The 288,358-nt window shown below is 45.1% G+C and overlaps 2 protein-coding genes across 3 annotated transcripts in view; both read left to right on the plus strand.

The window, feature by feature from the left end:
- The first annotated feature begins 16,599 nt into the window (after positions 1 to 16,599).
- On the plus strand, positions 16,600 to 207,861 carry STK26 (serine/threonine kinase 26). Of its 2 annotated transcripts, none has more exons than XM_085607891.1 (11): positions 16,600 to 17,221; positions 80,859 to 81,089; positions 98,146 to 98,202; positions 106,718 to 106,826; positions 106,912 to 107,069; positions 145,679 to 145,864; positions 146,382 to 146,530; positions 146,752 to 146,845; positions 175,380 to 175,442; positions 175,527 to 175,663; positions 206,046 to 207,861. In XM_085607891.1, the coding sequence occupies exons 1-11, from the start codon at positions 17,180 to 17,182 to the stop codon at positions 206,071 to 206,073; spliced, it is 1,254 nt and encodes a 417-aa protein (XP_085464017.1). In that variant the 5' UTR covers positions 16,600 to 17,179; the 3' UTR covers positions 206,074 to 207,861. The 2 variants fall into 2 exon arrangements, with proteins under 2 accessions (XP_085464017.1, XP_085464016.1); XM_085607890.1 differs by having other exon boundaries at positions 16,621 to 17,221; positions 146,752 to 146,854.
- A 52,745-nt stretch (positions 207,862 to 260,606) lies between these two features.
- LOC146829255 (uncharacterized) overlaps positions 260,607 to 288,358 on the plus strand; it is an 80,429-nt gene continuing 52,677 nt past the window's right edge. The window contains exon 1 of the mRNA XM_085606455.1: positions 260,607 to 260,834. Within this exon, the coding sequence (XP_085462581.1) occupies positions 260,663 to 260,834 (172 nt within the window). The 5' untranslated portion in view covers positions 260,607 to 260,662. The remainder of the gene's footprint in view (positions 260,835 to 288,358) is intronic.

A 288,358-nucleotide genomic window follows, 5' to 3' on the forward strand; every position in this document is an offset into this window, starting at 1 on the left:
GAAGCATGTATTATGCCACCCTTGAGGGACCCCTCAAACTATAACTACAGCCTGCCATTGCAGCCTGTGTAAGCTGGTGCTAGCACCACTTACGAAAGATATAGGTTTCCCTATATCCAAGGTCACTGCACTTAAAACCTGTAAGTCACCCCTAAAGCAGGCCTTTGCAATCCTAAAGGCAGGGTCAGTTCTAATTGTGATGGTGCCCCTGCATGAGCAGGATACCCCTACAGCCTTCAGAGTCCATTTTCCCGGGCTGTAAGTGCATCAGCCATTACGATACATAGAGTGGCCATGTGCCATTACGCGATGACCATCTCTAAAGTGGCTGTAACGAACCCTGTCATATTTGGTATCAAACATGTTGGAATCATACCCCCACCGTTAATGGTGTGGGAGGTATGATTCCATGCACTGTAAAGCTCCTCCGGGAGGCCCTAGGTGCTACCGGTACCACTCTTTCAGACCTCGACAGCACAACATGGATGCTGCCAGCCAGAGACACAATTCTGCCCTCCTGCTGCTGAGCCAAGCTCGACAGGGGAAGGCAGAACAACAGGTATCCTGTCAAAAACACAACAATTGTGAAATGGACCAGTCCTTCACTCTCTAATTAGAACACATGACAGAATTGTCTTTAGTGAATCAATCAAAATATACATCCTGCCAGTGGACGCTGGTTGGGATTATGTGGTAAAACAACAGGCCAATTGCCGTGTTTGCTAACTACTAATAGTCTGTTCACAATAAAATCTTTTCTAACCAGCTTGGTCCAAGCTGCACAAAAGACAATTCCGCCATGTGTTCTAATTAGAGAGTGAAGGACTGGCCCATTTCACAATTGTTGTGTTTTTGTATTTGAATGTTAAACATTTTTGTTTGTCTTATCAGTATTGTGAAATGCATATATCTAAATAACCAAAAAAAGTTGTCCTTCTAATGAAAGACATGTTATAAATGTTCATAATTACTTCTAAAAAAGAAATAAATGAGTGTGAAATAAATCACTAAGACCACTATATTCAACAAGCATTTGCAATGCAATAGGTCTCGCATTTACGCGAGTGTGAGCTATTGACATTGAAAATAACAATGCCTTTTATTTTTGTTTTTAAAATATAAATAAAAGGCATTGTCATTTACAATGCCAATAGCTTAAACTTGCATAAATGCGAGACCTATTGCATTACAAATGCTTGTTACAGATGTTATTACAGCCTTACAGCCTTTTGGCCAAGATCTAAGACCAGTGAGGTTAACATTAGACAGTTGTGGTTACTGTGACTAAATGGGGAAGCAGGTAGTTACCCACTCAGTGAAAGTGTCATATGCTTTAGTGACAGAAACAAAGCAAAAACGTTCTTCTCCTGCAGACATTTCTGCCATCACAGGGCAAGAGGCCGCTTACACATACGCATTCATAAGTCCGGGAACCATAAGGGAGTTGATTAGACTTACATCCAGAGCGCTACTGTAGAAAAGTGGCCAGTGACATGCACTGGATCTCAGACCAGCGAGGTTAACATTAGACAGATGTGGTTACTGTGACTAAATGGGGAAGCAGTGAAAGTGTCATATGCTTTAGTGACAGAAACAAAGCAAAAACGTTCTTCTCCTGCGGACATATTTGCCATCACAGGGCAAGAGGCCGCTTACACACACGCATTCATAAGTCTGGGAACCATAAGGGAGTGGATGAGACTTACATCCAGAGCGCTACTGTAGAAAAGTGGCCGGTGACATGCACTGGGAATAGGCGGGTGTGATTGGTAGAGCTGGTGAGGGGGGTCATATTCTCCAAAGGGATTGAAGCCTGAGGTAGGAAGAGGGATGTCTCCAGCTAGGGTCTCTCCCACAAAACCTTTTTCCTCCGTCTTTCCACAAGCACAATTAAGGCCATTAATCAATATTCCACTCCTACACCGCCATCTACCTTCCATAGCGCATTGAACTCCACAAGCAACATGGATTACATTGCGTAAACTTTAGAGTGCAGTGAATCTTGCGACGACTTTTGCATGGGTAGTAAAAGCGGAAGAGCGGTATGTTTTTACCTCTAAAGTGGCATTACGTATGCAAAATGAAGCCTCTCCTACTGTAATTAGATAAAGCAAATAATTTTTTTTCTTGGGGCAGAAAAAACGAGGCGGCAGAAGAGAAGCACATATTAGGTGCTGTTACCCTGCTGCTCGCAGGGTGTCCCAGCTCCAGATGCCAAGCATTGCGGGGGCAGCTGCAGAAGCTCACGGTGTGTGCTGAAGGACTTATTCATTTATTTATTTTGCTTATATAGCGCCTGAAACGACCCCCAAAGGGGTATCTCTGCGCTCAAGACGGACCGTGAGAGTTGCGTTACAGCTACAGCTGAATCAAGAGCAAAAAATGGCAATCTTAAGCAGTTTCCTGAATTGTAGGTGATCAATGCATTGTCTCAAAGTTATAGGGACCTCGTTCCAGTATCGAGGGCCAAGATGAGAGAGGGCCCTTCCTCCTAATCTAGTCCTCCTTACTCGGGGCACCACGAGAAGATGTTTGGAACCCGAGCTAAGAGATCTGGAAGGTAGATACGGTGTGAATTTCTCCGAAAGGTAAGAGGGGCCTAAATTAAACAGTGACTTGTGGATAGTGCAGCAGATTTTTAATTGTACCCGTTGGTGGATAGGAAGCCAATGCAGCTTCATAAGAAGACGGCGGGAAGGGGTCCTAGAATGAGAATTGAGGACCAGTCACGCTGCCGTGTTCTGGACTACCTGCAGTCTGCTGAGCGAGGCCTCGTTGGCAGAAATCAGCAGGCCGTTACAGTAATTCTGACGGCTTAAAACAAGTGCCTGAGTTAGGGTTTTCCAGGTTGAGTCAGGAAGCAGAGGGAAGACTCGACGGAGCAGGCCCATTGTGTGGAAACAGGAGCCAGCTGTCTGAGCAGCATGCTCCTTCAGAGTAAGGGCTTGATCCAAACGGATACCCAGGTTCTTAACTGTCAACTTGGGGACAGGATGAGGGCCCAAATCGGTCGGCCACCATTCTGGCGTCCATAGTGAGGGGGCTTCTCCGAAGAGCAGAATCTCTGTTTTCCCCACATTACACTGGAGGAAGTTACTCTTCATCCAGTGTGAGATAGCTCTCATGCCAGTAGAGAAGGCCGACTGTACAGAAGGAGTAAATTTGTCAAATGGAAAGAGCAACTGAGTATCGTCAGCATAGGAAATGGGGATGAACCCATACATCCTCAGAAGATTGGCCAAGGGAGCAATATAGATGTTAAACAATGTGGGGCTCAAACATGACCCTGACGTTCTCCCTTGGACAGTTTTGTCGGAGCCGAACGATATGGGCCTAAGTTAACACTTAAGCAGCGAACGGACTTGAAAGTGGCTCTGGAGGCGCGAGAGAGATTAACAGCCCCTGTGTCCTCCCTTTAACCAAGTCCAGTGCAAAGTGGGAAAAAATACAAAGAAATGCCTCCTGCAGCATACTACTGCCGGTCTCCTTAATAAATTTAGTAGATTCTCTAGTCCCTGGGCCAATCAATCTCCCCAAAGCAGGCATCAATTATGGATGACGGGGTGTGAGCGAGAGGCAGCAGGATGGGAGGGTGAAGGGGCAACCCTACTGCAAGTCCAAAGAATAGCAACTAAAAGACACATTGAAACAAGCATTGGAAATGCATTTGGTGTGGTCCTGCCGCCATACATGCATGCTCTAAGGCTGGAGAAGGGGTGGTGAGGGGGGCTGGAGCAAGGGGGGGCTGGAGCAAGGGTGGGCTGAAGCCAGGAGAAGCTCATGGCGGGTCAGGAAAGGACACCATGCAGAGCGCGCTAAAACATATAGCGCGACGCCCATGTCAAGGCAGGAAGCATCAATTTTAAAAAAACAAGGAGGAGGGGCGGGTGGCGGTGTGAGACACCGATGGTGGGCGCTCCAACGCTGGGGAAGGGATGGTAAGGGGGGCTGGAGCAAGGGTGAGCTGAAGCCAGAAAAAGCTCATGACGGGTCAGGAAAGGGCACCATGCCGAGCGCGCTAAATCATATAGCATGACGCCCGTGTCAAGGCAGGAAGCATCAATTAAAAAAACATAAGGAGGAGGGGCGGGTGGCGGTGTGCGACACCGATGGTGGGTGGAGGTCTACGTAAGTAGCCCGTGCATGTTAATGCGCACTATTTTATAAAATAACACTTAAGCTGTGTAAGCGTAATGAGACTGTTGTGAGGCAGTGCTTCTTCTGGTAGAAACTGAAGTTACGTATCGGATCGAAATCTAATAAGAAGCCCGCTAACAAACAAAATGCCAAAGTCCACAAATGGAGAGCGGCGAGAAATTATTCTGCAATAGGTGGAGTTTCACCGCCAATATAGATTACTAAATGTCTCGGAGAGCAGCGCATGCGCGCTACCTAGGCGAAACCTAAAAATTGTGGCTTTATTGTTAAATTGTATAATCCACTTAAAGCACCCATACACTATACTGTGGATTCTATAATCATTTATAAGACACTGCTTGTATGCACCCCATATCACTTGTTTTAAAGAGAAAAAATCCTTTGGACATCCATTGTACAGTTCCTTGACTATTCTGTTATTTGCCCCGTTACCCTGTGCTCACGCAGTTCTTCAACCTTCCTGACTTTTAATTTCAGATTATATATCTCTCTATTATATACCGCTTGTTGTACATTTAATTATTTATTATTTATTTTATTAAATTATTTATTAATTATTTATCAATTGCTGTAATCAGACACCTGTGATAGTGCGCTTTCAACACTCTATTTTGTATGGGTGCATTATAGTCATGGTTGTCATGCACCTATATGCAGTGTTTTATGATCATGAACATTTATCCAGTAGACTCATTTACACATTCATTGTAGTGCAATGTCTTAATAGGATCATGTATGTATCATCATGCTTGCATATACAGAGAGCAGGACAGTTTATAATCATATAATGTAACCGTTTCTTATTTAAGTTGCCCGACTTCCTAGGCCCAAGACTGTACTTGTTTTTGCACCTCCTTGGCTTCTCAAGAAATAAATAATGAAATGCATGTTGTTTTCAAGAAATAGCAGTGTTCTCATCATACTACAGGTATCAGAATGCCAACTCGTTATTTTCAGAGTGGAGAAGATCAAGGAATGCTTTGAAGATAGTTAGAAGCGAGAAGGGAGGATGTCTTCTGTGTCTGGCTGATCTGGGAACCAAGGTCAACTTGTTGAACAAAGGAATACTAATTAAAAGAGCGTGAACCTCCACGCATAGAAAAAGTTGCTGTGGAAAATGTTACCAGGATGAAGGAAAGGATCGAACTCTATATAGTTTGACGTGCAGGGACAGAGACCTCAGACTTCTGCTAGCTTTCGGAGAAAAAAGGAGCATCTTAGAACTCGCTCCTAGCCTTAAGCATTTTAACCCATTTGACGTGAGTACTTCTCAGGAAGTCAACACGTGCTGACACCTTTGGGAATAGATGGAAGGGTATTAGATAGCATCTCCTATTAGTATAGTGTAGGGACAGATTTGTTCTATTCCTAATGAGAAGAGATTTGAACTCTGCTTCTATTCTGAGTTGTATCCTGATCCTTGAATTCACCATTGTATTCTTGTTATGCCGAATTACTTATAATAGTAGAATCGGCTCTGTATTGATTTTTCTATATCTATACATGCTAATCTTACGATGTGTATGCATCTTATTATTCTTGGCCTTATAATAAATTGACAAACCTAAAGTCGGAGTCTGTGGTATTTTCAGGTATGATCTTGCCATCCTGTTATGAAGTATTTTCCTTGTAACTGTAAGTTATTGTGACTGTGGTAGGACCGGTCACTTGGTTAATAACTTTGGGTTATACAGTTACTTGTAGAAGCGAATGTGTGAGCGAGTGTACGAAGCGAAATTGTAAAGGCGGGTGAGCCGCTGCAAGGAGTCAGCAGTGACGTCAGGGCCGCCACGCTGGGATTGGTCGGTTGGTGTGACGCAGCGCTGGGATCGGTGGCTCTGTGTTTGGAGTCGCATATTGGATTGTGAGTTGCAAATCGATCGATTTTCAAGATGCGTTGCTCACGGGTGTTGAGAGATTTGTGCAGAGGTGACAGAGGGGTGGTGGTGATTCGGGTTGGAGAGGAAGCTCCGCCGGAGGATACCCCTGCACGTTATATGGCAACGAATGTGTGCTTGCATACGATCGTTTGGCTTCTGAATTGACATAAAATTACGCAGAAGGAAGGGGAATTGGCTTTCCCTCGTTATGGGTCATTTCGTATGGAGGTTTTGTACCAGCTGAGGGGGGTGATGGCTGCCCTTAAACCTCCACCTCGACCCACACAATATGAGGCATTAGACGCTTGGATGAGAGCCGCATTAGCAAAGAAACAAGAGACATCACAGGGACGAATGAGGAGAGCAATGAAGGCATATCAAGATGCCAGATGGGATGCACAGCTGAAACGATGGAAAGTAGACATTATAGAAGGAGAGCGCTTCTATCCCTTTTGATTGTTAGCAGGCGAGTCAGAGGGCAAGAGTAAGAAGGATCAGCATAGTGATACAGACAATAGTTTTCTGGACAGGCTCTTAGCAGAACGACCTCCACCTTGTGACTCTAAGTCAGAGACAGAGAGGTCGCAACCACAAGAGGAGACAGTAGGAGCAGGGCAGGTGGGATTGGAAGAACAGTCAACAGGAGTCAGGAGACAAATAGCCATGGTACGGATTACAGGATGGTCAGGGGGTATGAGATACCCCAATTATGAACCAGCTCAACCTGCAGGGAATATGCAGTTACCAGATGCTTTGTCAGTGCCAGTTACCATTGGACCAGTAGTCCCAATATATACTCCTGAAGAGAGACAAAATGACAGTCAACAGTACACATGTGATAGGGAAGAAACAATATCTGGGGAAGCCTTACACAAATGGGAGCAGGTCTAGGACAGGTACCGTTGGCTTATAGTACGCCATTGCCTGCTACTGCAGATCCATCACGAATGGACAGTGGGTCAGAAAGGAGACCAACAGGAATCTTAGCGAATTCTAGGTCAGACCTCCGAATGTGGGTACAATCAGTGAGAGAGTCAATGTTGCCAAGAGAAGAAATGACTAGGGCAGAACCATCCCGAGTACTGTTTGGGCCACAGGCTGTGTGTGCAGGTAATCACTGGAGGAGTAGGAGCTGGGTAGAGAAGATCGCTCAGCAGCGAAGAGGGAAGAAGGAGCAATACCGAGGAGAACACAGAGTTGTGACAGAGAAGATGTAGAAAGGGAAGGAAATCAGAAAGTGTTGCAGTGTGCAATAAAAGCGCCAATGTTGGATGTGGTTAGGTTGAAGGTAGAAATAGATGAAGTGGTTGAAGGGAATTTGCCTTTGGAAAGAATTGAGACATATGACCCAAATGAATTGTTATTTGTAGCCAAAGACATTAAAAGAAAGGCAAAGTGGGCTTATGATGCCCTATGGCAGCTAGCACGAAGGTATGATATTGATTTGACAAAGACCAAGATGATGCAGGGTTCTTGCAGACTAAATTATACAGACAAGGAGGTGGAGGAAAAGTGAACCGTCGGGTTGAAAGCCCAGATTAGAGAATTGGTACTAGGCATGCAAACTTGGAAAACATTAGATAGATGGGAAGAGAGATGGGCCAAAAAGAAATGTGCTGCGACCGGAAGAGGTACCTCCTCACCTCCAGGGGGAGGGATGGAAGCCACTGGTAATTTTCCTTTGAGAGAAGTGCAGAATGGAGGGTATGTACATGTGCCATGGAGCCGGGGTGATTTGGCTGATTTTACAAATGATTTTCCTCGGCTGAGAGAGAAACCTGCAGAATGGTACAAGCAGATAGACCGATTTGTTAAGATCTCAAAGGTTTTGTGGATCGATTTGAACACTTTGTTTGAGATAGTGGTCCTGGGAGATTTGTGGGCGGCATGCAAAATTGCTATTGAGTCGCCAACCGCAGAGCCACCTAGAGATTCTGTAACGCATGGTCCTTAACCTGATGTGATGAGGAAATATGAGCAAGTAATTACCTGGCTGCAGTCTAAGGTAGCTCCGCAGATTGTTGATTGGCTTAAAATCGATCGTACGACTCAAGAGCCTAAGTAATCAGTGCATGATTAATACGAACAATTTTTATTGACGTTCAAACAGCATAGTGGATTGGATACTATAGATTAAAAGGATATGGGACAGTTTGTCTCCAAGTTTGCGTAAGGTTTTAAATCTGAAATTAATTTGATGATACAACACCACCTGATATGTTGGCAGAATAAGTCAGTGGATGAAATACTGCGGTATGCCAAATATTGTAGTGATCAAGTGGAATCAGCACAAAAGAAATTGCAAGACAAGGTGATGTTGGCTGAGTTGAGAAGTGCAGACTACATGCAGAGGGTTGGAGGAAGAATGGGTTGAGGCAGAGGAAGTGGCCGAGGTATGGGTCAACAAATGGCAACCCAACCAGATCAGGGACGAGATGAGTACAAGTGAGTGGGTGACACAACAGAAGAAGGTGACTGCCTGTCATTATTGTCACAAGACGGGGCATTGGAAGCGCCAGTTTCGATTGAATCCTGCTAATCAGATTCAATATGAGGGAGAGGGACATATGTGCGGGACTCTACAGACAGTGACTAGACCTAGGTCCATGTATGGAGGTTGTGAGCCACAAGTACGGGTGCCACAGCCTCCCAGAATACACATGTATAATCAGACATACCAGCAGATGCCGTATTTTGAAATACGAGACAGATACGATCAATCTCAGGGCCCTTTAGAGTATCAGAGGGGGGTGCAGGAAGAATGCCCCCCCGATACCATATTGGAGGTAGATCAGAATAGGCCATTCGTGGATGCGGATGTGAATGGATACCCTGTCACCTTTTTATTAGATACTGGAGCTGCGCGTTCCATAGTAAGGACAGATGTGGTCCCCAATTTATCTCTTTCTGGACAGTCGATTCAAGTAGTGGGTGTCAGAAATCATAGAATGACCAACCCGTTAACAAATGCATTACCTGTTAGAATAGGGCCGTTCAAGGACAAGCATCAGTTTGTGGTGTGCAATCCAAGTCTGGTCTGTCTTTCGGGCCGTGATCTTTTGTGCAAATTAAATTGTAATATCTCATGCACTCCAAGGGGTGTGGAGCTGCAGACCTATGATGACGATGCTGATTTCAAAATGGCTAATATGAGCATGTGTGCAGAACTGTTTGTGGTTCTTACAAAAGCAGAATTGTCTCATGATTTGAGAGACTCAGTTGACCCGCACGTGTGGGATTTCACAGGTGAAGAGATCGGGTTAATTTGAGGAGTGGAACCTGTGGAGATACAGGTGAGACCGAATGCTGAGTTTCCACGAACCCCACAATATAAACTGTCTGCGGAAACAGTGGCTGGAATAACTCCTGTCATTGAGTCAATGATTGCACAAGGCATTCTGAAGGAGACACGAGGAAGCCCCTGTAATTCACCGATTATGGAACTGCAGAAGCCTAACGCCAAGTATAGGATAGTACAAGATCTGCGCAGGACTGATGAAATTGTGATTCCCTGTTGTCCTGTGATACAGAATCCAGCTGTCATTCTCTTTCAAATACCATGTGAAGCGGAATGGTTTGCCGTCATAGATTTGTGTCAAGCATTCTTTACCATACCTTTACACGAAGACAGCCAGTATTTATTTGCATTTCGGATGGGCGACCATGTCTTAACATGGTGTAGAATCCCTCAAGGGTATACAGAAAGCCCCTCCATCTTTAGCCAATGCCTGAAAAAGAATCTTGAAGGGCTGGTGATGCCTCAGAAATCAGTCCTAGTTCAGTATATTGACGACCTTTTGGTCGCCTCAGAAAATGAGGATGCGTGCAGGATATACACAGTGGCTTTGGTAAATCATTTGGCAGAGAATGGACATAAGGTGTCTCCCAATAAACTACAGTACTGTTTGCCAGAAGTGCAGTATCTGGGACATCGCATTGAGAAAGGAAAGCGAAGAGTGTCACCAGACCGCATAGAGGTGATCTTGCAAATGGTAACTCCAAAAACACAAAAAGAAGTCCGCATGTTTTTAGGTATGGTCGGATATTGTCGACAGTGGATCCCAAACTTTTCCTTACAAGCAAAGCCTCTGTTAAGACTAACATGAAAAGACATCAGTGATCCGGTACCATGGGATGAAGAATGCTTGAGAGCCTTCCATGAGCTGCGAGAAAGCATATGTCGTGCCCCAGCTCTTGGAATGCCAGACTATAATAAAGCGTTTTCGCTCTTCTGCTGTGAGAAGGAGGGATGTCCATTAGCGGTCCTTGTACAGACACATGAGGTGCCCGTAGACCAGTGGCCTATTTTTCAGCTACATTAGATCCAGTAGCTTCTACGTTGCCCGGATGTCTTAAATCCGTTGCTGCAACCGGTGTCAGCATTGAATGATGTGAAAGCATCGTGATGGGTCGTCCATTAATCGTTTTGTGTACCACATTCTGTAGAATTATTGATGACAAGAACAAAAACACAGTATCTTACGAACAATAGATTGACCAAGTATGAGCAAGTCATTTTGGCATCTGAAAATGTTACGTTGAAACGTTGTACCACTCCATTTTTGTCTGTTCCCCAAGAAGATGGAGATGAAAATTGTGAAGAGCATGACTGTCTAGATGTCACTGAACTATCAACCAAACCCCGACCTGACATTGTTGATGAACCTTTAACTGAATCTAATTTGATCCTTTTTGTTGACGGTTCATGTCTAAGAGACAATGAAGGGTACCTAAGAGCAGCATTTGCTGTATGCACCATCATCGGAGTAGTAGAAGCTGCCTGTTTGAATAGAGTATTCTCTGCTCAGGTAGCGGAAATCATTGCATTGATACGTGCCTGTACTATTTCACATGGAGTTCGAGTGACGATCTATACCGACAGCCAATACGGGTTTGGTGTAGTTCATGATTTCGGTCAGCTATGGTCTCAAAGGGGATTTCTGCCATCCTCAGGGTCTCCGATCCGAAATGGTGAATATGTGTGCCAACTATTGGACGCTTTGAAAAAGCCGAAAGCCGAAAGCCATAGCAGTTGTGAAGTGCGCTGCTCACGGAAAGGGAGAATATTTTGTCACAAAAGGCAATAATTATGCTGATGAAGTAGCTCATTTTTGTGCTATACATGCATGTGTTTTTTTAATGGGTAATATACAGGAGAAGGCACAGAAGAGACCGAGCTCAGCATGATGTTAGCTGTAGCTGATACATGGGATGAGGTGAAGCGGTTACACAATGAGGTCTCAGAGGAAGAAGCTGCTTCATGGGTCAGAGTAGGCTGTGAAAAGAGGGACGATGGCATTTGGGTGTCAACCGATAACAGAGCAGTACTCCCTAATTGTTTGTTGAGCCCAATGGGAAGGCAGATTCACGGAGCAGTTCATCTGGGATGAGATGCCATGGTGCGAGTGTTCAGACAGACATGGTTTAATCCACGCTTTCGTGTAATTGCTGAAGAAGTGTGTCATAGATGTGTTACTTGCCAGCAAATGAATGCAGGAAAAAGAACTGTGGTTACAATGAGTCATACTGGAAGATCAGAAGGTCTTTTTAACAGGATACAATTGGATTTTATTGAAATGCCAAAATGCAATATGCTGAGATATGTTTTGGTGGTGGTGTGTATCTTTTTACGGTGGGTTGAGGCAGATCCAACTAGATGATGTGCTAGTCTCACTGTGGCAAAGCTGCTGTTTTGCGAGAACTTATCCCGAGGTACGGATTTCCAACTTCGGTGGAAACAGATAGAGGAACTCACTTCCATAGTTAACTCATGAAATTGTTGTGTGCTGCTTTAAACATAGACCAGAGATTACATTGCAGCTACAGGCCTGAGGCATCTGGTCTGGTGGAACAGGTGAAAGGCATGATCAAAATGAGAGTGGCTAAGGTTTGTTTATCTACTGCATTGAAGTGGCCAGATGCTTTGCCTCTTGTGATAATGAGCCTACGTAGCACTCCTGATAGGAGAACAGGGCTATCTCCTCATGAAATACTGACAGGGAGAGCTATGAGATTGCCTATGGTGCCAGCTACATCATTGATTAATATCACTGATGATATGGTGTTGGACTATTGTAGGGGACTGGCTGATGTGGTTAATTCTGTGTCCCACCAGGTCGAGGCTACGACTGCATCCACCTCGAGAGACCTGCTGCGTGATCTAAACCGGAGACTGGTTTCTTGTACGCAAGCATATGCGTAAGAGCTGTCTGGATGCCCGCTAGAGAGGACCATATCAAGTTATATTGGTCACAAGTGCAGCAGTGAAGTGTGGAGGCCTGCCGCATTGGATTCACGCTTCGCACACCCGCATAGTTCCAGAGTCTGTGGAGGAATCACCTATTCCTCAAGTTGCTCAAAGAACAACTGAGTCTGAAGACTTACAGAGAGAACCAGAGCAGGGAGAAGGAGAACTGCCTGTGGAGGAGCAGACTACAGAGCCTGAGATTGACGACATCGTGGATGTACCTTCTGACCCAGACCCGAGTGAATGGCTTGGCATAGAAGGAACAGACAAAGAGGAAGAGCAGAGAACAGATGCCAGATAAGAAAAGTGTCCAGAAAGAAAAGAAAGGCTAAATATAAGACTTACATATGACAAAATCTTGCTCTGATTCCTGAAATGTCTGAATTTGAACAAAGTGAACAAGAAGATAATCCAGATGATCTAAGACGTTAAAGCAGAAAAAAAACACCGTCTCAGAAGTACGCATCTCCTGAGTGGACATATTTGGTTGCAGATGCAAAGCCCGAGGAATTCCGGGAGACTTGGAACTAGAACAGTGAGCTACAGAGGGGACACCCTCTCGATTGATATTCAGTTGCTAGTCCCAGGAGTTGAAGCCTTTGGAACCCTGACACTGCAAGTTCCGAATCCACCCAGATTGAGTGGGCTGCGATTTTTGATCCTTAATCAAGTTGTTTTCCCTTCTTTTGGTCGACAGCTCACTGGCTTGGAATTGGGAGAAATTTGTGCTGAAATCCTGAAAATGGTTCTCCAAATACTCGGCTCTAACCTCTTTAGAGATGAAGCTTGAACTGTGATCAAAGAACTCATTAGGCCTTAGAAAGAAGATAACCTAGTCCCGAGTGAAACAAGATTTAAAATTAGGGTCCTTCGAATAGAGAGAAGAATTCAGAATTAGGGCTGACTACTTCTCTACAATAGGCTTAGTATTGATGGACTAAATCCGACAAAATTCGAGTGAGAAATTAAATAAGGACATTGTGATTTGAGATTAAAGGTACAGAAAAGAAAAACAGAGACTTTCAACGTTTCTTTGGTGTGTCAAAAGCAACAGTGGAAACATGGCTTCCGAAACCTCTGGACGAAAACAAAAATGTATTATTGGAACTCTTATAGTCATAGTGCTGCTTGTCATAATTATGGTGATTGTCACATCTTTGAGTGGGTCTTCCACTTATGAAAAGAATGGGGAACAACCTACCCTTACCCCACACAGTTCAAATACAGATATAGAAGAAGGTCCATCCATGAAAGATAAGGAAATGATCAAGGAAGCTAGCCGTAGATTGCATGTGGATTTGTCGATGGGTGATTTCACTCTGAATGCATATGCACGTTTATGTAGACACAAGGGAAGCGAAATATTGTTATGTGTGCATGCAATTACCAGCTTCAGTTGAAGAAGGCATACGATACCATCACTTGCCGGTGACATATGGCATTACATGCAGGGGATTATTAAGTATGTTTTATAGTAAATCCCACTTTGAGTATTATTTTTCGAATTATGATGTGGTACTCTCTGAAGTTCCAGTCTTAAAATACATGAACAAATATGATTATTACATGTCTAAGTACTTTGTGACTACTATCACTTTAGATACGTCCTATGCACATAGACATAATTTGACCTGCATGTTAACTGACATTTAAAAGAAATTTGTGGATCAGATAGAAGACCGACATAGGCAAACTTTGTTTCGACCAGATCCAAAGCATAAGGTACTGCCATGCACCAAAGAAGAATTAGATTACGAAGTGAATGGAAGTTCAGGACCCATAGCTTTAGACTTTCAGCAGAAAGGAAAGTTGTGCATTAGACATCCGTCCACATATTACGATAAGATATTCGTGGGTGAAAGAGATTGTGAACACATTTTCCTGATTGAAGAGTCCATAAGAAATGCACTATTGGATAAATTGACTATAGTGCCTAATGTTTAATTTGTATGTGGTAAGAATGCTTCCATAAAATTGCCCAAGAATTGGTATGGGACATGTTACGTAGCCAAAGTATTTCCCAAGATATTCAATGTAGAGGATTTATGGCCTTTAGAAGGAAAAGGAGCTCACAGCGGAAAACATGGTGTAAGTGCTGGAGAAATCATTGGTGATGTTTTTGGAGCTATGATACCTAGTCTAGGTGTGGTTTTGAATGATGTAACAATTCGAAAGCTGGCAACAATAGTGGATAAACTTTCCATGAATACAGCACAAATCCTCATATTAGTGGATAGTGAGATGGTCCCGATAAGGGCTATGGTTCTTCAAAATCATCTTGCTTTAAACGTCCTACTAGCAAAAGCTGGAAGAGTCTGTAAACTTTTGAGAGTCCAACAGTGCGGCACTTATATTGCTGACAATAGTCGGGATGTAAGGAAATATATTGCCAATATTTCAGTTATCCATCAAGAATTGCATAATTTGGCTGCTGACGGACTCTGTGATCACATTGGAAAGGGTTTCTGACAAATTGGCAGTTGGTTTGGCAGTTTGGGACAGGGAATTATGGGTTACATCTTGAAACCCATCATCATAACTGTCATTTGTATAATTGAATTATTGGGAGTTATCAAAGCATGCAAATGTCATAGGGCCAGACACCAGAAGGATATCTTGAGAAAACGAGAACAGCAAATGGAAAGACTGCAGGACAGTCATTACCAGCACCTTAGGGGTTAGACTAGAGAGATTTAGACACGGACAGCAAGCTACATCTTCTGTTTTGGTCGATCTTTTCTACAAGGAGGAAATTCTGAAAAAAATAGTAATTTGGTGTTATGACACTAGTCATAAGAGGGGGGGACTGATAGAGCTCTTTCAGCACCCTATTTTGTATGGGTGCATTATTTTCATGGTTGTCATGCACCTATATACAAGTATATTGTTTGCCGTGTTTTATGATGATGAACACATATCCAGTAGACTCATTTACACATTCATTGTAGTGCAATGTCTTAATATGATCATGTATGTATCATCATGCTTGCATATACAGAGAGCAGGACAGTTTATAACCATATAATGTAACCGTTTCTTGTTTAAGTTGCCCGACTTCCTAGGCCCAAGACTGTACTTGTTTTTGCACCTCCTTGGCTTCTCGAGAAATAAATAATGAAATGCATGTTGTTTTCAAGAAATAGCAGTGTTCTCATCCTGCTACAGGTATCGGAATGCCAACTTATTATTTTCAGATTGGATAAGATACAAGGAATGCTTTGAAGACAGTTAGAAGCGAGAAGGGAGGATGTCTTCCGTGTCTGGCTGATCTGGGAACCAAGGTCAACTTGTTGAACAAAGGAATACTAATTAAAAGTGCATGAACCTCCCAGCATAGAAAAAGTTGCTGTGTAAAATGTTACCAGGATGAAGCAAAGGATAGAATTCTATATTGTATGATGTGCAGGGACAGAGACCCCAGACTTCGGCTAGCTTTCGGAGAAAAGGAGCATCTTAGAACTCGCTCCTAGCCTTAAGCATTTTAACCCATTTGACATGAGTACTTCTCAGGAAGTCAACACGTGCTGACACCTTTGGGAATAGATGGAAGGGTATTAGAGAGCATCTCCTATTAGTATAGTGTAGGGACAGATTTGTTTTATTCCTAATGAGAAGAGATTTGAACTCTGCTTTTATTCTGAGTTGTATCCTGATCCTTTAATTCACCATTATATTCTTGTTATGCCGAATTACCGAATTACTGTTTTGAATTTTCTATATCTATACATGCTATACATGCTAATCTTACGATGTGTATACATATTATTCTTCTTGGCATTATAATAAATTGACAAACCTAAAGTCGGGGTCTGTGGTATTTTCAGGTATGACATTGCCATCCTGTTATGAAGTATTTTTCCCCTCTACTACTTTTAGTAGGTAAATAAAAGATCCTGAGTGCTAATTGTAGGAGGAAGACAGGGGTGCATGCAATTTTGCGTAATCACCTGTGTATATAACTCATGTACTTACACCCCTCTCTTTCCATTGCATTACAATATTCAAATAAACGTCTTCTTTAAAACTTGTTTTGTTTTAATGTAGGGCCTTTTTATTGACCATTCTCCTTTAAAGTCCTGCAAGGTTTTCCTGGGGGGGGGGGGGGGGGGGGGGGGGATTTTCACCACCTGCAGCTCCCCTGGTTACAGTGCCACTCTTCGCTCTCTGTAGCCGTGTTGGAAAGCTGCAATGTCACGAAGGGTGGTAACTATAGTAGTCAAATCGATTTCTGTAAACTGACCTATACGATGCTACACCCTGACTATTGGCTTTGCCATTTTGTTGCGAAATGAGGCGGTTCCAAGCTTAGAAAACGAGAGCGTCGTGGTAGGCTGAGATCGGGGACTGGGTGGCGGAAGAGCTGCAGTTGAGTGAGTCGAAAGGCGGGTGTTTTCGGTTTGGTAGGCGGGGTTCGTGCTCTGGAGCGCTCGGAAGGGTCGAGCTCGGTCGCTCTGGCGGAGGGGCGGGACCGAGCACTGGGCCGGGCTCAGCGAGTGACGTCCAAGAGCCGGGCCTCTAGCTTGTTTGGAGCCTGTGGCCGGACGACTCCTCCCCGCCGCTCAGACACCTTCGTTTTCGGCTTCCTGACACCGCGAGGGTTGAGGGGCTGCCTGCCTCAGACATGACGCTCTGAGCCCGCTGCAGTGAGCACAGGAGGGGGAGCGCCCCTGCCTCGTCTAACGCTGCCTGGCCGCACGGAAGGGGGCACCGGAGGGACCTGAACGTCCCTGCCACAGGCCGGAGAGGCTGTGGGAGCAGGCCCAGCCCGAGGTCGAAGAAGCCGGGGAGCGCAGGCCCGAGGCCCGGCACCGTAGGCCTGTGTCGCTCGGCGGAGCATGGGCCTGGAGTGACCGCGCTGTCGAGGAGCTGAGGGCCGAAGAAACACACCGCCGCCATGGCGCACTCCCCTGTGGCAGTGCAGGTGCCCGGGATGCAGGTGAGCCCCTGGCCCGGAAGAGGTTACGTGCCGGCCGCTGAACCCAACATCCACCTGTCGGAGAAGTCGCAGACAAGGAAGCGAGAAGGCAGGGGTTCACTAGTAGTGCATAGGTGTGGGCAAGGGCTCAAAGTGTACTCGCTGGCACGAGTGGAGAGAGCAAGCGACAGTAAATCACGCAGGGGCCGAGGCTGTGCAGAAAAGGAAGCGAGTGCCTGTACACCTAGAGTGAGGTGTTTGGGGATGTCGGTATTGATCTGGAGTACTTGGGCGAGGTGCCTAGGGTGTGAGGAGGGAGTCCGGGGGGAGTAACTGCGAAGACAGTTTGCTGTGTTTATAGAGCACAAGAGGGTGATGTGGTAGAAGGCTGTGCCCAGAGAAGCTCGGGGGGAACCTAGGTGGATCTGCAGAGGGCGTGGCCTCAGTACTGGGAACGTTTATGGCCTGAGTGGTCAGTGTACATTTTTATCAACGTACAGTAAGAACACAATCCCAAGGTACAACCCGTTTTGCTGGGAGGTTGACCGATGTGAGGGTAGCGGGCACTGGCCATGCCCCTTACGTGCGCATTGCTGACATTTAGAGAGGTCACCGCTGCACGTAGTGGCAAGGGCTCATTGCCCGCATTGCTTCAGACGCTTGCACAATTCAAGGCTTTTCTGCACATGCAGTATGTGGCACGGAATTCTGAAAGAGGGGCGTGCATGCCACTGACAGCTACCAGGCACCCTATTTATGGAACATAATTACATAGCTTATTCCTTGAGTCTGTCTTCGTTGTCGTTGCTGGTTACGAAATGGTCTGTATCATCACTCGCACAATACACCAACTTTTGAGGAAGCGCTTTACTTCGTTGTAATTTGCTGCCTCATATATATATTTTTTTCCATACATGCTAGTAAAGTGGAACGTTGTTTGAAGTTGAGTTTGTCATAACCATGTGTAAATAGACGATATCGTTGTTATACTAGTTGCCTATATTAGCGGGTCTGACTGATCAATATAGAGGTTGACTATAGTGCTATCCCAGGGGTTTTTGTAGTGACAACGTGAATATTGTATGCTGTAATTCAAAACATTCTGAAGATATTGCGTATTTTGCGCCATGTTTATGACTTGTAATAGCTTTAAGCTTAAAATTCATTCGAGCGTTGGAAATGCATAATGACATTGAGAAAATGAATTTAATTCTTTTGGTCTAGTTAGTCAACATAGGTTTTTCATTTATCTCATTGTGGAACGGGAACTCCAAGCCTCATTTATTTTCAGTACCTAAACGTAGGTGATTTTTAGTTTTTGTTTGTTTAATAAAGTGTCAGTAAAATGTTTAAAGCCATTCTGTATCGACAGACTGTCACGAACACATTACTCAGAGGATCCCTTTTTTATTTAAGGGGGAGGGAGGGCTGTTCTCCAAAAGCAGTTAATGTGATAATAAAGGTTCGTCATAAGTCGAGAGAACGGTTTCGGAGACTGTCATAAAGTCACATGACTAAAATCCTGTCTGTAATTCCATTTTTTGGAACTGGACATTACATTTTTACATTAAATCGCCGATGGCAAAGAACTTACATTGATAAGGGGACTTCCTTATTAGATTTTATATATGGCTACATACGTAATGCAGGGCAATAGGGCTTGGAAAAGTCTCAACCGGTGTGGAGAGTGGCCCAGAAGACATCAGAGGGGAAAACAGTGCCCGGCTGCCAGTTTAAAACAACATCCAGGGCTCTAAATCAGGAAGACTTAGTTTAAGCACCAGAATATTGACATTTGTAACTTCATTGGCTCACATTTCTGGAACTATTTTTGGTTTTACTTTTTATTTCTAAAAGTCTCCCGAAAGGGTATAAGCGATGCAAGAATTATTATAGGTCAGATACATTTGAACTAGATGTTAGTTTTGCGGTGAATCGTGTTGTATTGCTGAGCTGTGGTAACATAGCAATAATGCCTGGCAGCAGTGGCATTAAAGTTGCTGGAAAAGATTAGAACCGGCTTTCAGAGTTGTCAGTGGTAAATTATTTATCTTTAATGTATACAATGCTGTTATTTTGCTGCGTAAACGTTTTGCAATAGATCTATTCCATTCTTTAGTACTGTGTACCGCACCATGCGTTTTGCGATTGGCGTGCACGATATGTGTTCGTTGCTTATTTTCATTCCGATTTCTGTTACTTGCATGTTTTCAGAAACTGACTTTCTTAGCAATTTGAACAGCTGTCACACTGGGCAGGATATTTAGCTTTTTCCAGAGTGTATCAGTTTTGCACCTCCTGTTTGTGGTAAATTCATGAATACTTGGGACTTGAATTTCTTTTTCTTTTTTTGTGAGGTTTTTTCACATCTGCAGGGAGGATAAGGTATGAACCATACATTGGCGTTAATTACCACCAGTATTTGAATATAGTAAAAATGTTTTGTATCACTTGACTCTTTTATTGGCTTGCTGCTTTACCAACAGCACTTAAATGTTGATAATGTTCAAAATGTAGGTGATGTGGCCAAGAGAGACTGTAAAACTTGAGGCACTAAAGAAATATTGTGAAAAGTAAATACCTCCATTAACTGTGACAGTGATTGGTGTTGCACACCAAGCGAACATGAACTAGGCCGTAAGCCACCCCCCTTCTTTCAGTTCTATGTTGTTTTTAAGGTCTGACGTGACAGCACACCTGTGTACCAGGCATATTGTTACCAGTTCTTTAATATATACATATTGCCACCAGTTTTTTAATATATCAATAAATAGTTTATTGTATGATTACCTAAAATGTTTACAATGCCATCAGAATGGCAACACACAGATTGTTTTAATAAAACACATTCAAATAATGCACAAAAGTGGCTGTGTTCGTGAAACATGAGGTGGCCAAAAAGGAGATAGTGTGTCCAGTTCCAAAGTGCCACATGCCATGGGTCAGGATAAAAGAAAAAACTTTGAGAAGATAAAAACTAAAAAGATACGAAGTGTTTCTTATGCTTGCAGACAGTTGAATAAAAAAAGCCTCAAGAAGTTGATCAAAGAACATGGTAGGCAAGAGTCCAAATAGTCAAGAAGTCTTTTAGGGCCTTTACATGGAAAAAAGATTTGCCGGTGTCTGATATCCATACTCCAACGTAATTATATTTGTATGCCGTACTTATACTTAAAGGGTCCGACTGCCATTCCAGCTGATGTTTCTAGGCTCTTTGGCCAAAAACCAGGACTGTCGTTTTTGCAGTATTTGGAAGCAGGGAGTTCTTGGTGTTCTACGAAAGTAGGGTACCTAAGGCCTTCTTTATCCCAATTCTTGTATGAGTTATCCTCGTACTGAATGATGGGCAATTTGGTGTGGCCTAGATTAGGTGGAAAGATAATTCCTTTCAATATCTCCACACCTGATTTTGAACCAGCCTAGATGGCATTCTGCCACCCCTCTTCTGAAAACACTTCACTGGCTCCCGGTCGCCCAACGCTGTACCTTCAAAGTCAGTTGCATGATCTTTAAAGCGCTCCACTGCAAAAGCCCTACCTTCATCACAAAACTCATTATAAAGTATGCCCTGTCCCGTAGCCTTCGCTCGGCCCAACAATGCCTTTTACAAACTCCATCCTTTAAACGTAAACGCTCGGGCGGATGCAGATTTGGCACTTTGGCACCTCGTCTGTGGAATGCCCTCCCTCCCCCTTGAGATCCGGCTATGCCCCAACCTCATATTATTCAGGAAATCCCTAAAGACCTGGCTTTACCAACAAGCATACTACTAATTCCGCAGGCTTCCAACTCTGACTGTTCTCTGTCTCTACAGCGCCAGGAAACCAACCGGTGTCAGTGCGCTATACAAACCATTATTAACATAACATAGTCCATTGTTGAGGCATTCAGCCTGAACCCCGTCTGATAGCATGGGATGATGTTATCATTAATCAAGCTCATGTAAGAGTACCTTCACAAAGGCCTAACCATCTACATCCAGCAGGGCTATTAGCCTGTAATTTTCAGGTGAGGTGTTGGCTCACTTTTTATGAACTGAATGCAGAATGTAGCCTTTCCATGATTCCGGAATGGCAGACAGCACATTGGTTAAAAAGCTTGTGCATATAAGGTGCCCATAATGTCAGATCTTCCTTGAAAATACTCACAAGTAGGCAGTCTGGGCACGGGGCTCTATCCTTCGTGATTGACTCGAGGATACTTAATGTCCCCTTTTAGGTGACTGCAATTGGGTTGTCCTGCAGACCCTCTAGGGCATTAGCAAGTGAGTTTTTTTTGCCATGGTGACCATTGATTTAATGGGGTGTACTTAAAGGTTTGATATGTCGACAACCCATTTTTCAGCTGGGACGGCTTGCACCTTTCTTGTTGTTTTGCTTGCCGAGCTTTTAACGTAGCCCTGGTTTGCTTGGTGCTAGCACTGAGAATGTGTTTCAACTTTTCCTCTAGGTGTTTCTGCTTTTATGCCCAAGCTAACTTTTTGTTTTTTTTCCTTGCATCTTTTAGCATGATTTCCATATTTTGTCCCCCCCCCCTCCCCCAGCCTGTGTTGTAGCTCTGCGAAGTGGCACGTCAGTTTGCTCTCGTTAAACTCTTTGCTCAGAAAATGTGGAGAGGGCAGGGGAGACTTCTCCCGCATGGCGGAGGAGCATCACCCTACTGCTTTTAAGCAATGAACTGTAAAGGCCAGTGACATTCAACATCTCAGCGCAACACTGAACAAGTTACGATCTTGGTTTCACTCTAATCACTTAAAGCTTAACCCCATGAAATAATTCTACTCTCCCACAAAAGCAACCACCTACCATTCCACGAATGGCTCAGCAACCTGAATGCTTTAAATAGCTCTTTTATTCTGTCCAACTTCGCAAAGTCCCATGGCTTCTTCCTGGACAACATGTCCACGAAAGAGCACATCAAAAATTCGGTAAAAGGAGTGCTTTACACACTAAGATACCTCAAGAAAATTAAGCCATTCATTCCCTCAGATGATTTCAAGATTGTGGTGCAATCTCTGGTCCTTCCAAAACTGGACTATGGTAATGCCATTCTGACTGGGACACCAAAAACTCACCTCCCCCCCCCCCCCCCACTCCTTAGATTATTTTTGAACATGGCAGCCCGGCTCCTTACAGATGTTAAACTGTTTGAACACATCACTCCTCAGGGATGTGACATTTAATAAAATATCTACTTGTCCATGGGGCAGGTTGCTTCATAAATCTACTTGTCCTGTAACAAAATCCACTTGTCCCTTTGGTGCCTTGTAGTGAGGCGAAAAAGTATGACGGGAATCTCATTATATAAGAGCTCTGATATAGCCTCTCTGATTATTCCAGGGCTCATACCATAACAGTGTTTGAATACTTGCAATCCCCTTATGTTGCCACGTTTCCGCAGATCTACACACTGGGGCTGAAGGTACTGGTAAGCAATAGTTCCAGGGTTAGAATGCCCTTTTGAGTCTGTGCAAACCTACTAACTTGCAGGTTTTCAGGGTTTTCAACAACTCTTCTCTAATCTTTTCCCATACTCAGAAATGTTGGAAATGTACTCCTGACATAGGCAGACGTAAACCTTCTTCCAGAGTTGGGGGGAAAAAAGTAGTTGGAGGGAAAGTGAACTTGCAAACACTCAGATTTTCGCATGAGCATATCTACACATGCATATTTGCTTATGCTAAATTGCAGTTCACAAATATTTTCTAGGAGTAACATTTCTTGTCGTACTTCTGTAAATTCTTGGTAATTCACGAAAGCTGTAGAGCTGCACTTAATGCAAGAAGAAATACATTGGGTACACTTTTGAGACTTCCTTTAATAATTGGGCCCCTAATTTGGTCTGCCATTAACCATGACCTTCTGCGTCTATTAAAATTCTGTCTCTCTCTTTGTATCGGCTGACTTCACTGTGATTGACATCATTCTGCGCTTTCACAAGGAGCATATCAGCACACAACGTAGTTTTGTTCAGTGGCAGTAACTACTGTGGCAGTGTGTGCTTTTTAAGACCAAAAACTATTTTTTCTTTTGCTGATGTTTGTAATAATGGTGAGGGCCTGGCAGCTCCCACACCAATAAGGTTTTACAAAAACCATGCCAAAACAAGTCGCGCATTGACAAAACCAAAAGGCTGACCACCAATTTCAGACCCACTGACTTTGCCAATGCTTGTTTATTTTTGTTTCACATAATTTTATTGAAACTGGTTAAACTGATTTTCTATTATGATTATTTTAAGGAAATACTAGAATACATCATGTTTTAGTAAATGATGCTGCACAGAAACGGTACCTAGAATTTTACAGTTTAGGGAAATGTTTTTTGTGTGGACGTTTCATTTTGAAAGCAAAGAATCCTCAATCTTGCTTTCAAGCTTCTGCAAATATTTGCATCTATTCGGAGAGCATTCTGGGAGCATTATACATAGCCTCATATTGCTAAACTTCGAAAACGTGCGTAACATATTTTTTATACTGAAACCGCTGTCAGTAGTGCAGTCAGAGCTTACAACATTTACTTAGAGCGCTCACCCTAATAATAAAGGCTTTCAATTAATGAACCATAAATACAAGTTTGAACAGCATTAACATTTGGACAAAAATATTACCTTAACTGCAGACAGTGCCCTTCCCTGGGCAGACTGGGACATTGACTACTCTGAGGAGTAATCCTTTTGCACCTCATGCTATTAGCTGTCTGGAGTTTCATTCTGCCCACTAGGAAGGGCTTCCATCGGAATGCACGAGGGACTGTTTTGCATCTGAAAAGTACACTCTTATCATCACAGTTTGTTGCAATCACTTTTTTCCCTCCTATTCTATACAGAAATCAAATTTGTTTTTGCCATCCCACCCCACCCAAGCCGTGGCAAACCCAGTCATCTGGTTTGAACATGCTAATCGGCATTTGTGCTTGCAGCACATGCAAGCAGAATTTGTGTAGGTCTGTAGTTACATGCATTGACATCATGAGACCAGAGCTTTTGGGCTTGTCAGTGTATGTTATCTCGAGCCAAAGCAGGTTTTCCAAGAAGCTGCATGGTCAGATCTTTTCATGCTCTCCAATCTCTAAACTGTTGACTCCGGCTGCAGAAAGGGGGCTGTGGTGCACTGCTGGAAGACCACAGTAATCGTTATTGATAATCTCCATCTTCCCCTTCTATGCCACGTTGCTTTCAACCTCCCTTCTGATTGCAAGGTTTTGATTTTAATGTTGAACCTTGCTTTTTTGGTTTCCGTGGCGACTACCCATACCTCTATTTATACTTTTTTTGAGGTCTTGCCTGACCTAGCGCATGCGTTGGTCTGTTGAATTTTTGAGAGGGCTCCAAAAAGTGCTACCAGGCGAGCCTAGAGCTACAGTGCATGTGCGCGGGAGCCGCGCTTGACCGCGATCACTTTTGCGGCCGCTTTGGTGTTTGATCGCGGTCACTTTCACGGCCGCTTGGCATAGCCAATATGTCTCGCTTTTGGGACCTTAGTTATGCAACTGTTGTATGGCTCAACACTTATAAGGTCCCAAAGGCGAGACCTATTGGCTATGCCAATGTTTGTTTGTTGTTGCAGTTTTGTATAGCGTGAGCTTGACCCGAAGGTATCAGAGCCCTTTACATGAGCACCAGTTGCATTACAGACGTACACATTCATTTTTATGGACAGGAAGATTCAGTGATTTTGCCTAGAATCGCAGGATGTTTGAGCCTCCGGCCAGACTCGAACCTGGTTCCCCAGCTTCGAAGTTGGTTTCCCTAGCCATTCAGCCACACCCTCTTCCTACACATACTGTGTGTAATGCTTCTTGGGTGTTCATGCACATTAACTCATCTCTTCCCCTATCCGTGAGTTGTTTCTTTTTCCTCCAGGGATCCACTGGTTTGAAAATGTCACGGTGTGTCCTTTGACCTTCTTGGAGAAGTTACTTCACTTTTATGCATTGGATGTGGAAATATTTTCTTCTACAATCCCCACCTACGTCTTTTAAAGTAATACAAATGTGTGAGTACCTTTTTCCATCCCTGCTGACTTCTGCAGGGCATGGTCTACTTCCCTGCGTTCTTTTCACAGCTGTACCCTTACTCAATTTGCTATGAACTATGTGTGGTTGAAGAACTCAATGGCTGGGCTAGCCTCTTACACAACTTTCTTCTCTAATGCCTACCGTTGTGGGGAAGCACGATCTAACTCGTTAGTGGATGCAAGGTTGCTTTGCCCATCATTTACAGGAAGTTTATAAAAATATAGTTGTGGCATATTAAAAGGAAGTGCACCAATCCGGAGGTACCGTGGGAGAAATTTAAACTCCGTACATAGAACTCATGATGCCTCACATTGAATATTGTGTTTATTTTTTAAAGGTCTCTTCCATTGCAAAATATTTTCATAGCAACCTTTTATCTTAGTCAGCAACTTGAAAGGAGCCTTTGAGGCCCCCCCTCCCAAGACAGTCTTTCAGTCGCTGTTCCTTCCTAGGTTGCAGCAAGACAGTTTGTTTCAATTGGGCCCACTACTTGAGATGTAAATGTACCTTTTTACACAGTTTTATGGCTTTGCAGTCTCAAAATGTGACAGATTAGACTGCAATATCCTGGGGAGGGGGGCTCTGCCCATACCTGCCTGCTTTTATCTCTGCTTTTTTATAAATATGGGACATGGGCACTGGGGCTTGAAATGGTGGCAACATTATTTCCCTTTATGTTGTGGCCTGCCAATCGGATCGCTCGACACAAAGGGGAGAACGTTTTGTGAGCATTTATGATGGTGCGCCATAGTTATCAAAACAAAAAGAAGCTCTTCCTATGGAAAATCTGATCTATCTATAACTACACAGTGGTGACTGACACTGTGTAAACGTGTGTCTTTCACCAAAAACCTAAAAATTGGCCAGAACACATGCCATAACTGGCGCCTCCTGCCACATGGCTCTCTTAATAGCCTTGAAGATTTGAAAATGGTGGGTAGATAGAGATATGACATGTTATGTGCGTTGGTAAACCTAACTGGTACATTTAACTGATTTTGCATGTGAGCCATAACTCAGTTTTTAACAATTTCAATTGAAGTCAATTTTTAGGTCTCGCCTGGCGTTAGCAGCGCGCATGCGATTGCCTTTTGCGATCGAGTCAGCCAAAGCTAAACATGCACGCGTACGTACAGACAGTGGACCTCCCAACACCATCTTTGAGTTCTGCATACGCACGCGCATTTTGCTTTCCCTCCCTCCCAAGTTTGCGCAGCACCCCTTCACGCGGCGCTCACCAATCAATTACTCCCCGAAACCTGGGCTCCTGTTACCTGAGAGGGAGAGAGAGAGAGAGAGGGGGGTGGCTCGGTAGTCTGCGCTGCTCCCTGGCGGCGCTTTCCTGGATGCACGCTGATCTTCTTTGCCGGGTGTAGGGAAGCCCCGGTCGTCAGAAGGTACCGTGCGCTTCCTCGGGACTCAACGCAGCTTCGTCTGGACGAGCCTCCCTGTTGCCCAGCAACTTGCGACGCTGGGGCCAATCCCAGCGCAGCTTTACCTGTGACGTATGCGGGTGAAGGGTAACAATGCTGACAAGGCTCCCGATCCAGCGGCGGTGATTTTTCGTTGCACATTGCTTGGCTTCCTTTCTATACCGGGCCGGCGGCGGTGATTTCCCCCCCCTCTTTGGCAGCTGTAATAAGTCATCAAAAGCCCGACCAGACTCTGGAACCTTCTGTGATCGAAACGCCTGGCCTTTGTGGCAAAGGGAAGTGACCAAAGGACAGCAGCTCCAGGCCAGTGGAGGAAATGCGTGCTCTACCAAGGTTCCTCAACATATCACTTAGGCCCTTTTCATAAGGTCAGGGTATGACTGGTGTGGTAATAACACACTCTGTGCTGCGGCAGGGGTATTAGTAATTCCAGGCTGCATTTTTATCACTGGCTTACAAGTGATCCCCTATTCGCCCATTGTGCAACGGGGAGAAAGTCTGTGAAAACCAGTCCCCCCACTGATTTCCGCGCGTTATTCCTAAATTTCAGAAGCAATGGTGCAGATATTTCCAACCCCACCCATCCCCCCCCCCCCCCCCCCCCCCCCAGCGCCTTCAGACCCTCACGGGTGAGTAGTGCGCTCTATAAATCCCTGATTGATTGACAATTGCACCAGTGTAGACCTAGTGATGTGTCCCCGGAGTCATCCACAATATTCTCCCATCCAGCAGAACCGCAAGTCTGGTCCCTTGAGTTTGAGTGCAACAATGCAAGCTGCTGTTTGAACCCAGTTGGGTGTTATGGCAGAACGTGCTCGCGGGTCTTGGGTTCTTAAGTGGGGCACAGAGCCTGCCATGCACGGGTGCATCCTTTCTGGCATATGTCAGAATTTGTGCCACAATGTTCTATATTAATCAAATGCCTCTGGTACTTGGTGTTATGTGATTAAATTTCACTGCCCCCTCCTCTGGTCCTGGTGGGGAAAGGGGGTCTTTCACTGTGGTTTCCTTTATTATAACTTACTAGTGAACACTTCCTTTTCCTGCAGAATGTGCATTGGGGCGAAATGATGGGGTGCTGAACTAGATGTGTCTGCCATGTCTTTGTGAGTAGGGCAGTTTCGGAGAAAGGGTCTCTCCACCACCTGTCTGTCCTCCCAGGACACTCTTGGGAGACTCTTGGTCGTTTAACCTATGTGGCACCGGAATTAAAAGATGTGGTGAAAGGCGGAGGCAGAGCGGAGGTACGATGATCAGTGTGGCGGAAACAACTCAATGGAAATACGTCAAATTTAAGACACTGTAAGGTTTCAAACACTAATATAATGACCTCTGTGCTGGTTTCCTTGTGCTCCGCTAGAGTTGTAACTTCTTTAACAGTTATACTCAAAGCCAATGTTTGACTGTATTTCTTTTAACTGATAGTTATTATTCTGTGTTACACTTAGTGTTTATATGTAGTTGTGCACATTAAAGCGGGTTACAGGCTGTGTGCGCCTTATGAATGAATAAATGAAATGTGCTTCGCGAGAGAATAGCCCAGCTCTGCTCTTGGCCCCCACATGGTTTATTTTCGGCCTCCACACAGTTGATGTCACAGCCCTGAAGATGAACCGTTTCTGTGGCAAGTCGTCCATTCTAAAAAACCAGTTCCTCAACATAACATAATTTTTCAAGAAGAGCAGGAGAAGTGGTTTCATCAGGGGACAAAAGGAAAAAAAATAACCCTCGAATCTCAGTATTGGGTAGCATCAGGCCCCTCAAACCATTACAAACAAGCATTGAAAATGCAATAGGTCTCGCCTTTGATTAAGTTAAAGCCATTTGCTTTGCTATACAATACCATTAGCAAAGCAAATGGCTTTAACTCAAAGACGAGACCTATTGCATTTTCAATGCTTATTTTTTTAAAAATATGTTTAATTTCAACCTCCTTCTGTGCACGACCTTCAGCCATGCGCAGCAGGGGTTGACCGCAGGGATTTTCTTTCAGCTAGGTCTGCACCAAGCCCTGTTTACCATGACCTTTGGCTGTCACCAGCAAAAGTTGGCCATTAAACCATTAACCGGTGTTCTTAGATTCCGTAGCCAGTTTTGGACTACTTTCCATAACACTTGTTCAAAGAGACCCTTACCAAATATTTGAAATATTGAGTGGTCCGGATCTGGATCTTCAGGGTTTCAGCTTTAGGTAGTTCTTCATCCATTAATGTACACAGATGATAACTTTATTGATTTTGCTCACCTGAGCCAAAACCATATCAGTTTTAACTACTTTTTTCAGTGAATTTCATAGTTTTTTTTTAATGATGTACTTAATTTCAAACACCTGATGTGCATAGTATTTAGCGTTTGTAGCCAGGGTTACCCGCATTGTTCGACCTGCAGACAGGCCCTGTGTCTAGCAAGACTTGGGTGGCCAACCCCTGTTACACGTTGCCTTTGGATGTGCACAACCCGGGAGACATCCATTACAACGTGGGCATTGCATCGCAATGCCTTTACATCGCGGTCATTACAACGCAAGTCGTTACGACTTGCGCTGGATGGCGCTCTAACCTAAGGAATAGTATGGTTTACTATTCCAACACCTTCACTACTGTACGTAGAGTGGAGTTGGAATAGTAAATCGTGCTATTCCCAAGTCCAGCGCCCTCCAGCGTAAGTAGTTGTAACGACTTGCGTTGTAACGAACGCTATGTAAACTACAGCATTGTAAATATATGCGATGTAACCTCATACATTTGCCCAACCCATCACGGACAGCCACTCCCTGCTTAGAACTAGAATTCTTACAGTATTTTCAGATTCATCAGCATCCCAGCCAATTTAGTACTTGCCTCCATAGTGCTTGGCCAGAGATTGATACCAGTTATTTGGTACCTCGAGTAATCTGGATCTCCATTGTCAATGTTTCTGCTTAAGACCGTTCTTAATTCATCAATTTCTACTTGAAAATTCTACTAAAACAGAAGTGAATTTGTTGGTTTCCTGGTTGAGTGAAGTTTTTCACAATCCGGAGCAAAATACCTTTTAAATTCCTTAAAGATATGTGTAATTTCCTCCTCTTTTCTGAATTATTTGTAAGGTTTAAAGGCCAATTTGTATTCAGCTGCAAAATATCAGTCCTGATCTTAGGCAGAAATTACCCAAGGATTCTATTAGGTCAAGGTAATCTGATCTTCCTTTCTATGTCTGGTTGATCCAGGCGTAATGTGATCAACCTAAAAAAAGCAGTTTCAAGAGTACAATGGAGAGATGCTTTGGCTCTGTCCACATGTTGGTAGCCAGGAGTACATGTTTTTATTGGGCAGAAGTTGTTTGCTTCCACAGAAGTACATCCCCTGTGTGCATCTCTGATTATTTTGTTTTTCCAGCTTCCTGCGCCTACTGTAGCATGGCTGGCTGAGCTTGAACTTTTGGGGCACACACATGGCATTGTAATGCTGTTACAGTGGTTTACCTTAGATAACTAACTACTTTGTATTGTTTTTCTACGGCAGGAGGAGATTGGAGGATGGCAGTCATGTATTGCTGTCTTAGCGCCCTACCCTTCCTTCATTAACTTTAGACGTCTGAGTGGAATTTTGTGTTAGAGAGCAGAATGGGGATACCCAGGGCTACATTCATCTATATCAGGGGTCTCCAACCTTTTCTGTTTTGAGAGCTACTTCAGCTCAAGGAAAGTCCTGTCGAGCTACTAGCAAATTGTATCATTGTAAAATATTGACAGGACATGTAAACATTACACTATGACCACCCTAAGCAGGATTGTCATAGTGCCAACCAAGTATTCCAGGTGATGTTACCAGAAGAAATGCTAAGGAAACATTTATCAAGATTAAATGCCCCCACCTGACGGACAAAGTAACATTCAAATCTTCACATGCCTTGTGGCACAAAAGACATAACCACAGCAATAAGTCTCCTCAATTCAGCTTGACTTATCTTTCAAGTATCAACTTTGAATGTGTTTGGAATTGCAACTTTTTGTCTTCATCACCATATCAATTTCTGAAAATGCTCAGATTTTTCTATCACCACTTTCCATTTTGGGCAAATAAACTACATTTTCCTGAAGAAAACCTTTGTTTGAAACAAATGCCTTTAAAATGCACATTTTCATTTTTAGGAAATACAGGGCCCCCACACATCAGTTTGTTATTTCAATTGAACACTCACCTGTACAAATGCCTCACAGACTGCTTGGAATGCTCCGGTATTACAGTCATAAGCCATGGCACCATAGCACCGAGGACGACTGTATAATGCCAATAATGCCCACCAGTATACAATTGTGCTAAGGCTGGACACCATAAGGACCAGGATGGCCACCGTATTATTAGTCATGGCCAATATTATGCAAGGGGCAGCCACAATTATATCAGGGACACCTAAATATAGTGCAGTAATGCTGTTAATATGTCACTGATGGCTGCCAGTATACCATAACTAGACCAAGAATACCCCAAATAGTTCAGGATGGCCAAAATTATGTCATTGGCACTATTGTACCATGAAGTGACACAATTGTGCCACAGACAAAACCCTAGCATACCCATTTGGTAGTCCTTGACACCAGGTGTAGCTTACAGGAAGCAATAGTGTTTATAATGGACGCACACATAAATAAATGCAGATGAGGCTCTTAATTTTCCCTGCTCAGGATTATAGCTTTCCTCAGCCCTTGGCTGCTCATACACCCAACTGAAACATTTTCACTCTGACTCCTGCAGTCCCACACTTTAGTGGGTCAACACTGATTACTGCTTAGGCTACCACTCTTCATTTATAGCCCACTGTTCACACACATGGTGAAATTGATAAGGCAGGGGACTACCACATGGCCAATCACCTTGTGACTTAGTCCGAGACTGGCTAAAGATGACCATGTGGCAGACTCAGTAGGCAGACACAGTGTGTGTTTGATTGTTAAGATGAGTCCCTGCTGTAGTCTGGTTGGCTAAAGATCTTCAGATGAGCAGTGCTGCCTTTTTTAATATGCTTAGAGTCTCTGCATAGACTCTCTGAATGAGATACTGGAAATTACTTCACCTCTGAGAGCTACTTTGAGGGTACTGGCGAGCTACCAGTAGCTCCCGAGCTACTCGTTGGAGACCCCTGATCTATATGGATTTTTAGGTCTGGCTTGACAGGGCAGCTGTTTCCTAGCCTTGCATGATCAACAAAGTAAAGCTTTTAGCGTAGTGCTGAGAGAGGGGTTTAGGCTCCACCCAAGTGCTGTTTGCCCTGAGTACAGGATTCGATTATGCTCAAAATGTGTGCTTTCACTTAAGACTGCTTATATTCCACTTTTTGGCTTGTGGCAAAGATTCTACTCGATCCAGCAAGACTGAGTTGATTATAGTGGCAAGCCAATGCTCGTGGCTCTATGCCTGATCTGTTTATTATGAAATGCTATCCTAAAGGCACTACGCCTGGTGTCGTTATCGTGAAAAGCATATTTTATAGGCAGTAGGCATTTGTATGGATTGTTCCTCCTCTATTACTCTAGATAGGTATTTTGTTACATAGAATTTCACAGATTACCTTAGTACAGTGGTTCCCAAACTTTTGACTTCTGGGGACCCCCCACTTAATCATTATTGGAACCCGGGGACCCCAACTGAATCAATATTCGAATCCGGGGACCCCCCATGAGTCATTACTGCAAGTCGGGGACCCAGGCCTAAGCAATGTTGATGCTTTGAACCACAAAACAATACACAAAAATACAAAAAAAGCATTCATCAAACAAATACACACAACACATTTTATTTAATTAGATAACATAGAATTAAAGTAGAAATCAAAATGTAATTTTAATAGAATTGTTGGAGCTTTTCTAAATTCAATTGAGGCCGCTCATCATCCATACTATATTCAGTTTAATGCCCTTGCACTGCTCCTGCAAATCAATCTGAGGATGCCAATTTAATTTTTAGCCTCCAGTTTCAAATTCCTTCACATTTACAGTATGTTTTAAAATGTTCAATTGTACATTTAGCCTCTTTATATATCTACACTTTATTGATCTGTTATTATTATTTGATTTTCAAAGTAGTCGTGGACCCCCTGAGGAGGCTTCGGGGACCCCCAGGGGTCCCCGGACCCCAGTTTGGGAACCCATACCTTAGTAGGCAAAGCTTTTGGTGTTGGTTATATTGTTTGGCATGCCATATATAGGTTTGCTTTGTGAGTATCCTTGTTAGCCCCTCATAGGAGTGGTGGTCTTTTGCTTAGCCAACTTTATTTTTATATACCTTTCTAATTTTATGTCTGTGTGCCTGATGGTTGCTGTGTGTGAAATCTTGCTATCAGTACTGTAGGTCTGAGATGGTTATGGTCAGGGCCACTGCAATTATTCAACAGAGTTGACTAAATTATGTGGCAAAGAAAGGCAAATTCTACAGCACATTTTTTTTGATACTATTACCCCGTTATTTTGCAAATTCTACGCAAGGTAATGCTTAGTGGGAATGTTTTTAACAACCAAATACAGAAAAAAGCAACAAAGTAGAACCGTGACAATTCACAAAGGGTCTTCCACTGCACATGAACCCTCGTTGCCATGTCTTTAGTAACTTTTGACCCATTTGAGCTAGAAACGCATATACAGATGATGGATTTATGTGGCAAATCCATATTTATGCGAAAAAATCCGCGGAATCTCATAATTCCAGTGGCCCTGGTTATGGTGACAAGCCTGGAAACATTGTCCAATGCCATCGGCCTGGTCTGCTTATTAAGAAGCATTATACCAAAAGCATTTAGTCTAGCTTATTTATTAGGAAAAGCATTTGCGAAATCTAGTAAGTCTTTTTAACAGATGGTGGTTTTCGCATTGAGTTATAGGCTGCAGATGGGTATTTTGTTAATGTAATCTCGCAGTTTAATGTGGTAGGCAGGTTTTTGCGTTGGCCACCCACTCTAACGAGCATGAAGATTTCACTGTGATGATTCTTGTTGGGCCGTGTGGAGATCGGTTGCATATAATTTGTAATTCTCAAACTGCATTCATTATGGACACTTGAATAGGTGAATGTTGGGTAAGGTGTAAAGCCAGTTGCAAAGGTTTCCTCGGGAAAAGTCTTTCCAGGTTTCATAGGTTCGATCTGTTTATCTGTTTATTATGAAATATGACCAAGCCAGTAGGTCTGACCTGCTTATAGGCAGGTAATTTGGTTTCACAGTTTACCGTAGGAGACAAGGATTTTGGTGTTGGTTATCCTCTCAAACAATTGGTGGGGGATCGAAGATATGCACTACAATAATCCTTGTTCGATTCTATTTAGGAGAGAGAGAATTTTATTTTGATTCAATCTGTAACTTTGTATAAATTTTTACTTCTATGTTTGATGGTTGCATTATGTAAAGCTTTAGCTCAGCATAGTAGTCTTGAGTTGGTTATGCTGACAAGACAATAATAAAAGCTATATGCCTAACTATTGATTTTGAAAAGTTATGATAAAGGCATTCGACGTGGCCCCAGGCCAGACATATTGTGAAAAACATGTGTTAATGTCTATCTATAGGCGATTAAGAGTGGATTGTTATTACTTTGATTTAAAGCAGATTTTTTTGTTACATGGAATCTTAGATTACTTTGTAGGCAAAGTTTATGGTATTGATTACCCGCCTGACAAACCATGGGTACAGAATATTTGCACGGTTTTGACTTATGCATTTTTTACGTATTTGTTATAGTATGTGGCATACCTGATGGTTGCCTTGTGGGAAGACCTATGTATGACCAACTCAGTATTTCTGTGTTGGTTATGGTGACAAGCCAAGTATAAAGGTTATTAAAGGTCTGATTGTTTATAATGAAGTTACGATAAAGGCAGTAGGCCTGATGTATTGATTGTGTAAAACCTACATTTTGGAAACCATTCTATCCATCTTTAAACATCTTGATTATGAAAAGAATGTTTTGCTCAATAGGCATTTAAGGGTTGACTGTTAATACGCTGAATTAATGCCCCCAGACAGGTATTTTGTTGCATGGAATTTCACAGATTACTGTAGTAGACAAGGATTTTAGTGCTAACAAACAATGGGATTAGAAGATTTGCTCTGTCAATCTTTTAGGCCCTCTTGATCGAAATAGTATTTTATGTTGCCTACTGTAATTTTGTATACTATGTAAATTATATGACTATATACCTGATAGTTGCCTTGTGGGAAACCTTTATCTCAGTACAGGAGGCCTCACTCAGTTGGTTATATTCACAGGTTAGTACTAACGGCTAGAAACCTGATTGCTCACTAGGAGAAAAAATCCTGATGCCATAAGTCTGATCTGTTTATTGTGAAAAGTTAAAAGTGCAGTGGGCCTGACACATTGCTTGTGAAAAACATATGTTAAATTTAATAGACATTTAGGGTGTATTATTTCTCTGTTTTTTAAAATCCTCAAATGGGTATTCTGTCACTTGAAATGTTACAAATGATCTTTGCATGGATCAGTGTTGGTTATTCGCGCTCAGGCACCCTAGTGCTAGATTTGCATTGTATTCTTGCTACGATCTCTTCACAGCTGTCCGCCAGGATCTTGTAACAAAAAAAATTTAAAAAGACATCCATCCATATATAAATACATATAGGTACATAGAGTGCTCCTGGGTTCACTCTGTTCAGCCATTGGTCTGCCTGAGTATCATTTACAGTCTGCTTCCAAACAGGACCGTATACTGTATGGGGCAATGGTTCAATCCACATCAGCTATTGGCTCTCTTGTCCTGTGAATGACACCGTTTTCTAAACATGTGGCTATCCGCTTTTACCAGGATTGCGCTTCAGTGTCTGGGCTGGTTGGCCAGTCCTTTAGATTTCTATTTTCTACTTTTTTTTTTTTTTTGTTCCCCTTTCATTTCTTTGCTTATCCCCGTTTTATTTTAATGTTTCTTAGGTGGATACTACAGCTATCAAGGCAGTGCTAAAGAGTCCCTTGCTTGCCGCTCTTTTCATCTGCCGTGGTTGCATCCCACATGGTCACTTGTTCCAAACTAGGAGACCGCTATGGAATGCTGTTGAATGTAGTGTATAGTTTTTCACGTTGGTTGTAAACGTGGTGGCGAGACTAGAATTTTAAAACAACAAAAGACTGTTTAAAATACCTCTGCAAGACTGACGGAGCTATGTTTAGTTTTGTTATTGCATGCAAATTCCTGTTTTTAGACCGCAGCATATTTTCTTTTTTCTATTTATATTCTTTTAACTTATCTTGCATATATTGTTGAGTTTGTGTTTTATTGAGGTTATGTCAGAGGGTGAATGCAGGAATGAGTTGGATAGATGAATTGATGCAGGAGTGCAAAGATGAGTGATGAGTTACATGTATGATGATGTATTGAGTGGCTAAATCCATCAATGACACAACAGTATTTTCATTCATAAGCCAAACCTATTGGCATTAGCGTTGCTTATTTTTGGTACAAGGCTGAGAATTGAGTCGGTGGTTTCAAATAAAGCTCTGAGTCCTCTAGTTAAATTAATCTCTGGAAGTTAATATCATTCCTCTGAAGCGCCAAAGTTAACTCATTTCCATTATTTGGGCTATACTTATCTCGTGTTGACTGACTGCAAGGGTAGGTTTTTTATGTCTTAGAGGAATTTGCATGGCGATTTAGAGTCCAAAATCCGAGATAGTATTTGTGTGTTTTTTTTATTTATTTTTAATCTGAGCCCATATAGAGGGGTCCTTCAACAGGCATGCTAAAATTAAACATGATCAAATAATGATGTGTCTTACTGGCATCGGGAAAAAGCAAAAGGGGGAGTTAGTAGCACCATGGCAAGAGCCAGAGGACTTTTGTTTCATATTGTGCCCATATTATTCAAAGAGTTGAGACTTAAGAGCTGAATGGGTTCAATGCCTTTAGGTTAAAAGCTCCCAATACATTAATTAATTCATCAAATTGAGAGTAAGATGGATTAACTACTCGTATAGCAATCTAAAGAAATCATATGACTGGAGGAATAGAGAACAATACCTATGGCTTCTGCTTATTGGGTTTTAAATAACCCTGGCCATAGGTTTACGTAGAGCAGAGAATCATTTGTAATTATTTTTAATATTGATATTGTAGCTTCATCCCCTCTCGTCTCGCAGCTCATCTGCAGTAACACCATGGTCTGTAGTTATGGTCTAGTAGAAACAACCTATTTGCAACCAATATGTGGTGCTTCATTCATTGTAATGTACTACCTATGTCATGGCAAAGGATTGGCATTGGAACCAGCTTCTTGCTGTGCTCAAAATTGATGCCAGATCTCAAAATGACAAAAATAAATAGTTTGAGAGTACTTAAATAATTGTGCATGTACATTGGTGTCAGAAGTCTGTGTATTGCAGAAACAGAAGGGGTCGCTGGCATTTTCTGATTTGTGGCAGTGACATGAGCTGCAAGATTGTATTGCAGAAGAGAGTGGCAGGAAACCTCCGAGCCAGATAGACATTGAACTATTTTCAAAGCTAGGAATGCAACGTAATAAAATGAAGAAATTTTAAAAGCAAAAGTGAGAGACGATTATGAGAGTTTAGTGTGTCTCCCAGGCTTCATTGTGATCTCTGCAATGCATTGCGAGCCAGTTGCACTTTTTCATGCTTTCAAATGTCTGGGTAGTTTGCCCACTTGTGACCATTAAGACCTCTTATCTTGGTTCCCTGATGCGTAGTCCCCCGGTCTAGACTACTACCAAACTCTGACGCATCTCAATTGAACATGTTTTTAAAGTATTTTAGGCCAAGGTAAACTACAACAAGTTTGAAGTCATCTCAGTCAGATGGTTTTCGTTTGGGCTGCCTTCCAGTCCATTGTTTTGTCTTTTTTTGCCCACTGTGCCACCCTACAGTGAAATCGGAATTCTGCTAATTGATATTTGTCCTGGCTCTAATCCAGGACTGTCAGATCGGGTAACTTCCAGATGAGAACACAAGCATCCTCAAACCAGTTTTGGTCTACTCATCAGTGAGGTGCAGTTTGAGTCCTGTGGAACATTGAGCACTGGACCTAGTTTTGGCAAACCCTTTGCACTTAGGATGTCTCCTGCAACAAAAAGTGAGTTTAGGAATGCTTGAATTAATCTGTCGCTGGTGATTGCTTGGTGCTGCCTTCTAGTCCACCGTTTTTCGCCCACTGTGCCAGTCATGAAGTTTCTATTGTACTAATTTACATGTAGATCAATGAATATTTGAAGGTTTCCAGAAATCGTATTGAAAATGGTTCTGTGTGTGCACGGTTAGGAGATGCACTTGTCTGTCTACTGATAAGGGTCAGAGGCACTTGGATATATTGCTGCATGAGCCTCTGCAGATTTGAACAGCAATAAACGCAGACAGTGCAGATATTTAGAGGCTGTAATGCACTAATTAGTGTTCAGAGGTTTGCTGTTGGTATCATACGGGATGGGAAACAGTTGGAACAGCACGGCCTCAGCCATGTGTGTTACGACATCGCAAGTGTAACCACGCTTGCCATAACTGCTTATATGCCTTAACCAAGCATATGCGTGGTTAAGGCATATGAGTGGTTAAGGCGTATGTCCTGCCTAGTTGCTGGCTGCAGCCAGAGGGAAGAGCAGGAAGAGGAAAGATCGGGACGAGGCAGTGAGGTAAGTAGAGTTTGGGGAGGTAGGAAATAGGTTGTAAGGGTTGAGTGGTAGTTTTCAGGGCTTGGAGGGGGTCAGGAGTTTTAGGTATCGGGCAGGAGACGCAGGTGGGAGGTAGTTTGGGTTGGGAGTAGCTTTGGGGCTGGGGAGGTTGGGGTCATTTTCAGGGTTTGGGGGGGTCAGGAGTTTTAGGGCTCGGGGCAGGGGACAGGAAAGGGGCAGTTTTGTGGTCGAGGGAACAATTGGTCTCCGGGCGGGGGAGGTTTTGGGGGAGGCTTGTTTTAGTGCTCGGGGGGAGGGCTGTAGCCTGAGTAGTTTTTATGGGCTGGGGGAGTCTAGTATTATGGTTCAGGATAGGGATCAGGTAGTTTATAGGGCTGGGGCGAGTAGAATAGACCGCAAGAGGGCTGCATTTTAGGGCTCCGGGCAGAGGCGCAAGAGTGTGTTCCTTATCACGCGTGTCCCTTTACCAATCTTGTCTCTAACACAAAATTGCGTGGTAAAGGCATGCATGGTAAAGACGCTGTAGTGGTTAAGACCGCGTGGTTCAGGCATGCTTCGTTGAGACATGCGTTGTTCCATCACACAACCATACGGGATTATTGATCAGAAATAAATGTAGTTCCTCTGGTAAGCTTAACAAAAAAAGTCAAAACCATTATGACTGTTAATATACATTGAGTATGAGCCATTAAAAATCTTTGAAGATTGAATCAGAATGGACGTTACCTATTGTATGCTAGAATATAAACATTACAGTAATGATGCAATTCTGTCAAGTATCTAAATGTAGTTTCCGAAGAGTAACCTTGTATCAGTGTATGTTATCAAATGCCCATACTTCTAGAAGATTTCTCGAAGGGTAAAATGTAGGGATGTTTTTGAAGGCAGTTTAGACTTTTACTTTTGAGCAAGCTTTGTCAAATGTTTGGTTATTAGGTGAAAAAAGTTACATTCAACATGGTATAACAGGATACTACATTAAAAATGTTATTCCCCATTGTGATACGAAACAGTAAATAGTTAACCTAGTGTTTGCAGTGAAGCTGAAATAGCTCTACAAGTGAATGTGACCTTCATACTGGAGAATGTGTCTGCATACTTTGTGACGAAGCTGCTGATGTGACTAATTCATCATGCTCATGTTCAGCATTGTCATGCCTGTGTCGGAGCGTCTGTTGTGAATTATTCACTGATCTCTGATGCACCATTCTCCACCTGCACCCTTGAGTCCGTACCTTGACTTTGTGGTGAAAGGTGTACCCCTGTGCAAATCCATAATAGGTGTCAAGTTGCATTGGAAACATTGGTTTACTCTGTGCATGAGAACAGTGATCTTATGCCCTGACATTTGTATCGACCCTTTAGCAGAATGGGTTGATAAAACTGTTTCAAGCTCAGCTGAGCTGTTCCCAGGTATAAGGGTAACAGATCTGTTCATATCCTCTGCAGCCTTGCTGTTATCCCAGTGGCAGTGATGGAAGATTTTGGCCCATCATATTACTAGAAGCTCACCAGAGTGTCAGCCAAAAGCTGTTGTCTTCCATGTACTCGCAGGGTAAACAAAGCCCTTTCAAATAAGTTAACCTCACGTGGTCAGTGACCATGGTGTTCTAGTTGTCCAGTTTGTTTAGATGACTTATGGGCTGGTTTAAGGATGGTTTGGCATAAGAAGCCTTCCAATCATCAAGGAAGCTTCCCACAAATATAGTTTTGTTAAGGATCTTTCTACTAGCACGCGAGACTGGGGAAATAATGTGAAGTTCTTGAAGGTTAATGGAAGGCAGAAGTCAGCTGGGGATCCTAATTTGAAGCTTTGGAGACAATTCTATATTTATTTTTTTAATCTTTTTCCTAAGTTTCTTATTTTAAAAACAATGTAAACCATGCCATCAACTTAAACATTTCAGCTCTTCTTATGTAGGAGGCTAACATTTTCAAGTTGGTGTAGGCTAGAAAAAGAAAAGATTTAAATGCAGAGGATGGAGGCAGAGCAAAGCAGGAGTAGGGCAGAGTTGCTTTGGAGAGGTTGGAATTCAGATAAGTATCTTTATTAGGAAAGTAGTCAAAGTTGGGATGGATTCAATTGAGCTTGTATATGGGTTTTTAATTTGGAGATGATCTGAAAATGTTCCTTTTGAGATGTGGCTGAATTCGGCAAGACTGGAGGAGTGACGTCTAAATGATGCTCTTTTGTGTTAGTAGCCAGTTGTGAAGTACTTTGTGTGGAACTTAAACATTGTGTTTCCACTAACTTCCAGGAAGTGAGTGATTTGTAACATGATGTTAAGAGTTCTTTTGTAAAATTTAGAACTTTACTGATTTAACAAGTTTTGCTGGTGTTTGAGCTGTATTGCAGGCGGCCAGTGGATTTGCTTGCTTGCAGATTGAAGATGGAGAAGAGGTGGATATTAAAGGCATCTTAAAAGGAGACATTCGCATATTGCGGCCAAAATTGCGGCAGAACCTAAGAACTGAGTGTAATCTCCTGGACATAAATATTCAGCCAGTTCTGGACCGCTATCCTATAGTTTTATTGGTTTCCTTCATGAACGATTGGGAACATGTCCTGTTCAAAGGCAGGTCATGGCCAAGAATATTGTTTCTGTTTCTTTATGAGGTGACTGGCAATTTTTAGAGTGGCCGATTTATTGCACAGATCGGGAGATGCAGGTTTTGACTGTAATTGAGGGTTGAATTAATAATTTTAGGATTAGTGAGGTTATGGTGTTGAGGGATGCCGAGTAGGGAAGCAAGTGTACTGATTTTTATTTGGTCAGGAGAAGCAACTAAGAGGGCGTAGATTATTTTATGTTTTTCTTTCAAGAATGGCAAGCAGCCAAACGGCCGTATTGGACGGCTGTTAGCTTTGCCTGAATAGTCTAAACCTGTGGTTCTTAAGCTTTTTGATTTCTGTGGACCCCTCTTAAGCATTACTGGTAACCGGGGGCCCCCACTGAATTATTGGATTTCGAGGACCCTAACTGAGTAATTACTGGAAACCAGTCCCCTGCATAAGCATTATCAATCATTTGTACTGACTGCACAGCAGTACATGAAAATACAGACACAAGCATTAATAAAAAAAAAAAATACGAATTATCAAGTTTTATTTAGTTTACAAACAAATATAAAGAAAATCTACATTTGAATTGGAAGGTTGGATCTTTTCTAGAAGGTCTAGTAACCTTTTTAGGATTTTTCTAGCACTGACCTGGCATTCTTGGGTGGTAGATCTATCCCTCTTCCTTCCGGAAGTGAGATCTAACTCTAAATTGATTACTTCTACAGAACGGCTGAAAAGCCACCTTTTTTCTTTTTTACCAGTTAGGTCATTATTTTGCTACACTCCCTTTCTCTACAGTGCCATGACACCCTATTTACAGTGTTGCTCTAGAAAAAAACATAATTAAGTAAAATAACCCCAAACATTCTGAGCTCCACCACGGAGTGGCAAAGGAATGACCAATAGAGGTGCTAATCATGACAGTAGTGTTACCCAGTCAACTGAAGGCACCACCTGGGGCGCAGCAGCTTTCAGACATTAAACACCTGTTCCTGATCAACCTATAGAGCCATGGAGCCAGGCAGTGGTGCACCCTAGAGTGCCATAGTTGCAACCAATGGAGAGGGAGAGTTTCTAAAGAGGGAAGAGTTTGCTTGATCAGTCGGTTGGGACACCCAAGAGCGTTATTGGTAGAATCAACATTACAGATAAAGCTGACAAATTGAAATTGCACTGCGAGATGGGTAATCTAGGCAGTCACTACATTGCGAGGAGGACGGAAGCATGTACATCTTAACTCAAGTCAAATCTTCTGAATTGGAGAAAGGATGGAGGCACCACCAGGGATGAAGTCACACTTAAGTCAATATGGTCTTTTCAGTATTCTTTATTCTTCTTTAAGATAAAAGATGACAGGACAACAGCCAACGCGTTTCGTTCCTTTTAAAGGAAATTCATCAGGGCAAAAAGTTCCTGTGCGAACAGAGTCCCACTGAATGTCAAGGGAATAATCAGTCCCACGATGCGGACAACGTTAAGTCTAATTCTGGCCAGAGTAATCTAAATGATATCGGCGCAATATTCCGACAAAATAGAGAAAAGGTGTAGACGATGCCTCAAGGGTATTTGGAAGTTTCTACGTGGTTAAAAGATCTAACAAATCGGGCCCAAGAGAATTTGTAAATGCACAACAATGTCCAAATGCACAGGACTACTATTATTCAATCGCAGTGAATGGGATCCGACCGCAATAGTCGGAGGAAGGGTAATATATGGAGAACTTCCAACAACACTTTGTAGCTACCGGTGGTCTTAAAATGCGTATGAAGTGATAATAAACTTCAGCCGAGATAGTCCCATGAGCCTTTTATTACGGCGGTGGCAGGTATGTCCGGACCAACTATTGAAAGAGCAGTAAAAAAACTTAACTACTTAACAGCAGCCAACTTCAAAGAATTATAATTCAGTTCACCCAGGTATGACGCTGGCATAGCAAGCTAGTTTTGGAGGAGACTTGGTTGAATGTCGGGTGTATGAGAGAATGAAAGTTGGTAGTTTGTAGTCTTATTTCTTGAAGGTCCTGTTTAATTGTCCTTGGTGGTGATCACTACTGAGTGCAGAGTTGGCAGGGAAAAGCAATAAAAAAGCCTATGCAAAAGCTGTTGGCTTTGTCAATGTGTTTTAGCGATGTTGTACACAAGTGTGGCTGCTGTTCAGCATGGCTAAAGGAGTGGAGTGGGCAGTGGTAGCTCTTCTATTACAGACCGCACATTTTCAATTGAAATGACCATTACTTTTTTTACTGATAAAACTAAACCGTGCACAAACGATAATGTGTGGAAATGGCATCATCAAGTGTATTGATTTTGTTTTAATCGTATTAAAATATTTGCTTCCTTCATAATTACAAAAAAGGTGCTTTCCTAATTCTGAAATGTTTGTACAGTTCATTTACAGACATTTACATTTTGTTTGCTAGAAAAAATAACGGCCTACAGCCTTTCCTCTCACCCAAGTAGCCACCGTGATTGTCTCATAAGTCCTCTCACTTTGAAGTCAGAGAAAGAAGAAAACACCAGGCTCGCTGTAAGACACAGCCTGACATTTGACCTCCCGTCTTTGAATGCACAACAAATGTAAAAAGATAAGAACATAATGTAAAGGCCTGTTTACATAAAGCTACCACTTGTAGAAGAATATGGTGAACAGGCTAAGCTCCACGGGAGGGCCTAAGCTGGACAGCCTAAAACAAAGCCGGCTAATGGAAAACAACCAAATGTGGGTTACAAATCACAAAGATATTAAGCATTGGGCAGAATGCATTGCCAGGGAAGATTTCAGAATGTCCCCAAGATGTATTTATGAGTCCGCTGCACTGTGTGGTAGGCTTAGTCCTAAAAATGTTAGGCTAATGGTGAAAAATATTGAGTGAAGGTCTGAGAAGACACAGTAAAAAGCGGTCAGCCATTTGACCTCAAAAGCCAAGGCTACTACGTAGAATGGTGGTAACCGGAGGCAGAATTAGTTTTTACCAAACCCCACACTTCCCAAAATACAGGAATTGTCTGTGATTTATTTGGGCATAAAAGACAGTGATGATTTTAATTTGAATTCTTTAAATGCACTGGTTATTGCCCCTACGCTACAACCCACCTGTTCTATATTAAGGCACGCCTGATAGGTGCCTTCATTTACAACATTTTCTCCATGATTGCAATTGATGTGGCGATCAGTGCTCTTCTAATTTAGTTTTCTCTGACATCTCTACACCATTGAGCATCAGATATGAGGAGCTAGACCTGAAGATTCATCATTGTGTTTTTTCTTGTTTTGTTTTTAATATAATTTTTTATTGCACATTTGCACATTATATCAATAATAAATACATAAACACACAAGGAGATTCAACAATTGGAGACAAAATTATAAGAAAAACAATCATCCCCATAGCGTTGTGCATTTTATCATTTTAAACATCATAATTATTCTCCCCCACCCCACAGTATCCCCCCCAGCAGCTGATGAGAAATCTAAACAACAGATAATTCATTCTTAAGGCTCATATGAACATTTCCATAGAAACCCTTTTCTCCTATGTAAACATAGATCTTCAGTATCCAGCAACCATATATATTCCCCCATAAAATCTCCAGATATCTGTAAAGTGCTATGTGCCATAGCAGCAGTCTGTTGATAATACTATCTGCCTTTGCCCGATTGATGACTCCTCTCTACCCATTCTGTCTGTGGTGCCCAGATTGTCAAGCCTTTCATTCGAGCACGAGCCCCCTTTCTCGCATAGACAGCCTTCTCCAAATCATAGACTGCTAAGAACCGAGCTAGCCACTGCAGAAATCCCGGAGGGTTGGAATCCAGCCATGCTGACGCAAAGCACCGCCGCAGAACAGCAATACCAATAAAAATGTGATCTTGCCCTGCAGTCCCCACTCCCTCCTCTGCCATACCTTACAAAATCAGACCTGGAGAAAGGGTACATTCCAATCCTAACGCTTCACTCAAGCATTTGGTGATATCTTGTTCCACGTTTGTAAGCATACTACTTGAAGCAAAAATATGGACTATGTCAGCTCGATACAATGCACAGTGAGGACAATATGTTTCCTTGCCATTTCCCCATTTAGCGATCTTATATGGGGTATAATAAAGGGAAATGCAGATCTTAGAATACTGTGCTTGCAATCAAGCGGTTATTAAAACATTCTGTGCCATTGTATAAGACTGGTGGAACAACATATCTGATATACCGACTCTTTCTTTCCATTTCCGTGACCATTTCTCCAGATCGTCTTTCATCATTGAGTTAAGGAAATTATAGATGACCCGTATTGGCATATCCCTGTTATCTACCAGATTGTCAACTATGACCTTTTTATAGAATCCAATTGTTCCACCTCCTTTTTTTGGATACAAAAATTCCTATTTTGAAGGTATTTAAAAAAGAAAATCCCTCCACCAATCCAGCCCAATTACATTCTGACGGTCATCAATGGAGGCAATGTCACCTGGTGAAAAAGACCCCAGCCTAGTCAGACCGTGCTCCACCCAGCTTTTAATAGGTTGATCCCCCAAAGATCTCGGGCAGATTTGGATTATTTGCCTGAAGCGTATAGAAATTAAACCTACCTATTCCAATCAAACCTCCTAGCTGTTCTCCATATTTTAAAAACCCCATATAGTGTCTTAAAGTGAACTTTCTTGTAGTAGCTATCATTTAAATATTGCTACAGGCATCCCCATGCATCTTTCCCCATTATGAGTTCATAAGAGGAAGGAACCTCTTCAATACTCCCTTCCACCGGCTGGTCTTGTAACAAAATTAGACTGTGTGCAATAGGTAGATGGCCCAATAATAAAGTCTCAAATTGGGCAAAGCCCACCCCCTCACTCCCATGGCAGTGTAAGGAACTTAAAAGCTCTTCTTGGTTTAGCATGGGCCCAAACAAACATAGAGAACAGATCTTACGTTCTCTTCAGCCAGTAGGCTGAAAACTCAAACATTTTAACAATATTACACCTACCAACAATTGATAGATGACGATTATTCAACCTGAGCAGATCCGGTTTGGTTTTACTTAAAAAGGGGTTCTACATTTTCCTGACTATATTATCTACGTTTGTGGAGACGTTAACTCCCAAGTAGGTTGCGTTCTTTACCACTCTATCGTCCTGTATAGTTATATTTCCGTTAACCACCACCTGCGTTTTGTGTCTATTAGGAGCTTAACCAGAGAGTTTCCCAAACCTTTCTGCTTTCTTTTCTTCCTTGAGAGCATTCAAAGGATCAGTGGTCACAAGGGCGATATCATCTGCATATGCGAATACCTTCGTCTCCCACTCTTGTGTTTGAATTGGTATGATAGCCTAATAGCCCTGCTTTTTTCCAGCCTACGTATGAGAGGGTCAATAAATATATAAATATATATATCTATCTCTAACAACCGGGCCACTCCTAGAAATTGGCAAGAGACACTGTTGAAGGCTTTTTCGGCAGCAAGCAGACCTAGTGCCATTGGATCCTTGGCTACTTCCGTAGTGTCCAGAAGCAAAATCGCTTTCTTTATGTGATCTATTGTCCCCCTTCCTGGAATAAATCCATGCTGTTGAGTTGAAATTGCCTTATGAACAATTGGCGCTAAGCGGGAAGCCAGGATTTTAGAATACATTTCACAATCACTATTTATCAAAGTGATCAGCTACGTTCCGTTATTGGTTTATTTTTAAAAAATAAATATCACACTTTTTGCAGAGGACTAGGATCTCGGAGGCCAGCCCCTTTTAAACACATGAACGAACAATTGAGTCATGCACTCTTTAAGTTGGGCAAATGTCCTGTAAAGTTCAGTTGGTATACTGTCCATGCCAGTAGCTTTGTTATAAGGGAGGCTATTCATGCTTACTAAAAAATCTCTATCCATTGTGGGGTATCTTCTAACTCCTGCTGTTCTTCTAAGGAGAACTGTTTACCAGAGGTTGAATCCAAATATTCGTTAATCTCTCTAAGGTTCCCCTTTAAATCATCCTGATACAGGGTTTGATGATATTGACGGAATAACTGTCGGATATTATCCAAATCTGTGTTTAGCCCCATAGTTTGGTCCCGAATCTCACGGATTAGGTTTTGCATGCTTCTTTGCCTAGCTTGCATAGCCAAATAGAGTCCGATCTGCTCACTGCATTCGTACGATTTCTCTTTCCAAACAGTGAGTTTATCAGCAGCCCTTTTAGCCATAATTCCCAAAATAGAGGATTTAGACAGTGACACCTTTGCCTGGCCTTCCTCCAGACCCCCCCCCCCCCCCCCTGTTGCAGAGCCCTAACCAAATCCTCTTCTGCTTGAACCAACCCAGCTTGGAGATCACATACTAGCTGTCTGCTTTTCTTATTAAGGTTAAGAGAAAAATCTAAGTATTTCCCAGTGTATACCAGCTTTCAATGTATCCCATACAATATGTATTTCTGCACTCCCTAAATTATCTTTTAGAAAAATCTGGATATATCTCCACATGTAGTTACAGTATTCCTTATTAATTCAAAAAGCTCGCTCAAACCTCCAAGATTTTTGCTTGAGCTTAAAACCTTCACCTTTAATCTCAACCACTAACGGAATCTGGTCTGAAAGTATACGCGTAGCTTTCTCTATTGAACACTAATGAAGCACAGAGTAGGAAACCAGTGCATAATTCAATCGGGCATGAACATTGTGGAATAGAATAACAAGCCAGGATTCAATGGCTTTTGCCAGTTCCATACATCACTTATCCCATGGTCCTTACGTAATGCCATCAATCCAAAAATGGGGTTACTGTTCCTGATAAGACAGTTGGTGTCCGTCAAAAAAAAGAAAAGGTGGTTATCTAGGTACTAGGCTACACAACAAAAGACTCACAAGGTATGTCTCTTGTTGCCCTCACACATCCCGAGGGATGTCATCCTTCATCATTGGGCGGTGCTCCTCGTTGGGCTGGCGGTGCAATGCCCTACGGGTCCCCCAAAGGGTGACTTTAGCGGAGATCTTTTTATTTTGCAGTTTGAGTGTAAGATTGTGTTCTTAGTGGGGTCATGAAAGGTGATGTAAGATAAAGGTTAAAACTGGCTAGGGTGTATCCCAAACGTCTTTAATATGTTGGTTCCCCTGTCCGAGTAAAAAAAAACCATTAGGTTGTTGTTACTAGTGGGGTAATAATGGCCCCTAGTAACTAAAAGGTCGACATGTTTCGCACCTCGAAGTGGTCAAATTGATCTTTGACGCTTTATCAGGACAATAAAAAGGTTTTAGTTGAGTCAACTCCAAATGCGATTGCGCGTTCCCCCTTTGTTTTGTTAAGGGTGGTACCTGCATATGATAGTTATCACTGTAGGTCCGACCTAGAATGCTAATTGTTTCTGACAATAGGCTTCATAGGCTAACGCACGGTAACCTGCACCGTTACCGGGTGCTCGACTCGCTGCACCCCTACCCTTGACTATGCATGCCTTACATAACGCCCTCCGGGCACAAAACACCTTTGGTTTCCTCCTGGTATATTTCCAGTCTACCTCCTAGTTCAACACCCTGTTAGCTGGTATATTAATATTAAAATCCCCACAAAGAACAACTGGGAGAGGGCAAGCTTAACGTTTTCTGGTCACCTGCTCAAATACTCCTGGATCATCCAAAATACTGCCATTGAATGAACATATTGTAAGGGTTTCTCCAGTGCATCTCAAACGTTTGGTTATGACCCATCGACCAAGTTTATCGGCAAACATGCGAGGGAGTTGTAAATTAATATTGCGTGCCAAGATAGCCACCCCTTGTGTCCAGGTGTTCTGAGTCGTTACCCCAACCAGCCTATATCCCATTGAATTTAAAAGACATAATTAGGCACCTTCTAGGAGTCTCCTGCATACACGCAATATCACCATTTAACAGTTGTAATCCTGCCACAGTGTTCCGCCTTTTCTTATGCGGTCATTAATACCACTGATATTGATAGTGGTTATGCGCATTTTACCCACCGCTTTAAAAACAAGCATATGCAATGCAATAGGTCTCACATTTTCGAAACTTTAACCTATTGGTATTGTAAACGACAATGCCTTTTATTACTGAAGGTTTTTTTAAACATAAATAAAAGGCATTGTCATTTACAATGCCAATAGCTCAATATCTCGCAATTGCGAGACCTATTGCATTGCAAATGCTTGTTGAAAGATGCTGTTGTGGGGTTCATCCTGATTTCAGTGGGCAGAAAATTCCAAATTCTGGGGTGATACCCGAAAAAACTCGATTGTAAGTTTTCTTTTTATTGAACTATGAAGTCTTGAATTCTATGCACATTGGAGGGCGGAATTATCGGACCTGTGCGTACATTTGTCTCCCATAAATGATGAAATATGGTAAACCGAATGGCTCGGTTGCTGAAACTGCCCTTAAGTCAGCAAAGAAGGACAACCCTTTCTTTCTGGAGGACTTTTTCCTCCAGGGAGATGGTCCCTCTACCCTTCGAAACATTTGATAGTTGAGGAAGATGAGTCCTTCACTGATCGAAACATCACTCGAGCTATTCAACAATAAAGATGTGTTTCTTTTTTTAAGTGTTTGGCCTTTTGAAATCCGTACTGCTATCCCCTAATACCCCTCCCCAGCACCCCCCGGCCCCCCATAGCTGTGGACTAGTAGGGTAAATTCTTGATTCTCAGACACTGCTCCTGGCTGATGAAGCCAAACCCACACTTCTGGGATCCATCACCGCTGGTTAGGTGATGAATCACTAACAATGCACGTCATTTGGGACATCAGGAGTCTGGTGGTCATGTTCAGGAGACACTTCAGTCTGATACAAAACATTTTGTTTTTATGCTCGCTCCGACACACTTGTAACCGGGTCTGCTGAACCTTAAAATGCTTTATTGTAAAATGATTCCTTGTTTCTTGATAAGAGACTCCCGCTTGAATTGGCCCCGACTGGGATGAATCCGTCTCCTGGTAGCGGAGACGAGGCATGCTTGTGGGAAGACAATGTCCGTACAACACCACAACAAACCACAGACACAGAGCACATGCGCCAGAGTGAGTCCGCTTCCAGGCCCTGCAGCCGCCCGGAGGGGCACTCACTTTGCGCGTTATGGTTTGCATCAGAGATGCTGCTGTCAGAAATATGGTTTTACTGAGCGACTCCTGGCCCCGCCGTCTGATGCCCCCACGCTCGCAGTGTTATGAACACAGAGATACGCATGCACGCACAGACACAACAGGTAAAGGGAAGGAGACGCAGACACACAAACAGGCATGCACTCACAAACACACAAAAAGACATACATGCACACAGACGCATATATGTAAACAGACACCCACATAAACCTCAGACAGAAACACCCCGAGACAAACAGGCACACAGTGAAACAAACGCACAGACACCCACGTACACAAAAACAAATACACACAATCAGGTTAACACACAGACACATTGGCCCACACACAAAGAATAGCACACCACTATACATAAACACACAAAGACCCCCACAAATTCGGAACACAAATAGAACTGTCTTAATATCTACCCTGGAAAACATCCTTTAAAAGCTAACCCTGCCTATCATGTGTTTAACGAGCGGGGCACGCAAACACACAGCATGCCCATACAGCATACACATTGGGTGCGCTTGGACAACCGTATATAAAATAAAATGTACAGCGCTTAGACTCGGCTAGCAGACTGTAGGACCGGGGGTCACCAGGCCCTATGGGGGTAGCATGGCGCGAGCGGGTAGGCATCCAAGGGCTTACGTGTAAAGTGACCATACAGCACACACATCCACTGAGACAGGAAATGCACGCAATAATTGACACCACACAGTAGGTTGAATAAAACCAATCAGTTTTATCTAGATCAACATTAGGATCAAAGGCATTTCATTAGGAATAGATTGGCAGTTCATTAAAACATCAAAACCTGGCATTGAATCAAAGCGCGACACCTGGCGATCCTGGGGAGCGTCAAACCCAGCATTTACGCAGAGCGCTGCACATAGCAATTCAATAGCGCTTCAAAACATGGCATTTAAGCATAGCGCTGCACATAGCCATTCAATAGCGCTTCAAAACATGGCCTTTAAGCATAGCCCTGCACATAGCAATTCAATAGCGCTTCAAAACATGGCCTTTAAGCATAGCGCTGTACATAGCAACTCAATAGCGCCTCTCACATGGCATTTTAACATAGCGCTGCACATAGCCAATCATTAGCGCTCAAATAGAGCAGTTTAACATAGTGCTGCACATGGCATATCCGTAGCGCTTCAAAACATGGCCTGTAAACATAGCGCTGAACTAGGCATTTCATTAGGACACTCAGCCTTGTAATTAATTACAGCGCTAGGCTGGCAAGGACTCAGGGCGCTGCAGCTGCAGCATGGCATCAGAGCCATGAATTAGAGCGTCACATCTCATCACATCTAACATTGGATAGGGCCCTACGGGCAGGGGTTCCACTGTTCCAGTCGGCCCGAGGCCTCGTGATACTATCCTTTGATCCCCACTCTGTTCTTTAAGTCAGGCACCTATTAAAGGGGGCCGCGGCCCAGTTTGTTCTCGCTCCGTGGCGGTAGGGGGGCCCAGCAGCTCCACAATAGATCTCCCCGGGGGAGGGGCGTGCTCCGGGCCTCGCGGGCCTCCCGCCCTCCTCCCCGGGGATTACCTGTATCTTCGGCCTCTGCTAGGCCCTTGCGCAGCCCCACGGTGATCGGAGACGGCTCCGGAGAACCCAGGGATCTCCCTGCAGGCTTCAGAGGCCCGCGCCCGCAGCCGCCAATGACAGCGCGGTCTGCGGGGGCGCGACCCACTCGACGAATGGCACGGGGGCGGCGTTTGGCATCCTGCCCCCGTCAGGTGATGCAGGCCTCGGCCTCAGGGCCTTGCGCGGCCCATGCGGGATGGCTTTAGGACTGATGAGGCCTTCGCGGTGTTCCGGCGGCCTTCTCCGCCCTCCAACGGCAGCGACGGGGCCCCGGGCTTCTCCGCGGGCCGCGGTAATAACGGGGACAATCTTTCCAGCCCTGGGCCGCAGCGGTGAGTGATTCCTTTTCAGGATCCCCGACGGGGGTGGCAGAAATTAAGGGCTGGCACACAGCTCGGGGGGTGGCGATGTGTTCGGCGCCTAGCGCCCCCTTGCTCCCACGGTGACGCCCCAGCTCAGGGCAGGTAGGCTGGGAGGTGGCAGGCCGCCCGCCGGTGGCAGAACAAGCTAGGAAGGGGCCCAGGTTAAGTCAGGGAGCGCAGGAGTGGCACAGCGCAGGTACCTGGTCGATTCCCCCAGCAGTTCTGTGGTAAGTTTCTGTGGTCCTGTTGGTGCTTGTTGGTTCTGGCGCCCTTAGTAGTTTGGCTCCTGGGGGGGGCTAGATTGAGTTGGTGACAGAAGGGAGTTCTCAGTCAGGCTTGGAAGGTTGCCCCTGGTTTCCCCTCACGCTGGGCCAGATCAGTGGGCTAGTTCAGGATCCCTCACTCAACTTAAAAGGCAGCACCTAAGCCCTGTCACTTTCAGTGGCATAGGTTCCTGACTAGGCCCTACCGCCTAAAACTCATGCGTAGGTTTCCCCAGATCTGCGTCGCCCCAACCGTGGCTCTCCCTTGACCTGTGGACAGCAGAGGGGTGCAGATAAGCTCCGGGCCCAGCACACAGGCCCATGTGGCGGTAACCCCTGGCAGCAGGTCCCCTCTCTCTCAGGTCCATGCTCTGACTGAGCACATGGCAGCCCAGCTCCGCCCTTTATACGCCCCTCACCCCACCTACCAGACAGTGCCAGAAGCTTCCAGAAGCATCTGGGGAAACTGGTTCTAACTGGCCTAGGGGGAGGGGTAGAGCACCCTAGGTGCCAGGCTTCCCTCCAAAAGCTGGGGTTGCTGGGAAATAACAACTAGACTGGGAACCCAGCTCAGTCAAACGGCACAACCACACAGCTATGGCATCCATTTTAAAGGTTACATGTTTTAAAATGGGGAAACTCAGTCTGCGTACACCATCGCACAGCATTCAATACTTGCATTTATTTAACATGGAGTTTCCCATCAAAGCGGGAAAAGGGCCAAGTCCAACACAGACATACATAAAAACAAGATCCTTTTATTTTAACGCGCACATACAACTTGCGTCCACAAACTGCTATGCAGGTCTGCCAACGCAGAAAGTTAACACAGCCCCCAAGAGGGCGATGGCAGGGGACTGGCTATGCATAGCCTGCTGTATAGCGGCTGAAGGTACCCGCACGAGAGACACACAGCCCTAGAAACTTACAGGAACAGAACAGTACAAACAGAGTTCCACGAGGACTACTCCAGGGTTGACAGCGAATACTAAATATGAGGCACGAATAATAAATATATTGAACGGATTGTAGTATTACAGACTATCTAAATTCCCTGTCTGTGAGGAGATCGGCACAACATTGTAAAAACGAGCGCGGTCCCGAAAGCGAAAGAGGATCGCGCCGGAGTATGGTGATCTCTTATCTTTATGGGGCCATGTGTTTAAACACATAGCCCCATAAAGATAAGAAAGTGCTTCACGACAGCCGTGAAGCAGGCCACCGAGTCAAGATCGCAAGCCAAAGAGAGGCAACCAAAACACCTAATTTCCAATGGCAGGCCACCGTTTAACATAAACGGTGACTCCGGCCAATGGGAATGAGGGGCGGGGCTTAAAGCCCCATTCTGAAAATCCTCTCCTACAAAATCTCTCGCGGAGCAGGGCTCTGCCCTGCAACGCACACGGGACCTAAAAAGGGATCCTAATGTTTTCTTAGACCATCTACACAGAGAGAAAAAGGGGAAAGAGAAAATGAAAGAAATGTGTATAATAAACCTCTCCCACCAGCCTGCAAACCCCCCCTCCCCCCGCATGGACTACCCCAGCCATCACCAATAACTAAGGCATCCAAGCTCATCCAGAGCCAGGATATTGTCATCCGAAGCAATCCCATCCCCACCACTCCCCCCAACACTTCCCTCCAGATCCCCCAAAAATGAGATAAATCAATCACTAAGTTGCCACCCATGAAAGTGAACACAAAAAGGAAATCTCACCATAGTCCTGTAACATTATGGCATATTATAATCCATCGGACCCCATTCTCAGGTCCGCTAGTAATAGTCTTTAAATACATGTGAGCCTACTTTTCTGAGGTAAAGCTGCTTGTTTCCCCCCCAAAGACAATCTTCTGTGTAGCTGGATTCTGAACATCTACTTCATCCTCCAGCTGTTGGAATCGAGCGAAAAGCTGCCTAAACCGACACCTACGTTCTACGGTAGCATGAGCAAAGTCTGGTGTGGTAAAAAAAAAATTTGCTCTGTCATTCTCTTTTTTTTTAGCCGTAGGGTGGGCCAGATTGTAAAGGGCTTGATGTAGCAAAATAATTCCAAAATAGACCAACTTTGGCCGATCTGGGGTTTTTAGAACAACGTTTGGAAACATTAAAGGATTCCCGTGGACCAGCTGGATTTCCTTATCCCAGTTCCATGTATGGAACTCTGGAAAGGCGCCTCTTAAAAGGGAAACCATATATTTTCTGGAATCCTTTCCCTCAGCCCATTCTGGGCCCCCCAGGAAGAGTAGATTGTTACGACTTTGCCTGTTTTCTTGATCTTCGATTTTCCACATCATGTCTTTGACAGACCCCTCATGAGCTACACCCTGCGTTTTTAGAGACACAACTTCTGTTTTGAGGCTTTCTGTCTGAGTCTCAACAGCGGCTATTCATTCGGTAATATCAGAGCAGGTTCTGCCCACTTTCCTAACCGCACACTGCAATTAGTTCCCCCCCCCCCCCCACCTCCACACTAGCTGCTGATATACTATCATCTGAAATTTTGGATATATACACACAATAACCATAAGAATGTAACTAAATGTGCGTGTAAACATCGGATCCTTATAGCAAGTATACCACAAATATATTAGAAGGAAAAAGATGTACTGCTGGATGACTTTCGTAGTGTGAACTATTGTCATAATTGACTGTATTTCTGAAAATAAAACAAATAAAATTGTGTTTAAAAAACAAACTATCATCCGAGATTTCTGACTCATCTGTCGGAGAATAACATTTGTCACATCAAGGGATATAGCACGGTTTGGAGGGGTGCTTACTGCTTTATCCTTGGTGTCTCTATCTGTATGAGGCACTGCCGTTTGTTATATTGCTAACTTCAGCCACTTTATCCCCATTCAAGGGGCCTGAATGGAGAGCCTGTTCTTCTCCCTTACGTGAGTATTCTGAGGCAGGTTCGGTATTAGATTTTCACAATGGGTCAAACTCAGCTTCCCCTGCTAGATTAGATGTCTCACAATCGGCTTTAGAGTTAGTTACCAGCTGTGCTCCCTCTCCTGGCCAATCAACTGAGAGCCTGCTCCATTAGTACAAAATAATTTAGTGATTAGAGACTGACACCCTTCCACTTCACAGAAAGGCTTCTGAGGTGCTTTTTAAACCGTATCCATCTTATCCAGCTTTTCCCCCTTGCCAGCTCGACCATCACCCTTCTTACCCCCAGTGCGGTTCTCCGAAGCAGTCATGTGCGAGGGCAGGGCTGTGCCGCTACCGCCGATGAGGAGAGGGCTGACTGAACAACCCGCTGTTTCGCAGCTTTTCCACCAGGTCCTGCCATTTTCATCCGTAGACCGCCCGCTGTGAAACTAGGGGCAAAGCAGCAGTTCTGCGAACAATCAGCCAGCACCACAGGTTCCCGGAGGCAACCGAAGCAGCCGGGATGAACAGCTGACTCAACGCGCACCACAGCGCGCAGCTTTCTCCACAGATCCTCCTGCAAAGGTGGCTGTGGTAATCCTCCTCCCCAGTCCTAGTGCTCGGGTAAGTTCCATAGTGCATAATCCTTCTTTGATTGGATATTTCCCGGGCTCGAGGTTGGGTTGAGGGAGCGGCTCGAGTGATGGACTTACTCGAACACCATCTTGCCATCATTTGTTTTTGATATGTACTTCATCTTAGCAGAGGTTAAGATGGGGGAAAGTTCTCTTTCTTACCCTTTTAGTCACTTATTTCTTAGGAATGCACATGGGAATTTTGACTTCTCCGACCATGTTTCCCTTTTTAGGAGATACCACAAGTCACTGTACCCGTTCAGTATTGCTGAAAGGTTCCATCTCTCTATAGAGGTTACCCACTGGAATTAGACTTTTATTTTATAACTTGCCCGACTTGCTGCCAGAGACCTTAAACATTAATTGTTTGTCACCAGCCTATTCACAGGTAGCTGGAAGTCTGTGGACTAAAGCTTGGGCAGTCTCTTGATGAAAGTTCAGCTTTACACTGTGGCAAAGTTTCAACTACACTCAGTGAGGCCATCTCCCTTAAGGAGGTGCTGCATTCCCTCTAAGTTTTAGGATCAATTCCTTTTATTAACATAGCTCAAAACAGTATAACGCAGCATGTCTACTACAACCCTTCAGGGCCGTCAGCGTTCAAGTGTTAATATGTTGCGTAGACTACAATCCTGGGGTCGGCAGCATAATCGGGACTGTATTTCAATGAAGCAAGAGGGAGGAAAAGAGGGGAAAAAAGGAGCATAAAGTAACCATCTCCCTCACCCGCCATTTGTCCTTCCAAATTCATGACTAATATCGAACAATGCAAAGGTCTAATACAGAGATACAAGGCACACAATCCAGCAAACTTCATAATGGGACTTCATTTTTGGTCTTGGCCGGAGAGGCAGGGGGGAATACTACTCCTCTTCTCCACCACGCCCACTGCTTGCGAATGGTGCACACAATGAAACTTTTGCATACCCACTCCACCACTCTAGTTGTGATGTGTGGACTATTATCTGATGAAATCCTGTGCGGGACCCCAAATCGTAGGATCAGTTCCTTCAGCAGACACTGCCACGGTCTGTGCATCATTTTTTTTTGTAGCGTAGGCCTCTGTCCAGCCAGAGAGCATATAGACCACCACCATCTCATACCGAAATTTGTGTGTTTGCGGAAACTCCACTTATTAATATTCAAAAGGTACCTCGGGAGCTGGAAAGTGTACTGAAGTTGTGGGTGTTTCCTTACCGCTGTTAAACAGTCCACATTTGATACAGTTCTTACAGATGGCATCTTCATTCTTTCGAAAGTTCTTCTTATATACCACAATTGTCAAACATATCTGCACATGGCATTGTCTCCCAAATGTGCAGGACCATGAATAGTAACTGCCAATTTATACACCAAAGCATTAGGCAACCTAATGAATTCTGTTAGGTCCTACCCAAATCCTATCAACCTAGATACCCTCCTTTTTCCATCCAACCTTTTCTTCATCAGTTGGAATCTGTTGTAACAAATGAGGATCCATGCTTATATTGCATTCTGCTTTTAATGTTTGCTCTGATTGAGCCACATACATAGTACTTGTCTCAGCTAAGGCAGTAGTTTTGGAAGTTTGTTCTGCAAAATTATTACCCCCATTTACATAATTGGTCACTTTCTGATAGGCAGCACATTTAATAATTGCTAAAGCCTTAGGCAAAGCCAATGGATTCAGAAGGTGCACAGTTAAGGTACCACGTTTTATTTTAGCACCGTTAGGTCAGAAATCCTCTTTTCTCCCAAAGCTTATCAAAATCATACGCAACCCCAAAGGCATATTAGCTGTCAGCATAGATGTTCACTTTCAAATCTGCAATGAATTCACACACTCTGGTGAGGGCTATTATCCGTTGCTTGGGCTGATGTTGTGATATTAGTCTTGTCTCTACTATTATTCAAAATGTAGTTATAGCATAAGCTGCTCTGGTTTCTCATTTTGGTAGTTAAACACATGACCCGTCCACCCATACTACTTCATCTCTTTCAATAAAAGCTTTGGATGACACATCAATTGCGCCTTTTGTTTGGTTTTCTGTCACCAAAATACAATCATGCAATTCAGTCATTTGATCTTTCTTGGCAAAGGCATCCGTGTGGCTGGGTTAAAAGAATTACTACAAAGTAAAGTAACATTGTCAATAGAATCAGTTGATATTTAGTCAACCTGGCATTAGTTAAATGCTGTATACGTGTTTTATTCAGCCGTATATTAACAGAATGAGGAACATATACATTCAATGTGTTTCCAAACTCTCGCTTTGTTTTACCGAGACAGCTGCTGCTCAGACAATTGGGAAGTGCTATGGCTCTAGGGTTTTAATATTGCAAACATATAGCCACAAGGTGTCTTAAGACCCACGTGTTCCTGTGGGAGTACTGCAAGGGCACATCCATCTCACTCGTGTCAAGAGGTGGAACTCTTTTGTGTAATCTGGAATCTCCAGTGCTAGAGACCCAGAGAGCCTTTTCAATATTGTGAAAATGTTCATGATGTATCTGCATACAGGGGACAGGGTCAGTAACATCCTTGTGTGTCAGGTCTTGTAAAGGTTTAGAAAGGGGGGGAAAAGTTGGTATCCGTTGCCTGCAATATCCTACCATTCCTAGAAATGAACGTACTTGATGTGTTGTGGGAGCAGGGTGTATTGTGTAAGTACGTTCGTGTGATATTCTCCTCTCCCTTTTTTGAAATCAGGTGGTTCAAATAAGACACCTATTTTCTACAAAACTAATTTCTTTGGGGTTGCTTTGTGACCATGGAATGCTAAGAAAACTGATAGTGGCCCACATACACTCTTCTTCCATTTTAGCTGCTACTATAAGATAGTGTACAAATTGGATCAATGCCACCCTGGGTCCCAAAACATGTTGATCATGGTCTACCTTTAAAATATATGAAAGGAGATTCTGTATAACCTTGGAGTCTGTGTCCAAGGAAAAACTGTACCCCATAAAGACAAAGACGAATAGATATTGACTATAGGGGTGTAGGAGAATGGAGAAAAATGAGTTTGTCAAGTCTAGTCTAGGACTGAAGCATAAGTGGGTATGTTGTTAAGAATGGTAGTGCGGTTTGGCACTATGGGAAGTCTTGGCTGTACTATCTTGTTTATCCCGCAAACGCATTGGTCAAGACACCACTATTCAAGTTTTGAGGAGACCTTACTACTTTTGCGCACCATGTGAATTGGGGAATTACATACACTTCCCTTTGTTTCTACCAGGACTCCCTCCTTAGCTAATGTTGATCTAATTTCCTGCGATCCCTTCGCTCCCTCCCGTGAAATATGGTACTGTGGAACTCTGGGCAACACAACGTTATCTTCAAATCAACATAAATAGGCTCAACATTCAATATTCTGCCACATCAGATTTGTTTAAAGCCAAGACATCAACAGGTAAACAATCCAAAATATCAGCTTCACCCCCTTTGTCCGGGCCGGTCATCGGGCGCCATTTTTGTTTGGGCAGACTGCCGGGGACTATTTATTTCAGGCCAATGCAAGCGCGCTTAGAGACATTATACTAACGCTTGTATTGGATTGCAAACACGCTCGATTCGAGGGTTGGAAGCCTCGAGCTGTGTTGTTCTTTTATTCTTCCATTTGCTGCTATTTTTCAACGTTGTTGTGTGTGATTTGAAAGTACTTGTTTTTTTTTAGTAGCTGAATTTTAAACTGAATCTGTTGTACATATCTTCAAAGACTCACACGGCCCACTTACCCGCATTCTAAAACTTCAATCTCTCACTCGCTTTGCGAGATTCCTCCCCCTTTGTCCGGGCCTATCATCAGGCGCCATTTTTTGTTTGGGCAGACTACCGGGGACTATTTATTTCAGGCCAATGCAAGCGCGCAGCGGGCGCGCTGGAGGCGCGCCAGGGGCAAGCCCGTCTGCGCCCGACGGGACCTGGGGCCTCCCCCCCCCCCTCTGCTTCTGGCTCTATGATCCCCAGACTTACATACTCTCGTTCTTGTTTGTATAGCCTCCGACCGTCACCAGGTATACGCTGTTTTCGTCTGCACTGTAATGATGCCCCTTTGTCATGCCCCATATGTGCTCTGGCTCTTACATCTCTCCCCTCGGAGCTAAGTATTCCCTCTCCCAGTGACAATACACCCTTCTGACTCTTCTTCTGACCTTAGTTTTCTTAGTTTAAATTGCAGATCTCTGCCTAAACACAAGAGGGACATATTTGACCTCCTTACTTCGTCTAGGCCGTCGGCCTTGTTTCTTACTGAAACCTGGCTTAATGACTGTTCTGGGCCAGACATTGCCACTGCCCTCCCTGAGGAATATACCTTTGTGGGACGCAATAGAACTCTCAGGGATGGAGGCGGCATTGCCATCATTTATAAGAGGTGCTATTCCTGCGAGTGGGAAGACCTTGACATCCCTAATTGTGAAGCAGGTAGTTTTAAATTGCTATTATCTTCGAAGTTTACACTGTCCGGTGCCCTTCTATATCTCCCACCAGGCGCGGCTGGCGCATGGGCAGCTGCCCTTCCCGAGTTTATTGCTCCCCTTTTGTTGGAATCCAATAACTTTCTGTTATTGGGTGATCTGAATATCCATTTTAACGACTCCCTATGCTCTATTAGCACTCATCTTATACAGGATTTTGCCGCCCTTAATTTAAGTCTTCTTAACTCCGGCCCAACTCATAAAGGCGGCAATCTGTTAGACCCAATCTTTGCTAATTTGGCCAATGCGACCTGTCTTCCTTCCAGACCTATTATTTGGTCAGACCACTTTATTGTAGAGTTTTACAATAAGATACCGGGTGCTACTTGCCCTTCTGCTAACTCACATTCCTTTAGAATCAGCAGAAATTGGCAAAGACTTAACCTGGAGCATCTCAATAATTCTCTTGAAAAGACCTTGCCTCCTCTCTTGAATATTTCTACGGATGATGCAGGGACGATTAGTACTTGGCTCACCTCTGCAATTGATCTCTGCTTACCAGCGCGTAAATGCAAGCATAACTTCCGGCACCCTCCTGCTCCCTGGTTCAATGAACAATTAAAAATGGAGAAGTCCCGCTGCAAAAGACTAGAGCGTATTTGGAGGTCAAACTATTCTCCGGTTGATAAAGATAATTACAAACTCGCATTACATAGCTACCACGCCTTATGTAATACTGCCAGGGCTAATCACGTCAACAACATGATACTGAAAGCTCAGAATCGTCCTAAAGCCCTTTTTAAGGCAGTTAAGGATCTATCTGGTATGTCTTGTGCTCCCAAAGCCCCCTGTCTGGATAGCATTCAATGCAATTCCTTGGCGGACTTCTTCACGAAGAAAATTGACAACATCTATGCGGGTTTTGAAGTTCTACCAGCTGCTTCTTCCAGTTCATCTACACTGAACCATGACCTTCCACCCCATCAGGATGACCCTGTACGGTCTTCATTTCCTCTATTAGACAAGTGGGAACTCATTTCTATGCCCGCTTTCCAGAAACTGCTGGCAGAGATTAAATCTGGCTCTCCCCTGGATCCTATGCCCCCGCAGATCCTCTGTACCCTCGCCGATGCTTCACTTGACTGTATCTTGGCTCTTTTGAATGCTTCTCTTATGGAGGCAACTGTTCCTAATGCCTGGAAGCATGCGATGGTGGTCCCTCTCCTAAAGAAAGCTAACGCGGACCCCAGCAACCCAGCCAATTTTCGCCCCATCTCCTTGCTTCCCTGCCTCTCGAAGGTATTGGAGAAGCATATTAACAGTTATTTAACTACTCACATTGACTCAGCGAATGTTCTTCATCCCTCCCAGTCTGGTTTTCGGGCGGGCTTTTCTACGGAGTCCACCCTCCTAGGAGTCTGAGACAGTCAGACGTCATGTAGACAGAGGGGAGACGGTGGCACTCATCCTTTTGGATCTGAGTGCCGCATTTGACACCGTCTCCCATCCTATCCTTCTTTCTGCTTTGAGGTCTGTTGGGATTGGTGGCCCCGCACTTGCTTGGCTTTCTAATTTTCTTTCTGACCGCACTTTTCAAGTTTTCTCCTCCTCTGCGGTGTCCACGGTTCATAACTCTCCTTATGGTGTCCCCCAAGGTTCTATTCTCAGTCCTTTGTTTTTCAACCTTTATGTTAGACGCCTTGCTTTTCTTGCTGAACAGTCGGGACTATCTATCTTTTCATATGCAGACGACACCCAGATTATTTTTTCTCTCTCTTCTAATCAGCACTCTTCTTCCTCCTCTCTTCGCTCTGGGCTTGCCGATATCGCCAATTGAATGCTGACTAACAAACTGAAATTGAACGGCGACAAAACGGAGCTGCTTCTGTTCGGTCCGGACTCCGCTCTCTGGGGCCCACAACACTGGCCTCAGCAAATGGGACCACTGCCGGTGCCAACAACAGCAGCACGCAATCTCGGGGTCCTCTTTGATAATCAGCTATCCATGAGGCAACATGTGGTTAAAGTAGCAGCCACCTGTACCACCATCATCAGGTGGCTGAGGAAGATCATATGGATGCTTCCCCCTGACACCCAGAAGTCAGTGGTCCAGGCCTTGGTGACAGCGCGTCTGGACTACGGTAATGTTCTACTTCTGGGTGCCTGCAAGGAGGTCTCCCGTAAGCTTCAAGTGGTCCAGAACATGGCTGCCCGCTTACTCTGCAACTTGCCTAGAACCTCTTCTGTTTCCTCCTCCCTGCGCAACCTGCATTGGCTGCGCATAGAATCTAGGTCTAAATTCAAAGCTTTATGCTTTATGCACCGTATTAAAGCGGGTAAAGCCCCTCACTATCTATCCACTTTAGTCCATCAATATTGTCCCTCTCGCACTCTCAGATCCTCCACTCAATGCAGATTCTCTGTTCCCCGTTGTAAGCGCGCTAGTTGGTGGTCGCTCTTTCTCCTACTTAGCGCCCTCGCTCTGGAACTCGCTTCCCATTCCCTTGCGGTCTGAAACGTGTTATCTTAAATTCCGCAAGGGAGTAAAGACCTGGCTGTTCTCTTTTTAAATCTGGTTATTGCACTCCTTGTTTGACCTCCTACTCCTCATTTTTGTGTCTCTAGCGCCGGGAAACCCATGGGTAGCTGCGCGCTTAATAAATTCATATATAATAATAATAATAATAATAATAACTTCAGTACGAAGGATACACATTTGAGATATAGATGGATATTCATCACTGCATTCAAAGAAAACACCTTCGGGTGTACATTTCATGACCGCATTTATCTTTTTCAATAAATCAAGCCGCAATAAATTAAGGTTATCAATGTCAGAAGCCACAAAAGCATGTTTGTCCATAATTGGACCAATTGTAAATGTCACAGCTTGACTAATAGTGCTTGTAACTGCAACAATTGAAATCCCCACCGAGGTGTTGGGCATCCCCGAGAGCGGTAAGTGGGGAACAGTACAAGCTGATACTGTGGAGTAAGTGGCACTAGTGTCTATTAGGGACTTAACATTATTACAGTTAACCTCTCCTTGAACATGGGCAGCTGGCCATGCAGGTGCCACTACTTCTATTTCCCCTCCGGGTCACCCCTGTGCATCATAGTAATCCTCACTATAAGTGTCTTGGGCTATCACTTGATATGGGGTCTGCTGTTACTGGTCAAAGTAATACCTGTTTATTGGTGCCGATAATGAATTTAGTAGGACTATGTATTAGATCAACAAAACCTCATAATACAGAGACTGAATGTTCTTACATAATCAGTAAATGTTGGTTCGGCTAGCTCACAGTACCGCATCTAAACCCCTAAACTTCCAGAGTTGTAGATGTTGTTGGTACCCTCCTAACCAGACCGCCCTGATTCCCAGGAATTGATTATAAACCAATATAACCCTTTAGTTTCACTTTTGCATGCCCAAGGTGTCACAAACAAAAAAATATGAAAATACATTTTCAAATATTTATTGAAAAGATCCAATCCTTGTAAATTAAACATGAGCTGTGATTATTAAGAGGATGGGTCACATCATTATTATAAGCATTATTAGAATAGTGAAAACACAAACCAGGTTAATTGTTCCTAATGTTAATCCTATCTACCACTAATTCCGCTAAACTAGCGAGAGCATGTAAGGAGTACACCTTCTGCCAGACCTTTTGGAATGATCTAACCCAATACCTTTGAATAATGTCTCGGGAAGCCGGCCTCAGTGCATTAACAACTGGACCTCGTCTGAGTGTGCAGGTCTGCACACTTCTCTTGCAGGGCTATCTTCCTTGTCAGGATCAAGGTTTAGCCTGCAGAGCTGCATTTCAGTTACAGCAGCTTCCATGATGGCTCTGGTGTGAGGTGCCTCTCACCTAATTTAGCATGGACGCTGTTTAAGTAATGAAACACCAGCCTTATTGTACTGTGCCAGAGTAGCATAACTGCGTCTTTAGTTAGTCTGAAGAGTCTTCTCCTGCAAGCACAAAAATAAAACCAAGGCATTGCGTTCTAATACGTGACCCTGGAACTAATTGTAACAATGTCTACCAGGATTTAATGTGGGGTGGCACTTCCTCTTAATATGGTGAAAACCTGTGCATACTACGATCAGAGAAAGATGCTAAGTTAAAAAGACAAGCTAAAATGGAGACTAAATACAATCTTTGCAACAACGAAAGCCCTGAATGGGAAGCGGGGGGGAAAAAAGTGGGTTGACTTGCAGTGGGGGGTTCATAGGAGATTGGCAATTTTTGGGGTTATTGGAACATTCATTGTTCCAATAATCATTAGAACCACAAATATGAAATCCTTGGTTGGGGGTAAGGAGAGGTCTCCCCACTTTACCCCATCCTGGTCCCTTGATGCCGCCACCTCTGAGTCAGCGTGATGCCATGGAATCCTCTAACCTGTCCCCTATTAGTGATATTAAACTGCTGTAACTGTTGTACCATCAACTTAGTTTTAGTATAATTTCGTTGCTTCTCTTGTTGGTCCCCCTGTTGGCGAAACTTAAGATATTGACTAATGGTCAATATTGCATTATCGAGTGGTTCCACCGACCAGCAAGGGATAACTGTCTGGAGGTGTTTCTTAACAATGGGCAGCAGTACTTGTACAAATGCATTCACTAGGGCAGATGTAGAACCAGGGTCTTCTATGTCCAACCCACCATGGGCCTTGAAAGCCTTCCTCATCTTCTTATAAAAGCAATGAATGAATGGATCAATCAAATAATTTGTAAAACGCACTACATACCCGCAAGGGTTTCAAGGCGCTGAGGGTGGGGAGAGGGGGGGTGCTGTTGCTACTGGTCGAACAGCCAGGTCTTGAGTTGTCTCCTGAAGGTTAGAAGGTCTTCGGTTTGTCATAGGATGAGGGGGAGGGTGTTCCAGGTCTTGGCGGCGTGGTGGGAGAAGGATTTGCCTCCGGCTGTGGTTCTACGGATGCATGGGACGGTAGCCAGGGAGAGGTCTGCGGAGAGGAGTTTCCTGTTGGGTACGTAGAAGGAGAGTCGACTGTTAAGATAGGCTGGGCCTGTCTTGTGGAGTGTCTTGTGTGCGTGGATCAGGAGTTTGAAGGAGATTCTTTTGTTAACAGGGAGCCAGTGCAGGTTCCTCAGGTGGGGGGGTGATGTGGTCGCGGCGCGTTGCGGGACGTCGAGGATCAGGCGTGCAGAGGCATTCTGGATTCTTTGCAGTCCGTTGATGAGCTTGGTCGGGGCTCCGGCGTAGAGGGCGTTTCCGTAGTTGAGTCTGGTGCTGACTAGGGCCTGGGTGACTGTTTTCCTTGTGTCTGTCGGGATCCATCTGTAGATCTTGCGGAGCATACGGAGGGTGTTGAAGCAGGTGGAGGAGACAGCATTGACTTGTTTGTGTCATGGTGAGTTTCGAGTCGAGGATGACTCCCAGGTTGCGTGTGTGGTTGGTGGGTGCGGGGGGAGTCCCCAGCAACGCGGGCCACCAGGAGTCATCCCATGCTGAGGGGTTGGGCCTGAGGATGAGGATCTCCATCTTGTCTGTGTTCAGCTTAAGACTGCTATCCTGAACAATTATCTTTTTTATTTTTGTAACTACCTAAAATATTTTGTTCCAATCAATACGTTTACCAGGTACCAATTCATTGAGGCATTGTAAAACCTTTTGTGACAGATCCAAAGTGTCATGGGAAAGGTAACCATTATCTGGTCTGTCTCTTCCTTTGGCCACTGCACCTTTTGATCAGTTTTAACCTTCGCCCACAGTTCTGAAAGTATAATTATTTAAAACATTGCATCAAGGTTTTTCCAGGTCATGCCTTCGGGCTAAGTAGCGCGTTTATAAGTTTCCTTTCATTCATTCAGAGATCCTAATTTCAATACCTGTTCTACCTTTGAATATCATGCGTTGGGGCTCCTGCATAAATTATGAAAATGTTTAGTAAAAGTGTATAGGTCCATGGAGTATAAACATAATAGAACGTCTCAGTTGCCGTTTCTGGGACCTTACTAGGGGTAATGTCAGGCTTTAGAACTATCAGTGGGCCAGATGTTTTTGTAGAATTCCCATCCCCAGACAGTGAGTTGTTAGCTACTGTCTGACCTGTAACTTGTCTGATTTTGTAACTTCAATCTATTTTCCTTTTGTCTTTTTTAACTTTTCTTTATCTCTTCTTCATTTGTCTGTCTGATCTCTTCATTCCCATTTCTTTGTATAAAATGAATCTATCAAACTCCAAGCTTCTTTGCTATCGCTTTCTCCTTTACCGGGTTCCACACAGGCATTTGTTAATTCAGTGTCCTATGATGCGTCTAATTGGTCTTTATTCCCTAGGGTGCCTCTGAGCAAAGAAAAGTGCATCAGTATGTGCTTGATATCCCAAATCTCCCATCTCATGAGCCACTGCATTCATTGGTCTTTCATCCAGTGCAACTAGTGCTGAATCATGTCCACTTTGACACAAATGTCGGGCTAACTCCCTCCGTTTCTGAATCTCTTGAGGTGTCGCTCTTTGGCCTGTGCCACTCCCCTTTTTCCTAATCCTACCTTTACCCTTCTTCTTTTTGACTACATTCTCTGTCCCTTCATCACCTGCCTTAATCTCACTGCATGGATCCCTTCTGTCAAAAAGTCCCTCTATTATTAGATCTGCCTCCTCCTCCTCCTGTTGGTGGCTGAAGGCTGTGCCACAAAAGCCTTACTTTCTACCAGAGCTTCTTCGCACTGGTTTTCCTTACTCTTCTACACACTCTTGGCCAGTCTACATTCTTGTAATTCCTGTTTCAATGTATTGCGTACAACCTCCATCACCTGTTTGGCATACCTCAGTTGTCTGGCATACGTCTGTCTTTCAATCCAGCAATTAAACTGCCAATCTAATCTTCTTTCTCCTGTCTTTTTCACAATGCAGTGTCTTAATTACTGTATTTTTGCTCTGTCAAAGGTTCCCTACTAGGGGAATTGCAAATAAATACTGTCCTTAGTATACTCATGCCATTGATTTAAAAATAAACCAGTTGATATCGAAACCTTTGCCATTATTTCATGGGTTGGAGACCCTTCGAGTTTGCAAAGGCTGACTGTGGTCTAACTTATATTTGCTAAATACTTGACCCATTATTAAAATTAACCTTGGGCACTCCAAAATTCTAAACAAATATTGAACTTCAAATAGCCTACTGTCGAGGTTATTAACTCTTAAATTGATGAAGAGCTAGCTTTCCCGGGGAAAACAATCCCCTTTGTTCCCTTTATCAGTGCATCTCTTTATCCTGTTTGCTACCCTTACTAACTTCTCAATTGTTCTTTGGGGTGAATGATGGGTCACTCACCTTGTATCTGGGTCAATTAGCTAGTTAAATACAGAAGACCACTCAGAAAACCAGTCCCGTTATTGAGGTGCACACTTCGGGATATGTATGAATCCATGCTGGCCTCATCACCGTGGTGCTGAGAAGTGACTGGAGTGGCCTCTGTTCATCCCCATATGGGCTACTATTGTTAAAATCAATCAATCAAAGACATTTCTAGAGCGCACTACATACCCGTAGGGTCTCAAGGCGCTGGGGGTAGGGGGGGTGCCGCTATTGCTCGAACAGCCAGGTCTTCAGCTTCTTCCTGAAGGAGAGGTGGTCTTGGGTCCGGCGCAGGTCGGTCGGGAGGGAGTTCCAGGTCTTGGCGGCCAGGTAGGAGAAGGACCTTCCTCCTGTAGTCGCTCTTCGGATGCGGGGGACCGCGGTGAGGGCGTGGTTGGCTGAACGGAGGTGGCGTTTGGGAGCGTAGAAGTTGATTCGGCTGTTGAGGTAGCTCGGGCCTTGGTCGTGTAGGGCTTTGTGTGCGTGGGTGAGGAGGCGGAAGGTGATTCTTTTGTTGACGGGGAGCCAGTGTAGGTCTCTCAGATGTCCGGAGATGTGGCTGGTTCGTGGGATGTCGAGGATGAGTCTGGCTGAGGCGTTCTGGATCCGCTGGAGTCTCTTCTGGAGCTTGGCGGTGGTACCGGCGTAGAGGGCGTTGCCGTAGTCCAGTCGGCTAGTGACGAGGGCCTGGGTGACGGTCTTCCTGGTCTCGGTGGGGATCCACCAGAAGATCTTCCGTAGCATGCGTAGGATGTTGAAGCACGCCGAGGAGACGTTGTTGACTTGTCTGGTCATGGAGAGGGAGGAGTCCAGGACGAAGCCCAGGTTGCGTGCATGGTCTGTCGGTTTGGGTGCGGTGCCCAGGGTGGGAGGCCACCAGGAGTCGTCCCAGGCGGAGGGTGAAGAGCCCAGGATGAGGACCTCCGTCTTGTCTGAGTTCAGTTTCAGGCGGCTGGTCGTCATCCACTCGGCTACCTCTTTCATCCCTTCGTGCAGGTTGGCTCTTGCGGCGGCGGGGTCGTTGGTCAGGGAGAGGATCAGCTGGGTGTCGTCGGCGTAGGAGATTATGCTGAGGTTGTGTTGGCGTGCGATGGCCGCGAGGGGGCTCATGTAGACGTTGAAGAGGGTGGGGCTCAGCGAGGATCCTTGGGGGACGCCGCAGATGACTTCGGTGGCCTCTGACTTGTACGGTGGTAGGCGGACTCTCTGTGTTCTTCCGTCGAGGAAGGAGATGATCCATTCCCGAGCCTTGTCCTGGATTCCGATGTTGCTGAGGCGCTGTACTAGGGTGCGGTGGCAGACAGTGTCGAATGCCGCGGAGACGTCTAGGAGGATGAGGGCCGCTGTTTCTCCGTTGTCCATCAGGGCTCGGATGTCATCGGTGGCGGCGATGAGGGCGGTCTCGGTGCTGTGGTTGGCTCGGAAGCCAGACTGTGAGGGGTCGAGGGATCCATTCGTCTCGAGGAAGGCGGCCAGCTGCTTGTTGACGGTCTTCTCGATGACTTTGGCTGGAAACGGGAGGAGCGAGATGGGGCGGTAGTTCTTGAGTTCGGTGGGGTCCGCTGTGGGTTTCTTGAGTAGAGCGCTGAGTTCGGCGTGCTTCCAGCTCTCGGGGAAGGTGGCGGTGTCGAAGGATGTGTTGATGATGTCTCGCAGGTGGGGTGCGATGACAGCGTCGGCCTTGTTGAAGACGTGGTGAGGGCAGGGGTCGGTCGGTGATCCGGAGTGGATGGAGTTCATCGTGCGGATGGTGTCTTCGGTGCTGATCGGGGTCCAGGCGTGGAGGGTGGTGGTGGGGGGTGGTTGTTCGGTCGTGGTGTGCGTTGGTTGGTTGTTGAAGCTGTTGTGTATGTCCGCGATCTTGTTGTGGAAGTATGAGGCGAGGGAGTTGCAGAGGTCTTGCGATGGGGTGATGTCGTTGTTTCCTGCGCTGGGGTTGGATAGCTCTTTCACGATGTTGAAGAGTTCCTTGCAGTTGTGTGCGTTGTTGTCCAGCCGGTCCTTGAATGCAGTTTTCTTGGCGGCGCGGATCAGCTGGTGGTGCTTCCGGGTGGCAAGCTTGAAGGAGGTCCTGTTGTCCAGTGTAGGTTCCCTTCTCCAGACTTTCTCGAGGGCTCGGCAGTTCTTCTTGGAGCTCTTGAGTTCGTCGGTGAACCATGGGGCTTTCTTGCTGCCGGGTCTGCTGGGCGGGGTCCTCAGCGGGGCGAGCTCGTCCGCGCAGTTGCTGATCCACTTCGTGAGGTTGTCGGCGGCCTGGCTGGGGTTCGCTGAGCTGGCAGGAGGGTGCTGGCTCAGGGAGGTGGCGAGCTGGTCGGCTGTGATCTTGTTCCAGCTTCTGCGGGCAGCCTGTTGCTGGTGGTGGTGGGTCGTCGTTCTTTTGAAGGTGAAGTGGACGCAGCTGTGGTCCGTCCATTGAAGCTCTGTGGCGTGGCTGAAGTCGATGTCTGTGCAGGAAGAGAAGACTGCGTCGAGTGTGTGTCCGGCGAGGTGGGTGGGGGTGGACACCAGCTGCTTGAGTCCAAGATTGGCGAGGTTGTCGAGCAGGGTGCTGGTGTTGCGGTCGTTGTTGTTCTCCAGGTGGAAGTTGAGGTCCCCCAGGAGGATGTAGTCAGCGGAGGGGAGGGCATGCGGGCTGACGAAGTCGGCGATGTCCTCGCTGAATTGGGTGCGTGGTCCCGGAGGTCGGTAGATCAGGGTGCCTCTGAGGGTGGTCTTCGGGTCGGTGTGGATCTGGAAATGCAGGTGTTCGGCAGTGGTCAGGGTGTTGTCGGTGCTGGTCGTGAGACGGATGGTGTTCCTGTGGATGATGGCGATGCCTCCTCCCATCTGGTTGGCGGTGCGATCCCTCCGGGTGATCTTGTAGCCCTCTGGGATGGCGATGTCGGGAGCTGAAGAGGCGTTCATCCAAGTCTCCGTGAGGAAGGCAACGTCCGGGGCTGTGGCGTCTAGGAGGTTCCAGAGTTCGATGGCGTGTCTGTGGACGGAGCGGGTGTTGAGCAGGATGCACTTGAGGTGGGTGCTGCTGGTGTTCGACTTGGCGGGTGCTGGTGCGAGGCAATGAAATGAAGAAACCTTAAATAGTGGAGGAGTCTTACATAGGGAGTCTCCAGTACAATTTATTGTAGAGTCTGCTTCAACTTACAAACTACTCATCTGATATACATTTGTAGCCACGTAGGAAATAGTGAAAAACAATGATCTCAACAAAAATGTTTCATAAAACTCAAAGGACCATGAGAAATGCAGCAGGAAGATTTCAGACTGCTTGACAAGTATCAATAACAAGGTTTCCTTCCTTTCTCTCAATGTCTGGCTACACTTTAAACAAACCATTATTCACTGACCTTGACATAACAATGCGGAGTTTGTAGTATTTATAACTAATCTTGGAACATCTGTGCAGTGTCAACTTTCTTACCCGCTCTCAGGCCCTGGTGACAGTTTACAAGACTAAGTGAGAGATGAACGCTTTCCTTTAGTGATCGTTGAATGGGAAGGAAGACCTTCTGTTGTCGAAGCCTTTCCTTAGGCACGTAATTCAACTAACGTTTCCTTGAACCCAGCTGCACTCAGCTAAACTAGATAAGAATGCTTATCCCTGGAATAGGTTCATGTAAAGCATGGGTACTTACAAACATTTTCCCAGGTGCCAAAATGTTTGGTTGGAGATGTGACTGAGGGCCGTATTGATGCCAGCAGAGCGGTGGTCGGGGCAGGAGTGTTGGTGGGCGGTATTTGTGGTACAGTGACCATAGGGGAAGTGAAGCATATTAGATCTAGTGACTGAACCACAAATGTGAAACCAGAAAACGTTGACTTAATCCCGGCCTCCCCACTTTACCAAATTGTGTCACCTAGGCAATAGTTTACATTCCCTCCTTTTTAGGTCGAGCCTGGGCAGCATATGCGCTGCTCTGCGAGGCATGCTGTATTCAGGTATGGACTTGAAGCTCTGCTCATTTTCCCCCCTTCTATTCAATTTGCTCTTAGTACTGTCCTGTTGAAATAGTTTTTTGATTCATGGCAGGTTGGCTGCATGTCACTATTGTTTCCTTGCTTTATTATTGAGCACCTCTTTCTGGCCCAGTGCTTCCTATGCCATTTCCAGGTTTTGTCCCTGCTGAGGGGCATGGACAAATTACAGCTTCCGGTCTGTGGTCAGTGTCTTCGTATTAGCTGCATGCTCCGGTTTGTGCTTTAAAAAAAACAAAAAAAAAACACACACACAAAAAAATCAGATAATTCACTTTATGAGTGTGTGTCTGCAGTCTGTCCCCCTCCCACCGCCTGTGCTCTTGCCTCCTGCACCCTGCTGTCTTTTTTTTGTTGTGCACCCACCCTCATCTGCCTCATGTTGCTTGCCCACGCCCGCCTTCTGCTTTTAGTTATGGTCCTGCCTCACCCAAACACACTTCTGGCTGCCACCTACAACCCTCCAGTCAGTCATCCACAAAAAACATTAACAAAGCCAAATAGCACTTGCATACATGAGAGCTTTTTGGCTTTGTCAATGTGTTTTTTTTTTCTCCTGTTATTGCACCGCAACACAGGCTGGTGTGCAACATGACTTGAAAATGCTGTGACGCAGTTAATGCTGGCTGTGTCCTCATGCTTTATTTCTTAACTTTAAGCTGTGTTGCAAAGCAGCCTGCTCTGCTGTGCAAACTGTCCAAAAAACATTGACACAGCCTCTGGATCTTGCATTGGTGAAACCTGTTGGCTTTGCCAATGCTTGTTGGCTATGCAATGTGAGATCGCACCGCAGTTCTTTAAATGTTACCTGGATGGCTGCCTGCCGACCGGCTCTGCAAATGGACAGAGTGGACTGACCCATTTTGTTGATATGCGTGATTTTAGTCTTGCTGGTCTGTTTATGCCCTTGTGATACTGGAGGTTTTGTTACGGGACTAACAAGAGATGTGCAAGGAAGGGTGTCTGAGTTGATGGAGGGGAGCAAGAGCAGGAAAGGCTGGGGTGTGCTGATATATATGCACATGAACCAGAGAGGCCTGTCAGTGATGCTGCCTATATGGTGTGTGACTGAGCCTCTGAAGATTTTTTGCTTCATCCCTTTCCACCCCGCCCCATTTCTGACATCACATCTTTTTAGGTCTCGCTTAGCGTTGCAGCGCATGCGTTGCTCGCTCGGCGAGATTTATTGTGAACGAGGAGTTTGAGAAGAGGGCTTGAAGCCCCGCCACTCATTTCCATTGGCTGGCGTCACCGTTTATGCTAAACGGTGGCCTGCCATTGGAAATTAGGGTTTTTTGTTGACGCCCTTTCGCCTCCGATACGGACTGGGTCGCCTGCTTTGCTGCTGTCGCAAAGCACTCTTATCTTTATGGGGCCATGTGTTTCTAATTAGAAACACGTGGCCCCATAAAGACAAGAGCTCGATGCTTCTACTGGCACCACGTCACCCGAGGCGGTCGTCCCTGTAGAGCCTCTATCAGTATCAGTCAAGCAGGAAGTTGGACCCAGAGAGAGGAGAGGGCCGCACTGATTACCTCAAGAAGGGAGCGTAATCAATCACCCCCTTAGCTCTCGTGAGGTCCTGAACGTTGCCTCAATTGGCTGACTCCGTGGTCAGCGCTGCCACACTATGCCCTCAATGCGTGAAGGGAACACTTGCCAACAAAAGACAGGCTCCAAAATCGCAGCTCTCTAAAGGAGCCGGTACGGGCCATTCTGACCTCTTTAATAAATGCCGGCACAGTCCTAGGTAGCAAGACACACCCCGCCTGTAGCACTCCTGCGGACCACAGTCCCAGACGCAGGCCCCGGTCACAGATTGAAACAGTTACCTGGGGTCATGACGTGGAGGCAGTTCTCTCTTCGCGGCTGCTTCCCGGTCCCGAGTGTGGTCTTGCTGCGATATTGTAGCAAACCCACAACACCTTTAGAACACCTCGGAGTCCGCTCACCTTGAGCTTCTGATTTCCTCCCATTATTTGCTGCCCTCCCCCTGTTTCTTCTTTTTGCCCCGGTCTTCGGGAGCAGTTCTAGTGCTGTGATCTCTAACCCCCTCCTCAGTCACACGGTGGGGATAAAGTCCTTCGGTTCTAGCCTGCAGTACTACTCGAAGACCGAGGTAAGTGCTTTCTTCCCTCGGGATTCAGCTTGCCTGCTCCCGCTGTGGATGCCGGTTCAGGTTCGTGTTCGGGCAGTGGTGGTTTTAAGGAAGGAGTACTTGTAAAGTGTTCTCTGTTGTTGGGGATCAGTGTGTCCTGCTCGCTATATATATCTCCGATTAAGGGGTCCAGGTTATCCAGTTCGTGCAAGACAGTGCTTTGGGGTCTCTAGTACGAAATATTTATTTTGGTGACATCCACTTTGTAATACCACGTTCAGTTTGGTACCATTCCCTGGCTACCGCCTATGCTGGGGGGCCCTCTAACTTGAAGATTTGTTCCGGAGTGAGGCTCCACATGTTGCAATGTGAAATGTATGTTATTTTGACCTTCAAGTGAAATAGAAAATGTCATACCTCTTGTTCAGCATTGAGTTACTGGCAGTACGCATCTCTTCATTTGAGGGTAGGGGCCATCTTCTTAGATCGCCCTTGGGAGAGTGTCATTGTATCTTCTTTGTTTATCTGTAGCCTACCTCCTCTAAGGGTACGTAGCAGTAAGTGATAGCAGGCAAAACCACGGCTACCTTTCTTTTTCTTTATGCAGATTTGTATAGCGTGAACTCCACCGGAAGGTATTGGTGCGCTTAACACGAGCACCAATTACGTTATACAAGGATAAATTTATTTATGTAGGCACGGGGAGATTAAGTGATTTGCCCAGAATCACAGGATGTGGAGTGGACCCTTAGGCTCGAACCTTGGTTTCCCAGCTCCAGAGTCGGCAGCGCTGGCCGGGAGACCACATCTTTTCTTGGAGTTGAGACGAAACTACATTAATCACTTTACACCAAATGCGCCTCAGACGCGGGGCCTGAGAGGTAGTAGCACAGTTGAATGAGTAGGAAACTGTTTTCCAGGGTTAGAAACTCTAGGGGACTAGATGAGGGATTAGCCATGTCTGCTCAAGCTGTTGGTGAGATGTTTACACATGGATGTACTGAGCTTGCCTGACATACATCGGATGTGGGTGATGATGTTAACACTTGTTAATGCACTACAAAAGCGGAAACTGCTGCACCTATACAATCTGTCGTTTTTATATAAAGCACTCATAATTATAATGTAGTTGTGCAATCTTGAAGTATGCGGCAAGGTGGCCACCTCGTTGCAGGTTTTTAAAAACGCGGTTTCTGGGATTATCAGTTACAAAGTAGAGCTGTTCGTTAATATTTGCCCATCGAAGCAAACTGGCGACCACGCCTGTAATGCATTATTTTGTTTTTCGAAAACCCAGTTCTCAAACTGTCCATTAAAAAAAGAGCGACATGGCCGCTTTAAGAGGGGAGGGTGGTGTATGTTATGGGGTTATGTCTTTATCTCCCCCATCCTTAAGGATTACGCCCGCCTGTAGTCCGTTTGTTAAACGATTATCGTCGCTCTTCACCTTCACTGGGCGGTCTGCCATGTTTTCAAGAAGTTGGTCACCCCTTCCCTTTATGGCACAATAATATGAGCGGTATCGCCTCCACCTACAGGGACTCTGGTCAGAGGACTTAAAGCTGAAGGTTGCACAATACAAGCACACTCTGTGGAAACATTCCCCCCCACACACACAAACGCAAAAAAACACTCCATTGGCAAAACACGGCTATGCATTTGCAGCGCCAAGATACTAAGGAATGGGCGCAAACAGTGCTATACACCCTAAGCCTGTTTTGGCTTATAACACGTGTGTGTTTAAGCCCATGGCATCGTTTAAACAAGCATAATAGGTCTCGCCTTTCATTAAGTTAAAGCCATTTGCTTTGCTATATAATACCATTAGCAAAGCAAATGGCTTTAACTTAATCAAACGCGAGACCTATTGCTTTTTCAATGCTTGTTTGTATGATGGCAGCTTTATGTCCCTATATCGACCTCCTCCCTGTACCCCTTCCCTCCTGCTTCAGTTACTTGTCCACGCAGTCCCCATGTCACACTTCTTCCTTTACCCTTCTTTCTTCCTCTACCACTCATATTTTCCTGCTTCCAACACTACCAGCCCTCCAGTTTGTGCCAACCTCCCTTGCCTGTGTACAGCATCCTGCTCTCACTATCTCCCTGCTGCGTGTCCCACTCACTGCTCATAAACTACCCTCCCTCCTGTGACTCACTTTTGAAAGGCTAATTTTGCCTAGGGAAGTGTGCATAATCTCGTGCCCTTCCCTCCCATGCACCGGTAATTTCATCCTCTGCGTATGCATGCTGTCCTGTGGAGATTGATATTCCCTCATTTGGGCCCTTCTAGTAGCGCAGGCTTATCCATCTATTAAAATGCAAGTAGGATCATGTCTATTAACCTACATTATAGAAGTGATAGAAGCATGTAAAGGTCTCCTGAAAAGAGAATAAAACGCTCTATGATTTAGTCTCGAAGTCCAAGTTAACTATTTGGGCACGCTTCAGGAAATGGATTTTCTTAATTACTCCTTACGCAGGGCGATGTAGGGGCTTAAATAACTCTTGAATGTACAATGTTTTGTAGGCAGAGACAAATAATTTTATTAAAAAGAACCATTTGTTTAGCGTGCAACGCATACTTCTAATTAATACATATCTACATGGTAACAATTTTATCACCCTCGTAAGAATGTAGATTTGAGACAGTTAACCATGCAGTATTTACGAATTATACTTGTCCATTACATGGTGGTCTTTCCCTGGTACACATAACCCACTGAGCTATCTTGCTTCTATTGGAATTTGTAACCTGAAGGTTACACTTGGCTCTCTGCTAAAATATATGAACCATCAAGTTCTTGTTTTAGGAATCGAACTATGATTTACTGTTTACAAACGGCACTCCTCAGGAGATGTTATCAAACTGGACTGTGATACCGACATTGTTTGCGGAGTCCTGCTAGATTCAAATCCCATTTACTGCAGTCTTACTTCTTAACCTACTGTGATCTATCTTCCCGGGTGGTGAACTTGGCTAGTGGATGTAGCTGTTAAGATTGTTCAGTGGGCTAATGTACTTGTGTGAAAATAAGAGGGAAACTTAAAGTGCACAGGTTTGAATCATGTATCCCATTCAGGTATTGTCCTATTGTTGATGTAGTAATACTGCTGAGCTGCTCAATAATAGCCCCTATAGTTTGCAGTATTCTTTTACTACAAGCACTAGTAAAATTTGCACTCAACGTGACAAAGCTATAATTGTATAGCACGTCCAGCCTGTTACATTTGTAAATCCTTATTTATACAGCTATCAAAAAAAGTATTTCTGATCCGATTCGTCAGTTCGCTTTGGCCTTCCTGTTTGTCCGCAGTTCAGTTTGTCACTCTGTTAATACTAGAGAAACGGGTTCGTCATTGATAATGCACTCCTCAACGCGTACCTTTTAATTTGGCTAGAGAAGACTGCCCTGTGATTCATGATTCGAGTGATTCAGTAACATGCAATGCAGTTCATCCAGTTTTCCTCTTAATCGTCACCATAATCATGCTCCAAAATGTGCAGTCCAATGGCTGTGACGCTTGCAAACCTACCAGTATCTCCAGATGGGCGTTTGTTGTGAAACATTGTTTTCCTCGCATTAGATTACTAAAAGACATTCGTCGTAAACCAACACCCTGGCATTGTCTTCCTCGTTTTCTGTGGGACTTCATCTGGTCTTGAAAATTACACAGCCCTTCAAAGTGAAATTTTTATTTTTGCCTGTATAATTTTATCGGAAAAAGATAGGGAACTGCCCATTTCTGACATGAAAGTCTGTCCCGTCAGTTTTCCTGACTTAGCCGTTTTTAGGTGTTATCTAGTGTATCTCCACAGTAATTTGCTGCTACTGGTTGTATCGGAGCACTTTTTAACTACAAATGCAGGATTTACTTTCAGGTGCTTCTTTCTGTCTGCATTGGTTTCACAGTTGGACTATGAGACCTGTTAGAGCGTGTAGCTTAACGCATGTGTGCTTTTTTGCGCACAAGCAAGTTAGCGTGTTTGTGCACACCCAGGTTAGTGTGTGTGTGCGTGTGCGCAGGGTACTGAATCTCAGATTACTGTAGTGGACCGGGTTTGTTTTGCCACGTGTAATTTTGTCCATATTTAGAATTGTATTTGTGTATACTAATGGGTGCTTTGTGGCAAAGCTTATGCTGAATACGGTAGGCCTGCGTTTTTTGCTTTCATGATCTGCCAATGATAAAGGCCTAAGTCATGATTGGTTTATTGTAAAAAGGTATGGTCTATGCTGCAGGTCTGATCGGTTTAAGATGAAAATGTATGACAAAGCAGAAGGCCTGATTTATTTAGTGTAAAAAGCTTACGTTAAAGCCTTTAGTCCGTCATGACTGGATAGTCATTATGCTTAGTTAAAACCTGTTGATAGATATTGCATTAAATGGATTCGCCTAGATCACTATATTAGGCAGGGGGGGGGGGGGGGCGGGTTTTGGTTACCTCTGATTGCACCCTGAGGGCAGAATATTTGCACTGGAAGAATTCTTGCCAGACCTTCTTAGTGTTGAGGGGTTTATGTTTAAAAACTTGAATGAGCTACATATTTCAAATTTTATGCCTGTATTCTTGATTTGTGCTTTGGAGAAAAGATTATGCTCAATAAAGAAGGCACACGGGTGAGCCAGCAAAAAATCATGTAGGACTCACAGGTTCATATCGGAAAATTATGTCAAATGCATAGGTCTAATCTGTTCGATATACAAAATTACAGCAATGACAGCCTTCCTGACTTATTGTTAAAATCCTTTCTAAAGCCAGTAGCCCTTTATGGATGAATTGCTATTGCACCTTGTTAATCCCTGTAGACAAGTATTTTGTTAAATGGAATCTCACAGATGACTTTAGTAAGCAAGGATTTTGGTCTTGGTTACTTCCATTGATAAATCCTGGAGGTTGAAGACTTACACAGATAACCCTTGCAAGTCCTGTTTAGGATTCCAGGTGCAATTGTCTGCCAGCCGTTACAATAAAAAACCTAAAATGACCACATACATGGATGGTCTTTGGGCCAGCCTTCTTCTGTCTGTTCGGATGTCATTCATATTCTACTTCTCATTGCAGCAAACTTATGGGGCAATGGGTTTGCCCACTTTTGCTGTTGGTTCAGTTTGCTCTCTGAGAAAGTGTTTTGACATATTACATGTGCATATCCCGCTGAAAATGAGCACGCTTCATTGCCTGGACTTGGTGGCCTTTCCTTGTGAGGAAATGTGTTTAATTTTATGGTATGATTACCTCACCATGTAATAAACTTACAAACCTGCCTTGGGCCCAGTCAGACTCTTTTGCAAGATCTTAGTTTAACCCTGGGTAGCTGTGTGTTGTATAGAAATGTAGGTAGGTCATGTGGAATAGTATGTATGTCATGGTATTGGAATATAGAATGAAGGGAGTTCATGTTGGGGTAATGTGGAAAGTTTGGTCAGAGACGGTGGTGTAAGGATGTGCTCCGCTTTGCTCACCAGTGGGTCGTATTTAAGACACTTTAAACGCTTGTTTATTTACCACTACCTGCCTCACTTCATCATTTTACTGTGCCTTCGAGCAATCCAGCTTTACAAAGGAACTAGTGCAAAACATTTATAATCACCAAAATAATTGAATAAGAAAGACACGACGCAAAGGAAATCCGACACCAATTGATAAACAAAGATCTTGTTTTTATGACTTTCTAGACACCAAAACAAGCAAAATCCCCCAGAAGGTTCCAAAGATATGAATTTTTAAGGAAATCTTAAATCACAATTTTTCATTCAAAATTCAAACAGCATTGGCAGCTACTGCAGTTACTTGGGAAACTTTATGCTCTTTTGAAAACATTTGATAAAGTTGTGTCGGATACCCCAGACTACTTTGTGTGACCAAGCCTGGCATGGAGCAAGTCAGCGGGGCCAATAAGGCTTAGTAGGACAGTTAACTTCCAGTCGAAGCAGTCTCGAGTCCAGTTTAAGTCTTTGTGGACGAATCTTCACAGGCATCAATAGAGTGGTTGTGATGCAAGATAGTGAGAATGCTGATCCAGTTGACCGGGATCTTACAGGGCGGCACCTCTCTGTAAACTAACACTGTGGGGCATAATTGGCCACAAAAAGCGATGTCCCTCGAAGTCCAGCCAAAATCCATTTGCCACTGGTGTCCTGTCGCAGTGAAACCAGCGTGTTCTTTAAATGCGGCTAGTGTCCTTCTTGGGTGACCAAACTGCTGTTTGACACTCCTGAATCCAGCAGGCTCAGGTGCAACCTTTGAGTGTCGAAGTTCGGTCTCACGGGCTGTGATTCAGCAGTCGGTCACGAAAAAGCAATTGTGCTGCCAAGGTGGCTTCATCATTTTTTGAGGCCCTAGAGCTTTAACATGAAGCCCACTACCCACTTCTATGTTCAATTTAAATTTTGCATTAGAATCTTACACCTGCAAAGTTCCGGTGACAGCTTCTTTTCTTTTTATACTTTTCCTCTTTTGCTTTATTGTCCATGTACTTGTTGAGTCTGTCTGTTTTAATTATGGATGGTTAAGTGGGTGCACCCAAGAATAAATGAGTGTGTGAATGAATGGATGTATGAGTGTAAAATGAGTGATAGTCTATGAATGATTGCTTATTGAGTGCATAAACTCACCAGTGGCTTAAGAGGCACTTTGTTGTAAGCCAGATCTATTGGCATTGCCAGTGCTTGTTTAACATTTTGATCAAGCGGAATCAGCAACTTGTATGGTTTTGTAACCTTCAGTGCCTTCTATTTCTTTCTTTTAGAAAAAAACATGGACATTCTAACTTTCTACTACTTGTCCTATCCCTCCCAACATAAAAATAAATAAAAATAAATTATTGAAGAACGGTAGAATGGAAAATATAATTTCCTTTGGAACTGCATTTCGGGGAACCTGCAGTTTTCCAGATACCACTTAGCTTGTCAGAGAGGTCTCATTAAGGGGTCTGTTGAGGGGAGAAACACAGGTCTATTCATATATTAGAATGTCACACAAGACACTTTATGAAGCTGAAAATCTTCAGGTGCTTACCACTTTGTGAATACATAGGGCATATATCTATATTGCATGTTGAAGTTTCCACACGAATGATGGGCTACTTTGTAAATGAGTCAGTAAAACCTTTGTGCACTGAGACCTTTTTTGACAGTCACTGGTCTAATGAACATGTGGTTATTTGGCATTGCTCAAAGATCATTGGTCATTAGCATGTCCCTTCGGAGAGTGACTTCTTCCATTCAGGGAGTCTAAGCTGGGATGTTATTGCCTCTCATAATTTGATAGAATGGTTAATGAATTAATGTAATGAGTTGAAAAGCAGAGACTCGCACATTGTCTTCTCAAGGTTATTTTAGTGTAAGCAAAGCAACTTAAAAATAAAACTGGACAATACTGATATCACTTTTTTCCTTCTTTAGAACCTTCGGGCAGACCCAGAAGAATTATTTACAAAGCTCGAACGCATTGGAAAGGGATCATTTGGTGAAGTGTTCAAAGGAATTGATAACCGGACGCAGCAAGTGGTTGCCATAAAAATTATCGACCTTGAAGAAGCAGAAGATGAAATTGAGGATATACAGCAAGAAATAACGGTATTAAGCCAGTGTGACAGCCCCTATGTTACAAAGTACTATGGATCCTATTTAAAGGTAAATAGAGCACAAATGAAGCAAATACATTTTATTGCTGCTTGTATGTTGATTTGAAAACGTGATGCTTGCTTCCAAAATAAAGTTTTCTGTCCGACAGTAAATGTGCCCTGTTAGTATGTAATTCTGGGTCAGAGCCCTTTTCAAACATTAAATGCTCTATTGTGTAGTTGACATTGATTAGAGTTACTTGGGGGGCGATAACCATGTCGGTCGGTAAGCCTCCGACCGCTCATGGAAGGTTTACAGTACGACTACCCAATTATAATGTAGGTGGTCAGAGTGTCTTTCATACTGGCTTCCGACTGGCTAAAAGAGCCTGTCGCTTAGTCGCAAACCTTCCATAATCCCCTATAGACTGCGTTTCCACTGTCGTGATTTTGATGTCAGTTTCCGACCGGCTTTTCACATTGGGCTGTCCAACATGAGAAGCCTGTCAGCGCCCCCATCCCTCGGGGTCTTGGGGGAGGGGGGCTGTTAATCCCTGCACCATGTGCCTGCCATGCAGTGCAGGTATTAACAGAAGCTCTAAGCTGTGGCCGGTTTCTGACCTTAGCATAAGCTCCCATAGAGAAACGGGAGCTTGAGTCTGCACCATGTGCTGTCTCATTGTAATTGCGGTGTCAGGCCCGCCGACCGGAGGTCATTCGGTCCCGAGACCGCAGCGGTGTCGGGCAGATTTCTGTTTGCCCGACCTCCTTAATGATTCCCTTAGTTGGCAAGTCTGTTCGCATTTTAAATAGGAGTTGAATATACGAGGGTAGTCCCTTAATATGGCTGCTAATATATACAAACTCTAAAATTGAACTAACTTATTTTTTCCAGATTATTGTAAAACACTCATAGGTTAATTCCTATAACAAATGTTCACTTGGTCGGTATACAAATTTAAACCAAACCTATTGTGACAGTCGGATTTACTGATATATCTTTTGGCATTAATCCTCCAGGTCAGTTTCTGTTTGCAAATCTGCTAGAAGAGTGCTCTCTGTGCTACCTTTATTTCGGAAGATCAAATAGCTAGTTTCCTTCGCTTCCTTATTTACACAAGACCAGGAATATAATTAGGCCGGCTAGAAGCCGTACTGGAGTAGCACAACTATACGCCTACCTAATATCAATGATATATATATATATATATATATGTGCTTTATTTCGATAATTTGTATCATAAAAGCATTGTGCAGCATTTGTACAGTGCATAAAAGCGAGTGAATCGATGGAAATAATTCTTTGATATATAATTGAACTAAAGATTGTGCTTACACAGTATTTTTAGAGTTCATTTTGCACCACAAAGCATAAAAACAGTTATCTAAAAGCTGTGCATACAAGTTTCTACAAGTTCATACCATAAAATCATGCATGAATTACAAAAGGGTATTTAAAAGAAAGGATAAAAACATAGCAGTACAGCCCAACGGTGTTATATAAAGTGCCAGTGCTTTTTCATTCTGAAGAGGCTTTCTTGGGTTAAGGTGATGTCCCGGTGTGGTCTAGAATTTGATAAATAAGGGATCCCTCACGGGGCTTTTTCCTAGGCTATTCGTACATAGCTTAGATTTTAATTAACCCACAAGTAAAAGCTCTATATTCAAGTTTCAAATTATACAGAGCCACCCGGGGGTTGCCAGTGTCACCCAAAGCATACAATTAAGGCACCCCACAGAGGGCTTTATGCCTGACTATCCAAGCATGGCTTAGAAACTAAGCCACCCCACAAGAAAAAAGGACACTTGGGTCGGATTTCAGGATACGCAAAGCAGCCTGATGGTCACGGGTGCCCATGTGTCTGCAGATTGGTTTTAGCCATTTAGACCTTGCGATGTTATAGGCTGGGCAAGCAAACATGACATGGGCAACACACTCCAGCGGGGCTCCGCAGCAGGTGCAACCTTCTGTTGTATTCTTAGGTGAACACCACTTTGATATTAGTGCATGGACTGGGAGCGAGCCAAGCCTAAATTGGGTGTACAAGGCCCTATCCCGTGTGACCTGGATTGCATCCAGGTATGGCTCAAAGCTTCTGGTCTGCTTGAAATGGAGAAATTCTTCCGTTAGCCTCCCCGTGTTGGGCTATGGCTCAAGGCTTCTGGTCTGCTTGAAATGGAGAAATTCTTCCGTTGGCCTCCCCGCGTTGGGCTTGCTGAGCTCCTGGCTATCTATCCTGTCCCAGTATAAGCACTTGAGCTCTGCCTTGCTCGGGGGGGGGGGGGTTTGGGTATCCCATGATTCTTTAAGGCCCAGTAGTATCATCGTTTTACTAACAATTAACATCCATTTGACCCTATGGTTCAAATCTAGGTTTGTCACCTCCTTTAATTCTGTGGCATATTTGTTAAGCTCTGGGGTACGCCTTAGGCGTGCCCAAAAGAGCAATAAACGTATCTTAGCAATATCTCTAAATGGCCGCCTACCCATGTCATACATTAAGGGGGTGTTACGTGGGAGCATCACCTAATCCCTCAAACTTGTGCTCAGATCTACTGATATCTTCTACTTTATCAAACCCCCTTAGCTCAGCTCCTTATGTAGAGCTGAGCTGAGCTGACTGCCTTAGCATCATAGACAACGAGGGCCAGGGCAACTGGCCTGCTGTATGAGGAGCGATGTTCTTTGCTTAGTGCCCCGACCACGCGTTTGTGGTTCATGAACATTTTGGCTAACTGGGGCCTCCAGAGCATTTTGTCTGAGAGTCGGATGCCGAGATAATCAAAGGTACTGACTCTCTCCAAGGAGGTACCATTGAGTGTGAGGTTGTTCCTAAAAGATTTGTGTGGGTTGAATACCATGAGCTTTGTCTTAGATGTGTTGATGACTAAACCCCGGGAGTCACAGAAAGATTGATATCTATTCATTAGTTTTTGTAACCCAGCTGGAGTTAGAATCTGTTCATTAAAAAAAAAGAAAAATGTCACTTGGTTCTTTTTGGTGGTTCGAGACATCACCCTTTTTCTTTTGTGTTAATGACTAATCAGTATGTATGTATGTATATATGTGTTTGTGTATATATGTGTATGTGTATGTGTATATATGTGTGTGTGTGTGTATATGTATATATGTGCGTTTATGTATGTGTGTATATGTATGTATGTGTAGATGTACATTTCCACTAGTCTGGTTTAGAGAGTGGTGGTGCCAATACTTTACCATTGACTGTTTTGGGGTTAAGTATGTCTCACATTTATTTTGAATAAAGTTTTTTCTAAACTTTGCTGGAATACTGCAGGGTCATGTCTAGCAACAGCAATATGTGCGTGCCTTGTAATCATACATGGAGAATAAGCAACTCTTATTGTGGTTAAGTCTTGACTGGCTGAGACTTATAAGCACAGTGAGACTATTGTTAGTGATGTGGGGTCCTCGTTGGACATATTGCCTTATGGTTTCACAAAAGTACTGTCCCAAACCGTACTTTAAAATGCTTCTGAACTTGCTGTAATGAACTTGTTCCCAAGCATTAATATCATTTTTATTTTGATTCAGTAAAATATTTGCATGTACAGTTTTCTTAATTTGCTAAGCCTCTATGTGGGCATCCATCCATACTTTCACCGGACGCTGGTGTATTGACTAAGTTCTACATGAAGGGCAATTTTTCCAGCAGGACTGTCTAGTGTAAAGTGTTCTCCTACCCGCTTACTTGCTTTGCTATCGATTCACAAGGAAAGGAATCTAAACTGGAAATACCCATCAGAAGAAAAGTTACCATCGGTGACCTCTTCTGGTGTATAGTTATTTAACCACCACATATTCCTGCCCTCCTTCCCAGTCTGTGGAATGGAGTTTTCCAGAGTAGAAAGGTTACAAGTTATTTCATGCCACTCTGTAATTATCTATTATTTGTCAGCGACGCTATTTGTCTGAGGCCACGGAAAAGGTAAGTCCGTAAACTGCCGTCGGCATGCTGGGGTGGGGCCTTTTAGAAGGTCTTTGCCATCACATCTGGAAGAGAGATCAGAGTTGAGACGGAAGCCAAAGGCATCATCTGCTGCGTCACAATGGAGATGAGGACAGCCCTGGGAAGTAGGCTTTGATGCCGGCAGCTTGCTTCAGGCAAGAGAAGAAAAATTAAGGAAATTGCAGCTAAATACACAGACCCTTATGCCCAGCCAGCAGGAGAGACACTGTGGCATACCCTTCAGTGCTGCCGACTTTGGACCTCGGGAAACCAGTTCAAGTCTTGGCATGGTAAAACTGTGCATAAAAAAAAAAAAAAGAATGTATTACATGACTATCATTAAAACAAAGGAAATAAGGAGTGCCGATAGTCAAACCAAAGCTGGTAACAGCATGGACGAGCGGGAGCAGCAGGGAGTAAGCACAGAGAAGTCACCTCTGTTCTGCTTGCCTGAGGGGGGAGGGTATTTACAACTTGGACTGCATGAGGAGGGGGAAGGGGCTAAAGTCTATTATGTTATCGACCGCCCGCAATGGATGCCATGTGAAAGCAGATCTAATACGACAGCCTGTGCACTGCCTAGAGTGATGCTCTGCACCTAAGTGATGTGACGTCAACAGCAAGCCATCGTATCTGCCAGCTCCCTTTTCAAATGGGTTATTGCAGCAGCTTTCTGACAAAACTGCAATGCAGTCAGATCAAAAGTTCCTTAAAGGAAGGCATTCCATTCCGTGGCCCCAGGACCGCGTATCTTATTGTCTCGCATAATCCGTTCTACAGGCAAGCAGCAGAGACTTTCGCTTGAGAGAAAGCAGCCTATGCCAATCTATAGGCCAACCTGGAAACCAGCAATTGGCAAAAAGGAGGCAACAGTAGTAACAAGGAAAATCTCAAATGTTTGTACGCTGGAAACACACAGATTGAACATTAGTGCGTAGCATGAGTGAACCTACATAACGAGGGAGCAGAAACACAACTGCTGCTTAGTAGGGATAACAGGGATTAAAAACAATCTGTCGCCATTGCGGAACGGCAGGCGCTTGTTTACATCGCGCTTTCTCCAAAGAAAAGTGCATACACAGAGTAATGAGGGGGAGAGTGTCACGCCGCCATTAAAGCATCCAGTCCAGGTGGGCGTGGAAAAAGTGGACAGGGTGGTAACTAGGAGGGACTAAAAAGCCTCCGGAGCAATAATACCACGTTTAGCATAATAAGTGACGCAGAATGACGCACACCAATGGGAAACACCGGCGGAGCACAAAGTGAACTTCTGGAACCGTATTGATTCCAAGAGGCCCTAGCATGGCGATAGCAGCGCATGCGCGCTGCTGACGCCAGGCGAGACCTAAAAATATACAGGTTTGCTAGGTTTCCCTTGGTGATGGCTGAGCTAGGGCCCAAATTCCACAGCTAGGCACATTGCAAAAAAAGGGTCATTTTTCACTGGAAAAATGTGATGTGTCCATCTTGCATTTTGGGCCATTCCCTGTCAGGGGCACTAGGCCTACCCACACAAGTGATGTACCATTTTGATCAAGCATAGAACAAGTATTACTCTTTGTCTTTCTATGCATTTCTGCCTCCTAAATTTAAGACCGTCTGTAAAAAAGTCATTTTTAAAAATACCCTCTAATTCAATGCGAATATGGGTACCCACAAATTCAGAGATGCACAAATAACCACTGCTTCTAAACCCCATATCTTGTTCCCATTTCAGAAATACATAGGTTTCCTTGATACCTATTTTTAACTCTTTATATTTTACAAAATTAATTGCTTTATACCCAGTTAACATTGAAAAACCATTGCAAAGTGCAGCTCAGTAATTGACTCTGCGTTCCTCAGGTACTTGGTGAAACTACAAGCCATGTTTAACGGTATATTGCCTTAAAAAACTACCATAGTTAGAAAAAGTTACAGATGAAAATTTAGGAACAAACAGCCGCTTTCTTTTTTTAACTCCCTTTCAATATTTTTATTTCAGCTATACTTTCTTTAGGAAAGTCTTGAAGTATCAACAAAAAGGATCCCTTGCTGAATTCAGAATTTTGTCTACTTTTCAGAAATGTATAGCTTTCCGGGATCCATTATTGGTTTTACACCCATTTCTATCACTAACTAGAAGGAGGTTGAAAGCACTCAAAATAGGAAAAAAAAAGCTATGTCCCAGTAAAATGGCAAAACTGTGTAGAAAATTTTGGTTTTCTGACCAAATTCTGCCAATTCCTGAAAGCTGGAAAGAAGGTGGTTTTAGACTCCCAACCCTTACCTTGATCCTATTTGCAAGGAAAATTACAAAAACTTTCTTCTGCAGCACTCCCCCCCCCCCCCCACCCCCCCCCCTCCCAAACCTAAAATGTAGTTGTATTTTGCCTAATCTCTCGTTCCCCTCCTGGGGAATCACAAACCCTGGGTACCTTTTGGAATCCTCAGGATGTTGGAAGAAAAGGAGCACACATTTGGTGTAGGTGCCTTATGTGGACAAAATATTATGGGAGGCCTAAGCTCAAAATTGCCCGAAAACAAGGCGTGGCACAGGGGGCGGGGCTGGTAGCAAAAGGGTTAATCTTTCCAGAGGAAATATTTAGAGGGCAAATGGTTTTTGAGAATTTTTTAGCTGCATAGTTTAAGGTCTTTAGTACGGACCAGGCCATACCTTTGGAATAGCCCATACTAGACTTCGAAGACACAGATTCTTTTGATCTATAATTCCCTAATGTGATCTACCTTGAACTAAGTTATATATATATTTTGTAGAACATTGCTGTTGGAGATGCAAACGTGTTTGGTACAGAGGTGTGGCGCCGCGGTCAGGGCGACTGACGACAGAATCTGGGGATCACGGTTCGATCCCCGGCGGCAGATTAGCCCAGCACCATGTGACTCTGGGCAATAGCTTGCCTAACCTTCCCGACTGCCCCCAGCGCCTAGAGACCCTTACGGGTGATTGTTCACACGTTACAAATGTATATTATATTACAAATGTGGATTATATATCCGGGAGTGTCTGTATAAAGTAGCTGCATTTGTGTACATCTGAACTATTTACATAGTTAAATAATAGCTGCAGCATAAATATATACTTTTGTATTTGTATGTAATGGTTTATTAGCAAGTAACTGATTAAGAAAGATGTCTGCAGGTAGTGAAATTGGGTGTTCTTCTGACTTTTGTGCTGAGTAGTGTTTGATTTGTCCTTGATGGTGCCAGGCTTTGGGCCCTAACAAGAAATTTGTTACATCAATTTGCTCTTCATCTTGCAAGCCCTTAACCAGCATATGCTGGGCACTAGACCTCCCTTAATGATGGGATTTTGTTCATTTTAACCCCCTCAATGAGGGTAAGGCAGGCCACTGAGGTCGCAATCGCTCAGCCCCCAGCATACCTTGCTTGTGCAGTTTCCCCAGCAGTAGTCAAGAATATGGGAAGAGAAAGACTTTACCATGCTTGATTTGTGCCGGTGTATGATTTCTGAACACAGGCCCTTATTTATGTCAGTCTACCACATGGTGGTGATGTTAATCTGCTATTGAGCAGAGCTCCTCAACCTAGTGTTCAATATACTTTAAAAAATAATAAAACCAACAGTTGCACACCATCAGTACAGCTTCAGGTGATGTGGAATAGTACAGTATGTCGCTCTAGTATTGTATGATGGTTACTATTCAGCAGTAATGGCAGAGGGTAATGTCAACATGATGGCCTTCAAAGAAATACTTGGGGCCCTGGTGCTTCTATTTTTACAAAATAAAAACCCACAATATCTAGCAGATATTTAAAATGTTTAAGATTGGAAATATTCCAAATGAAGAAATCCCCCCAACGAAGGAGGGAAACTTTGTAAGCTATTGAATTGTCTAGTGGGCATAGCTTATATGGAGAGGGAGATAAGGCCCCCTGTAACAAGTGCGGTTAGGTAGAAAGCACAAACCGACGTGCATAAATACGTACAAGACTGAGGAGGAGTTTATGCATAGTATAAATATACCCGTTTTCCTTATAACTAATATTCTCCCTCCTCCCCTCTGTCTTAAAGTTCAATGTACTGTATGTGACTTGAACATATATTAGAACATTGGAATGTAAAGCACTCCATTGAAGACAATGGAGTGCTCCGTGCTTCTACGGGCCGGTAAAGGCCTGCAAAGCAACATTCCCATGTTTTCACAAAGGCCTCTCGGAGCTCGAGGGGATTTAAATCCCCTCTGGCTTCAAGAGGCCTTTGTTTTATTTTTTAGAACATTTGGCCACCTAGTGGCAGAATGTTTTAATAGCCTTCTACCCCTTCCTAGCTGGGCTATACCGGCTATTAAAGTCCCGCTTCCTTGTTAAAGGCCCTCGCTCTCTGCTCGGGCCTTTTAACACTGGAGCGGGCCTTTAATAGCCGGTATAGCCTGCTGTGCCGGGCTATAGGGCTATATTATGCTCCAGTAATATGTAATTGTGGCTCCATTGTAAAGGACCCTAATACCACTTGGTGAAGTAGCATTATATAAAAACATGGTAAATAAATAAATTGGTGTCCGGCATAAGGAGGCCCTTGACTCTCAAAGTAGGTTGGAGGGTGAGGCATGACAGAAACAAATGCCAAGATGTCCAATGCTGCCTCGCAGGAGTCTGTGAAGGGATTTACTGGAAAACTGTCATCAATTGCCAAGCCTATGTCAAATCCACTCAGAGAGGAGACGAAAGTGGGCCATATGAACATAGCCCAACAAGCCCTTTGGTGGTTGATGTGTCGTGGACGGTATGAGGGCAATTCAAGAAGCAGTCTTTCTGGGAATGGGGTGCCTTTGAGGATTAGGCCTTAATGAGTGAGGTTAAAAAAAATAAAAAAATAAGCCACAAACAATGGAGAAGAGGGTTGTGATTGAGCAGGGAGAAGGCTCACTTAAGGGGCAGATGTAAAAAGGTTTGGTGTATCAGGGGACACAGAGATGCATGAAAGCAGAGGACAGGAGTAGCCTGCTGCTGCCAAGCTCTAGAGGGCGATGCTAGAGATCTGGTATTTATCACTCGTGCCAAATTGGCTGTCATGCAGCAATTTGTAGTACTGGGGGCTTGGAGTTTTAACGTGTAAATGCTATGATGTATTTATTAGAATGTGATTGGTGCCAGATTCTACCGGAGTCAGATATCTTGTGGCTGTCAAGGGAGATTCACTCTGTATTGGTGCTCTTGAGTAAAGGTTGGTTATACCTGGAGTAGCCATGTTTCAGGGGTTTGGAAAATGTAAAATCTTTTCAAGATGAATATTCTGGTTTTTAGAGCGTCCATTCAAGAACACAGCAGCATCCTGAGGGCTGTGTTGGGTCGGCTGAGGGAGGCGGGCCTTACCTTGAGGAAGGACAAATGTAGGTTCCTTGTGGAAGAAATCGAATACCTTGGTCATACTCTTTCGGAGCAGGGTGTCCGACCCAAAATTGACTTGTTGGAGACTATCTGGTCTGCACCTGTTCCTTGTAATAAAGACCGTCCCACCACAGCATGCTGTGTGATCGGAGTTTTTCCTTTTGAGAAAATGCGCGGGAGGAAGACAGGTTATTGTCATGAGAAGAATGGTGGTAAGGAAGTCCTGGCTGATGGCAAGAGGGTGTGTGCTGGGGACTTGGTCAAAATAAGGCATTGGAGACGGTGCAAAGGTTTGTCTAAATTGTGGGGCCCAGTCAAAGTCAAAGCATTTGACGGCTATGTGCTTTTGGACAAGTGGAACAAACACAAAGTGGCGTACCAAAAAGGGGGAGTTGTGGACAGTAAAGTGGTGAGGCGTGATTGTGCCAAGCCGCATGTGGGTCTGAAGGGGTTCATTTTGATGAGTGATGACTATTTGACCAAAAATAGGGATTATGCAAGGGGTGAGCTTGTGGGGTGTTTTGCCCGTGCTTCCAGTGCCAATGGCCTTGTTCCTCACTATGGTGCCTGATGATTTCACTCTACCAGGCTTCGCAGACTTCCTCGGTACTTTGAGGATTACTTGCAAACAGTTTGATTTTGTTTTACACATAGTATGATTTCCTTGTGGAGGTTATGTACACCTTGTTGCAAGTCAGTTTATTTTCTCTGCCTTATGTGCTTTACTTTTGAAAGTAAAGACCTTATTGTTAATCGCCTATTTTACCTTCCTTTTCTTTTCTCATAGTGGTTTTGGTGGTTGGGTAGAATGGGGCAGGGGGAGCGTAGTACTGGGGGCTTAGAGTGTTTACCATGTAATTCTGTGATGTATTATTAGAATGTTGTTGGTGCGGGATTCTACTGGAGTCAGTTTTGCAGCGTGAATCTTTCTGGATCCGCCATCTAGTGGTTGGGTGCGGAATTGTAGTATTCTTTTTTTTAATTTTTATTTTATCGTGTTTTAGGTATCCGTCGACATACCACCATTTGGTGCCTTTTTGTGACGTTGACTCACTTAATCTGGAAGCTCCCACATTTGGTCGCTATCTTCAGATTCTTTTTTTCCGGCGTTGGGTCTGGATCGTGAGTGAAGGCGCTCCAGAACTTAGGTGAGAAGAATCCACGGAAAACAGCAGGAGAGAGACGAAAATCACCTTACAACATACCGGACTACGAGTCGGGTAACGGGGACGACAAAAAAGGAGGAAAACATCGAACTTCGACGTCCTACGCAGAATGCGCACACAGGGGGCTCCCTGGGCACGGTGATGGACAAAACACCCTTTAAATTCTGCTCCAACTGCCACCGCGAGTACGCGCAGAAGGACCAACACCCAGTTTGCAATCTCTGCCTGCCGCTCGACCATCGAAGCGAGGACTGCAATGCCTGCGCGGCATTCACACCGAAGACCCTCCGAGTAAGAGAGAGGCAAAGAAGGGCAAACTACAGCATGTAGGGGCAGGGGACACCTCCATCGCTCCGAGATTTGGGCCTCCCCAGTGGCGAAGAGAACAACATTGCCGAAGGACTGGAGGACGCCACAGTCGTCTAGGTCAAAAAGAAAACGCCAAAGGATGTAAGTCGTCCAACCCCAGGCACTCCACTGATACTCGAAAGAGTGAGTCCAAGTCCTCCAAAGGAGCATTGCCATCGAAACACTCGACGTTCGCAACTGCATCCAACGACAAACAGCCCATCAGTTCCTTTGACACGGACTCCCAGATGGCGAAAAGATAAGGCAAAGACATCGAAGAGCGGTCACGAAAGTCTTCGAAAATGAAGGGTTGAAAGCGGCTACAACTTCGACGTCCACAAATGCGAAGAGAAAGGCGAAACTCTCGACGCTGACCACGCGTCCGAGATGGAGAAGAAGAAAAGGCTTGAGGCCGAAATGGCGAGCATCTTGCAACACAAGAGGGACTTTAATGAGAAGATGAGGCAGTTCACTATTCCACCGAAGCCCATGGCCAAAGCCCAAAGGTGCGTTGAGGACCTTCAACCACTGTCGACACCAGAACCAGTCGAGGAACAGGAGGAAGACCTGTATTACGGCGATGCCGAAGGTGAGGAAGACTAACACACTTACCAAGGCTTGACATCCTCGGAGGCGCAAGACTTGCATTGGCAGGATCTCGACGCCGAATCCCCCCAGAAGAGGCAGTAGAATCCCATCCTTCGATTCCTTTGACGACATAGGAATCTATAACCAGGTCATAAAGAAAGCTGCAGACACGTATGGAGTACAGCTAGAGGAGGAGAAACCTCAATCTCTGTTGTTACCATCCCAGAAAAGAAGCCAGTTCCTACCCATGCTCCCAAGTGTGCTGGACCAGGGGAAGGAGGCTTTCAAGGAACCTGCTATGTGTAAAGCAGTAACTCCAAGGACTGAAAAGAAATACAAGCCCTCATCTAAGGACCCTATGTATATTAAGGGATCAGTACCAGCAGATTCAATCATAACATCCACGGCTAGGAAAAGGGCCAATATATCCACAAATACAGGACCACCCCCAGACCAGACAAAGAGAGCAGGAGAATGGACCTAATGGGGAGGAAAATGGAAAGGAGTGTGGCGATCCAATGGCGCATCGCCAATTCTAATGCACTCATCAACAGGCACGCATACCAGCACTGGGAGGAAGTGGGCAAACTCCTAAAACATCTGCCAGAGCGAGCCACCTGGTAGAGGAAGGAAAGAACATGGCTAATACATGTCTGAAGTCGGTCCTGGATGCAGCGGAGACATCCAGCAGGCAGATGATGCTGGGGGTAACCGAGAAGGCATGCCTGGCTAAGAATTTCAGGCTTCAAGACAGAAGTGCAAAACAACATCCTTAACACACCCTTCAACGGAGAACAGCTTTTCGGTGCTCCAGTTTACGAAAAACTCAATCCGCTCAAGAAGGACAATGAGACAGTTGGGTCCATGGGGCACTGCAGTTCAGAGGAATGAGAAGAGGAACACTTTCAAGAAGACCAGCAGGTAGGGGGAGCCACCAACCTGTTGCACCACACCAAACCTTCCAACAGGGTTATCAAGGAGGTAGCCAGGGTCAACAGCAGGGATAGCAGCAGCAGCAGCAAAACTAGCAGTACCAGCCCGAGGACAATCCTTTCGAGGGCGCACAAGAGGAAGAGGAAACTGACGAGAAGGGAACCCACATCCAAGGGACTTTGCGGTAAGACCAACGCGCACCCAGTCAACATCTCTAGGGTTGCAGCAAAGGATAAGACAAAAACAATAACTAATTCAAAACGAACAGTTCTTCCATCATATAACACCAGTAGGAGGCAGGATAAAACACTTCTTCCAGGAGTGGAGGAAGATCATATCAGAAAAATCGATACTAAACCTCATACAATACGGTTACTGTATGGAGCTAGAAAAACAGCCTCCAAACAAGAGACCAAACAGCAGAGTACACTCAGCAAAGGAGCGTTCTTATTTGCTACAAGAAGCACAGGAACTTCTAAACAAACAGGCCATAGAAATAGTACCATACAAGGAACGGAACAAGGGTGTCTACTTCACCTTCTTCCTCATACCAAAGTTGGACGAAACCGTACAACCAATTCTGGATCCAAGGTTCTTAAACAAGTTCATAAAAACTCAGATTCAAAATGACTTCTCTTCAAGAAGTAATACCCCAGATACAGGAAGGGGATTACATGGCAACTGTCGACTTAACAGACGCGTACTTACACATCCCCATCAACAACAAACACAAACATCTGCTAAAATTTATGATCAACAAGACTCACTACCAGTTCACAGTGCTGGCATTCGGACTCAAATCCGCACCAAGGGTTTTCACAAAATGCCTTGCAGCAGTAGCAGCTCACTTAAGGAGGCAAGGAATACATGTATACCCATCCCTCGACGACTGGCTGGTAAAAGCAAGCTCATACAACCAATGCAAGAGGCACATGCAAGAGGTCATACAAACACTAGTCCAACTAGGTTTTTCAATCCATTGGGGAAAATCATCAATAGAACAAGTGACGATATTCTTAGGGGCAGAGATCAACACCACACAGGGCAAGGTGTTTCCGAGCACGAAAAAAACATTGGCAATATTGAAGGAGACACGTCTTTACCACAAGGGGCAAGCTCCGACAGTGAGGACAGTAGGCAAATTGAGGGGAATGATGGCGTGATGCATACATTTGGTCCCAAATATCCGCCTCCACATAAGACTATTCCAAGAATGGATCCAACAACAATGGTCACAGGCAACAGGGAGTTGGGAAGATCTAGTGGTTCACGCAAGCAGTACATCAAGAAATAGCGTGGTGGAACAAAAGAACATTACACAAGGGAAACCATTCAAACAACCAACTCCTACAGTGACCATCACAACAGATGCCTCCCAGCTGGGGTGGGGAGCACACACATACACCCTCAAAGTAAGAGGATTGTGGTCTCAACAGGGTGCTATAAACCACATCAACTACCTAGAGCTGAAGACAGTGTTCCTAGCCTTAATAGCCTTTCAGAAACGGACACAGGGTACTAATCCTAACAGACAACACAACCACCATGTTCTACATCAACAAACATGGAGGAACACAATCAGTGACCCTATCAGTGCTAGCACAGGAGATATGGAGATGGGCAATTCCAAGGCGAATAGACTTGGAATTACAATGGACAATGTGGAAGCAGACAGGCTAAGCAGACAGACGTCAGCATCCCACGAATGGAAAATCAGTTAACAAGAAATCCAGAAAATATTCGACAAATGGGGAACTCCGCAAATAGACTTATTTGCAACACACCAAAATGCCAAAACTTTGCATCTAGACAGCCGTGCAAATGGTCCCTAAGGAATGCGCTATAGATAAGCTGGTCAGGGACATTTTCCTTCGCTTTCCCACCAATACCACTGCTACACAGGGTACTAAACAAATGCAGAATCAGCAACATGTCGCTAATACAGTGGCACAGTGGGCCAGCCAAACCTGGCTCTCACAGATAAAGGAGATGGCACAAGCACCTGCACACCGGTTCCCCACAAGAAAGGACCTGTTAACGATGCAAAGCAGAAGGGTGCTACACCCAGAGCCAGAGAGCCTCAGCCTAGTAGTATGGCTCCTGAAGACTTAGAGTTTGCACACCTCAAACTACCAGCAAGCACAATGGCGGTGCTAAGAGAGGCAAGGAGGCCTACCACAAGGAATTGCTACGTAGCAAAGTGGAAAAGAATCTCCGAATGGTGCATTAAGGAGAAACTACAGAGGAGGATTACCAAGGAATCAACAGTACTGAAGTACTTGACACATCTACTACAAAATAAACTAAGCTACACATCACTAAGAGTGCACTTAGTGGCAATAGTAGCTTACACAAGAGGAGAAACGGGGAAGAGTTTCTTTACGTCCCTAGCAGTAAAGAGGTTTCTAGAAGGGGCAGAAAAGGATCGCACCACCAAACAGAATGCCACCTCCAGCATGGAACCTCAATTTAGTGCCGACTCAATTGATGAAGACACCATTTGAGCCTATTCATAAAGCAACACTGCATATGCTTACGCTAAAGACTGCCTTCCTAGTGGCTATCCCATCACTACGAAGAGTAAGCGAATTACAAGCGCTAACACTGCAAGAGGCCTACCTACAAATACACAATGGCAGGATCGTAATGAGGACTGACCCACATCTCATGCCACATAAACCAGACAATACAAATAAGTTTTTTCCAAAAAACCAAGCACAGAAAAGGCGTTACATACATTGGACGCCAGGAGGGCAGTAATGCACTATATAGAAAGAACAAAAGAATGCAGGAAGACAAAGCAATTCTTTGTCTTTTACCAGCAGTTTTCTGGGATGACCAGTTACGAAAAATACCATTGCACGATGGATTGCACAACCCATACAATTCTGCCACAAACAGGCAGGGCAGGAATTACAAGGAGCAACACATGTTAACTCAACCAGGAAGAAAGGAGCAACAATTGCGTTTCTGGCAAATACGCCTATTCAAGACATTTGCCAAGCAGCAACATGGTCCTCAGTTCACATGTTCACTAAGCACTACTGTGTAGATATTCAGATGAACAAGGAAGCACAGGTGGGACAGAAGGTCTTACAACACATATTCAGTAACCACCGCTCATCTTCCACCCAGCCAACACAAACCCAGCAAACCGCTACAAAGTTATGCACAGCATAGTGAATCCAGAAAGATTCAAGCTGCAAAACGTATAGTTTCTTACCTGTCTGTGTAGTTTTGCAGTTTGAAGACTTTCGGAATTCACGGGCGATCCCACCCTCCTCCGTCAGAAAGATGAGACAGGAGGAAGATTATTAAAGGAAAAGAACCAATGAAGAAAAAAAAAAATCCGAAGATGGCGACCAAAGGTGGGAGCTTCCGGAGGAAGCACGTCGACGTCAGAGGCACCAAATGGTGCTATGTCGACGCCCACCTGGGCCACAAAAAAAAAAAAAGAAAAAATGCAACCATTCCGGATCTAACAACTAGATGACGGAATAATGCACAGCATAGTGAATCCAGAAAGTCTTCAAGCTGCAAAACTACACCGACCGGTAAGAAACTATACGTTATCTTGTGGCTGGTGAGTAAGATTCACGCGATGTCTTGGTGTTCTTGAATAAAGGTTGGTTATACCTTTAGTAGCTATGTGGAGCTGTCACTTCAACACAATCGCACAGAGCCAGATACATCTGGCAAGAATGTGTTCAAGAAATAGTAGTAAGAAAACCTATCGAGCTTGCTGGGTATCGCAGTCATGTCTACAGTAGCTAGCTCTCAGAAGCTTCAGAGGGACAGTCTGGGAGAAAAGAACTTTGCTGATTTCAGCCAGGTTTGCGTGTGGTTTGCTCTGCAGCGGACAGAGAACGTCATTTGTGAAATAACTGGGGTAGTAGGTGGATAAGCTCCGCACAGAGGTCGGAGTGGTGGTGTCAGTCAAGAGGGGGCAGTAAAACAGAGGCCAACATGAAAATTGGCATAGTGCGGGAGGTGCAAGATGCGTGAGTAATTGGCCAGTGGTAAGGGATACCATGAAGACTTGGGCCTTAAATCATGGTACCAAGAGGGAGAGGGGGGTAAAAAGACCCCCAGATACACAATTCGAAACAACATTTGAGCTTAATATAGTTGCCTTTACATGGTAATGTTGCCTCCAGCGTTTGTGGGATTCCTGATAAAGGTGCATCTACCGGGCCTACCAGCTACTTAGTTTCTCTGATGTTATAAACAATTTAAGATAGATTTGAGTATAGTAAAACAACTAAATAAAAGTGCTGATTTATTGCATTTGGCCATCCCTTCTGACCCCCAGAAGGAGAATGATGCAATTGTTTCTGTAGCTTTAGTATGTTCTCAACGCTTAGTTAGAATCTTACCTGCAATCAAGCTGAAGTGTGAGATTTGCTTAGGGTTGCTTTTATTATGCTGAAATGTCGTAAAAGACGTGTTAAGTTAAATAAAAAGCATGGCACGAAAATGATATCCTCCCTTTGGTTTTATTTATCCACCAACAGTAGCAAGCAAGGCAGAAAGACCGCAGTCTCGGTGCTGGACTAATCCAACTGACCCCACAAGCGTCCACTGTCTCCAAGGAAGCATAATACTTTTTCCAACATTCCCTCCTGATGACATATGACTGTTCCATGAGAGTAGAGAAGAACAGTATTGTAATGAACCCAATTGTATACATGTCTTCTAATTGATTATAGGTGTTTTCAATGTACTGTAGCATATGTTGTTATATTTTAAATGTATTTTTGTTTTACAGGGCACAAAATTATGGATAATAATGGAATATTTAGGAGGTGGTTCAGCCTTAGACCTTGTAAGTATTTAATCGGTGTCCTGCTTCATATACAGTACTTTAAAAATGATGAGTGAAATTAGCTCTACAATACTTTTTCAGTAGGCCTCATGTTTGAAAATGGGTGTATGATGATATTGGTCCCTCCCATTTAACGTGCTTTCAACTCTTGAATAAAGGATGTTCGACATTACCTTTTACTTTTGTAAAATTTCGAATGCCTTTGTTATGACCTCCGAAAAGGGAATAGTAATTAAGGCGCACGTTCTTTTTTCTATTGGAGTTTTCTATTTGATTGGAAAATCACGGTTCTGGTAACTTTTAGGCTACATGTTTTTAGGCTATATTCAAAGCTTCAACTATTTCTGTAGAACTTCCTGGCATAGCCTTAAACGTACGTGTTTATAGTGTAGCTATAAAAGTTATTTTAATTTAAAATGAATGTAGCATTCATAAAATGTTGTATTGCTAAAATAGGCACTCTGTGCAATGTTTTTCCCCACACACTTTTTACGTCAGCTGGCAAGGTAGTCGACCCACCCTTTCCTGTAAAGTGACAACTCCATGTTTGTTCTAAATGTGGTCATGGGTTTTCTAACTGAGGCTTGTTTGTTGCCGAGTGCTGATGTGGTCCCTCCGAATCCGTGCTTTTCCTCCTGCATGTGTGTTTTACTATTTTGGGGAGTTACTTTAAGAGGGAATCATGGACATACAATGACGTTTTTCTCTAGCATTTATTTATCCAGCATTGATTTCCTGTCCTAAATAGAAGCTGCATTGTGTGGTATTAAGAAAAATCAAAAAGCTTTCTTATGATGTGCTACCCATGATTTTATTATTAGTGGTAGCATATTTCTGCCTTTCTCGCCACCACTCCCATCAAAAGGCGCTGCGCAACATGGAATAAATATAATTAAACACATTTGCTAACCTTGAGATAGATAAAAATAGGAGTATTTTGCTTTTTCACTCTAAATTCCTGGTTTCACTTTCACTCATTTGTCAACGTTTTAGAAGCCATTTTACACAGGTTCTGGTGCAGAGTCTTTTTCGTGGTTTCGAAATAAGTACAAGCTTCTTTCTAAACAACTAACCGGTTGTTGTCTCATGCTCCATCTGGTTAGGGACACTGCAAAGGAAGGAGCAGAGTAAGACTATCGTCAATTTATTGGTTGCTAAATGCTACCATAACACCACTTTTGGTTGAATGTCCGCATAGCTTTTCCACTAATATTTCTAAAGAACTTGTTCGGATTATTTTGAACTTAATTCACGTTTTGCTATTAAGTCTTTCTTTTCTTTTCATGGCTTTGCAAACACAACAGGAAAATAAAAAAATATTTTTTTCTTTCCCCTTTCCCCCTGACCAATCACTTGCCTTAGCCTCCCAAGGTTTCTGACTCCAGAGAACAGAATGCCTCCATCCTTGATAGTAATTTCACAAAGAAAAGTTAGCACTCCACCAGCCACTTCCTGCAGCAGATTTCCTATGTTTTTTTTTAACCTACAGTATGGATATGGCAGCAGAATAAGGCAGCGGCCGTGAATCAGCCGTACGCTGCCTTACAAACACCAAAGTGCCCAAGATCAGCTGCACACCACCTCTCAATTGCAGGGGTAACGGAGTAGCGGAAGCAACAGGAGACCGCCTTCAGTCGGACGCTCCCTCTACGTTCAAACCCCATTTACCGCCCAGCAGAGAGAGAAGGATTTCTTCGGCTTCAAGGCGATGCCAATCCACCTCCTCTTCCCGAAACTGCTTACAGCCTGTTGCGACATTGTATCCACCATGCCGTGGAATAGTTGTATGCCGCTCTCCACAACTAAACAACAAAGAGATTCGAGCCTGCTCTTCCTCTCATACCATCAGACACCCAACCTCGCCTTTGCTGATTCAAGCCTGCTCCTCCTCTCACTGCCGCAAGAGAAACGCCATTAGCCGCCCGACCTGCCTCTCCTTCACTCGCGGAGCATGACGGGAAGTCCCGCGAGCCGCATGTTCAGACTTTCCCGGGACAGTACTGTTAAACCTCGATTAGTAGCACGGACTGCTAGGAATCGAAACAAAATATCTTCTGCTTCTGAGATGGAGATAGATCTTGGACTTTCGAGCGGGAGATCTAAGGTTTTCTCCCCGAAAGAAAATATGCTTGGAAAAAAAACTAAGGAGCAAGAGGCCTGCAAGTTAGCCGCACCCTCGAATTTTTTCATCTGTTAAAGCCCCCCTCGATTCCGCAGCTAACTTATTAAGCAATGTAAGACTGATTTCCCCTTCTAGGGCTGAGGCTAGTGCTCCAGGTCCAGATGCAACATTTTTACCAAATCTTTCCTCAGGAATGCAACAAGGGACTTATTCACTTTTTGTGGGTATTGGCACAAAAAACCACCCAAAAGCAGCAGCTGACCTTGTAGCATCAGAGCATGGCCTTAATGAAGTTTCCCAGGATAATCACGAGGCAGGCTCTCTGGGGGAGGAATCTACAGTTGGTCTCCCAGGTGGTTCCTTATTTATTTCAGCCATTGAAGCTCCAGCTGAATCTCCATCTGTGGTGGCTTCTTCAAGTCCAGGAGCGGATCAATCTAAGGTGCAGAAATCTCAGGGAACATCTGAAACTGTATCCCATGCATCACTACATCAGATTTTGGCTGAGCTGCAAAGTATGAAACTTACACAGGCGGAAGATCAAAACAAAATAGAATCTGTTAAGCTCTATCCATTCTGATATCCAGCAACTTACCTCACGCATCACCCATACAGAACAACGGGTGTCGGACATTGAAGATAAAATGCCTATGTACACAAGTCAGATTTCAAAACTGCAGTCCGAACCTATCAGTCTCCAAATAAAAGTGGATGATGCGAAAAATTGTTCACGAAGATGCAATCTCCGCATCATAGGAGTCCCAGAGGGGAGTGAAAATGGTCGTTCAGTGGTGGAAGTTGTTTCAGATTTAATTTTTAAATGTGTGTCCAGAGATGGCAACTTTGAGTTCAGACCGTACTATCACCAGACCTCATCGGGTCCCGGCGGTCCAATATCCCAATGCTAAATATCCCAGAACTATCATTGCAAATTTTGGCGATTTCAGAGTAAAGGACAAGATTCTGGCACGTGCCATTCAAAGTAAAGGATTTCAATCTTCTGATAACTTCTCATTTACATTTTTTTCAGATATGTCTGCCTTTTCGGCACTGAGGAGAAAAGAGTTTAGAGGCATGATTAATTCCTTTCAGCAGTTGGGGGCCCCGGCGGGTATAAATCACTCAGTGGAGACTGCCCAGGATTTTTTACAATTCTTACAGCATGTAGGAGATGAGATTAAGGGCTAGCGGATCTTGCCCCTTTTTTTTTTTTTTCCTTTATTCTTTTCCTTTTTGAGTTCGTTTGAGCTAAAGACTGATTTAAGTATATATGCCTAGTCCTTCTCTTTTTTTTTCCTCTTCTTAGATAGTGTTAGCTGCCCTCTCCTTATCGCCTTGGGTGCCATGCCACTGCACCCCAGTATAGGGAGAAGGGGAGGGATAGATAGGGTCACGAAGGAGGGGAGGGGGTCCACTCGTGTGGGGGGGAGGTGCTCCAGGATCCCTAGACGGGCAGGGTTCCAAGGTCAAGGGGGGCCATGGGTGGGTGGGGGTGGGGGGTTCACGAGTGGAGGGGGAGAGGAGGGAGACAAAGGCACAGGAGGGGAATAAGGTGTAGCATCTGTTCAAAGCTTTCTAGGCTGAGCTCCATCTTTTATTGCCCATTTGTAATAGTCTTCTGTCCCGGATCTCCCAGTGAAGCTTGCCCCACCCAAGTCTTTACACAAGGCGCACATTTATTGAAAGATCTGGTGGAGATCAATACTGTCCTACCAAATGTAAGACTAGCTAGCGAAGCTGTTTCTACAGTCTCCATCTCTTGGGGTAGATTATTTGAACAACTTTCATACAGTTTAACTCCATCTCTACTTGGTGAAGATACTTGTGAAGTTTGTCTTCTTGCAACTTGTTTTAGCAGAACAATGGCCTACTTGATTCGTTCCAGACCTGGTTTTGGCTTGTTTGTTCTTAATGGCTTATAGAAAGAAGTGGAATGGTGGCCTTCATCATTGGCCATACTGCTCTTACCATCAGATTTATTGGAACTGGCTACTCGGACACCATCCTAAGCTGGTTGAAATCTTTTCTCATGGATAGAATGAATCGCTCTCCGCTATGCCCCACAGAGCCCAAGCCTGGTCTTCCTATTTAGTAGTTTTATATATATGTAGGGCCCCTGACTGCATTGCTCCTTCTTGAAAATAATTATTTCTGACAGAATACCCTTTTCTCATCCTCTGGTGTTTGTCAGCGTTGAACCTGGCCCTTTTTGCAGGGTTATCCCAAAACATTTGCCTTCCTCCTGCATTTTGTCTTACCTGTTTTGTTGGTTTTATGACTCTGGGCACTTAACCACTGCTGATCAGTGCTAAAGTGCATGTGCTCTCTCCTGTAAACTTGTTAAGAGTGGTCTACACCTGTTTGGCATATTTAATTTACCTGCAAGTCCCTTGTACAATGGTATGCTACATACTGAGGGCCTGTAAATTAAATGCTACTATAGGGCATGCAGTGCTGCTTGCGCCACCCACAGAAGTAGTCTTACAAACCTGTATCAGGCCTCCGCTGCTCCAAAGCCTGCATGCCCAGTTTACTTCCAAAGCGAAGTGGCATTTAAAGTGTTTTCCAAGTCTGAAACCCCCCTGTTTACTACATAAGTCACCCCTATGGCAGGCCCTAGGTAGCTCTATGGGCAGGGTGCTGTTTAGGTAAAAGGTTGGACATGTGCCTTTTGTTGTGTGGCGTGTTCTGGAAGTAACTAACAGCCTACTTGGTTTCTCACTGCTGTGAGGCTGCTGCTCTCATAGGTTTAGATTGGGAATTCCGTGATATGCTTTTCAGTGGTCATTTCTTTTATGAAAGGGGTAGAGTAGCCATGTTTGGTAAGCTAGGAATAGTAATGATAAATCCTTCTTATTGGTGAAAGCAGATTTATTACGGTTTTAGAAATGCCACTTTTAGAAGTGGGCATTTCTGTAAGCTTATGACTTTGTGGCCAGCCTGGTTGTGTATTCACTGACAGAAGCTGGGAAAGTCCATTCACTCTAGACAGTCACAAGTGGGGTTGAGGTGTGCCCTGCCTTTCCTGGGCGACCATTAGCCAGAATAAATAGACCTGGTCTACATTTAGAGTGGTGGTAGGAGTTGTCACCTGCACCTGAATACGGCGGTGCCTGCCTTTCACATTGCTGTCTGTGCCCCTGTAGTGTGTCTGGAGCCAGGACTGGGGATTGAATGGTGGAGTATGTTTGAAGTACCCCCCAGAACAATGACTTTGTGAGTATAAGTACAGGGGCTGTGACCCCATGATTTTAGACACTGCGTGGACTTGTAACTAGATGCTGCTGGCCCTACAGAATCAACTGGCCAGAAGAAACTGTCCTGCTGCCAGGAAAACCGCCACTGGGACTTTGCTTAGTTGTGCTGACCTGCTGGAAGGACTGCCTCCTTGTCCCAAGGACCCTGTTTGGTGGCCTGCTGCCTGCTTTCCTGAACTTGCGCGCCTCCAGTGCTCACAGGAGCTCAGCGCGAGGTGAGCGGTGTGCTCCTGGTTGTTTTCCCCTTGGCTGTTGCCTCATTTCTTTGCCCAGGGAAGAGCAGCATGTGGGGAGATGTTTTGCAGTAAATCTTGGACAGTCGCTCCTTTTCGCCTTGGCCGTAGCCATGTTTTCGTGACTGGTGACCAGATAGGAGGATGCCGTCAGGACCGATGAGGGGAAGGTAGCCGACAGTAGGAGCACCCCTCCAGCTGCGAGGCAGTCCGTAAATCTCCCCTTTAATAGGGTTGTCTTGTGCCAGCGAATGTTTTCCTAGGCAAGGTGCGTCTCAGTCACTGGCAAACTGATGGCCAGTCTAGTCCAAGTCCTCTCCCCACTTTACCACTTTAGCTTGGGCTGCGGTGGGCACCAGGGCCAAGAGTAGCGATTCTCAATCTTGCCCAGTGGGTAGACTATATTCGAGACCATGGATTCTGCCTCGTTCAACTGCCTCACTCCCTTCCCGGGTGGCAGCATACAAGCAGTCCTATGAAAGGCTATGCAGTTCTCTTCAAGGGAGCCAGAGGTGATGTATTTAGATCCAATGGGACACCCCGTTTGCTCCAGCCAGTTGGTGCAGGACCCCTGCACAATGCTATCCCTCACGCTGCCAATACTGTTGGGCCTGGTCCCAGGCCTTGCTAGAACACACTGGGGGCTTACTTAAAGACGTAGTGCCACTTTCGCCACATCTAGAGCGCTGATTCCGCCCACATCAGCTCCTCACCTCATATAGCCTTATCCCAGGCCTGTGCTGACTGCTCCTCAATAGGTGGGCGGGCATTAAAGTCCAGAGGAGTCCCGCGGTCCAAAATCTGCCCCAGGCCTCGCGGGTGCGGTCACACGGGCAGATATAGGCCTCAGCTCGATCATAGTCCCCTCTCTGCCCGCAGAGCCGAGCGATGAGAGAGGGGCTTGAACGCATGCCCCGATGTCCCGGGCCGAGGTCCTGCGCCTATTCCCATCCTCACAGCCTGGCCTTTCTTGCCTCCGCAGGGTTCCGCCTCCAGGTCGTGATATCGCCGTGGTGAAAATGTGACGTCTCTGGCGGGGCTTGGCTCGCTATGGATGTTTCGGTGGTGACGCAGCCACAGTCAACAGACCGCCACGTTCGGCCAGTCACCTTCGATGCCGCCGTAGCAGTGTAATGAAAAAGACACACAATTGGTGGACAGAATGCAGAACAAATCAAAACATTCACCCCCAGTCAAGAGATCTGGGTTAAAACCATCATTCTTTTGCTCACCATGCCACCCCAGTTTAGACCTGGCCATATGCAAATCAGTCTAGACTCACTGTGCCACTGGAATCAAGCTATCCTAGCTGAAGAGGGGTGAAACCCCGAAACCGGTCCCAGGATGCTAGTTTCCGGTCCAGGGAAGACATGGCTTGGCGGTTCGGGCTTGACTGTTCCCTTGAGGCACAGGGTCAGACTGATTTGCATATGGCCTTGTCTGAACTGGGGTGGCGGAGTGAGCTAAAGAATGATGATGGGCTAAACCCAGATCAGTTAACTGGGGGTGAGTGCTTGCAATGTTCAACACTCCATCCATCATTCCCTTTGGTTTTGCGTAGCAGTGTAATGGCCATCCTCTCCGCTGTCTGCAGGCGCGGGTTCGATCCCCAGCAGCAAAGGAGGCCATGCTAACGGCTCCCAATCCCAAACGAGACACCGATATCACCCGGGTGGGGAGGGGGAAGGGGGGGGGAGGAGGGGGAGGGGGAAGGGGGAGAAGGAGGGGGGGGAGGGGGGGGAGGAGGAGCATGAATTAGGGGTGTTTGGGTGCCATGGAGCTGCTATGGGCCCAGCGGGATTGGAGCGCAGAGAAGGCACATCTGCTCACTCCCCCCCCCCCCTCCCCCCATCTTGGCCACGCCCCTAGTAGGTCGTTTCATAGATTGTAACAAAACATATAAATGGGGTAATATGGTCTGACCACTGTGATCCCTCATGATCGGGTTATTGATTCCACTTTAAATAGGGTTCAGTTTGTCCCTCCAGAAGAACTATCCTGTCTGTTTTGTTACATTATTATAGGAGGAGTGTGGGTGTAGGTCCTCATTAAATATCCCTCCTTGTCCCTCTTTTGATTACTTGCTTTCAAAGATTCACAGTGCACTGAAAAATACATTTTGTATTTTTATTTTACCAGGAAATTTCCCAGTGTGCAAGCAGGGAGAACATTTTTAACTTCTCAGAAACAATTTGTATGCAAATATTAATTGGAGCATGCGCTAACTGACATGCACAGCCTCTGTGCTCAGTAAACTATGTGCTACACTTCTGTCATGGCTTGCACATGACATACTATTGTACAGCCAAGGGTAATGGATGACTCCAGGGCATCAGGGACAGTGCTCCTGTGTCAGACTTTCCTTTTACATAACATTGTTTTCCGGTGTCTTAGGTCCATTGGCTCAGTTGAAATAAGCCAAGACTACTGCTCCCTGAAAGCATTAATCTAGGACTAGGTAGTGTTGTCCCTAACCCTATGAATTCATGTGGTAACTGAATATGCAACTTTTACTTTTAACTTATCCATAATGATTTTGTCTGCCTAGTGGGGTCATGATGGCTCCGGTGCGTGCATGGGGAGTGAACATATGACCACTCAAAGATTGGTGTAACCAACACATTGATGGATCTGATCTCAAACTGGTGCACAGCATTAAGACACTGAAAGAACTATCTTCAGCAGAGCTCAGATGATTGGTGTGAAAATGTTTGCCCCATGTGGTAATGCTGTAATTTGAACAAAACTGCTCTGCTGTATGTGCTCAGTGTGTTTAGTTTTATGGGTGCTTTTTTCAAAGTGGGTACCTGTTCTGAAGTCAAATGAAGAGCGAGGAAATATTTTTCTCTATCCAAATGATATGCCTTCAATGCTTTTTTGTTTTTGCTGTTTCTCTTTTGTAGTTACGCGCAGGGCCATTTGATGAATTCCAGATTGCCACGATGCTAAAAGAGATTATGAAAGGACTTGACTACCTTCACTCAGAGAAGAAAATTCACAGGGATATCAAAGGTTAGAATCGATTCATGCAGGGACAGTGTGTGAAATCGAAATGTCTTAAAAATTTATACATTTTGCTTTTTTTTTTCAATTTCAGCTGCCAATGTTTTGTTATCTGAGCAAGGAGAGGTCAAACTTGCAGACTTTGGAGTGGCTGGGCAGCTGACAGATACGCAAATTAAGAGGAATACTTTTGTGGGTACTCCTTTCTGGATGGCTCCTGAGGTTATACAGCAATCTGCCTACGATTCAAAAGTAAGATTCGTCTTTTAGTGTATATGAAAGCAAGTTTTCCTAATTAAATGTCTTAATTACATATTGTGATCGTAGGGTATTGATAGGATAAAAAGTAAAATGAGATTGAATTATGTTGACCTGTACTCATTTTACTTCTGATACTGCAGTAATTAATGACAATGCTGCTCCTTTTCACACGGCTACACTAATTTCTTTATTTACTTAAGTTATTTACTACCTGGCCTCATTTATTTTGGCGCCTGAGACACTGATCTATTGGCTACTGCTGTCACCAGCGGTCATTCTTTCCAATAAAATTACTGTCAACCAGGTCTGCTGTGCTAAACAGACCCTTGTTCCAAACTTCATTGTCCTGGTTTTTATCCTAGCATGGTAGCAGATTGGAACAAAGATGCGAAACATATTTTTTTTAGATTGTGGAGCATTTTAGTATTGTCTGCTCATTTAATACCTATGCCGCAGTTGCATTGAGGGTGCATGTGCATCCTATTTAGGAGTGGTTGAGCAATCATTAGTAGGTAGAAAGTAGTCTGACAAAAGTAAGAACTTTCAAACGTTCAGTCCCAACAGCCATCATATAGACAGATGAATCAACCAGATGGAATACAAGTTGAGATACATTGAAGGTCTTTAATCCCCAACAGATAGCTATGTGATTTATCCGTTGCCTGTGGATGAAAACAGTGTCCTTGGCGCTCTAAATGTATTAACAAAGGACACAAGGAAGAGAAATAAAGTCGCTAGGATTGTCAATCTGTGAAAGGTGCCAGGTATACCTAGTTTCCTCAAAAGAAGAAAGCTATTTTCCACGACTTTGCATCCAGGCACTTTCAATCTCACAGAAGACTCAGACCCCCCACGATATTGCGGCATGAACCAGTAAATTTAGCGGCACAAATCTGGAAATTTAGCGGCATTTTTGTGGAACTTAATTTTGCAATTTTTCCTACAACAAACACAGATATCTTATTTTATTGAGTTATTTTACAACATGAAGCTATGTATATTTGGTTTATTTACAATTTAGACAATTTGTTTTGGTTCAAAGGCTACATATAGGACATAAACCTGTTAATAAATGCCCACGGAACCTGCATGCTTGTGTTAATCTTGGCCATGTATGTGCAGTTCTTCTGAGCAGTCGAAATCTAGCCCAATATTGTGCTGCTGATTATAATGCAAAAACAATAATGCCCGGATGGATCCCTCTGAGAGGGACAGTGACAGTGGGTTGGCTGACACAATAATTTTGTAGATTCTGTTGCTCCTTTCAGCATCTGCAGAACTGTTCACACAGTCCTTGTACACAGCTTCAAGCTATGAAAGGGCTGGAAAAGGGTCAGCCATCCCACGCCAAAAAGGTCAGTGTCAATCACCCCAGAAACAGATGCCTGTACTGCTTCTGGGCCTACGTTTTCAAAGTAGAGGCGAAGCTCCTGATCGAGAACTTCGCTGAAACCAGGGTTGGCTAAATATGCACTCTTCCCTTTAGGCAGGGTGCAGAGTTGTGCAAGATTGAAAAGGTGCACTTGTTTCAAGAATCCAATGCCTGGTTGGGCCTCTCCCATGTATTTGCCCACCTTTTCCAGTGAATTTTCTAAAGCTTCCTTAAGCTAGGCTGTTATCTTTTTTTTCTGTGTCATAGTTAATTTAGCCCCTGTAGTGATCTGTAGAAATGGTTGTAGTGACTCCAGAGTTAGGACTGAATTGTTTGTTAGTTTCATGTGGAGGTACTCCTAATAATCATACACCTTCATTGTCACTGGTGACTGACTCTGCGATAAGTCCATCAGATGTAAAATGTTTTGGCATTTTTCTGCCACAATGTCCAATTGAACTTTAATGCAGTTTCTTTGGTCACTGTTCAAAATCCTTTGCAGATGTTCAAGGGAATCTGGGGGAGACTTGCTGAGTTGCATCTCAGACTCAACAAACCCAGCATAGGCCTCAAACTGCTTGCAGTGGTACTGGACAGCAGCAACCCAAGAATTCCTCCGGGTACTGCAAGGGTCAGGTGCCAACCATGGTTTCATCCCATGGTTCTCAGCAAGATGGTGCAGGTACCTTCTCTTTCTGCTACCGGCCATGTAAAAGATGCGCGAGAAGTACAAAAGGAAAGCATTTAGCTCTGCAAAAGGCTTCCTAAACGACTCCAATAAGATTAATTATGTGTGCCAAGCAGGTCATGTGTATGCAGTTTGAATACAGATTTCTCAACACAGTGTTGCATGCCTTGAGCATGTATGCTGCGTTTTCAGTGTTAAATAAAATAACGTTCCAAAAGGTTAAGCTGTACTCTGATAGCACCTTCACAACTGCTTGCACAACAGTCTCATGGTTGCACTGTGAGAGGAGCACTGTCTGTCAGGTGGATCGGACTGCCTCCCTGCACAGAGACCACTGCAAATAACACATTCAATACACACCGCCCTTCGACATCCGGTGTTTCATCAAATATAACACTGATCTTCTGATCTTGCAATTGTTCTTTCATCTCGTTCTTGGCTCCTATATATCTCTCTGGGAGAGAACGTTCTTGAAGCTGATGACTTCCAGGTATCGCGCCACCATTCTGTACTCGCTTGTGGAGAAACGTGCCCAACACAGGGTGGTCGGTTTTACTCAGCGAAATATTCAGAGCTGTAAAGACATTGACCCACTCACTTATAATTTCATGGTTTGAGGCACCGGCAGCTGTACGCTTTGTGAAAAGCGAGTTCAGTCATCTGACAGGCATATTTTGGTGAAGAGTGAGGGTCTGGATCATCTGAACAGCGCTTCAAGTGTTTTTGGGACCGCACATGCACATCCACTGTGTTTCCGGATGTGGTCCACCGCCACATTGCGCACACTGCAAAAAAGCACGCCACCATCAGCATGCATCACGGTACTGTACTCTCTGGCCCGATCTGCTGCGGTTATATGGGTAGGTAGATGTGATTGGTGCTTCACAGGCTGCAGAAACTTCTCCATCCTGCTTTTGTTGTGGTGACTTGTTGCTCCCTTGGATTCTAAAAGGTCTCTGGGTTGTGGCGCTGTCGCATAACTCACCTACAAATCTATTTGGTGTTACTAGATGTGTTTAGAAGGAGAAAAAGGCATTGCAATTGTTATATGTAAAGTTAAGAAAGCGTCGGGAAGCAATGAATAAAAATGCATTAACTCTGAAGCACCTTTAAATGGCAAAAAAATGGAAAACTTGTTGGGACAGAACCGCAATGGGAATTGGCACTCCCCAAGCGGAGTTGAGCAAACCGTGTTAAAACAGCATGTTCAGTTGCAAAGAAAGGAGAACGTGAAACCTTTTGAAGCGAAGTTACATACGTGGAGCATTAATACATACAGATAGGCAGAAGTCCTGCAAAGTTAAATGGCACACTTGTGTGGTCCCGCTAGGCAACTTTGCGTCTGTGGAGGGCAGTGGGGGTGAGAGGTAAAGATAAAAAAACATAAGGCAAAAATGTTTTCCGAAAAACAACCAACCCTGCCCCAAAGTGCCTGCAAATAAAAAAATAACATGACAAAGGTTGCATGGGTGTAGAAAAATGGACAAAAACAGCAGGATGAGCCACCTGCAAAGAAAGTGAAACCTAACTGTCCAAAACAAATTTGTAAAAGTGTAATTTGTAGCAGCACATAAACTTGGCGTTAACACTCAGGGGAGCAGAATAGGAGCAGCCAAGTGCTAATGGGTATGTACGGAAAATCCCAAAATTGCCCAAACCAAAATAAACCACTATGAAACTCCCCAGAAGTGTACAGAACCCAAAACCTACCCGCACTGTGCAGCAGCAATCATCTATTAGTTGACAGGCAGCCCAATGGCTCTTGAACCAGCAGATTCTTTCCTCAGAGACTCTACAAAAGAAAAAAGGCTAGCCCTTTCTATGTCACCTGGGCCACAACACTGCCACTTACCCCACTACGCCTCCTTAAAAACCACAGCCCCCCCCCCCCCCATGTGCACCTGGGCCCGCGTGCCCAGTGTGTGGCGGGCCCAAAACAAACACAAAAATAATGCCCCCTGGGCCCGCCGCACACTGGGCACGCGGCATACCCAATATAAACTTTTAAAAAAACAATGCTGCAGGGGCCCACCACGTGTCCGTGTGCGGCGGGCCCAAAAAGAATGCCCCCTGGGCCCGCCGCACACTGGGCACGCGGTGGGCCCAACAAACTAATAAAAAACAATGCCCGCTAGGGCCCGCCACGTGCCCATTGTGTGCGGCGGGCCAAAAATAATGCCCCCCTGGGCCCGTCGCACACTGGGCATGCGGCGGGCCCCAACATAAACTTAAAAAGAAAAAACGTATGCCTGCCAGGGCCCGCCGTGTGCACCGTGTGCGGCGGGCCGAAAAATAATGCCCCACTGGGCCTGCCGCACTCTGGGCACGTGGCGGGCCCCAACAAAAAATAAAAAGGTATGCCCGCCAGGGCCCGCCGCATGCCCCATGTGTGGCGGGCCCACAGCAACAAGCAGCAGATACCTACCTGACGATGCAGCAGGAAATGAAGAGCAGAAGAGCAGCAGGGCAGGTGAGGGGTGTAAATAAACACACCACCTCGCCTGTCTGATGTGAGGACCCTCCTTCCATTGGCTCCGCGGCGAGAGTCACGGAGCCAATAGAAGGGGTCGGATTTTGCGGGCACTTTTGTAAAAATCGCAGCATTTTTACAAAACTGCCGATTTAGCAATTTCTTTGCAAATCGCGAAATCCTGGAGGGTCTTAGAAGTACACAGTTGATTAGCTGGTAGGGATATGCCTGTGCTGTTCTACTGACATCACTCTAAATCTACTGGAGTTGAGTAGGTTCCCGACAGTGATTGTCATTGCACCACCGTTGGTTTTGTAGCGGTGGAATACATCTCTGGTATAAAAAAAAAAACAAATAATAATTGCAGAGTAAAGCGTTGTCAAGCTACCAGTACCCACGTTTGTTGACATTGACAGGAGAGAAAATGTATCACTGAGCCTCAAAACCTTCAATAATTTGCATTGCTCCTGAGGCCTTTGAATTTCAACACTTGAAGATACCTGATTGATGTGAGAATGTAATATCAAACACCAGAAGACCATATGCCAGGAAATCTTATGCTACCAAAATGTACCAGATAGAGTAATTGGTTTTCCAGAATGATTTTCAAGAAACACTAAAGTCATGAAATGGTCAGTTTAGCTTGATAGAATGTGCTTCCTTAAGGATTCCATCATTAGCTAGAGCAATTCTTTGCACCAACGCATAAGGCAAGAATTTGACTTTAAAACAACTTTGTTAAAAGCAAACGCGCTTTAAGGAAGGATTCGTAAATTGCAGGCCTTATCCATTCAATGGCCATACTTTATTAGACACAACCACAACGTAGCTATGAAGACACATTTTCAGTTTGTAGAGAATGTATATCTACTTTATATTTTAAATCAAACTAGAGAATTGCCTTTTCCTGAAAGAACAATTAATTTAGCTGTAATGCTGCATTTTTTGTTGCCCATGCTACTCAAGTTTTAGGTTCCTCAGGAATTAGATGGCCTATTGTGAGATGGATTGTTCATGCCATTTAGTTATGTTCCTCGTTGGCAGAAAAGGCACTCAAAATTAAGCCTAAAACTCATTTCATTGGAAGAAGGGTATATCATTGGTATTTATAAGAAATATTTCCATTCACACCATACTACACACCTACAAGTTGTCCTCTATGCATGCTTGCATTCACAAAGCACTGTTGTATAAATATGCAGTCACACCAGAGGCCCAGGTAGGTCAAACATTATTAAAAACATATATTTGGCTTTATTCGTCAAGCCCTTTATTATGGGGCAGTAGGACAAAGGGAGAAAAACATCTGGTATTCTGTACACAGCATGCAACTTTAACATAGGTTAACACTACAATAGAAACCAGTTACCTGTAATAAGTTGTTTTCAATCTTTTAATATTAGTGGATAATCTTAATACTTACACTTGTCTCCATCCAGTATCCAGCAAGGTCTATAAACAAATCAATCCACAGTTGCATATACCAATTTTATGTCCCTCACACTACCACTCCAACCACCTCTCCTCCAACAATACCTTTTAGTTGCTCTGTCGCTAATGTGCTACCCATCCTACAATATAACACCAGACAATGGTGTAATAGTCTTGCTGTTTGAAAAACACTTGTGGTTTCAAATGTGACTCCCCTACCTCCACATTGATGATCGGATGTTTGTTGGTCAATCAGAAGAAAAACGGACTAAGACAATTTAAATTGGAGGTCACTGATTCGGTCTCTGTGGGCTAATGATCCATGTTTTAAAAATAAAATTATTTATTAAGTTTCTGGTTTCCGAGCTTGGGAGTGTTAATTTTGCAATGCGTTTCTGCCCATATGAACTTATTCTTGCAACATAAAGGTTATTAGGTGTCTGCTGAACCGGCCCTTCCGTGTTCCAACAACTGTTTAGTTCGGACTGTGACCAGAGACTTTGGTGATGATGGGGGTGAATTTCCCTCACAATATGCAAATATTTATTTGGTCAACAGTAGACTAGTGAATTTTGTACTTTCCCTAACTCTGGGCTGAATTCTCCCTAGGGGCCTTCTACAGAATAGTCGGCCTCATTTGCCATAGTCATTAGACAAGGAGCTGAAGTTCTGGACTTGCAAAACCATCCGTTGAGGTGAAAATCAATGTGTTCTCTGATTATTTCACAACGGAAGACCTCCTCTGTATCTTTGCTGCTGTTCAATGAGGCATTTACTGACACCCTCAGGGATACTTGGGCTAAGCCCTGTGCTGGGGTGTGGAATTCAGTAAAATACCTACTTGACCATGGGGCAGGTCGCTTCATAAATCTACTTGTCCCTTTGGTGCCATGTAGTCCGGCAACAAATCATGTAGTCTTTCTGATTATGCCAGGGCTCATACCATAGTAGTGTTTGAATACTTGAATTTATGTTGCCACGTTTCCGCAGCTCTACATTGTGGATCTGAATGTAGTGGTAAGCAATTGTTCCATCATTACAATGCCCTTTTGAGTCTGTGCAAACCTGCTAACTTGCGTTCAACAACTCTTCTCATCTTTTTCTATACTGAGAAATGTTGAAAATTCACTTCTGACAATGGCAGATGTAAACCTTCTTCCAGAGTTGGGGGAAAAAAGTGGTTGGAGGTAAAGGAACTTGCAAACACTCAGATTTTCGCATGAGCAAATCTGGACATGCATATTTGCTCATGCTAAAATGTTCACAAATATTTTCTGGGAGTACAATTTTTGCCCTACTTCTGTAAATTCTTGGGAAGTCACAAAAGCTGTATAGCTGCACTTAATGCAAGGACATATACCATGGGTGCACTTTCAAGACTTTCTTCAATAATTGGGCCCCTAATTTGGTCTGACGTTGACCGTTTGAGTTTATTAAAATTGTCTCTCTCTATCGGCTGGCTTCACTGTGAGCGACAGCATTCTGCTCTTTCACAAGGAGCATGTTGGCGCACAAAGTAGTTTTGTCCAGTGCCATTAACTACTGTAGCAGTGTTTTTTGAGACCATAAACAATTTTCGCTTTTGCCAATGTTTGTTACAATGGTGAGGGCTCAGCAGCTCCCACACCCATAAGGTTTTCCCAAAAACAGGTCCCACATTGACAAAACTAAAAAGCTGACCACCGATTTCAGACCTACTGGCTTTGCCAATGCTAGTTTTTTTGTTTCCCATAATCCTATTGAAACTGGTTACAATCAATCAATCAAAGCATTTATATAGCGCACTACTCACCCAGAGGGTCTCAAGGCGCTGGGGGGTCCGCTACTGCTCGAACAGCCAGGTCTTGAGTTGCTTCCTGAAGGCGAGGCGGTCCTGGGTCAGGCGGAGGTGGGTCGGGAGGGAGTTCCATGTCTTGGCGGCGAGGTAGGAGAAGGACCGTCCCCCTGTGGTGGCTCTTCAGATGCGGGGGATGGCGGCGAGGGCGTGGCCGGTCAATCGAAGCTGGCGTTTGGGAGCGTAGAAGTTGAGGCGGCTGTTGAGGTATCCTGGGCCTTGGTTGTGTAGGGCTTTGTGTGCGTGGGTGAGGAGTCGGAAGGTGATTCTCTTGTTGACCGGGAGCCAGTGCAGGTCTCTCAGGTGTCCGGAGATGTGGCTGCTGTGGAAATATGGATTTTCCTGGTCAGTTATGTCCCCTATCTTGGACCCCAACGGTTCTATGTGCATGTCGCAAGTACATGTATGTTCCCTCCAGTTCCAGTATTGATGACGCAAACACATGCGTGTCCACCGTCAACATGTCCTCTGCCAGATCCGCCATGAATAGGCCGGATATTCCATTCTTAAATATGAAAGGCCACCGGCTTTATATGGTTCACTTATGCCACTTTTCAGTCCAGGCAAGTAGGCCCTGATTCTGTCATCAAACTCTTCTTGCCTTCTGCCTCTAAAAGCTCCAGCCCGAGCCTGCATCTGTGACCATGAACTTTGTCTCATTCTCTGCGCTGCTCACGAAGCCTGACATCAGCTTACTCTCTGCCAAGAACTGTATTTCACCTCCGAATTATCTGCTTCCCCCTCAGCCGATGCATTCCTGCCTAGTAGTTTAAGTAAACATTCTTCCAGTTACCAAGCAAAAAGACCCATCTTCTCTGTCCTCATGCAAGTAATTCATAGCCTTGTTACCATGGAATATTCCTACCCCCTCGCATTCAGTGTAGACACTTAGACGCTTGTACACGCACAGTCAGTATAGAATAGATTCTGTCCGAGAGTCCTCCTTTTTGGATAACATAGTTCTTTAAACATAGGATGTTAGATATGATTTGGGATTAGGTTGACTTGACCTCCCAGACTTCTTGTCTCCACATATAGAGCTAAATGTCAAGTCCCCGTCACCCCCTAGTTACACGTCAATTACACGTCATACTGCTGCGCGCGCATCCATGCCAAGTATTATCTTATAGATCCACCTATACATGACATCACAACCAATCATGTTCCTTTTTACTCATTATTACACCCATTTTCGGTTACGCAAACCAAACGTCAATGTCCTTATCAATTGTTACGCCTACTGTATTCACTTCATTATAATGTATGTATTATAAAAGTTACTGCTTGTCAATAAAGTATGTACTTCACTTCCTGAACCCCCGTGGTGATGGAACTTGAGGCATCCGATTATAATCGCTTATTGGAATAAAGCCCATTCCGAAACTCTAATATCACAGATTCTGCCTCTCATTTTACTGAGCTATTTTATAATGTTTCTGTACCAAATTCAGTCCCGGTAAAGGAGAAATATTTACCACACTGCGACGGGGGATGTCCAGGATGAGTCGTGCTGAGGCGTTCTGGATCTGCTGGAGTCTCTTCTGGAGTTTAGCGGTGGTTCCGGCGTAGAGGGAGTTGCCGTAGTCCAGACGGCTGGTGACGAGGGCCTGGGTGACCGTCTTCCTGGAGTTCGGTGGGGATCCACCGGAAGATCTTACGTAGCATGCGCAGGATGTTGAAGCACGACGAGGAGACGGCGTTGACTTGTCTGGTCATGGAGAGGGAGGAGTCCAGGATGAAGCCCAGGTTGCGTGCGTGGTCTGTTGGTTTGGGTGCGCTGCCTAAGGCGGGGGGCCACCAGGAGTCGTCCCAGGCGGAGGGTGAGGATCCCAGGATGAGGACTTGCGTCTTGTCCGAGTTCAGTTTCAGGCGGCTGTTCTTCATCCATTCGGCTACCTCTTTCATCCCTTCGTGAAGGTTGGCTCTGGCGGTGGCGGGGTCGTTGGTGAGGGAGAGAATCAGCTGGGTGTCGTCGGCGTAGGAGATGATGTTGAGGTTGTGCTGGCGTGCGATGTCTGCGAGGGGGCTCATGTAGACGTTGAAGAGGGTTGGACTGAGCGAGGAGCCTTGAGGAACGCCGCAGATGACTTCGGTGGCTTCAGATCTGAACGGGGAGAGGCGGACTCTGTGTCCTTCTGGCGAGGAAGGAGATGATCCACTCCAGTGTCTTCTCCTGGATTCCGACGTTGCTGAGTCGCTGCACTAGTGTACGGTGGCAGACAGTGTCGAAGGCCGCGGAGAGGTCTAGGAGGATGAGGGCTGCTGTTTCTCCATTGTCAAGCAGTGCTCGGATGTCATCGGTGGCTGCGATCAGGGCGGTCTCGGTGCTGTGGTTGGCCCGGAAGCCAGACTGCGAGAGGTCGAGGGAACCGTTCATCTCGAGGAAGGCGGCCAGCTGCTTGTTGACGGTCTTCTCGATGACTTTTGCAGGAAACGGGAGCAGCGAGATGGGGCGGTAGTTCTTGAGGTCGGTGGGGTCGGCTGATAGCTTCTTTAGTAGAGCGCTGAGTTCGGCGTGCTTCCAGCTCTCCGGGAAGGTAGCGGTGTCGAAGGAGGTGTTGATGATGTCCCGCAGGTGGGGTGCGATGACAGCGTCGGCCTTGTTGAAGACGTCTTGAGGGCAGGGGTCGGTAGGAGATCCGGAGTGGATGGAGTTCATCGTGCGGACGGTGTCTTCGGTGCTGATCGGGGTCCAGGCGCGGAGGGTGGTGGTGGGGGGCGGTGGTTCGGTCGTGGCGTGCGTCGGTGAGTGCTGAAGCTGTTGTGTATGTCCGTGATCTTGTTGTGGAAGTAGGAGGCGAGGGAGTTGCAGAGGTCTTGCGAAGGGGTGATGTCGTTGTTTCCGGCGTTGGGGTTGGAGAGCTCTTTAACGATGTTGAAGAGTTCCTTGCTGTTGTGTGCGGCGTTGTCCAGTCGTTCCTGGAATGCGGTTTTCTTGGTGGCGTGGATGAGTTGGTGGTGTTTTCGGGTGGCGAGCTTGAGGGCAGTCATGTCCGGTGTTGGGTCTCTGCGCCATGTTCTCTCGAGGGCTCTGCAGTTCTTCTTGGAGCTCTTGAGTTCGTCGGTGAACCATGGGGCTTTCTAGCTACCGGGTCTGCTAGGCGGGGTCTTCAGAGGGGCGAGGTCGTCTGCGCAGTTGCTGATCCACTTCGCGAGGTTGGTGGCCGCCTGCCCTGGGTTCGTTGCGCTGGTGGGAGGGTTCATGCTCAGGGAGGTCGCCAGCTGGTCGGCTGTGATCTTGTTCCAGCTTCTGCGTGCAACCTGTTGCTGTTGCTGGTGGTGGTGGATCGTGGTCCTTCTGAAGCTGAAGTGGACGCAGCTGTGGTCCGTCCAGTGGAGTCCGGTGGCGTGGCTGAAGGCGATGTCCTTGCTGGATGAGAAGACTGGGTCGAGTGTGTGTCCGGCGTAGTGGGTGGGGGTGGTGACCAGCTGCTTGAGTCCCAGGTTTGCGAGGTTGTCCAGCAGGGTGGTGGTGTTGCGGTCGTTGTTGTCCTCCAGGTGGAAGTTGAGGTCCCCGAGGAGGATGTAGTCAGCGGAGAGGAGGGCGTGCGGGCTGATGAAGTCGGCGATGTCTTCGCTGAATTGTGTGCGTGGTCCCGGGGGTCTGTAGATGAGGGTGCCTCTGAGGGTGGTCTTGGGGTTGATGTCCACCTGGAAGTGCAGGTGCTCGGCGGGTGCGAGGGTGTCGTCGGTGTTGGTCGTGATGCGGATGGTGTTCCTGTGGATGATGGCGATGCCTCCTCCGGTCTGGTTGATGCGGTCCCTTCGGATGATCTTGTAGCCGTCTGGGATGGCGATGTCGGGCGCCGAGGAGGCGTTCATCCAGGTTTCCGTGAGGAAGGCGACGTCTGGTGAGGTTGTGTCGAGCAGGTTCCAGAGCTCGATGGCGTGTCTGTGGACGGAGCGGGTGTTGAGCAGGATGCATTTCAGGTGGCTGCTGCTGTTGCTCGTCTTGGTCTTGGTTGGTGCTGCAGGCGTTGCAGCAGAAGGGTCCGTGGGTGCGTCTCAGGGTGGCTCGGTAGCATCCTGGGATTCGGCCGGCGTTGAGTGCGTTGAGGGTGGCGGCGTCGTACGTCCGGCGGGTGGGCTGGGGTCTGCGGGGGCCAGGGGTCCTGGCGCTGGGCGCGGGCCAGGCGCGGACGGGGGCAGACGGCCTTAACTTTGGCGCACCTTCGGCGCTCCCGCTGCGCGCGGTCGCACTGGGGGCGTCATAAGAAGGGGGACGAGAGGGCGGGTCAGCTGGGCGGCGGGAGCGGCTCGGCCAATGGGCTGGTGGTGGGCGGGGCCTGTGGCGAGCTGCGGCGGGAAACTGGTGAGCAGGCGGCTCTGCTGAGGCTGGGCCGCTCGGGGGGGCAGGGGGACGTCTGCGTCGGAAAAAGGCGGCAAGGCTGGCAGGCAGGAGCAGGAGGCGGCAGGAGGAGCAAGGGGGTGACCCGGCCTGGTGAGAGGCGCAGCGGTCACTCACGAGCACTCCTAGCTGTCCCCTTAAGAAGGGGGACGAGAGGGCGGGTCAGCTGGGTGGCGGGAGCGGCTCGGCCAATGGGCCGGTGGTGGGCGGGGCCTGTGGCGAGCTGCGGCGGGAAACTGGCGAGCGGGCGGCTCTGCTGAGGCTGGGCCGCTCGGGGGCCCAGGGGGACGTCTGCGTCGGAAAAAGGTTGCAAGGCTGGCAGGCAGGAGCAGGAGGCAGCAGGAGGAGCAAGGGGGTGACCCGGCCTGGTGAGAGGCGCAGCGGTCACTCTGATAACACTGATTTTCCATTATGAATATTTTCGGGAAATACTAGCATGCATCAACACATGTTACTAAATGATGCTGCAAAGAAATGGTACCTGAAATTTTATAGTAGTTTAGCAAAATGTTTTTTTCCTACTTTAATTTTTTTAACATTTTATTTTGAAAGCGAAAAATTAACAATCTTGCTTTTAAGCTTCTGCAAATATTTGCATCAAATTACAGCGCATTCTGGGAGCATTCTACATAGACTCACATTGCTAAACTTTGAAAACTTGTGTACACATTTTTATACTGGGACCACTGTCGGCAGTACAGTCGGAGCTTTCCACATTTACTTAAAGCTCTCACCCTAATAATAATAAAAGCTTTCAATTAATGAACCATAAATACAAGTTTGAACAGCATTATCATATGGACATAAATATTACCTTAACTGCAGACAGTGCCCTTCCCCGATCCATAATGTGGTACTGCAAACTGGCAGCCAAAGAGTTTGTGTGGAAGGGGGTTGGGCATACTTGTCCCAAGGACAAAATACACATGAAAATGTGTTGCCCTTGACCCCAAACATATGTCCTGGGCGTCGCGCTATAGGAATTCCACATCCCTGCCTGCGCCTGCCCACCGGTTAACAGACCGGTTGCATGACATCGCAGACCTGCTCCAGGTGACCCGACCTTCCTGGCACAGCACCCTTCTGCTGAGAGCATTGTTGTTCAGGCATCTGCTACTACCCACCGACAAAGTCGAAAAGAATTTAGGAATTTGGAAAGAGGGTGTACTCGTCAGCTAGCGTTGCTCTTAAGGTCAGTCTGCGCCAGCTGTTTGCTGGTTAAGTACTCTCATTCATTATGGGACATGGCTGCTGAGGTCTTGCCAGCAGTGCCAGAGGAATTCTGTGCCAAGATGGCCAGGATGTGGGCTAATAGGTCATATGCTCTGGACAAGCCCAGCTATTTAGGCAGAGCGGTTGGCGCTAGGGTGGTGCTCCAGCACCGCGATTGGATGAGATCCACACGCTTTTCGAGTGATGTCCAAGTGTCACTCGAAAACCCTCAAAGTGCCTTTTGACTGTTTCGCCTTATTAGCGAGAGGGCTGGTTCCGGCCTTGAGCAGTTTAATGAAAATACAGCGGTTGTGTGCTCTCTCGATGGCTCCACACCCACGAGGCAGTATCCCAAACAATTGTCCCTTTCAAGGCATTGCTTGAGGCAGTGTCAAGGCGCAATACACCCGCAAAAGGCACTTCAGTCTTTTAGTGGTTGGGTATCCAACAGATGGCGTCCAGACTTGCATGGTTTGCAGACCTCAGCCCCTCTGGCAGCAGCCTCCAGGCCACTTTAGTTTGACTATAGCTACACACGACCACCCAGTAGTATGCAGAATCAACAATTTTCTCCAAGGGTAGAGGTCATACCTTCCAACAGGGAGGTCCTACAGGTAATCCATTGGATCTACACCCTTTCATTCCTCTCCGTCCTTCTGCCGCTTCCGTCTACATAGGAGCTGCTTCCTGAGGAGCATTTGTCAATTTTTCTGAAGAAAGTTCATGCTCCTTTTCTTTTTTACGAAAGGAGCCATTGAGAAAATTCTGCCTTTCAGAGACCGGAACTGCGTGATACTCCCGTTATTTCCTAGTACCGAAAAAGGGCAGATCCTTGTTCCTATTTTAGATCTTCAACCTCTCAATTTCTTCCTCTGGAAGGACAAATTCAAGGTGCCCCTTCTGACCCAGGTGCTGTCTGCCAAGGATCCGGGAGACTGAATAGTAGGATTGGACCTTCTGGGTTCCCATTTCCATTTTTCAGTCATGCAGGCCCACAGGTGATGCCTGCGGTTTAAGGTGGGCCATGAGCTTCGTCAGTTTGCCGTGCTCCCTTTCAGCCTCACCAGTGCCCCTCTGGTGTTCATGAAGGCGATGGCAGTAGTTGCAGCATACCTTTTGGAGGTTGGCGGTACCAGTCTTTTCCTACCTTGACAACTAGCTGTTGAAGCTGGACTTGCCACAGTCAGTCGTGGACTGCCAACAGACAGCAAACTGACCTGCATCTTTGATGTTCTCAATCAGTGTGCCTGGAACAGGGTGCAGGAAATGAACCACACAACCAGTTTGGTTGGTGTTTTGTTACGTTTTTTTAGCACCTTTTTTGTTAGTATCAATTGGTTTTGTTTCTCAAATGTAATGAGGTTAACCAGAGTTAGTAAGAATTCCCCTCTTAAGGAACTCATTTGGCTTTGCCCTTACCTCCTACGCCGATGACTCACATATTGTGGTCTCCCTGGCCAATGACCTATTAGATACAAGATGCAATTTCTGCAATTGTATGCAGGCTGTTAACCAAAACAGTCACAGTACCCAGATTCAAACGTGTGACTTAAGGTGGCGGTATCTTTGTGCGGGATGCCGCTCTAGCATGGAATGAGCTTGTTTTTCATATCAAAGCTTCCTCCAACCTCTTGGTGTTCCGAAAATCCCTCAAAACCTGGCCTTTTAATTTGCCGTATTTTGGCTCGCTCGCCATGCGAGACTGCTGCAGTGTGGCTAGCGACAAGACACCCTCTGCGGTATTCAAGCGCTTAATAAATATTAATAACATAACATTTTGGCCGTCTGTTTTAAGAGTTCCTTCAAAGTTCTCAATGTTTTCCTCCCCTCTTTGGTCTTTCGCTCTTCCTTTTTCTGGTAGCTGCCCAGTCCCTTGGGAAAGTAAGAGGTCCTGAGTAGGATTCCTATCACCATCAACCCTTCTCCAGTTCATCATCATTCTATTAAGTGCAATAGCTTTCCAACAAGGGTGTGTTGGGATAAGGTTTTTTGTGCCTGGAGATTAAGAGGTTTTTAGGTCTAGATTTAGTGCTCCCTGTTGATTACTGAATCCATTCTCCCACTCCAAACCTATTCACACAGACATAAGTGCCCCAATTATCCCCATGGTATTAGTACCATTCCCGCAATGTGTCCTTAGCCACTTGCCTCAAGCTACAGCCCTGTCCTTTGGCCACAGCTGACGGGACCTCAGCGCCTTCCATCCTTGGGCTGCTGGTGCTGTGCATGGTTTCTCTATCCCTCAGTAGGAAACTGCTCCTCCGTATGTCCCAGTTGGCTTCGTTTCGGTCGTCTTGTCCGCTCAGGAGCTCCTTCCGCGTGATCGTCCTAGGTTCATTGGACTTCTGTAGCTCCCTGATTTCCGCCTTGCGGTGTCCTCCTCGGTATGGCACACCACCTCTCTGGTTTGGTGTCTTCTCATCGCACACACTCTTCCTTGTCGCTCTCTCTCCTCATCCGGCTTGGCTGATGACCTCATGAAGCCACAAATTATATCGCTGCACGGCGCCTGAGTCAGAATGTATGCTCTTTCCTGGTTGTTTTTGACAGACCTGTTGGAAGGAATATAGAACCCCGAGCATTCCATAGTACAGTGCCAAAGTCACACTGGACTTCTTCACAGAGGCTCCCTTTAATCTGAGATATCCTGGATTATGTACATTTTCTGGCCTTCCCTCTTGATAATCAAGTCCTGGACATTCAGGCTATGATCCTGATATTTCAGCTGTCTTCCTGAGTGGCTTTGAGACTTTTTGGCCTATTGGCATCCTGAATCTTGCTTGCTGGCCATGCTAGATGGCATATGCGAGCTCGGTAGGGTGGTCAGAAGTCTCAGTAGGCCCAGCACCAAGGCAACTTGTCACATTCCATCCAGGTTTCAAAGGAGACTACAAAAGATCTGCATGGTGGCTACTCGACCACTAGTGAACCAGGGCAAGCCGCTATTCTTACGCCACCCTGAGCTGATGCTGGTGACAGATGCATCACTGCTAGGTGGGGTGTTTACCTGAGAGGGGTAGATATCAGCAGTCTCTGATGGAGATCAGTCTCCAAATTAAGTGTGCTGGATCTGTGGCCATTTGCTTTGTTTTGAAGGCCTTCCTTTCGCCCATCAAGGGAAAGCTGGGTCGGGTCCTCACGTACCACACCACTGTCATGTGGTATTGTCACAAACTGGGCAGATTGGTGGTCCTAGGGTCTGTGACAGGAGGCCCTGGTCCTCTGGAATTGGCTGATTGGTCAGGATATTTCCCAGATTGTACATTACCTGGCAGAATTTTCAAACACCAGGGTGGATTAACTCAGCTGGCAATGACTGGTGGATCCCAAATGGCAGTTGCACCTTTCAGCAGTGTGAAGATCTCTTCACCACTGCCAAGAACGCTCAGCGTCCCCACTTTTGTGTGCTGAAGTTCTCAAGAAGGCTGTCTCTCTGAGACGCATTCCATTTAGAGATTCTGCCCCTACCTCCTCTTACAGGAGAGTATACTACCTGAAAAGTCTCGGCATGAGCATCTGTCCTAAGATACCTCCATGTGTGGAGATTGAGGTGGCAGTTGGCTACATTAGAACTCCTCCCAAAATAGATGCCATCCTGCCACCCATGTGTCCTTCCACAAGGCCAAGACCCTGGGACAAGTTTGTGGCCTGGTGTACCACGCCTGATACGGACCAATTGCATGTGAAACGGTCAGGCATCTGGTTTTCTGCTTTGTCTTTGTCCCAGCAAGGACTTGCAGTAGTCGCAGTTAAAGGTTACCTGTCTGCCCTTTTGGCTTTTCTGGGTTTACCTGACCAACTGTCTTTGTTTAAATCACCAGTTGTGATGCAGTTTCTCAAAGGTTTCATCCACTTGTTCTTGCTTTCTGATGCTGCACTGAGACTTTAATTTGGTTCTTACTTTTTATAAGGGCAATCCTTATGAGCCATTGCACAGCTGTCTTCTAAGTCTTCTGACCCTTGAAACTGTTTTCTCATCACAATAACTTCAGCTTGTCACTTGAATGAGCTTCAAGCTTTAGCACTTCAGCTGCCCTTCTTTCCATACAAACTGGCGATGAAGGCTAAAGTTTGCCTTACTACTGAAGATTATGATTTTCTTTCACATTGAACAGTCCATCTCTCTACTAACTTTCTTTGCCCCACCTCTCCCCTCAAAAAAGGCGAGCCTCCATTGTTAGGACCTCAAAAAAGGGCTGAGCTTTTCCCTTAGTCGTACTAAAGACCGTTGGGTAGACTGTCAACTCTTGTTGGGGTTTTCAGGTGCCAGAAGTGCAAGGCCATGCAGGAGAGGACTTTGACAGAAATTGCACCAGTGGATTGAAAGTTGTCATGTGGGCTGCAGTGTACAATTATGCCACCCACAAGTTGGACAAAGATATATGGCCTGACTTCAGGAAGCACCCTTGTGCTCTGGCTAGGCTGCAGTTTTAAAGCACTTTAGTGTCATTGGCAAACAGAAGTATTTGCCATGTAGCAAAACCTATTATTAAATGACACCCCTAAAAGTGTGAAAAAGTGGCATACTACATATTGTGATTTCTATGCCCTCACAGTCAGTCAGCTTTTTTCACTATGCAAGTAAGACTGCATTTTCCATTAGTAGCTGCAACTATAAATAAAAACATGTCTTTTGGTCTGGGAAAATGTTAGAGATATGATTCAAAGTTTTTCACTTTTAAAAATCAAATTGTGAGTATTTTATGTGGGAAAGTAACTTTGAGAAAGTGTACTTTGTGCTGTCTGAGAGAAAATTGGTGCGCCTCTTAACCCTACTCCAGAAGCCTAGAACACATTCCTTGAATGGCTATGTACAACTCTGCTCTGGTAGGACACAGTGCTTGGCCTTGGGTGATTTCAGTATGTGGTCACTAGCTATCCAGCACATGGCAAGAACATTCGGCAGAATATAGGGCTGCCTTAACTGCAATTTACTTAACTTGGACACGTCATATGGGAATGGCAGGTACTCTTACCATTGATTCCAAAGACCTTTCCAAATTAACACCATTGGGAACGAAAATTGTTTTGGTCCTGGGAGCGGGAAGGACACCTTATGTAATAGGGGAATGTCTAAGGAAACAACCATAGCTCATTCATGTCAAAGATGGCTGGTACCATCCTCTCTTAGGGCTTATTGAAACCTCACAATAAACCAAGAGAAGATTTTGCTTATTGAGGTGGGGGAAATATACAAGAAAATAGGATTGGGTGGAGGGAATCCTATAGTCACTGGATAGTACACAGGATAAGAATTGCTCATCACCACCAACACCATCTCCTCGGAACACTCCTGGACCTAGAAAGAAGACATTAAGAAAAGAAGACTTTGCCAGATTGCTGGAAAAATTCTCAAGGACTAGGATTCCAGCTGGCACCCAAGGACTGGAACTGCTGTTCAAAGGTCAAGTGGTTGACTGTTAACCTACTCCTGGGACACAAACAGAGAATGACTTCTGACTCTAGGGTGCTACTGGGTACTTCAGGACCTTTCAGGAGCACAAGCTGGGGTTGGAGGGGGGGGGGGGAGGAGATGGAGATTGGTGATTAGAAGAGAGAGACAGAGACTTGGTGACTAGAAGCCTGCCTTGTGGGGTACAGAAGTGACCAGAAAGAACTTTCCAAGTATTTGTAGAGAAGTGAGGCCCAGAAAACTTTCCATCTTCTGGAGGACAAACATGATGCAGAGGCTTGTCTAGGGAGTGCACAACCTCCACAGGCAAGAAACCCAGGTTTGTCCCACTCAGAGATTTGATGATCTGAAAATTGGTTCATCTGGACCTTTCAGTAAATGTAAATGGCCTCCTGAAACCCTGTCCAGCTAAAAACAGCAGCCTTGCCCCTCTGGTGGATTTCGAAAATTTAAAAAGCTCCTACGTCTGACGGGAAATCCATAGACTGGCTGGATGTGGCAAATCTATCCTACAGCAAATGGACCTCAGCGGTAAGCAATCCAGCTTCATTGCACTTTGACATCTTTGTACCAAAACAAACCGCTTCAGCTGGGACTCTGTGGTTATTTTTCGAATTTGAAGGTCTTGGTTCAAAGACTTTGAACTTCAAACAATAGTAAAAGTAGTCCAGGTCCCAAAGTAAAACCAGCTGGATGTAGCTGATTCCTGTTCTATAGTGGCTGTCCAAACAACTGCACCTAGGTCTCAGTCCCAAAACTGATACTTTGCATTGCCACTTAGTCTTTCTTTTTACTTTATGCCTTACATTTTTTAAATGCATATCTCCAGTCCTCCTTATCCAGTGATTGGTTTTTTCATCCTTTTGTGAAGTATAAATTTGTTTTCTAAATTGGTTTGAGAATGGTTTTATTTTCTAGATTTTAAAATGGTTGGTACTGCCATAACCTAACTAGTTTGTCTTGGGCATTGCCTTCTGTTTGTGTGAAAGCTACCAGGTGTTGAGAGGGATTCTCGAAGAACTGTTTTAGCCTAATAAGTGTGTTTATTAAGTTGTTGAAGGTGGTACTTTCTCAAACGTAAAACCCAGTTTCTGACAAAAAACGACTTCTTTGGAAGTTGCGAAGTGTATTTCCTTAATATTCTTATTGAAAAAGAATCCACTGCTTTGACAATATAATTGTTGTGATTCATACATGTTCTAGCTAAACTAGGTTTTCTACTGCCTAAGCTGCAGGAGTAAGCTTTGAACTTTCTACTATGTGACTATCCAAAGCACAAACATAAAAGTACTTGGTAATTTTTAGAGCATGTAGTAGTACCTGGCTCCTGGGGTTTCAAAGTAAATGTCAGTACTTGTTGCCGGAATGGCTTAATTGCCATTGAGTTCCCCAAGCACCAGAGAACTGGCCTGGCTGGCAGATAGTGTCTCGCTGGCAGTTAAGTAAGTTTTTAAAAAAGTGATGTGATCTCTTGTGAGTTGCTTGCGTTTTTTATTACTCTCTATTGGTGTTGTGTGTAAAACAAACCGTGTACTATCATAATTACACTTTCCACATCACTGACAGAGGTACATAGCAAATTAACAACATAGGTATTGTAATACTATCCTAGTACTTACACATGTACCTGTGGAACAAGTACTTTCCTCACTCCCATAACATCTCTTCCTATCTCACTGCAGAATTAATTAGAAACCTCTTCCTTGCTCATTACTGTATGCCCCATAATGCAGTTTATTTTTCGGATTGCAGTTAGTCTCTTTGGTTTGTGGATGTTGAAGTGCAAGGTACTGGCTTTTGAAAACCAAAAGGTTTTGCCAAAGGCCTTGTTTCAAGCCATAGAAGGCTTCAACTCTTTTCCATTCTAGGAGAGGTTTTGTCGTATGAATATTTTTTTAAATAACTTTGCTTAGCCACCTAATCTACCAGTTGTGTGTGTTTTTTGTTGTTTTTTTGCATTTTGATAGCTGATGGAAATGCATTCTATGGATCCATATGCTCGTATACTTTTCAGGCTGACCGATATTCTTAATGGGTGTGACCCTTGCCACTTAGGTGTTTCATAATTCTTTCAGATCTATAGGAATCTAGTTTCTCAATCTGCTTCCTTATATGAGCAGTGGAACGTGACACCTCTGCTTCATATGCCAGCCAGAACTCTCTGGGAGCTGCATTCTACTCATTTGAAGAGTTGCAGGAGGCCAGCAAACACAATATATTTCTGCAGCCAGAAGTGTTTCCATTTGTAATGGTATATTACATTTGTAAGTTGGCACACTAATTAGATGAAAACATCCTTGTTAGACCTGGCATCCTTGGTGTGGCTTTCCCCTAACATTTTTGCCTAGAGCCCTCCTATTTTGCTGACTTGTTTTTGCTGGCTTTACCACTGCTAACCTGTGCTAAAGTGATTGTGCGCTCTCCTTAAAACATGGTAGAATTGGCTGACACCAAATTGGCACATTTAGTTTACTTGTAAATCCCTAGTAAAGTGGTAATACGTGTACTGAAGGCCTGGAAATCAAATGCTACTAGTGGTCCTGCTGCCCTAGTGTGCCACCCAGTTGAGTAGCTCTTCAAAGATGAGATTCCTTTGAAACATGTCTCAGGCTGGCTTTTGCAGACCATGTTGCAGTTTGTTTTTATTGCCATGTCAATCTGGCAAAATGCAAAACATTCCCTTTTGGTACATATGTCACCCATAGGATAAGCCCTGAACAGCCCAGAGGACAGGGTGCAGTGTATTTAAAGTTGGACATGTACTAGTTTCACATGTCTTGGTAGTAGAAACTCTTAAATTCATGTTTTACTTCTGCAAGGCCTACCTCTTCCATAGAATAACATTGAAGTTACCTTATTATATTTAATAAGCTGTAACCTCCTATCGGGAACAGGTAGACATGTCGAGTTTGGGGACTAAAGATTTGTAATTAAAAGCCCCCTTTAAGGGTAAAGTCAGATTTTGAATCACAATTCTGAAAATGCCACTTTGTATAAAGTTGATATTTTCTTGTCCTAACCATTTGGTTCCGACAGCCTGTTCCTTAAGCACATGACTAAGTGTAGCTGGCAGTTGGCCTTTGTGTTTTGCTCCCAGACAATGAGACGAAGGGAAAATAGGTGTTAGCAGGATGGGCCACTCTGAGTTACCGAGGGAGAAGAGCTGTCGCCTACCAGACTTGTTTCAAACAAAGAGAGAGGGACCCCTGCACCAAGGGAGAGGGGTGCCAAGCAAGACCGTTAGTCAAAAAAAGAGAAAGATCTCCCTTGGATCTATATATGCCAACAATCATTCAAACACACAAAACTTTAAACAAATAGCAGGGTAAGAATCGGCATCAACGAAGCAAACAAGCGACAAAATAGTGAATTTATTAAAATTAGTCACAATGGTATCCCACAAAGCGAGCAGTTGTACACATCGGTTAAAAAACAATTGAAAAACAATTTCTCAAACATGTAAGCAAGTTAAAATCATTGGGAATTTACATATGAATAAATGACACATAATGTAACAAAGCACCAACAGTAATAATCAATGTCAGTACATAGTTGAACAATTCATAAAAACAAAGAAATTGGGAAAAAGGGGAACGAAGAGGGAAATTATTCCTACTCAAAGAAAATCGCTTAATCAAAGACTAATCGGTTGTGATCCTAATGGAATTACGATTACATTACATATATGACACAACCCATATTGTCATAGATTTTGTCCGATTTCCTTTTTGTTAGAGCATCGACGCGTTTCGGTAGGCCACAGGTTAAAGCCAACACCTTCCTCAGGATATTTTGCTGATCCCAATTTAATTATGTTAAAATCTGAAAAACATGTACAACAAACTAGCATGAGTGACTCCCCATATTACATATCTGGGACATTATTAAATATGCTTCAGTGACCCCGACTCAGCCCATGCTATAGAGATTTTGGGATAAACACACATATAATCATTCACACAACACTCTACAAATATAATATGTTTTTTTTCACAGAAAATAGGGTTTAAGAGAATTTTTACCCCCAAAAAATATATTCGTTAAGCTACTCGTTCAAGGTAATGTGGGCTAGGTAGCTTGTAGGAGGATATACTCTCTCTCTAAATAAGTCTCTCATGTTAGACAAAAAATGGCTTTCCAATATTTAAATTTGCCATTCCGTAATCACTATAGCACGATTCTTTTCATCAATATAAACAGTACTGCTCAGCACAAAAGTGCTTTATTTCACTATCAGATCTCTGTGCCTTTCTCTGTTTCAGATACTTCATAGGATAACGACCTACGATTCCTTCAAACTTAGAATACCTTAGTCGAGGAAGTGTATATATACAACCTGGCTGTTCTAAGGATATAATCGGTAAATATAGGACCTAATGATTGCAACAATCGTGATCGGACTAATTAGATATGGAGCCTAGCCTGTGGGTCGGTGTAAATTTAAAACATACATCTGTCTGTTATTGGTATTTTTAATAGGTAACAGACTTTCATGAGAATATTGTCCATGAGTCTACCGATGGAACACTAGCCCTATGGTGCTGCGACTTATGCAAGCCAAAAGAACTTATAAAGAAAGGAACCTATAAGGTTACACCCAGGAATATTGATAAATTCCAAGAAATGATATATAGTGAACACTCGATTTTAATATCTGTACATAGTGAAATAAAGCACTTTTGTGCTGAGCAGTGCTGTTTATATTGATGAAAAGAATCGTGCTATAGTGATTACGGAATGGCAAATTTAAATATTGGAAAGCCATTTTTTGTCTAACATGAGAGACTTATTTAGAGAGAGAGTATATCCTCCTACAAGCTACCTAGCCCACATTACCTTGAACGAGTAGCTGAACGAATATATTTTTTGGGGGTAAAAGAATTCTCTTAAACCCTATTTTCTGTGAAAAAAACATATTATATTTGTAGAGTGTTGTGTGAATGATTATATGTGTGTTTATCCCAAAATCTCTATAGCATGGGCTGAGTCGGGGTCACTGAAGCATATTTAATAATGTCCCAGATATGTAATATGGGGAGTCACTCATGCTAGTTTGTTGTACATGTTTTTCAGATTTTAACATAATTAAATTGGGATCAGCAAAATATCCTGAGGAAGATGTTGGCTTTAACCTGTGGCCTACCAAAACGCGTCGATGCTCTAACAAAAAGGAAATCGGACAAAATCTATGACAATATGGGTTGTGTCATATATGTAATGTAATCGTAATTCCATTAGGATCACAACCGATTAGTCTTTGATTAAGCGATTTTCTTTCTTGAGTAGGATTAATTTCCCTCTTCGTTCCCCTTTTTCCCAATTTCTTTGTTTTTATGAATTGTTCAACTATGTACTGACATTGATTATTACTGTTGGTGCTTTGTTACATTATGTGTCATTTATTCATATGTAAATTCCCAATGATTTTAACTTGCTTACATGTTTGAGAAATTGTTTTTCAATTGTTTTTTAACCGATGTGTACAACTGCTCGCTTTGTGGGATACCATTGTGACTAATTTTAATAAATTCACTATTTTGTAGCTTGTTTGCTTCGTTGATGCCGATTCTTACCCTGCTATTTGTTTAAAGTTTTGTGTGTTTGAATGATTGTTGGCATATATAGATCCAAGGGAGATCTTTCTCTTTTTTTGACTAACGGCCTACCAGACTTGCACATCACAAAGGCCCTGCCTGGGCACGGTCACAAAGGGTTTAACACTAGTCCAATGTTACCTCTGACAAACTGGGGAAACGGCAGGGAGGAAGGGGATTTCTGGCACCTCGAGGGGGTGGAAACCTATTGAAGCTTCCTCCACTTCACCAGGTACAAATATCGGACCCTTAGACCCAACTCTTCAGTACACTTCTGTGCCTATCTATCGCCCTGCTAGGAAGGAGGACTGTTGTGCTGCTGATTGGACTGCCACTCTGAAGGACTGCGGACCTATTGTGCTGGGCTGCTGCCCTCTTGCCTGGGTCAGGACAGGACCTAACTCCATGGGCTAGTTTGATGGCCTACTGATCAGAAGCCTCGGGGACATAACAGGCTTCCAACAACCTGAAACCCAGCACCAGGAGTCTGCCATTTGTGGGTCCTGCTCTTCCGAGTGATGCCATCCCAGTTCTGGGCCCTTGGAAGTGGGCCTGAATGTGCTCAAGCTAGCCCATCTGTGGATCCTGCAGAACAGACGCATCTCCTGTGATGTACGACACAACCTGAGCAGAACTGACGCATTGCCTCTGCTGCATGAAATTTACCAAGGACTTTGCATTGCAGCCCAGTTGGAACCACTGCTGGGCATAGTCATTGCAGGACCCCTCATTGCATCCTCACCGCTACTCAGAACCAATGCATCGCATTGGCTGTGCGACGCATCCTCGAAACCGGACTTCGCATCACTAGCCTTCATCCACGGGATCCTCGATGATGCAGTCTCGCACCGCAGCATCTCCTCGGCTGCATGACGCATCCTAGACATGGGACTCTGCAACTGTTGGCAACCAGGACTTAAGGTAATATTGTTCAGTGGGCCTAGCTTTGGCCCCTGTAGCCTGTCTGCACTGTATTGTGGTTGATCTGAATGTATGACTTTGTCCTGGTCTAGCGTGACCAGATATTCACAGTTTGCGCTTTTCTGCTTTTGGCGCTATATTCACTGAAAACTTTAAAGTTGCATATATCTGGTTCTACTAATTAGATTTTTGTTGTTTGGTCCTGTTTTGAGTTTTTAAATGTACTCTATTTTTCGAACTTGCTGTAGGATTTTTCTTGTGGTGTGTTTTCACTATATTGCTATTTGAAGTGCTTCATGAATACTTTACAAATTACCTCCCAGTTAAGCCTGACTGCTCAATGCCAAGCTACCGTAGGGTTGAGCACAGGTTAATTTGGGATGTGCTTGTGCCTTACCCTGACAAGGATTGTGGTTTCACTCCCCTCAACCGCAACCCAATTTCCTAGTCATTTATTTAAATTTTTCCCTACTAAATCTAGTTTTCTTTTCAATGATGTGTTTGTTTGAGATAATGGGCGATGTAGAGCAAAGCTAGAGTTGTCTGTCACACTATCGCAAGATGAAAAAGACCTATGTTCACTTTTTTCCCCATTCTTTATTTTATTTCTGTTGTTGGTTTCAACATCCATGCAGTTGCAGAGTGGTAATCCTGGCCCACTGCGACTCTATTTAAGACCCAGCCCTCCCAAATTGGGGTGGGGAATCCAAATTGTGAAAAAATCCAACTGGCCCATTTTAAAACATCCCCCATGGCACCCCACCCAAAAAAAAGTAATACCTGGCCTTCTGCCACCCTTTGTACTACTCCTCCTATACCCTACCCAAATTTGTGCTGTCACATTGAGAGCAAAAAGCCTGTGCCATGTTGACAGCAGAGAGCCGCTGGCCAGCATGGATTCTCTGACCCTGCCCCCCCCCCCCCCCTGTGCGCACAAGTGTGCAGAATGTTTCAGTGGCCCATCGTAGTTTCAATTTTCCTTTCTGGGTTGGTCTAACTGATTATTCTTTACTTCGGAGAACTATATAAAGCAGCTGTCACAACTGCAGATTTTCTTAAATTAAACACAAGCGTGGAACATTTTTACATTCTGAACCTCATATATATCATACCAGATCAGTTTTCTTATTGAAGGGACCCTGTATAGCCACTTTTTAAGCATTCTTTTAGATTTTAGGTCTCTTGAGGCATTAATTACGATTACATTCCCCTTCCAGAACTAATGATATATCTATATGTGCATAGTGTAAATGCTATTTATTATTGATTGTGGCTGGGGCCATGCTTCATAAAAGGTGAAGCCTCTACTCAATGATGTCCCTACCTCAGCAATGTTAATTATGTTAATAAATGGCATACTCTGGTGTGCACAGCTACACATTCTGGTTTACACGATTTCATTTTCATTGTGTGTATTTGGTACGGCAAATGTATTTACCCAGAACTAAGATACAAGGTGTTAATTTAGTGCAGCAGGGTACGGTTACACTCAGGAGGCATAGAATTGTTTCCATGTATAAAATAATTGTTGCATGTATTTTGAGAAACTTGTTTTGTCACAATGACAGCCCCAAAAGCATTCTGTGCAGCTTGACTGATACCAGGGCCACTAGGATTATGTGGCATGGTCACCTAAATGGTGGCAAAAATATGCAGAACATTCCCTGGCTGTATTTTCTATTTTTATTGAGCACTATTTTTGCAAATTAAGTGCGAAATCCCTAATTATGTGGTAAGCTGCCACAGATTGACAGACATCTAGTGGACATCGCAAATTGTCCATTGTTTTATCTACAACTTAAAAATAAACTAACCAGAATGAAATAATTTGGGACTAGTGACCGAGAGCAACAAATTAGGTGGGGGTGCTGGGCTTCTCAAAAAATGTAAAGGACTGTCCTCACACACCACTTGGTATCATGCTTTGTCATCGGCAGTCCTCGCTCTCTAGAAACCGCCTTTGGTAGAGAGCAGGCCTATATCTGGAGACAGCGAGGCCCTTCTAAATTCTAAGTGGGGGCCCGTGAGGGAAGTGATTTAAAAACCAATGTAAAAGCCGAAATACATTTATTTGGTATTTACTTGGTATTAATAACTAGGTGTGGGGATTTGGGAGAGCCAGTACCCCATCACCACTGTGATCATAGTAGTCAACGTATTTCTGCCAAGTTGGGCCCCTAGGGTCCGTGGCATTCACCAGGACGAAAAAACTAGGGCTCCTATCTTACCAAAGTTGGTCAGATATTGCCACTAAATAGTGGCCTGTGTCATCCTCTATCTGAAAGGTATTCTTTAAACCTGTTAAACAAATGTGAGATTACTATCCGAATGATGTCTGAACGATGTCTGGTCTTTGCGTGTATTATAGGTTGGAGGCCAACTCACCCTGAACACCCTGTAGCCTCTAGTTCCCTCCTCTGGAAAAACCGCCAGGGTGTTGTGTGTGGATATTATCCACAATTTAGTCATGAAAGTTGAGCCTAAATATTTTTATTCCAATCTGTGCCCATTGTTGGCTGCACTCCGGGGAAACCGTTTTCAATCTAACTACTTAAAAAAAAACAGGTAATCTAAAGAAAAAAAACATAACTGGTAACGTACATGGTCCAATTATGGTCCAATGTGGCCCAATGTTGCCATCTCGGGCTGTGTGGTGTGTATCTAGATCCCCTCAATGGCAGTATTTGACCATGTTACTCGCAAACCAGTTATGTATCATGAAAAAAGTTGAATTTATGAGTTCTACACTCCTGCAACAACTCATTGGAGTTTGTTTGTGCATAACTTACACCTTCAGTTTTATTTTTAAATCAAAATCTGTTTGAGTTTTCAAAAACCTTACAGTATGATTGCAATTGAAAATAAACATTCAATAGGCATTTGCATTGTGGTCGCAGTACATGTAGTAAGATATGCAAGTATTGCAATTAAACTGCCCTGAACCCCTGTGAAGGGGGTAGCCTTAAGTTTGCTAATTTGCTCCTGTGAAGAACCTAGGAGAGCCTCAGGGGAGGTCAGAGCTCTTTGTTCCCTCGACAGTGCGTGCCCATTTGAAGGATGGAAATGATGAACAAACAAGTACAGGGCTGGGGGGGCAGGGGTGATCAGGCGGTCTCCAGACTCTCTCATAGCAGTGCAAGGGGGGCGCTGATTGCAGTGTGACAACATGCTATTAGACCCCTAAGGGGGAAGGTGGAGAACTTCTCCTCATCCCGATGCATCAAACTGGTGAGTGCGCAGTCTAGGGGCTTGGAAGCATAAATATTCTAAGCAGGACAATAAGAGGTGTCCAGAGGGACAGGAGCTTCTGATCTGTGAAGGACAGTTTGAATGTCATCTGCTCCATAGCAAGGGTGTGCCTTCACAGCTGTGTGAACCAGGACGCTGCCGAGGGTACCGAAGGAGACCTCCAGGAGCAAGGTATAAGCTGTTTGGCATCGCCTGTCATATGGCGTATAGGATAACAGTTAACTTGGGTCTTTGCCGCCAAGGATTCGGATGCCCAAAATGTGTACGTGATAGTAAGCTGGTATTTGGTAATCCATGGTCGCCTTAATGACTCGGGATCTCCTTCCAAACAATTGTAAGGGAAGGTCATGCCCACCATATGTGGTGGAAGTCATCCATCCATGCTCCACATCACCAGCATGTAGTAGAGGCTGCAGGAAACATGAAGTGGAGACAGGCTGGGGTATAGTGCAACTGAAGCATTACCTTGTATGCTGTTGCTTAGTGGGAGATGCTTCTATACATTTGTCGGATCTCTCACCAGAGCAGTTCCTTTTGTTTGAGTGATGTCAGGAGTATTGTCTGGAGTCCATTTCCATTTGTAGGGAAGGAGGCGCGATTGTTGTAGGGTACCATATCTCTTATAAACCAGACAGCGTTCCTTTAAAGCTACCGACAAGTTGTTAAAAAAGAGTAAGGGGGCAGGTAGCGGCTTCTGCGTGGCAGTGGTAGAGGGCCCAATGCAGAAGCTGAAAGTATTGATGATGGGCAGATTCAGGGAGGTGGATCTCCTTCCTTCACTGGTCGAAGGGCTAAATTGTTTGGCCCTGAAAGAAGTCCTGAATGAGTCTACCCTCACCCATGACCCAATTCAGGAAGGATTCCCGGGGAAGGGCAGGAGAGAAGTTGGGGTTCTGTGCAATTGGAGTGTGTGGGGATGGGAATGAGGTCTCCCTTCTTCCGATGGCCAATTTGTCCCATATCTCCATTAAGTGTGTGTTGGGGTGCCAATGTAGGCGCTGCAACGGCGGGACTGCTTTGTAAGCCAATTTAGGTCCCACATCGCCCGGCAAGCGACCGCTTGATCCACGTGTACCCAGTATTTCTCCCTTTCCTGCACCACCCACTCAAATGTAGCATAGATGGACAGCCCAGTAATAATACCAAAGGTTTGGATATGTGAGCCCTCCCCAATTCCTTGGGAGCATAAGAAGCTCATCAGAGATGCGGGGGGGGCTTCCCTTTCTATATGAAGGAGTAAAGGTCTCCTTGTAATCATTTGTCATCGGCGGGAATGGGAGTGGGCAATGACTGAAATAAATAGAAAAGCTGGGGGATGGGGGGCGGGCATTCATCTTAACCACATTGATGCGGCCTAACAATGAAATATGAAGCGGCCTTCACCGCTGGAGATCATAAAGTATTGCCTTACGGTAGCGTGGCTTATCAAAGTAGCCAAGGAGTTTGGAATTGAAGGACGAAGCACTGTATGGAGTGTGCGGTCCACTGAAAGGGAGATTGTATCTGTAAGTGGTGGAGATGCTGCGGCAGGAGAGAAAGATTAAGCGCTTTTGACTTGGCCAGGTAATTTTATTATACCTAGATACCTACTCGTACGCCTGTAGAGCGTTGACTACCACAGGGAGGGAGGTGTTGGGACAAGATGAAGGTCGTCAGTGTATAGTAGAACTGTATGGTCCTGTCTCCTAAAGGAATACCCCTAATGTCAGATGATTGCCGCGGGTGGATGGCAAGCAGTTCCACCATAAGGGCGAATAACTGGGGATAAGGGGCAGCCTAGTTGGTGGTCCTGAGACAAAGGAAAAGCTTGTAGTTTGGCCGTTGATTCTGATGGAGGCGGTGGGAATGTGGCCATGATCTTTCTGACCATGACTGGGCTCAGTTCTATTTTCTGAAAGACTGCTCTTAGGCAAGCCCAACTCTCCCGTTTGAAAGCCTTTTCGCCATCAAGGGAGAGGAGGAGAGCGAGGATGGTATGTCTTTGGACCTTTTCGACTAGATGAGCGAGGTGTCTGGCATCAGATCCCTGCCAATAGTGTATAAAGCCTACCTGATCGGGGTCTATTAATCCGGGGAGGTTTTTTAGATGGTTGGCCAACATCTTAGTGTAAAGTTATGCATCACTGTTCAAGAGGGTGATCAGACGATAAGATAAACAGAGCGTTGGGTCTTTGCCTGGTTTGGGGACCAGTGTAATTTCGCAGGGTCAGGACCAGCTCTGGAGGTACTTGGCTGAATCTTAGCGATGTGAGACTTTGCATGTTGGTGTACCAGTCTACATGCGAGGAGTGAACCTATTTTGTGCCCCCCCACCCCTTTACTCCCCCCCAATAATACTTTTGTTTAATAGTGAGAATGGAGTGCTCTGCTTTGCTGACCAGATGTGTTTGAAGCTGATCCCATAGAATTGCCAATTTTCGCTTGGCCCTTAGCGTAGGACATTGTTTATCAGTGTACTCTAGAGAAAATGTCTTCTGTGTGTTTCACTTCAAATGGTGAGCTCGACCGGCATAATCCCAGATGGAGATAACAGAAATCTGTGCAGAGTTGATGGTGTTCAGTAAGGAAGAGGTGATAAACGGGTAGTCGATGCAGGAGTAAGATGAGTGCACTTGAATAAAAATGAGTAATCCTTCGTGTTTGGGTCTAGGTATCGCCCAGCATCAACAAGGCCTGCTTCTCAGAGCTCTTTCTGAAGTATCCCAGACATAGCTCCCGTGCCCCTGTACGTGTGCTGTGTTCCTGTCAAGATCAGGGTCCCAGACCAGGTTAAATCACCCCCACTATAAAGTCACCCCTAACAGGCCTTAGTTGTTTTGAAAGTGTTTGACATATGAATGCCTCCTATCCTTGGTACGGGGCCTAGAGGTTCAGAAGCATTAGTTTGTCCCTACCTCTCTTCACAGTCAGGAATCTCCCGCCTGGATCTCTAGTTGTTTTTAATGGCTTGTGTAGAAGCCCTTCTTACAAAGTATGACAGCGCCTAGGGTCTTAGTCAGTGAAGATCCAGTGTTGGTGTGGGCCATGCAGTGGCAATCGGTGCAGAGCAGGTAGGTCTCTTGCAAGAAGATAATATTGGGGTTGCATTGTGTTAAGTAACGCCAGACCTGACGCCGTTTGCTAGGGGAGTTAAGTCCACAGACATTGAAGGAGAGCGGATTCAAGTCATGTGCAAGCTAAAATTCTCGGACGCTTCTCGATAGGCAGACATTCAAGTCCACTCAAGAATATTTGTTAAGCCCACATATCACCCGAAAGTCTCATGACGCTTGCGTACGACTCCGCTGGAGCTGAAGGACAGAAAAAGGAACTTTATAGATGATCAAATAGCCAAGTTTTTAGTTCCTTGCGGAATCGATTGTGATCTGTCACAGAGAAAGTGAGATGGAAGTTTATTCAAGAGAGTGGGTGCAAGAAAAGGATCTATTTTTACATGGGGTGAGAAGAGATTTGGTGCTTGACCTGAGCCTCCTAGTTGGCTGGTACCAAATGTGTGTTTTTGCGAAATAGCTAGGCCCACTTCCGTACATGTTCTTATGCACTAAACAGAGGATCTTAAAATGGATTTGCTTCCTAATGGGGAGCCAATGAAGATTCTTCAGGCTAGGCGCTGATGGAGACCTAGAAGGAAGGTTCAGTACCAGTCTGGCAGTTGTATTTGGCAAGACTTGAAGCCTAGAGTAGAGTTCATTAATCGTGGCCAACAGGGCATTTCCATAATCAATACGGCTTATGATTAGTCCCTGTACAAATGGTTTCCTCTATTCAGTTGGAATCCATTGAAATTTTTATCGTATAATGCATATTATTCCATAACACGTGCTGATTTATATGGTTTATATGATTTTTCATTGACAGCTGGTTGTCAACCATTACTCCAAGGTTCTGCACCACAGGTTTTGGAGACGGACAAGGACCCAGATTGTGGGGCCACCAGTCATTCGACCAAAATTCGTGTGCCCTGCCAAAGAGAATGACCTCTGTCTTGCTATCATTGAACTGAAGATGGTTGGCGCCCATCCAGTTATTGTGTGTCATGCAATTTTTGAAGCGGATCTGTGTCTCCATGGGAGCGGGGCCTAGGGTGATCAATAGCGGAGTGTCATCAGTGTATCACACCACATCAAAACCATAGGATCTGATCACTTTGGGCAGTGGTTTCACACAAAGATTAAAGAGCATAAGGCTTAGGATGGAGCCCTGAGGGACTCCCATCTTTACTGGCCGACTGCGGGAAACCATGGTGACAATCTGTACCGTGGTGGTTCGGTAGGTTAGATAACTTTTGAGCCAGTCCAGGGCCATACCTCTGACACCCATCTCCCAGAGCCGTTGTTCTAAGATGCTGTGGGAGATGGTGTCAAAGACGGCTGACAAATCCAACAGGATAAGCATGGCTGACTGCCCGTTATCCTGGGCTAGTCTGATGTTGTCAATGACCTCCATCAGCTCTGTGCTGTGGGCGTCCCTGAAACCTGACTGTGACGGATCCTATAATACGTGGCTCTCCAGGATGGCGGTGAGCTGCTTATTGATCAGTGACTCCAGCACCTTTCCAAAATAGGGAAGCAGAGAGATTGGACGATAATAAGTAGGTACCTTGGGATCAGCAGTGTTTTTAAAAAAATTTTTTTTTAATATGCCTGACCCTAGCTGCTTTTCATATAGTTGCTTGTGAAAGTTGCATATTAAATAAATCAGTAAGGTTTCTAAGGGGCAATGGTTGAAAAACAATGAGGTGAAACCGGGTCTACTGGAGAGCCCGATTTGATCTTGGCCAGGGCAGTTGACACTTCATCTGAGTTAAACAAAGTGAACTCCTCTGAAAGAGGAAGGGTGCTGTCAAAGTCATCTATAGAATTTTTTGTATCATGATTTGGAAAGGAATTGTGGATCGCGATAATCTTTTCCTCTAAAAAAATGGAAAGTGTGTCTGCTCAATCTTGCGAAGAACGATTACACGACTGAGTAGGAGGATTGGTAAATTCCTTTAGTATTTTATGGAGCTCCTTATTGGAATTGGCAGGTTTTTCAAATCTGTTCATTCATCTCGTGAGTGGGGATTGGTGGGGAGAATTGGAAAAGTACCTGGCAGGGTTCCAAACAGAAGCCCTGTCAGGGAGGTGCCAGCCCAGAAAGACCCGCACGGCTGATGGAAAGGCATCTGGAGTGGTGTAAGGCATGGAAGGCCAGCCAGGCCCAGGACAGCGGGGTCACTCACCTGTCCCTTATTAGCGAGAAAATGCCTGTGCTCCACTGTAGGAAAGTGCCCTTTTTTGCATGGCTGCCCCCTACTTTTTGCCTAATGTTGAAGCACTTTGACTGAGTGTGCCCTGGGTTCTTCCCAACCAGGTACCCAGGCCCTATATTCTCTCCCTAAACTGTACTGTTGCAAAACCCAATTGGCAACTATGGCCACATGTAAGTCCCTGGTGAAAGGCACCAAGGGCACTATGACCAGGGAGGGCCTCTAGGTGCTGCAGCACTTATTGTGCCACCCTTAGTGGCCCTGTAAATACATACACGCACACCCACACCCCTGCATGTTTTGGTGCAGAACAAAGTGAAGAGTCGCCATGCCTACAATCCACTGCCCTGGCATATATAAGCCACCCCTCTAGCAGGGTGCACGTTTCAGTGGTGAGGGGACAGGTGCATGAGCCCTATACCCCTACAGTACCCAAGTCCATTCTTAGACAATGTAAGTGCAGTAAAGGCATAAAGAGTATATGGTATGTCCTGTATGGTTTGTCATTACAAACTCCACAGCACTATAATGGCTTTACTGAAAACTGGGAAGTTTGGTATCAAGCTTCTCAGCACTTTAAACCCACGCTGATGCCAGTATGGGATTAAATGAAAAATGCACTCTAAGGACATCCTAGAGATGCCCTCTGAAAAAAACCTAACTCTAGTGTCCTTGCTGAGTGGCTGCTCGCCAGCTGCCACCACCAGACATGTTTCTGGACCCCTGGGTTGAGAGCCTGTCGCTGTGTCCTCTCCCACGAAGAACTCCGAAGACACCAGACTCAGGCTTTCAAGAAGGAATGAAAAACAGTGCAGCCTGGATGAGTGACAGCTGCCTAAAACTGAACACGGAGAAGACCGAGATCTTCATCCAGCTCCTGTGGCCCCCTGCCCTCGGAAACCCACCCAACCCGACGGACCGCTCCCGGAACCTCTGCATCATTCTAGATTCCTCCTTCACCATGACCCGCCAGATCAACGCAGTCGCCTCGACCTGCTTCAACTTCCTCCGCAAGACCTTCAAGTAGATCCACCACAAATGCAGAAAGACAGTCACCCACGCACTCGTAACTAGCAGACTGGATTACGGTAACGCCCTTTACACCGGAATCATCAAAACCCTGCTATCCAAGCTCCAAACCATCCAAAACACCGCAGCCAGACTCGTCCTCGGAACCCCACGACACGAGCACATGACCCCCACAACTACGAGACGTCCACTGGCTCTCCATCAAGAAGAGACTAACCTTCAAGCTACTCACCCACGCCTACAGATCCCTCCACAACATTAGACCCAAATACCTCAACAAAAGTCTCCTTCTACGTACCCAAAAGGAACCTCCGCTCCGCCGACATTGCCCTGGCAGAGACCCCACGCATCTGCAGAACCAGAGCAGGCGGAAGAGCCTACTCCTACGTCGCAGCAAAGACCTGGAACAAGCTTCCAGTCAACATCAGACGCTCCTCCCCTCTCTGCACACCTTCAGGAAGAACCTCAAGACCTGGCTTTTTGACTGATCCGGAGCTCCCCCCCAGCCCCCCCCCCCAAGCGCCTTGAGACCCTCTCGGGTGAGTAGCGCACTTTATAAACCCCTGATTGATTTACTTTGCCTCTGCCCTAACAGCCTGTCCCTCCCTCGACCTGCTCCAGCGCAATACCGATGTGTCCTGCAGCCAGGAGCCCCCCAGAACCCAGAGGACCTACCCTGCCTTCCCAAACCAGACTTTGTCACCTGTGAGCACCGGATTTGCTCACCAACAGACTGGCTCTGGTCCAGTGTGCGAGTCTGCACCACTCTGCACGCAGCTGCCGGAGTTTGAGTGGCCCAACACCAGGAGGAGGTCTTCCTGGTAATCCTGACCTGGGATCTGGTGATCTGGTGATCCTGGACCCACCTCAAGTCTCCAGCTGACACCTGCAGCCCCTTTCTAGAGGACCCCCCCCACCACCAGAGCCGGTAAGAAGAATCCGACCTCAAAAGCCACACCTGCACCCGGGTGGCCCAACCGATGGTTTCCCGGCATCCCACGACATACCAACTTACCTCTCCAACCAGTGGTCGCCTCCAGAAGATCTTCGTCGCCGAGCTTGCAGTGTTTGGTGCAACCGGAGAATCCCCATTGAAAACAGGGCACCCGATGCCAAAACACTACCCTGCACCCAGCTGCCCCTGTGCCGCTGTGGTTGCACCGTGGATGCTAAATCGGATCCACCTTTGCCCTCTGCCCAAGTCCAGGAGCTTTCCCCCCAAAACCTTGTGGTCTGCTTGTAAGCACCCACCAACTGGAGGATAACATTGGGCCTCAGGACTCTGCACCCGACTGCCTTAGTGCTGCTGAGGGTGCTTTGAGATGCATCCTTGACCCTGGGGGAACCTTTGGCCGAACCCCAAAAACCCAACTCCCTGAACACAGTACTTAACTTAAAACCATTAACTTCATTTCTTCCCATAGAACTGCATTTCTGTAAAAAGTTCGGAGTGTGGCGTTGGAAGTTCTATGAAAAAGCATTTAAGTGTGTTGTGATAACAAATTGCATTACTTACCTTTATGCAAGAAATTTCCCAGTGTGCTATCTAGGTATTACACCACTGAGTAAGAAAAGTAATCTGAAAAGAAACTAAAACAGTAATCTCAATAGTAACTCTAAAGCAATTACTATAGTAACTAAAAAGTAATTTTTACTGTTAACTTACCTGTAAACAAACCAATTGCGTTTTACTGCGTTTCAGCTGTATTCAACTGCATTATTCTTGCAAAGTATTATTTCACTTACCTGCACCAGGCCTGGTTTGGTTCTAGAAATAAAATACAACCAAATAATATTTCAATACAAGCAAATTGGTCAGGTTTCAGTCTTTGTGTGTGTGACGTCCTTTCTTGCCTGAGTGTGTACAATAAATGCTTACATACTTAACACTACCCTCTGATAAAGCTTTACTGCTCGCCCACACTATCACAAATAGAGAGTAAGGTATTATGTACTTTAGCCTCTGCCTACCTTTTGGTATGCACTGGACTCTGCACCCTATGCCTTACTTTGGGATAGTATATTCAGGGCCATCTTCCAACAGCCACCGTTCACAGGGCTGTGCTGTTTCCCAGGCTCACAGTGTCTGTGATGGCCTGATGGGTGCGGTGAGGGCTGCGCCAATTAGTAGCGGGGGCTCTTCCTGGTGCAGGGGGGGTGTTGTGCAGGGTCCAGGGATGACTACAGCAAGGAAAGGTTCGTATATTGGGGTACCCTTGTTCCTATAAAACACAGGAATCCCCTAATGAGCAGCAGGGATATAGGTCCCAGGCCAAACGACACGTAGCACCTGCCAATCGTCGCTTTTCTGCCTGCAAGAGGGTGGTGGTCGCCTGTCCAGGCGTTTGCAGTGTTGCCATCCCTCTCCTCTGCAAGTGCATCACCAGACAAGTGCCAGAGATGATGTACCATTGAGTTGGGTAACAATATACATCTGTTATTCAGCTCCTTGAGTGATACGTGCGCTTTACAAATACACATGTTATGTTATGATTGCTGCATGGCTACCCTGCTGAAGGACACCGCATGCGTCCTGGCGGAAGTGAGGGGTCGCCGCCTCATTGAGGTTCTTAATGCAGCTCGCATCACCCCTCAGTGAGCACTGTGACCCGGAGCAGGCTAAGGCAAGATGGCGCCCCTGTTCTGTGCAGCACCAGGGAAGCCTGCCGCCTGCCACACAGCTGTTTAGCAGGCACAGGGGACACCAACTGTGCCCCTACAGCCGTCGCTCGACTCAGTGGTGTCCAGCACCACCAAGCCTAAATTCAAGTCAGAAGCAGGGCTTTAGGGCCAGAGAGCTGCAAGAGCTATGACAAGCCACGTCCTATGCCATGCCCGGTCAGGCCACGTCCCCTTCAATCAAGTTTTGATGCTTGTTAGTCATGAACTAAGATTTACCCATGTTAAATATAGTAAATGCAACATTTCTATAAAACGTTCTCTACTAAAGTAGCCCTCTTAGGGTCCTTCTCAACTCGCACACCATATGCCAATATAGGTTGTGCCTTACCCAGCTAAACATGCAGGCATGCTCCAACTCCAGATGTCTGAAGACTAATAACTTATTTAACACTATCCGGGACTACTCGTGCCCAAATCACATAGAGCGTTTACACTTCACAGTACTTCCTCTTAGTAAAGTCCTCACTCGTCACCCAATACTACCAGGTACTTTTGGGGCACAGGTCTCAACTTAGATTTTTTCAGCTTAGTTGACAGATCTGTTTGTCTTCACCCTGCTGTCTATACATCTCAAGCTGCACCGCTGCTCATATCCCTAGCACAGGTGTACCTGCAAAGAACACTCTAACTGCTACCAGTTGCTTATTTCTCTGTTCAAGCACCTCCACGTGGATGCCTCTACCTTGGCCTTCCACTTAGGTTCAAAATATCTTGAAATATATAATTTTCCTTCTACTTCTAATGCCCATTTTTTATTCGGCTCACCTTCAGCACCATCATTTCCAGTTGCATTCTTATTTCTTGAACATCCGTGTACAAACCATAATGTCCACTACCACTTCTCCATTCCACTGTATCATACCCATGCACAGTATGAGCTGTGGTATGATTTTCTTTTTAACCTCAACACCTTTCTGGTAGAATTGTTCTTAGTTGAAATAAAGTTGTTGAACAATGGTATATTTTTTTACATGACAGCATGTTTATTTCATCCCAAGTTGATTGTCATACAATGCTTTTACCATCACTTTGGTATCTTTCCTTCTACTTCTTGTCTGAAAGTTGACCATGGTTTTTTAAATATTTTTATTTATAATTTTATTTTGCAGGCTGACATTTGGTCATTGGGAATTACTGCTATTGAGCTTGCCAAAGGGGAGCCGCCTAATTCCGATATGCATCCAATGAGAGTTCTCTTTCTTATTCCAAAAAATAATCCACCAACCCTTTTAGGCGAGTTCAGCAAACCATTCAAAGAGTTTATTGATGCGTGTTTGAATAAGGATCCTACTTTTGTGAGTATACTTTGTATTCTTTTCAATGCCACTATTTACTTCGAATGCTGTCTACTGATTTTTGTTGGCGCTTTTTACATTATTAAAGCCACTTTTACCTAGTCATCGAATACTTCTTTTAAGAAGCTCATCAGCAGTGGAGAGGCAGAATTTATAGTGGATGTTGTGCTGTAAATCTCCATTGTAGCAAGGATGCATTGACTTGAATCTTTATTTATTTAAAGCCATTCTAGTGCTGCTTTTTGTGTGCAAGACCATAATTATGACAATTTGTCTCAGTTTGTGCTGCTCGGTTACCACAGCTTCCCCACTGAACTGGCTGACCTGAATTAGTAGAACAGGATTCATGCACTAAATATTTTTATTATCCCTGACAAGTGACTCAACAGTATTTAGAGCCTTAACTACAGGAAAAATCACTTTGAAGCTCATTGCAAGATTGACTTACAAATGCTGGTCACTAAGTTATCTACGATGCAGACTGTGCATAGTTTTTACTTGTTTGCTTTTGATGCAGCGTCCTACTGCTAAAGAACTGCTGAAGCACAAATTCATTGTAAAGAATGCCAAGCGGACTTCCTATCTGACTGAGTTGATTGATAGGTTCAAGAGATGGAAGGCAGAAGGCCACAGTGATGATGATTCAGACTCTGGGGACTCTGACTCGTAAGTTTAAAGCCAAATGCTATAGAATTTTAGAGATAATGTTGTTCCTGGCTAAACCTGAGATCTTAACTCCCAACTACTTCAATGTGTGTTTTTGGCTAGGTCTTTAATCGTTTTTTATATAGTTTCCTGAATTTGTCTAGTAATTCATAGATGTTTTAGCATAGAGGATAACATCATTGCTGTTGGTGTCCTAAACTTCATACTGTTTATTTTTGTAGGGAATCCAGCAACAAGGAGAATCTTTCCCATCCTGAATGGAATTTTACTACTGTTCGCAAGAAGACAGATGCCAAGAACATGCAGAATGGAACAGTATGTTCAGTAAGAGATGCTTTGGATAGGGAGGAGAGGTTTTGTGGCTGGATGAAATTGGCATCACAGTTTTGTTCTATCTCTAAGCTATATAAATGCAATTTAAAGCACTCTCGAAATGTGTCGTTATACCTATGGCCAGCATACACTTACCAAAGTATTGAAAAGGATTTGTGACACTTTGGAAGTGGATCAGTGGGAGAGAGTGGGGAGAATATACTCGCTGTTGAAAATCACATTAACTTTGAAGGGAAAGGAAACCTGCAATTGGTGCTAATAAGATCCTATCCCTAGGCTTCAAACAATTATTCCTTTCATTTGTTCCTCTTGAGAATACTTGCTTGACTTCTTGGCTAGATGGCCTTCTGCACGTTCCTACTTCCTCATGCATGTGTGAAAACGATCCCACTACAGTGGTATCTTTACACCAGTTAAACCCAAATCCATAGCTGTGTATTTGACAAGCTACAGCTACATTTCTTCTGATTTAGCAGTTCAAGTTCAAGAATTTTATTATGATTTAGAACTCAAGAGGTCCAAATAAATACAGGCATACGTTATAGAAGGAATAATACATACAGCACAAAAATATTCAGAATAAAAAAGAAATGCAGAAGGAAGCCACTCAGAATACAACCATACTCTAATTTTTTTTTTAAACGGTTGGTTAAAGTTCAAATACGCAGTTGGGACAGTCAACCATTATAATGCAATTCTTAGACTGTACAGGAAACTATACATTCTTAGTAAAATACAGCAGCTAAATAGTGCAAAAGGGAAACCTAAACACAGGAAAAAAGAAATTCACTCAACTTTGCAAAGCAATGCTAATGCAACCTACACATAATCTTTAAGGGACCTATGCGGCCCTATTCCAAAAGTGCAAATCCGAATACAGTTAATATTAAATTACACTATAGAACATATTTAAAAAGTATACATTTTTGTGCAATCTATTTATGATTGCGGGTAAAAAGACATTCTTGTGGCCTCCGCTGCCGGAGTTATGTTGTTTTAAACAATGGTCTTAGCAATTGAGGGCACAGTGAGTGTAGGAGAGGACAAACACATATCACATGGTTTACATTTTGAACATAGTTCCAACAAAGGTCACAGAGCCTTTCATCCCTGGGTAAACCTTCTTATGATCCTGTTACAATTCGTAATGGAAGCAAGTTCAACCTTAGTAGTAAAATAGTTCTACGCACACCATGGGTAAGGTTTCATAGAACATACGGTTGAGATTTTTACAAATGCTGCTCTCAACTACTATTTCATTCTAAGCGTACTCTGCACAAATTACTGTGTCCCTTTCCGGGCTAACGACATAAACAAATTATGCTTTTTTTTTTTTTTTTAAATAAGCTTGTGGGGTGCCACCTCACTTTAAGCAATTTCAAACGTATCCAGAGTTTTCATATAGTCTTGAAAGAGGGCACTTCTTCCCTTTAAGCTATGAGATATCTCCTATTTTATTGCAGCATGTATGGAGCACAAATCACTATAAAGTAAGTTATTCCTCCAACTTATAACAACTGCCATAGCAAACACATTTGTGGAGAGGAGCCCAAATTCAAGCCAAAGGGCAAAAGGAACAGCTGAAAAATTGGAATCGCAGATTTGTTGCCAAATATCTCCTTCTCAAAAAAGGACCAATACAGCGCCTTCATTACTTCAAAGGCATAACTCCGCGAAGGCGGGTTTTTATTCTTTCAGAACACCAAAACGTGGGCAAAATGCCTTTGCCCACAACACTTAAGTAGTCTGTGAATGGCTGAAGCTTGAGATAATGCCTTACTTCTACACCGACTGATATGATCCTTATTTAAGCAATTACTGGAAATAATTCTACCAAGATGGGCGATACATCTTTAGCACTTCTAACTTATCGTTCCCCAATAACCAATGTAAATCCTTCCTAACACTGCACCCCCGAAACCTAAAGCTATAACATTACTCTTAGAGATGTTTATTTTAAAAAAATTGTCCATTAGCTTAATTTCCCAGCTCAGAGAGACGCCTCTGTAATCCTATCGGGGTTAAATCCAGTACAACAATGTCAGCATAGTGTAGACTACCAACATTCATTGACCCTAGTTTAGGTGGGTCTCCTTTGGGTATAAAGAGAGAAAAGGAGTGCTAATAAGCACCCCTTCTTCAGAACATTATCATGTCTCCACTTTGCTCGACAAACCCTGGTTCCTGCCCATCAAAACTAGAGCCCAGGTGGAGGAGTGCAGGGAAATAATCAGCCTGAGCAGAAGAGCAGGAATCTCCAGTGCGGGCAGTTTCCTCCACAGTGTCCCACGGTCAATCCTGTCGAACGCTGTGGAGAAATCAATAGAAGCAGAGTATAAAACCAAGCCCTTACCCACAGGATACTTTTCATTCAGTGTTTGAAGGGCTGTGATATTATCTAAAGTTCCACAGTTCTTACGAAAACCAGCCTGCTCAACAGGTACAATGCTCTTACTAAATGCCCAGTCCTGAAGGTGAAGCAGAATACTCTTGGCAAACAATTTCCCAATGACATCCAATAATGAAATCTGCCTAAAGCTTTCGGGAAATGTTTTAGGACCCTTTTTAGGTCGAGCCTAGGCAGCGCGCATGCGCTGTCTGCAAGACCTGATATAATCAGTATAGTAGTGTTAATCCCACCTACTGCTTGTCATTGGTTAACTCCTGTGTTGCTCTTCTTTCCTGGCTCCTTATTGGTCAGTGCTCCTAATACATCACTTCTGTTATGTGGCGAGTACCACCGACCAACTACAGTTTACATTCGCTGTAGTTGTTTATATGCTTGGTCTAGGGACTCTTTTTCGTTTAGGGTTTATAACTTTAATATACACAGGCGCCGCACTTTGTTTTAGCATGGCACTCTTTTGTTGCTTAATAGTATGGCTCCATCCCGGTGTCAGCCTGCCGCTGCTCTACCGTGGACCCCGCCAGCATGTCACCCAGCCGCGAAGGCTCTACATCGGGTGGGCTAAAGCCATAACACCCCAGTGCCTCTGTGCTTCTCCAGTGACATCGGACGAGTACGGATTCAGCCCCAGCAACTTCAGGGGCTTCTTTCTCAGCTTGACACTGAACTCCCTCGTCCACACTCAGCCTGCATAAGGGCTTGACTACATCTGCATGGGGCGCAGAGCACCCACTGCTTTGCCAGCCCAAGATCTGGGTTTCGAGAAATGAACACTCAATCGGCACCTGCCCACTGCCTCCTTCCGGCCACCAGCCAACCCTGTGCCTAACCTGCACAGAGAGCTACACTTCTGCGACACAGCTCTGCTGTCTGCCTGCCTTCCGGCTCCCACACTGTTACCCGACAGCGCTCGCAGTACGACAGATGGATCATAAGACCAGGGGTGGTGCTGCCCTGCCGGGTGAATTCATGCCGATGAGCCGCACCAGCATGAATGCCTTGCAACAGATCCTGAGTATTTGCCAGCCCACTCCAACCCCAGCAGCTACATGATGGTTCGAGGCATGTGGGCTGCTGAATTCATATCTGTGCATAGATCGCCGCCTAGTGTTGGGTCCGGATGTTTGCACGTTGTTGTCCTGGAAGAGTCTTCGAAGTATCCCGAGATAGGTGACTCCTCCCCTGGACTACAGTGCGCATGGGCATCCTCTCCATCCTCAGATTGTTTTTTTTCCGCCATTGGTTTCGGATGTGCTTATCTTGACTCAAGTTAGGAAAATCTAGTTTCAGGCCAAAAGGCCTTTAGTTTTCGACGGTACTGTTCCCGATCGGTATCGACAGTTTACAGACTAGTTTCGCGATTTTAACAACTTTTCGGATCCATTCAATCCGACCATCGACGGAACTTCGACGATGGAATCGAGGACCCCATTCAAGCGGTGTCCTGTTTGCCACGCCAAATACCCCCATATCGACGTCCACCCGGTGTGTAACAAATGCCTCTCACCGGATCATGACAAATCGAAATGCATGGCCTGTGCCCGATTCCGATCCAAGAAGACTCTACGGAATCGACAAGCCGCGCGACTGGAAGCACAGCAAGCGGCACCGGCCCCGGCCCCGGCCAACATCTTCAGCACCGAGGACGAAGATGTCGAAAGCGTGGAAAATACACCCTCCAGCCCCACTTCCGAACACGGTTCCCAATCGGAAGATGTCGATGAAGAGCTTTTTCACAGGGAAGAAGCCGACGATGAGGTAGGAGACTACGATGAGGCCTTAGGAGCCGAAGAAGGTAGCTCCGGTGAGAAGCAAGGCCTACCCGTCCAAATGGAGGATATCCCAGTGAGTCAGTCGACGGCTCAGGTCGAGGGATCGCCTTCGGGCCTTACCCAAGACCAATCCCGCAGTTCCTCGGCCCCGCCCTCTGGCCCGGCCACGGACATTCAGCAAGAGCCATTGTTACCTAAAAAGACTGGTTTCCCTACCTCGAAACCGAAACCAATCATCGCACCAGTTCAACAGAAACCGAAAGTGAAACTGACACTGGTCTGCTCGAGGACCACCACACCTTCGACGCCAGCCAAACCCGTCGGCTCCGACCGCACCAAACAGGACTTCGGTGCCGAACTCGCTGCAGCCGATGTCGGCGCCGACCCAAAAAGGAAATCCATCGGTACCGTCAAAGCGCCAAGGCCCCCGGCACCGAAACAATCGGCACCAGCCATCAAGGTGAAAATGGCCACTGCAACGCTATCCACCTCGAAGGCAGCAACTAAGGTACATTCATCGACGCCGTCGTCGGCTCCTACCCCTCCTCGGCTCGATGACCCGGTGACTTCGAAGAAGTCCACGCCTGCCGATACGGAACCTATCGGCGCCAAAGAACCATCAACGTTCCAGGTGCAACAAGTGGCAGCGTCCCTGCAACGCATCAGGGAAAAGGCAGCCCTCCAGACCTCATCGGGCTCCGAACCGAAACGGGCACAGAAGGCACCTTCGGCACCGGCCAACATCACCTTTGGTCTGCCGCCATCCACGGCGCCCAAAATGTTCGAAATCAGAACCCGCGTCACACAGACAAGGTCCCCATCTACCGAACACTCGACTACTGGGTCATCGCCGTCCCACTTTATCGACACCGACACCGGCAGGCTTATGCTCCGAAAGCGGAAGATCACTTCAGGGCACGCTTTGGACTCTTATAGGATCCCGCTAAAACAAAAAATGCCGGCGGAATCGGAACCAGTTCTTTATGAACGCATCCACACCTCTTACACAGATCCATCATTCTCTCCAACGCACTCCGACACGGATGCAGTGGAGGACTACATGGGTGACGACGCCACCTACCCCGAAGACATGGTCCCTGAGGGCCAGCAAGACCCTGATCAGGTCTGGGATGACCCTGTAGAGCCAGGTGCCGCTCTGGATACACAGGACAAGCAACTTTATGGCGCAAAAACGTCCCCCACAGAGGACACTGCTGCATTCAACGCCCTCATTGAACGTGCCGCAGCCAATCATGGAGTGCAACTCCACTCAGACACTATCGAGGATGATTTCTTGGTGGACACTTTCGCATCCTCCGAGAGGACTGTAAAAACTCTGCCCATGTTAAAAGGTGTCCTAAAGCCAGCAAAGGACATTTTCAAAGAAACCACCAGGGCACGGGTCATAAACCCCAGGATCGAGAAAAAATACAAACCCGCACCTGGGGACTCCACGTACATTAGGAGCCAGTTGCCTCTGGACTCCATTGTAGTTGCCAATGCTCGCAAACGAGCACACTCGCAGACAACTGGTGATGCTCCTCCCCCGGACAAAGAGTCCAAGGTTCTAGAAACTTCCGGCAAACGGATTGCAGCCCAGGCAGCAAACATATGGCGCATCGCCAATACACAGGCCCTCCTAGCTCGCTACGACCGTTCACACTATGACACGTTAGAGACCCTACTCCAACACCTGCCAGACGAGTACAAAGAGGCAGCGGAGCTCCTCATCAGGGAGGGACAACTGCTCACAAACGCATCCATCAAGTGTGCACTGGATGCCGCAGACACAGCTGCCAGGGCAATAAACAATAGCGTCATGCTACGACGACACGCCTGGTTACGAATCTCCGGATTCAAACCTGAGGTCCAAAATAACATCCTCAATCAGCCGGTCAACCCAGACTACTTATTTGGACCGGAGGTTGACACCACCTTAGAAAAGATAAAAAAAGACACAGACACTGCGAAGTCAATGGGGGCTCTGCAAACGCAGACTTTTCGTAGTGGCTCCTTTCGTCGCCCCGGAAATAGAGGTGCAGGTAGAGGACAGGGGGCACAGCAAACCTACAATAAAGGGGGCACACAGGGTTCCTACGATAAAAACACCCGAGGTGGATATCGTGGCTCCAGCACCAAGGGCAGAGGACGTGGTTACGGCAATACCAGGTCCTCCCCCCAAGAACAAACAGTGACGCCCTCTCCCTTCCCCCCGACCACATAACACCTGTCGGGGGGAGACTCCAGCGGTTCCTGTCCACGTGGAATTCCATCACCACAGACGGGTGGGTCAAAGATGTTATCCAACACGGTTACTGTCTCGAATTAACCTCCACTCCACCCACCATACCGCCAAGGCACCGTCCTATGTCCTCAGAGCACTTAGCGTTATTACAGCAGGAGGTGCTAAGTATGCTGCAAAAAGGCGCAATAGAGGTCGTGCCCGTACACCAGCAGGGAACAGGGGTGTACTCTCTGTACTTCTTAATACCAAAAAAGGACGGGTCACTTAGACCTATCCTAGACCGGAGACCCCTCAACCACTACATTCTCTCAGAGCATTTTCACATGCTCACCCTGCAGCAGGTTCTCCCACTCCTCAGACAGGGAGATTTCCTAGCCACGCTAGACCTCAAAGATGCGTATTTCCACATACCCATACACCCGTCACACAGAAAATATCTCCGGTTCACCATTCAGGGTCAGCACTATCAATTCAAAGTCCTCCCCTTCGGAGTAACAATAGCACCCAGAGTTTTCACAAAGTGCCTAGCTACCGTGGCTGCCCATCTACGGAGGCAACACGTTCACGTCTACCCTTACCTGGACGACTGGCTTGTTCAGGCAAAGTCAGCCCAGCAATGTGCCAGCCACATGTCCCGCACCATTCAGCTCCTTCACAGTCTGGGATTCTCACTAAATTACCCAAAATCACATCTCCAACCCGCACACGTACAACAGTACCTAGGTGCGACCATAGACACTCTGGCAGCCACAGCTCAGCCAAATTTAGTGAGGATCAGCAGCATGCAAATGCTGATTTCCAAGTTCAAACCCCAACACTCCCTTCCTGCGCGAGTGTTCATGCAGTTGATAGGCATGATGACCTCCTGCATTTTCATAGTCCCACACGCGAGACTACATATGCGCCCGCTTCAGGAGTGCTTAGCACGTCAGTGGAATCAGGCTTAAGGACAGTTGAAAGACCTAGTGTTGGTGAGCGGTCGGGCATACAACTCTCTGCATTGGTGGAATCCACAAAACCTTTGCAAGGGCCGACCGTTTCAAGAGCCTGTTCCACAAATAACACTGACAGCGGACGCGTCTCTCCAGGGATGGGGAGCTCATGTACTCAATTACACAGTGCAGGGACTACGGACAACACAACAAAAGAAGATGCACATCAACCTTCTGGAACTGTTGGCAATCTTCCTAGCCATGAAGGCATTCAAAGTACATCTGTGCAACAAGGTCGTGTTGATCCGGACGGACTACATGACTGCCATGTACTACATACAGAAACAGGGAGGAACACACTCTCCACAGTTGTCTCATCTGGCTCAGAGCATGTGGAAGTGGGCCATTCAGAGGAACATATTCCTCATGGCGGAACACCTCCCAGGCAAGGACAACCAGATGGCGGATCTGCTCAGCAGACACAGCCACCAAATGCACGAGTGGGAGTTACACCCATCAGTACTCCAACCGTACTTCCAGCAGTGGGGTCATCCAGAGATAGACCTATTCGCGAAAACGCAAAATGCCAAAGCTTTGCCGCCAGGTTCCCACATCCACAGTCGCAGGGCAATGCGATATGGATGAACTGGTCCGGCAGATTTGCGTACGCTTTTCCCCCAGCGCCATTGATACCGCTGGTGGCACGCAAACTGCGACAGCACTCACTGACACTCATCCTGGTTGCTCCAACATGGGCACGCCAGCCATGGTACATAACCTTTCTGGAACTTTCCGTGGTGCCGCATCAAAGGCTGCGGATCAAACCCGCGCTTTTGACGCAGAACCATGGAGAAATTCAGCACCCAGATCCGCAACAGCTGAACCTGGCAATCTGGCTCCTGAAATCCTAGAGTTTGGCTACCTAAACCTGCCACCTGACTGTATGGAGATCATTAAGGAGGCCAGGAGACCCACTACCAGGGCTTGCTATGCAGCTAAATGGAAGAGGTTTGTCATTTATTGCAACAACAATGACATTAACCCGCTAGACGCATCCATTCAAAATATAATCTGTTACCTCTTACACCTATACCGATGCAATCTGGCATACACCTCAATACGTATCCATTTGACCGCAATAGCAGCCTATCTCCAGAACAGGCAGAACCTCTCTTTATTCAGAGTGCCTGCCATCAAAGCTTTCTTGGAGGGACTTAAACGAGTAATTCCCCCAAGACACCCACCAGCACCGGTGTGGAACCTCAACTTGGTCCTCACCCGACTGATGGGTCCACCCTTCGAACCTCTCCACTCATGTGAGATTCAATTCCTCACCTGGAAAGTAGCTTTCCTAGTGGCAATCACTTCGTTAAGAAGAGTTAGTGAACTCCAGGCACTAACCATTCAAGAGCCATTCATACAGGTTCACGCAAACCGGGTCGTACTACGTACCAACCCCAAATTCATGCCCAAAGTAATATCGCAGTTCCACATGAATCAAACTATTGAACTGCCTGTTTTCTTTCAAAATCCACAGAATGTAGCAGAGAGAATGCTCCATACACTAGATGTAAAGAGAGCCCTCATGTACTATATAGACAGAACTAAGGACTTTAGGAAGACACAACAACTTTTCGTTGCCTTTTCTCCACAGCACAAGGGCAACGCCATTTCCAAAGCAGGTATAGCCAGATGGATCGTTAAATGTATTCAAATTTGCTATCAAAAGGCTAAACGCACATTAACGATTCCCCCACGAGCCCACTCAACACGTAAGTTAGGGGCGTCCATGGCTTTCCTGGGAAACATTCCTTTACAGGAAATATGTAGAGCAGCCACATGGTCAACTATACATACATTTACCAAACACAGCAGGCAGCTGTAGGACAGGCTGTTCTCAAAACTCTTTTTCAGACCGCTGCAGCTGGCACTGGTATCCGCCGCTAATCGGAGGTACAGCTATGTATTCTATGCACAGATATGAATTTAGCAGCCCACATGCCTCGAACTGAATATGCTACTTACCAGTATGCATCTGTTCTTGGCATGTAGGGCTGCTGACATTCATATCGCCCACCCTCCTCCCCAGCGCCTGTAGCAGCTGCAGCTCTCAGAATTACTGTATAGCATGGTCATCACTTTCTGTATCTACTCCCATCACTGCCACAATGGCGAAAAACAATCTGAGGATGGAGAGGATGCCCATGCGCACTGTAGTCCAGGGGAGGAGTCACCTATCTCGGGATACTTCGAAGACTCTTCCAGGACAACAACGTGCAAACATCCGGACCCAACACTAGGCGGCGATCTATGCACAGATATGAATGTCAGCAGCCCTACATGCCAAGAACAGATGCATACTGGTAAGTAGCATATTCATTATCGTCCGTGACAGTTGCTCCCCCCATGGCTGCAGTTCACAACTGTCCTTGGAGAGGGCAATCCTAAGCTGCCCTGCGGGGACTATATAGACATGAGCCTGGCCATCGGCTCTAGCACCAGCACCCTGCCAAACGGCTACTTGCCAGCCAGCGTGGCCTGTCAACCTTCTTGCGCCTACTACTCCCTTTGGTGCTCTTTCAACCATCTACACCTCCCTGGCGGGAAGGACTTTCCTCCGCCAGCTGCAACTGCCAGCGGCAGTGATAGGGCAAATCTAATTTCCTGAAAGGCGCGGATTTCCAGCCCACAGGTTATCCTGGCTCGCTCTGGGAGTAATGTTTCTCCCAGTTTGCTTGTATGGCTGATAGCAACAGGCGTTGTGTGTTTATTTATATATGCGTTTTTATATAGCATGAACTTTACCCTAACTTGTCCCAGCGCTTTACGCTTTTACCCCTCCTAGGTGGCGGGGGAGAAGTGTGCAGGAATCGGACGTTGTTTAAGCTCATCCTGGCATTCTGTGCTGCGGGGAAATCACGTGGGTGCAGCCCCTTGTGTCTTACTTCCAGGACACGCACAGCAGAAGCAGATCTAGCATGATCCGTACAGTTATCAAGTGCCGCGAACCCTAGGGTTTCAGGCTCCTCGTTGGGATCAACTTTCACCAGCATCTCACCATCTCCAGGGTAAGTGCACAATGCACCCATTCTCCTGGGAGCGGTGTGCCCAGCCTCTGCTCCCATTCTTATATCTGCTTTACAGGCCCTCCTTGAATTCCCAACTTTAAAAAAAAAAAAAAAAAAAAATAAAAGGCAAAAGAATGTGCTTCCCACGCAAGGATTCTGCTGTTGGGTGATTCAAAATATTCAAAGTATCCGACTAAAGTGTGCAAGCGAGGGGGATGCAAACACAAGCAAAAATACCTTCTGCCACTTCTGCACTAGCTTGTTGCTTCCTGCTCCCTGAGCGCCTAAAAATGCTTCTTGGGAGTGGTAAGTTGCCACACCAATCATCTGGCTTTCTCTAGTAAGCCGGTGGTTACCGGAAGCTGGAGTCTTTCCCCCACCTTTAAGTCACAAACACGTCCCCAGATGTTCCAAATTAATATAAGTGTAGACCCCATAAGTCCAACAGGGCATACTGCTCTTTAACTTAGAAGCTAAAATACTCTTGTTATCTACTGGTTAATGTGCAATTTGTGGTGTGTAGGGTGGTTTTCATATAAACCGCGTAGGATCTGTGGACAGAGTACACAGCTGGAGGAGCCCTGCCCCTGCCTGTTCGAAATCTGTGCTAATGTGTATATACAACTCGCAGTTCACAAGCTGAGTCCACAGGCTTCGCTGCACATGCTGTTGCTGTACTTGCCGACTAATATGTTGTGTGTATTCTTTTGGAAATCGCCCACCGGTCTAAGAACTACAGTGTTTTGCAACCTTTATTGTTAGAAGCCTCCGGGTGCCTGGATTCGCATGCGTATTCATTGCTAGGATTTCCAAAGCACACACTGTGAAAATGTTTTGCAAAATGGTGTCCCTGCAAAGGGTCTATGTTTCAACTACCTGTGCCACATCCTCGTGATTCCCACAATGTTTAGCGAGTCTTGGAACACCACGTGGCTGCTGATGTCCCTGGTATCAACTGGTTACCCTGTGCTGCGCCAGGATGTTACCAAACTCCACTGCATGGCAGCAATCTGGTTTTGTGCTTGTTTGTTTTTCTATTTCAAAAGACATCTGCTTCCTGTATACCTGCGGCACTATTTACTTCAAGGTCATGCAAGCAGTGCACTATGGTATGACAGTGTCTTGGTGACCCGAACCAGGCCTCCATGCTCGTAGCGCTAAGTGTTGTAGCACTCCATAAAATGCTGCATTGTGATCTCAACCACCAACGAAGGGAGATCTTTGCTTGCAATAGAACAATATCTTTTTTAGCTCTTTCTGGGACTGTAATAAGATGCTTGCTTCTGCCTTTGCCCTGATCTTGTGGACAACAAAGCTCATAACTCAAACTTCTGAAGGGGCAAATTAATCAATCCAAAATGTATGCCTCCATCGCTCTAATCGGATAAGACAGTGTGTTAACTAATCCATTCTACTGCTTCCAGTGCATGTTGATGTGCAGTGGAAAACCAGTCGCAAATGTTTACTGGTGGCACCTTTCTTTTGCTTATTGCTGTGTTTGAGTGTCATAATACTAATGAGGTTAAACTTTTGACCGTATAATGTTGACGTGTAAAAATGACAAAATTATGAGTAATACTATCGCACAACGTGCCACATTATGCCATAAATTGCCTTCTTTGCTGCATAATTTCTATATCATAAAGCATCTCCCCCCCCCCCCCCAACAATGGTCTAGTAGATCGACCCCCCCCCCCTTCTATACACTAGTACTGCTACCTATACACTGACGCCAGTCCTCCTGCCCATAACTCCTGCTCTCTTGACCTTTTTGTGTAGTTCTTATCCTTATTCCATTTTTTAGGATGAGCGGGGCAGCGCATGCGCTGCTCTACGGGGCATGCTGTATTGAGGCAGGGACTTGAAGCTCCGCCCTCTCTCCGCCCATGTTTTTCATTGGCTTGTCATTGTCCACTTTAAACTGTGGCTATTCATTGGTTAGTACTGCCTTGTCTCATTTTGTAACCTCCCATCGCAACACCCTCTGTTATGTGTGTTGTTAATCGGTAGGCACTATTTTCTCGAACAGCTTTGTCCTGCCTGCTGCTGCAGGTAGGACACGCTCTCTCCTAACGCTTTTTTGTTTTTTTAAGAGCAGCATTTGCAATGCAATAGGTCTCACAGTTGCGAGAGTAAATGACATTGCCTTTTATTTATCTGTTCTAAAAACAACACATAAATAAAAGGCATTGTCATTTACAACGCTAACAGCTCAATATCTCGTAAATGCTTGTTATAAAATGGTACAACAACACTTCCTTTCCAGGAGAGCAGAATAACCCCAGGGCAGTAACAATATTGAAACACGGTACACAGAAAAAGGGCCCATACATAAATGTCTTGCTTAATGAGAGATATTGGAAGTCCTTGTGCCCTTAATAAAGCTCTCCATCTCCTCACAAGAAGGCAGGCCATATATGTCCAGGGAGACAGGCTCATCAATCAGCTCCAGTGGAATCCTACTACTATAATTTAGAGGTATATAACTGCAAAATATATTTTGTCGACTCTTTAGATATGAGTGGCCTCAGCCTTAATTCTGGAATCACAGTATTAGACTATTAATTACCAATATTTATGTGAATGACCAGAAAAGGCAGCTTCTCTGGTCCTTCTCCTTCCTTCGTTCAGACGCCTTCAAACTAATTCTTACAAACTTCAACTGATAGATTTCCCTTTGCCTCATTAGAGATGGCAGCTTACATTGTTCCCTTGCTAGGGAATTTATATCCCTGTTTACCTTTTTTTACCGCCCAGGGGGTAGTCGCAGAAGGCTGAAAACTAGTAATTCTATTTTTATTCCCAAAGGATTGAAACAAGGACAACTGCTTCTCAAACTAAGTGAAAGGTTTATCTGGTGAAGTGGCAGAGGGGCCTTAACTCACTATTTTGACATGAGGCCAAATTCAATATATTGTTTGATCAAAGAGTGCGCCTGTTTGTTTTGTTATGAACACTAGTGTCATTTCTGGAATTCCAGGACTTGAGCGCCTTAAACTCTAAATCAATGGCCACCGAAAGAATACTGTGATCACTTGAATCAGTACTCAAATACAAACATATGGTTAGATACCACCACATAATCGATTTAATGATAGCCCTTGGGAAGAATAGAAAGGAAAAGATGCTAGGGAATCCTCTTGGAAGCTGCCATTTAAGGCGATTAGGTCATTGGATCTCAGACATTCCAGGAAATCTAGACCTCGCCTATCTGGTCTACAATTTCCAGGTAAAGTAGCCTCTGGAATACTCCAGACATCATGCAATTCTGAATTTCCAAAGGTCATACAGGTACAATAAGAGATTTTAGCATTAAAATCTCCCACAACAATAATCAATGGGCATTCTTCCAAAACAATAATATCAAGTACAAAGGTACTAAATAATCAAAAACCTCTTTTGGGGTGGTGGGGATATAAACATTTACCAAGAGGAGAGTTGAATGCAATCCTGTCACATTGCACAAGGCTAACTTTAAACAGAGGCATGGTTTTGAGGGATGAACAAACACCATAGTGTTCCACTTTATGCTACTTCTAAGTGAAATGGCTGGACTTCCACTGACATGACCTTTCACAGAGGGGTTTGCTGTGCCAGAAAATAAAATGCAATTCTCATATTTAAAATTAGAACATATCCAAGTTTCCTGTGAGCAAACGATCAATGAATAAAAACATCATAAAATGTCATTTGGAATTAGACCCCATTGAATCCTCTCATTGCTGTAGAGACATTTCACCCTCCATGTCCACTTTATATTGACAAGTTCTGCAAACCTGGGGTTGGCGCACTATCTGAGGGTAAGTTGCATCAGTGGTTTTATGAGACTAGTGGAGTGCCCTGCATATCAATTGGTCCTCTGGAGCTTAACATTATGCACCTGGCTTTGAACGCTTTTTTTCCAATCATAACATCTGCTCAGTATCACGTTCTGACTAGCAGCACATTGACGATGTTCCTCTTAAATAAATAGGGTTTTGCACGAAGGCTCAAAAGCAATGTTATTGGGCAACAGATGAAGGAATTGAGTTGTCTGCAAATTTTCTGCGTTTAGAAACTGATAACCAAGAAAGTGGTTTTAAGAGTTAGACTTTTTTTCCTCCCTGACATGATTTTGTTTTTTGATGACTGGGCTTTTGTTTCCAGCCTTCTGTCCTCCTCCTCCTTCCTTCTAAGATGTAGGAACCAAATCCCATTGTAGCCCAGAGCTTCTGTTCACGCTAGAGTTAGACTTGTAACCAAATATTCATTCATTTCAACGATGCAAAGAATGGAATAATCCTTTGTAAGCAATACATTTCAAGACCATGTGCATCAAGGTATGCTATAATGTTTGCAATAAAGGAAGTTCCAGTAGTATTACAGGCATATTCCAGTAGAGAAAATGTCGCTACTGCTCTTTCAAGAGAAGTTTGTCTCAATCATCTGCAAAACAGCCACTTAGTCTGCTCAGACGGTCCCTAAATGTGGAAGCTAGGAGTGAATTGCAATTTAAGTGTGCAGTGTAAAGTTTCGGGTGCATTCTAATGAATGCACATTTTCTTGCATATTCCATATGTCCCTTCTGCATTTCCTATTACAGAGGCATGCCATTCTCAAGTAACGTTCTTTCAAGAAAACATATGTTAGATTTATTTTACTTCAGTTTTCTTTCTGGCTTTGCCTCTGCCATGGAAAATGTGGCACTGATTACAATTGGTGGAGCGTGGCTCCTTACAGATCTGCTTTAATATCACTTCACAGATGATGTTTGGCAGTTAAACAACTGTAAACAAAGCTTCACTTCCAGGCAAAGGTGATTAAGAACTACTGAGCTTAAGCAACCAAATCTCCGTCTACTTCAGCAGTATTCTTAAAGATATTTCACTTGGTATGCCTCCTCTTAATCTACTGGTTGCCACAACCCCCAAATCTCTATTTTCCCTGATACACGTGTATACTTTTTAAAGTGTTTTTAACTGCATCTCTCAGATGAAGGCATTTGTTACTGTCTGAGAATACATGTTAGTAAGTCCAGAAATATTATGTGGCAATTCTTGTGAAACCTTGAATACACATGGAGATTACAGGTACCCGGGTAAATTGCCATGTCCTGTAATTTGTTGCCATGTCCTAACTGCACACAAACTATTGGTTCTATTTTATTTTGCCACCTTCACTCTGGATTAACTGTCATTATAGTGTTCAACCATTTACACAGAGCTTAGCTTTTTATGCATGTTTGCACGAGCAGTCAATACCACTGGTAGTATATTTCCACCTCTGCTGACTTTCATTTGTCACAGAGAATTCCTCTCCCAGATAATACACAGCAGGACATAACATATTTCATAGGAGCTGAAAATCCTCCTCTTTGTAGACTATAGGCTTAAACTCTATGTACTGCCTATGAAATTCATATACAAAGATCACACTGCCTTCTCCTTTACCCTTGTAAAGTAAGATACCCCATAAGTTGTCATGTATTACAGATCAGTTACCAAATCCTTACATTAAGAACCTTATCTTGGTAAGGGCTGTGGTTTCCATTGCTTCATGCAATGAAGTTAAGGAAAAAATTTGCAAAAAATAGCATACACTGGCCCAGTTTTTTAAAGCTTCATGTTATAACAGCATGAGGGAGGTGAAGACCAAACAAGCCCTCTAACTGCCATATGAGGGAAAATAATTGAATGTTGTGCCTTGAAGGGTCTAGGTGCCCACCTTACAAGCAAGACCGTATTAGTTTTAGATTATAATGATCATCCCCCAACTAGTCAAATGCGTTGCCGGCTGCTTCTGCGCCGCAGGACCCCCGGGATCAGACCCTGGTCGACGCCTGTTGATCTTGTAACTCCTTCACTGCAGTTGACCCCACTGGCACCACCTCCAACGTCGCCCACTCCTCGGGACGACGTTGTTCCAAGTTTCATCCCTGACCTGAAGACTGTGCCGGATCGACGTCATGCGGCGCCGATCCCGATGGGGCCCTTTTTCCCCTATGTCTGTCCTCCTTATTTTCACCCTGTTTTGCAGACTTCGGAGGAAGGGGAGGACTGGGAGGGGTCTGAGGACCCTCTCATACAACAGTGTGATTATGATCCGAACTGGGTAGAGGATTTGGGGGATGCCAGTGGTCTTGACACCTCACCTGACCTTGGCATGCTGTCTCCTCCTACCTTGGCTACGGAGGAAGGAGCCAGTTAGGCAGTGCTAGTACGTAGGGCAGCTGAGGCCCTCCACCTCGAACTCCCTACGGTGGCAGTCAGGACTAACCTCCTGACAGAAGTGCTTCAGCCGGCGGCAACCTCTTCGGAGCCCTTGCTGCCTTTTAATGACACTTTCTGACGTCCTTTTGAGCACTTGGTCCAGGCCCTACACAGGGGCTCCTGTGGACAGGAAAGTAAGCTGCCATCGCCCGGGTGACCCGCTCTTTCTCTCCCAACACCCCACTTCTGAGAGCTTGGTTGTCCAAGCCTCTGCTTCCCAGAGCACGTTCCCTTCCGCACCCCCGAATAGGGAATCCAAGAAGCTGGAGCAGCTTGGCAAGAAGCTGTTTTCTTCTGCCAGCTTAGGGCTGAGGTCGGTGAACACCGCATGCCTCTTGAGCCGTTATTCCCAGTCTGTGGAATGCGGTTGCGCAGGTGCTGTCTAACTGTCCGGAGGAGGCACGTTGTGTGCTTGATATGGCCGACTTGCTGGGCAGGGCGTTTTCCATGACCGTGGCGCTTCGGCGCCATGCCTGGCTGAGGACAACTGGCTTCTCAGGGGATGTCCAGAACACTTTGATGGACATGCCCTTTGATGGCATTCGCCTTTATGGCAATAAGGTGGATAGTGCGTTGGAGCATTTTAAGGACGCACGGGCTACGGTTAAGTCCTTGGGCCTGTCGGCCACTCGCCCTCCTCCGCCCTCCTCCGCCTTCTGCCTTTCGCTCCTTTCGTGGCCACGTAAGGGGTGCCCCAACACGTTCATTCCAGAGCCACAGGCCTGCGCAGCAACATCCTCAGCACAGAAGTGGGAACTGTTGAGGCGGTTCTGGGGGCCAGCGGGCGGGTCAGTCCACCTCCACCCCCGCAGTATCCACTGCAAAGCCTTCCTAGTCCGACCTTTTAGGCCCATCCAACGCCAGTGGGCGGCAGGTTTCGCCATCATCTTCCCCACTGGCGCAACCTCACCTCAGACAAGTGGGTGCTGCAAATTGTCCGAGGGAGTTATTCTCTCCCCTTCGAGACTTTCCCTCCAGCCATGCCACCTCAGTACCACCGCTTGGGGGACAATCTTGCGCTTCTTGAAAGGGAAGTCACGGCCCTCTTGGCCAAAGGGGCCATCAAGCACGTTCCAGGGCCAGAAGTAGGTCTTGGTGGTTGTTCCCACTACTTTCTAGTCCCCAAGAAGGACAAGGGCCCGCGTCCTATCTTGGACCTCTGGAACGTTAATCGCTTCCTCCGGAAGGAGAAGCTCAAGATGCTCACACTTGCTCAGGTCTTGTCTGCCCTAGACCCGCAACACTGGATGGTAGCGTTAGACTTGCAGGATGCTTACTTTCATATCCCCATCCTGCCGGCCCACCGGCGTTACCTGCAGTTCACGGTAGGACACGAGCACTTTCAGTTCACCGTGCTCCCCTTTGGCCTACCAGCGCCCCTCGGGTGTTCACGAAAGTGATGGCGGTGGTCGCAGCTCATCTGCGCCGATCAAGGGTTCCAGCCTTCCCCTAGCTCGACGACTGGTTGTTGAAGGCAGGCTTGCCCCAGGCAGTCGTCTCACACCTCCAGATTACGGCCGGCCGACCTGCATTTGCTGGGGTCTCCATCAACGTGACGAAGTCGCACCCAATTCCCTCTCAGAAGCTCCTCTTCATCGGAGCGGTTCTGGACTCGGCGCAGTTTCGGGTTTATCCTCCCGAGCAACGAGTCCTGGCTATTCAGGCGATGATTCCGATCTTTCAGCCTCTATCTCGGGTTTCGGTCAGGATGACCCTCTGGCTACTGGGCCTGATGGCCTCCTGCATCCTGTTAGTGGATCATGTCAGATGGCATATGCGGGCTCTGCAGTGGGACCTGAAGTTCCAGTGGGCACAGCATCAGGGCAACCTGTCTGTTCACATCCAGATCTCGGAGGGCACTGCACGACAATTGCAGTGGTGGCTCACGAATCGTGATTGGGTCAATGGCAGATCCTTCTCACTTTCCCAATCGAACACACAGTTGTGACGGACGCGTCCCTTCTGGGCTGGGGCGGCCACGTGGGAGAGGCAGAGATCAGAAGACTCTGGTCTCCGGCGGAGTCCCGGCTCTATATCAACCTTCTGGAGCTTCAGGCGATCAGACTTGCACTAAAGGCATTCCATCCCTCTGTCAAGGGGAAAGTAGTGCAGGTGTTCAGTCAACACCACCACCATGTGGTACTGCAACAAACAGGGCGGGGTGGGGTCGTGGACCCTATGTCAGGAGGCTCTGCACCTCTGGACATGGCTGGAACATCAGGGCATTTCCCTGGTGGTTCAACACTTGACAGGTTCTCTGAACGCCAGGGCGGACGAACTCAGCGGCCGGTGCATGATGGATCACGAATGGCGTCTGAACTCGGACGTGGCGCAAGGTCTCTTTCAGCAGTGGGGAGAGCCTTGGTTAGATCTATTCGCCACCAAAGAGAACTCGCAATGTCATCAGTTCTGCGCGTTGGAATTTCCAAGGCGGCACTCGCTAGGCGACGCTTTTCGTCACAAGTGGAGTTGCGGTCTACTATACTCCTTTCTGCCTACACCACTTCTACCCAGAGTGCCGAAGAAGATCAATCGTGACCGGGCCCAAGTCATTCTTGTGGCTCCGGACTGGGTTCGCAGAGTATGGTATCCCAAGCTACTCAGCATGGCTATCGATTCCCCCAATCCGACTGCCTCTTCAGGAGGATCTTCTGTCGCAACAGCCGGGGACGGTCCTCCACCCAAACCTGTCCATCCTCCACCTCCTTGCGTGGAGATTGAGCGGCGGCAGTTGACTTCTTTTGACCTGCCTCCCGAAGTTTGTAATGTAATCTTTGCAGCCAGGCATCCCTCCACTAAGACGGTATACGCCTGCAGGTGGGATAGGTTTGCGGCATGGTGCACAGCAAAGGCTATGGATCCCCTTTCTGCTCCTCTTTCAGAACTCCTTCTATTCCTCCTTTCTTTGGCCCAGAAGGGCTCTGCTCTGGGCACTATCAAGGGCTATGTTTCAGCCATTTCAGCCTTCATATGGCTTTCACATCAACCTTCCCTTTTCAAGTCCCCGGTTGTAAATAGATTCTTGAAAGGCATTACTCATCTTTTCCCTCCTATTCCATTCATAATTCCTCAGTGGGACTTGAATCTGTTTCTGACATGTCTAATGTGTGCTCCCTTTAAGCCACTTCACCACTGTCCTCTTTGTCTTCTCACTTTAAAGACCGCTTTCCTGGTGGCCATCACCTCTGCCAGAAGAGTGAGTGAGCTCCAGGCTCTTTCTTCTAAACCTCCTGTTCGAGGCATATGAGCTGCAGATTATACACTGTGCATAGCTCGCCATCTGGTGTTGGGCCCGGATGTTTGCAGTTTGTTTTTCCTCTTGGAAAGTCTTTGGAAGTCACGAGTTCGGTGACTCCTCCCTTGGTTCGTATTGCGCATGGGCTTCGGCTCCATCCTCAGATTGTTTTTTTCCGCCATCAGGCTCGGTTGTAATACTTCGCGCTCCGGTTCCGAACTTTCCAGTTCACCGATCGACGCAAAATCGAGATCCTTCAAATAATAAATCATCTTAATCACCTTCTCTTTGGCACTTTTTCGATTCCGGTCGTCGACGGTGGCCTTCGGGCCTATTCCGGCTCCGGTCTCGGCTGATGGAAAGAACTCCTTTCAAGAAGTGCCCTCGATGTGGATCCAAGTTTCCCCACACCGATCTCCACTAGGTGTGCAACCTCTGCCTCTTCCCTGAACACGAGGCTCGAGACTGTCCCGCCTGCAAGTCTTTTCGCTCCAAAAAGACTATTCGAGATCGACGGGCTAAACGCAATATGACGCACTCCTCGACCTCCGCTCCAGTCGACATCTTCGGGGACGACGTCGAAGCTCTGGGACAGCAGAACATCAAAGAGGAGGACGACTACCTCGTCAGTGCTTCCGAGGCCGACGATTCAGATGTGGAGGACATCACCCCGGCGCAGAGGGTCGTGAGTACAATACCCCCTCCCACACCCACGCCGACACCCAAAAAGGCTTCGGTCACACCTTCGCCTTCGGGCCTAGGCAAGACCAAGGATACTGCTTCTCACACCCCACCTTCGGGCCCGGTAAAGAAGCCTATTAAGCCTTCCGGCAGCTCGGGCTTGAGCCAGCCTACCATCGGTACCGAAAAACACCCTTCGGCACCGAAGAAAAGATCAGCCTCCATCTCCACACCGAACCCAGTACCAAAGCCTTCGGTGTCGAAACCTGCCCTACCGACCAAACATCACAAGGCCCTCGGCACCGACACTCCCGTGCCGAAGCCTTCTTCGGCGCAGATCAAAAAATTGGAGGTCCCAAAGAAGCACGGCTTGGACAAGCCTAAAACGCCGTCGTCCCCGAAAACTTCGGCGCCGACCGAACAACCAGTGTCTCAAGAACTTTTTATACCGGATCCTCTCCAAAAGACACTCACCAAGGATCCAAAAACTGGACATTTGACATGGTCTACAAAAAAGAGACACTTGGACAAACCACCTGCACCTCCAAAGAGGAAAGACACTGCTACCTCCCCTTTCAGAGTGCCTTCCCCTCCTCTTCCTCCTCCACCCTCCCCACCTCTACCCTCTCCACCCCCGCCTCATCGTTCCCCAACCTTGTCTCCTGTCCCAGACGACTTAGGAGACCCATTTTATGATCCAGCAGATGTGCCACAGGATCCCACCCCTACTGGATTTCCAGACCCATGGGACGACTATAATAATCCGGACATCCCAGATGTCCCACAGGATGACCTTTACCCATCTAGGCCATCCCCACCTGAAGATTCCTTGGGTTTTCACAACCTATTACAAAGGGCGGCACACTACCACGAGGTGGAGTTACACACTGACCCAGTGGAGGAGGATTTTCTCCTAGACACCTTTGACGACGCACATAGGTCAACTGCCATCCTACCTATGTTAAAAGGGGTGATTAAACATGCACCGGAGGTCTTTAAAGACCCAGTCAGTGCCAGGGTCCTAGACCCCCGTATAGAGAAGAAATACAAAGCCGCCCCCACAGACCCTTCATATATTAAAGGCCCTGCACCATTGGATTCCCTAGTGGTATCTACAGCTAGGAAACGCTCCAGTTCCCAGGCGTCAGGCGAAGCACCACCAGCTGACAAAGAGTCCAAGCTCCTGGACGCGTCAGGGAAGCGCACTGCGTCACAAGCCGCCAACATATGGCGTATCGCCAACACGCAAGCGCTATTGGCCAGATACGACAGGGCACATTACGATGAGTTAGAGACCATCATGCACCATCTCCCTGAAAAATATAAGAACGGGGCCAATGAATTGATCCAAGAGGGAAAACTAATAACTAATACCTCTATTCGCTGTGCCCTAGATGCAGCAGATACAGCCTCCAGGGCCATATACACCAGTGTCCTACGTCGTCATGCCTGGCTCAGAGTTTCAGGTTTTAAACCTGAGGTACAAGCCTCTATATTAAATCACCCATTCGACCAAGATCATCTATTTGGCCCAAAAGTTGATGAAGCCCTCAAAGATGAAAAAAGATACTGACACAGCGAAATCCATGGGAGCCCTACAGTCACACACTCCTAGGCGCTCCTTTCGTCGCTCTTCCTTTCGAGGCACGGGCAGAGGCTACTCCTCGGATAGTGCATCCACGTCCTACAAACCCCTCCTCAATCTACCTTCACAAAGGGTTATCAAAGAGGCGGATACAGAGGCAATAATAATAAAGGCAGAGGCAAAACAAATACCGCCCGCACTGCCACACCTAATACCCAATGACTTTCCCCCGCTCCCTCCAGACCATTCCACTCCGGTCGGGGGCAGAATACAACATTTCATTCACGTCTGGAAGACAATCACCTCAGACAGACGGGTGACACAAATTATTCAGTCAGGGTATTGCTTAGAACTAACATCTGCCCCCCCAAACATTCCACCCAGGCACCGCCCTATGTCTCAAGAACATACTGCACTGCTAAAACAGGAGGTGACCTCCCTCCTGCCAAAAGGAGCCATGGAGCAGGTCCCCATAAATCAGCAAAATTTAGGGGTCTACTCCCTGTACTTTCTGATTCCAAAGACAGACGAGACTCTACAACCCATCCTAGATCTCAGACCTCTAAACACTTAAATACACTCAGACCATTTTCACATGGTAACCCTTCAACAGGTTCTCCCACTTCTCTCCCAGAACGATTTTCTCACCACTCTGGACTTGAAAGACGCATACTTTCATATTCCAGTACACCAGTCTCACAGAAAGGACCTCAGATTTGTGGTGAACGGGCAACACTACCAGTTCAAGGTGCTCCCGTTCGGGGTAACAACAGCACCAAGGGTATTCACCAAGTGCCTAGCAGTAGTGGCTGCACACCTCAGAAGACGGCACATTCACGTCTTCCCGTATCTGGACGATTGGCTAATAAAAGCCACGTCCTACGAACAATGTGTGCAACATACCACCGCTACAGTCCAACTACTCCACCAGCTAGGGTTCACGGTGAACCATCAAAAATCCCACCTGGTACCATCACACACAACAATACCTTGGTGCCACCATAGACACCTCATAAGCCATAGCCTATCCCAATCCTGCCAGGATTGCAAAGATGCAGGCTCTGCGTCAAGAATTCATATCTCAACACTCTCTCCCAGCAAGAGTGTTTATGCAACTGATGGGGATGATGGCCTCTTGCATCTTCATAGTGCCCCATGCAAGACTCCAGATGCGTCCACTCCAAGAGTGCTTAGCGTGCCAGTGGAACCAGGCCCAGGGACAACTGGCAGATCTGGTGTTGGTAGACGGTCGCACCCATCGCTCTCTGCAGTGGTGGAACACCACAAACCTTTCCAGAGGTCGACCGTTCCTAGACCCGGTCCCACAGATAATCCTCACTACAGACGCATCGCTCTCCGGCTGGGGAGCTCATCTGTTACATCTCACAGCACAGGGCACATGGACGCCACAACAGAAGTTACTCCACATCAACCATCTGGAGTTACTAGCACTCTTCCTCGCCCTAAAATCCTTCCAGACGCAGATTTCAGGCAAGGCAGTCCTCATTCGCACAGACATGACTGCCATGTACTACATTCAAAAGCAGGGGGGCACACACTCTCCACAGCTCTCTCAGCTAGCACAGAGCATGTGGAGATGGGCAGTTCCACAAAAAATCTTTCTCCTGGCCCAACACGTCCCAGGAGTCAAACACCGTGGCAGATCTGCTCAGCAGACAGACGCAGCAGATCCACGAGTGGGAACTTCACCCACAAGTTCTTCACCCGTTCTTTCAGAAGTGGGGGCATCCACACATAGACCTATTCGCCACCCACGAAAATAAAAAATGCCCAAGCTTCGCCGCCAGATATCCACACCCATTGTCCAAAGGCAATGCGATGTGGATGAACTGGTCAAACAAATTTGCATACGCTTTTCCACCTCTCCCACTAATTCCATTAGTGGTGCGAAAGCTACAACAGCATTCCCTAACACTGATCCTAGTGGCTCCAACATGGGCCAGACAACCGTGGTACACCACATTGCTGGAACTCTCAGTAGTACCACACCAAAAGCTACACCTCTCACCATGCCTCCTAACCCAGAACCATGGAGAGATCAAGCACCCGGACCCAGCTCAGCTCAACCTTGCGATCTGGCTCCTGAGGTCCTAGAATTTGGATACCTTAACCTTCCCCCTGATTGCATGAACATTATCAGGGAAGCTTGACGCCCTACTACTAGGGCATGCTATGCTGCAAAGTGGAAAAGATTTGTTGTTTACTGCCACAACACACTCAATCCTTTAAATGTGTCCATACAGCACATCATATGTTATTTACTCAACCTACAAAGGTGTAATCTAGCATATACTTCCATTAGGTTACACCTCGCTGCCATTGCTGCTTACTTACAGAACAGGCAGCACCTATCACTCTTCAGAGTGCCTGCCATCAAGGCCTTCATGGAAGGCCTCAAAAGAGTAATTCCACCCAGAGAACCACCCTCACCGGTCTGGAATTTGAATATAGTTCTCACACGGTTAATGGGACCCCCTTTCGAAACATTACATAAATGTGAGCTCCAATTTCTCACATGGAAAACAGCTTTTCTAGTGGCCATCACTTCCCTCAGAAGGGTTAGTGAAATACAAGCACTCACTATACAGGAACCTTTTTTCCAAATGCATCAGAACAAGGTTGTACTCCGCACCAACCCAAAGTTTCTACCCAAAGTCATTTCTCCATTCCATTTAAACCAGTCGGTAGAATTACCAGTCTTTTTCTCACAACCTCAAACTGTTGCGGAAAGAGCGTTACACACACTGGATGTAAAAAGGGCTTTACTTTACTACATCCAACGCACACAACCTTTCAGGAAAACCAAACAGCTATTTGTCTCCTTCTCTCCACCACATAAAGGCAACCCTATTTCTAAATCAGAGATAGCTAGGTGGATTGTAAAATGCATACAGATTTGCTACCACAAAGCAAAACAAACGCTATTGGTTCCCCCTAAAGCCCACTCTAAAAGAAAGATAGGGGCTTCTATGGCTTTTCTAGGAAACCTACCACTAGATGACATATGCAAAGCAGCCACATGGTCAACACCGCACACTTTCACAAAACATTACTGTGTAGATGTGCAAACCAAGCAACAAGCTACTGTGGGCCAGGCTGTACTCAAAACACTGTTCCAAACTACTGCAACGGATACCGGTGGTCGCCGCTAGGGTTGGGTACTGCTATATAATCTATGCACAGTGTATAATCTGCAGCTCATATGCCTCGAACGGAATATGCTACTTACCAGTGTGCATCTGTTCTTGGCATGTAGAGCTGCAGATCTATACACTCCCACCCGCCTCCCCGGCTACCTGTATCCGTTTCAGTCTGATCTTATTTAGATACAACACACATGGGTTTCTTTACTGTTACCACTACGCTCCATCTTTCCCTGCTGGCGAAAAACAATCTGAGGATGGAGCTGAAGCCCATGCGCAATACGATCCAAGGGAGGAGTCACCGAACTCGTGGCTTCCAAAGACTTTCCAAGAGGAAAAACAAACTGCAAACTTCCGGGCCCAACACCAGATGGCGAGCTATGCACAGTGTATAGATCTGCAGCTCTACATGCCAAGAACAGATGCACACGGGTAAGTAGCATATTCCTTTCTCTCTGTCCATCCGCACAAAGTGGTTCTTAGGACACGTCCATCTTTTATGCAGAAGGTTGTCCCTGCCTTTCATATCTGGCAGACCATCACTTTGCCTACCTTCTTTCCGCATCCCTCAAAAGAGGAAGAGAGGCTCCACCGTCTGGACCCAAAATGTGCGCTCTCATTCTACCTGAACCGCACACAACAGTTCCGGGTGAAAGACCAGCTCTTCGTTGGCTACGTGGGCGCCAAGAAAGGTCGGGCCGTGCACAAGCGTACCATCTCTCGGTGGGTTGTCCTGTGCATTAAAGGCTTGTTATTCTTTAGCTAAAAAGGAGCCTCCGGTGGGACTGCGCGGCCATTCTATCAGGGCGACAGCAGCCACTACTGTTTTGGGACGGGGAATTCCTGCAGCTACGTGGGCCTCGCTGCATGCATTTACTAAGCGTTACTGCCTGGACAGCCAAGTCCGGTGAGACGGCTTCTTTGGCTGTTCTGTTCTCCAGGATTTTCTGGTGTCATCTTGGTTTGCAGACACACCACTAGGGTTGGTATTGCTAGGGTATCTATTCTAAGGTAAGGAATCTATCACTATGCGTTTCTTTCAGGTGCACAAGTTACTTACCTTCGGTAACGATATATCTGTAAGAAACATTAGTAGTGATAGATTCCTTACCGCCCCACCCATCCTCCCCTTTCTGCAAACTGATTTCTAGGGTTAAGGTCATCCTTTTCAGGGCCCTAGTTTCATGGCACCAGTGGTCAGTTTCTTGCATGGCTCTGCGTTCCTGGTGCGGAAAGTCATGTACAGAACAGACGTCCGTGCGCGTGGGCGCGTCTAAGTAGCTCCAGTGAAATCATCCCAGCTCCGACGACGCCAACTACGCATTCGGAGCCGCATGACGACACCTACCAATGCGCAGGGGTACTGCTGACGAAAACATTTCCGGATCCAGTCTGACGCCTGGGGGTAGTTCTAAGGTAAGGAATCTATCACTACTAATGTTTCTTACATATATATCGTTACAGAAGGTAAGTAACTTGTTCAATAAAACTAAAACTCTTAAAATAAATGACTGTAGAAAGAATTATGAAAATAGGTGAAGATAGATTTAATGTTAATGAATAATGCGAGGTTTACTATCATGGAGAGCTAGGATAACCAGAAGTGTTCTCTTCTGTGCAGGGTTTATCAAAGCATCTTGACATTGACATTGAGGCTTGCACATCACATGATTATCGATTTGCCCAGGATCTGAAGAGCAGGGCATATGTTTTCAACCCTATTATTTGGGGGCAGTTGTATCAAATCGATACTGGGACCAAGTGGCCACACCAAAACGAGTGTATCTATTCAGCCCCAGTAAAATGCTCTCCAACAGTAGGGGTTCAGGGTTCTGAAGTGAGATTGTGGTAGGAGGAAGAGGCTGGCTGTGTTTTTTAATCTCCTTCTGTTTGTTGATAAATTCGGTCTGACAGTAGGTCAATCTTTAGTCGTTTCTTCTACCACTGAACATTATACCTGTAACAAATTATTGTTCACTTCAGCTACATCTGTCACAATTAATGCACTTACAAAGTTGCAAGGAAATGTTGCTAAACACTTTAAGGTCTACGTTTTCCGTTCTATTATGAAGACCTCTGGAACCCGTTCTTCATCTCTCTCCAGACTAGCATAGCTCAAATTTGTACTCAGCTGATGCAGAGTCCTTATCGTCTTCAAGGGAGCAGTCTGGCCATCACAGACCCCAAGTTTAGTTTTGCATTGATTTGCAATGGGTACACAGGTGTTTTATGTGATTGCTAGTAGTAGCCAATGCTTGAAAATTATTAACATATGGTATTAAATAGACGCCAGTATTCAGTGGTTTTCTGAAATGGGTGCTAAAGTGAAGGGGATTAAAACTTGTGACTAACACTTATACCCAAACGTAACCAAGGCCATATACAAAATCCGAATGCAGGTGTTCTGAAGGTTTTATTTAATGGAAGTGTATCAAGATTGCATGTTCAGACTTCGAATAAATTATCAATCCGTTTATATCTATGTATAAAAAGATCATTTAGAAGAGTGCAAACACCCATTTTGTTGTGTACACAATATTGTTGCATTTTTAACATCTAAGTGAAGTATTAAATACACATAGTACAGATTCACTAAAAAGCAACATGCTGCTAAGAATAGGTGTATAAAGAATCTATAAATGTTATGATATTCCTATATCATAGTGCACTGCTAGCCCAATGTTGCATGGTCAGTGTTTCAACCCTGAGGGCATGTTTCAAAGAGTCTTCTCAAAACTTAACAGCAATCGCTCTGTCAGCCAAGGACAGCAGAATATACTTGTGTTTTAATGCTAGTCAAGACAATGATCACATTGCCTAATAAACGGTTTTGTACTCCAGTATTAAATCAGAATGATCTACCTGCATATGTTTAAATATCCTACAACTGGTGATAAGAATAGAAATTACATTGATACTGAAACTGTAGATTAATATCACCCTCTTCTATCTGTTTAAGTACAAGATATTTAAATTTTACTACAACAATTCTACAATAATTTTGTAAAAAACAAAATTCCATAATTCATTTGTGTGCTGCAATAAGTTTGCTGTGTTCCATAACTGAAAATTAGAAAATCTACAGCACAGATAAAATTCTATATTCAGAAAACGAAATGTTAACATATCTGGTGAATGCTAAGTTGACCAATGGCTGACTATGTTTTACTGTTGTACAGGATCAAGATCTTGTGAAAACATTGAGCTCATTGTCTATGATAATCGCACCAATTTTTGCCGAGGTGAGTCCCGATACCAAAATATTTTTCATACAATATGTAATAAATACATACTGTGGTAACATTTTACCAATGTTTACATTCTAGCTGAAACAACAAGACCGAAATAATACAACTCGAAAAAATGCGATTGAAGAACTTGAGAAAAGTATCAATATAGCTGAATCGTCCTATCCAGGTATCACGGACAAGATGGTGAAAAAGCTAATGGAGAAGTTTCAGAAGTGAGTTTTTCAGTTCTTTCTAAACTGCACTTCTTATTGTATTTTTCTTATCAAGGTTTTTCGAGCCTGCCAATACCAAATATAAATGTGCTTTTCGTGTACTAATGTGTAGTTGTTCATGAACCACGGTATAATCCCTGATTATGGTGACATTGCAATTAACATGGAACATAATTTTAACCATGGTCAGAGAGCGAATGTGAAGTACGAAAGCAAAATGACCAAGGAGGTGCCACAACAGTGCTAGTCACAACGCCGTGGGAGGTGGGTAGAGAGCATGTAATTTAAAAAATGCTTGCTTCAGTGGAAGTACAATGGGGAACAATAAAGGAAAGTAAAATGGCTAGGAATATGGGTCAGGTGAACAGAAAAGTCAGTGTTTACTCTGTGATCAATGATTTCAGAATCTCAAGTCAGAGTATGGTTCTGCCTGTATTCAAAACAGGGTGGCTCTAGTAGATCTATGGTGACAGTGTCATCTTTGGGAATGTCTTTGAGGTTTGATAGCAAGTCGTTCCAATCTCTGGCGATTGAGTGTTACCATAGGCCTGTACTCTCCTCTTCCTCGGTCCCTACATACCAAGCAGGGAAGAGGCCCTTGGCTGCCCATTGTATATCAGCTTGGTGCCATGCCTTGGACAAGGGAGGGTTGCTGCCTTTCGAAATGACTTCCCTTTTAGCTACTAATGAGCTTAAGACCTAAAAAGCAGGCTGCCATCCTATTATTTTTAAGTCTATTCTATAATCCCAAGGCATGGGGCTCACAAAAATCCTCACGTGCTAGACCAGTAATATTAGTCTACTTAAGAACTTCAGACTAGTGAGTTGCTAAAGATGGTCATGTCTGTAGCATATGGTGGAGATCACTTAAAACAGCAGTGCAGCAAGCATAAGAGGAACCGGCATCAGGGCAAAAATGTAATTGAGCGTAACTTCGTTACATGAAGTTTAGGAATACACAATTATCCCATTCCTTATTGTGGACTAACCACCCTATTTCAGTCTCCCAAAAAGCTCAGAGAGGCTGCAAATCCAAATGTGTGTGATGCTGAAGGGCATTGTACAACCAGCTAATAAATCTCATACCATTTCTGATCAAACATGGGTTTGATAAGGGAATGTGTCTCAGGTCCTGCATCAGTAATGGATCTTGTAGTCCATAGTTTGAGTAAGGGCTGTCCTCCAGTTAAGTGAATCTGACCAGAGAGGTGATAGGCATCTGATGGCTATTTTGGAGAAAGTCTCTGAGGAACAAGTTAATGGAGATGGTAAAACTGAGTTTCTAATCAAATCAGTCGCCACAGTAGATGGGGGAGATGACAGTCCTGTATTGGTTTCAATGAAGTACAATCTGAGAGCTGTTTCAGAGCAATCTGATACACATGCTTGCTGGTGCTTTTTCCCATCCTCTTTTGATTTCTGACACTCCATACCAACAGCCTCGATTCCATATATGATTTTGGTCACATCTTGTAGTGGTCATAAGGTGGATAATATCATGAACAAATGTAAAGATTTGATATTTGGGTAAATCTGTGATTTTGAAGCTATTTTTACATTTCAGCAGTACAGATCAGAGTTATTTAAATGTCAGCAGTTTATAAGTCGAACAGTGCAACCTCAGAGGCAAGATTTCTGCTGTAGGAAGGTCCGGTTCTTTGGGCTGCTGCTTGTTGGTCACGTTGATGCACCTTCCCAGATCTTGCGCCAATGGGTAGGTGACACCACTGGTATTTCTTCTTGGTGTTTCAGAGGATCACTTTTGTCCAAAAGCGAGACATTTTTTATTCAAGGGCTTCCAAGAAGTTTCTCTGTCACACCCATACATTGTAAGAAACATTTATTACACAAATATTGTGAAAAATACTGTTCATGGTGCTTTCTTCTCAAGTCCTCTCCTTTTAAAAAGGAGCAGTGACTTTAAAGGCTTGATCCTAGACTGCCTCGTGGCCATAACAAATTCAACATTACGACTTTACATAATCAGTTTGGCTAGGTGTGGCCTGTCTGTAGACAAAACCTTTAGGAAGCAGACCATCTTGAGGTGGATTTCTGTGAGGCTATCCAGGTGCTTTGGGATAGACTGGTCGCAGACTAAGCACCATCACAGAAATATTAAGAAAATAAATGTCTTCAAAGACCTTCTGTAGTGAAGATGGTCATCAGACAGAGTATGAGCGAATGCCATTATTTAGCTGCAAGATACACGGATCATTCAGGCTACCACAGCAATGAGACTTGAGAAAGTTGGAAATATATGGAGAAGGAATGTCATCAATCCAAAAGAAAATCTGTATATTGTCACTATATTGTCTGCAGAAGTCATATATATAAGTCCAAGTAAAAGCAGATCCTTTTAGTACTCTTGATGGAAACTTGAGGAAAACAGACTTGTAAGGAGGAAGGAAACCTGCTTGGATCTGCCCTTTTAGAAATTCTGAGATCCATTCTAAGTTGATATCTGTAAATGCCAATTTCACAAAGACGACGGAAGATGCTGACAGATCAAGAAGTACAATTACATCAGCAGATCGTGCTGACCAGTCAGCAGACAGAGGTCATCAAGAATTGATAGGAGCGCCAACACCGTGCAATGCAGTTAACCGAATCCTGCTAGGCCGGGGCCCAAGATGTTTTGCAAATCTAAGAAACTGGAATGTTGATTGACTAATTTTCCAGCTTTTTATTGGGAGAGGAAGTTGTGATGTGGGATTATAGTTATGAATCAGTATCCCGATTTGATGGGTAGAAGTAGTTGAATGGTTCTGCACCTGACTAGCCCCGCATAAATCCACCTAAAGATGGTCTGCTTCCTAACTGTTTTTCCTATAGACGGGCAATCCCCAAACATATGTAAAGTTCCATTTTTGAATTGTGGCATTTTGTAGAACTTCTGTAGAGTTCTGGAACAATCCATACTGAGTGAGCCCAGATGAATGGGTGGATTTTAATTGCTTTGAAAAACATCTCACAGTGAATCACAAGTCTTGAGATGTGTTATCAGTAGAGACCAACAAAAAGAGGAAGTAACAATTTTAAATATTTCCTTGGCAGAGTTGGGGGAATTGATCATTTTCTCATCATTAAAAGCTGCCTGGGCATTATGAATGAGTTTTCTTTGAGTGAAGGGTTGCTTGTTTTTTTTTTTTTGTTTGTTTTTTTTACTGAGTGTTATATAGCACGAACTTGACCTGAAGGTATTTGGTATCAGAACGCGTTACACGAGCACCAGTTGCGTTCCATGAGAACACATTAATTTTTGTTTGGCACGGGGAGATTAAGTGATTTGCCCAGAACCACAGGATGTTCAGCGTCGTTGCCGAGACTCTAACCATGATCCCCAGATTCGAGGTAGACCGCCCTAGCCGTTAGGCCAACTCCCCTCCACGCGGTGGGAGGACACAATAGGGGCAGGATAGGTGACCGATTTAATTGGTAGAATGGCGGAGAAAGGAATAGCCAATTGATTGGACCAGAATAATAGGTTGAGTAAGTATGTGAGTAGTGTTATTGGTAGTACCCTTTACAATCCAAAGTAATCAGGGTTATCTGGTGAATCCACAGAGATGTTAACATCACAGAATAACACGAAAAGCAATGAAGATTGTATACTGGATACAATTCTATCAGGTAGAGCATTCTAGAACTGAGTGGATGGGCAGTAGGAACAGTAAACTATGCATCAAACACTGCTACAGACTAGCAGGCAAATGTACCTTTGAGGGTTTCTGAGCTCATTTGAGAGGATGAGCCACTACTTCCCCTCTGAGACGTGGTATGCTGGTTGTCAGTTTGCCAAGCAGTGACATGGGCCTTATATTCCTTCCTCCAACATATTTATGTGGGGTAACAGACGGCGATGTCCCGGTTTGCATGCAAGACCCAGCCAGTTGCATAAGGAGCATAGCAGGAAGAATTTAGATCCACTACCCAAGTGTGACTTGCCCAAGTGTGATGTTGTCCTATAATTTGCTGTTACACTCGCGCATTCACAACGCACATGAACCCAGGTGTGATGTATGTGACCATGTTATTGGCTCAGATAACAAAGTTGTGCTCCAGTCTCCTTTACATGATGCACAAGTTTCTTGAACTCATGTTGAGGAAAGAAGTCTTTCGAGCCACGTAAGAGCAAGAACAGCAGACTTCAACTTCCAAGGGCGGCTCAGGGCATACCTCAGTAGAGGGAAAATGTCCCTTTTGGCAGAGAAATATGTAACGGATGCTTAATGTGAGTACAGTAAACCAGTTCTTGACTACGTTTGATAACCTGCAGTAAAATAGGAGGGAGGGTGGTCTACCAAAATTACTAAACTTATTGAATGTTAAGGGTCAGTGTTAACTGTTTGTATCCCAAAAATTAATGGACCGTAGTTGGGAGATGAAAACACATCTTGTTCAAACCCTTCATACATCATTAAGGATGCACAGGAGAAAGTACTGTAAATCACCTTTGGCCAGAAAGAACTGACAAGCAGGTTATGATATGCAGATCACCTGCTCTCAAGGTTACCTCTCATCAGTGATGCTGTCTGTACCATCCTTTCCATAGCCTGTCCTGTTTCTTCTAAGGACACATTTTACAGCACCCCTGACTACAGAAATTGCCAGGAGTGCTCCCTCAGCATCCAGTGGAGTTGGAGGTAAAAGAAGTCCCCAAAGAACTTTTGCGAGATCTTTAATCCTCTTTTTAGCTGGATGCTGGCTCAGTCTCAGACCATATACAAATGGCAGATTATATTGGTCATGTCGACTGTTAGAAATGGGGTTTCTGGTTGTCTAGGGTATGCACCTAAGCCAGGCAGAACCCACCACTCTAGTTAGGGTAAGGAAGTTACACACTCGAGAACCCCGCTCACCCCCTTGGTATCTTTGCACGATATCCCAGAGGCAATGTGTAAAGTGTTTGCAGAACACACACCAGTGGCACAATAAATACACCACAAAAGAGACTCCACAGAGTAGTATACAAAAATCTAGTATATTGTAGATAAAACACATTGGACCACAATCACATAAATAACTTTGCCAACTAGGCAATTGTCATAACCTCACATAGATCAGCAGTGGTATAGTGCCCAGAATCCTATAGCCAACAAAAAGGGTCAGAAAAATAGGAGGCAAAAATCAAAACTTTTGGGGATAAACCTGCAAAAAGTGCCAGGTCTAACAGCGATGATGATAGTTGTGAAGTGACCAATTTACTAGGACAGATGCTATTCTCTATTTAGCCCTTCTAAAAACTAATGAGTTCGAATTTTCACTGGTTGTGGACTTGAGGTGCACCTCTGGGCCTGTGGCAGAGAAGATGGCTTCTTTCACAAAAGGCCAAAAAAAGCTGAGGATGTTCTCTAGTTGCTTATTCAGATAGGCAAACATTTCTAATCATCTTGCTGAGATTACTTCTCTTCTTGTTCCTTACTACCTGCAAAACCACTTTAGCTCACCCACAAGTTAGCACGTGTGAGATGTGGGAGGCTGGGATCACATCTTGGGGCATGACAAGTCATCTCCACAGCCCGATGTGACCTCCACATCATCAATAGGGTTATGCCCTCCATTTCCAGGATTTAAAACCCTCTCAGTTCTGCCTGTCCTCTCTAGTTTTCAGGTGAGCACTCTCACATTCTCTAACAGGAAGCCTTGGCCCTCTGAGCAGAGAGCTGTGGGTCTGGTTCCAGATCAAGAGATCGGGAAGTATGTTACTCCTGATATTTTCTTATACTCCAAAAGGATTGCAGTGTCTTCCTATTTTCCGTTTTGGGGATTTTCATTGCAAGGAGAAATTTAAGATGCTGTAACTGTTCAGCTGCTTTTTCTCTAGAACTGGGTGACTCTACTTGCAGGACATGTATTTTCATGCATATCACACACAAGGAGGTACCTGGAGTGTGTGGGTTCCAGCCACTAGGAGTTTACACTCTTCCTCCCTCGCCCCCCCCCTTTGGGCTAATATCAGCACCCTACGTTTTTACCACTGTGATGGTGGCGTTTGCAGTAATAGTTATGTTCATCTAACTCCACAATTCACTTTGAAGGCAGAATCTTCGCAGTTTGTGTCCTTCATCAGAGAGGTGTTTGACACTGTTTTTCAGAGCCTTTCGCCTCCCCAGAGGTCTCTGGATATGATCCTAATATTTCCAGCATGGGCACTCCTCTAGCTTTGATAGTCCTTTGTTTGTTGGGTCTCCTGACTTCCTGCGTCTTGTTGGTCTACACCCGCAAGCTCATGCATGCCTTCCAGTGATGTCTCCCCACACAGTATTTTTAGTATTAGGACAAACTGCAGGAAAATATCTAGATTTCCCTGGAGCCCGCGAAGGACATTCAGTTATGGGGAATCCCAAGAGAGAAAGACCCTTCTGCCCTTCACCAGAGGTATCCACTGTGGCAACTGTTGCCTCCACTCTAGGTTGAGTTACACATCTGGAAGATTTGGAGATCGGCGGACTTTAGTCTCCAACTGAGCAGGGATGTCCCATCAACCTATGCAAGCTTCAGGCGATTATCCAGCATGGGAGGCATCCTTAACATCCCTTGGCAGTTGATCAGATCCTCCCAGACAACACAACTGTGATGTGGTAAGTTAACTAAGGCATGGACTCGTGCCCTATGTCAGCCAGTTGTAGAGCACTGGGTGTGGGCTTTGGCCTGGGTTTACAATTTTGGGTTGGTTGTCAATCACTTGCAGGTTCCCTGAATGTGAGTGCTGACTACTACCTCAGTTGTCACCAGCTGGCCGACCATGAAGTGTGTCCCTATATTGAAGTAGTTCAGTGCATCTTTTCCCTATCTGGCTCGCCTCTGGTGTATCTCTTTCCTGTCTGGTAGAATGCTCACAGTCTACTGTTCTGCTTCCTCGAATTGCGGGGCAGCGAGCTTTATGCCTTGGGCTCAAAACAGACATCCTCTTGCTGTCTGAGGAGCAAGTCCTGGATCCCAATCTCCAGCGTCTCCGCTAACATGGCAGTATTGAGCAGGGCAATAGGAGTTTGATAAGTGTGCAGAGGTAGGGGGACATCATTCTGCCAGGACGTCATCCCTCCACTAAATCTGTTTATACTAGATGTTGGTCTGTTATGAGCCTTTGTACTCCAGGGAGGATGTTGATCTCCTTTAGGCGCATCTGTCAAGCATGCTGTGATTTCTTTAGCTCTATAGGAATTTGCAGTAGGCATTTGGAAGGGCTTTCATCTTTCTTTGTGTACCTAGCCAGACTCTATTGTAAGAGAGAGGCTTTGTCTGTTTGCTTCACAATCATTTTTTCTTTCCAAATAAGCTGGTTCTGAGGATGATGGCTATGTCCCTTCCAAATGTTTTCTGTCCGCTCCATGTGGGGCTTTCACCCTGCCTTCCTTTAATCCATCTCTACATTTACTGGTTGGATCCTCACAGGGCTCTCAATTTTTACAGGGACGATGAATTTCAGGCCAATTACATGCTGTTAATTGGTTATGCCAATGCCTAAAAGTGATAGGCGTCCAGTAAAAAACTTTCAAGACTGATTCTACAAGAAAAGTGTATAAAGTATTTAGCAGCACCAAAACAAAGTCAGCACATGCTATAAAAAAATGTACTATCAGTTTCCCAAAAAAGAGAACTGTAGTAAAAGAAATGACACCAAAATGAGTTAAATCCAATTAGTGGAACAGGAGATATGATTTTTTTTTTTTTCCAACAGCTCGAAGAAATAGTAAAGTGCCAATCGGACGTCACTACTCGCAGTTGACTGGGGCCCGTGCTCAATTTCTGTCTCATCTCGAAGGAGCACAGGTTGGATACCCTCAAGTAGGTCATCCCGGTCAAGGATCTTACCTTCTCACCTGGTCTTGGAAATGGAAGCCAAAATCCTCTATAGGGCAAGGCTGCAGTTAGTTAGCCATTTGCACCCACTAATGTCCTCCTCCTTTTAGCTCCTCCACCAGGTCAAGATTGCCACCTTCAGGCTTCATTTTTTTATGGAGCTCAGAATACTCCAGCGAATCAAGCCTGGAGCTGTATCTAACAAAGTCCTCTCCAAATCGTGCACCTTGCCACAAGGTCACGCAGAGGCTCCCAAGGTCAAGTGCCGTCTTTTCAGACTTCTGAAGCAGTTGTTCTAGGTCTCTTCCAAGGCTTGAAGGGCATCCGGACTGCACATAGGGGCCAGGACTCACTCCAGCAGAGGCTACCAGTTGCTACTTGGCAGCTGGGCACTCCAAGAAAAACGCCTTTTGCAGCTTATTGTGTCCGTGTAGCCACATAGGTGGTCAGCCAACTGACCCTTCAGTGGTCACAAACAGCCGGTCCAGGCCTCTTCTGTTCTTCCTCAGCTCCTGATGTTTTCCGATAAGCCATAGGTACTGAGGAAAATCTAATATGGCAGCACCCTTATGTCCTTTCAGATTTCTGGTGAGGCAGCCAGGGGTGGTTTTAGGGAAATAAACAGCCCCCACCAAATGTAAACAAGTGCTAGCCTATTTAGAATGCCAAAGAGTGGATACAGCATGTCCGCAGGTGACTCAATTGTCCCTGAGTGGCACAGACCCTCACAGATTCACTCTAAAATGTTAGCGGTTGAACCATATTGAGATTCCCACCCCAGATCATAGTCTGAGTCCGAATGTGTTGAAGAGCCAGAAGAACTAGGTGAATTAAGTCATGTATAGCTTGAGTTTGCTATAGCCACTCTCTGGTCCGTGATCATGCCACCCAACACAATATACCTGCCATTTGGGGCAGCATATTGCTGGTTGAGTTTAAAGTTTATTCTGATGTGGATGATCTTACTATTCTAGTAAGACTCTTGAGTGTCTATGCATCACATTTGATGGTAACAGAGATGCGGCGGTATGATTCCCTTGTTTAATAGGTTTACCATATAGATACAGTGCTGAATTAAACCCTCACTGTTAATGACAGGTAAAGTAGCTATAATCAAGATGGTGTTACGTCCTAGGCTTCTTTACCTTTTTATGAACATTCCCATTCCTTTCGTGAATAGTTTCTTCACTTATTTGAGAAGCCTACTCTTTAAACATCTGGGTGGGTAAACCGCCTAGGATTAGTTGGAACACGCTCACACTGTCACAAAATCTGAGTTGGTTTGAGGTTCCTCGCACCAAACTGTATTTGGTAGCATAGTGCCATTTTTCTAGACACTGGTGCCACCCAGATGCCATACTGCCTTATTTGAAACCTGAACATGACCAGAGAGGGGATATCCCACTGAAAGACAAGAAGCATGCCACAGGACCCAACTAAAATAAAGACAGCACGACAATCAAATCAAAGTTATAAAGCGCATGGCTGCACTAGCTAGTGCGTCCCCGTGCTGCGACAAGGACCTGATTCAGAAAAAGGACAGCACAGAGAGAAGTCAGACAGTGGAGTAGCCAGATGGAAAAAGCCACATCTTGAGCTTTTTCAGAAAAACAGTCTCCGACGATTCCAGCCAAAGCTCTATCGGGAGCTTATTCCAATGGGAGGCTGCTAAAAAGCTAAGAGCGTCCGCCCATCCTGGCTCTTCTGATGCTCAGGATGCTGACCTGACCTGTCCCACTAGATCTTAAGCCCTGCGTAGGAACATACGGGGTAAGGTTGTCATGCAGACAGGAAGGGCCCTTCTTCTGTATAATACGATGGCTGACACACATGGCTTTAAACAAAACATGTTCCCTCACCGGAAGCCAATGCAGGGAAGCCATGGCCTTACTAGATGAGGCTCTCCTCGGAAGCATTAATACGAGACGTGCAGCCGCATTCTGAATGTGCTGGAGTCTCTGAACACATTTAATGTTGGCTCCTAGATACAGAGCATTTCCGTAGTCAAAACGAAATGTCACAAGGGCGTGGACAATAGTTTTTCTTGCTGACACTGGGAGTATATCTAAGGTCTTCCGGAGAGTGTGCAGGACCCAAACACAATTTCCTGTCACTCGCCTGGTATGAATCTCAAAAGACAATTTGGTGTCCAACCACATCCCCAGGTTCTTTACCTGGTCCTTAGGAGATGGAGTCGGGCCCAAGGTTTGGGGCCACCAAGCAGAGGACCAGATCGAGAGGGCCTTACCTATCACTAAAACCTGTTTTGTTTCCATTCAGTTTAAGGCAATATAAGGCCATCCAGGACGCCAACTCCTGAAGACACATTGAGAAGTTAATGCTGCCTCCTCAGAGTCTTGAGTAATAGTCAGCACAAGCTGAGTGTCGTCCGCATATGACACCACACTGACTCCAAACTTCCCTACAATCTCAGCCAGTGGGGTAATGTAGAGATTAAAGAGAGTTGGGCTAAGTATGGAGCCTTGCGGGACCCCTTGGTCCAACTTGACGCTTTTAGAGAGGAAAGGTTTCTGTGACACCTGAAAACTGCAGTCACGTAAGAAGGAACATAACCACTCCATCGCCCTACCGCCCACGCCTCCTCCTCTCGGGCGTTGAAGCAGCGTGTGATGGGCAACCGTGTCGAAAGCGGCACTGAGATTTAAAGGACTAGAGCAACCGCCTGTCCTGCATCTACCTGCCTACGGATCGTTTCCGTAGATAAGAGCAGAGCCGATTCAGTAGTGTTCGTATGATTGTGTAGGGTGGAGAAGGTTATGGCGATTAATATGCACGGTCAGTTGGATGTTTACCACCTTCTCTGCTACTTTCGCAAAATAGGGCAGGAGGGAGATGGGGCGAAGATTATCCAGCTGACTCATACAGATGTTCGATTTCTTTTTTAAAGGAATGACATTAGCCTCTTTCCATCAATTCCTGATGAAAATGAAAGCTCAAGAAGATGTCTAATATAGGGCTCTATTACAGCTAAACTCCCGCTAAGGATCTTGGGGGAGGCCGGATCTCTATGTGAGCCGGACTTAATACCAAGGGCTACTTTGTTAAGTATGTCCCCACTGGGGACTCCAAAGTCAGAGGCAATCCGCCTTTGGAAACCTGGGTACCCCTTTACTGCTAATGCATCCCTGTTGAGCAGAGTCAGGGAAGGTGGCGTAGATCTTTCCCACCTTCTCCGCGAAGAAATCTGCTATCCTATTACAAGAGTCAGCTGAACTGACATCAGGAGCTGGTCTCTTGCAAATGATGTAATCTCTTTCAAAATAGTGGAAAGTTCTTTCGAGGAGTTCTCGGCTGTCTCGATCCTATTGCTGTAATAGGTGGCCCGCGCTTTCCTAATCATGGCATGATATTTTTTTTAACTAGATTTATATTCACTTTTAGCAGGTACATCATAGTTCCTCCTCCAAGCTCTCTTGAGGCACTTACATGCTGATTTAGCAATTCTGAGTTCATTGCTAAACCAGGGAGCGGTTTTAAGCTGCCTACCTGGTGCTTTCAAGGACCAAGGAGCCGTGCTATCCAGTGCCTCCAGGATGCGTCTATCGAGTGCATCACATGCAGACACAATATCAGTGCCCCCCGGCGGCCCGCCCTTTTGTAGGGCCGTATTAAAGCTAGGTGTAGAGAACTTTGCCCAATTCCTCAGCAGTTTGGAGGTACCCTTTTTATATTACACATCAGACTGGGGCAGCATGATCCCAAAAGGGTCCACAAAATGGTCAGACCATGGAACTGGGATCGGGGGTTCAATTTGTAAGGCATCCCAGTTAGCAAAGATCGAGTCTAATAAATGGCCAAGTTGGTGAGTAGGCAGATCGGATTTGAGCGTCAGCTGAAAATGCCTGGCAGACCTCCTGCGCACCATTATTAGATGGATCATCAAAATGCAAATTCAGATCCCCCACCAACAGCAACTTGGCATAACGTAAAGCGGGTTACATTATCTGCTCTATCAGGCTGGGCTCAAAGCGCGGGTGGGACCCTGGAGGACGATAGATCAGGAACCCCTTTATACAACAATTTAAGGGTGCCATGATGGAGAAAAAAAACAGCTTCACACTCCTCGATCTCTGTAAGTTCTAGGGTGCACTGGATAGCTAGCCTATATACAATGGTGATTCCTCAGCCTCTATTAGACATGCGGTCAATGCTGGTAATACCATAATCCTGAGTAAGGGCTTCCCGAATATTAGGAGCAGAGTCCTCATTTAGCCAGGTCTCCGTGAGGAATAGCACGTCTGGCTGGGCATCCCTCGGATAATCATAAATTTCAAGTTTGTTTCCGTAGAGACCTACAGTTTATCAGAGAGCAGTTCAAGACTTGGCCGCTATCTCTGGTCTTAAGGCCTGTCACAGACATAAAAGGGCAGTGGCTGCACGTTCGAGGCATGTGGGCTGCTGAATTCATATCTGTGCATAGATCGCCGCCTAGTGTTGGGTCCAGATGATTGCACATTGTTGTCCTGGAAGAGTCTTCGAAGTATCACGAGATAGGTGGCTCCTCCCCTGGACTACAGTGCGCATGGGCATCCTCTCCATCCTCAGATTGTTTTTTTCCGCCATTGGGTTCGGATGTGCTTATCTTAGCTCAAGTTAGGAAAACTTTATGTAAGGCCAAAAGCCTTTAGATATCGTCGGTATTGTTTGCGTTCGGTATCGATAAATTATTATACTTGTTCTCGGACTTATTCACCCTTCTCGGACAGAGTTTCGGTCCGAACATCGATCGACGTTCGAAGATGGAATCGAGGACTCCCTTCAAGAGATGTCCTCTATGCCACGCGAAATATCCACACATCGATGTCCATCCGGTGTGTAACAAATGTTTATCACCGGATCATGATGAGTCCAGGTGTATGGCCTGCGCCCGGTTCCGGTCAAAGAAGACACTTCGGAATCGACGGGCGGCTAGATTGGAGGCCAAACAATCGGCGCCTAACCCGGTTAACATATTCAGCACCGAGGATGAAGTCGAGAGCGTCGAAGAGATAGTCTCGAGCCATGCTTCGGAGCAGGACTCCCAATATGACGACAATGATGAGGTGATCTTCGAGGACGAAGACGTCGTCGACGAAGTAGGAGACGACGATGAGGCCCTTGGGGCCGAGGAAGATCGCTCAGGCGAGGAGCTAGGCCAATCCGTCGATGCGGAGGCCGAGGGAGATAGTCTTGATAAGGCTCAGGTCGAGGGATCGCCTGCGGGCCTTACCCAAGATCGGTCGGATCGTTCTACAGCCCCGCCTGAAGGCCTGGCTTCGAACATTTCAAAAGAGCCAGAAATATCAAAAAAGATTGGAGTCGATTCAGTGAAATCGAAACCAAAACCAGCACCGGTCAAATCGAAACCAAAAGTGCAACTGGTTCAGGTCGGATCAAAGGCATTGAAGCCCTCCAATCCGTCGACACAGAAGAAGGACGTCGGAGCCGACCAAAGAAAGAAGGACTTCAGTACCGAGAAAACAAAAAAGGACTTCGGCACCGAGAAACAGAGGAAGGCCCTCGGTCCCAAGAAGACGCAACGGACTATAGCACCGACGGTTGGGGCACCAAGGTCAAGGTGGTCGATCCGACTACATCAACACCGAAGAGTGCTGAGACTGCCAAAATCTCGGATCGAAAACCCGAAGGCTGGAAAGAAACCGGAGACCGCGTCAAGGCCCGTCTCCAAAGAGCCTGTCGGTTCCAAAGCACCGTCTGCATTCACTTTGCAACAGGTGTCGGAGTCCCTAAAGCGCATCAGGGAACGGGCCACTCTCGAACCGAAAACGGGTCCCGAACCGCACAAGGTCGCCAAGGCTCACTCTGCGCCGGCACCGACCAAGTTCGGATTACCACCACCAGGGGCACCGAAGATGTTCGAACTTAGGAAGAGTATCGAACAACAAAGAACAGTGTCCACGGAATGAACCGATGTCGAAGACTCACAGGACCAGTTTATCGACGCCGACACTGGTAGGCTGTTCCGCAAGCGGAGAATTGTTCCAGAAAAGGCTTTGGACTCATTCAAGATTCCACTAAAAAGGAACATGGCGTCAGGTTCGACACCAGTGCTTGTAGAACCTTACCACACCTATGATCAGGAACCACCATCCTTTTCTCCCACACACTCTGAGGCGGATGCAGGAGAGGGCTATATTGAGGATGATACCACTTATCCTGTTGATAATGACCCCGATGAACAACAGCAAGACCAAGATCAAGCATGGGGAGACCCTAATGACCCAGGAGACCCACAAAATGCTCCTGACACTCATCTTTATAATATCAAACCATCTCCCACTGAAGATACTGCTGCTTTTAACGCCCTCATTGAAAGGGCGGCTGCCAATCACGGAGTGGAACTTCATTCTGACTCTGTGGAGGAGGATTTCTTGGTGGACACGTTCTCCACATCAGAAAGAACGGTCAAGACTCTACCAATGTTAAAAGGGGTTATTAAACATGCTAAGGACAACCAGGGCACGGGTATTGAACCCGAGAATAGAGAAGAAATACAAACCAGCCCCAGGAGACCCAATGTACATGTTATCAAGAGTTTGTTATCAAGAGTTTTGTTAAGCGCTCAGCTACTCAAGCAGAGTGTCCCGGCGCTGACAGACCCAAGACCATAAAGCTTCTGCGGGGAGGAAGACTTACAGGCTGAACAGCCGAGTTTTGAGCTTCTTTCTAAAGGTCAAGTTGTCGCACTTTCTTAGCACCAGAGGGAGGGCATTCCAGGCGAGTGGCGCTAGGTATTTAAAGGAACGCCCTCCGATCCGGGCGCGCCTGATTGCCGGGACCACGGTAAGGGACAGTGACGCAGAGCGCAAGGCTCTGGTAGGTCGATGAAAACCTATCCTCTTTCTCATATAGAGGGGGCCAATGCCATGAAGAGTTTTAAATGCCATGGTAAGTGCCTTGAATTCAATGCGCTTCTGAATGGGGAGCCAGTGCAAAGATTGCAGTAGTCCAGTGGCATGGGAACGGTGGCTAAGGCCAAAGATAGGCCGAGTTTTGCACAACCTGTAGGCGTGAGAGAAGAAACTTGGGAAGACCCAGGTACAGGACATTGGCATAGTCAAGCCTAGAGCCTATCATGGCCTGCACCGTGATCTTCCTGTGGGCGATGGAAAGAACAGGAAGAAATTTTCTTAGCATTTTTAAAATGCCAAAGCATTGACCAGCTAGGCTCATAATCTGAGGTTTCAGGGTGAGACAATTATCCATCTTAACGCCAAGATTTTTAGCCACCGAGGCCACATCAGCAGGGGGAAACATATCAGCAGGCCACCAAGACCTCCAGCATGGATCAGGAGGGCAACCGAAGAAAAGAACCTCCGATTTATCTGAGTTGCATTTTAGCTGATTGCATTGGAACCATGTAAAGACCGCGGCCAAGCAGCTCTTAATACGGTCTCCTTTGAAATCCATATCTTTACTGCACGTGAAAAGAAGCTGGGTGTCATCGGCGTAAGAAACAATCTGGGCTCCAAACGATTCGACTAGCGCAGCCAGAGGAGACATATAGGTATTGAAAAGGATCGGACTTAATATAGATCCTTGAGGAACTCCCACTTCCAGAGGCGGCACTGTCGCAGAGTACGGAGGGGCCCAGACTGTCTGTTGGCGGTTGGTCAGAAAGGACTTGAACCATTTGAACACCGTTCCTCCAACCCCAATCTCCACAAGGCGGGTCAATAGGCGGTCATGAGGAACGGTGTCAAACGCCGCAGAAAGATCTAGTAGCACCAGCAGTGCCTTTCCCCCAGAGTCCTGAACTTCCTTGATGGCCTCCACCACCTCCAACAGAGCAGTCTCTGTGCTCATATTCGCACGGAAGCCGGATTGGGTGTGGTGCAAGAGGCCGTAGGCCTCCACAAAATGTGAAAGGACAGACTGAACATGCTTTTCTGCAACTTTAGCCAGGGCAGGGAGCAGAGAGATAGGTCGATAATTAGCATGGATATCCCGATCTAACAAAGGTTTCTTCAGGAGCGAGCGGAATAACCATTGCCTGTTTCCAGGCAGACGGCACAATCCCTGTTCGCAATGAGCAGTTTAGAATTGGATTACCCAGTGGGTTAATAGCACGAGCTATTTTAGCTAGAAACTTTGCGGGACATGGGTCCAGAGGAGAGCCGGATCTTATTTTAACGAGAAGTTCCAGTGAGGATTGGGGTGCAATCGGTGGAAAACTCAACAGACTGGGATTTACCGAGTCCGAGACAGCGGCCTTACATTAAGGGTCAATTGCCGTTGGACTCCATGGTAGTTTCTAATGCTCACAAGAGAGCTAACTCGCAGACTACAGGTGATGCTCCTCCTCCAGACAAGGAGTCCAAAGTGCTGGAAACATCAGGCAAAAGGATAGCAGCACAAGCAGCAAACATCTGGCGCATTGCCAACACTCAGGCACTCCTGGCCCGATACGACAGGTCACACTACGATACCCTAGAAACACTGCTAGAACACCTACCAGATGAATACAAAGATGGAGCGGAGCTCCTCATCAGAGAGGGGCAACTCATTACAAATGCGTCCATCAAATGCGCACTAGATGCAGCTGACACTGCAGCAAGGGAAATCAACACTAGTGTGATGTTGAGGAGGCACGCATGGCTGAGAATATCAGGTTTCAAACCTGAGATTCAAAATAATATCTTGAATCAACCAGTCAACCCAGACTTTTTATTTGGCCCGAGGTTGACGCTACACTGGAAAAGATTAAAAAGGACACAAACTGCGAAATCTATGGGGGCTCTACAGTCGTAGCAGTTTCGGAGTGGCTCCTTTCGTCGCCCCGGGAATACAGGCGCAGCTAGAGGTCAGGGGTCCCTGCAGCAGTACAGTAAAGGAGGTACCCAGAGTACCTATAATAAAAACAATAGGGGTGGATATCGTGGATCCAGCACCAAAGGCAGAGGACGGGGACACAACACCAGGTCCTCCGCCAATAACAAACAGTGACGTCTTGTCACTGCCCCCTGCCCACATAACACCGGTCGGGGGGAGACTCCAACAGTTCCTGCCAGTCTGGAGATCCATCACCACAGACAGGTGGGTCAGAGAAATTGTCCAGTACGGTTATTGTCTGGAATTAACATCCAATCCACCCAACATACCACCAAGACACCGTCCTATGTCCGCAGAGCACTTGACATTATTGCAGCAAGAAGTACTAAGTATGCTGCAGAAAGAAGCCATAGAGCTCGTGCCTGTGGAACAGCGAGGGTCAGGGGTGTACTCTCTGTACTTCTTAATCCCAAAAAAGGACGGGTCTCTCAGACCTATACTGGACCTGAGACCTCTCAACCAATTCATTCTGTCAGAGCATTTTCATATGCTCACCCTCCAGCAGGTTCTGCCGTTACTCAATCAGGGAGACTTCCGAGCAACACTGGATTTAAAGGATGCATATTTCCACATACCCATACACCCATCACACAGAAAATATCTCAGGTCCACTCTTCAAGATCAGCATTATCAGTTCAAAGTCCTCCCTTTCGGAGTAACGACGGCGCCCAGAGTCTTTACCATGTGCCTAGCGACAGTGGCTGCACACTTAAGGAGACAGCGCATTCACGTCTTCCCTTACCTGGACGACTGGCTTGTTCAGGCAAAGTCAGCCAGGCAGTGTGCCAGCCACATATCCCACACCATTCACCTTCTTCACAGTCTGGGATTCTCACTGAATTATCCAAAGTCACATCTTCAACCCGCCCACGTACGGCAGTACCTGGGCGCGACCATAGACACTCTGGCAGCCAAAGCTCAGCCAAATTTAGTGAGGACCAACAGCATGCAACGGCTGATAAAGAAGTTCAGACCTCAATGCTCCCTTCCGGCGCGAGTGTTCATGCAGTTGATAGGCATGATGGCCTCCTGCATCTTCATAGTCCCGCACGCGAGACTACATATGCGCCCGCTTCAGGAGGGCTTAGCACGTCAATGGAATCAGACTCAAGGACAGTTGAAAGACCTAGTGTTGGTGAGCGGTCGGGCATACAACTCTCTGCATTGGTGGAATCCACAAAACCTTTGCAAGGGCCGACTGTTCCAAGAGCCTGTTCCACAAATAATACTGACGGCGGACGCGTCTCTCCAGGGATGGGGAGCTCATGTACTCAATTACACAGTGCAGGGCCTATGGACGACACAGCAACAGAAGATGCACATCAACCTTCTGGAACTGATGGCAATCTTCCTGGCGATGAAGGCATTCAAGGTACACTTGTGCAACAAAGTTGTGTTGATCCGGATGGACAACATGACTGCCATGTACTACATACAGAAGCAGGGAGGAACACACTCTCCACAGTTGTCTCATCTGGCTCAGAGCATGTGGAGGTGGGCCATTCAGAGGAACATGTTCCTCATAGCAGAACACCTCCCTGGCAAGGACAACCAAATGGCGGATCTGCTCAGCAGACACAGCTACCAAATGCACGAGTGGGAGCTACATCCATCAGTACTCCAACCGTACTTCCAGCAGTGGGGTCATCCAGAGATAGACCTATTCGCCACAAGGGAAAACGCAAAATGCCAACGCTTTGCCGCCAGGTTCCCGCATCCACAGTCGCAGGGCAATGCGATATGGATGAACTGGTCAGGCAGATTTGCGTACGCTTTTCCCCCAGCGCCATTAATACCGCTAGTGGCACGCAAACTAAGGCAACACTCAATGACACTCATCCTGGTTGCTCCAATGTGGGCACGCCAGCCATGGTACACCACGTTACTAGAACTTTCCGTGGTGCCGCCTCAAAGACTGTGGCACCCAAACTTTTAACACAGAACCATGGCGAAATTCAGCACCCAGATCCGCAACAGCTGAACCTGGCGATCTGGCTCCTGAAGTCTTAGAGTTTGGCTACCTGAACCTGCCTCCAGAATGTATGAATATCATCAAGGAGGCCAGGAGACCCACGACCAGAGCTTGCTATGCGGCTAAATGGAAAAGATTTGTCATTTACTGTAAAAACAATGACATTAATCCGCTGGATGTATCCATTCAGAACATCATCTGTTACCTGTTACACTTGTACCGATGCAATCTGGCATACAGCTCCATCCGTATACATCTAACCGCAATAGCAGCCTATCTTCAAAACAGGCAGCACCTCTCTTTATTCAGAGTGCCTGCCATCAAAGCCATCTTAGAGGGACTCAAACCAGTGATTCCTCCAACACACCCACCGGCACCGGTGTGGAACCTGAATGTGGTCCTCACCAGATTGATGGGTCCACCCTTTGAACCTCTACATTCCTGTGAGATTCAATTCCTCACCTGGAAAGTAGCTTTCTTAGTGGCAATCACTTTGTTGAGAAGAGTTAGTGAACTCCAGGCACTAACCATTCAAGAGCCATTCATACAGGTTCACGCAAACAGGGTTGTACTATGTACCAACCCCACATTCATGTCTAAAGTGATATCGCAGTTCCACATGAATCAGACTATTGAACTGCCTGTTTTCTTTCCAAATCCAGAAAATGTCGCAGAGAGAATGCTCCATACACTAGACTAATGTACTATATAGACAGGACAAGGGATTTTAGGAAAACAAAACAACTGTTTGTTGCCTTTTCTTCACAACACAAGGGCAACGCCATTTCCAAAGCAGGGATAGCCAGATGGATCGTTAAATGTATTCAAATTTGCTATGAAAAAGCTAAACGCACATTAACGATTCCTCCCAGAGCCCACTCAACGCGAAAGTTAGGGGCGTCCATGGCTTTCCTAGGGAACATCCCTTTAGAGGAAATATGTAGAGCAGCCACATGGTCCCCTATCCATACATTTACTAAACACTACTGTGTAGATGTGCATTCAAAACAGCAGGCAGCTGTAGGACAGGCTGTTCTCAAGACCCTTTTTCAGACTGCTGCAGCTGGCACGGGCAGCCGCCGCTAATGGAGGGACTGCTATATAATCTATGCACAGATATGAATTCAGCAGCCCACATGCCTCGAACCGAATATGCTACTTACCAGTATGCATCTGTTCTTGGCATGTAGGGCTGCTGACATTCATATCGCCCACCCTCCTCCCCGGCGCCTGTAGCGGCTGCAGCACTCAGAATTACTGTATAGCATGGTCATCACTTACTGTATCTACTCCATCACTGCCACAATGGGGAAAAAAAATCTGAGGATGGAGAGGATGCCCATGCACACTGTAGTCCAGGGGAGGAGCCACCTATCTCGTGATACTTCGAAGACTCTTCCAGGACAACAATGTGCAATCATCCGGACCCAACACTAGGCGGCGATCTATGCACAGATATGAATGTCAGCAGCCCTACATGCCAAGAACAGATGCATACTGGTAAGTAGCATATTCGTTATGCCACCGGTTCCCTGCCGGAATACTATGTTTACACTGCTTCGAAATAGGAGGGCATAAAGCCGTAAGTTGCTCCAAAGTATACCTGCAAGCAGCTCTCATCCGGGCAGGGGTTCTGGGTCCTGGCCTGTCGCAGACGGGCTTGCCTTTGGCGCGCCTTTGGCTCGCCAACGGTGCCCCCGCTGCGCGTCCGCTCGGGCATGCACAATTTATATCCCTCCTCCCCCAACTGGACCGCTGACCAAGCCCCCAATTAAGCGTAAGTGCTGCTCAAACGTACCCCGCCCTCCGCGCAACGGCACTAATTGCCGCGTCGGACCGGGGCGGGAAGGCGGAAAGACAGAGCACCAGCACCCGCAGGTAGGAGAACTCACAACAACAGTGTCTAACAGTGTCTAAAAGGCAAAAAATTAGAGTGCAGATGCACGAAGCAAGTAGTAAAATACCGTGCTATAGTCAAAAACGGGAGTGACAGCCTCTCACCATATGCTTAATATGCGAAATAAACTGAAGTTAAAAAACAAATTTCCTTTGGTTGAAAGGCAGATTCAATTTTTCACACTATCATTTTATCATTCATACACACAACCTTTAAATTCTACACAAGTGAAGCACTTATAGATAATAAAATCATGTAAGTTTATTCTTCTATTTGTTCAATCAAATGACCTTAAACAATTTCACAAATACATTTATGATACACAATTATTATGTAGAATATAAAAACAATTAAAAAAATGCATATAAAGTAAAAAGGAGAAAATAAAAAGACAATACACTGTCATTCCTGTGTTAATCAGGCTTGATTTGTAGCCAGCCTATAGCACATGGATAGTTTTTCCTGTCTATAGTTTGGTACTGACTCCTGCCCAATTTAACATCACTTAGTTATGCGTCGACGCGTTTCGGTGGTGTATTTTATTTGGACCACCTTCTTCAGGACACTGAGTTTATTCTCCTTAATTCATATAGTTAAAACCATCTGTTACATGTCGGACCGGTGCAAACCTGCACTCGGAGATTAGTTTTGTGACTTCTCCCACTGGTCATCAAGAATATTAGGGCAGATTTCCTTAATTTTTCTTTCCAGTCTCTATAAAGAATTCTTTATGGATCTAGTTTTTCTTATTTGATCTATGGCCCAATTCAATAAGCTGTATCAATTCAGCAATATCTCAAGTGAACCAATCATTTCTTGTTAAACGTTTTTACTGGCGACTCTCAGTTTTATCTCCCAATCAGATGCCTCGTTCGTGGCTCTTATTCCGACGACCCGAGCATTCCGTTGGAGTTCATCACAGTCTGTGTATGCTGGCTACAAATCAAGCCTGATTAACACAGGAATGACATAGTGTATTGTCTTTTTTTTATTTTCTCCTTTTTACTTTATATGTATTTTTTAAATTGGTTTTATATTCTACATAATTGTGTATCATAAATATATTTGTGAAATTGTTTAAGGTCATTTGATTGAACGAATAGAAGAATAAACTTACATGATTTTATTATCTATAAGTGCTTCACTTGTGTAAAATTTAAAGGTTGTGTGTATGAATGATAAAATGATAGTGTGAAAATTGAATCTGCCTTTCATCCAAAGGAAATTTGTTTTTTAACTTTATGGTTTTGGGTGCTCCATTCCTTTGGATATAAGAGCCCCCTCTTCTTGTGATTCAATTAAATAAACTGAGCCAGTGGGTTAGATTTCTACTTGTATGTTCTCCTACGATTCCAATAGCACAAAACCCTCTCATATTCTTGACTGCGGAACGTCTTGCTCATCAACCCTGTCAAGAATATCTATTTGAGCATTTAGATAAGTCTTCGTTGGGAGACTTAACACTAGTAGACTCTGAGAATTTGGAGATTTTGCGGTCCCTATGTAATCAATTTATGCTACATTGAGTCGTACAGTAAAAACACTTATCCGGGTTCCCAGACCCACCTAAAGATTTTGCACCACTAACCTGATTTTACACCACTAACCCAGGTTATCTGGTCTGCAGATGCTACGAGGTGAGTTTCTAAACTATCTGCTATGTGTTCTACATTTCATTAGCATCGGTGCACATGGTAGGCTAGCTTGGGAAGTAGACCGAAATGTCTAAATTAGATTAACAGTGGATATACTGGTGAACTCAAACCAATCTCGTGTTGGTCAGGTATGATAGAGACAATTAATGACTTAATTGATTGCACAATAATTTACAAGCATTGATTGTATAGCTTGGATATGTTAAAAAGATGCCGCTTGTGGTGTTAAGACTGGGTGCAATTGTGGTCCTGTTAGCTAAAAGGATAGCCATGAAACTGGTGTGGTACAATTTGCCCCGAGCAAAACAGATTGGCTTGAAGATTTAGCACAATGTAATGACAGGAGTGAGAGATTTCTAGCCTCCAATTTCAATGACTAAAAATATCTGGAGTCCTTTGCGACTTTACTTAGACCAATTGCATCAGACTGACACCTCTTGGTAGGTGCTCATCAGATGTCAAAGGGCTCAGGAATCCACTGCCTCTTCATAATACCATATTGCCCTAGACTTCTTGGGGGCAAATGCATGCTGTTAAACCAGTGCATCACAAATATTCTTTGGGTTGGGCTATGTGTGATGCAACAGTAGGAAAGACAAAGGAGACCCTCTGTGTTACTTATGGAGGCTTCAGTTTTCTGGATCCTTAACTTTATTCTGGTATGGCATTACTATTGTAAATATAATGACTGAGAAATATACTGAAATGGGCATGGCTTTAGACAGCAGAATGTCCCAGTTGAGTGACAATGTCGCACTATGATCTGTTGTTTCAGTGCTTCCTAAACTTTTTAGAGCAATAACCCATTTTTTCAGAACGAAAGTTTCGGTACACTCCTAACTTTAATGGACATGAGGCAGGTGGCCTTTGTGTTTTTTTTTTTTTTTTTTTAAAGGAACTAAAGCATTGTGTGGCACCACACTGACATTTACAGGAGGCACATTTTCCATTGAAATAGGCTCTAAATTTACACAGTTTTGACTGATAAAACTTTAAAGCACACCAATCATGTTTGAAATTTGTTTGAAGTGAATATTTTTTGTGCATTTCTAAGTAAAGTGTCTTGATACTTTCCATCCTATTAAAATCTATTTCCAGCGAACCCTAAAATTACAAAAAAGTGATTCCTTTTATTCCCTTACTGCTGAATCTATACAGTTCATTTACAGGTATTTACATGTTTAGTTACAACAAATAACATCCTACAACCGTTGCTTTCATACTTTGTAACCCGGCAACATTATCAGTCAGTCAGTCAGTCAAAGAGGCTTTATTTCGATATGAATATATCTTAAAAAGCAAAATTACAACATTGTACAATAAAAAGATAAAAAGGAATCAGTGCATGGAAAAATAGACACACAGTTCATACTACTACTGATGCCAATAAATTAGCTAAAAACAGATAAAAATATCGGATTAAAAAACAGATTAAACAACATACAAAAGCCTAGATGACCTAATGCGCCAAGCCCATCCTAGGAACTTGGCTAAACCACAAGCAAAGAAGGGCCTTGGATCATTTTTTAATATTCGTAGGGCTTCTATGCAATGTCTGGTACCAAGTTCTCTACAAAGCGGTTTTAGCCACCTACTCCGGGGGGCTGCGTAGGCTGGATATTCAAACAAAAAGTGGGGAACAGACTCAGACCTCTTATCACAAAATGGACAAAGGGAAGTTGTTTGAGATGGGACTTTCCACCTGGAAGTTAATTCTCCCACAGGGAGTAAACCTATTCTAAATTGAAAATATAGGGCCCTGTCTTTACGATTAGAGATGACATCCAGGTAAGGTTCACAGAAGTAAATTTCTTTGACCAAAAGAAAATCCAGAGTGGACCTGCACAGATTGACATTGCTGCTTCTGATGCCCGCCACCCAGCTCAAATAAATCTTTTTTAGCTCAGACTTAGGGGGTGCAGTTCTATTGGTCCAGGCCTCGCCAAGACCAAGGCAGACAAGGAGACGCTTAACCTCCCTCAGCCAGAAGATCTTGGACCAGCCTGATAACCCCAGCACCTCGTTAAGGCCATCCGCATAGCTGGATAGTTCAGGTGTTCTCCATATTCGCGCCCATAAGAGGAGAGGGCGGAGCCTAGCCTGATCGCTGATTGGCCGAGTGCCCAGGTCCAAAAGCAGTGGAAGAGTTGGGGTACTATAAGGGAGCCCCATAAGATCTTTATGGAATTTATTTTCTGAGCGGGACAAGTGGTCAACCTTATGGACGCCCCAAAGTTCCGCCCCATAAAGAGCTGCGCTAACCCCCCTTGCCCTATATATATCAAGGACAGGAGCAATGGGTTTCAGGGATGAAGCACGGTGTTCCTTAAGCAAGGCACCCACCACCCTCTTATGGGTCAACAACATCTTTTGATGGTGACACTTCCATCTCATGGAATCGCAGAGGCGGATACCAAGATAGTCGAACTCTGACACTCTTTCGAGGGTAACAGAGTCCAGAGATGGTGGTTTGGCCAACCTTTTCGGGGGGTTAAGGACCAAATACTTGGTCTTAGCTGTATTGATAGCTGACCCTCTCACATCGCAAAAAGACTTGAAGTTGGTTAATAGACTCTGCAAGCCCGCCGGGGTTTTGGAAATCAGAAGGGTGTCATCCGCAAATAGAAGGGTAGGTATTCTTCTACCGGCCAGGGTTGGTGCATCTGCAGGATGTTGTAGCAGATGCTCCACCACTCCGTTGACATACAATGAGAACAGAGTGGGGGCAAGAACACAACCCTGGCGTACCCCTCTATTTACTGGTATACGAGCTGTTTTTTGTCCCTGATTTCCCCACCTAATCTGGGCAAAATTATCAGAATGGAGGTTTATCAACAAACTCAGCAAATAAGGTGGTATACCCTGTTCGCTGAGCACACTCCATAGTTGGCTACGGGGAACTAGGTCAAAGGCAGTCCGTAGGTCAATAAAAGCAAGATACAGACTGCCTTTGCCCAGTAGAACCACTTTCCAGTATAGCATCAAAAGGCGAAAAGATTGCTCTATTGTCCCCGTGCCTGTTCTAAAACCAGCCTGAGAGAATGCCCTTTTCCTCTACCCATTGCAATATCCTTGCCAAAACCACTTTTCCTGCCACTTTTTGTGAGGTATCTAACAGGCTTATTGGGCGATAATTAGCTGGGTCGTTACGACAGCCTTTTTTAAAAATAGGAACGACCTCAGCACCCTTCCAAGAGGTCGGCAGGGATGCCCCTTCGAGACTGGAATTCAATAGGGCGGAGATGAGTTTTCCCCATTCCTCAGGATTGATGCGTAGCAAATCTGGAATCCCATCCGGACCAGCAGCTTTATTGGGCGTAAGGGAATTAATCGCCTCCACCACTTCCTTGGGTGTGAACACAAGCTCATCCATAGACTGAGAATGTGCATAAGGGTGGCATATTCTCAAGCTTTCCCCCTGGTCCTGGGTCATTGAATAGAGTTGGGAGAAATGGATAACCCACGCACTCTCGGGTACGTTATAGGTGATCAATGTATCCACAGGTCTCTCTCTGTTTCTAAGTAGGTCCCAAAAACCCTTTGCATCCTTCCTAAGACTTGCAGCCTTCAGGTCACACCAAAACTGGTCTTCCCAATCTGACTTTGCCTTTGATAATACCCTCCTATAATTACCCCTCGCGGCACAAATCAGAACTCTAATCTTAGATTTTACTGCCTTTAGGAGTTCCCGTTTGGCCATACGACATGCAGCTGAAAACCACCCAGCAGGACCCTTCCTGCCGCCACTCTTGTTGGCCCTCTTCCCACCAATGGGGGCTATGAATAGTTCACCTATAGCCTTTGTGGTTCGTTTAAAAACTGCAGGTACCTCTTGCGCACTGAATGAGGGGGAATCTAGGCAGAGTGTAATATTAGCCATCACAGATTGTACCTCGAACATCTTGGCCTCATTACCAATAATATTTTTCCATTTCAGGCGCCTACCGCAATTGGAGGAGCGCACTTCATGGGTTGTTTTCCACATATGCGGGGTTTGGAGAGGAGACCAACCCTTCCAAAGTGGGGACAGAGACAGGATTAGAGGATTATGATCACTATCAATAGAAGGCCGAACCTCCATATCCACCAGGAAAGGCCACATCCGAAAATTCGGCATAATGTAGTCAATCCTAGAGGACTGCCCTATTCTATTAAACGTATGTGCCCCCATTTGGTCTGACTTGGATCTACCATTAGTTGCTCTAAGACCATACTCCAGGCAAAGAGCATTAAGGTCTATTGCATTTTGGGTCCATCTTCTAATAGGAGTGATTGACAACGGAGGTATGCCTCTCCTTGCATCATCCTCACCAATGCCCAGCACATCTTCCACAGCAAGAGGTTCGAATGTGCAGTTAAAATCCCCAGCTAATAAGACAAGGGAATCTGGACCACAGCGCTTGAGTTCCTCGTCGATACCAGATGGGGCAAGAATAGATAGACCACCTCTAGTGCTTCTAACAGATATTGAATATTTCAAGCACTCCTCCACCAGACGGGCCTCTTACTGATAGTCTCAAAAGGTCTGGGGAACAGTCCTCCGGAGGGGCGCCCTTTGCCTCCGTTCGGTCGAACAGCTGGTGCAAAATAAGTAGTGTATCCCAGCTTATATTGTGGGTCCATGCACCAGGTTTCCTGGAACAAACAAATCGAAAAGGATTCGATAAATGTGTTCCAGTCTGGGATAGTTATATTCCGGGCTAAGCCGGCAATGTTCCAGCTTACTACCTTCAGGGGAATGCTGGGAATCTCTCCGTGCCCCAAAGCCAATGCTCCTGTAGTGAGAGTACAATCCATGGCAATATCCTTATCGCCGACAGGTGATACCACAGTAGGAGAAGTTCGCAAATTTTCAACAGGCGTCTCCCCGCTAAGTTGGGACAACGCCTGTGAGTATCCCCTAGGCGTAGGGGAAGGAGGAGAAAGAATAGTGATTGAAGAGTTCACCTGCAGCTCTCCAAGGGGTTAACTTTCTATTAAAGGCTCCCCAGATGGTTCAGCGTATAGCTCGCGTATAGGGGAAATTACCTGTCAATAACCTTTCCGCAATCGACCCTGCAAATGGCCAGGACCATTATTGAATAGGCTGAATTGAGAAATACAGCCACCAATATATCTACAGTCCCGACCTTCCCTCATATAGGTTCCGGTCTGCATTGGGAAAATTGGGGGATAAAAATAGCTGAGGTCACAAGTGCCAATTGAACCCAAGCTTCCTACTAGGCTATGTTCCTTTATGGGTTCACTACATATAAAACTGGCAATCCTTGGATCTTCAAAATTCACTATAATACAATCGCCAGAAATAACTTTTTCCCTAGAACCAATCCAACCGACTCTACGTACGTGTAATATCCTGCCCCCCCCCCCCAAAACTCGGGCAGAGGTCTGTTTTCTTTGAGCCAAAATAAGGTCTTATTAAACAGTTCAGCATAGGACTCTTTCTTGCCTGAACTAAGGGCGGGAACCCCGGTCAAAACGACTACATAGGGCTTGCACTCAGGGGGAAGATTAATAATAGAGTTTCTCCCACCGGGAGGGGCCTCCCCTGGATGCATCACATGGGCTTTTGCATTTTCCGATGAGTTGGAAGTTGGGATCACTAAAGCGCTATCAGCTAGTGGAGATATAGCAGTACTAGTAGAATTACCCTCACCTACACTAGCCAATGCAGGGGGACAAACAGTTTTTTTGCCCTAGTTGTTGGTTGTAGCTTTGGGGGATTTAAGTTTCTCAGCCGGCTTAGGGAAGGACAGGCCGATGGTGCTGGAAGTACCAGCGGCAAGCGCCGTAGAGAGCGAATTGTGATTAATCACCTCCAAAACTACTGGTTTGTCAACTGTAGGAGCTAAATTGTGTCGGGCAGTAGACGTCACCTTTTTGGCAGAGCCCCCACCCAAGCTGTCATCCCTAGATTTTAGCTGCACTTTTATAAAAGATTTCAATGAGAAAAAATTATCTAGGGTTGTCTGCTCCATTTTGTCCATTCGCTCAGATAACCCTCTAATTTGATCTAATACTGGCAAAAGTAAAGATTTCATTATTTCCTCCATTTTTTTTGCCAGGGGTGAATCTGAGGATGGGGGCTCTAAACTACCAACAATTTGAGTATTGAGGGCAAAGGTTGCATTCCCCTCAACGGTGCCCTCTTCTTTATCTTCCTGGAGTAAACTAGATTCCCCACCTGTTGCCTTATTGGAAAAGCCCCTGCTAACAGCCGCCCGCCTCTTCTTTTTACAAGTTTTAGAGAATCTATTTTTCTGTAAGGTGGTGAGTCTTCTAGACTTTAGGGGGGCTGGGTGGATATCCGCCTGCACCATGATAGACGCCGGGTTAGGTGTAGTTGGAAGAGTGGTAGGGTCAGCCAAATGGGAAATAGAAGTGGCTGACTTGCTTACTGCTACAACTGGGGTCACATAACTTTGGGCATTAAGTGCCGTATCCGACAGATTTTCAAGCCCTTCTATATTGGCTCTCAAGGCCGCCACACGAGGATGGTCCAGAGGAGAGGGGGCAAGAGGGTGCGAGAGTGGGACCAAAGCATGTTCCGGTGAAGGTATCTGAGCTATCGGGCCAATCGAGGATCGTCTATCACCAAATGGGCTTCCGGATAGCCGCCGCTCAGCCATAGATATTTCTTTGTCAATGACATTGGCCACACGGGTAATAAACTGATCCATGGTTCCCGCCATGCCCCCCACGTTCCCCCTCAGACTTTTGCCTGAACGAGTTGACATTAGTAGTACAGGGGCAGACCGTGAGGCAGGACAACACAAACCCCGGTAGAGTGTACAGTAAGCAACAAATATAAATGGCTGAAACAAGCAAGTAACAAGGAAGAGGGTTCCAGACACAAGAACACCTTACATATGTAGGGCAGCTAATGCAAGAAATGATCAATAGACACAACCCAGTCCGAAACCACAACAGGGGGTGGATGACGCTGCTACTCAATGACAGTACCTGATTAGTGTTCGAAGCATCAATACCAGCGATTTAGAGGGGGGGCCCAGCCCAGCCTCCTGCAGCCCCTGACGGCCACAGACGGCCCGCCCTCTGCCCGGCGTCGCCCGCGCGCGTCCCGCGACGCGGAGGGAGCCTCTGATTATGTAGCGCCTCCGGGCGCGGAACTGGCCGGAAGGAGGTCCTGTGCGAAGCAAAGGCTGCCGGGAGCTGTAGTGTCCCCCCCCCCCCCCCCTCCCCCACTGCGGCCAGCGTTGGTAAGTGGCGGCGAGGGGAACAAACAGCGTCAGCGTCCCGTGGATAGCCTGGTGGTCTAGTGGTCCTCGCGATGTGTGCCTGCTGCCTGGTATCCGAAAGGTATCACATAATTCACTTTACTTTTCTTTCTCAAACATGAGGATCATTTAAACACCAATCCTCATGTTATAAAAATAAGCAGAAAATTGTCGAAGACATAGCCTGACAAGGACTTCTGTTATATAGCACAGCAAATGGGACTATATAAATGCAAAATTTAACGGCATCATTATTTATTGCTTGGACTTTCGCTACCCACCACAAATTGGCGTGCGACCCACAGTTTGGGAATCAAGCATTTTGTTTGCATCAGTTCTTTTAGAATTGTACCGTGTCATGTTGATTTAATATCAAATACATTTAGTTTTTAAAGATGTACCTAGGCTGTAGACCTGCGCAGAAGTCCAAAGTGGCCTTCTGCTTTTCAGTGTCATGTCCTCATATCATCTTTGTGGCACCAACTTGGGGTGGACTGCTGTTTTGTACAAAAAAGCTAGAGATCCTCACTTTTTTAGCCACAAATATGCTGAAAAACCTATTTGATGAGGCTGTTGAAATTGATTAGGGTGAATTCACCTTTAAAGTGTTTTGCTTGTCAGTTTCCCTGAGCGTTTGGAGGAATTGCAGGTGTCTCACTGCCGTGACTATTATATTCGTTCTCCATAGTCTCTTTTTCATCCAGACAATTTGACCATTGAAATCCTCTTCCTCTGGTCTTGGGTCTAGAGAGAGAAAAAGACTGACAACTAGTAACTGGCGGGCGAGATTTGGTGCAGCGGAGTGCTTTTGCACTCCCTGCGGCTCAGGCCTTTCCAATTTAATAAGTTTGATAATTTCAGCTAATAAGAAATGGACTTCACTAACGCTTACTCTTATGTTAAAAGTAAGTCTGATATCATTTATACATGTTATTAATACTAACCTTTTCGTTCTTTGTTCCAGATTTTCTGTTAACGACTCTTCAAAATAATCTATCTCAAAGTACTCCACTGTTTTTATGGACCCAGTGAAACCCACCAAAACTACTTCAAGCTTGGCAGTGCTTAGCTCATGAGCTCCTTGTGCCTTTTGGATCTTTGCAAACCTATTGTGGACTATGAGGATGATGACGATTTAAAGTTTGGAAAAATCTGCTCAACAACTTTGTGATGGTGTAAATGTTTTTATATTTTCAGGAAATTATTTTGTAAAGACTGCTTCATTTTAATATGTTCATTTCACCTTTGTTTAGTTGGTCATGTCAACATGTAGATTTGCTTTTGGGTAACAATGGCTAAATTAGTAAGGTGTACAAGTACAGTATATTGCTGTGATCTTTGTCGCATAGTACCTTCATGGAACGTGCAGGTCTTTTGTATTGCTGATAAGCTTCTGTTCAGATTTTGTGAATCAATAACAAGTTATGTCCATAAACATAATATGAAGTCATTTTTTAGAAAGCAATGCGGAGTGTCCAATAAAAATAACATGGCATGTTTCTTAAACATTTATGCCTGCATGAATATTACTTAATTTTCAATTGATGAAACATTAGGCAGCTCAATGATTTATACATGTATGAGAGCACTGTATCTTAATGTTTTGCAGGTAAAATGAGGCAATTTGATGTAGAACATATATGCATCAGGAGTTTTCAAAGTTGTCAATTACATTCTTTTTGATTAGCAAATTTAAAGCAATATTTTTGGATCTTCTTGGCAATAATGGGAGAGGGTTAGACTCAGTGTAATTATTTAACTATTGTAAATGGCATGCTTGAGGGAAGCTTTAACATCCTGCATTATGTGACCAATACCAAGCAAGCAGGTAAGGATAGACAGTAGTAACACAATTCCGCTCCTACTGGTGGTTTCTTACCTTGTAAAATATTTAGAAAATAATTCCCTTGAATACACAGCATCATCATTGTTAATTTTGTCAAAGTGTAAATTAAATATGTTTGAGCATTATGCAAGTAACCTCTAGATATTATTTCACCAAAATAGCACTGGGCAGTAAGACAATTTTATTTCCTTTATACAAATTGACTGTAAACTTGCTTTTGATTATATATTTATGGTACTGCTAGATGGGTCATATCATTTGTCATCCCAGTATGTATATTGTGCTAAAAATTTGAGCTGGGAATGTATTTCAGTACTTCAAAGTTTTAGCATTGTTGGTGTACATTTTTTTTTATATAAAGGCTGGGTGTGTTTATTTTATAGTTCAGACCTTCACATTTTGTTTTTGCACAAGACATTTTAAAATATTCTGAAATGTATCTGCCAAATATTGAAACAGTAATGGTGTTGAGTACTGAATTTTTAGTAAAAATTTGCCATTACAGTGTTTTTATAAATGGGACACTTGCGAAAAATGGTGTGGTTAGAAATGCCAAGGACAATTATTTTCAATGGTGCCTACACTGTAAAAATTACTTTTAACTTGTTTTAATTTTAAAGAAACATTTGTTTAAAATATCATCTGCTATATAACAAACTCAATTACAATTTATATCTGAGAGAAAAATAGTTCTGAAAATAGTTTTTGAAGACAATAATGTTATGGATTAAAGCATATTTTTATAAGTGTAAAAGCAGCAAAGGTTGTAAATAAGGTTGATCTGAAGCTTTATAAAATAACCTCATCACAGGCACAAACTGTAGTGCTCCTATATCTTATGTAGTTGTTTCTCTTGTAAATCTGTTTATAGATTAAGCTTATTTCAATGTTTTGGGGGATTTTAAATGGTTTAAAAATAAATATTTAAATTCTGCTACCTATTGTGATCCATGTTTGTTATAACTATAAAATGTATGTTTGTAGACCATTAACAAGTATTGCCAGTCTGTCCAAGTTGCATTTAGCTTTACCAAAAGGTAAAACAGATTTTTGTATGGTTACAGATTGGTTACAATTTTAAGATTCAAAACTTGAACATTTCAATTTCTGCCCATTTCTCTTTGACTGTATTCATCACCCACAGACAGCTGCTGTAACTAAGTTCTGGTTTTTGGGGCACATAATGTTAGCGAAATAGCATTTTAGGCCCCAGGTGCTGCCTTCACCAAATGACCGACCCACTGCCTGTTTTTGGGCCTAATCGTCTGATGTGATAGGTATTTATTATTGTATTTATATTTAGACGTTAGATCCTATTCTGTCCTTATCACTAGCCCCCATATTACATTGGTTTACTGAATGTGGGTATAGGCAAGAACTCATGTGAAAGCCAATTAGCTCGTACTGCATGCATAGGTTTTTGCTGTCAATGCGGTATGGTCAGTGATGCCGCTCCAATCTCAGATGCTTGCTTTCTATCTCATCACATGGTAGAAGGCAGCGTAAGTTTGGAGTAAACCTCTAAGAGAGGCTCCTACTATGAAGTGAGAAACACCTGAAATTTAAAAGAGTGTTAAATGAGGAGAAGATCATTAAAAGCAGAGGATGTTGACAAGAAGGGTTATGGAGAATGGTAAAAAGGTAGAGACTAGAAATAATGAAGTTCTAGAAGCAGAAAGATAACAGTATAAAGGGAACATGAACCAAGTAAGGGAAAAGGTAATACATAGGAGGAGAATCACCAAGCAAAGAGAAGGTAGGTGTGAAACTAACAGGGTAAATGGGAAAACACCTATAAAAGTTCTAAATAAGGAAGAACTTGTAGTGACCTCTGCTTCTCACCCAAGTTCATTCAGTCACAGAGTTCCTATTTTTCTTTCCTCGGAGTCCTTCCTTGCAAGATCACCCTGCTTTTTCATAAGGGCATCAGGTGTACTACTCCAGTGCCCTCGAACCGTCCATACAGGGCTCCTTTAAAAGGGATGTTGTTAAGCTCAGAAAACTCAGTTTGTAGTCAATGTAGAAGGCCCAGTTAATAAACAGTATTGACTAGGATCGTATCACACCTACCTTCAAATTGTATTCCTGATTAATAGCTTCTGTGTACTGATAGATGGTGCCATCCGCCTCTGTCATAAGCCCATCCCACCCTAGGCATGACGATACACAGCCTCATAAGGGCGCCAACATCAGTTTTCTTGTGTTCTGAACGCTTGAACACTCATCCAGAGCCCTGCTCCTACTGATTTTCAGCGGTTTCTGTAAAGAATGTTTCTTCAATTAATACTAAAATAATCTGGTAATGTAGCCACAATGTTGCTACCCAAGACTTCAGGATTCCAAAAGTGATTCTGATCACAGTCATCCTGTTCAAGGAGATCTAATGACACGTCTGATGAAAAAGCACAAAAAATATAAGTGAAGGCTTTGTCTTCCAGACACTCCTACTGACAAGGGAGGTCATACACACTTTGTTCATCGAACCCCACTCAATCTTAGTCTTCTTCATAGCTCAGTCTGATTTTTGAGCAGCTGTTGCCTAAGTTTCCTTGACTTTTAACTCTGGGCAACAGGGGCCTTTAATGACTGATCCTACTTTGTGTCAGCATGCTTTGAGTCAGGCTATGCTTTAGTTTTTCTGCCGACGACCTTACTGAATGTTGCTCTATTAGTGTCCCAACCGGTTTATCATAGACGTTGAATCAGCTGGCACTAGTCCTGGATCAAAATCTTTGATTGTATAGAGTTTCTTCTATTTGTTTGCTATACAATCACTAATGCTCAGCTATGTGTCCCTGCAGCCGCACCGACTCCATGCCAATTTCAGAGGGTGGAAGTCGTTTTCGGCGAGGATTCTGGTGTCATTCAGATGACTGATGCAGTTTTTCACGACAAGGATAATATGGAGGAGGACAGTTTACTTTCTCCACATTCTACTGATGCAATGTATATCTGGACATATGACACCAGCATCCTTAATCACCTGCTTTAGCCATTAATTTTCCACATGTTCCTCCTGGTGTAGTCCTTAGAAGAGCTGCTGAAGTGTTTGAAATTCCTCTTTTGACTGATAAAACAAATTCACCTACTGAAATCTGTCAGCCTTGGCCATCTACTTTTCTCCCCCTTTTGACTTTCAGCAAGGCTTTGGTTGAGTCTGTTGCCAAACTGCTCGATGTTTAAGAATGGTTGTGCGACTCTGCATTGTCCGAAATTAGATTACTCAGCACATGAGTTCCACCAACAGTATTGGAAGTTCAAAAGTTATTCCACAGGCATCATCTTCTGCTACTGTCGGCTGTTGCAACCCATCTTGCAGCACAGGCAAACTTTGTGGGTGTTTAGAAGCAGAAATGGTCCTATTTTGTCCCTTGTTTAAGTAAGCCCACTCCTTGCAGCAGTGACAGTTTGCAGTACCACAGTGTGGATTTGTGATAGATTGTCTGCTTCTAAGGCATGGATTCAGGTAATCATTTTCCCAGGGGCCAAAACAACTGTCTTTGATGTAACCAAGGGCCGCATTGATGCTAGCAGGGTTAGGGGCTGTAAGTTGGTCGTAGGGGATGCGAAGCATGTACATGGTGTGGACACTGAGTCGTGGAGGTATTTTGTGGGTTTTATTCCATATTGACTTCTAAATTAAGGCTCTAATTTACAGAAGTCATAGATTTGACAATACTGTATTATGCGGCATCTGAATCACTGTCCCTCTCCCATACCCTGGGGTAAGCCTTCTCTTCTTGCTATCACTACGTTTGGAGAGTCAAGTGTACAAAAGAAATTACTTCATTATTGAATTGGAGTGAAATGGAATCTTGGGGCCTTACAATCTTTTTATATTCTTGTTGTTTTCCCTGAAACATTAAAAGTGCCTAGGAACAGGCTCCGTTTAGGCCGCAAGTGCTAGAAAAAACCCTTGACAAAGACCCTTCAAACAAGGTGTGCAATCCACGGAGGTGGGAAGACCTAAATATCCAAGGGGATAAGGTGGAAGGTTTAGCCATCACACAAGGCTATGTGATATTTAATCTTGGCTTTACCACTTTGCCAAAATATTCTGCGGGTGAACTCTATTTAAAGTCTGGGCAAGTTCCACAGCTCAGTGATATTTCTTTGGTGAAAGTAGTCGGAGTCTCAACATCAGAACTACTCACACCCAGTAGTGTAATGAGCAAAATGGAAGCAATGGAACCTGTAGCAGTGTCTTTAATTACAGCATCTCCTGTTTTGACAAATCGTGTGCTCTTGGGTAATCACCTTCTGAACATATTTCTCTTCCTTTTTTTTTTTTTTTTTTTTTACTCATTTGTGGGTTTAAAAAAAAAAAAAGATAGATCAAACTAAACTCTGAGAATAAGTAAATGGGCCTGTAACTAATTTGTGGGTTTTAAAAAAAAAAAAGATGGATTAAACTAAACTCTGAGAATAAGTAAATGGGCCTGTAACTAACAATCACGTAAGTTTACCCACTCCTCATGGTCCACTCACTAAAATATGGTGTAGTGAGAAGATTATGAATCTTGTAACAAGCAGCCCTGCACTGTGGTGCTGGTATTCCTGCTTCACCAAATTGTTTGGAAATTGTATTCTTCCGATCCTTTCGTCCCCTTAATTGTTATGGTCTCACAGGTGGGTGATCCACTGAAGGCTCAAGCCTGAGGACTCTCTCAGGTCAAGGCGCTCCTTGAGCCCAAAACAAACAGAGCCTTCATGTGACTTCTGTCTGCCACTCATGCTCTGACCTCATGCATCAAGAATTAAAGATTGAGTATTAACTTTTGATGTTTAAATGAGTGTGAAATAGATACCTATCTAGTGGCTGAATTTCAAGATGTGAAGCCAGAAAACCTGGGATGAAGCTCCACTGCCCACGTGACCAAATTAAGTGATCCCAGGCAATTGTTTTATTTTACTTTGCCTCTTTTTTCTTCATTCACATACGAGAGCCCCTTGAAATGCTGGAGTTCAAGAATTGCACTGTACAAAACATTCCCTTGTGTTCGATTTAATAAATAATGTAGTTTCATGTATAATAACCTAGGCCACCCAGAGTGTACACATAACAACTGCCTCTTGGTTTAGTGAAGGCATTATTTTTTTTTTCTAAGTCCTCATTCATATATAAGTAATTGTCTCTTGGAGAGTACAGGCTCAATAAAGGCTCCTATGGAGGGAGGTCTATTCTTCTAACTGTTGCCTTGCCACTTCCAGGAATCCTGAAGGGCCAACCCCAATATGCGTAGGCGAAAAGAAGGGGAACATAGCGATCTTACCAAAGATTGATCTCCTTGCCATAGTCCCACTTATTTCATAATCATAGGACCAATTTAGGGAATTATATTGTACAACTTATTGGCACAGACCTCCCAAGCCACCCAAAATCTAGTTCTTTTTTTAGAGAGACAACCATGATCCAGCTTATTAACTCTATTAACTGAAGTAACCCAGTCCATAAGCACCGGGGGCAGAAGCGATACCCATTTTAAACAAATTTCTCTTCTTGCCAGGAGAATTAAAATGAATAATAAATGTACTTGTAGGGGTGTAAGTTTACAATTATCGCTCTCTCCTGGTAAAACCCCAAACATAACTAGGGCAGAGCTTACCTCAATTTCTTTCCCCAGAACCTCCAAGATCGTCTTACCAGCGTCTTGCCAGAAGCCCCGGATTGGGGACACTGCCGGGACAGATGCAAATCATCCGCATTCACAGAGGCACACTTCAAGCAGGCCTTAGCACTTTCGCCTCCTAACTTTGATAGCGTTTTAGGTGTTCAATATGCTCTCTGAAATGTGAATAGTTGATTCCTTCTGAGAGGAGCAGCTTTAACAGCCCATAAAGTGTGCATCAATACTTGCCATAAGAGTGTTCTATCGGCCGATGACCGGTCTCTCCTCCAGGGCTCCTCCATAGGCATTGGTGGTAGGTCCCCTTTTACCTGCATCCAGTACCATTTGGAAACTTCTTTACGTAGGTAGAGGGGCACAAGCAGAATGTTTTCAGTCTTCATTTCCTTACTCATCTTTACCTAAACTGGCAGCCCAACTTGATAATTGATCAAATTTAAACCTAGAAATCCTCTGATTCGTGTTATTACTTAAACATTCCCAAGGGAGTAACTTGTTATGCAAAAGTTGTCCCCATTTGTCAATTCCTTCTTCTTTCAACGGAACAGTCAGACTGTCCTTAAGGCACATGAGTGCCTGGGGAATTCTAAATGGGGCCACCCGCACTGGAATATGGAATCTTCAGAATCCTTCCGACCTGATACCAGAGCTCCCTGATAGTGCGCAAGACAGTTTGACTTTCTTAAAAAATGTAGGATGTCCAGACTTGAAAAGAAAGCCATCGTCATCCAAGGGCAGATTTTTCTTTATAGCTTGGAGGAAGGGAGGAAAGCATGATGAGTCGAAATAGAAGAGATCTTGCATTTTTTAGCTGGAAGGTCCAGCAATAAAAACGGAAGTCAGAGCTTGCAATACCACCTTCTAACTTCGGACTCCGCAGTTTCTTCCATGCGATCCTCACTCCCTTACAGGACCAGACAAAACTGGATATTTCTCCTTGCAGTGCTTTTATTGTTTTAAGACTAAAGGATAGAGGGATTGCATCAAAGATAAATGTACATTTTGGCAAAATTAAAATTTTATTAAATTGGAGTGGTGTAAAGGTTTGGCTGGCCCTGATGTTGCATGCTAGGGGCTCGATATATAGGTCAAAGAGCAATGGCGAGAGAGGGCAGCCCTGTCTTGTTCCTCGCTCCAGCTTAATTTAGTTATTGAGGTTCCCTTTAACCACAATCCTCGCAGTAGGTGTCTTATAAATAGTTCTAATAGCCCTAAAAAACTTTTCCCCTAGCCCAAAAGAATAGATCATATGGCATAGAAAGGGCCAGCTTCCCCTATTGAAGGCCTTGGCAGCGTTGAACGTAAAGATGGTGAGAGGTAGATTGTTCGCTGAGGCTATATCAATTGCGCCTATCAGCTCATGTGTTAGATCGTGTAGTTGGCGACCTTTGATGAAACCCTTCTAATAGACCTGGACCAATGAGCCTATCGCAGGCTCCAATGTCCTAGCAAAAATTTGTGCATAGATTTTATAATCAAAGTTCAGTCTGTAAGACTCGCACCTTTTAGGATCTTTATTAGGTTTCAAATTTAGACTAACAGCTGCTTCATCCCATGACTTTGGGGTAGATTGGTAATCGGAAAAAATGCTGTCAATCAGTTTTGCCAAGACCTGGACGATGTCCTCAGCGAGGGATATATAAAACTCATTGGGAATACCATCTACCCCCGCGGCACTACCTAATTTTAAATTCTTCACTACCGCCTTAACTTCCTCTAGGAAGATATTTTGGTTCAATCGTTTGGCTTGGTCGTCTGCAAGTAAGGGCAATGCTAAGCTATTAACATAATCTTTAACCTAGGACTCTGTGGCTAACTGATCCTCGGTGTACAAATCTTGAAAAGAGGACTCAAATGCTTGTTCTATCTTAGTACTCTGGACAGACCTGCCCCGTCTGAGTTGAAAATGTCCTTAATTATTTTTCTTGTTTGGTTAATACGAGATTTCCAAGCAAGAAGCTTTCCGCATCCTGCTCCATATTCGTAGTTAGCTAATTTATTAGCCTCCCACTTTTTCCTTATAAAACTATCCAAATCATCTGCTAGAGCCTGCCTTTTTGTTATTTCGTTGTTGACCTTGATCTGCTCCTGACCGTCTTGCTGTCCAGTTCTCCCACTCAGTGCCCTAGAAATGTCATCTTCCAATCTTTTTATCATAACTGGTTTCCTTATGTTTTTTGCTGCAAGGCTGATGACTCTGCCTCCTATAAATGCTTTATGAGCATCTCATATTATATGCACTGCAGCTGAGGAGTCATTATTTTCAAAGAAGGGTCTGGGTATCTCTCTTCAGTTGTTACTAATGCATCGGAGAGTAGGGATCTATCAAAGGTCCATTTTCCGTTAGTGGGGTCCTCCTTCTATTTGTAGCTCCAAAAGTTCAGCAGAATGGTCTTTATTGCATTTATTGAGATTGGGATTCAACAGTTTGTTAAAATCCCCTCCCATGATAACAGGGAATTGAATTCTAGCAGATGGTGAGAAAGGGAGTTTAGAAGAGATTCATCATCTATATTAGGCCAATAGTACCCCACTAATACATACTATTCTGAATTTTAACATTGGCAATGATCCATCGCCCCGTAGCATATTTCCTAATAAGTATAGCCACTCCTTTCGTACAACAAGATCGGGTTGTGTGGACAGATACTTCAATCCACTTCTGCTTAGATTGAGTAGCCTCCCACTCGTCGAGTGTTAAAAGTGTTTCTTGTAAAATTATAATATCATAATCCGCTTGGCTCAGGTATTGAAAGATTCTCCTGCTACTTGCTACTCTGAGGCTATTATTATTCCATGTTAAGATTTTTACTGGGGTGCAAACAGGCATTAAGCTTTTATCCCCTCCATAATATTCGCTCCGACTTGGCTGTAACTCCCCCTCTCTTACTTCTAATCTCAGCTACCCAAACCAAATGATGAGGACATTTTTCTTTTTTCTTCCCCCCCTGTATGCTCCCCACCCAGTGAATTGCTAGACTAAACAGCTCCTCTTGTGACACTGCCCCAAAAAAACCTTGGTATATTGGATAAGTTACCCTTAAGAGCTCGCATCATCCTCAGGCCTGTGAAAATTAAGCAGATCTAACCTGAACCCTTATCTACTCAATGAAAGTTCCTACCTCTTTAGGGTCCTGGACGTTATACATTTTGTTCTTCCACATGACTTTAAGCAGAGCTGGGAATCTCAGGTAGGCTGTGGCAACTAAGGATCTTAAATCAGGGATGCACTTCCCCAACTCCCACTGTCTGTCCTGAGCTATCCTCAACATCTGATCTAATCTGAAACTACCACTCCCCTTTGGCAAAACTGCTGGCTTTTAGGGCCTCAGATAGAACTCGCTCATTTAGCGTATAACTTTTGAAGTTAATCAAAATTCTCCAGGGGGGTTTCCTGCTTAGGTTTTTTGAGAAGGGGTCTCTATGTATCCTTTGAATATCTGCCTCCAGTTCTCAAGAGTCAATGGAGGAAAGGAATTCCTTCAACAAACTTAAGAAAAAGCCTTTGATGTCTCCCTCCAGACCTTCCGGGATGTTGAGTACTTTGATATTATTACGCCTGGCATTATTCTCCAATGACTTTTTTTTTTTATCCAGTAGACCTTTCTCACCATTCTTTAGTGCTTCGATTTCGCTTTGCTTGGTCTCCACTGGTCTCCACTTGCCTATTAAGGGTCTCTATTGAGGCTTCCATCGCACAGATTCTCTGTAATTGATTCCTTTGTGATGGCAAACTTATTTCTAATTTCTGAGGATAAGGCCTCTAACATTTTGGCCAGTCCCACCTGCCTCGGACTATTTGCACTCGGGAGATCAGTAGAAGCTAAAGGATCGGGACACCTGGTTCACCTCCACAGGGAGGGTTACGTAGATAGCAGTCACCTGAAACCTGTTGGAGGTAGCGATACTCAAGTGGACGGCTTCTTCATCTTGGTTATTAGCCTCCATGCCTACAACAGGCTCCCCTTTATCTTGGTGCAGCTGCACAGTAGCTCCATAGTTTTGGGGGTTGTTAACCCAGTAAGCTGAACCTTAGCCTGTACCTTAAAGTATTTAAAAGAGGGGGGTTTTCCTGACTCGTGTTGCTTCCTTTCTCTGTCACGTCGAAGATATAGAAGAGCAGTCCTACGGTTTTGAGGTGTAGCTGCCCCCTGTCTTCCTACCAGGTCTTTTAATTCGTTTTTCCATAAATAGGAGCTAATGGATGTATGAGAGTGTCCGCAATACCAATTTTTTTATTCCTTAGCTCAGATCTGCTTGGGATCTCAACCCCCTTCTCACCAGATAGGTCATCAAACTGTGTAGGTGAAACCACTGACTCATGCAAATCAGAGACCTTCCCCGTTCTTACTTGATCGCCTTGTGTGGTGTTCGCCTTAAGAAGCTTCTCCTTTTCTCTTTTCTGCGGTGTTGTTTTGGAGGTGCAGGTAGCACTCTGCTCCCTTCTGCCAGTACATTAAGCCTGTCTAGGGCTCATGAGCAGAGGAAGCGCCGGCGAGGGGTCAGATGGCAGACGCCCGCCGCAGGCTTGAAGGAAAAGCTCGCAGGGAGACTTGAGCGCAGCAAGCCCACTGAAAATCGAGCCTGTAACACGGGCACTCGGCAGGGGCTGCCCTGCCTGGAGTGCCCCGGAAGGAGATCCGTGAAGCGGTATGCCTATCTAGGCGAACGCCAACCTCCGCTTGCAGCAAAAGCCCCCCGCCCAAGGGCTTGGAGCAGAGGCGTATCCAGCCAGCTCTGCCACACGGATGCCGAGCCCTTTAAGAGAGAAACTGGCTCCCTGAGTGAGACGAACAAACGCCTACAATGCACTAGCCAGTCAGAAAAATACAGAAGGGCAGACCGAGGTAAGGACAGCAGGGATCAGGTGTTAACAGGGGAAGTCGAGCATGGCCGGAGAAGAGATGCAGACCTCTCAACCAACTAACCAGCCGCCATGTTCCACTTCAGTGAAAGACATTGTTGTCATGGTGGGGAAGGTATGAACTTTTTGTGTGTGAAAAGTATAACATTTAATGAATATCCCTAAACGCAGTGAAAGGAATAACATCAGCTTTGTGTGTGTAAATCAGGTTTTTCAATATTGGGGTACAAAAATATTTGTACGTCTGGATGGTTGGGTTCGAGGGACTCCCCTGGCACGCAAGGTTGATGCTCTCTTGTTTGTGTTGTTTGTTGGGTTTGTCCTTTAAAGTCACTGAGTGGAAGGTATATCTGGATTTGAACTAATTACAGAGCATGCTTCTGTGCTAGCTGCCCTGCACCACCTAACGTCTTTCCTTGTACCTAGCACGGTGTTTGGCTTGCAGGACTCAAACTTCCCTCATTTTATTTATTTTATGTGCCCTTTACTCACTTTTGCTTTTCTTTTGCCCCCATTTGTGTTGGAGTAATGCTCACTGCGTTGCCTAGCCACAGATTCTACCATGCCTACTGACAGGCGTCCATTTAAAGTGTGCATTTGTGCCTATGGCTCACCTTAAGCAAGCCCATCTGTGCCTTTCCGCACCCCATCTGCTATGCTGTTATGTTGCTGGTATACTCCCTGCAAATCATGCCGTCTCCAGTCTCATTTACTCTCAAGACTCTCCTTTTACTCAGTCCTAAGGCCAATGATTCCACTCTTTTCTCCTCAACAGCTCATACCAGCCATCTCTTCTATAGTCAACCTCCCTCTTGCGAGCCTCACGTCAAACTCTCCAACCCCCTAACTTCAAGGCATATATTCCTCAAAAGCATCTATCTGAAAAGCTGCTCATCTTAAGGTCCGCCCCCTTATAAAGAATGCCATTGAAATTTATACCACTTTAATTGACCACAACATAGATATTGTTTTTGTCGCAGAGTCTTGGACATCGGATTCATCTACAGCTGACCTGACTGCCACCTGCCCACCCCTCTATAAAGCCATCCACCTCACTTATCTCAATAAGAAAGGTGGAGGCCTTGCCATCCTCCTCAAAAATTACCTCCATATTTCCCCTATTTTTCTCCTCCCTTTGCCTGATGTAGAACATTTCATTTGTTATCATCTGCTTTGGTTCATCCACTAACGTGGGGATTTTTTTTTTTTTTTTTTAACAAACACCTTCTGATGCATGGTGGAGTTTTGCAAAGTTTTTTTAATGGATTTCCTAACACCTTTCCTCCTGAATCATTCCTCCCCATTGCATTAGGGGAATTCAACATCTGGGCCGATGACTCTAATTCCCCCTCCTCTTCTGATCTTCCAGATGTTCTGTATTGATCAATCTTTATCAGCATGTGATATAGTCCGCTTGCACTGCCAGGTATCTCCTAGATCATATTTTAGCCTCTCCCAAGTTAATTGATTTAATCTTCCCCATTACTTTGGAATAGACTACCCATGCCCTGATTCTCTATTACATTAACATCCACAGTGTTTCAAACTCTACCCATTTTACTCTATGGCCTTAAACGGCCATGGTCTAAGCCCAGAAGCCTTTGAAGCTTCTCATCTATATTGGAGTGCCAGCTACTCCCAGGTAGACAACAATATTGCCTCCTTCAGTTCTTGACTTAGACAAGATCTAGATGGTGCTTTCTGTCCTTTGTCTCACTCCTCTAAGAGAGCCCTGCCTTTTGCTATCTGGTATAAAGACATCCATTTGGAAGCAAGGGCAAGAGGCTGGAAAGGATTTGGAGAAAAGATCGTCCCTGAAAACAAAAATAAATATAAACACTTACACTACTCCAAAGCTAATTTCTGTGCTGCAAAATTATTTTAGCTAAAGGTTCTTTATCTGACCCAGAATCCACTCAGACTACTTAAGCTCTCTGTGATGATCTCTCAAACCGTTTTCTCTACAAAATTGACAATCTGTTAATCTTTTCCGAGTTGAACTTCCTTCAGGCATGGATTATTCTGCTTCCGTCCACCTCAAACTTGTCCTTCCAGTTGCCGCACCAACTTAAACTCTCTTCTTGGAGGACATCCATCATCTCATGATGGTGATCTTTTTTGGCTTCCCTTTCCATCATTGTCCCCATTTCTTTTCTCCCAAGAGCTTACAGTTGCCACCACACTTCTTTCCGCAAGCCCTCCTTTCCATGTGTAGTGTTCCAAAAATCTGGATGTTGGCTCAAGTCATTTCCTGTTTGAAAGCTGAACGGTCCAAATTTCAGTAACTTTCATCCCATCTCCATCATCCCGTTCCCCATTAAATTTATGGAGAAAAATATCAGTTTTCAGCTTTTCTTTAGTGGAATTGTCTCTGGACCTTTCTCGATCTGGGTTTCCCACTCATAGCACTATGCTCTCAATACTTAATGATCTTCAAATGTTGGTGGACCAGGGCTCTCCATCGGCCCTGATCTTGTAGGAGATGTCTGATGCTTTCTACATCATTTCTCATTCTCATCTGCTTCATTACCTCTTTGCTTCCAGCGTACAGGTTTCTGTTCGAGCTTGGCTAAAAGATTATTTAACTGATCTCAAACTGTCTACCTTGCCCCGTTCTGCTTTACATGTTAAACCTTACCGTTCTGGGTTTCTCAGTATTTGCACCCCATACCTACCCTCTTCAATCTGTATATTCATCCTCTTACCCTTCTTATCCGTTCCTTTTGACTAATGTTCATGAGCAATGCCAATGTGTTGCTGGAAGCGCTTTTTACACAGGTGCACCTTAATGCTTCTTGCTGTTAACATCGACCCCGAATGGCAAAGTGCATAACGCACTCCTGCACTTTAATGTTATTTACTGTTTGTTTGCTTTTTAAGGCAAAGGTTATTATTACGCGCAAATAATGTATTTTGTTTGTCTTCTCTGCCCTGCTTGATAAAAATGTAAATAACAAATAAGCAATGCCAATGAGACACACATCCTGCTGGCCTTCGATGAGGACAATTTCTCCAATTTGCACTCTTGCGCAATTGCTCTGGTTAACAGAATGAGCATAAACTCATTACATTAGTTAACCAATAAAACAAATTCTCATGATCTCCCCCAATAATTCCTTGTATGCCCCTTCTAGCCAGACTTTGTTCTCCTGAACCACTCTGCTCTCCTTCACCAACCACCTCAGTCCTGAATCTCCGCTTCCATTTAGATTGCAAGCTCTAGCTGCTTGTGTCAGCAAGGTCTCTTCTACTTTTTTTCTACTTAAAAAAAAATGTCTTCGTAAAATTCTTCTTGTCCTTCCCTCTCCCGCTCTAGACAGTCGTTCCGGCTCTTGTTCTTTGCTGGCTTCATTACTACAAGGCCTTGGTAAGTGGGTCCCTTGCATACTTTCACAGGCTGCAAAATATCCAAAATGGTGTGGTGAGTATCACACTTCAGCTACTTAAACAGGATTCTATGATGGCTGCTCTTAATATATTGCACTGGCTACCTATTTCTATGTGGGTTTCAAAGCCATCTTCATTTTCTTTTGTGCTTTCCACCTTCTTGACCCAAAATGTCTGCCAACTTATTTTCTACACCACCATCCTCCATAATTTTTGCTCCTTGTGAGCACGTGTTCCTTTGAGCCTCCAGGTTTCGCAGAGTCTGACCAGTGGTCGTGCCTTTTTAGGTCTCGCCTGACCCAGCGCTTGCACCGGTCTGGCGAGACTTTAAGGGCTTAAAAAAAATGCTACCGCCGGCTACAGCTTGCAGTGCATGTGCGCGGGCGCGCGCTTCTGAGCAGAGGCGCCATTTGGCATTCCTCATGCTCATTAAGCGCTTCGCTCACCGTGCTTGATCGCGATCACTTTCACTTTCGCGGTCACGCGACGGCCTCATGCGCACCACTTCCTTTATACTCTCCCTTGTTTGTATTAGATTCCCCTAGTCCCCAAAGAAATCTGCAACCTATGCGGAGGAGAGAAACTGGTTGTTGTTTTCTCACCTCTGCTTGAAGTGAACGAGTGCTCGGGATTTGCAAGCTGTCAGATAATATTTTGCTCCTATAGAGGAAAGATAGAGGAATCTCAAACTAACTGTCCCGACTAACAGCAGGCCAACCGCTTTGTCTCTTCCCAAAATTGGGGTCCGTTTTTAGGTAAAACCTGCAGGCAGCAATGTGCTTTTTTTCGCAGGTCGTCTTTTAGGTCCTTTAATCCATGATATCTGTTTTAGGTTAACAAACGTTGGCTGCCAACTACGAATAACTGTGCTTGTCCGTTGATTCACATTGCACAGGCGCTCAACCCACCAACCTGCCTTAGCAGACAAACTCTTAGTAAAGCACCTTGAATGTGCTTCCAGTTTGGCTCACGTTGCACAGAGAGCAGTGCAGCAGGCGCTCAACCCACCAACCTTCCTTAGCAGAAAAACTCTTCGTAAAGCACCTTGAATGTGCTTCCAGTTTGGCTCACGTTGCACACACAGCTGTGCAGCAGGCGCTCAACCCACTAATTTCCTGTAGCAGACAATCTTGCTAATTGTTCACCTAGTATTGATGTGTGCGCATTTATGCGTGTTTTTATGTTAGTTTTTTTGAAGAAACAATGGTTGTGTTATTTCTTTGTTGTTTTAACTATTGGGACGATGAATGAAGGAGGTAGTCCTACTGGACCATCATTCTGTGCTTTAACAATTGCACGCGGACTTGTGCAGCAGTCGCTCAACCCACTGAGCCAGTGTAGTGCACATACTTTACGTAAAACATCTTTTAATTGCTCGCCCTTCAGTTCATGTTGCAAACTTAGCTGCGCAGCAGGCGCTTAACCCACAGAGTCGCTATCGCAGACACACTCTTAGTACAGCATCTCTAGGATGGTAGAGTAAAGTCAGCGTGTAAGCCCTATAAACTTATTTTTCCCCCATTGCTGTTATACTAGGATTGTTGTGTGGCACTAACTGTGTTTAATAGTTTTTGTTTCATTGGTAATAGCGGAGCGAGCGTGTTTGCTGCTCAATAAATAAAATATTAACACTAAATGTAGCTTAGATAATTGATTCATGGACCGGGGCTTGTATTGAACTACACTACATGCTATAAAAGCCCCAAAGTGTCTGTTACTTAAATGCCGATAGTGTGTTTTAAAGGTTTGTAAAAGCCAGTTCGCCATAAATGCAGTATGTCCGGTGATAGATTTCTAGGTCTTGCCTGACCCCGGTCTTGTGCTGGTCTGGCGAGACTTTAAGTAAGGGCTTCAAAAAATGCTACCGCCAGCTGCAGCTCGCAGTGCATGCGCGGGCGCGCGCTTATGAGCAGAGGCCCATATGGCAATCCTCATGCTCATTAAGCGCATTGCTCGCCGCACGCTTGATCGTGATCACGATCACTTTCACAGCCGCGCGCGCACACCACTCCCTTTATACTCTTGTTTGTATTTTATCTCAAAACGTACAGTATATGCTTAAACGTCTAGAGAAATAGCTTTATTACGGGTGCCAGGAAGGCCTACCTACCTACAAGACTGTCTGAGTTTTGCTCTGCTATTTCTGTATTAATTATTACAAAACCGGGGGGGGGGGGGAGATATCCGCCGTTTACGACTGCGCCTTTATGGGGAGCATAGCTTAATTTCGAAACTGGCGGCTACTTGGCAGAGTTTGTCTTGTTTTTTTTATTTTTAGACGTGTAGGCTGTGCTGCCCAGAAAAAACTGATACATTTTCAGAAACGCTCCACTATCCACGTTTGTCACAGGGTGCCACATGCAGGACCGCTTGGAGGGAGGTCCCTCCTATTATAAGGAGAGTTTGGTGTCTTTTATTCCATTTTGTGACTTTGATACAGTAAATAAAGGCATTTCTTTGGACAATGTAGAGGCCAGCAGTGGGGTCTGCTTTGTATTACTGTAATAGAACACTTATCCGGGGCTACATTACCTTAGGAAGAGGTTCTCATTGTCATTTACATGACTCCATCATAAATACGAATTGGCCAGTAAGATGTAGGTGGTACTTTGTCTGTTTCCAGTAAGTAGGAGAGGAATCTCACATGGATACTCCAGCCACCCTTGTACCTCTGACACATAACTGCAATGCCCACAGCAGCTCGTCCATGAACTTTGGGTTTCTACGTTTTCTGGACAGACTTGGTTTTAACGTTTTGATATATCGTTGAAGAGCAGTGAGCACTGGGTAAGTGGCAGAGCGGGTGTGGTTGGTGTTTTTTTTTATGGTATGTGGTGAGAAGCATAGTCTGTGGACCTGCACCTTCTGTATCTACTTTAAGACAGTACTTGTCTAAAGAACATGTAGGATGAATTCGCCAGTGTACCACGAGGAGACCATGCAAGAGCTATGGTTTGCTTTTCCTAAACCCCCACACTTTCACTTTCTTTTTCTAAATGGGTGCTGAATATAATTTGATTTTCTTCTGACGTAGATGCTTTTAAACATATTGTTGGGACAGGACGGGTATTCTTTTCTTTAGAGTTTGATTCCACGATGCTTACCCTCCCATGGACTAACATGTTCGTTCTCGTGTAGTATTTTTTTCTATCCACCCTTCGGGTTATGGCTAATTGAAGTGCAGCACTGCAGTAAACTGCCAGCTGTATGGTTTTGAGGTACCCACACCTTGCGCCCCCGATTCCTGGTGCTCAGATGCTGTCATCCCCCATGGGGAACAACAGCGTACATCGGTTTGACCACACTTTTTAATTAGATTCTTTAATGGTGGCTATTATGACGGGAAGACGTTTGCAATGCTGGTCTCCCGTGAGAGTTCTTTATTTATTTTGACGCCAGCGTGTCTCTGTAATGTTCTAATTTAAAAAGACAAACATTAGAATGTTGTAGCAGAAGAATTATACCAGCCATAATAATCCCTGAGCCACTTTATTGTCTTTATTGTACACGAGAGAGTTAAATCTCCTGTTAAAGGCTTCCCAAGTCTTTTTTTGTATTACACACTTCTGACACATGGCTCACTCGGCCTCCTGCCTTTTCTTGCCATCTGTAAGGGAGATGACCAGCTTGAAACCCGTCTACAAGGTTCTGCTTTACATTTATTTTCCTGAGACTTTTGCCATCCTTTCAGCTAGAATCACATTAATGAAAGCAAGCATTGGCAAAGCCAATGGGGCTAGATATTATGCGCTAATGGGTTATATGTAAGTTACCACCTGACCCCATGTCATAATTATGACTTTAAGCCAGTCCTTGATTTTGCAAGAACAACACTGAGCTGGGTGAGATTTGCAGTCCAGTTGTTAAAATGAAAAAAAGCACAGGTTTATTATACTTATTGCCGCCGATCACAAAGGCCTCGCTGAAACTCACCTTTATCAGCCATTAGATACCTATGCTAATTTTAATCTAAAAATGTAATGCTTTAATTTTGTAACTACATTACATAAACTAACTACATAAATTTGAAAGCTTTTAGCTAAGTCAACGCTGTGCGTGTTCCACATCGAGCCCTGAGGCTCGATAGGTATACAGTTCAATTTGCGCTTTGCTGTCAGAACATAACACAGTGGGAACAAGAGCAAAAGCTAGGTAAGCCACAGTGGCACTTAGGAACAAGCATTCGCATAGCCAATAGGTCTCGCCTCTGGGACCTTATATAAGTGTTTAGTTTTCCAGCACAATATCCTTGGTGCAACAACATCAACTGTTGCATGGCTAAACACTTTTAAGGTCCCAACGGCGAGACCTTTTGGCTATGCCAATGCTTGTTGTGTTGAGGCAGCTAAGCCCTGGAATTCCCTGCCACAACATCTCGGGTCCTGTGACAAGTTGGTTCCCTTCCGCAAATCTCTTAAAACCTAGCTATTCTCCAACCAGTTAATCCTCCAGCCCTCAATATTTTCTTCTAATCCCTCAGCGTCGGGAGACCTTTTTATTAATGTATTTGTTCAGTTTATAAATTACATTACATTCCCACCAGAAAGAGCAATATTGAAGGTAAGTAACTTATTTGCTCTGTTTAAGAACAAGATCAGTACCTTGTATGTAAAGCATAGTTTAGGCACCCACCAGAATCCCTCACCAGGATCACCCAGCAGTATGGGGGCATGGCAAAGCCGGTGGGCGAGATGGCCGCACAGGATTGAAGCTTCATAGTCCTCGCAGGCCATCGCTGTCCCTGGGCACCTATCCATTATTATGTGTATTCTAATGCCTCACTAGGGCCGTGTGGGGGTGGCCTGCCCTGCTACAGATTCTTGCACTCATCGACACACCCTGGATCGGTGGAATGCTAGTGGGTTTGCCTCCTCGGCCTGACGGGGTCCTCGGATTGGGCCTTCATTGGGAGACTGGGTCCGTGGGTGACCCTAAGGGCGGGGCTGCGACATGCGTGACCCACATCCGATCTCGACAGCCCTGGGGCCCGACTCCTGTATCCTCCTGGTGCTTTTAGTGGCTGAGTGACAAGCGATGGGGTTTGTGGGCCTGTCGACTCTGATATTTACGGTCTCTCCCTGTGTGGCGCTGAGGCCTACTGCACGGCCCTGCTGCCTACTGCGGCTCGTCTCCTGTGCCCCACCCCCCACTACCGCTGTTGGCTTCCCTGTACTGAGCTGCGGGGCGCCACCACTGAAATGTTGCTAGATCTGCACGGGCCTAAGGCGCAGGCCCGACTTCCCACACTGTTGCTCCTGGGCTGAAAGGAGAGCTGCTGCCTAATGCCGCTGGGCATTGTTACTCGCTTTAGCCTTGCCTGGCCTCATGGGGCCTCCTGATTACCTGCTGCCTGTATTGTGTGTCACTGGAGATGCCTGAGGTGCTGTTAGCCCTCTTCCCTGTGCCTGCATTGTCCATTTGGTGCATGGTGACACCCATTCTCCCCCCCTGGACCTTGAACTCGCGCATCTTCGTTACCCCACCACTCCATAGCTCCGCAAGTAACTTTTGCAGATTGGGGACTATCACTGTGCCGTAAGCGGCCCTACAACACCTTGCATGGCAGGCCCTAGTGGGGCTTTGTCTCTGTGCGGTCGCTTGATTGCTGGACTGTCGTTTTGGGGTTGGCACTGGTACACGTATTACTTTGTCTACTTGTGCCTAGCCTCTCTCTTTCCCATATTGCAGCCCTCCACCGGGGTAGCACATTGGGGTATGAGGCAGCTATCCTTAGTCTGCGGAGACCCAGCGGAGGCAACCCTCTACTCCAGTCCGTGACGCACCACTCCCAGGAGAGGTGTCTTGCCCTTCACTGCTTTTACCAAGACTTTTGTTGTAGAAAGAGCTCATAAATCACTTGGCCCTCGTCCCGTACCAAGAACGCCCGATCATCGTTTAGCTACTGAACTTCCGAGAACGCGACACAATGCTGCGTCTGGCCCCCGCATGTGGACCCTACGGCACAGCACAGATTTGCAGATGTAAAAAGCATCCTGCAGAAACGAGGACTTAAATGCAACATGCTGCACCCTGCCAGCCTTCCGCATGCACCATATTTCCTTCCAACTATATGATGCGCCACACTCATACCAATTGGATTCTAGAGCTGCCATTGATGACATGGAACATTAGGGGCCTCGCTAACCTACGACAAAGGAAACCAGTACTCTCATTTGACCTTACATAGCCTTCTGGCAGAAGACTCACCTCTCGCTGACTGCATATTTGGTGCAACATGCGGCCCCAACCATTTCTTTGCTCTCTACAGCTCCCTACTCTTGTGGGGTCTGTATTCTTATCCACAGGCGTATCCCCTTTGTGTTCCGCAAATGTATAGCTGACCCCGAGGGTAGATACTTGCTGGTATGGGGCATGCTAGGGACGGTGCTTCTTGTGAATGTATATGCCCCAAATGCAGACTCGCCAGGATTTTACCATGAACTATCAGCGCTCATGGGAGGTGACTTCAATATCACTTCGAATCCTCCCCTAGACACAACTGGTTCACAATATCCTCGAAACCCCACTCCATACAGGCACTCGCCGATATTCTTGATACTTTCCAACTCAGACATTTGGCGCTCTCAAACCCCTATGCGTAAGGCTACACTTTTTACTCTGCCCCATCAGCGTTTGGACCCACTTTGGCCACTGGTACGTCTCTCATGGGGCCCCGTTATGGCTTACTTACATCACACAACTGCGTACACTTTTCTGACCATGCTCTAGTGGAAGCAACTTTTTTTTGTTCCATGTCATGGCCACTCTGTTAGGGGCTGGCGCTTCCCTGAAACTGCGCTGTTTGACAAGGTTTTCCGGTTGGAAATCCAAGAAGCAATAAAGGTTTATCTGAGCAAAAAAACTCTGGTTTTGTTGAGGCACACTGTGCTCTGGGTGACCACCAAGGCCAACATGAAGGGGGGTATGTATTTCAAAACAAGCAGGAGTGCTTTGTAGTATTAGACACAACTTGGCTACCGTATAGGGGGACCTGTATGATATTGATGAGATGGACCGGTGCACAACTCCCCTACCTATTTGCCTGGTTCACATTACTACAGTAATTTTGTGAGCTAGATGAGCAGGACAGAGCATATCTGGGAAAGTATGCTAAAGCATGTAAATATTGTGAGTCCCCTGGTTGCACACTGGCATATCTCCTGCAGCCTCCCTGTCATGCCACATATGTAACGCCCCTCTTGGCTGACGATGGCTCTGCCATTGCTGATAGTGCCACGATTGTCACTACGTTTACATCCTTTATCAGCAACTGTGCTCCATGAGGGGTGGGTGGATGCGAGACTGCATTGGCTGAGTACTTCACCGAGGTGGCCATGATGTGGCTTGAACCAGGGCAACAACAATTTTTGACTGCACCTATAACCTCCGAGGAAATAATACAAGCCATTGAGGCCATCAGCGGCTCTAAAGCCCCGGTCTAGATGGTTTTACTGGGAACTTTTACAAAGCGTATAAGTCCATCCTAGCCCGCACCTCCTGGAAGCTAATGCTGAATCAGTCGACGCGGGTACACTGCCTCCTAACCTACGTGAGGCCTTGCTGCATAAGTCTGACAAACCTGTGCACCTCCTATGGACCACTATCGCTTCTGAACCATGACCATAAAATACTGGTTAAGGTACTAGCTACTCTCCTCTCTTCTAATGGAAAGTATAATCTCTCGCATGCAATCGGGCTTTGTCCCACATCGCTCCACCACAATCTATCTTCGCAGCACTTTTTCTGTACTGAACCAAATTTCGCCTCCCTCCCTGCTGCTGTTGCTCTGCTAGATGCCGAAAAACATTTGACTCACTTGAATGATCATTCCTGCAGGCAACACTGATCAAACTAGGAGTACCTAACAAATATCGGACCCTAATTATGCTGCTTTACCAGAACCCCCGCAGCGCCTCCAGGTGAATGGTACACTTTGAAATCTTTTCCAATCACTAGGGGTACAAGGCAGGGTTGCCGACTTCCCTCCCTCCTATTTATTATCACGGACCGCCTTGTCAGACACCTACAGGAGCACATCTCTGCAGGGAGGTCTGATTTTGACACGTCCCACTGTTAGCCTCTGTTAGAAAAACACTCCCACACCGGAAGGGTGGTGGTGTTCTCCCAGACATACACTGTGGTAGCTTGGCTCGAGTGGTCAGGGGTCAGGCACCGTGCTAAGCATACGTCATACCCACACAATAACCATGCGTGCATCCGTTCCAAAAACGACACTACACCTTAAAAATTATACTGAAAATATCTCTTTATCTTCTTTTCTCTTAGTTGCTGATTCAATAAATAATAATACAATCACAGTACACAAGGCTTTTCCTGTGGAAGGGTAAGTCAAATAAATATTACTTCAACGATTCAATAAATAAGGTAGATCATAAATAATCAAGGCATAAATATAAGTGCATTACATAAAAGGCAATTAAATATTACGAGGCAATAAATACTGTGCAACAATAAATACTGTGCAACAATAAATACTGTGAAACAATAAATACTGTAAGGCAATAAATACTGTGAGGCAATAAATAGGATGAATACAATAAATACAGTGCTCTCAATAAATAATAAAAGCCAACAGTGACACTTGAAAATCAGTTCACATTCCTGAGGTACTATGGAGTGATTTGGCCCAATCCCAGCTTGTAGAGTTTTGGATGACCTGAGGGGTGTACTACTTGGCTTGGACAAGGCTGAGGCCTAAACTGAGGTAGATCAAGGGGGAATCTAGAGATCTGGCTCTCCCACACTACACAACCCCTCTGTATTAGTCTCAGCTCAACCCTGGCACTATCAAGCTGGTTCCAGCACCTCCCTAGCCTCTAGGATGGTCTCTTAGGGCTTCACAGGGCCTTAGGCGCCCTCTATTCCACTTACTGCCCTTTTTATGAAGTTCCGACGCCGCTGGAGTCGTGTCGACGCCGTGAGGCGGTTCCGGTTCGATGTCGGTGGCCTCGGCTCAATGACAGTTCTTGTCGACGCCGAGAGGCGGTTCCGGTTCGATGTCGGCGGCCTCGGTTCGATGACGTCGGGCGGTCTTAGCTCGATGTCGACTTCGGGCGGCTCCGGTTCGATGTCGGCGGCCTCGGCTCGATGTCGACCTCCGGTTCGATGACGTAGGGCAATCTTGGCTCGATGTCGACTTCGGGCGGCTCCGGAGTGCGATCTCCACTCCCGACCTCCGGTGCTCCTTTCCTCGGGTTCCGGCGACTCCGGAGTGCGACCTCCACTCCCGACCTCCGGCACGCTTCACCTCAGTCTCCGGTGACTCCGGAGGGCGGACTTCACTCCCCCGTCGACGCCGCACACTCGACCTCGGGTGACTTCCTCCTCGACCTCTGGTACTCTCCACGACCTCCGTCGGCGCCCTCTCTCGACCTCTGGCGGCTCCTGATACGACGTCTGCTTTCCAGTCAGCGCCGCTTCTCCACCTCGGGCTCCAGGTCTCCAGGCTTCTCGACGTCGGACTTCAAGAAGTTACCAGTAACCAGGTCAGGAACTTGCTGTTCTTTACTTTTAAGGCCTGTTCCTGCTGTCCAGGTCCTTAAGATGGTTTCTCTTGCTTTCTCCCACACAGGGCTCCAGGCTGGGCTCAGTCAGTAGGGACTAGTATCAAGGGTGGGTTTATGGACCCCACTCCAGGCACAAGTTTCCACCCCTGCTGCCTCACTCCTTCCTCCTTCAGGTTTCTGCTGCTCTCTCTTCACCAGTCAGGTGCCAACTGCCCACTCCAACTGTCAACTCTGACTTAGCTTCCCAACATTCTAAACCGCCTCCAACTGTCACAGGGTTCCAGAATGTTGCAGAAGGTTCTAGTAGGTTCCAGTGATGTCACAGGTGACAATGGGTGGCCACCATTTTGTGTTTCAGGCCCTCAGACAGATGTTCCAGGGGTAGATAAAATGGCTCCCTGAATCTGCATCAATACTAAAAAGTCTGGTGGTTCCCAAAAAGGAAAAATACTAACCGGGTTTGAGGCAAAAGTGGGACAAAATAAATAATGACGAGGAGGGACCACCCAAAGGGCTGACCGGTCTAACAGCCTCACTTTATGCTGATGACATATTGGTCTTTGTTCATGACCCACCTACCAATGTATCTCCGCTCATCCACGAGATGATATGCATTAATTAACTGGCACCAGTCAAAACTCTTTCCAGTGACAGAGGCCACTAAATCAATCGCTTGATCTTGAATAACGCCTGTGCTGGTGCACCGATTCTCCCAAATACTTGGTGTTAGAAAAACACTCCCACACCGGAAGGGTGGTGGTGTTCTCCCAGACATACACTGTGGTAGCTTGGCTCGAGTGGTCAGGGATCAGGCACCGTGCTAAGCATACGTCATACCCACACAATAACCATGCGTGCATCCGTTCCAAAAACGACACTACACCTTAAAAATTATACTGAAAATGTATCTCTTTATCTTCTTTTCTCTTAGTTGCTGATTCAATAAACAATAATACAATCACAGTACACAAGGCTTTTCCTGTGGAAGGGTAAGTCAAATAAATATTACTTCAACGATTCAATAAATAAGGTAGATCATAAATAATCAAGGCATAAATATAAGTGCATTACATAAAAGGCAATTAAATATTACGAGGCAATAAATACAGTGCTCTCAATAAATAATAAAAGCCAACAGTGACACTTGAAAATCAGTTCACATTCCTGAGGTACTATGGGGTGATTTGGCCCAATCCCAGCTTGTAGAGTTTTGGATGACCTGAGGGGTGTACTACTTGGCTTGGACAAGGTTGAGGCCTAAACTGAGGTAGATCAAGGGGGAATCTAGAGATCTGGCTCTCCCACACTACACAACCCCTCTGTATTAGTCTCAGCTCACCCCTGGCACTATCAAGCTGGTTCCAGCACCTCTCTAGCCTCTAGGATGGTCTCTTAGGGCTTCACAGGGCCTTAGGCGCCCTCTATTCCACTTACTGCCCTTTTTATGAAGTTCCGACGCCGCTGGAGTCGTGTCGACGCCGTGAGGCGGTTCCGGTTCGATGTCGGTGGCCTCGGCTCAATGACAGTTCTTGTCGACGCCGAGAGGCGGTTCCGGTTCGATGTCGGCAGCCTCGGTTTGATGACGTCGGGCGGTCTTGGCTCGATGTCGACTTCGGGCGGCTCCGGTTCGATGTCGGCGGCCTCTGCTCGATGTCGACCTCCGGTTCGATGACGTAGGGCAATCTTGGCTCGATGTCGACTTCGGGCGGCTCCGGAGTGCGATCTCCACTCCCGACCTCCGGTGCTCCTTTCCTCGGGTTCCGGCGACTCTGGAGTGCGACCTCCACTCCCGACCTCCGGCACGCTTCACCTCGGTCTCCGGCGACTCCGGAGGGCGGACTTCACTCCCCCGTCGACGCCGCACACTCGACCTCGGGTGACTTCCTCCTCGACCTCTGGTACTCTCCACGACCTCCGTCGGCGCCCTCTCTCGACCTCTGGCGGCTCCGGGTACGACGTCTGCTTTCCAGTCAGCGCCGCTTCTCCGCCTCGGGCTCCAGGTCTCCAGGCTTCTCGACGTCGGACTTCAAGAAGTTACCAGTAACCAGGTCAGGAACTTGCTGTTCTTTACTTTTAAGGCCTGTTCCTGCTGTCCAGGTCCTTAAGATGGTTTCTCTTGCTTTCTCCCACACAGGGCTCCAGGCTGGGCTCAGTCAGTAGGGACTAGTATCAAGGGTGGGTTTATGGACCCCACTCCAGGCACAAGTTTCCACCCCTGCTGCCTCACTCCTTCCTCCTTCAGGTTTCTGCTGCTCTCTCTTCACCAGTCAGGTGCCAACTGCCCACTCCAACTGTCAACTCTGACTTAGCTTCCCAACATTCTAAACCGCCTCCAACTGTCACAGGGTTCCAGAATGTTGCAGAAGGTTCTAGTAGGTTCCAGTGATGTCACAGGTGACAATGGGTGGCCACCATTTTGTGTTTCAGGCCCTCAGACAGAAGTTCCAGGGGTAGATAAAATGGCTCCCTGAATCTGCATCAATACTAAAAAGTCTGGTGGTTCCCAAAAAGGAAAAATACTAACAGGGTTTGAGGCAAAAGTGGGACAAAATAAATAATGACGAGGAGGGACCACCCAAAGGGCTGACAGGTCTAACACTTGGGCATTTTTTGCCTAGAGATAAAGTAGAAGTTATCTGCTGTAATTATGGCCCTGCTTCAGACCAATTCAGTACCCAAGTAGAATGGTGGATTAAGCTGTCCTTGGATACGTTGGGGTGCAATGCCATTATCAAAATGGTGGTCCTTTCCAGTTCCTGCATTTTGGTTTCTTTCAAATATCCCCATCACTTTGACTAACACTTTATTTGCCACACTCCGTGGCATTTTGACGCAACTCCTCTGGGCTGGCTGCCGCCCCCACTGGGAAACGCTGACACTCCCCTATGAACGTGGTGGATTTGGGGTTCCAGACTTCCAATTATATTATTTGATGGCACAATCCCACTCAGCTCATTATTGGTATTATGCAGATGCTCGGCTACCTTATCGTAAACCCGGGAGAGCGCAGGCACCACTCTTTCCCCTTTCTTTCCTACTCCCGCATTAACTTCCGAGAGACCCCACTGACATACAAGCCCTCGCTACCACTTGCTTAGCATGGTCCAAACTGCTGCGTTATTTGGACTAGGGACCTTTTTTCTCTTCGCATATCTCCTGTGAGATAATCAGTGGCCACCGCTCACACAGGAGCAGTTAGTACAACATTCCCATGCATCACACCAGCCTAACCATTATGATTGATGAGTGCCACTTTGGCAGAGGATGGAAACTCGAACTGTATGAATGCATTTGTTTTCCTCTGCCTATATTGTACGTTACGCTCCACTCTGCCCACATACCCAGAGGGACCTAAAGATTTCCCTCCACTCACCTTGGTAGGTTGGTGTCCTCCCTCTGTGCCACCTCCTTGCAGCTACGCCCAACCAGCCTAAAAAATCTAGAACTTCATGGGAACATTACCTGGGATACTGCATTCCAGATAAAGTGTGGTCCTACTGCTGTATGCAAACCAAACTGGTATTCAACAATCACCAACACAAGCTGTTACATTACAAAAACTTACACCAAGCTTATACATCTCTGAAAACTTTATCTAAATTCGATTCCATGAGACCACACAATTGACTAAAATGGCCCAAGATGACTTTGCTCACTTGACATGAACCTGTGCTGTGATTACATCCTATTGAGGCAGGATTGTTTCCACAATATCCTTGCTGATTGACCATGTGCTTGCCCCTGACCCCTTGTTGGCCCTGTTGAGTTATCTTAAACCTCTACCCACAAACCAGCGACACTATACTGCCATTGTGCTATTAGCTAAACTACAGGGGGGGGGGGGGGGGGGGGGGCTCTTCACTGGGGCAGTGGCAGACCCCAACTGCTGCCACTTGGCTTGGGGATCATGGTATATTGTGACACCGCCAGTGAGCTTTACCCTTCAATACAGCCCCCAACGTCCAGGCCACAAGTTATCTGGCAACCGCTCTGCGACACCTCTTAACGTTGGACTCTGATGAGAAGCATGAGACCGTAGACTAATATCTTTCCCCCGATCTACACTTCCTATTGCATATGGTTGCTTTACAGCATGTACTGCATGAGACAATTGTATTATTTTGCTATCCAATAGTGATGGTATTACTATGCTTTTGTTCTTTTGACTCTGCTCTATTTTGGTGCGGTCTTTTTTTCCTGTTTCCTCCTTCCTTTCTGGGAATGTTCATACGAAGAATGTCTTTTACTGTTTCAAACTATGTAGCTTGTTTGGATTATTTCTGGAAAACGGATAAAGTAAAAAAAAAAAATAGATCATCCAGCAGCCTAGGGTCGGTCACCCTAACCATATTGGCACTCTGTCATACAGACAAGAGGCATACTTGGTGTTAGACCTGGCAAGCTTGGCATGGTTTCACCTGCCAGACTACCTGTTTTTTCTGTGTTTGTGCTGGCTTTAGGACTCAGGGTACTTTACCACTGCTAACCAGTGCTAAAGTGCATGTGTGCTCAGCTTAAAGCATGGTAGCATTGACTGATCAACAATTGGCATATTTAGTTACCAGTAACCAGGTCAGGAACTTGCTGTTCTTTACTTTTAAGGCCTGTTCCTGCTGTCCAGGTCCTTAAGATGGTTTCTCTTGCTTTCTCCCACACAGGGCTCCAGGCTGGGCTCAGTCAGTAGGGACTAGTATCAAGGGTGGGTTTATGGACCCCACTCCAGGCACAAGTTTCCACCCCTGCTGCCTCACTCCTTCCTCCTTCAGGTTTCTGCTGCTCTCTCTTCACCAGTCAGGTGCCAACTGCCCACTCCAACTGTCAACTCTGACTTAGCTTCCCAACATTCTAAACCGCCTCCAACTGTCACAGGGTTCCAGAATGTTGCAGAAGGTTCTAGTAGGTTCCAGTGATGTCACAGGTGACAATGGGTGGCCACCATTTTGTGTTTCAGGCCCTCAGACAGAAGTTCCAGGGGTAGATAAAATGGCTCCCTGAATCTGCATCAATACTAAAAAGTCTGGTGGTTCCCAAAAAGGAAAAATACTAACAGGGTTTGAGGCAAAAGTGGGACAAAATAAATAATGACGAGGAGGGACCACCCAAAGGGCTGACAGGTCTAACACTTGGGCATTTTTTGCCTAGAGATAAAGTAGAAGTTATCTGCTGTAATTATGGCCCTGCTTCAGACCAATTCAGTACCCAAGTAGAATGGTGGATTAAGCTGTCCTTGGATACGTTGGGGTGCAATGCCATTATCAAAATGGTGGTCCTTTCCAGTTCCTGCATTTTGGTTTCTTTCAAATATCCCCATCACTTTGACTAACACTTTATTTGCCACACTCCGTGGCATTTTGACGCAACTCCTCTGGGCTGGCTGCCGCCCCCACTGGGAAACGCTGACACTCCCCTATGAACGTGGTGGATTTGGGGTTCCAGACTTCCAATTATATTATTTGATGGCACAATCCCACTCAGCTCATTATTGGTATTATGCAGATGCTCGGCTACCTTATCGTAAACCCGGGAGAGCGCAGGCACCACTCTTTCCCCTTTCTTTCCTACTCCCGCATTAACTTCCGAGAGACCCCACTGACATACAAGCCCTCGCTACCACTTGCTTAGCATGGTCCAAACTGCTGCGTTATTTGGACTAGGGACCTTTTTTCTCTTCGCATATCTCCTGTGAGATAATCAGTGGCCACCGCTCACACAGGAGCAGTTAGTACAACATTCCCATGCATCACACCAGCCTAACCATTATGATTGATGAGTGCCACTTTGGCAGAGGATGGAAACTCGAACTGTATGAATGCATTTGTTTTCCTCTGCCTATATTGTACGTTACGCTCCACTCTGCCCACATACCCAGAGGGACCTAAAGATTTCCCTCCACTCACCTTGGTAGGTTGGTGTCCTCCCTCTGTGCCACCTCCTTGCAGCTACGCCCAACCAGCCTAAAAAATCTAGAACTTCATGGGAACATTACCTGGGATACTGCATTCCAGATAAAGTGTGGTCCTACTGCTGTATGCAAACCAAACTGGTATTCAACAATCACCAACACAAGCTGTTACATTACAAAAACTTACACCAAGCTTATACATCTCTGAAAACTTTATCTAAATTCGATTCCATGAGACCACACAATTGACTAAAATGGCCCAAGATGACTTTGCTCACTTGACATGAACCTGTGCTGTGATTACATCCTATTGAGGCAGGATTGTTTCCACAATATCCTTGCTGATTGACCATGTGCTTGCCCCTGACCCCTTGTTGGCCCTGTTGAGTTATCTTAAACCTCTACCCACAAACCAGCGACACTATACTGCCATTGTGCTATTAGCTAAACTACAGGGGGGGGGGGGGGGGGCTCTTCACTGGGGCAGTGGCAGACCCCAACTGCTGCCACTTGGCTTGGGGATCATGGTATATTGTGACACCGCCAGTGAGCTTTACCCTTCAATACAGCCCCCAACGTCCAGGCCACAAGTTATCTGGCAACCGCTCTGCGACACCTCTTAACGTTGGACTCTGATGAGAAGCATGAGACCGTAGACTAATATCTTTCCCCCGATCTACACTTCCTATTGCATATGGTTGCTTTACAGCATGTACTGCATGAGACAATTGTATTATTTTGCTATCCAATAGTGATGGTATTACTATGCTTTTGTTCTTTTGACTCTGCTCTATTTTGGTGCGGTCTTTTTTTCCTGTTTCCTCCTTCCTTTCTGGGAATGTTCATACGAAGAATGTCTTTTACTGTTTCAAACTATGTAGCTTGTTTGGATTATTTCTGGAAAACGGATAAAGTAAAAAAAAAAAATAGATCATCCAGCAGCCTAGGGTCGGTCACCCTAACCATATTGGCACTCTGTCATACAGACAAGAGGCATACTTGGTGTTAGACCTGGCAAGCTTGGCATGGTTTCACCTGCCAGACTACCTGTTTTTTCTGTGTTTGTGCTGGCTTTAGGACTCAGGGTACTTTACCACTGCTAACCAGTGCTAAAGTGCATGTGTGCTCAGCTTAAAGCATGGTAGCATTGACTGATCAACAATTGGCATATTTAGTTTACTTAAGTCCCTAGTAAAGTGCACTACATGTGCCCAGGGCCTGTAAGTTAAATGTTGCTAGTGGGTCTGCAGCACTGATTCTGCCACACTCTTAAGTATGAGAAATTCTTGTGGGTGGGACCGCGCACACCTATCTGTGTGTAAACTGTTTTAGCTCTTGTGTTCTCGATATGTAACAGTGTAGCGTGCTGGGTAGGAAAGAGGTTGCCAGCCTCTGTGTGAACAAAATAAAATATAAAAAGCGTGACCATTCACCTCCCCTTTACCGCACAGCCTGGGGTGCAAATGCTATATTTGCTCAAATTAACAATACATTAAATCAGTCCTCTTTCAAAGTTCAAAACATGCAATGCACGCATTGTCTATAAACATTTCTAATTTATTACGGATGCTTTACCGTAAAGCATGCGAGTGTATGGTTACACTCGCATTTTTCATTTTGTACCCTCTTAAGTATGCCATTGAACGACTGATGTGCTGCTACCACTGGTAAGGATTTAGGACTGCTAATCTGCTGAACTCCTGTTTTGCTGTGCTGACCGGCTGCCCTCTTGCCTGAGTGATAAAAAAAAATGGACCTGCATCTCTCCACCCAGAACCACAGTGACTCTGAGGGCTTGCTGGCTTGCCTCCTGATTGAAGTCTCAGGGACATCAAAGACTTGCAGCAGGCCAGCACAGCAAAGCAGACATCCAGCAGTGTTGTAGTCTTTGTAGCAACAAAGCAGTCCTTCCTGGCAGAGTATCCACAGTTCCAGAAGTGTACTGAAGTGGTGTCGTCCGAGGTTCAGTGCGTGTATCCAGTTGTGCCTTTGAAGCAGTGAACACTTCAAAAAGATGCCTTTGAAGTGCACATAGTCCCTGCCCTTCCTGCTCAGGCTCCAGACTCCATTTGTGTGGGAAAACGGCACAGCCTATACAGGTGTTGGCTCCTCCTTCCCATCCTGCCCAGGATGGCCTATCAATCACACCTAAGCTCTCTTTGTGAGTGATTGTCTAGAGCAGGGGTCTCCAACCTTTTGTGTAGTGAGAGCTACTTCTGGTCAGTGAAAATCGTCGTGAGCTACTAAATCCCAAGCAACTCGCGCATTTTTCCGAGAGACCTCCCCCGCCCATTTTCATTGACGTTAAGCCTATTTCTTCAGAGCCCATACTGTGGTTTGAACACAATAACACTGAAAGAAAAGACTTTGCATGTGTGCTGTTGGTAAACCGCTAGTTTACTTTACGACCTTTCAATTAATAGCTTCAAAATCAGGACCTATCAATAGCTGTCACTGAAATAATCATTGTAATGCAGCTCAATTAACAAACAAACAGGAACAGAAACCTTACCTTCACTGTGGAACTGTATGATGTCCTCTAATGCTGTGTAATCGGGTAGCCTGGCGGGGGCAGGTGCGAAGAAGTCATTATACTAGTAGTGAAGTAGTCACAGTGTGTGGCAGTCAGCCTGTGCAAAGCTTTGCTGAATCACAATTGATGATGGAGTCTTCTACTGCAGCTTTGACAAGATCGCTGTGTTTTTCAGTTGCCAGATAGGCTGAACTTCAGCTCTGTTTGGATTGGAAAGTAACGATTTTGTCCTCCACTCTTATTGCTCCCTTTACTTTGTAGGAGTGTCAGTAACCCAGGACTGCTGTACAAATTGCTTTGTTCTTATTCAACTATAAAGAACTTTGAAAGATGCTGAAGATTCTTCTCTTTAGCTCTTTTTTTATCTTGATATCAATACAGCAGGCCTCCAGTAAACACTGCTTTTTTGTTATCTTGTGCAGCAAATAAATGTTACATTTAGAAAGGTGCTGAAGATTCTTCTCTCCAACTACTTTTTTCTTGGTGTCTGAAACCCATGCCTGGACTACACATAGCTTTGTTCTTATCTTGTTCAACTACTGTTACTAACAAAAGGAATTTTGAAAGATGCTGAAGATTCCTCTCTATAGCTATCTTTTTTCCTTGATCCCAATAAACCAGGCCTCCAGCAAATACTGCTTTGCTCTTGTGCAGCAAATAAAATGTTGGAAAGGTGCTGAAGATTCTTCTCTCCAGCAACTTTTTCTTGTGTTTGTAAAACAGGCCTGCAGTACAAGTTGCTTTGTTTTTGTTCAATTAATAAAAAATAAAAACTGGGGGCTGAAGATTCTTCTCTGCAGCAACTTTAATCTTGGTGTTCATAATGAAACAGATACCTAGGTTTGGGATTTCACCAGGAACTGTCATTGAACAAGTATTGATTGCAAATGCATTCAAATTATTTCAGTGAGAGACTTGACACTGCATGGTGTCCACTAATACCTTGTAATCTGGGGTGTAGCTTGAGAGGGCAACTCTTATGGAGTCATTTAAATGTTCGTCAGTTAGACGTGTGCGAAACTTAGATTTTATGAAGTTCATATCCGAAAATGCTGATTCACAAAGATAGGTAGAGCCAAATAGGGAAAAAAGTTTCAATGCAGCTGTGTGGATGTTCTTAAACTTTTCAGCATCCACAAGACTCCAGAAATTAATGTCAGATTTCCTTGATTTCAATTCCAAGTCATTTTGAAGTGTGACAATCTCCATTTCCATTGTGGCAGAGTCAAGGTTCAAAAGCACACTTATTTTCTCTGAAATGTCACTAACATCCACTTCCATGAAGGGGTTTGAAGTGAACATCACACAGGGCTCCAGTTGGTCAAAATCACTAAATCTGTCACTGAATTCTTGATTAAGCCTCATGAGGAGGCTACTGTATTTTTCTATTTCCAGGACCTCAGCCTCAGCTTTGTTTTCTGAAAGGATTTGGAGCACAGAGGGAAAGTGCTGCATCTTTCTTTTCTGCACATGCTGTATCAAAAGGTTAAGTTTTGATTCAAAACTTTTCACAGAACTTACCATGTTGGTTATTGTCTTGTTTTTGCCTTGCAACTCGTAGTTCAATGCATTTAATTTTTCAGTCACATCTGTCAAAAAAGCTAAATCGAGCAACCATTGAGTGTTTGATAACAGTGTGGTATCTTCATTTCTAGACTCCATAAAAGCTTTGACTTCTGGCAATAGGGAAAGGAATCTTCGCAGTATTTTTCCCCTGCTAAGCCATCGGATTTGAGTGTGCAGTAAAAGGTCACCATACTCGGCTGATAGTTCTTCAAGGAACAATTTGAAGGTTCGGTGCTGCTTGGCCTTTGCACGAATTGAATTAATAATTTTAACAACAGGAGTCATGATATGATCAAACCCCATTACCTTGGCACATATTGCCTGTTGATGTATAATGCAATGGTAGTTCAATAACGGAGGGAAATCTGGATCTGCTTTACAATTGGCAATGAAGCCAGAATGACGCCCTATCATTGCGGGTGCACCATCAGTGGTTATCGACACTAACTTTTTCAATGGGACATTTTGTTTCACAAAATAATTTTTCACCTCATTGTGAATGTCCGATCCTCTGGTTGTGGTTTTCAAAGGCAACAATGTTAAAAATTCCTCTTTATCAGTAAAATCTTCAAAAACCATTCTAACGAACATTGCCAACTGTGCAATATCGCTTGCATCAACAGATTCATCACATTGAAGAGAAAAATATTTGCATGACTTTAAATCGCGCTCTAACTGCCCTATCATGTTGGTCGATAATGCAGATACCCTTCTTGCCATAGTGTTTGACCCTAACTGCACATCTGAAATGGCAGACATAATTTCAGGGCTATTTTTAAAGTCTTTGAATAAGGAGTTGGCCATTAGAAGCATTGCTTCTTTCACAACGGCTCCATCTGAAAATGTTGCTTTGTGCTTAATCAAGTGATGAGTAACTACAAAGGATGCTTCAGTAGCCGCAGCGGCTTTCTTCGTGGGCTTCGTAAAAAAAGATTGCTGTGTCTGCAATGCAGATTTCAGTTCGTTTACTTTTTGTGACCTCAGGCTGCTTCCTTTAGGGAACTTCCTCTCAAAATGCATGTGCTTGGTTGAAAAATGCCTCTCAACATTGCCCTTTTTTCCCACTGCAACTTTTGCTCCACAGATTAAACATACACAGTTGTCCTTAATTTGTGTAAATAAAAATTCGTTCTCCCACTCTTGATGGAAGTAGTAAGTCTTGCTCTTTGCCCTTTTGGAGGGACCTGGCTCTTCGTCCATGTCCATGATTAGCTGTTAAGGCTGTAAACAAGAGTAAAAATGTTGAGTATGTGTGCCCTACCTATGCTAATAATACTGCAACACAATGCCTCCCCTTTCTTCATCATCACACATGGCAGCACCTTGAAATGCATAAGTTGAATGTGCACTGTACAAAATCTATGAGGCCACACACAGCCTTTAATGGCCTCATAGATATGGAGGCAAGGCAGTGCAAATCGATGTGCTGCGTTAATCTCTACCTACCGAGTCTACCCCAGCGAGGCGTTCCGTGAGTGGACCATGGGTGCCCCTTCCTGTATATAAAAACTAATCTGTCTGCAACACAGGCACCTTTGCACCATGGCACACGGGGTGCCTGTGTTGGCACTAGGGGGCAGCAGTTTGTGTACCAGAATAGGAATGCATCATTTTATGTTAAAATTTAAATGCAGTGCATTCACTGCCACAACAGTGAGACAAAAAACTAAAGCACAAGCCACAACAGGGACACAACAAAAGCACAAGCCGTGCAAGCGGAGGCCAATGCTTGTCGGAATGGAACAGGAAAGAGGCCCTGGCACCAAATTAGAAGTAACCCCATAAGCCGGGACTGGTGGCTCAGTGCACTAAAGCAGCCACTGCAGGGGCCTGTGTCCGACCTCATGGTCACAGTTTTAAATCCCAGCGGGTCCACTCAGCCTTTCATCCATTTGAGGTCGATAAAATGAGTACCATTGAGTTGGGTAACAATAAACATCTGTTATTCAGTGCCAGGACACCTTCGGGTAATCGTGCGCTTTACAAGTAGACCTGTTATGTTATGTTGTTAATATAGGGCAGGGCGGCAGGCAAATCAAATTGTCCCAGCCATAGAATACTTCTCCACTACAAACACTATACTACAAGTTACAAACAAATCCTGTGCACACGTGACAATAAAATTAAATTTGATCACAGAAAAGATAACAGGGTTCAAAGCACAATGGAAAGATGTTTTTAATTCAAAACGTTGTCTTTCATCAGTACAAAGAGCGCCAGCCGACACGTGTTTCGTCAACAGTGGAAAAACTGTGACTCTTCAGGGCTGGGAAACAATATGAAATTTGATCAAAAAAACTAAATAATAAAGGATTGACAATAAGTGCAATAAAAAACATGGTTGTGATAAAGCGTAACATAAATGAGTGAAAAAAGAACTCTATGTGAATATGAACAAAAGCCAAAAGAAGAAGGGGTGACAACAAACGGGACAACGGCACGGGAAACTAAACTGAAGGATAATGTTCATATATGAAAAAAACAAATAAATAATTAAATAAAAGGCAAAAGCATGAAAAAAGAAGAAACACATCTGGGAGAGAAAATGTCTCACCAAGTAGTGTTAAAAATGATATAATGAAGGAATGAGAACTTAACATATTAAACACTGTAACCAGTAATAGCAGTTTTTAGGAAAACAGTTGATTGTAACAAAAAAAAACAAACTCATAACTAAACGGAAGATTCGAGAACTGAAGAAAATCGAAGCAACAACAATGAGGTAAAAGGGCAAGAAACGAGGTAAGAGTGCTGTACATACTCTTACCTCGTTTCTTGCCCTTGCCCTTTTACCTCATTGTTGTTGCTTCGATTTTCTTCAGTTCTCGAATCTTCCGTTTAGTTATGAGTTTGTTTTTTTTTTTTTTTGTTACAATCAACTGTTTTCCTAAAAACTGCTATTACTGGTTACAGTGTTTAATATGTTAAGTTCTCATTCCTTCATTATATCATTTTTAACACTACTTGGTGAGACATTTTCTCTCCCAGATGTGTTTCTTCTTTTTTCATGCTTTTGCCTTTTATTTAATTATTTATTTGTTTTTTTCATATATGAACATTATCCTTCAGTTTAGTTTCCCGTGCCGTTGTCCCGTTTGTTGTCACCCCTTCTTCTTTTGGCTTTTGTTCATATTCACATAGAGTTCTTTTTTCACTCATTTATGTTACGCTTTATCACAACCATGTTTTTTATTGCACTTATTGTCAATCCTTTATTATTTAGTTTTTTTGATCAAATTTCATATTGTTTCCCAGCCCTGAAGAGTCACAGTTTTTCCACTGTTGACGAAACACGTGTCGGCTGGCGCTCTTTGTACTGATGAAAGACAACGTTTTGAATTAAAAACATCTTTCCATTGTGCTTTGAACCCTGTTATCTTTTCTGTGATCAAATTTAATTTTATTGTCACGTGTGCACAGGATTTGTTTGTAATTTTCTGGTATGAGCTTTTGCCCATTCCATATACAGGGGTTTTGGGTATTCCCCTGACCTGTTTGCACCGTTAAGCATTGGTTCTTTGTACTTCTGACTCCATCTGTCCGTTCATCTGCCTTAGCGCCATTTATCCTGTCCACAAAACCCTCTTTGGTCTACATACGTTTCTATACAGGATAGGCTGCCATTGCAGAACGGTACTTCTCTTTCTCAATATCTCTCACCTATTATGGATAGGGATAAGATTGCATCAGAACTTTTCGAAAATTTGGAGAAGGGTGCCTACAAAAAGGATACACCATCAGGTGGAACTCCCAAAGAAGGCCTTAAGGACAAATTCATTAAACTTGAGAGGCTGAAGAAAACCGAGAACTCTAGATGGTGGGATAGTGCAACCCTTAAACAGTACTTAAGACTGAATAGAGTACCACGGGGTTTGCGCTCCCAAATCTTCCCTACTTTTGACGACCTAGATGATGATTTACTAGGAAAATGGGAGGAAGCACTCACAATCAACTCTAATACACTCATCCACATTCTCATAGAGAACGCCGAACGCAAAGTAAAAAAACTACAGAGTGAAATCTCACAACTTGAAGTAGAAATCAAGGATCTCAATCTCAAAGAAGCGACTGAAAAGAACTACACCATTCTTAACGAAATACTCAACATACACCAAAACGAAATCAAGGACAGGAAGAGCAGACAGTTGAAGAGAGACGAGGCGGACTACAAAGAGGGACGTGTTTTCACTTTCGCCAAAAAATATGATGGACTGGTGAATTCGAATAAACAAAGCGACAATTCTGAGAGAGGAGAAACATCTTCTGTCTCTTCAAGCACCTCTTCATTAAACACACCGGTTAGTAGCGATAACGAAGCGGATCCCCAAGGAAGCACCAATACCTCAAATTTTTTACGCGAGGTCAGAACCATAAGGAGGGAAAACAGAACACAACAAAGACAGAATACAGTAGAAAAACCAGGAGAGGGAAGAGATCAGGCAAAAGACGACTACAAGAGGAAACTCAGATCGGGCGTTCCCAACAAGTAACCACCAACCCAGAGGAGGTCCAAGTCATCAATCTTTCCTCTACACCACTGAACAAAGATATGACCTCCCTTCTTAGCTTGGGCCTCAATTTCAACCCTCACGAAACTGGGGATCTCTGTAGAACGAAGATTGATCTTTTCAAGTTCATCAGAAATCTCAAACTTAAGAAACACTTTGCTTGTTCCCTTGGTCCTAAAAGTTCATTTGAAATTATGAACCGGTCCACCGACCTAAACACTCAGAGCATCAGAGAAATCAAAGATACTCATCTGCTCATGACACTCAGCGAAATGGACGATCATCCTTATACTCTTGAACGTCTACTTATGGAACTAGACATTGACACTGACCATACCATCACCAGCGGACTCAAGGTGAAATCCAAATGGACACCCACATTACCAGGTAGCAATCCCATCGATATCTTCTACAATCTGGTGCTTGAAGATCTTAACAAACATGAACTCAAATCAGGTAAATCAAGACACAAAGGCAGAGACAATCTATCAAGAAATGAGCGTTTAGCACTCGAGGAACTCACTTCCAATCACGACATAATTATTAAGGAGGCCGACAAAGGCGGAAATGTTATTGTTATGAACAAATCTGATTATCATGCTGAAATCCTCTCTCAATTAAACGACTCAACATGTTATGAACTTCTCACCAACAATCCAACCAATAACCTCACCAAACTGATTAACAAAAACTTAAGTGATTGGCACTCCCTTGGTTTACTAGACGATGAAGAAGCACTGTATATGAGGGTTGACAAACCTGTGTCTCCCTGGTTGTATACCTTACCGAAAATACACAAACATCCCACCCGGCCGCCTGGCAGACCCATTGTTTCAGGGATAGGAGGCCCTACGGAACGACTAGCTCAATATGTGGATGTTTTTCTCAATCCCCTGGTTAAGAACCTTCCGTCTTTCATACAGGATACGAAACATATCCTGAGTATTCTGAATGATCTTCAATGGCAACCAGGCATGATTATGGCAACATTAGATGTGGTATCTTTATACACCTCAATCAAACCTGATCTTGGTCTTGAAGCGGTCACACAATTCTTGGAGGTTAGATCCGCTTCTCTATGGCAACATACCAACATGTTAATATCCATGATGGATATAATTCTCAAAAACAACTGTTTTTTGTTTGAAGGGAAATGGTACAAACAAACGAAAGGTGTAGCCATGGGCTCAAGGTTTTCACCTTCGTTCGCTAACCTCTACATGGGCACATTGGAGGCAACCTGGATTTGGGGAATTAAGGGCGCAAGGTGGACCAATTCTATTGTATACTGGGGTCGTTACATCGACGATTGCCTTTTACTATGGTCAGGCACCCAAGAAGATCTCGACGACTTCTGCATCCACCTCAATTCCAATGATATGGACATGAAGTTTACATGCAATAGTAGTATCTCACACATCACCTTTTTGGACGTAGAATTTTATGTTAAGAACGACACCTTACAAAGTAGACTTTTTCGTAAGGAGACAGCATGCAACGCCATTCTCCATGCCACCAGCTCCCACCCGGTACATCAGATTCGAGCCATTCCTTATGGTGAACTAGTGAGAGCTAGAAGGAACTGTAGTGAAGACAGTGAATTCAAGAAATGCATGACTGACATGGGAAAAAGATTCTCCCAACGCGGATACGACACCAACCTTATCAACAAAGCTGCCAACAGAGTCATCAAGACGGACAGGAATAACACACTTCGACCCAAAATTCGGATTAAACCCGCCCTTCAAACGACTAGACTAATCACCAACTACAATGGCCTTAGCCCTGTGATCAGAAGAAGCATGAACAAACATTGGAACATTCTGCTCACTGACAGAAATCTCAAAGAGATTATCACCACCAAACCTTCGATCACATTCAGACGTGGAAGGACTTTGCGTAACAGGCTTAGCCCCACTGTTCCTCATACTGCCTCAACACGCTCTTGGCTAACACCACACACTATTGGTTTCCACAAATGTGGATGTTGTGGTGTTTGCAAATGGGCATTGAATGGAGTCAAGGATTTCACCAGTCATCATAAACACCACTTTGATATCAGATTTAACATCAACTGCAACACCAAATTCGTTGTATATGTGCTTGAGTGCACCTGCAAGAGCCAATACGTGGGCAGTACCATCAGAGCACTAAAAGAAAGAATCAGCGAACATGCAAGAGCGATCAACTCCAACGACTCGAGATATCCTATGGCCATACACATAGGATCCTGCCCTACCCAAGGGGCTCACAAGAGATTTTCCTTTTTTGGAATTGACATTGCCCCACCTAACATAAGGGGCGGTAACCGTGAACTAAGATTGAGACGCCTTGAAGCAACCTGGATAATGCGTCTTCACACAGTGAGCCACGGCCAAAATTCTGACCACGAACTCCAATATTTCTTGGGTTCCTAACTTATATTGCTTTTCCGTCTCTACTCTTATTCTTAGACCTTTTCTGCAGCATACTCCTCTTGTGTTCTTTCAATCAAGCCTCCGTTAACTTTTTCTTTACTTTGCTGTCCGCTTTTACTCTCCACAACTTTTCTCTCTTCCTCACTTATTTTTCTCCAATAATACCTTCTAAACTTTAATTTTTCTTGATTTTCATATTTTATTTACATATTACTCACACGCGATATATCCATGCTTCCTCTCCCTTTTCCTATTCGATCTTTTTCTACATCCAACTCGCAACTTTCCTCCCTCCTTTTTTTCCCCACCCCCTTTTTTTCACCTATTATGAAATGTTTTTTCATTCTATACTTGCATTGAGTTAATTCTGTTAAAATATGTTTCTGTTAATGCGGCATCATATACTTACTTACAGTTTGTTATCTTGCTATTTTGCTTTATTTACATTTTTTCACTTGCTCGCAACAACATGAATCATTGGGCGTAGTCTTTTTTCTGTTTTTAATACACCCATGTCACAAGGACCCTCACTTCCGGCCGATCTCACGAAGGTTAGCCTTCTAGTGGTCACTTTACTTTTTCCGTTATAACCGCCTTCCGGTTTTACCTTCACTCTCCCGCACTTCGGAAGCAAGCTCAGCTTCATACGCGCAGGCACACACAGGTAGGTGTCTACTTCCATACGTTTTGGCTTATTGCCGTACCTTAGATATACCTCATAGTTGCTCATTCCTACCACCTTTTTTCCAGCCCTTTGGTTTCCTGGTCGCACCGACCCTGGGGAGACTACTTTACTTTCAATCCCGACGGCGTTCGATTTTTTTCGTTGACATTGTGCATCTGGTGAGTTCTGTGACGTCTGCCCATCCGCACCACGTTACTGTTTGTGTTTTGGTTTTAATAGACTCTCAGCATGCTCCGACTTTGTAACCTTTGTTTTTCGTTACCCTAGTGGGTATTTATTTTCACTTATCCACTGAGACATGTCGGTTTATTCGTTTTTATAAATTGCCACGCACCGCATGTTAGTTGCATGCTTCTGCGCCCTGATATCTTATCGCACTTTTGCGTACTTTCTTCACTCCGCCATACACAACAGTTTTACTTGTTTTTTGCCTACTCCGCCATGTGTAGCACTCTTACCTCGTGTCATGCCCTTTTGCCTCATTGTTGTTGCTTCGTTTTTCTTCATTTCTCGAATCTTCCGCTTAGTAAATGAGGATGTTTTTTTACAATTAAACTGTTTTCCTAAACTGTTATTTCTGGATACAGTGTTTAAATGTTTTAATCTCGTGCCCTCATTATGTCACTTTCAAACACTTTACCTGATTTTTTTGCCCACTCCGCTATGTACAGCACTCTTACCTCGTTTCTTGCCCTTTTACCTCATTGTTGTTGCTTCGATTTTCTTCAGTTCTCGAATCTTCCGTTTAGTTATGAGTTTGTTTTTTTTTTGTTACAATCAACTGTTTTCCTAAAAACTGCTATTACTGGTTACAGTGTTTAATATGTTAAGTTCTCATTCCTTCATTATATCATTTTTAACACTACTTGGTGAGACATTTTCTCTCCCAGATGTGTTTCTTCTTTTTTCATGCTTTTGCCTTTTATTTAATTATTTATTTGTTTTTTTCATATATGAACATTATCCTTCAGTTTAGTTTCCCGTGCCGTTGTCCCGTTTGTTGTCACCCCTTCTTCTTTTGGCTTTTGTTCATATTCACATAGAGTTCTTTTTTCACTCATTTATGTTACGCTTTATCACAACCATGTTTTTTATTGCACTTATTGTCAATCCTTTATTATTTAGTTTTTTTGATCAAATTTCATATTGTTTCCCAGCCCTGAAGAGTCACAGTTTTTCCACTGTTGACGAAACACGTGTCGGCTGGCGCTCTTTGTACTGATGAAAGACAACGTTTTGAATTAAAAACATCTTTCCATTGTGCTTTGAACCCTGTTATCTTTTCTGTGATCAAATTTAATTTTATTGTCACGTGTGCACAGGATTTGTTTGTAATTTTCTGGTATGAGCTTTTGCCCATTCCATATACAGGGGTTTTGGGTATTCCCCTGACCTGTTTGCACCGTTAAGCATTGGTTCTTTGTACTTCTGACTCCATCTGTCCGTTCATCTGCCTTAGCGCCATTTATCCTGTCCACAAAACCCTCTTTGGTCTACTATACTACAAGTACCTGCAGATACAAAAGAAACTCTGAGTAACTTGGAGACAGAAGGCAATATATGATATAATGATGGTAAAACCTTTGAGCTGATCAAACAAAGCTACCATATCTGAAAAGAAGAGATTAGCTCCCTTAAACTGATCATACATGACAGCAAGTTGACTAGCTTTTGTTTTTGCAATTACAGCATGCCTCTGAGCATGACTGGAGTCCCTCCCAGGCCACACCACACCAATGACCCAGCCATGGAAGTGTCACATGGTTTCAGTCCTTATGAGGAAAACATTTTAACACTTGGACGTGATTAGGAACCCTAAAGTTAAACTTACATAAGACAGTCATAGCCTCTGAAAGTGCGGAAGGGTCATTGCACAAAGGGACATATTTTGATAGTAGGGAAGCAAACAGGAAGACAACTTTAGACATGAAGACGTCAGAAAGGCCTGCAAATACAAAGCAGCGATGAGCTGAAAACGAACAGAAAAAGTATTGATTGAAGATGCATGATTTCTCAAAGATGTAGTAGTGTGCTGGAGGCTTCAATGAGATCCTGAATGTTTCTTGTGGGATGGTTTATTATTCTTTAACATCCAGTAGAATTTTACACTGTGCTGTGTTCTCGTTGCAGAAAGTGGAATCTTTAAAACAGGTCTTCCGTTGTGGGGCTGACACAGGCTCTCCAGATGTCCCTGCTCCACAGACTCAGATATCTCGCTACTCTAGAACTGAAGCCCCCTTCTGTGCTGCAACCACGTTTCTCTACTCAGGCTTGCCCCCTGGTCTCCCCACCAAGGCCCTCATCCCGACCCAGAACTACCCATCCTCCATTGTTGGTTTCGGGACGCCCACCCCCACTATCCAGCCTCCAAGAACCTCAGTGTACTCACTCTTTTCTCAGACAGCCGCCTCCAACAACCCCATCTCACTCCCCCTTGGCAGAGGTCTAACCTTCCCATCGCCCAGAGTCCAGCATCCTTCCCTAAAACTGCCCTGCTCCCATGAGCACCACGCCGATTTACAAATCTCCGTACCTAGTAGTAGGGTGACCTACCGTCAGTAAATTTCACGGACCGTCGGTTATATTTAGTTAATTTTTTTAGTTAGTTAGTATGATGTCTGTAAGCAAGGCCCCAAATTACGGACGCCTATCACTTTAAGCTCCTTTTAATTTAGAGTAGACCAGCAGGTCTGGCTGTCATGCTGACGCAGGTAGTATTGTAAAATATCGCAAAAAACCCTGCAACATTAGGTGAGGGCTGCACACATATTTCATATTACTGCAGCGTCACACTTAAATGGGCTGAAGTTGAACAGACTACCATCACCCTGCACTACGAAGGTTGTCCCTCTTCTAACATGGACAACTTTTGCCAATAATCCTCCAAAGTTCCTCTCAGTTAGTGCAATAGTGTACCAAAAACAAGACCCTTCTGCTAATTATACCCGGATTTTACTGAGGTTGGCCACCTCCGAGATATTTGGTGAAGTACTGGCCAATTAAGGGCTGGAAATCTAAAAGTATAAAACGGCAGAACTGTCTGGACGCCCACTCTTCCGACCTAGTGCAATCTCACTCCTTGCCCAGTCCTGGAGGACAGGCCCTCTCCCCAGCTGGGGGAGTGAACTGCAGCGCCTTCCTTCATATCTGGAATAGGCAAGACAAGGAGCTTGATTTCAGCACAGACTGGGGCTGAAGACTGCCGCAGAGTATCACCCTACGGCACACTCTCCTTCATCATTAAGGCACTCACTCGTCTGACGCGTGGAAAGCATGTGCAAATACCATCTTTGACTACCTCGACTCCCTCGCCCAGTGGCTAATTCACCCCAATCAATCCATTGTAAGGGAGGTCAGCACAGATTGCCCTTTTTTAAGAAAGACTGCACGAAGCCCTACTAACTACTACAAAGTTAAAGATGAACTGGTGCTGAGTGATGTAACTGCTAACTCGCTTCGTGCCACTATTAGACAGTCTGAGCCTTTTAATCAACAGTGCTCTGGATGCTGGGACTAGTTTTGCCTTTGGCATTATAAACACGGGCCTACAAATACTGGCATGCTAAGTGCTTTAGGCAGGATACTAAGTGGCTGGAGGCCAGCTGGCACCTGAGCGCTGGAAGAAGCATACTAACAAGTGCAGTGAAGGGCAGGGCCTCTTTAACATGTTCTGGTATTTGAGACCATGTATAATCAAATATCACAAGCCAAGAGGCCCCACAAAGTGCAGCATGCCAACTACATATATGTGTATTTTAAAACCATTTCTTTTATGATATCAATCATGAGCGTTTGGCATTACAGTTGCTACTTTGTGCAAACACATCGCTTTGTGGGTAAAGAGACAATGTCTGGGCATCACATTCAATCTGCGCCTTAAACGATAAACTTGAGCGAAGTGAAATTACACAGCAAATCACTCGCGTTGAAGGGTTGGTGAGTGCGCCTGTTTTTGTCAGTTACATTGCATAAAATGGAATACTTCTCTGGATGTTTTTAATATGCCAGCCTCACGTGCATCTTGTTCAACAGTCTCAAGACGCCATGTGCATTACTGTCCTAAACTGCAGGTTTTGGGGATTCTGGCCATGATCATGTCTTGGCCAGACAGACTTATTTAGACTTGCCTGAGACTGAATTTTGCAGTTTTCAAGTCCTTTCCCGAAGAATTTTGTGCCTAATAGAAAGCCATTGTTGTCACTGCTGATGTCAGCCAACTGTGAACCCCTGCTGGACCCAAGAGACCCTTAGCCAGCCAGAGAAAGACTCACCTAACTATGGATGGGAGAAGCTTAGCTGTACCTTCGAAAGCCCCCGCAGTCCGTCGGCTACACCCACCAGTGTTCAGCCAGGTTTAAAAAAACAAGGAAACACACTTGCAAGTATTTTTAACTTCGGAGAACCCTGGCAACATCTTATTCTGGAAAGAACCATGCAACCACCTTAATTGCAAAAACGGTTATTCCTGGAATCTAGTTTCCTGTCACCGCTTGAGCGTAGCGCTGTAACGCTGCATCTCTTTCTTTGAGCGAGTTTCTGAGCTTTAATCCCTCTCATAATTAGAAGCAGCCACAGTTTCTCTTGTTTCAGAGATATAATCCATCCATCCATACTTAAACCAAAGATGATACTATGCAAACATTTACTAGCAATTTACAAACACTGTCCTCACACAACACACAAACAACACAAACCTAACGCTTTCCAAAGATTTTGACTTTTTACAGTTGATTGGATTGCTCCTTTACCTTTTTGCAGTTTTCCAAATTTTTGTCTTCGTCCCTTCTAGCCAACATTTTATCTCTCACATCATTCGCAGGTCTGTCCTTATTACACCTACTCGCATCCTTCGTTCGCCCATGTGATTCCTAAGCTTCTCATCTCTCAACACTTCTCCACCACTTTCACCTCTAACCAAATATCCATCCCTAATGATACCTCCATTATTTATCACTAGGATTTATTTTAGCTCTCTCTTTCAGTCTTGACTGTCACTTCTAAATGGCGCTAAGCAAAGTCGTATTGCCGAGCACAACCTCTTGTAGTTACCGATTATTAGTTGGTTGCAGGAAACTCGTCAGCATGTTGCATGTGAGTGCATAATCATGCATAGCTTTTTTATGAGTTACTTTGAAACCCTTTCACACCGTTAACTTACAAGCATTTTGTACGTGCGTTTATATCAGGCTTGCTTAGCTTTTCCGACCTAGAAAGTGGCTCTGAAACCTCAACAACATTTGGTACTCGAGTGAATTTATTTCGGTAGCTTTTCCTTGCTATGAGCGGCTCAGAGTAAATTACACTTGCATAAAAACTGTTCAAGAGAATCACAAGGAAGGGCCTCCCCTACCCAGGCCACAGATCCACAGAGCTGCTGTGGAAGGGACTCTATGTTAAATAAAATTTAAAAATAAGACCACGCAAAAAGACATTTGGCTTACCTGCTGCGAGTCTGGTGCGGAAGTTTCTTTCGGCCTGCAAACTGCTTTCCAATGCTCCGCACGTCGCACTCGCACAATGGACAGTGCGGTGCCAGTGTAAAAGGCAGGGGGCGCGTAAACACGAGTCACGAGACTCTGCTCGCGTCCTGTCACGAGACTCGGGAGAGGAACAACAACATCCTCTTCGACCCGCCCCACCCCAGCTAAGCTCAAGCCAATCGGAGCAGCTGCTTTGGGTGAGGGCCGGCAACGGATACTGAAAAAAGCCTAAATAGCCCAAATAACACTAATGGGCTACTAAATCGAGCCGGTTGGAGACCCCTGGTCTAGAGTGAATGCAGAAAACCCAGCTCTCGCCAACCCAGATGTGTCTGCAGAGACAGGCAGAAGGCACCTGGACTCTGCAACCTGGACTTTGCCACCTGTGAGTCTTGCCAAGTAGCGCTACTCCAGTCCTGGACCCTTGCAAGTGGGTATAAAGTGCTGCTCGGGCAGAAATCGACTCCGTTGCGCGACTCAGATCTGGCACATCTTCATTGAGGTCAATGAATTGCTACGGCAAGGATCGTGCACGTCCTCTCCGACTGTGCTGCGCATTTACTCCATTCCCGCTAAATTTTCAACTTTGCGTGGCTCAGATCCAACGCATCGCCTTCACCCTGTTATATGACATTGCATCACCACTTGGCTTCTCGCATCTCGGCTCCATTGACGACGCAACTAAGGTACTTTGTAGTGGGCCAAGACTGATCACTGTATCCGTCCCACGCTCCATCGCGGAGGCCTTAACTTTTGGATTTGACCCGGTTTAGCGTAACCAGATGTGCCTAGGTGGCTCTTTATGACTGTAAGCGCTACATTTCAGTTATTCTTTATAAATTCATAACTCCAGTTAAACCTATAGGAGTTTTATCGATTTGGTCTTGTTTTTTCATTACATTAAGCTCTGTTTCTGACCAGGTGTGGTATTATTATGTATGGCGTTTTCAATGTGTTACAGTTTTAAGTGTTGCACAAATACTTTACACATTGCCTCTTGAGTAAAGCCTGACTGCTCTGTGCCAAGCTACCAGAGTTTGAGCACAGGTTGATTTAGGGTGTGTTTGTGACTTACCCTGACTAAGATTGTGGTTCCTGCTTGGGCAGGGTGTGTACTTCTGCCAACCAGAAACCGATGGGCGATGACAAATGTCCAGAGTGGGGACAGTCACTGGGGTTGGCTAGTGTTGCGCTTGGGAGGAAATATTCCCGGAAAGTGTGGGCACAGAGTAGAGGTTAGCCTAGTAATACTAGGAAATATAGACAGTGGGTCACCATCAATGGTCAGAGGGGGAAGGCTCTGAGAGACACTGGAGCCAGCATGACAACAATTGGGTGTCATCTTTTGTCCTCAAAGCAGGTAGCCCCATATATGCTCCCTAAATTGTTGCAGCTGACAACCGTGATAGTCCGTACCCAGTAGCTCTGGTTCCCTTTGAATTGGGGGTGTCCGGTTCCTTGAGGGTACCAGTGAGTCCATCCATGCCTGGGAATTGTCTGCTTGGCAATGACCTGGAGCATACCGCCTTGAAGGAGATTGAGCTCAAGTCCCACTTGGAGATGTTAGGGTTGCCTGACCACACAGTCTATGGCAGCATGAGAGGGTAGTCAAGAAGACCTGGAGACTGGAAGAATGGTCCAGATGCCTGCTAGGAAAAGGAAAGGCAAGGGGCGTGGGAAACCGGCTCCTGAAACTCGCACAGGTCAAGAAGGCCGACCCTGAGGGAGATGCCCTGGAACCTACTGGGGAGGATGTGGCCAAACTGGGGAACCTGCCTCAGCTGTCCAACTGGCAGCTGGAAGGGTGTTCCACCAGGTTGGAGTCCTGTAAGGTGCACAGGGAATGCACTACGCTTGTGGGTCTTCATCAGCAGGCTGAGACCCAGGCAGCTGCTGACTCCTCTGGCAAACACCTGACATACTGGGAGAAACGTCTCCTTTATAGAGAGCCTAAGGCTCCTGCGCCAAGCCTTGTGTTGGTGGTCCCTGAGTACTACAGGGCCTTCCTAGTGGGACTGGCTCATGATGTACACCTGGCACATTATTTGCCAGCAGACAAGACCTTTGACTGGCTTGTCACCCATTTTTATTAGTCTCAAATGAGCAAGCCCTCAGATGCATTTTTCAGGTCCTGTCCTACCTATCAGATGAGTAGTTAGTCGGGGGGTGGGGTGGAGGGGAGGAGGTGGGGAGTGCAAGGCCCCACTGCAACCTTTTCCTCTAGTTGGCACCATCTTTGAAAGGGTGGGCATCAACATATTGGGGCCTCTGGCCCACAAGACAGCCATGGGCTACAGATTTGTTCTGATCTTGGTGGACTTTGCCACCATGTACCCTGAAGCTATGCCTCTAAGGACCGTGACTGCACCTGTCAGGGCATTGATGGGTATCTTTACTCCTGTGGGTTTACAGCGAGAAGGTGGTATCTGATTGGGATACCAACTTCATTTCAGGGTATATGAAAGTCATGTGGGGTAACCTACAAGGTTCTCCACGCCTTACGCCCCCACACCCACCAGTGGGCTTGTTGATGAGTACAACAGGACCATAAAGGGCATGATTAGGTGCCTACTAGAGCCCATAAGGCGGAAGTGGGATGTCCTCCTGTCATGTCTTTTGTTCCCCTGCAGGGCGGTACTGCAGAAGGTGGTTTGGCTTTAGCCCTTTTGAGCTTCTGTTTGGACACTCTGTGAGAGGGCCTCTCAGTTTGGTGAAGGTGGTCTGGGAGCAAGCTTGCGCAGAACCCCCCAGGATGTGGTCAGCTACATGCTGGTACTCAACAACCAGCGTGCTTCTGGAACCTCCCCCAGGAGAATCTTGAAGCCAACCAGGAGGACATGGAACGCTAATATGGCCAGAATGCTACTCTTGTTCAGTTTCAGCCTAGCTAAAAAGTGTGGGTGTTTGAACCCCTGGAGCTCAGTACCCTGCAAGACCACTAGTCTGGGCTGTATGAGGTGAAGGAGGGCAAGAGTGAGGTCACCTACTTGGTGGACCTCAAGACTGCCAGGAACTCTTTAATGGTCCTTCATGTCAATCGCCTCAAGTACCACTTCAAGAGGTCTGAACTTACCATGCTCTTAGTTACTGATGGATTGAACCTCTCTCCGACCTCCTTTCTTACAGGGAGCAGGATGGGTCAGTGGAAGGCGTCCGCCATTCCCCTACAATGACCCTGGATCAACAGAGACTGCCGCCAGTTGCTGGGGCAGTCTAGCTCTTTGTTCTCACTTACTCCAGTACTCACTACATGGTGTTCCCATGATATTGATACTGAACACAGCACACCAGTGAAAAATAAAATTCACAGGTAGTCTGACAAGGTTAGAGCCAGCATTAAGGAGGAGATCTACAAGTTGCTGGGGGTTATTGAGCCCTCAAGCAGCCTTTGGTCCAGCCCAGTGGTGTTGGTCCCCAAAGACGCCCCTCCTGGTGTCACACCTAAACTTGGTTCTGTGTGAAATACTGTGGGCTCAATGCAGTTGCCAAGACTGATGCACACCCCATCCCCCAGGATGATGAGCTCATAGATTAGTTCGGAGCAGGCAAGTTCCTCAGCACAGTTGCCTTGACTAAGCTGGATACTGACAGATTGCCTTGACCGAGGGGGCAAAGAGAGGTCTGTGTTTTCTACCCCAGAAGTGCACTTCCAGTTCGCGTCATGCCCTTTGGGTTGAAGAATGCCCCTGCCAATTTCCAGAGGTTGGTCAACCAGGTCCTGACTTGTTTGGAGAACTTGAGTGCCCTTTAGCTAGACAATATTGCTGTCTTCAGTTTTAGCTGGGAGGACCAGCTGTGCCACCTCCAGGAAGTGCTTTGGGCTTTGCAGAGTTCAGGCCTTATTATCAAGGCCAGTAAGTGCCAGATAGGGCAGGGTCCAGTGTCTACTTGAGTCGCCAAGTTTGAGGTAGGGAGGTGCAGCCCCTCTAGGCCAAAATTGAAAACGTTTTGGCTTGGGAAGACACAGACAGGTGAGAGCCTTCTTAAGCCTCACTGGCTACTACAGGAGAGTTGTCCAAGGATATGGCACCATTGTTGCCCTCTTGACATAGCTGACTTCCAGGAAGGAGCCACGTCAGGTGATCTGGACAGAAGCATGCCAGACAGATTTTTGACACCTTGAAGGGGCCTGTGCTCACAGCACCCATGCTGAAGACCCCTGACTTCTCCCAAGAATTTATTGAACCGACAGATGCATCAGAGGATGCTGTAGTGACAGTGCTCTCACAGCTAAACAAAGACTGCCTATACCAACCTGTAGCCTTCATCAAACGGAGGCTACTTCTCAGGGAACAGACGTGGAGCGCAATAGAAAGGGAACCCTTTGCTGTGGTCTGAGCACTGAAGACGCTGAAACCCTACCTGTTTGGTCTGTCTGAACCAGTCAGTGAGAACCAATGAGGTGAGAATCCAAAACTGTTGTGTTGGTCCATCTAGCTATAGGGAATGGACTTTACAGTGGAACACTGTCCTGGAACAGACCACCCCAATGCTGATCATTGCTCCAGATTATTCCACCTTCGTTAAGAGAACCCCCAAGGATTTGTGTAGCACTCCCCATTTTCTAGTTGGGGGAAGGGGACACCTGGCATCCTTAGTGTGGTTTCCCCTGACCTTTTGCATTCAGACCTCCTGTTTTTGCTGTCTTCGTTTTTAGTGGCTTTAGAACTCTGGACTCTTTACCAGTGCTAAAGTGCATATGCTCTCTGCTTAAAACATGGTAATATTATCTCATCCACAATTGCCATATTTAATTTATTTAGAAGTCCCTAGTAAAGTGCACTAGACGTGCCCACGGCCTGTAAATGAAATGGTAATATTCGGCCAGCAGCACTGATTGTGCCACCCACTTAATTAGCCCTTTAAACATGTCTCAGGCCTGCCATTGCATAGTATGTGTGTGCAGTTTTAAACTGCCATGTCAACCTGGGAAGTTAGCCTTCTTGTCCGGTTCAACCTTCCTTTTTAATATGACAGTCAGCCCTAAGGTAGGCCCTGGATAGCCCAAGGGCAGGGTGCATTGTATGTAAAAGTCGTACTTTTAAGTTTTACAGGTCCTGGTAGTGAAAAAACTCTTAAATTTGTTTTTCACTACTGCAAGGCCCATCTCTCCCATAGGATAACATTGGGATTAAAGTATTACATCTTGTAAGGGTAATTTTCAATTGGGAAGAGATTGGACCCCTAAATTTGATGTCTCTGAAATCACAATTCAAAATCACAACTTACGGTGAACTCAGATTTTAAATTGTAGTTCTGAAAATGGCAATTTAAAACATTTGGTATTTTCTTACTTTAGCCAGTTGGTACCTCTTCCTGTCTCTGCATACGCATCTGGGGTTGATGAGAGCTGGGCTTTGTGCATTCCCTTTAGACAATCACACACAGAGGGAGCTTAGGTGTGCTATTGGGCCATCCTGGGCAGGATGGGAGGAGCTCCTACCTTCCCTCCCGTACGGAGTCTGACGCTAGGGCAGGAAGAGTCAGTCCAATACATGCTCTTACCTTAGAAGAGCTGTATTTTCAAGTACATAAAGATAGAGTGGTGTCTTAGAACCGATCCAAAATTCCTGACTAAGGTGGTCTCCAGTTTTCACCTTAACCAACCAATCAAGCTGCCAGTCTTTTTTCACTCCAAGAAATGGTAGCAGAACTTGCTTTACACACTCTTGATGTCAAAAGAGCATTAATATACTATATTGATAGGACAAAGACCTTCAGTAAGACTCAACAGCTGTCTGTTTCTTACTGCACGCCCCATCAAAGACGTGCTATTTCCGAAGCATGGATTGCATGACGGTTGGTCGTGTGTACAGACCTGTTATATCACGTGAACAGCACTTTCAACGTCATCATGGTCAATCTCCCCTTCATCTTCTGAGGCATCTAGTGTGTGTAGGGCATTAACTGGTTTAAGCTTCTAACCTTTTGGGGGCGCTGACGAGGGACAGAATTTGGTGAAATGGTTACGCTTGTTGCATGCAGAGCATCACATCACTTGTGTCAGGCAGGCCCCTTGGTGTGGGAAGGGACCTCTGTGTTCATAGCAAGTCTTAGATGCTGTGTTCATCATGGTACAGGACTTCCTTCTGTCAGGGTTTCTGACAGCCACCGCATTGACCAGTTTTGTTGTGCTGCCAACATATGAGCTGCTCGCACCTTACATAACTCTTTTGACCTCTCCAGGGTTAACATGTCTGCTGTGGGCATTCCTGGGACTTGGAGGATATTTTCTCTGAGTTTTGTTGATGAACAACCCTGAATGAATTGAGCTTGGATTTCATCATTTTCATCTGGTATGGTGCAGGTGCTAGCTAGCTAGCTCCCTCAGGCGGGCATAGAAGCTATCAATGGATTCACCTGGCTTGACATAGTAGGAAATGATCATAGTCTGGATTAGCCAGGGGTTCGAAATAGGCAGCTAACTTGCGTATAAGGTGGTCCCGCATCGGTGACTGACTTTCCAAGTTTATTTATGGCAGGCCCACCCAGATGTAGAAGCATGGGGCGCCGTCTGTCTGCATCCGGGTCAATAGCCACAAAGTAGGTCTCCAGATGTTCTACCCAGTCTTTCCATCGGATGGGGGACCATCAATCAGAAATGGCTCTACAGCTGTCATGGTGTAGGATGACCAGGCGTCACGGATTTGCCAGGATGGTCCCCGTTTTTCACCAGCTGTCCAGGCAGATTTCGAGAAATTTAGCTCATGTCCCTGTTTTTGGAGAGGGTCGACTAAAAACGGGGGGAGGTGTTTTTTTATGTTTTACAAAGCGGGGATAGTTAGCAGTTGTTCCAAGAAAGCAATTTAATTCACAGGCAAGCTACTGGGTTTAAAAATTGCATCTTATGTATGTTCTTACTGCCTGTTTTGTAATTCTCTGCTGAGGAGGGCTGTCATTTTGTGCGCTCGCTTGACGTAACATTATAGTTCTTCTATTTTTGTGACATGTCCCGTTTTTTTGCTTTAAAATTCTGGTCACCCTATCATGGTGGCTGGTCAGGACAGTGAATATGGTCTGCAGGGCAGGTGCAGGAAGCAAGCACAAGGGTCACTAGGAGGGGCGCACAACCGTTGCAGGGCAAGCAGTCATCAGACCCACATCCGGCTGTCACAGGTCTTGCAGAGAAGGAGAACCAAACCTCCTTTGTGGCTCGCGGCGTGCATGAAAACCACAGGACTGTTCTGCCAACAGGATGGCCAAGATGCGCCCCTGGCAGCAGACGGGCGGCAACGGGCCATGGTTAGCGAGAAGCCAGGAGGGGCGCTCAGCAATCAGGCCGGAGCAGGACAGATGGCCGGTGCACCACTGCGTAAGTCACCTCGATGGAGCCAACAGCACGACACAGCAAAGCCGGAGAAGCAGACACCACGGGGCGTGGCAACGCAGGCAACGCACTGGAATCGCAGAGGTGAGGCGGTAGGTTCAGACCGCATCGTCACCAGTTGTTCTGTGCACACACTCACACACACAACAGTGCGGCCTGCGCATGAAAAGCTGGTCAGGAGGGCTTTCATACAATAATTAGAGGAGATCGTATTTGTGTTCCACTGCCTTGGATCATGACCCCAAAGCTATTTATTCGACTCTGTCCCGACGTCAGGGTCTCGACCATTCGGACGTGGCAGGAAGGGACCACTCCACTAACAAAGAAACCCACCAACACAATAAACATAACAGGGGACAGCTGCTGTAAATTGCATAGGAGAAGTGGCCCAATAAAAATCTAGTGGACACTAAACACATTAACATATGCTGGAGGGGATATTAATAAAGGCGCTGTTGGAGATGGAAATGATGCAGAGAAGTCTGGTTGTCCTTGACCGATATGGAAACTGAAAGTCAGTGAGGAGGATACATTGGCTGGTGAATACAGTTGGAGATGCTGAAGCTGAGAGCGCTTCAGATGTCAATGAAGGTGGAACAGAGCACCTGTGACTCGTCTGTATCGGCTGAGGTCATAATGGAGACTACAGATATTATTGGCCAGGACGCAGTTGCGCGCAAGGCGCGCAAACCTAGCCACAGTGAAGTAAGGTAGTTGAGAAATCTCACACTGATCTCGGCAGGTAAGAAGAGGTGGGCACCTTGCACCAGTCCAAACAACCCCTTATTGATGATAGGTTAAAGACAACCTTTATTGAAAGCTATCCTAGTGGTAGCTATAGAGAGCAGCTTTCAGGCTAAGTCTTGAAGGAATGTAAAGCAGCTTGTTTTACCAGTCTTTAATCTCTTGAATGGCTAAATGAAAGGCAACCACACCAGGTATATATATAAAATATATGTATTTATTACTAAACACATCCTGCTAGTCTCTTTATGAGGCTAGAGGTCAAAACACATAAGTTACACTTCAAATAGTAGAGTAAAATAGCACAAATACACAGTAGGGCCTAGGGGCGAGTCAAACCATATACTAAAATAGTGCTATAAGAACCACAACTTAACTAGACATAAGGCCTAGAGCCTGTAGAATCGCTGGGACCCCAAGGAACCACCCAAGGTAGTGACACAGGGGACCCATGGGGGCCGTTTGCAGTGTGAGAACACAGCCACGAGCTCCCGTTAGCTTCTATGGGGAAAGTCGCGGTTAGATTGTTAAAGATTAGAGATGAGCTAGGACCAAACCCTTTTGGACTTAGGAAGTTCTAGGATCAACACCCACGGGAGCACCGGAGTATTCGAGTTACCTCACCCAGGGATGCCGGGTGCATACGTGTCAAATAGTGTCTGGTTGCGTCGTCGTTTTCAATGGAAGCTGGCGAAGAAGTGCTGCTGCCAGAAAGATGTGAAGTGTCCAAAGAGATCCAAGCCTTGGTCAAAGATGAGAAGAACCTGAAAGTAGAGGGGACAGAGTCTGGGTCACTAGCCAGTGACCAGGGGCACGAATGCCCACCGATGTCGGGTGATTTCAGGTGAAGAAGGTTAAGCTTGACTCTTCACCCACGAGGACCAGGAGGCATTGGGGATGACCAGGAGCTGGATTCGAGCTGTCTCACGAAGGATGTCGAGTGTTGCAGAGTCGGTGCCCAGATTGGACACAACAAGCCTTGGCAACAGCAACCCACGCAGATAGATAAGAAATGCTTCGGTGCAGACCAGCAAGGTCTGAGGGACTCACCACGTGGTGGGGAGTCAGGGCACGTCTGGAGCAACCAGGGAAACCCAAGGAAAATCTCAGAGTGCTCCCACCCAGCCCCAATACACATCATCCTGTCTGGGAGGTGGTTACACGTTCCTGTGACAGGAAACCTATTGTCCAGGCCTCCCCTGCCGGAGTTTCGGTCAGCAGCAGGACGCCAGACCCGTGTCTGTGCCTGCAGCATCCATTTTGTGATGCCAGGGCTCTTTTAAGTTGGTACCGGTTATACCGGTGCTGTCATGTCTCTCCCTCTAGAAGGGTGGGATCATACTCCCATACCAGGTACTGGTGTAGGGGTATGATTCCAAGGTGTTTGACACCAAACACGACATGGTTCAGTGCAGCCAGTTCAAAGTAAGCATTTATCGTTTGGTTATAATGCACTTAAGAGTATATGGTCAGGCTGCACTACTGACAACCCCGGGGATGGATTCCGAAGGCTGCAGAGGGGCTCAGCTCATGCCTGGGTACCCTCCCACATATAGCCAAGCACCCTGCCTTCAGGATTGATAAGGCCTGCCATAGGGGTGACTGATAGGTTTCTATGTGCAGTGATAAGTGAGATATAGTGAACCTATTTCCCAGTAAGGGGTGCATACACCACCTTACCCAGGCTGCAGTAGCAGACCTGTGGTGTCATTTTGGAAGGCTTCCCAGGGGTGGCATAATACATGCTGCAGCCCCTGGTAGGCCTCTGAGGTACCTATGCCCTGGGTACATAGTATACCATATACTAGGGACGCATAAGGGCACCCCAGAATCCAATCTGTGGTGTACTTAAAGTACATGGAATCAATTTAGAGAGGAAGCAGCTGGGCTAGGGTCCTAAATAGCAGGGCCCCAGCCAGACTAAAGTTGAAAAACAGTGTTACAGCAGCAAAAAGTGGGGGTAACCATAAGAGGCAGATCCTACTCTCCTACAGCTTGCAGAAGCTAGGCAACATGAACATTCCTTTTAGTACATTGAAGATTGCAAAAACCAAGCGTGGAGGTAGGAACCTCATCTCATTACCGAGTTTATGACCTTCACAAGCTTATCTAATTGCAGCACAGTGTGCTTTACAGTGGTCAACCTAGAGTTGTATATGCATTTTAGGAAGTGGCAAAAAGTAAATATGGCAGCATCTTACTTTAGATGACACAGTAATCAAATACAAAATCCTTTAAAGGTTGCAGCAATTGGGAACAAATAACTAAAAGGTATTAAAATTGTGGGAAGAGAAGCGAAAGTGATTTTATTCTCCGAATCTCCCAAAAACACACTGTCTATGAATAGATTAAGTATTGCAAATGAGCTTGTAACTCGTTAAGTTTATGTTCTACAGCACTTAACATGTAAAATCAGATGTTTTTTTTCGTCTGAACAATAAGTATGAGGCAGTGATGGTGCGTTGGCATTCGGTTACAATTTGCATGCAACAAACCCTTTGTGGTTGTCTGAGGAGTTCAGGAGTTAGAATTCAACAAAACAATTCAAATTTGTGTAACTCATTTGACCACACAGTAAGGACCAGGAATGGATAATTAAAGTCAAGGGGGTTTATTACAACTTAGTAGTGAGTTCAAAACAATGAAATTAAGCATCTTTTATATACAGAGTTCATAAGCAAGCGTTAGTCGAAATGGTAAATCCAGTTCAATAGCTTCAATATGTGAGAAGCGCAGCCACTTAAGTACAAATATCCAAGTATTAAAGTCATCAAATCAGAGCAATAAGTTTAGATTTGGGATGTTTAGAATGAAAAATCTCAAGGAACGTTAAGACAAAGGATGGTGTTAAAAATGGAGGTTTCTGGTTGGCAGAGTATACACCCTGTCCAAACAGGAGTCACAGTCCTAGTCAGTGTAAGTCTGATGCACAACCTAAATTAACCTGTGCTAAACCTATGGTAGCTTGGCACAGAGCAGTCAGTCTTAAGAGGCAATGTGTACAGTATTTATGAAACATTTAAATTGCGGTAACAATGAAAACACAACAAAAAGGCTCCACACCAATTTAGAAAAAGAGAGGGTATTATTCTGAGTGAAACAAGACCACAATGACAAAAATCGAATCGGAAGACGTCAAGATGCTTTTTTAAAAGATTACATTTAAAAACAGTGCTTAGAAATCAATAGAGCTCAAACGTTACTTGAGGTTGCGCTAGACCAGGGTAAATCCCAAGTTCAGGCTGACCCCGATGGCGAGCAGACCCGCTACAGGACCCACGCAGGGCTTGCTGAAAAAGTACCTGGTGCTTAGCAAGTGTTGGTGTCGATGACTCCCTGCATTGGTTCCTATTCACACAGTCTGGTCGATATGTCGGAGTCAATCCTCGCAGTCGCTGTTGAATTATCGGTGCTGCGTCAAAATCGAGCCTTGCAGTTGCATCTGTGGATCTTCGCTTCATCGGCGTCAAATCTTACAGTCGGGACCTGCATAGTTGAAGAATTGGCACTGCGTCGGCAGGCACTGTGTCTCTTCCGATAGGCACAAAGGGGTCCCTGCGTTAATGTTTGCAGAAAACAGCTGCAGAACCCACTTCTAAGTCCCAGGACTGGCGGGGGCACCTTGGGCAAGAGAAGGATACACCGATGGCTAAAGTCTAGCACCAGCAAAGTTTGCAAGACTTCTTTTGTGGCCCTGAAACGTCAGAGAATAGGAGGCAAGCCAACAAGTCCTTGGCGAAACTTGGTTTCAGGGTTGCAGAAAACAGGTCCAGTCCTTGTTACTCCCAGGCAAGACGCAGCAGGCAGCAGGCCAACACAGCGATGCAGTTATGAAAGTGGCAGTCTCTCCTACAGCACAGCAGCTCTTTTTCCAGGCAGAATGTCCTGGGTTTCCGCAAAGTTCTGATTAGGGGGTGTCAGGGGTCCAGTACTTATACCCAAATGTGCCTTTAAAGTAGGGAGGACATCAAAGAGGCCTTTGAATATCACAAGGTCCCTTCCTTTCCTGCCCTGGCTCCAAACTCACTAGAGGGTTTATGCAGCTATTTGTGTGAGGGCAGGCACAACCCTATTCAGTTGCAAGTGCCAGCTCCTCCCTCCCAATCTACCTCAGGAAGGTCCATCAGCCTAGTGATGGGCCATCAGTGTTCAAACGTCACACCCCTTCTCCCTTTGTGTGATTGTCTAGAGGGGATGCACAAAAACCAGCTGTCTCCCAACCCAGCCATGTATTCAGAGACAGGCAGAGGCACAGAATGGTTAAAGTAAAAAAAAATGGCAACTTTCTAAAAATTCACTGAAAAAAAGTCTGAAGCACACCCTTAGTTTACCCCACACTTTTTGTTCATTATATTATAATCCAGTTTGGCGTGCAAACACTCTTATGCACTCCGTTCCTTGGCGCAAATTTAACATTGCATCAAAACATTGTGACACGCAGTTGTCGTGCCCCAGAAGAGTTGCACAGCCTTATGCACATTTGAGAAACATATTCACTCATACTCCATAGTGTTACCAAAGTTCATCCAATTGTATTTCATTTTTTAAATCCATTTTCATCTGTCACGTCAAAGAAAGGAAGTTACAAAGTTTTCAGCATTTTAGTTGCTCAGGAATTGCCCATCCGGGCCTATTCACAGGCATGTAAACAAGCTCCATTCCTCCAATACATTTGATTAACCCAATGCATTTCGGTCTGATTTCGACCTTCCTCAGGGGTATCTAAAATGATTAAAAAATGATCATCAATCCCACTCATTTTTAAACAATATTAATGCTCAAGAATTAATCAAAAACCCAAAATGGTATTTACAACCTAACTTTTATCAATCATAATGAACCACAAACGTAGTGTCCAAATCATATCTCACGTGTTTGAGTTCAAACCAACTCTATGGTCATTCATTATGAACAAACAAATAATGCCCATCCATTACCATACATCCCTCCCTCTACATCATCCCCATTATTTACCTCCACCAAAAAACCTCCCCATATCAAAATAACCATAATCCATCCCTCGATCCAACTATCGTTTGACCACATGGCTGTACCGCTCATCTTACTCCCCCCCCCCCCCCAACACCCCAGTTTGTACCTCCAATCATATGGTTATTATTGGCCTGTACAACCATCAAGTTAAAACGCAATAAAATCCAAACACCATGGCTCCAAACCCGTAATCACAATCTTCCCATTTTTTTTAACCAGGTGTTACCTGCCCCACCTGTGCTCACTCTATGACGTGATTCCCTAAGCCCCGCTCCCATAAATCTTACGCGTGATGCGTATATTACCCATGCTTAAAGAAACAAAACCAAAACAAAACATTCCTGCTTGTGAACGAAACTCTTCCCAAGTAAATGAATGAATTCAATTCCAAATTCGTGAATAAACTTGCATCATGGTGTGGTATAACGCATCATTTTCTTATTGATGATAAGTTGTATGGATAATCTCCGACGTGACCATATAACTTCTTCGTGAGAATCGTATTTGTTTCCTTGGGTGCTTACAGGGTCGGAACGGAATGTAATATAATTCACTGAAAAAAGTCTGAAGCACAACCTTAGTTTACCCCACATTTTTTGTTCATTATATTCTAATCCAGTTTGGCGTACATACACTCTTATGCGCTCCGTTCCTTGGCGCAAATTTAACATTGCAACCAAAGTTCATCCAATTTTATTTTCCATTTTTTTAATCCATTTTCATTTCTTTGATGTGACGGATGAAAATGGATTAAAAAAATGGAAATAAAATTGGATGAACTTTGGTAACACTATGGAGTACGAGTGAATATGTTTCTCAAATGTGCATAAGGCTGTGCAACTCTTCTGGGGCACGACAACTGCGTGTCACAATGTTTTGATGCAACTTTCTAAAAATGACATTTTCTGACTTAGAATTTTAAAAAACACAAATAATGGTGCAGTTGGATTTTAAATTGTGGGTCCAGAGACACCAAACTCAAAAAACTGAGTTATCTGCTTCAGCCACACAACGCAGCTCCTCTGAACAGACGACCACTGTGTACAGTTCTCTTTCAACACTACCACCGCTCACATACCCACTCCACACCCATCACAAAGGAACTGGAGCAAGGTTACTGAGGAGCACATCGCTCCACCCTCCTCCACGATCCCCTCCACCTCGACCAATGCTAACTCTGCAGCCAAGGAAGTACACCCGTGGATCACCAACTACACAGTTAAGCTTGCACCCCTCTGCAACCCTGACAGACAACGCCCCCTAAAGGCCACCTGGTTCACGATGGAGGAACAGCAAAAACACTGACCAGACCACCTACAAGAATGCCATGACAAAATACCACCAACTCATGAGGTCCTCCAAAAGGACCTTATTCGGGAACACAATAATCACCAACTCCAGCAACTCGTAGGAACTCTATAGCATCATCCAGCAATGAACTCACCAAACCCCCCAGCGAAGCCACAGATGTCACACCCTCCCAGGACCTCTGCAACAAGCTCGGCTCCTACTTCCACTTGAAAATCCTCTATTAGAACTCCAGCGAACAGACACCAGAAACCACCCTCTCCTCCAGCAACCACAGCCAACCCACCATCATCATCTTGACCGCGGTCACCACCGAAGATACCGCCAAGACCATGAAGAGCACTCACTAAGGAGCCCCCACGGACCCCTGCCCGCCGCACATCTTCCACAGAGGCACCGCCACTATAGCGCCCGAACTACGATGCACCATCACTGCCACCTTCAAATCCGTCACTTTCCCTGATGACTGGAAACGCGCAAAACTACCGACCCATCTCTCTCCTTCCCTTCCCAGCCAAAGTCACCAAGAGGATCGTCAACGCCCAGCTGACAAACTTCATCAAAGAGAACGCCATCCTCGACTCTTCCCAATCTGGATTCCGCAGAAACCACAGTACCGAGACCGCCCTCCTCGCCGCCACTGATGACATCCGCATGCTCCTCGACCAAGGCCACACTGCAGCCCTCATCCTACTAGACCTCTCCGCAGCCTTCGACACAGTCTCCCACCGGACTCTCGCAGCCAGACTCAACAACGCCAGTATACAGAGAACTGCCCTCGACTGGCTCCGCCACTTCCTCGCCAGCAGAACCCAAAGGATCAGGTTCCTGCCCTTCCTCTACAAACCCACAGAGATCAACTGCAGAGCATGGGATCAGTCCCATGCTCTTCAACATCTTCATGGCCCTCCTTGCCGCCATCGTCAGATAGCATGGACTCAGCATAGTATCCTACGCCGACGACACCCAGCTCATCCTCTCCCTCACAAAGGACCCAAGGCCACCAGACTCAGCTTCCAGGAAGGAATGAAAGACGTTGCTGCTTGGATGTGCAGCAGCTGTCTGAAGCTCAATTTGGTGAAGGCAGAAGTCCTCGTCCTTGGACCCACCCCCTCAGCTTGGGACAACACTTGGTGGCTCACCACCATTGGCAAACCCCCCACCCCCATGGACCACGACTCGAACCTTGTCCTCATACTCGAGTCCTCCCTCACCATTGTTAACCAGATCAACGCCGTCACCTCCACCTGCTTCAACACCCCCCACATCCTTCGCAAGAACTTCAATTAGATCCCCCCCGAAGCTAGAAAGACCGCCACCCATGCACTCATAACAAGCAGACTGGACTACGGAAAAATCCTCTATGCTGGAATCAACAAATCCCTGCTACGCAAACTCCAGACCATCCAGAACACCACTGCCAGACTTGTCTTTGGCATCCCACAACATGAGCACATTACCCAACTCCTGCGAGACATCCACTGGCTCCCTGTCAAGAAAAGAGTAACCTTCAAGCTTCTCACCCACGCCTACAAGTCTCTCCCCAACACCAGACCCAAATACCTCACCGAAAGAGTCTCCTTCCACGTACCCAAAAGTAACCTCCACTCTGCCGACCTCACCCTGGCAGAAAGACCGCGCATTCGCAGAACCAGAGCAGGTGGAAGAGCCTTCTCCTACGTCGCGGCTAAAGTCTGGAACAAGCTCCCGGTCAACATCAGACGCTCCCCTACTCTGCACACCTTCAAGAAGAGCCTCAAGACCTGGCTCTTCTGCTGACCCGGAGCTGTTCACCCCCACGCCCACTCAAGCACCTTGAGACCCTTACTGGTGAGTAGCGCACTTCACAATTCCCTGATTGATTGATTGATTGAACTTGGCAGCTCAAAATTGAAGTTTAAACTGCACACACAAACTCTGCAGTGGCAGGCCTGAGCAATGTTTAAAGGGTTACTGAGTGGGTGACACAATCAGTGCTGCATGCCCACTAGTTGCATTTAATTTACAGGCCATGGGCCCATATAATGGCCTTTACTGGGGACTTATAAGTAAATTAAATATGTCAATTGTGGATAAACCAATGTTACCATGTTTTAGGGAGAGAGCATTTGCACTTTAGCACTGGTTAGTAGTGGTAAAGTGTTCAGAGTCCTAAAGCCAACAAAAACGAGGTCTGAAAAAAGGGAAGAGGAACGAAAAGGTTTGGGGCTGATTCTGCAGAAAGGGCCAGGTCCAACAGATGGTGAAGTAGGAAGGTGTCAGCCTAGTAAGGGTTTCAGTAGACAACCTCTAAAAGGGAACACATGTTTAGCATGTAACTTTAACTCTCAAGAATAGGGCAAGCAGCGAGGTCTGTACCTCTCTAACCCTAAAAGGGATATCCTTTAAACTCTAAACGCACATACTTTACTTAAAACATACAGATACATTCTCATAGGTCGATCCTCACAGCATCCTTCCAGGAACCAATAGAATTGCATTTCATGTGCACAGTGGCAACATTCCCAAATCTTTTCATGCCACAAAACCTGGGTATTCACACTGCCAATATTTTCGTCTCAGGCCTCGCTACTACTAATACATGATACTCCTTTATCTAACTAAAGAAGCCTTGGATCTGCATCTGCAGAGGAGAGAACATGCAAGACAACCAAATGCATTTCAAATTCTGGCCTAGTTAAATTAGCATGTTTAACACTCAAATGTGCACTTTGACTACGTGGTTATAGGTGCACGTATAACTTCAAAATAAATGCAGCAATGTAGATGTAACTTGGGTAAATGTGTTCATGCATACATTTTAGAATGTACTTCCAAATAGATAAAACATAACTTGAAACATAGGTGTAAATATGTATGAGAACTACATTTCTTCATGGTTAAGCTAAACAATGTACAGCATTTATGAATCTCTAGCTTCTACAGTGACTGCAATTCTGTAAGGTAGTTGAATACTTCACTTAACTTTAATAAAGTTAAGCACACAGAATATATGATGCTAAATGCATGTAAATATTGCACATCTGTGATGTGTAAGTGTGGAGCGGAAATTGCGCTACTGCAGTAGTGTGTAAAAAGAATGCATCCAGCAGTTGTCTGGCTGTTCCTGCTACCACAAAGATTCTACGGATGTATTTATAAGAAAACACAACATCGTGATTGAATCAGTCTGTGGAGGGCTACCTGGCTTGAATGGCTCTCAGTTTAACTGAGTATTCAGAGTAAAGTGTAACTAGAAACATGGCGGGCAAGCAGCTTTTGACCCGATTCAAGTTGGCAAACTGCAGAAAACTCTGAATCGATAAAAATTAAGGTCTGTGTTTGAGAGTCATTAGGAAACAACAGAACACTCCAACCACCCAACCAGTAGATTGGTCAGCTGTGTATAGTAAGTTGTCCCTCACAATAGTGAGTGCTGAAGAAGTTATTTGTGCTACAGAGTATGGTGGAAGAATGTCTGTATGGCATACCAGGCCTCGGTGTGGCTGGTTAGCATGCATGGAATGGTGCCTCCAACATTTATTACACAGAAGAGGCCTGTGCATCCTGTGTAATTGCTATTGACAATTCCCTTAACATCCAAATTCGAGATCTCCTCAAAACTAGTCAGGAATGCGGGAAAAGATTTAGCTTGGTGGTGATGGAGTGTGTAAGTCTGTGGTCTTGGGAGACTCAAACAATGCATCATTAAAATTATGAGGTCTTGTGGATAATGGCATGCAACAGGAAGTGCTTTCCCAGTGCAAGTGCCATGAGGCAAATTTTGTGTGCTGTTTACTTAAATAGTAATGTATACAAAAAGTGACGGATGCAATACTTAAATTAATCTCAGCCACTGGTAATCACTCAGGCCGCATCCCAGTCCATTGTTATTTTGCACAGCATGCCACCTCAGATAGGATCCAGCAATTGTGCAAACCAGTCTTCACCTTATTGCTGCAGCTAAGTGTGAGGAGTATGCCCAGACATGGGTCCTTTGCTCACTGTGCCACTGTAATCAAGCTATACCCGGCTGATAAGCCCTTATCAAATGTGAAAAATTCCTAGGTTGTATGTATTCCGGTTCAGGTAGGACCTGGTTTGGCAGTTCTGGCTTGATTGTTCCCATTGTAGCAGGGTCAAAACTGATTTGCATACGGCTGGGTCCAAAATGAAGTAGAATGGCGGGCGAAAAACTATGGATTAGGATGCAGCCCCAAGCGATTGTCAGTGACTGAGATCAATTTGTGTATTCCATCCATCACCTTGCTGCAGTTGATGCCCTCATTGCAACAGGTACGCCCTGACGTGGGTGCCATGCTCAATGTGCCACTGGGATCAAACTATATATGTCTGATAATCCTTTATCAAGGCAAAAACGGTCATTGAAATGGCCCTTATTCACATAGTTGATGGTGTGTTAAATATGTTGGATTAGAATTCATTTTGCCTACTCGTCCTCCTTGACCTCTCGTCAGCTTTTAATACTATCAAACATGACCGCCTCCTAGACCTTCTAGAATGCAGGATGGCTCTATATGGGTCTGTTTTAAAATGGTTCAAATTTTTTATCTGCAATAGAATGCAAAGATTTGTGGTCAATCAGTCCCTGTCCAATTCTACACCGGTCACACTAGGGCTACCGCTGAGTTCCACTCCCTCACCCATTCTCTTCAACCTGTGCATGAAGATTTTAACTGACATTTTGCAATCATCTAACATCCACTATCACATGTATGCTGATGACGCCTAACAGTACTTGAAAATCTCTTTGCTAAGGGAAGGAGGTGTGTTGAGGGATATCAGGTCCCTCAACACACCTCTTCTCGAAACTGGATGACCTCTAACAACCTCAAACTAAACACCCTCAAAACAGATTTCCTCCTAATTGCCCCGTCCAAGCAGTCTCCTTTTATTGAAGAGTATTTGAAACAGCTAACTGCTTTTGACTATGTACCACACATCATAGATTCTGCAAGATCACTAGGAAGAACGCTAGATAAGAGCCTGAACATGCAGGAGCACATCTGCACTGCCACCAGAGGAGCGAACATCCAAATGATCATCTTAAGAAAAATTAAACCCTTCCGACCCCCTGATGAATTCAAGCCTGCTGTTCAAGCCCTAGTAATCTTCAGGTTTGGATTATGAAAGTGCAACCCTCATTGGTTTACCGAAATATAAGTTGGCTCCCCAAAGGGCCTCTCTTAACCCTGCGGCAAGGCTCATCACTACAGATCATATAGGTGGTGGATCGAATTATGCCCTGTGCCTAAAACTCTAGCTGTTAGGGACGGCTTTAAGTCATGGTTGATCCTCCCTGCAACAGAATTGCCATCGGGCCAGTATGGAGAAGAACAATGCACCAGACTTGAGCGGCTGGCGGGGTCCTAGGTTTACGGTAACGTTACTTCAACGCAACCGACACTAGTAATTAGTGTGTTCCTACCCTGGCCACATTGTCTCCACAGCCAAATGGGGTTGTGTGTTCTTGGTTTACACGGCACCACACGTTTTTAGGGTGCTGTACGTGTGGCCACCATTGATACCTCTTAGAGGTTGTGGCCACCACCAAAAAGGTGCAGGTAGCCGTATACATTGGTCCTGAAGAATTGCCGTTTAATTAAAACCCAGGCAAGAAACATGTTGACCTCTTTGATTTTTGTAGCACATATCACTCATACACCTAATGGTGAGAGATGTGCAGATTGTTTTTAATCAGGGTGTTGACCATACTTTATTAAATTTGTTTGAAGTGGATCACCTACCCTGTTTTAGTACACTTACCTTTCACTTCACTTGCACCTACACCATTTATCCTAATTAACTGTTTTCCCCACACACCTCACCCACCGGCGTTTGGAAATAAAGATCTCCGACAGGAAGGCCCCCTCGGGGTGCCTGATCGGGCATTGCACTGCCGGCCCGATAAGGAGCAAAGACCCGGTGATGAAGCAAGACACCCGCTTGTTGGGTGTGTGAGGGTCTTCTTTTCCAGAAGGAGTACCTTTTACTCCGTTCAATCAGACTGTCTTCACACCATCACCTTGGGACTTAGTGATTCTAACACACACCGCGTTATTATTAGGAACTGCATACCCTTTTGTTAGCAATGCACCAGTACACCCAGGGATGCCATAGTATGCCAGGATGCTTTAGCAGTGAAAGCCTGGCCCTGGTCCGAGTGGAATGTACTGCATGCATGTGTCCCAATAAAGACTTTCAGGTCTTTAATAACAGTGCGAGCATCAGCCAAAGGTTGTGCCAAACACGAGGAACCTGGAGCAAGAATCAACTGCAACTAACATAAAATTAAACAAGGTATCCGAAATCAGTGGACCACAGTGGTCCAAATAAATGCAGCTGAAAAGTTTGCTGGAAATTAACAGGTGTCTGTAGTGTATGAGCATGTTAGAAATTGGATAACTCGTTGGCTGGTGTATGTGCCTAAGCCAGGCAAAAACCACCACTCTAGTCAGGGCATGGGAGTTACAGGCTGCAGATAACCCCTGCGCGCACCCCCTTGGTAGCTTGGCAGAGCAATCAGGCTTGTCTCAGAGGCAATGTGTAAAGCATTTACGCAATACACACACTCAGCAGCAACACACTAGGCAGACCACAAAAGATACTCCACACAAGGTTATATAAAAATAGCCTTTGTATTATCCATAAAACACAGTAGAACACAATCACATATATACACTGTGCCAACCGGCATGTGTCATAAATTCACAGGTTTTATATAAACCAATCGGCCAATCAGGCCATTGTCATAAACATCACATACATCACGGGTAGTGAGGACAACCAGTAACTGCTGGTAAGAGGGCACTTAGTACAGCACATTAGGCATAAACCTCCAGCACAGTGCACCACAGTAAACACTTTTCATAGTACACATACAAATCATAAGCAGGGCAATGGGGTAATTACCCTTAGATTGCACGCATCAGGGACCTCATACAACATGGTATAACCATAGTCCACTGTGCGCCAGAGTAACCACTGTACAATTGCACACCTTAGAGGCCTTATGCACCTCGAAACTGATTTACCTTGCGTAGGCTCGCGGGCTACCTTCCCGCCTACCACAGGGAATGCGGCACGTTCACTTCGGGGCCTCCATCGAGGTCTCGCCCTCCTCTGGAGTCCAACACCGCAAGCACAAGGGCGGGGGAGCAGCTCACCCTGTCTCCATCAATGGAGTCAATGGAAAATGCCCCCAGTAATGAAGATAAGGTTGCAGCTGCCCGGGACCATGCGGTGCAGTTGTGACCAGGCTAGAAATGCAGAGCACTTCCTAATTAGGGTCTACGATCAAGGTCTAACCCCGAGCTTCCAGCTCCTGTCGACTGGAAGATCCCTCCTGGATCTCTTGCTTGTACCTTCCTGGTGGGAACGGCCCGCCACTTGCGGTGCCGTCCTGGTGCCTCACCTCACCAGCCGGTGACAAGAAGACTCCGGCACAGGCAGGCTAGCACGCAGGACCTCTCAGCAGAGGGCAGCCCCTCCAACCACCTAGCAGGCAGCAGCTGAGTCCCACGGCGGTTCCTCTTGGCAGAGTGATCTTCAGATCCAGTTCCCAGCAAGTTCAGTTCAACAGACATGGGGTCACAGTCCCAGTACTTATAGTACTACAGTCTTTGTTCTCCCATGGCATAGGCTCTGAGCCCAGTACAAACCAGTTCTGGGGGTACTTTGCAAGTGCACAACAACCTACATTGTCAGTGTAAGCCCTGGCCCCAGACACACCACAGGGGGGGCGGAGCCATCATTGTGGAAGGCAGGCACAGCCCTATTCAGGTGCAGATGTTACAGCTCCCACCACTCCAACTGCAGACCAGGCCTATTCAGCCTAGCGCTGACTCATTCAGACTCTCTGGAGCCACTGCACCTCCCCAGCTCCTCTCACTCCAAAGCCAGACAGTCAATACACATCCTAGCAAAGGACCAAAGACACATAGCACACAGAAATTCCCACTGCTAAGAGTGGCATTTCTAAAACAGTAATAATAAATCCGCTTTCACCAATAAGCAGGATTTATCACCACTGTTCCAAACATGCCAAACTTGATCACGCAACCCCTCTCAGATCAGGAATTACCACTGAAGCAAATGTCAGGGATCACCCAATGCATTCCTATGAGAGGGCATCCTCACAGCAGCGAGAAACCAAATTGGCTGTTTGTCACTACCAGGACATGCCACACAGTTAAACCACATGTCTTACCTTTTACCTACACCACACCCTGCCCATAGGGCTAGCTAGGGCCTAACTTAGGGGTGACTGATATGTAGTAAAAGGGGAGTCACAGACATGGCAACCACTTTATGTGCCCTGTCACAGCCGCAGTAAACTGTACGCGCAGGCCCTGCAGTGGCAGAGGCCTGGGACAGGTTTGAAAGGCTACATTGGTGGGTGGCGCAAACAGCGCTGCAAGCCCACCAGTAGCATTTAATTTACTGGCACTGGGTATATGAGATACCACTGTACAAGGGACTGACAGGTAAATTAAATATGCCAAACAGTGGTAGACCAATCTTACCAGGTTTACCATAGAGAGCCCATGCACTTTAGCACTGAACAGCAGTGATAAAGTGCCCAGAGTCCTAAAGCCACCAGCGACAGGTCAGAAAATTACAGGAGGAAGGCAAAAAGTTCTGGGATGACCCTTCAAAAAGACCAAATCTAACTGAGCCACAGTTAGAAGCTTTAATCCATTGACAAATCTCACACACAGGACATATTTTTTTGGCCTGTTGCTATAAGCCATGCCATCAATAACGTTGCTGTAGCAGTGAAATTGTGGCCGCCACACCAGCATGTGCAGAAGCAATACCTTCATGCGCAGCTATCACTAAACCTAGTCTGCGGTCTTGCTTGGGAATCAAACAATTGCCAACTCATGGAATAGTTACAAAAGGAATGTTTTGTTTACTGAAGTGGTAGGAATATTTAGAAGGAAAGCCTTTAGGTTGTCCTGTGTTTCTCATATGACCCATTGTCAATTTTCCTATGTTAGCCTAATCATGCACGTTGTAGGCCACTTTGGTTTTGCACACGTTACTAAATGACATGCTTGCCTTTGTGCCACATTATATTTTCAAACTGAAAAGCACATGTTTTTGTATTTTATTCTTTTCCTCGGATTTAGTCTGAACAGCCTAGGGAAGGTCAAACAACATTGTCCCTTGTTATTCTCTCTGGTCAGACGCTAGCACCTAGGTATAATAAAGGAATGCATCTGCTGTTTTTGAAAACAAATATCTTGTCATATAACTGAGGACAGGGGTTCTGGGAAAACACACACACAGCGAAGCTTCTGAGATGAGAGTGCTGCGTCAGCTGGGATGTAGAACATCCATCTATGTAAGCTAAATTACAGGACCCGCCACTAAACCCAGAGATCTATATTATATAACCAATTTGCTTCAATAGTACGGGCGAGGTTAGGCAGATCTGTCAGATAACATGACCGGCCTTTTCATGGTATACAGTTTAATACCCATGCTGATGATATTATTGATATGTATTTGTTTTCCTTCCAATTGTGGCATAATTATTGCATCTTAGAGCACAATAGTTTAAATAAACATTGTAAACTTCCTTTGTGTCTCTTTCTTTTCATAATGTGGCAAATACGAGTGAGAGAGCAAAAGGGTGTGTCCTGTTACCATTATCCCTGAGAGGGTCGAGAGTGTTGTGTTCTGGGGTGCCAATCACTTGTCTCTCTGGAAGGATTAGGTGGGCAAGTTAGGCATAATAGCTATTCGGACTCTGGCTCATAGATACTGTGATGGTATGGTGACTCAGTCCCCTACATACTGATGTTCTGTGGTCCCAAGCATAGTTTTGTTCCTGAGCAGAATCCCTGTAATATGGCTCTGCCAACGGTTGGTCAGGTACTTGTGGGAACCCTGAGTAGTGCTTGTGCTTGTCCACAATACCCTCGCACCTTTTACAGGAGATGTCTGTGGTGTTGGAGAATTATTCTCCACAGTGTTTAGGGAGTACCTAATTCTGCTGGTTTTTCAATCTTGAATACTAAAAGGTTAGAGCCTAGGCTGTGTTACACTTTTGATCCATCTTTGCTTTTAAATGGCGCAACCTATAGCTCTTGTGGCCAACTGCTGACTGGCGGTCTATGCACATTTAACACAACATGGATTCCCTAATGCAGGTGCTCCTGTAATCTTTGTAGTAAAATCGGAAGCTGCATATCACTGTGAAGTTTATTATTCTTGGGTCACATTTCCAGCTGTGAATGCTAACACAAACACTTTTCACAAATACATTGTCCCACAGGCACCTGCTGCATATAGATCTTATGCACTTTTGAAATTCCTCTTACGGTGTGGAAACATCAGACTTGGTTTAATGGTGCCCTTCCCCATGTGCCTGGGCCAGTTTGAATGGGCCCTCTCAATAATGAGGGGGCTACTTGGCCAGCATTAGCTGGATATACACTATACCCTGATTTAAGCAATCTAAATCTTGTGCAAGCTCGTGGTTTGTACAATGTTCTTTGCGTCTTATACAGGTGCATAACTCAGTTTATTTTGCATACATTGTTAGCTAGTCCAGTGGGACTTGGCCTGCAAGCGCATGCCCAATTGCCTGCAGCGCCAGTTATTAATCCTGTAATTGTTTATTCAGTTATGGGCAAAAGACCCACTAATCATGAGGAAATTACATGTTGGATTGACCCCAAAAAATCGATCAACCCAAAGCTGTGTTTCCCCTTACAAGACCACAAGACAAGCACAGAATTTTAACTATGTGCTTAACCAATGGGATGGTTCCCACTCTTGGAGACTGTAACACCTTGGGGAAATTTTTTGCTACTGTCTATTCTATCTGTCATGGCACTCCCTTGATGACCGTTTTCCCAAATGTTCTTAAATCAGATGCAGAATAAACATGGGGCAGGTCCTGCCCTAGATTTAGGGATAACATTAATGGGCAATTTTCCTGTGGTCTCCGAAATGATTCTTTCTAATGTTAAAGGTGAAGCAGTATCACTGACTATACGCCAGAGACTTACAGCGGTGGCAGTAGCCGACTGCAAACGTGAGATGCCTATAATTATTGCTAGTGTTTACATCTCTTTGGGATGCAACAATTTGGGAACCAGACCTTTAGCACCACCACTTGGCAAACCTAATACTGAGAAGTATACCAGACCAGTCTGTGAGTTTGCTAAAGAACCATGGGATACATCTGAACAACAACAGGAACGTAAACCTCGCAGAGGTTCTCGACCCCCAGAGTCCTCTGAGAGGCGGTACGAGTTTCATGATTGCACTAAGATCAAGACTCCAAACAGGAATCCGAATCCTGATACACGTTCTCCTCATGCCATCCAGGAACCGTCTGACCAGCAGTATGACAGAGGTGGGCGATCTGAACACAAACAGGTAGAGTACGTGAAACCGAAAAGGGAGACACAATGCTCGTCTGGCGTGAAGATAAAGAAGAAGCAAAAGACTCCTCAATATAAAGCCCCGTTTCAGAAAAATAAAGAAGTGACTTTGACTGTTAAATATGCCACAGACGGTGAGAATCCTCCTCCTAAACAGGAGTTGGGCAGTGACTCTCCTTGACAGTGCAGCAGAAATCCCCATAGTACGCCAGAATCTCTGGGAATTTCTGGTAGCAAAAGCAACTGATACCTTTGTTACAGTTGAAACTGTGGATATACGCTTTGCCCCACCAGATAGATTATATCACTTAGATATTCAAATTGAAGGTGATGTTAAACTCACAATTAAAGCAATCTTCTTGGAAAATGTAACTTTGTCCTATAACAGTCTCTTGGCAGAGGTCGATTGGCCCCCACCATTTTTACTCGCATCCCCCTCATGAGAGGATGGGATTCTTCGTTCTTTTTCTCTCCTTGTCCCATACAAGGTTAAACAAGCTTATGCAGCAGAATGTGCCCTGCACTTTATCGCAATCATGTTGGCAGGGGTAAGGATTACCCTTATCATATATACCTAAACGGTCCACCCCACAGGTGCAGCCACAATATCCCATTAAACGGGACACTAAAGCACCCTTTTAAGAAATTCTTTCCCAATTGGAGTACCAGAGAGCAATTGAACCCTGGGTCTCTCAGATGAATAATCCTCTTTTTCTTCTTTTAAAACCGGCTCATTCCTATTGCATTGTTTTAGACTATAGACATTTACATAGTCAAGCACGCACATTTGCAGTACAAAATGCACACAGTAAGGCAATCATCAACAATGTAGTCCGTAAAAAATATAAAACCTCATTGGACATTTCCAGTGTTTTTTTCCAGTCACAATTTTGCTCCTAAGCGCGAGACTGGTCTGCTTTTAGCGCCCTAGACTTTTAGATGCTGTCTGCATGACTTCCTATAGGCTATAAGATTAACCCAGGCATTTTTGCAGCAAGAATTGTGTCGATTCTTCATGATATTGACCCTGACGTTATGTTCTACGTAGCTGATATCTACTTAATGGATGATGAATTAAATCACCACTTGGCCAGAGTAGATCACATAATATTTTCTGAACTTGGCGACAAGTTCAACTTTAAGAAGTCTAATTTAGCTTTTCTAAGTGTGCTTTTCCTAGGATATGAACTTACGAATGAGCGAAAGAGTCTTGTCCCTCTTTTTCTGGAGAAATGTACACAATTGCAACCTCCAAAAACACCCAAAAAGTTGCAGTCCATGCTAGGATTTCAGAATTTGGGCAGGACATATTATACCTGAACATGCACAACGCATAAAACCAATTTATGCATTGATACTCCCTGGTTTTTCCACGGATTGCTGGACATCAGAACATGCATATACACTCAGATCTTTACAATTTGACTTGAAACACACCACTTGCATACACGTGTCAATACCACAAACCTGGTCATCGGTATTTCACCTGGTGTTATTGGATTTACACATATACACTTAGATCTTTACAATTTGACTTGAAACACACCACTTGCATACACGTGTCAATACCACAAACCTGGTCATTGGTATTTCACCTGGTGTTATTGGATTTACATACATCACCTTTAATGAAGGTGAATCACTGCCTATAGCATAGAAATCGTATTTATATATTTCAGAAGAGAAATGCGTTTTGCTTCCACTGAAAAAATACTGACTGCTGTGTAAAAGACTATTCCTACAGAAAGGCCACTTCCTCCAGGGAAACTCATTAGAAGGCTGTCATCAAAGCCAGCATCCCTAACGCTAAAGCCCTCCATCCCAGATCGATACAATGGGCTACATCCTTAACAGCTGTTGATGTGGACTTTGTCTTGGAATCTTCTTTACAGACACAAGAATTTCTAAAGAATGAGCATGTTTGTCCTTTGCCATCTAAAGTTCTGCGTCTTGATCACTATAAATGTATTATTTACACTGACGGTTCAGCTCAACCGGCTATAGGTTCTAAGCAGCAATATTCAGCTGCATGTGCCATCATTATTGGTGTAATGTTGAATGGCATTTTCCAACCTAAAACAACTTGCACGCAGTCTTTAGGAGACTACAATGTGAAGTTGGCTGAACTTAAAGTTTTTCTTCTTGCACTTGAGTATACTGATCCTGAATTCCCTACTCTTATTGTATGTGATTAGTATTACTGTGTATAGCCCTTTAATGATAATCTACATTATTGGTAACAGAATGGATTCAGAGATTCAAAGGATAGCACACTCAAGCATAAATTGCTTCGGGTTAATCTGGTGGACCTTGAGGATAGGTTGCCACAAACTCATGTAATGCATACACTGAGTCATCAGCATTTGGGAGCACACGCTGTAGGGAATTCTTTGGCTGATGAAGGAGCCAAATCTGCAGTTGCCCCAGCTACAGTAGCATCAGTTACATGCTCTAAAACTCATACAGATAACAATATCTTGGCTGCCGTAAATGCACCTAAAAACTGCACCCCTTTACCAAAGGGTTTTCCTTTGAAATACTATTATCATGTAAATGACCAAAATGTTCGTTTTGTCTCATTCGTTTGGTTCCCAACCAAGACCGCAGACGTGCTTTGGTTGTAGCGGCACATGAAGATGTTGCTTCCGCGCATGCAGGAGTGGAAGCCACAATTTGTCTGCTACAGAAACGTTACAGAAACCCCATGTTGCGACATTTGTCAATAAATTAAAAGCTCCACCATGGCTCGTCCACCACTGACTCACCTCTTAATTTCCAGCAAGCCTTTTGACTGTATTTATTTAGATAATTGAAGTCCATTGATTTTAGATACTGCGTTGAAATTTTTTTAGGTTGTAGTTGATTCTTGCTCTAGATTCCTTTGGGTTTGGCCACTGCACTCGGCTGATGCTCAAACTGTTATTAAAGACTTGCAAGTCTTTATCAGTACTTATGCCTGCTGTGCATTTCATTCAGGCCAGGGTCTGGGTCTCGCTTTTGAAGCATACCGAGATTTAATGACTTCCCTGGGTGCATTATTCTTCTCCATATAGGCCCGAGGGCAATTCTGTGGGGAAAAATGAACCTTGACTGAAAGCAGACCTTAACAGCTAGATTTTTAGGTATTGGACTTGGTTGGATTAACCACCTCTATGGGGTCAAACAAGTTCCTAATAACCTCTTTAAAAGATCTTTCATGTGGGAGCACCCTGTTCGAAGTACTTTTTGGCATCAAGATATATGTTTCAGACCTTGACGGTCCAGACATTGTGTTGGCTTCCTCAACCTTTGACTCAGATAACCATTGCGGTGTCTTACAGGACTTACAAATGTTTTGTGACGCTAAATCAAGCAAACACTTGCACAGGTCTCTTTCACCAGCTGTTGACACAAAGCCTGAAGTTTCCAAGAATTGGAGATCTCGATTGAGAGAAGGTGGCAATTAAGGTGATTATGAAGGAGTTTAATCCATCCTACCGTGCTCCTGTGCCAGTCCTTGGAGTACAGGATACAAGAACTGTTATCTTGCCACCGCTTCCTGGTTCTAAAGACAAATGCTTTGTCTCCATCGATCATGTCAAATGATACCATGTGGCCGATTCTGAACAGTAAGCCACAATGTGTTTGTGCTCCTACAAGAAATATTCCTTTGCAGCCCCTGAGCTCCACTGATGCTGAAACTCCCCGGCTGGAGGGAGGAGGGTGGGTGAGACTGAGTCCTCAACCAACATCACAACCAAAATGATGACTGTTTCTACTACTGCGTCTTCTACAGCTGATGTCATTTACACTGATTCACCATTGGTGGATCCATCTTTGATGAATCTTTCAAGTTCTACTATTGAACCCGGGCCACCGATTTTTCAACTTTGTACCTCTGGGTATTACATGGATCAAGATGATTTTTCTTCAGACAGTTCTCCAGCACAAATTTGTGTTTTTATTTCACGGCTGATACGCACTTATCTAGTTATACCTTGGATATATGTGTGGATCATACAATCCTTGGTTTTTCTGACCATGTGGATTGGATTTGTGAGTGTTCCTGGTAATCAATTACTACTACCTCCCCGAATTTTCTGCTACAGAACTGGTCAACTGGTGCTGGCCCCTCATTGTTCTTCACATAAACTTGTTGCTCGGATATGAATTTACCTTAAATAAATGAAAAGACAAGAGTTGTTTGGCAAAAATAGGAACACGTTGGTTTAATTAAACACTGCAACCGGGAGAGCCTGAACAGAATACATCTGCTCAAAATTTTTTCCCATCAATTTATCCAGTTTATGATGCACAATAAAGCAGTTTTCTACATTACAAAAAAAATCAAAGTTGTTAATCAACAAATGCAGACATCTAATAAGGACACAGATGGCTCTCAACATTGGGGAGAGCTAGTGTGGGCCTGTGTGTGCCTGTACAGATTTCTGGCATTTGGAACACGTGAGCACTACGTGTGGTGTGCCTTTCATGTCCTGATTGGTTGAGTTTGCCTATCTACATGTAGTATCTAGCTTTGTGGTATTTCTTGGGAATACAACCCTTTGGCCAAACGAGTTTTATTGGGGCCAGTTATCTTGGACTTGTGTGTGGTGCAACTATCTATCTGTGGAATCGATCTGGGTTTTCCCTGGGTGAATGTTTGTCTTTGGTTTATGGGGGACTCCACCTGGAATCTTTTACTTTATATGCATGGGCATGAGTTGCAGGACCTGCATGACCACGTATCTCTGACTCTGGGTTGATGGAGAGGTCACCTTGGATGAATCCGACAGCAATGATGTGAGTTCATCAGAGCTCCTGAAAATAATATGGCAGCTACTGGTTAAATTTTGAATCTACATTATCAACATGGGGAATACAGTTGTCATCTTGTACATTGATATCGTTCTTACTGGTTTTAATGAGGTTATGTTTACTCTGGTCTGAACGTACATTTACATTGTTCTTATTCGCAATAATATTATTATTGTACAAGCAAGGATTATAATGTACATTGGTATCCTTATTGCTGATGTTGGCACTGCTGTGCGGTCACAAGTTACTGTATACATTAACTTTGCATTAACGGGCATTGTGTGGGTACAAGCTGTGGCATACGTTTGCATTGAATTTACTGATATTGCTTGTTGTCAGGCCTGCAAAAATCATGACATTATTCAACTACTCTATCCTCCTCGTATGGCATGACAGTTATGTTATTTGAAAGTGTGTGTACTGTCAGTGTGAAGAACCAGAACCAATTGGGCCTGGCGGCGCAGGGTACGCCTTAATCTCCTGGGTTCTCCTGCTTCAGCTAACAGAGACACGGGGACACTCTGTCGGCGTAAAAGATCAGATTTTATTCGCTGCAGCTAGTACAGTTGTCCTAGAAGTACACACAGTATGTTCTCAGGAGACTGCCACTTCACTCCGTGGCGCACAATCTTATATAGTACATAGGTGACATATACATTAACCAAGAACACACCTAAAACATACATAGAGGACCAATAAGGTAAGGTTAAAGACAAATCATGTCCAATAGAAAAGGTTGAAAAACAAAGATATCGAGTAACTCGAAGAAGCCTCTCCTCCAACGGTGTTTGTCATCCCTCCCACAGGTTAAGGTATTAACATGTCTGTAACTGGTTTGCAGGTGGCGAGATACGTTTGTGTGTTTTGGAGGACAGTTGTGAAACAAGAGAATACGAGTGGAGGACAGCGAAGGCCAGAAGAAAAGATAAGATCAGAAGAGAATAGTGTGAACCAACAGATAGTTAAGACAGGTATTAGAAGAACCAGACAGGGATTAGTGTACTCGGCCAGTCTCTAACACCAGCTTCGTAAACAGAGGCACAAGGCTATTTTGACACAATATTGCAGGAAAAGCAGAAAAGACTTCGTTCGTCGTGCTGCCTGAGTGAGGGCAACACAAAATGGCGGCAGAGCACAAAATGGCGGCTCAATGCGATCGTGATCGAAAATCGAATTTCCTCAAGTGTCTTTTTCCCTAGCTTATTTGTGAACTGTGTTTTTACAGCGCTTTTACAGCAAGAATCCCCTACTTGCTCAAAACCACATAACAGAAGTACCACAATGAGAATGGGGCGAATGTTGTAAATAATTTGGATAACCATAGAGGATTCATGAAAAATACAATGCAACCCGTCCTGCTCTGGGGGCACTTCTCTCCAGCTTCATGTCTTATTGTGGACGATGCTGTTCTTGGATAGCATGGGCTAATGACCTGTTATCCAGGTCATTCCCAGTGATAAAAGTAAAACAGCACCAATCTTGGCACATACACAATCGTCCATAGTAGTCATCAAGACCAACACATACCGATGTTGCATCACCATATGGTGGATGGCTTTCAACTCCTCTTTGATAGCATTATGGCCAAGCTCAGTACTGTTTGAGTCTCATCTTTTCCCATCTGGTTATCTGTAACCAGCGGGCCTTGGCTTTTGTCTGCATGATAAAAAATGGTATTGATCCTCCGGCGTTTACTTGAGCTTCTGTGAACAATATGAATTCTTCTGGCATGTCCTTGTACTGAGCCAAGCCAAAATACTCGGCAGGTCTTTTTCTTTCCAGTCTGATGCAACAGAGTTGTTTTCTTCTGTAACCGATGTTGAGACAACTCAGACAGATCTTCTCCAGGGATAACCAGGGTTGGAGTGTGTATGGTCACGAGGGTGCAAAAGACATGCTATCTGGGGATGAGTTGGGTGTAGGCAAGGCCCCCACATTGCCAATACAGATCCATCAACGTAGAGCTGCCCCATTACAGGTCCGGTATACAAGTTATCGTACTGAAATTCTCATTGTTGCCCAACGGTATGGTTCCTTTGCCTCTGAAACATAAAGAGAACAACGTACGTTTCTGTAAAATTAGGGTTTGCCCCTTCCCCTCCAACCACGTGTACCTATTGATCTCACTATCCCAGATTTCCTGGCGCAGGGTGTCTATGCTGGCGTTGGACCCTCCCCATGGGACTCATTCCCCCGCATGATTGAGATGAGCGGCCCTGCACTGGAATTCCATGTCTGCAGTCCATTGATTGTTAACGAAGGTGGCCCCAATGATGTTAAGGTTCGTCCTTTGACTGCAGATGGAGGTGGGAGCAGATGTGTTTGTATACTGGTGCGGTAGTCTTGCTACCTCAAGGCAGTCCTGCCGAGTGCCACGCATCAGGCGTTAGACTAACGCATTTCAGTGTGGTGCTCCGCATCACCGCACTGAAATGCATTGTCACACATAATGCATCGTCTCAACTGTCACAGATGCGCTGCAAAATAGCGTGTCTGAGGCAGATGGCAGCGCACACCTGTGGCCTGCACAGGCTGCTCCCGCAGGCTTAAGACCCTCCCAGCTGAGCAGGCTCACAGTCCTGCTACAATGTATCTTTGAGATTCCTGCAGAGCAATGGGGCTCTGTGTGTGTCAGACAGACTGACGTCATGGCCCAGGCCGGATAGTGCCTAAAAACTACTAACGAGACAATGGGGCCTGCCCCAGTCAAGTTATGTGTCACAACGTGGCCATGGCTCCGCGGGGGGAGGTGATGCCACATTCTGCTGCCAGGGCACGCACAGGGAGTTAAAATTTGTAATGAACATGGAGGTGATGTCGGCCACAACTTACTTTGCTTTAAGAGGCTTAAAGAAGATAACCTAACTGTATGTTTACATTCTAACGTGTGCCCGGGACACTGTCTCAAAATAATTATGGCCACCGGCGAATAATTATTTCCGAGCCGGAGCAGAGGCTGCACAAGGGAGAGTGCTGCAGCCAGTGACGTCACGATTACAGTGTCACACCTGTTGCAGCGGGCGGTACAGGCAGAGTTGTGGCTGCTTCTCTTCACAGCTATGCAGCTCTCTGCAGGACCAATAGGCCCTTTCCCTGGCAATCTTCTAATCGCACACTTGAGCTTTCAAAAAAGTAAAGTGGAGACAACAGCCGCAGAGAGTGAACCATTAAAATAAGGAGCAGGACAAGCTGGGTGAATCCTCTCCATCTCCTCTCACAGAGCCACCGGCAGCATGCGTGCTAACCTGATTATACTCCCATAGTTCGTAGATGTGATTAATTTTTAAGCAAATGCCTATCTATTTAACAATAACCCCCTCCCATGGTCTGCTCATGCCTCCTTCTATATTTTCAAGCACTTGCTACTGCGGAGCTTCTCCTTTCAGGGTTCTAAAGATGTCTTGTTTCTTCTGCTATTCAAGAGGTCGTGTTGCTGTGGATGGGTGTTTTTGACAGAGGACACATGGGTCTGCGAGTGTCACTACTGTATTACTGCCTATCTTGGCCCACAGAAACCAGATAATTAACACTTCCCAGTCGGGAGAGATCATACTGTCTGTGACTGTCCATCCGCTCCAACCAGAGTCAGACTAGGACGGAAATTAGGCCCGGGCACCAAAATAAAAGTGCACCACTAAGTGACCAGACCCATGCTTGCAAATTGTGCCAGGTTTCAGACACATCATACAAGTGTTTTGCAAGGAATGGAATACCTAATGATTTGATACCAGGTATTGTGTAGGAGTGTGCTGTGCAGTGATTGAGGAATACTAGCATTTGGTTCAGTTTAGGTGAGGTGCGAGAGGTCTCTCCACATGCGTTGCAAGAATGTAGAAGTAGAGTTTACGGAATCATGTCCATTTTTTTGTTCCAGAGGGGCTCGAAAGCACCCTGGCTAAGGGAAGCTTGTACAAAAATATTGGGGTATGTAACTTGAAAAGCATTTGTAGAATGTTGAATCAGCTATGGGAGAGATGTCTGTCTTCTGGGTCTGCCTTTGGTTCTTCATTGTCTGTGGTCCGATGTCAGGTGGCTGTTGTCTGTGCTTTGGCGTCTGATGTTTGTTATCTGGGCGCCCTGGGGTGTTTCCGTTTTGGTGCGGTGCAGAAAGAATGTCTCTTAAAAACGAAGTCACAAAAGAAAATTGGATTCAGAAGTACTTTAGCAACTAGACTTTTGAAAGTCTTTTGAGAGTCTGGATTAGAGGAATGGCGGGTTAGAGCAACGTTGATGCACTTACAGTTCGATTGTGGTCCTGTAGGATAAACACATTTGTTAGGCAATTTATTGGAACATTCCTGATTCATCTATAAAATGATCCTGCATATGGTGCTTCTAGGGTGTTATATGATTTTACTGGGGAGT

Source organism: Triturus cristatus, chromosome 5_2, assembly GCF_964204655.1.
Source record: "Triturus cristatus chromosome 5_2, aTriCri1.1, whole genome shotgun sequence".
NCBI classification, from domain to species: Eukaryota; Metazoa; Chordata; class Amphibia; order Caudata; family Salamandridae; genus Triturus; species Triturus cristatus.

Coding starts and splice junctions, on each gene's coding strand:
- STK26 (XM_085607890.1), top strand. CDS start 17,180: ATGGCGCACTCCCCTGTGGCAGTGCAGGTGCCCGGGATGCAG. Junction 98,203..106,717: donor GTGGTTCAGCCTTAGACCTT/GTAAGTATTTAA, acceptor TCTCTTTTGTAG/TTACGCGCAGGGCCATTTGA. Junction 146,531..146,751: donor GACTCTGGGGACTCTGACTC/GTAAGTTTAAAG, acceptor TTATTTTTGTAG/GGAATCCAGCAACAAGGAGA.